This window comes from Carcharodon carcharias, chromosome 19 (genome assembly GCF_017639515.1).
Source record: "Carcharodon carcharias isolate sCarCar2 chromosome 19, sCarCar2.pri, whole genome shotgun sequence".
NCBI lineage: Eukaryota > Metazoa > Chordata > Chondrichthyes > Lamniformes > Lamnidae > Carcharodon > Carcharodon carcharias.
The window spans coordinates 30,456,534-30,744,891 of record NC_054485.1 but is presented as its reverse complement, the minus strand read 5'-3'; the positions used below and the strand labels follow the sequence as shown (position 1 = coordinate 30,744,891).

The following is a 288,358-nucleotide window of genomic DNA, read 5'->3' as shown; positions in this document are numbered from 1 at the left end:
CCGTGGTGGGTCCTGTCATGATGGAGCTGGAAAATCCCAGCCAATATGTCTGAGAAATTACTTTAAAATACATATGGATTCTCCAGGTACAAATTGACTTCCCCCCACCATTTCAATGGGAGAGGTTTAAAGGATAATGGCTGGCTATCAGACCTGTCAGCCCCATGAAGATGTGACTTCAAATAAAGCCATTGACTGAGGTTGGTCATACTGCTATGTTGATAGAATATCAATCATCCCCCAATACTGTGTTTCAATGACTTCGGCTCCAACCCATTATGTGGACAATGGAATACCTTGATACTGTCATTACATGACCGAAACTAGTTGGACAGGGGGGTCGATACCTTTTCACTCACAAGGGAGCCCGGCAAGGCAGCCTGGGACCAGCAGTACAGAGGATTCACACCTAACAAAGAAGAAAAGGACCCTGCCTCTGAAAGATAGCCATCTCAGGCAGTGAAAAGGGGGCTAATTAATTTTACCTGCAAGATTATATTTCTTCACTACAACAGCTCAGCCATAATTTCTCCTGCAAAAGCCAGAAACTTCCAAAGTTCATTTGCCTTCAAAGAACAAAGAAAGAATCCTTCAGGCCTGCAACATTTTTCAAACTCCATCTGAAAAGACTGTTAAAAAATAAATGACTTGTTTCTTGTTGCTCTGCTAGTAATCTAAGTGTATGTTACAGCCCTAGAAATCATCTTTTCTTCCGTAGTATCTGCATGTTTGGGAGTGGGTGTTTTGTTGTGTTTACATTTTGGTGTTATGACAATAAATGTTTATTCTTTCTATTGATTTTAAACTTACCAGAAAGCCTGTTTATGTCTATTTTTTAACATCATAACACTAAAAAAAGGGGTAAAACACCCCTTCTCAAAAAATACACCTTGTTGCAGTCAGTCAAGAGGTGAGAAAAGGAGAAGGGTTGTCTCACCGCCTCTCCCTATCTGTAATAATAAATACAATATTGCCAAATATATATCCCTGGGCAAGTAAAGGAAAAAGCAGCTAAGATTTCTGCCCCTGGTCACGATTCAATTATTTCTCCTAAAAGTCGAGGACGAGATTCAGCTCATGAGATGCTCTCTGTGGGAGGAAAGCCTGCTAATACACACTGCCATGTCTTAAATATAAAATATAGTCATTTTGGTAATCAGGGTGACCAACTGTCCCTTAATTTACGGGATTGCCCCGTATCTGAGTCCACTGTCCCAGGCTGCATATTGCTGTTTGACCCGTAATTCGGACTTTTAAAATTCATGCATGCGCGGTAACCCCACACCCCCCCCGCTCCTCCTCCTGTTTGTGTGCTCCAGCAGCTCTGGTATCATCACCCCACCCCCACTCCACGCCCTACCATCTCTCAAAGCTCTGGGAGCAACTCCTTAACTGTCCCCCACACTACCATTCCCTGCCTCTGCTCGTACAGATTCCCATGGCAAGGTGTCTCTCCACGAGAGTTGGTCAACCTGTTGGCAATTCACCCAACAGCTGGCAGTTGAGCCATAGCCCAACATGAGTACCTTATACCTGGGGATGAGGGGAAAAGATTGGAAAGAATGGGGAGAAAAAGACATTAAGGGTATTATGTGCTTGCTGATGTGTGTTCAGTGCCACATATTTATTGCTGTGATGATACATGATGTAACTCATGAGACAGGTGATGAGTTAAGTGTTTGAAAGCAAGATGGCTGATCTCTTAATTGTAAAACCTGATGGGTTATTTGTGTTATTGTTGCGCAGTAAATATAATAGAACATTGGAATGAGGCAAGCGGTATGTTAAGAAGTTTTGACTATGTTCTATAAGATACATTGGGACAAACAGAATTGAAACAGAGTTTATAGTCATAGGGGAAAGGAGAACAGTTTAAAATGCAGTTCTCACTGGGTCTTCATGTACGTGGGCAACATAAATCATTGCATGATATAAAGAGCTTTAAAAAATTGCGTTTAGAAACAACCATTCTAAAAAACTATTGATCTTCAATTGTTTGATATTAATTTTACAGCAAATCCTTAATTTAAGAAATACTGCTCCTTTAAAACCCTTTTTAAAGGATTCATAATGCTTTTTTAGATTAATAGTCCATTAACTACGATATAAACCAGACCAGAATGCATTAACTTTAATATTAAAAAGTATTTTTTTTGGAGCTGCATGGACCTGAGCAGAGCTCCAGATTCTGTCCTCTCAACACATAGATTTCCCTAACTTTTCACATTCTTATTTTTTCCCCCTCAAATCCGAATGAAAGAATGTTGTGTATAGTGATTGTTTAACTCCTGGTGTTTCCAGGTTACAGTCATTTTTGAATTATCAGGTTATCAGAGTTGTTGAAACCGCCAAGATTTTGCTCACTTGCTTGTCTGGAAGCATGTGGGTCCAAATTGTCACTGGCATTTTCTCTTTCTTCTAATTTCTGTTTCTTTCTCACAAGATTCATCTTATAAAATGAGCAGAACAGTAAACTGGGTTATTTAATAATTTGGTCACAATCTTCCCTACATCTCTCTGCCCCATGCTTTTCTCCCTTACTTAAAACCTACCTTTTTGACCAACCTTTGGTCATCTGACCTAATATCCCCCTATGTGGCTCAATGTCACAGTTTGTTTTATAATGCTCCTGTTGTTGTGGTACACCTTTGAGTGGCTGTGGTTATGTTTCTGCTCCACTTGAGGGGAAATGATGCAATATAGCATTCTGACTTAATCTCGGATTTGTTCGAACTTACCAACGTCGACATGTACAAGTTCTCCAATTGTGTAATACTGCTACCAACTTCTCAGGTCCTTAATAAATGAACTTATGTGTTTTTGTATTAACCAATTGCTTAGGTGTGCTTGGTGCCTTGATGTTTATCTACTAATTGAACAGAAAGAGAAGAAAAGCACAACACCTTGGTATATTTCATTACATTAAAGGCACTATATAAATATAAGTTGTTGTTGATGAGCTGCCTTCCCAGCGGGCCAAAATATTAACCAACTCTTTCGAGCAGGACATCCGAGCCAAGTTTACTACAAGGCTTGAGATGGGGTTGAAGTGATTACAGAATCACAGAATTGTTACAGGGCAGAAGGACGCCCTGCACCCATGGGTCTGCACTAGCTGTCCAAATGAGCAATTTGCTGTGCCCTCTTGTTCACGATCCTTTCATGAGTAAGAACAGTTTTTCCCTATCTACTCTGTCCAAACCCCTCATGATTTTGAACACCACTATCAAATCTCCTCTCAGTCTTCTTTTCTCCAAAGAAAATAGTCCCAACTCCTCAAATCCACCTCCATAACTGAATTCCCTCGCCCCGGAAACATTTGTGTGAATTTTTTCTGTACTCTCTACAGTGCCTTCACATCCTTCCTAAAGTGCAGTGCACGCAATACTCCAGCTGAGGCTGAACTAATGTTTTATAAAGTTCAACATAACTTCCTTGCTCTTGTACTCTATGCCATTATTAATAAAGTCAAGGAATCTGAATGCTTTGTTAACAGTTCTCTCAACCTGTACTGCCACTTTCAATCACTTATGCACATATCCACCCAGGTCCCACTGTTACCACTCGTCAAAGGGTCAAGAATAAGAGGGCACAGATTTGAAGTAATTAGGAAAAGAAGCAGAAGTGATATGAGGAAAAACTTTTTCATGCAGCGAGTGGTTAGGGCCTGGAATGTACTGCCTGAGAGTGTGGTCCAATTGAAGCATTCAAAAGGAAGAATGTGCAGGGTTAGAGGAAGAAGGCAGGAGAATGGAACTAAATGAGTTGCTCATTCGGAGAGCTGATGCAGACATGATGGGCCAAATGGCCTCCTTCTGCACCATAACAATTCTGTGATTCTGTCCCTCTGCTCCTGCAACCTGTTTAGAGTTGTATCCTTTATTTTATATTGTATCTCCATATTCTTCTTGCCGAAATGAATCACTTCACACTTCTCCACATTGACCTTCATCTGCCACCTGTCCACCTATTTCACCAACTTGTCTACGTCTTTTTGAAGTTTGACACTACCCTCCTCATAGTTCATAATGTTTCCAAGTTTTGTACCATCTGCAAATTTTGAAATTGTTCCCTCTACATCAAGGTCTAGTTCAGTAATATATATCAGGAAAAGCAAGGGTCCCATCACTGACTCCTGTGGAACTCCACTAAAAACCTTCCTCCAGCCCGAAAAACATCCATTAACTACTTCTGTCTGTTTCCTCATAATCAGTGAATTTCATATCCATGTTGCTACTGACCCTTTTATTCCACAAGCTATAGCTTTGCTCAGAAGTCTGTTGTTCGGCACTGTATCAAACACCTTTTGGAAGTCCACATACACCACATCAGCAGCATTGCCCTCATCAACACTCTCTGTTACCTTTTCACAAAACTCCAGCAAGTTAGTTAAATGCAACTTTTCATTGAGAAATCCATGTTGCCTTTCCTTAATAAATCCGCATTTGTCCATGTGACTATTAATTATTACCCGAATTGTTGTTCCTAGAAGTTTCCCCACCACCAAAGTTAAACTGAGTGCCTACAGATGCTGGGTTTATCTTTACACACTTGTTTGAACAAAGGCATAACGTTTGAAATTCTCCAGTCATCCGGCACCACCCTGGAGTCTAAGGAAAACTGAAAAATTATGGGCCAGTGCCTCTACAAATTCCACTCTCATTTCCCTCAGTATCCCTCTACAAGGAGCTATAGGGAGAAAAAAATCTTATAACAGTCTTTCTCACGAGGAACAAAGTATTTGACAAACTAATGGAACTAAAGACAGACAAGTCACCAGGACCTGATGGCCGCACCCAGGGATTTTAAAGGGAGTGGCTGCAGAGATAGTGGAGGCACTGATCGAAATATTCCATAACTCACTCTGGGAGGGTCCCAGTGGATTGGAAAACTGTTAATGTGATACCCCTGTTCAAGAAGAGAGGGAGACAAAAAGCAGGTAACTATAGGTCAGTCAGCCTAACATCTATCATTGGGAAAATGCTAGAATCCATGTATTAAGGAAGAAATAGCAGGACATTTAAAAAAGCTTAACGCAATCAAACAGAGTCAACATGGTTTTGTGAAAAGGAAATCATGTTTAACAAATTCGCTAAAGTTCTTTGAGGATATTACAAGCAGAGTTGATAAAGGGGAACTGGTAGATGTAGTGTATTTGGATTTCCAGAAGGCATTTGATAAGGTGCCACATAAAAGGTTATTGTACAATATAGGAGCTTACGGTAGTGGGGGTAATGTATTAGCATGGATTGAGGATTGGTTAATGCACAGAAGACAGAGAGTCAGGATGAATGGGTCTTTTTTAGGTTGGAAAGATGTAACTAGTGGAGTACCACAAGGATCAGTCCTTGGGCCCCAATTAATTGCTATCTATATTATGTCTTGGAGGAAGGGAAAGAGTGTAATGTATCCAAATTTGCTGATGATACAAAAATAGGTGAGAGGGCATGTTGTGATGAGGACATAAGGAATCTGCAAGGAGATATAGACAGGTTGAGCAAGTGGGCAAAAACTTGGCAGATGGAGTTTAATATGGAAAATGTGAGGTCATGCACTTCGGTAGGAAAAATCAAAAGGTAGACTATTATTTAAATGGACTATTATTTAAGTGCAGCACGGACGGATCTGGGTGTTCTTGTGCAAGAAACACAAAAAGTTAGCATACAGGTGCAGCAAGTAATTAAGAAGGCAAATGTAGTTTTGGCCTGTAGTGCTAGGGGTTTGGAGCTTAAAAATAGGGAAGTCTTGTTACAACTGTATAGGGTATTAGTGAGGCCGCACCTGGAGTACTGTTTTGGTCCCCGTATTTAAGAAAGGACATATTGGCACTGGAAGCAGCTCAAAAGAGATTCACTAAGCTGATTCCTGGGATGAAGGGGTTGACTTATCAAGAACGAATGAACAGGTTAGACCTTTATTCATTTGAATTTAGACGAATGAAGGGTGATCTTATTGAAACGTACAAGATCCTGAGGGGGTTTGACAGGGTAGATGTTGAGAAGGTGTTTCCATTGGTGGGGGCATCTCAAACTAGGGGACATAGTTACAGAATAAGGGGGCACTCACTTAAAGCTGAGACACAAAGGAATTTCTTCTCTCAGGTGGTAGTGAATGTCTGGAATTCTCTACCCCACAGAGTTGTAGATCACTGAAAGTATTTAAAGAGGAGGCAGGCAGATTTTTTGAAATATTGAGGAGTTGAGGGCTATGAGAAGCTGGCATGAAACAGGAGTTGAGGCCTGGGACTGATCAGCCATGATATTGAATGGTGGGGCAGGGTTGAGGGGCCAAATGGCCTATTCCTGTTCCTATTTCTTATGTTCTTGGATGCATCTCATCTGGTCCTGGTGCCTTACCAAGTTTAAGTGCCTACAGCCTTTCCAATACCTCTCTTTGTCAATTATAAATCTTCTAGTATCTGAATTACCTCCTGTTTCACCATGGCCTGGGTAATGTCTTCTTCCCTCGTAAAGACAGATGCAAAATATTCATTTAAAACCTCAGCGTAAATCCCAATTCTGGTCCCTAATCAGCCCTCCTTTTGCCACCATTTTACTATTTATACGCCTATAGAAGACTTGATTTCCTTTCATGTCAGCTGACGGTTGTTGTAATATGCCTTTAAAGGATATCAGCATAACATCACTAGAGGAGAAATGTGTCAGGTGATCCAGTCTTAGGTTCACTTTTGCTTTGGGCAAAGTATATACACAGTTCTGATGCCTTCAAGCTTTATACCAATGTATAACTGAGCTTGTGTGCCTAGTCTTACTAAATGAACCCACAACGTATTTACCCAATGCCCCATGAGCGATTGGTGCCTTGTGTCTTGTACAGTGAATAAGCCTAAGGTGTTATATCATTATAATAACACAACACCGGTCTCTTTTCATACTCCCTCTTTGCTTCCCTTATTTGCTTTTTCACCTCCACTCCGATGTCCCCTAAATGTTCTCCTACTGACACTTGGCCCACCTCATTCCCAAGAACCCAGGTCTAGCAGTGCCTCCTTTCTCCTTGGATTGGACACATACTGCTGTTGAAGATTTTCCTGAACACACTCTAGGCACTCTTGCCCCTCTCTGCCCTTTACATGACCACTACCTTAGTATATATTCAGATAATTAAAGTGCCGCATTATAACTACCCTATAATTGTTGCACCTCTCTGTAATTTCCTTGTAAAATTGTTCCTCTGAACCCTTCTTACTAGCTGGTGGCCCATAGACTACATTGAGCAATGTAATTGCACTTTTTTTGTTCCTTAGCTCTAGCCAAATAAATTCTGTCCTTGACTCCTCTGGGACATCCTCTTTCTCCACCACTGTAACTCTTTTTAACCAAAGTCACCACCCCTCACCCTTTTCTTCCTTTCCTATCATTCCTGAACACCTTTTATCCAGGGATATTTAACATCTCGTCCTGCCCTTCTTTGAGCCAGGTATCTTATAGGCACAACATCGAATTTCCACGTGGCAACCTGTGCATGTAACTCACTAATCTTATTTATCACCCTCTGTGCATTCACATCCATGCACAGTAAACCTGATTTAGACTTTATTACTTTCTCTTTTACTCTGACCCCAACTATTAATTACTATTTCTTATTATAGTGCTATCCATCTCTCCCAGTATTCTGTGCACCTTAGTATTCCCCTCTGATATTATCTCCTGGCTCCCACGCCCTTGCCAAGCCAATTTAAACCTTCCCCAAGAGCACTAGCAACACACCTTGCATGGAGATCTATTGAATGGTTCTCCCCCCGGACAAATCTGTTGGGAAGGGGATCACGGGCCAAAAATGGCCGAGGAAGGTTTTAATGGTTTTTAGGTTTCTTTGTGGGCTGAATAGAGCAGGGACTCCTCCTGACTTCCTTACAGCCTCTAGTTTTGGACTCCTCACAAGTGGAAGCATCTTGCCTCTAACCTATTGAACCCCTTCATCATTTTAAAGACCTCTTTTCTAGGAGAAAGAGCCACAGCTTGTTTAATCTTTCCTATTATAGTCATAGGCCGGAATTTTATGGTCCCATTGCAGCAGGGACAGGGCTGTAAAATGCGACGAGCCGTTTTAAACTCCATTGACTTCAGCGGGACCCTAAAATCCCTTTGGCATAAAGTTCAGCCCATAGGCACAGTAAATTTACAGTACAGAAGGAGATCATTTGGCCCATCGAGTCTGCACTGACTCTCTGAAAGAGCATTCCACCTAGTTCTACTCCCCTGCCTTATCTCTGTGACCTCGCACATTCTCTCTTTTCAGGTAGAAATCCAATTCCCTTTTGAATACCTTGATCGAACCTGCCTCCACCACCCTTTCAGGAAATTTGTTCCAGACTCCAAACACTCACTGGGCAAAAGATTTTTTTCCTCACATCACATTTACTCCTTTTGCCAATTATTTTGAATCTGTGCCCTCTAGTTCTTAATGTTCTCTTGAGTGGGAACAGTTTCTCACTATTTACCCTGTCAATACACCTCAGGATCTTGAATACCTCTATCAAGTCTCCTCTCAGCCTTCTTTTCTCCAAGGAAAACAGTCCCAACCTCTCCAATCTATCCTCATAGCTGCAGTTCATCATCCTGGGAATCATTCTTCTAAATCTCCTTTGTACTCCAATGCCTTAACATCCTTCCTCATGTATGGTGCCCAGAACTGGACGCAGTACTCCAGATGAGGCCTAACTAGTGTCTTATACAAGTTCAACATGTTCTGATATCATTCTTGTAAATCTTTTTTGTGTCATCTTCAGTGCCACTATATCCTTTTAGTAACACAAAGGCCAGAAGGACTGTATGCTAAGTATAGTTTATCCAAGATTCTATTTAAGTCCAACATAGCTTTGTTCCTTTGTAATTGCATTCCTCTAGAAATAAACCCTAGTGCTTTGTTTACGATATTTATCCTGAGTTTTAATAAAAACTGAAAATGCTGAAAATAGTCCGCAGGTTAGGCAGCAAATGTGGAGAGAAAAACAGAGTTAATGTTTCAGGTCTGTAACCTTTCCTTAGAACTCAATTTTTCTCTCTGTGCATGCTGCCTGATCTGCTGACTATTTCCAGCACTTTCTCTTTTTATTTCAGATTTCCAGCATCTGCAGTATTCCTGTAATCCTGGGTGGGTTCGAAACATGAGGGGTGGAATTGCAGTTGAAATCCACATGGGGTAAGTCAGAGACGGAGACAGTCACAGGGAAAGGAGATATGGCTGTGAAAACGGGTTTTAGTGAACACCTTGTCAAACACCAGGAGAGAAATGGAAAGCAATGAAGATGAGCAAGGCAAAAGAGAGAAACAGAAATCTTGTCGCAGACGAACAGAACTTCTTCAAGGAGGTAGGCATTTCTTGAAGAGCAGTGGCAGTCAATTAAACTCAGAGATAAAAACAAAAAAACTACGGATGCTGGAAATTCAGATTAAAAACAGAATTACCTGGAAAAACTCAGCAGGTCTGGCAGCCTCGGCGGAGAAGAAAAGAGTCGACGTTTCGAGTCCTCATGACCCTTCGACAGAACTTGAGTGAATTCAAGAAAGGGGTGAAATATAAGCTAAATTCCACCCATCATGTTTCGAACCCACCCAGGATTACAGGTATCTCCGGGACATAAAACATTTCTCGGACTGTTGTTCCCGTCACATTCTGAAATCCACACTCAGTGCCATGCGCCGCCATATGAACACACTCAACCTCTCCCTCCAGCAGCACCGCCGGACACTTTTTCAAAGCTGCGCATGCCCCCAGTTTAATTTTATTCTTCGTCTCATCCGACGCCTCAACAAGAAACTGTTTCTCTTTCTCTCAAGTGCTACGGAACGCAAGCTCCAACAACTCATCGACACCAACACCCATCTAGGACCCTCCACCCCTGCCTGTCCCTCCGTCCCCACCGCATCTTCCAATCCCAGCCCCAGCCGTTTATTCACTATACCCGCTGACCTTCCCCTCTCCGATGCTGAACGTTCAGTGCTCAGCAAAGGACTTAGTTTCATACCCTTACGCCCTCACCTCAATGAATTTTGGGCTCGGCATGATGCTGAACTCTTCTTCCACTGTCTTCGTCTCCGGGCTCACTTCTTTGGGCAGGAGTGCTCTCCCCGTTCAACGGATCCTTTCACCCACCTCCAATATTCTCCCTCCACGTGGACCCCTCCCTCTGGATTCTTACCTTCTCTTGATCTTTTCATTGAGAACTGTCGGCGCGACATTAGTCGTCTCAATTTCTCTGCTCCTCTCACCCATTCTAATCTCTCTCTCTCTGAACTTATTGCACTCCATTCTCTCAGGTCCAACCCTGACATTGTCACTAAACCTGCTGACAAGGGTGGTGCTGCTGTTGTCTGGCACACTGACCTCTACCTCGCGGAGGCTGAACGTCAACTCGCAGACACTTCCTCCTACCTCTCCTTGGACCATGACCCCACCACTGAATATCAAGCCATTGTTTCCAGGACTGTCACTGACTTCATCTCCTCTGGGGATCTTCCTCCCACAGCTTCCAACCTGATAGTCGCCCAACCTTGGACGGCTCGCTTCTACCTCCTACCCAAAATCCACAAACAGAACTGTCCCGGTAGACCGATCGTCTCAGCTTGCTCCTGCCTCACAGAACTCATTTCTCGTTATCTTGACTCCCTTCTCTCTCCCTTTCGCCAGTCCCTTCCCACCTACATCCGTGATTCTTCTGACACCTTACGTCACATCAACAATTTCCAGTTCCCTGGCCCCAACCGCTTCCTCTTCACCATGGACGTCCAATCCCTCTACACCTCCATCCCCCACCAGGATGGTCTGAGGGCCCTTAGCTTCTTCCTCGAACAGAGGCCCGAACAATTCCCATCCACCACTACTTTCCTCCGTTTGGCTGAACTTGTTCTCACACTGAACAATTTCTCCTTCAACTCCTCTCACTTCCTCCAAATAAAAGGTGTGGCTATGGGTACCCGCATGGGCCCCAGCTATGCCTGTCTCTTTATGGGGTGTGTGGAATATTCCTTGTTCCAATCCTACTCCGGCCCCCTTCCACAACTCTTTCTCCAGTACATCGATGATTACTTCGGTGCTGCTTCATGCTCTCGTCAGGACTTGGAAAAATTTATTAATTTTGCTTCCAATCTCCACCCCTCCATCATTTTCACGTGGTCCAGCTCTGACACTTCCCTTCCCTTCTTTGACCTCTCTGTCTCAATCTCTGGTGATAGACTGTCCACCAATATCCATTACAAACCTACCGACTCGCACAGCTACCTCGACTACAGCTCCTCACACCCCGCTTCCTGTAAGGACTCCATCCCATTCTCTCAGTTCCTTCACCTCCGTCGCATCTGTTCCGATGATGCTACCTTCAAAAACAGTTCCCCTGACATGTCCTCCTTCTTCCTTAACCGAGGTTTTCCACCCACGGTCGTTGACAGGGCCCTCAACCGTGTCCGGCCCATCTCCCGCGCATCCGCCCTCATGCCTTCTCCTCCCTCCCAGAAACATGATAAGGTCCCCCTTGTCCACACTTATCACCCCATCAGCTTCCGCATTCAAAGGATCATCCTCCGCCATTTCCGCCAACTCCAGCATGATGCCACCACCAACACATCTTCCCTTCACCCCCCCTATCGGCATTCCATAGAGATCGTTCCCTCTGGGACACCCTGGTCCACTCCTCCATCACCCCCTACTCCTCAACCCCCTCCTATGGCACCACCCCATGCCCATGCAAAAGATATAACACCTGCCCCTTCACTTCCTCTCTCCTCACCATCCAAGGGCCCAAACACTCCTTTCAAGTGAAGCAGCATTTCACTTGCATTTCCACCAACTTAGTCTACTGCATTCGTTGCTCCCAATGTGGTCTCCTCTACATTGGAGAGACCAAACGTAAACTGGGCGACCGCTTTGCAGAACACCTGCGTTCTGTCCGCAAGACTGACCCAAACCTCCCCGTCGCTTGCCATTTTAACACTGCACCCTGCTCTCTTGCCCACATGTCTGTCCTTGGCTTGCTGCATTGTTCCAGTGAAGCCCAAAGCAAACTGGAGGAACAACACCTCATCTTCCGACTAGGCACTTTACAGCCTTCCGGACTGAATATTGAATTCAACAACTTTAGGTCTTGAGCTCCCACCTCCATCCCCACCTCCTTTCTGTTTCTTCCCCCTTTCTTTTGTTTTTTCAATAAATTATATAGATTTTTCTTTTCCCATCTATTTCCATTATTTTTAAATATTTTTAAATCTTTTATGCTCCCCCACCCCCACTAGAGCTATACCTTGAGTGCCCTACCATCCATTTTTAATTAGCACATTCGTTTAAATAATATCACCAACTTTAACACCTATGTGTTCTTTTGTTCTGTTGTCTGTGACATCTTTTGATAATCTGCTTCTAACACTGCTTGTTTGTCTCTACAACCACACCAACCGCCTCCACTTCTCTCCCCCCACCCAACAGCCCCCCACCCCCCCACCACACCTAAAACCAGCTTATATTTCAACCCTTTCTTGAATTCACTCAAGTTCTGTCGAAGGGTCATGAGGACTCGAAACGTCAACTCTTTTCTTCTCCGCCGATGCTGCCAGACCTGCTGAGTTTTTCGAGGCGGTCTCTTTAATCCTCTTTCTCGAATGCATCACCTTGCACTTATTTTCCAGTTATATGCCTATTCTGCAATTACATTAACGTTGCCTTGTATTTTGTTGCAGCTTTCCTAACTAATATTTGCTCTAAGTTCTTGTTTGCTTTCTGCAGTCTGCTCACTGCACTTTGCAATCCTTTTAAGGTTAACATGTGGCTGCCTACGTGTATGTCTTAGAGGGAGCATTGCTTGCTCCTAGACTGTTTGGTCTGCTTTTTTTATTCATTCATGGGATGTGGGCATCACTGGCTAGGCCAGCATTTATTGCCCATCCCTAATTACCCTTGTTCAGAGGGCATTTAAGAGTCAACCTGTGGATCTGGAGTCACATGCAGACCAGAACAATTAAGGCAGATTTCCTTCCATAAAGGACATTAGTGAACCAGACGGGTTTTTACAACAATCAGCAATGGTTTCATGGTCGTCATCAGACTTTTAATTCCAGATTTTATATTGAAAAAAAGTTGCTGATTGCCACACAGCCATGCACACAGGCAGCTCAAATGGACTATTGGTATTAACCATGCCCTCAATTTCATGTTATCCACAAAGCTTGGTATTGTACTCTCAATTCCTGAGTCCAAACCATTAAAGAGTTGCCACTTAGCTGACTGCAGGGAAGGAACCCACAGGTCCTGGATTGCAGCCTCCTCCCTGTGATCTTGCACTTCAACCAGATAATGCATCAGTCCAGGTTTGGACAGGACTGTAATGGAGGTTGTGACAGTGAAGCCCAGTCATTAAGATGGGCCAGGCCTCTATGGCCCCAGACTCCTCGAGTGCGCTGCCCACTTCAGAGTTAGTATGCACCCTGCCCGTTCTCCACTTTTAAATGGGGGACAGGATTTTTCAGATGGTGGGGTTCTTTGCCCCACCACCCAAAGAGACAGTGGAGAATTCTTATTGGCCAGCCGCTCAGTAGTTCCAGCAGTGAGGGCTGGAACAACAAAGCAGTCCTCAGAGTCTCAGTCTCAAACCAGGAAAGTGCGGGTGGTCTAATGGCGGGGAGGAGAACTGAGGCCCGAGGGGGGTGGGGGTTTTGACACAGAGGACATGAGGGAGGGAATGCCCACTGAGGGGCTTCCTCCATGCTCCTGAAATCCTCCCTCCCAGCAGAAAATAGAGGCTGGGCAGGAAACAGATCTTGAGTGGTCACTAATTGCCCACTTAAGGGCCTCAAAATGTTGGGCAGGACAGTAGGCCTCACCCATTCCACCATAAAATTGCAGACAGGTGAGGCAGGCAGGAGGGTGGTGGGAAGGCCATCCGGGGAATTTTCCCAGCCCCACCCCACCTGCAAACCCACCAGTGGGGGAGTATAAAATTCAACTTGGGGTCTTTATGTCCAGAAGAAACCCCTGCTGTTGAAGACCTACTGTGCAGTTCAAGGAGGATGGGGCTTCTGCTTGACCGACCAATATCTAGAGCTGGTGAGGATGTTGTGTAGATGGTGATGGATTGTGTCCACTAAAGCAGTTGGAGGAACTTATATGGTGAAACAAATTAAGGTAACAGAGAGGTAAATCTGCACATTGAGTTAGAAATACAAACTAAAAACTTAAATGCCTGAAAACTGAAACAAATGCAGAAAATGATGGAAATGCAGATTAGATTGGTCGTCCTCTGGTAACAGTGTTCACAGGTCTGATCGAAAATATTTTTCTTCAATGACTGAATTGTTGAATATTCATAGCATTTTCTGTTTTTATGACTAAGTTCGAAAGTCTGATTAGATTTTAAACTGTCCAGCAGAGGAACTAATGCGGGCAGTTTATGTAACTAAAATATTTATTAAAATGTCAGATTTATTGTAGAGGAAGCTTGTATGAGTCATGTGAGTCCTATTGCAAACAGAAGCATAGTCATGTAATTAAAGTGAAGGAAAAAGAATGTTCTTTGAGTAACATTTAATTAGAAAAGTCAATAGACCAGCAGGATTCATTACAGATTGATTAGTTGTATGTCGCACTGTCTGATGGGTTTGATGTTGCCTGGGATACAGTCATTCTGTCCATTTAGTAACAACATTAGCAGACAGGAAGGATCTTGACCTTCATGTTCTATTGAGATGTTCAGTCACAAAACCGAATTCTCCATGCATCAAAATGTCACTTTCAATGTATTCAGTAAAATAACATTTTGTGTGTTCCCAGGAGCATTGTGAGCTCTTCACAATGCTACAGTTGAGGGTTTGTGTTGGAATGAGCAAATCAGTGCAGATTTGTTGGTTCATTCAGGTTAAACCAATCCCAGACGATTGATCTCACAGCCTGACACGCCTCCCCTTGCACCCTGACACACACAATCAATGAGTCAGATATTGCTGGGGCAGAACATCTCGTAGTGTGTGCCAATTTCGACCTTTCTCCTGCACCCTTCTGCTCAAATTTACTTTGCATTTTAACTTACTGGAACTGCGAGCTGATAATGGTGTGGCAAGGGCCACAAGACATCTAGGACCTTGGTGAATGGAGGGAGCGACAGTGTCCTTCCATTATTAACGATATTTAAGGATTGGGAAAGAAACAGTGGAATGACAGGGAAGGAGGGTGAATTAGAGTTAAATCAGATCCAGAAAGAAAACTAAAGCAATATAATGATTTAGGAGAAGGAAAAATGAGACAGAAAGGAAAAGGAAGAAACTCAAATGGGAGTAAGATTGTACTTTAAATAGTTCTGTTTCTAGGCCAGAGATGATGGGCTGATCTTTACTGGTTGGGTCACAAGCCCAACATTGGCCTCATTTCTGAGTTGGGAACTGAGGTGGGACATCGAACACAACCTTCTTAACTGGCTGCCTCCAGCAGCTTCGTCCAGTTAGGGATGGCAGCGGGGTTCCAACTTCGGAAGGGGCAATCAACATGGCCTGTGGGTAGGGCCACCAGCTGCCTTTGCAGGCGCAGCAGTGATGCCATGTGGAGGGACCTTCTGTAGAAGCGCAGAACTGGCATTGCAGCAAGAGTTATAATAGCGGAGGTCAGTCTCCGCAAAGTAGCTACAATGTCGTGTCTTCTGTGTGGGGTCTTTTTCAGCCTATACCACTGGCTAGCAGCAAGGCAAAAAAAGGAGCCAAATATGTAACTTTCTCCCTGTCAGTACAAAACCTCTCTATCGGCAAGTCCTCAGCTGTGACTCCTCATGGCAACACCCAAAAATTGGTCCCTCACGGCCCCAGGCTAAAGCTTCAGAGGAACTTGGAGGAGGTTTGGCCCCCAGACATGTAGTGTGGAGACCAACTAGCATGTGGACACACCCTGGCACTCATGAACCAAACTCCCTGCTATGGATGAATAGCTCCATTGCCATGCGGATACCTCAGGAGAGTTGAATTCTAATGGAGCAAACCATGACAAAAAATCAGGATCGGAGTGGACTGATGTCTAAATATGTCATCTTTCCAGCAACTCTTATAACCAAGTTGCTGCCAACCATATTGCTTTGCATTCCTCTGGACTCAACAGGCGAATGAGGGGAACCGGGGGAGAGGAGAGACTTAACATTTGAGCAGCCTGGGGTCTCCATAAACCTTGCCTAGGTTTGCGCCCTGTAAAGGACACTCCTATTTCACTATTAACATAACATGGGAGACAACTCGACTGGCATAGAAAATGGGTGCTACTGGCTGTCTCCAACAGTGGGTGGGCCCACAGTGTCCCAGTGGTCAGCCATTGAGCACCTCAATTCAGGCAATCCCTGATTAGTGAGGTGCTGACCTACTATGGTCCATCTGCTTCAATGGATGCTTGGAGCTTTCTCTGCTCTACAAGTGGACAGAATCTATTGCACCAGGTTAACAAATGAAACGAACAAAGAGAAATAAGATGCTAACACTTTGAGTGGCAAACTGAAATGTTTGCACCATGTGCACAGGACTGTCAGACGACTTGCAGCTGGTTGATAATTCACACATAGACAGCTACGATTGACTTGATAGGCTGAACATTGTTAGCATCCCCGCAAGAGACCAGCCTCACTGAGAGGGGATGACTGAAAGAGAAACATTACACAGTCATCTGGCAGGAGAAGAGTTCAGAGGAAGCAAGCAAGGTGTAGACTTCGCTCTGAGGAACTTACTACTGTCAATGATAGAACCTCCCCAAACCACAAGTAGTTCAGAATGTGTTCTCTCCAACTGCCTCTCAATGCAAACATGGCCAGTTAGCCTCTTGAGTATCTAGGCTCCAATGCTGTGCTACACTACAGAGGCAAAAGACCAGTTCATTGATGAGATTGATGCTGCTGTCAACAGAATCCCTAAGTCAGACTACTGTTATCTACTGGGATATTTCAATGCAAGAGTGAATACAGACCAAGAGGTATGTCCCTCCTGCCTCTGACTTCATGATCTGGGAAAAATAAATCAGAACAGACAGAAACGACTTGAACTCTGCTACTCCAATGAGATTTGTGTAATTAGCACCTTCTTTCAGAAGAAACCATGCCACAAGATGTCCTGGAGACATCCAAGATCGGGACATTGGCACTGGTTGGATCTAATCATCACCAGACGTGACTCTCTGAAAAGCATTCGCAACACATGCAGCTATGACAGTGCTGACTGTGATACAGATCGCTCCCTGGTGTGCACTAGGGTGAGAATGTAACACTTGAAGCTTTTTCATTCAGAGCAGAAATTTCAATTCAAATTTTCAGCTTCAGTTTATTGTCCATCCTCATATCAATGTCAGCCATACAACCTCCCCAGATAAAAACCAACAATTCCATGTTAATAGTATGTTAATTATATTATTAAGAAACACAGGTGAAAGGCATTGTTCAATTAATTACTTTGATCACATAAATAGGGGACAGCTGGGATACTGTTGGAGGTGAAGTACAAGACTGAACAAAGTCAATAAACTCTCTTGGTAAAGAAAAGCTCTGTGTCTTGGTTTTGGCTTCACCAACCAGCTTGGATTTTGTTAACATTCCACAGCTCAATTGAGCAGGTACTCACCAGAAATCCCACACAGTGTACAGAAGCGAAATGGAATATATTTCAAAACATCATCTAAAATACCATAACCTCAACATATGGGAAGCAAGACTCAAAAAATGCTGATTGGTTGTAACTCTTTTGAGTACAAACCCATTTCCATCTGTTTCAGATGAAGTTACATTGTTTCATAGTTTGCCATTGTGAGATTTGAACTCTTGATCTTGGGGTTAACAAACCCAGTACCATAACCACTTGGCTATTTAGGCCAAGCCATAACATTGTTGTATTGGAACCTGTCATTGAAGTCAAGGGATTTGCTCTCATTAGTTACAACAGAGATCCAGGCAAGAAAGCTGAATGCACTAAGACCCACTCAAAGTCAAGTCCAACAGAATGCTAGGTGGTGTACAAATTGGTTACAACTCTGCAGAATATCCAGACGTCCTTCAATACAGTGAATGTGAAGGGCATGTTATGGGGAGGCCACCACTGACTGCAATAAACAGTTGGCGAGATGGGTGGAACACTACCTTGAGTTGAATTCTAGGGACAACACTGTCACTGAGGAAGCTCCAGGCACCATAAAAAGCCTGACTTTCATGGCAGAGCTGGATATTGAACACACAGTGGAGGAACTTAACAAAAGCCATTGACTCGCTTGCTATGGACAAAGCTCCAGGTACTGATGCCGCACCTCCTGAACTCATCGAGCATGGGAAACCGGCACTCCTGTCGCATCTGTATGAACTTCGCTGTCTCTGCTGAAGGGAGGGAGCAGGCCTCAGGATATGTGTGATGCAAAGACTGTGACCCTGTACAAGAACAAGGGCGACCACAGCGATTGCAGCAACTATTGAGGCAATTCCCAGCTAAGCATCGAGAGAAAAGTATTTGCCCATGTTGCCCTTGTCAGACTGTAAATCGTGGTTGTGCGCATCTATCCTGAATCCCAGTGTGGTTTCAGAACTGGAAGATCTACAATTGACATGATCTCAGCCCGGCAGCTCCAAGAGAGATGCTGTGAGCAAAGGAGATCACTGTATATATTGCTTTCACTGATCTCACCAAGGCATTCAACCGTGTGAGTACAGGCAGTCTACTTAAGCTGCTGGAGAAAATCGGCTGCCCGCTGAAGTTGCTTGGTGTGATCTCTTCTTTCCATGATAACATGATGGATAAGGTCAGCTATCATAGGGCAACATTGGAACACATTGAGATCTGCAATGGGATCAAACAGGGTCATGTTCTGGCACCAACACTCTTTGGCATATTCTTGTCTTTGCTGCTGTCATATGCCTTCATGTCATCTATAGTGGATGTTTGCTTACATACCAGAATTGATGGAAAGCTGTTCAAACTTGTTCACCTAAGATTCAAGGTAAAGATGCATCAAGTCCTCATCAGAGGATTTCTCTACACTGATGATGTCGCACTAGCATTCTTTACTGAGGAACACCTTCAGCGGCAAATGGACAGACTATCTCACACTTGTAAAGAGTTTGGTTTGACCAGCAGCTTCAGGAAGATAAATGTCATGGTCCAGGATGTTGTCATACTGCCATTTATCAGCATTGACAATATGACGCTTGGAGGTTGCTGATAGTTTCACAAACACCAGCAATTTGTCACTTGATGCTGAAAACAACTTACACGTCGCAATAGCTGCAGTGTTAGCCCAAGTTGAGTAAAAAGGTGTGACAACAACAACCTGGCTGAGACCACCAACCTGCAAGTCTACCAAGCCTGGGTCCTCCGTGCACTCCTCTGCAGTGGTGAGACCTGGACAACATATGCTAGACAGAAGAAAAGGCTGAACTGTTTCCATCTTCACTGTCTCAGGTGTATCCTTGACATCTCTTGGCAGGACAAGGTCACCAATTCAGAAGGTGGCAGGACAGATAGTGAGAGCAGTTAATAAAGCATATAGCATCCTGGGCTTTGTTAATAGGGGCTATTATGGCATGACCGATGGTAAATGCTGAGTTGTTCAAATCCCAGAAACTTGAGACAATTGCCACAACTATTTTTGTAATTTCTATGTTTCAAGATGCGGGTTTGTATTCAGTAGTAAGAAGACCACCGAGTCTTATAGGTTTTTACAAAACTAGATTAAACATTTATTAATAAGAGAAATGATTTTAAGCACATACCTATGTCTACAAATTACTACCATAACAACTTCAAAATCCCCTAATTAATCTAACTCCCAGTTACACTTTTGTTAAGGCAACAGTAAGACACACAGATTTTAAAAGACCCAGGCAAAGAAACATGATACCCTGAACAATCCAATTCAAAATGAGTTTTCTTAACTTCAGTTTGTTGTAGACAGCAGCTTGAGGCTTAGATGCTGAAGACTTTTCACGCTTGTTAGATCTTAACATGCCTGCCTTTACAGATCCTTCTCTCCTTTATACATATTTACCCCTTTGAATGCAAATTCCCATTGTTTCACTAAGTCTTCGGACTTTACCTCCCTGATCATAAAAATTTTTCATAGTACCAATTTAACAATAGTCTTTGGGAACTATAAACACACTGTTTCCAACCTTCACCTGGCTAGGTGACATATTTCACCCCTCCTTTGAAAACCTATTCTGGTTTATTTAAAAATGCAAATTTTTTTTAAACCTTACATTCTAAACTTCCCCCATGTTTACTTACTTAACATTTCAAAGCTAGCTTATCCTCTAACACATCAATACCTTCAGACCAACTGCCTTTAATCCAATTAAGACACACACACACACACACACACACATACAATTTTACAATAAGTTCCAATAACGTTATTATATCTTCCTGAAAGAGCACAGAGTACAAGAGCAAGGAGGTTATGCTGAAATTATATGACACATGTTAGACCTCAGCTGGAGTATTGCGTACAGTTCTGGGTGCCACAATATAGGAATGATGTGGACAAATTGGAGACAGTGCAGAAGAGGTTTACAAGAATGATTCCAGGGATGAGAAACTTCAGTTACAAAGATAGATTGGATAGTCTGGGCCTGTTCTCCTTGGAGAGAAGAAGGCTAAGAGGAGATTTGATAGAGATGTTCCAAATCATGAGGGGGCTAGACAGAGTAGATAAGGAGAAGCTGTTACCACTCATTAAAGGATCATGAATGAGATGACTCAGCTTTAAAGTGATTTGCAAAAGAACCAAATGTGATGTGAGAAAAAACTTTTTCACATAGCAAGTGGTTCATGTCTGGAATGCATTGACTGGAAACGTGGTGGAGGCAGGTTCAATCAAGACATTCAAGAGGGTATTAGATGTTTATTTGAATAGAAACAATGTGCAAGGGTACAGGGAAAAGACAGGGCAATGGCACTAGGTCATAATGTTCATTTGGACAGAAGGTGCAGACACGATAGGCCAAATGGTCTCCTACTGTGCCATTAAAATTCTGTGATTCTGTGATTCCTGGAGCGCGCAAAGTCCATACACTCATTGCTAAAGCAATGACTCTGCGCTGGCTCAGCCACATTCATTGAATGGATGATGGCCATATACCCAAAGACCTGTGTATGGTGAACTGGTCACTGGGCCTTGAGCCCCTTGGCATCCATACCTGTGCTACATGGACACCTGCAAGCATGATCTGAAGATGATGGGTAATGAGGCTGACAACTGGGAGACAGTTATTGATGGCCGTGACCTCTGGAGGCTGACTGTTTGGAAGGGCATTGGGAGAGGTGACAGAAATGAAAAGCTGCGCTGGCAAAGAAGAGGGCCCAGAGAAAACAGAGGCCAGTCAATTGTGCACATTCTTAGCTGTCTGTCTTCTTCTGTAGCAAATGCAGCAGAGACTGCCATGCCAGAGTGGGGCTCCTGAGCCATACCAGGCGATCCTGAACAGAGCTGACCACCACAGTGCAAACCATCATCTTACAAGATAGAAGGCTGCCACAGAAGTGCCCCAATTTGTTATCCACTACTGCCTGGCCAGTAGTTGTCATTGCTGAGATCCCACCTCCGGGAGAAGTGCACGGAGGCGTGAACATTTTGTAGAGCTGGTCTGGTGAGGTTCCAGCACATTTTCTTTTACCCCCACCCTGTCCCCCACATCAAAAGCTATCTCTGCGGGGTGGGGAAAATTCAGCCTGTTGATTGGCATTGCATTAACAATGATCACATCATTAAAAAGGCATTTTCACTGTAAAGTTCCACCCCTAGCTTTCTGAGGTGAATTTAATTGGCAATTATTGTGCAAATCTTAAAAATAATGGGGAGACCAAGGGCGAAATGCAAATAGCAGAACAGTGTAAGTCACCCATAAGGTTCTGGAAGGCATGGCGATTTCATAATCTCCTAAATTTCCTGGCCTATTTGCATTTTAACAACACTGTGCAATATTAATACACTGTTATTTTTCCAGCTCAAAGTTTTAAGGTGTTTGCAGCTAACCCTTATGAAATGTCTTAAGATAATAATGGTCCATAATGCTTACTAGAAAGCTCTTCACTTCTGAAGGAAGCTCAATTCATCTTTACATCCTGTCCCATCATCTGCCAAACATCTCCTTGGCTCTGAATAGTAACATCTGCAGCAGAATGAGTCAACCCCACACCTACAAACAAACAATAAACAAATCTTACAGGAGAGAATGAACAAAGCCCTTTTCTTTGTCCCATTAAATGCAAGGGATGAATTGGAAAGGATGTTGAGGAGAAATATAGCTAATAAATTAAGGGACACAGGGTTCAATAAAGGAATAGGCTATGATTCCAAAAGTGCTCTTTCCTCAATGACTTGGAATTGCTGCAGCTCATGAACTTTCTGCCAGGTATCTGTCTCGGCACAAATCTACATGCCTGCTATTATTTCAAGTAACTGGAGAGAATTAACATGTGCATTTAGTTGCCTTTTCAATTGGTAGTCAAAGATACTCTTGTGTAAAAACAGAAAATGCAAGAACAAGGATGAGAATTTTAAAATCGAGGCATTGAGCATGCAAAGGAGTGATGGGTGAAAGGAGTTTGATGTGAGTTAGGACAGGGACAGCTGAGTTTTGGATGACCTCAAGTTTATGGAGGTTGGAAGATGAGAGGGCAGCCAGGAGAACATTGGAATAGCCAAGTCTAGAGATAACAAAGGCATAGATGAAGGTTTCATCAGCAGATGAACGAAGTCTCCCCTAAATTCCCCATCACTGTGTGCAACCTGCTTGATGCACTGCATGATCCCTTTAAGCTTGTTACATGGCTGCACACATGCACACCTTAAAGGGACCGCTACTTGGGCATGGTCTGTCTTTGGATTGCTGCATGACTGTGCAACCACACAGATTAGAGGGATTTTACAGATGAGCTAAGGCAAAGATGGAATGAAGTGATGTTATGGAGATGGAGATAGGTGGTTTTAGTGATGGGACAGATATGAAGTTGGAAGCTCACCTTGGGGTCAAATATAGCACCAAAGTTGGATCAGTCTAGTTCAACCTCACATTGTTGCCAGGAAAAGGGATGGAGGTGGTGGCTAAGGAACAGATTTTGTGGTGGGGGCCAAAGATAATGATGGGATTTTCCAGCCCCGCCCACCGCCAGGATTGTCCAGTCCCTCCAAAAGTCAATAGCTGGGTTGACAAATCTCTTGCGTCGGGTAGTGCCATAACCTGTCTGACAATTTAGAGAGAGTGGAGAAGGCGAGAGAGGTGGTGGTGAACAGACCTATACTTACTACACACTATCAATAGAAGATGTAATTTAATGCAAGTTTTTGCTTTCTTAGGAGTGTGCTGGCAAACTTCAAAATCACACCTGTGTCATTTTTACGGGTAAGCTCAGCCCATTCTCACCAGGACACTTTCTCTGAACGTCAGTGCAACTAAAGCTAAGTCTGAATTGAAGGACATTTTAAAATGTTTTTTAAAAACTGCAAGAAGAACCTAACTTAACATGACTGTCCATCAACACAAGCCGCCATTCCCTTTAGACACTAAAATCCAACCAGTTCAAAGTCTGTTGAGAATAAGGTGTAACTAGATAATAAATGAGATTGTCCTTGCATTCGACCTAGTTATACTTGAGCTGATAAAAGCTAGCTATTTTCACTGGAGCAGAGAAGGCTGTGGAAATTTAATAGATTTTTGTTTCCAAATTACAAAGGATTTTGATAGGGCGAATAAGGAAAGACTAAAATTGTCACTGAAAATAAGGAGAAAGTTCAAGAGAAAATGCCTTAGGCAGAAAGTTGTTAAATTGTGGATTGCACTGCCACAGGGAGTAGGAAAGGTAGGTAAGCTTTTGATTTGAATTAGAGAGGATATGGATCATTGAAGAGAGAAGTGGGATTAGTTTAGGACTGCTGCAGTATGGAACCAGCTATACACACTAGGGCATAACCTAGCTAGGGGAGTCTGGGGATCAGGTGTAATGCTGATTTTGCATCCCATCCAATACTATTTATTGGTTTTAAGGGAGACTAAAATTGGGTGGGGTGTAAAACAAACATTGCAGCCAGTCCTGTCAGTTTCCTGACTTGTGGGGTAGGATGAAATTGCCCCCAATAGGTCAAATTGCTTCCTTTAGTGTTGTAAACATTCATGGTTCTAACCCAGTTGCATGCTTATAAGCAGGAGTGACATTACAATTTTATTTCAGAAATAAATCTGCATGATGTTATTTCATGTTTCCTTGTTTTATTAAACCTTTGAAATCCAAAGCAGCATTTTACAACCGATAGTAAACATACTTCCATTTGTATGGAGTATAATTCTCAATTCACCATGCTCTCTCTATTCTGAACTCGCTGTCCTCCTGTCCTAGAAGTTAGGTGAGGGGTGACTGGGATTATGATTCACTGTCATGTCCTGCATCTTCATTGACTTTTGAAGTCAGAGGGGGATTTCCCAGCGTTTCCCTAAATTGACCTAAACTTTTTTTGTGTGTGTTGTGCCTCATCCAGGAGTTTGCAAAGCTGGGGGAAGAGAATGGTTGATGCTGCATTTAGACTGGGTTGAATGGATTTAATGGACAAAGTGGCCTTTCCCTGTTGATTTTTATCTGCTCCTATGTCCACCAGTACAGGAGAAGGAAATGGCTCAACCTTTAAAAAAATCTGCTCAGCAGGCATCGAATTACAATTAAAAGTGGAAATTGAAAATTTCTGCAGGAGTGGAGATTGTTGCTGGTGCTACGAATACAACACAAGAGCACAGTTCGCCCCTGGAGATTGTAGTAAAACTGCACCATAGGAAAACTCCATCCTCTATGGCAAAATAACATGGGGGAAGAATGTAAATTGAAGAGCTGTCGACATCTGTTGCCAAACGAAACAGAATTTAGGAATTCACTGCCCTGCTGTACATTTGCTCTTGCATAGAACATAATGGATATTCAGGAGGGATTAAAAGGTCTCATTGAAGGTTCACTTGACACTGTAATCTGTGAAAGCAATGATCAAGCTGATGCTGGCAGCCAGTATGCTCAAGGCAGTTGATGTTTGATGACATCCGGACTGAAACATTAACAATTATAATGTGATTACTGCTAGTGGTGGCACAACAGGTTTTAATTTGTGCTGCAGTTGAAAAATCATCACTTTACATTTCCTCAATACCAAGATAAACACAAGATACCACCATTTACAATCTTATTCTTTGATTTTGGTTGCAAATCTATTGCAAAGTGATTAGTCCACAGCCCGATTCTGGTCAACAGTATTTATAAAGCCTGCTAAACTGCCTCTTGCATATTATTTCTCAACAATATCACAAAGCAATTTTAGAAAAAAAAACACTGAGAAAATATGTCACTTGCAATAAAAAAAGGTTCATGAATATTATTGGAGAAAAAGATACTAATGTGGCTAACAGACGACTCATTTAACAGGAACTGACTGCAGAGCTGTTTGAATTGATCTTATGAATATATAGGAGAAAATAATCTCATTTATCCTTTGAGCTTTCTGTTTGATGCATAAAGCTTTTTGTGATGTTTTGTGTTAGAATAAAGAATCCAGCACACAGGCAGTTTTAGGCTGATTTATTAATTGCAGATCATATATTTCTGTCTGTCAGTTCCTGGTGCAGATTGGACCTGCCACTCAAAGGACTGAGTAAGATAGATAAAACAAGACAGGAATTTAAATAGGAGGGAGAAATATCCAAAGAGATAAATAAATGTGGGATCTATTGTTTTAAGTGACTGACATTGCACCAATTTGACAAACTGAACCATTTATTGCAGCAACGCACAAGAAACAGGAATTAAAAAATCAGGCACTATTCTGTAATAAGAATAAAATTTGTCCGGACTCTGAACAGCTTGTTTGCTTTTTGTAAGCCAATCACGAGCCAGGCAATCACACGCTTGTGAATTAATTGTACCATTTTTATTACGGATTTAACTGAACAAAATATTTTATATTGAAGTACAGGGCATAGCACTTCATGTTTTAATTAGCTCTCTGCCTCCTGTATCATCACAAATCACAGTCCTCTGATCTGATGTCCTAGCTTGTTCCTTGACATTACAAATGCACCTCCCTCCCTGTTTTTCCTCCACTCTACATGGCAACCCTTGAAGATTTGCTGCTTTGACTCCTCTTCTCATTAATTCTTTCCCCGGATGTAAAAATTGAACAATCCCTTACCACTCTGTAGCCCCAATTTTAACCCCGCCTACCCAGGAATCATGAAGGCAAGCATTTAAAATGGTGACCAGGCACTTGCTGCAGCATTCCTGATACATTCACACCTGCTGTTATTTTAACGCCCAGAATTACAGAAGGCGATCCTCCACAGGAAGAGCAGTGGCCCATTAATATTTAAGTGTTGGAACCCAAAGATGTCATATCAACCATTGACTCAATTTTAACTGCAGGCTGTAAAGTGCTGGGGCTGTATGACCTGAGGCCCCAGCTAAGTTGCTCTTTTTAAAACAAATGTGCTGTAAATTTCCTTGTGGTCCAGGGGTGTTTCCACTGCCCTGGGCTTCACTTTCCATCCACCAACCATGATCACCTCAGATTACCCCTCCTTTGAATGCTTACCAGACTCCAGATACCATTCCCTCAGGTTCCCAGTGGCTACTTCCTGCCATCTAAAAATCCCACTCTTACCTGCCAGTTTCCACATCATTTCCACTTGGTTCAGAAGGGAGTCAGTCATCCCAAATTTAGACGAGGCCTGGGATTTAAAATGGCCCAGGCTTCTCTGTCATGCCACCATGGGAGCTCCCCTCCAATACACTGCATTCACATCACAAGTTAATACTGGGTCTTCAGCCTTTATTTCCTTTGAACTACAGGCTTATGGAACAAAAGCTTGGCATAAACTAATCATTCTCACCTGATTTACATTGTGTTCTATTATGTTTTACAAACTTAGTAACACTCTGCAATATTTTTCAATTAGGTTTTTCAATTTATGAAAAAGTATAATTACGGAAGTGAAAAAAAAAGCAACAGTTAGAGCCTTAACCTGGTACAATTTATGGCCTAACTCCTATAATCTAGAGCAAAATTTTAAACCAAGGTTGGGTCTGGATCACAGATGGGAGATCTGCAATTTGGTGCTGCTAGCTGACGGATCAGTTCCCTGCCATAATCCCAACCCAGCAAAATAATTTAATTTAGGAGCCGATAGGGGCCCATTCCCACCCTGACCTGGGATTTCCAATTGACAACGCAGGCAGCTCACATGGTCCAGGCCAACTTGGTGGGCTTGGCACAGGAAGAGAAGGGGGTTGGGATTGGTCATGGGGGCAAGAACCCTCCTCCCCTAAGATGGCCACTAGACCACAGCTGAGGCCATTGGCTGTGCCGTGGAGGGCTTGACCTGCCAGGATCATGGCAGGACAGCTGTGGCCATTTTAAAAGTCAACAGAGCTTTCTCCCTCACTGTCTCCATCTTCAGATCGGCAGCTCCCACCGCAGCCGGCGGGGTAGCCGATCCCTGGCTCCAGGGTGCCTTTCTTGGGCCTTCTTGCCTCAGGTGCCCACCTGCCATCCCTAATTGAACAGTGAATCCGCTCAATGGGCAGAATTTTACAGAATGGGTGGGCCCCTGACCCGATGGGTGTAAAGTAGCATAAGAAGATGTTGGGTGAGCATCCCGACACCATCCTGCACACGCACAATCTTCAGGTTGGCGGGCGTGTGCGGTGTTGGAGCCACATCCACCATAAATTAAAAGGCCACTTAAGGTCATTAAAAAGCCAGAGATAAAAACAAAAAACTGCGTATGCTGGAAATCCAAAACAAAAATAGAAATACCTGGAAAAACTCAGCAGGTCTGGCAGCAATGGCGGAGAAGAGCACAGTTGATGTTTCGAGTCCTCATGACCCTTCAACAGAACTAAGTAGAAATGGGAAAGGGGTGAAATATAAGCTGGTTTAGGGGGAGGGGAAGAAGTGGGGGGGTGGGTTGTTGGGACAAGCAAGCAGTGATAGGTGGAGATAACCAAAAGATGTCATAGACAAAAGAACAAAGAGGTGTTGAAGGTGGTGATATTATCTAAAAGAATGCTAATTAAGTGTGGAGAGCAGGACAAGCAAGGTGGCTCTAGTGGGGGTGGGGTGAAATAACCGATGGGTGGAATACATTTAAAAATAATGGAAATAGGTGGGAAAAGAAAAATCTATATAATTTATTGGAAGAAACAAAAGGGATGGGGAAGAAACAGAAAGGGGGTGGGGATGGAGGAGGGAGGTCAAGATCTAAAGTTGTTGAACTCAATATTCAGTCCAGAAGACTGTAAAGTGCCTAGTCAGAAGATGAGGTGCTGTTCCTCCAGTTTGCTTTGAGCTTCACTGGAACAATGCAGCAAGCCAAGGGCAGACATGTGGGCAAGAGAGCAGGGTGGAGTGTTAAAATGGCAAGCGACAGGGAGGTTTGGGTCATTCTTGCGGACAGACCGCAGGTGTTCTGCAAAGCGGTCGCCCAGTTTACGTTTGGTCTCTCCAAAGTAGAGGAGACCACATTGGGAGCAACGAATGCAGTAGACTAAGTTGGGGGAAATGTAAGTGAAATGCTGCTTCACTTGAAAGGAGTGTTTGGGCCCTTGGACAGTGAGGAGAGAGGAAGTGAAGGGGCAGGTGTTGCATATTTTGCGTGGGCATCGGGAGGTGCCGTAGGTGGGGGTTGAGGAGTAGGGGGTGATGGAGGATTGGACCAGGGTGTCACGGAGGGAACAATCCCTACAGAATTCCGCCGGGGGGGTGAAGGGAAGATGCGTTTGGTGGTGGCATCAGGCTGGAGTTGGCGGAAATGGCGGAGGATACTGAGGATGCTGCCAGACCTGCTGAGTTTTTTCAAGTATTTCTATTTTTGTTTTGTCATTAAAAAGCCGATTGATCCATATTTTATGCTGCCCATGCGATTTCACGCTCGTCACATGGGCAAAATGGGCAGGCGGGCAGCCCACATTTTGTAAAACCTCATCCAAGGGCAGGATAAAAAGGTGCAGCAGCATTGTCAGTGTGAGTAGTGAAGAGTTTAGGAGATAGTTTGCTGCTGGTTGCTTATTTGAACTTGACAGCTTCATCTCTGCTCTGAGCTTTACTCTTAGCATTTCAGGACTCATTGATGTCTCCAAGGCCCCCGGAGGATTCAGACCATGTGGCCCCTTCCAGGTATCAGGCAGCCTTCCGTTACACTGATAATGGGGATTGTGCTCTCTGCTGGAGGCACCTCCTCTGAGCAGGAAGAGAGGAGCAGAAGCAAAAGGAGGTCAGGTGTCCCAGTGCAGCTTCCAGGGGAGCAACCTGTAGGAGGAGGGCACAAGGGGCGAGGGCCAGCAGGTGGAAGGGGCCAGGATTTACAGGTAGCAATGCATCTAACTCAACATGTCCGAGGTGCAATGCCAAAGGGGGCTCCGCCTCTCCAGGAAGACTTTGACATCCACTTGTCAGATGATTAGGCCTGAGATCACTTCCAACTGTGTGGGTGGACAGCCCATGCCATTGGCTCTGAAGGTCACAGCTGCCCTCAACTCCTATGCCTCCGGCTCTTTCCAGGGATCAGTGGGGGACCTTTGAGAAGTCTCCCAATCAGCTGTCCACAGTTGCATCAAGCTGGTGACAGAAGCTCTTTCAGGTGGGTTATGACATTCATTCATTTTCGTATGGACGAAGCCAGCCAGGTTGAGTGAGCCAGAGGGTTTTCAGCAATTACTGGCTTCCCCCAAATCCAGGTTGCAATCGACTGCACACACGTGGCCATCAAGGTGCCAGTTGGTCAGCCGGGTGCCTTTATCAACAGAAAGGGCTTCCACTCCCTGAATGTGCAGATAGTGTGTGACCACAGGATGCATATTCTGCAAGTCTGTGCAAGGCACCCTGGCAGCTCCCATGATGCTTACATCCTGAGACACTCCCAGGTGCCGAGGGTCTTCAGTGCTCCAGCCTGACTGGATGGATGGCTGCTGGGTGACAGGGACTATCTGTTGAAACAGTGGCTAATGACACCCCTCCATCATCCAAGAACGGAGGCAGTGCAGTGTTATAATAGGAGTCATGTCTCCACAAGGGCGGTGACAGAGAGGACCATAGGTCTTCTGAAGATGCACTTCCGATGCCTGGACCGTACGGGGGTGCACTACAATACCCCCCAGAGCGGGTGTCACAGATAGTTCTTGCATGCTCCACTCTCCACAATCTGGCACTGGTAAGGAGGACCCACTAGAAGAAGAGGATCTTGAGGCAGCTCCACAGGCTACAGGGGATGAATCCAGTAGTGAGTCAGAAGAGGAGCAGAGTGAGGAGAACGCTGAGGGTGTGGAGACAGACCCCTGTATCTTTCAGGGAGGCAGGGACACTATGGATGCCTTGATCCAACACTCCTTCAGCCAGGCTGCCAAAGCTCTGCTTCCACTTCATGCCAGGGCTGCCGCCTCCATCCCGGAAGTCTGAAATGACCCTTTCATTTGAACCCAAAGTCCAATGAGTGCTGTGCAATAAAGTTTAGAGCCACCCACATCCAGCATTACATACTGGCATGCCCTGCACCAAAAAAATCAATGAAATACACTCAGGGAATTACGCCATAAGTAAAGTTTATGTAATTTTCACACTCAAAACAAATTAACATTACCATCTCTTCTGCTCATTTCCACACCAGTAAATATGAACAAAACATTACAGGACAGAAGATCACCTGTGAACAGTCTTTCTTGTGCTCATGGTGCCTTAAACTTATGTTTATGAATGCTGCGTCTTGGTGCCCATCCCTCACTGGCAGCAGCATTGGAAGCCTGCTGAATCTGCTGTCTTGTTGGCCTTGATGGCCTTGGTGGTTGTTTTCTGGTTGGTGGAGCCTGTTCTTGTCCTGGCTGGGAGGGAGCTGCCACTGTCAGAGCTGGCATCCCCCCAGCCATCAGATGTCACAGTCACTGGCAGAGGGGCGGAGGAGCTGCTGCTGCCATCCAGAGGGTCCTGAGAGGAGTCTGCAGAGACAACAAGCAGCTTGTACACTAAGGTGAGGTCGCTCTGGGCCTCTCTGCTCGCCATTGATGGATGGGCACCTAGCTGGGATACTGGGTGCCTCATCCATCTCCCTCACTGGCACTGACAACCTGAGGGCATTGCCTGTGTGAGGGCTTGCTGGTCCTAGCACAACTCCAGGAACCCCTGATTCTGTCCCTGGAGCTGTCTCTCCATGAGAGTCACCACTCTCTCAATGGAGGAGGCAATGCGCTCAGCCATGAGAATCAATGCAGTACTTATGCTCCGCACGGACTCCTCCACAACCAAGACCATGGCACAGAGAGTCCTCCATAACAGAGAGCATGCCCTCATGGATCTCCGCCAGATCCTCTCGCACATCCCACTGGACATCCAGCAACTGCCGCCTAATGAACAACTCCAGAGGCTCATCATCAGCCTTTGACTAAATATTGTCCTGGCCTCCAACAGTCCTCCAACTGCTGGTGCCTTGGGCACTCTCTGCCTCCGTCTGCACCTCAAGCGAATGAGAAGTGCCCTCACCACTGTGTACTGACTTTCTAGCTGAAGATCTAATGCCCACTAAGGTGCTAGTATTTGTGCTGATGCCTGATCAGAGTGAATATGACACAGGTGCAGCTGAAGCCCAGCATTCCTCTAGCATCAGGGGTGGCTCTTTGGGGTCCTGCAAATGACTGCCTGCTGGTGAATCTAAGGGAGAACAGCCACATGTCATTAGTTTACGTCATCACGCTGTCACTATGCATGCCAGGCACCCTGGTGAAACAATGGAGATCTGCATCTTGGTGCCATCGTCTTTCAGCGATCCATGGGGACTCCAGTTTTGAGGCTCCCATCAATGATGAGACTACACCAGAACGTTTGCACCATCCAAAACTCTCACCTCTGTGCACTGCACTCTTACCTTCATCTAACACCCCAGCCTCTCCACGACCAGTTGACCAAGGTGCATGGCGCCTCTCCAGCTCCAAGGCATCCCGCTCAAATCTGGTCAGGATTAGAGGTTTGGGGGGGGCCTCTGTCTGTTCGTGACTTCTCAATGTTGTTATGACTCGTCTTCTCCTGAAAGGACAGAGGAGCATTGATTAGTCCACTCTCTACCTGTAGCGGCACTGCAGCCTGGCCAACCCCAGCTGAGGGAGCACCTGGCAGAGCACATCCAAGTCATGTCTCTCGAGCCGCAAGGCACTCGGTGCAAGCATCCAGGGCTCACCCCCTTGGTCAGCTCCAGTGTCATTGACAGTTGGCACTCAGACTCTAATATCCCTGAGCTCCACAGGGGGACAGCCATTCCTTAACACTTTGCAACACTGATCCATGCCAACACGGTATTCACCCTTCCCAAGCGCAGCTGGTCAATGAACCTTTTGCAGCACTGTACCTATGTGCACCACACAATGTCGTGGCTGCTGACCTGGGCTGCCACCTCCTCCCAAGCTTTTTTTGTCTGGTACAGTGGCCTCCTCCTTCCATGCCTGAGGATGAGGGTGTCCCTCCTGTCAACCACCTCCTCCAAAGAGCACTGCAAGGCACTCGCCTGAGAAACTGGGGGGAAGGGGAGGCCGAGTGCCCACCTGACCTGCCCTCCTGCCTGGCATCTCCAGCCGCTGTTGAGGTCTTAGCTTCGGCCCCCAGAATGGAGAAGATATGTTCTTCCTTGGCAGCCTTCAAGGAGCTGCCTGTGCTGTTTTTAAACTGCCTGCCAGGTTCGCCATTGGACCCGACGCCTGACAGGCTCCCAGCCTTTCCTGACCATTGGGAAGATGCATTTCATGCTGGGCAGGCCTCAATTGGCTAGTCAGCGTGAAATCGCGGCCGTGGGCCGATCGCGGGCGGGGGCCTGTTTCCCCATCAGTCCTGGGCCAGCCGATTACGCGCCTGCCAAGGGTAAAATTCAGGCCAATGTCTTTAATTGCCTCCCCATTTCAAAATAGCAGTGGCTGTGTCTATAACACTGCATGAGGCATCAGGACCCGGAACTGGTTCTAATGTTGGATCCCTGCCACGCCGCACCCATCCCCCCCCAATACCGAATGAAAATTCAGCTATTCACTTTACATGTAATATTCCTATTTATTATTATGAAGTACAAATATTTTAGAATTGATAGTGTAATTGTATCTTATCACTTGGAAAGTTAGAGTTTGTGGCTGAATTGGATAGCCCCAGAAAATAAGCATGTGAATCATGATGTGTGATTAACCTGTGGCCATTTGATGTAATATAGGCAATGCGTAAACTGTATGCTGCCCCCTCATTTACATGATTTCAGTGTGCCGCAAGGGCTAAACATGCTGTTCGTTGGCTGCATGCATCAACAGAGGGTCCAAAATCAATATTTCCTAGCACTACTTAAAGCTAGCCTTCACTGCTTAAAGCTAGCTCTGCACCTCTTAATGTGGAGGTGCATTGTGGCTGGAGTAGGGTACTGGGAGTCCTGTGTGAGCTGAATCTAACCTGGAAAAGACAAAAGGATGGCACAACATGAGAGAGTGTGCATGGGGCAACCAGGCTTTCCGATGATGCTCTGGATTTCTTAACAGAAGAGGTGGAAAGGAGGAGAGGTGTCTGTATCCGTAGGGGAGCAGGAGTCCCTCTGGACACATGCTGAAAAGGCAAGGGGAGTATATGGCTGCAGAGGTCACTACCAGGAGTGTAGCCCCGAAGGCCTGAATGTAGTGGAGCAAGGAGCTGAATGACTTCACATGGGTAGTCAAGGTCAGTGGATGCATCTTCAAATGCCATATCCCACCAACTGCATCAGAAGCCTCAGCCACACATCAACCAGCCCTCTCAGCACTCTTACCTAACACGCATATGCTTCACCTCACCCTCACACATTTAACACTATTGCAAGCCTCACACACTGTCAGGCTCTTCAACCATGACAGTTGCATCACCCATACATGCTGCACAATGCTCACTGACACATTTCCCTGTCTCTTGCAGATGAAGGTACCACACAAATGAAGAAAGCAGGAACTTACCAGAGGAGACATGCTGGCCGTTTCTGAAGGGCCTAAGGCCTTGGCCAGCGGTGGGGCTGAAACCATAGGATGTGATGGTATGCTCATACCTAATCCACCATCTCATATCCCCAGACCTCCTCATCTAACAATCTCTTCTGACTTATAGGCTGTGGTTGGGAAAGCACCTCTAACTTTCTCCCCTCTCTTCATCACAGCCCTTTTCCTCTCAGATACCCAGAAGTGCAACCTGGCCAGGCAGTGATGATGAAGATACACCATCACTTAATTCCCCACCTGTCCAGCCCAGATACTGACACTGTGCGTGTCATAGAGGATAGATTAGTGGCAGGATCGGCATGTGGTGAAGTTCTGGGCAGAAGTCCACTGCAGCCAGAGCAGGGGGCGTGAATGCTGCAGGTACTTAGCTTGCAGAAGGGCGTGGTCACACACTGGTTCTGCTGCGGAGGACACAGATGGGGAGTTCGATGGACTAAGCCACCGAAGAAGGCTGATGGGTATACACAGTAAAATGTTTAGTACATGAGGAATTCTGCCAGAAAGGCTATGTTCAACGTTAATTAGCGTGGAGGAGTTCAGCACTAACTTGGCACAGGGCTTTTCCCATCCTTTCCAGCATGAAAGGGGTAGCCAAATCCATTAGCACACTCAGGTTGGCCACTGACAGACCTGAAGAATACCAGATGGGATACCAAATGCATGCACTATATGACTGGGGGAAAATAAAATTCAGTCGGAAAGACCTTGGAGAAAGGAATTGAAACATATACTGGATGATCAATAAAGACTATACTAATTAGTCAACAGACTAAGTCTATATATAACCAGAGACAAATGTGTGGTGGAGATTTCTGCACTATTGAATTATTAGTATAAAAACAATTCTCGATCCACTAGGGTAAAGTAAGCCATATAAGTGGGGTTGTAGAAAAGATATTACTCATGAAGCACAAAAAATGTTTGCATTTTCCCAGCATCCCAGCATATTTTAAGGACAGGTCAAAATTGTAAATGAGAATTAATCATAAAACAAATTGAATATAAAGTTTGTTTATTTGTTTGGGAGTCAGGAGGAGGAGGAATCATCCCACCGTTGTTATTCTGCCAGCATCCTTGCTGTTGTTTGTCAAAGCGAATGCTGGGACGGTCAGTGATGAAGTGAAGTTAAGAAATTTGGGATTGTTGGTGGGAGTTGTAATTGAGATTATAGATATCACCAAAGCAGAAGAGAGCTATCTAGGCTGCTGCCTCCCTTCTTCTTCCTCCTTCTCGTTGAAAGGCCTATCCTCTCATGTTGGTGAGATTTTGCAGCCTGCAGCAGACCATCACAAATATTGAGATCTGCTCAACCGAGTACAGCAGCACGCCTCCAGAGTGGCTCAGGCAGTCGAATCATTGTTTCGGCCTGTCAGTGACCTGCTCTATCACATTTTGTGCACGGCAGCACAGCTTTCATTGTATATATGCTGTGCATTTGTGCATGGGTTGTGCACCAGAGTTATCAGCCATATTGTCGGCAGACAGCTTTTGTTGCCCAGTTGCCACCTTTGGTTTGCAGTTGTGGCCTGAATGCAGCTGGCATGGCAGACTGCCACAGAATGAAGGCATCATGACTGCTTCCAGGATGCTGGGCATTGACCTGCATGATTTGGTCACAAGTCAACTACACATTGGGAGAGTCAAATCCCTTTCAGATCAAATCCATGATAGGATTGACATCTGGTGCCCGCAAAGCAATATGTGTGCAGTCAATGGCATCCTGCACCTTGGGGAAGCCTATAATCTTAGCAAAGCCTCATGTTCTTCCCCCATTTATCTCTGGAAAGAGTGAATGAAATGTATTTAGCTCTCTTTGAATAGAGATCATCAGTGACCTCCCTTACGAAACAGTGGACAGCAAACTGTGAGATATTGTAAATATCTCCAGCTCCAGCCTAAATGGAGGCAGAGGCATAAAAGTTCATCAGCACAATCACCCTCACAGCCATTGGCAACGCGATCTTTATCCTGCTCTGAGGCTGCAGTTATGACTCCAACAGGTGGTAGATTTTAGTGTAGACCTGAATCGTGAGGTATCACATATTGCTCTTCAAGGAAGTAGGTAAATTGCTCTTTGGCTATCCTGGTTGGATATGGTCTCCTACTGAGAACCCTTCTTCCCCTCCTCCATCTCCTCTTCCCTCTTCTAGCAGCTTGTCCTGCCCTGTGGGATCTCTGTTCATTCCCCGGTCATGCTCTATTCCAAGAGGAAGACCTACTGGAGCAGCCATGTTGGCAGCAACTGCTTTGCGCAGAAGCCTTGAGGTCAGCACCTGCTACACTGCACCCCATAGACTCTTAAAATTTGAATAAACTATGGACACACCAAAAACATGTAGGCCAGGATTTTCCCGGGCGAGCGGGGAACGGGGCCCGCTCACTGATTGAGGCCATTGACAGAGGCATTAAAGTAATTAAAGGGCCTGCCCATCCAACCTTAAGGTTGGCGGGCAGGCCAGGAGCCCTGGCGGGCATTAGAAAAAGCATGAAACCTCATCCGTTGGTGGGATGAGGTTTCATGTCGGTTTTTAAAAATGTAATTAAAGTGGTTTTAAAAGTTATGGACATGTCCCAACTCATGTGACAGCATCACATGAGGGGACGTGTCAGGGAATTTTCTTTTTTCTATTTTTAATATTTTACATTGTGCAGCTGATTTCCCTGAGGCAGCACTTAGCCTCAAGGAGACGAATGCGCTCTTGGGATTCACCCCCGCCCGCACAGGGAGTGCATAGTGCTTCTGTGCGGATGTCATGCTGGGCGGGCCTTAACTGGCCCGTCTACATAAAATGGCGGCACGCCCCCAATCGGGGGCACCGATCAGAGGCGTGCCTCCACGTGCCCGCTCTTCAACTTCCCCCCCTGATGGGGGGACAATCCTGGCTGTAGAATTGTAGTAATTGTTATACGCTGATTGACCTATGCTTGCTCTGCATAATTCAGGCAGACATTCACTGCACATCGCTAATGCCTGTGCCAAGATAGTGCCTAGGGTGTTTTATGTCAAAAGTGTGGCTTTTTGCCATTGTATGGGCACTCAGTAGCAATGGGTGCTACTGAGCCCAGTTTCTCATCCAGTATTTATGCTCAGTACAAATGCATCGCCTTATAGAGAGTAATTTAAAGAAACGGCCAAAAGCACAATGAAGAGATCACACAAAGGTTACACCATATATCTAGCTATCTATCAATTTATCTGTCTGTCCATCTACTTGGACTAAAATGCTTATATTTGCATACAATTCCTGTCCTGTAATGTTCATTTCCTGTAATTGTAATGTTTTTACAGTCACATTTTTGCATCACATTTTTTTCTTGGCTCAAGACAAAACAATTTAGAGCTGAAGAGATAAATAATTCAAAAATGAGGGGATGACTAGGAAACAACCAACGAGAAACTACTCAGGACTAATGAAAACATCTGATCCTGAATCAGCAATCGGGAGAATTTAGGAATAAAAGGAAGAAGAGAAACCAAACAAATCACCTAAAAAAATCTAGATCCTTTTATCCACCATTTTTTTATAGTAAACTGAAATTTCTGATGCTCAAATAAGTTTGTAAGCAACATAAAAACATTAACAACTTCATATCTAACAATTATATCATTAAAATTACACATGAACTTGGCTTTTAACAGCAAGTTAACACCACTTAATATTAAGATACCATTGCTAATTTAAAATTTACAACATCAAATAAAACTATTTTGCCACACTATATGCGAGAGGGCCAACTACCATCACATGTGGATGTGAACTAATCACTCTTACTGCTACACAATCGCTTTTGATTCGTTCCTAGCCTTTTAGACAGTAAAGCAGAAAAACCCTTTGCAGCCTTAGAAGATGAACTTTTACCCTCAACAAAGCTCTGCTCCTTTGATTTTATAGATGATGCACATAGACCCAATTGCATGCCCTAATCTGAAAGTAATTCAGAAATTGTAATAGCATAGTTTGTCACTCCTGTGGTCTTCATCGTGATGTTTCAGTTCTCATAACTTTTGTCTGGTGTGAAAAGCTCATGACTCACACATATTACAAGAACGAACTCTTGGAACACAATAAAAGCATTCATTTCAGTGATATATAATTTACAGCCAAGCTGCAGGCTCACCCTGATTTCAACTGAAAGTTTATTTCCTCATTTGCATTTCTATTTCACTCGCCAATTGTAATTTTCAACCAAATCACTCTCAGGCAAACAGGATAACAAATCAACATCCATTAGTTGAGGCACAAGTGAAAAGAAATAATAAAAACATAGAAGGCAGGAGCTTTCATAAAAGGGCAAATAAATGATTACAGTCGATATAAATCCTTGGGACGACAGATGCTCTTTGCATGATGGAAGTGGAGCTTAAGAGGTCAAAAAAAATCATCCTTGCACAAGTAGTTTATTTGCAAAACTGAATTTCTTGAATTACAAAGTTCACATTTGCTGCTTTAAAAAAAATCTAATTCTCTACCTTGCCCATAGAAAGCAAGGGTCATTAATTTTTTGCAGGCTGTAACATATTATTGGATATTTCCATCACCAGCATCTCTTTTGTGCTTTACTTTGAAACCATTCTGAAGAATAATGAGATTACCGAGCCAAATTGGACAACAAAGGCTGAAAACGTGGAATCAAAGTTGTCAGGTGTGTGAACTTTGCTAGTGTTTGGAATGCCAACTACCAAAAATGAAAACCCCTACAGGCATAGGAGATGGGAGATAGAAAATCTAAGGGACAGTTGTCAGCAGGCTGTCCTTGCGCATACCTTGAATGCTAATGATACTGATTATTCATCCAGCTAGACTTAACTAAATCCCAGAATTATTGAATTAGTAATATAATATAATTAGCTGTACCTTACTTTTCCCTCTAGTCTGTCACTACTTATCTAATTAGAATACTGTTGCATTATTAGCCTTATTTCTAGAGCAAACATTTAACAGATTAAAGAAACCTCTGGAAACAGTCATTCATTACCAGCTTTGTAATAGCATATAGTTACACAACAAGCCTTCTTTAACTAAAGCACCACTTCAGGCATCATGACCCTGAAGAGTATCTTCACCTTCGGGGTGAAAGCTCACCATTATGATATAGTGTTCATTATGTAACACCACTAAAAATGTCTTAATAATGCCTGTCATAACAGTAGATCAAGGAATTGTTGTACAAATGTCTTTAGGGTCAATGTAAATAACAATCTTGTTTCCCTTTTGAAATGAAAATGTCCATTTTTGTATATAGTTCTTTTTAAATTTTGAGTTCCAAGCTTGCTAATTAGAGGGTTATCATCGGTGGAATGGAACACCCCTTTTTGCTTTTGCCACGCAAGGTCATTTTCAACTCATCGCTGGAATATAAAACTAGCATTGCATTTCGGGCTCCAGTTGTAGAAGCCTTCAAGTTTCCATTGAAATCAATATTCAGAAATATTGGGTGGTTTCTACAATAGGCACTTGACTACACCTGCAAGCATAATGTATAGACCAGGCTAGATACAGAAGACACCTAATTTTACTCTGCCCAACAATGGGCTCAATTTTGCCCTTGACGGGCAGGTCCGACCGACTTGGCGGCGGGCAGGCAGCTGATTGCCATCGCCGAAACAGGCCGAGCCGCCATTTTGCGCAGGTGGGCCAATTAAGGCCTGCCCAGCGGTGTTGTGACTCCCGTGTACAACGGGAAAATTAAATTGGCGGTGGGCGTGTTCAGACCACTGGTTCCAATGGGTAACCAGCAGTCTGTATAAAGAGTGGCCAGTCAGCCTCCTTTAGACTGTTCACCATGACCACTCATAGGGAAGGACATGATTTGAGGGCAGAGGAGGAGGAGGGGGATAGGCTGCAGGATAGGCCAGTGGGGGTGGCCACTGTGCCCCCGGTTCTCAGATGCCTGCCTTGCTGTCCTCCTCCAACAGGTGTCCAACCATTGGGAGGAGGAGGGCCCCCCACGTCACCAGGCAGGCGTGGCAGGAGGTGGCAGAGGCTGTAAGCGCCCATGACGATGTGCGGCACACACGAACGCAGTGCCGCAAGCGCTTCAATTATTTGCTGCGCTCTGGAAGGGTGAGTAACATGTCAGCCTTGGCCATTTGATCCAGCAGGTAGCCTTAGTCTTTGAGGCCCCCCCTCCATCACGTCTTAGTGTCGTTATTGCATTGGGCATTTGGCACATGCTGGGTGGGCAAACAGACAGTGACCATGCCTACATCAGCCTTAGTGTTTGATGAGAAGATGGATTCTCCCCGCAACATATGTGGGTGTTTGTCGCATTTGAGTAGTCTGGGGGCAACCTGCAGGGGAGGGAGCTAGACACATACTCAGAACTCCAACACATGTCTTATTGATGGTGATGAGATGGTGGAAGGGAAGCCTCAAGATGTTGTGGCCAAGAGCCATCTGCTGGCCTCGGTGCCACACCTCCTTGCCATGGGCGCTAAGACCCGTGTGTTATTCAAAGTGATGGACGCCAAATGTGTCCAAGGTGTCCGTTGGGGGAGGGGGTTGGGACCAGCCATATTATCTTCTGGGGACTGATTACCAGCAGTGTGGACAGGAGCCGCTGGAGGCCTCAGATGGGCCACTGTGGTTGGGGCGCGTGCAGAGTACATGAGCGATCAGCCCCAATAAATCCCCTTCTCTGTTCTGCAGGCAAAAACAGAGAACAATATGAGGGAACGGCAGCGGACCGGTGGTGGGCACGCTGTGTTGCAGTGTCTCACCACCTTCGAAAAGTAGGCCATGGAGCTGGGGAGGAGGCAGGCGGCCAGGTCGGCAGGTGTCAGCGAGGCTGGGGTGCAACGGCCAGGTATTTGAGGTCCACAGTCCCAACCACTCTGTCTCCCCACCATCCAAAGCGCTGATGGTTGCTGTAATCGTTAATGCCGCAACACTGCTTATTCACAGACTGATACAGTCAGACGTGTGGGTCATACACAAAGGCCCCTCGGCCCCTTGAGGATGCTTGTCTCCAGCACCTTCCAAAGTCGCCTTATCCCATTTTGACCACTATCCCCATGGCCTAACATGCCATGGCATTGCTGCTGCACATCCAAAGACTTATCGCGTCTTAGGAGGGTTTGTACCTCCACCACCCTTTCAGCCAGTGCGTCCCACATTACTCTGTCCAAAAGGTCCTCAGCACCTCACCTGTCAACCTCATGGCATCCAACTTAAATAAATGCCACCACATTAGTCATCCCTGCGCAAAGGAGAAATGTTGCCTTGTGTCCACTCTTTCTATGCCCCTCATAACGGTATGAAGGTCAATAACGTGACCTGTCAATCTCCTGTGCTCCATGGCAAATGTCTCAAGTGTTTGCATTGTTTCCTCATCACTACAACTCTCCAGGCCAGCATGCATGCAGGTCAGGTATCTCTGCACTCTCCCCACTCCAATGCCATCCCTGTCATGAAGCACAGGTCACAATTGAACGCAGAAGTGCTGATGTGGCCTCGACAGCGTTTTCTGCACTTGCAACATGACCTCCCTTTTCCTACATTTTATTCCTCGGCTAGTAAAGGCATGTCTGGCTTCGACCTTGTTAAATGCCTTATGTTCCTGGTCTGCTACCTTAACAGGTCTGCCCAGCAAGGTCCCTGTAATCGTCGTGACTTCCCATGGTCCTACCATTACTCATGTATTCCCATACCTTGCTTGTCTTGCTCAAGTGCTTAACCAAACACTTATCCACGTAACATTCCATGTGGCATTCCTTAGGCCATCTGACCAGCCTGTCCGTATGCATGTGTGTAATGTTTGGGCCGCCTTTTGACTATTTACCAACCCACCAATGTTCGGTTCTTGAAGGGTGAGCGACTTATGACGCTGGCGGGGGGAAATGGATGAAAGATGTTACTGACTGAACATTAACTGATGCACTGTCCTTGTTGTTAATTTCAGCATCACCACCGCATGGCTGCCCCCAACATGTCCAGAGGCCCTCTCCACACCTGAGGGCCAAGACTTGCAACTTGCGTCACATCATTTCAGCGAGCCAGGCACCAGCACTTTGCACTTCGTTGGGGTATGTAACATCAGCTAGTGTCCCGGGGCACAGTAGAGAGGGCACTTCACAATCGCTGGAGGAGATGGCACAGACAGAGAGTGCCGATGGCGCCAGGGGAGGACTGCAGGGACCAGGCACATGCTGAGTCCGGCAGTGATGATGTGCCTCTGGAGATGTCAGCAATGCAGCAGCTGCAGGACAAGTGGCAGGATGCGTGGGAGCATCTGGCAGAGTTGCATGAGGGTGTGCTTCACTTGGTCTCTGTGGTGGAGGAGTCCAGGCAGAGTGTCAGTGAAGGCATGAACCTCAGGACAGAGCTTCAGTCTTCCTCCATTGAGAGATTGGTGACTCTCATGGAGAGGGGCTTCGATCGGATTGAGACTCTTCTGTTTAGGTTACGCCCTGACCTGCAAGCCCTCACAGCAGTAATGGGCATGGGTGATCATTCCCAATGTGTGAGTTGTTCTGGGCACCAAGTATCGCTGCTCACTGCCCATCCATCTGCGGTGAGCAGGGAGGTCCAATGTGACCTCATGTCAGCGCAGCAGCTGCCCGTCGTCGCTGCGAGCTCCTCTCAGGGCGCTCCGGATGAGGGCAGTAGCTCCTCCGCCCCTTTGCCAGTCAACGTTGCATCTGTTGAGGCTGCAACAACTGGGGAGGTGCCAGTTCTGGAACTGGCCACTCCCTCCCAGGCGGGTCCATCACAGGCTCCACAGGCCAGAGGACGCCCGCCAAGGTCATCGAGGCTAACAGGACAGCAGAGTCAGCAGGCTGTCTCACAAGCCACTCCGAACGATAGGGTAGCACTTAGACGTAGCACCTGCAAATGCAAGCAAAAGGCACGTTAGGCAATCCACGGGTTTGTCACAGGTGATTTTGTGTTAGCCCTAGATTAGAAAAATATGCTTATGCACATCTGAGCGACGTTTGTATTTTATTTTGCATGGAATAAAGTCCACTTTTCTGACCATTGCTGAGGGTGTTTCCTTTGTGCTGCATTTGTATGTTTCACAGACATCTCATGAGTGTTTGAATGGACATTGATGCTTCTGTACTAAGCCCTTAGTTGCAGCTGATGACGTGGAAGATGTAGCACCTAAGTGCTATGTGTGGAAGCCCTAGGCAATGCTGGTCCTGCTGATCGATGTGTGTGGAGCTAGCTGAAGGTTCGCTGGATTAAATTGTCCCAGGTGCCCCTGCCTCCTTTGTGTAATAGCGGGTCGGCGTGCTGCCCCTCATCATCACCCTGTGCTTCCTCATCCTCTGAGCCACTGCTGGATTCATCATGTGCACCCTCATCCACTGCGCCATGGTCTTCATCATCAACTGCATCCCCCCTTTCCAGTGCAATATTGTGCAGAGCACAGCATGTTACCACTATCACAGAGACGCGATCTGGGGGGTACTGGAGTGCGTCCCCTGAGTGATCCAGGCAACAGAAGTGCATCTTGAAAAGACCGATGGCTCTCTCCACCACTGCCCTTGTGGTGCCGTGGCTCCTATTGTACTGCTGCTCAGCTTCTGTTCTTGCATAGAGGAGAGGCGTCAAGTGCCACCTTTTGAGGGTATAGCCTTTATCACCCAGCAGCCAACCATCCAGCCGAACCGGAGCACTGAAGAGCCTCGGCACCTGGGAGTGTCTGAGGATGTAGGCGTCATGGGAGCTGTCTGGGTGCCTTGCACAGACTTGTAGAATCTGCATCCTGTGATCACACACTCTCTGCATGTTCATGGAGTGGAAGCCCTTCCTGTTGATGAAGGCACTGGGCTCACCTGCTGGCGCCTTGATGGCCACATGTGTACAGTCTATAGCACCCTGGCTCGCTGGGTCTGACTTGCCTGGTCACAGCGGAAATGGATGAAGGTCAATGCCCATCTGAACAGAGCATCTGTAACCTGCTTAACACAAGTGTGGACAACTGATTGGGAGACACTGCAAAGATCACCCACCCAGACCTGGAAGGAGCCAGATGCATAGAAGTGGAGGGCAACTGTGAACTTCAGAGCCGCTGGCATGGGGTGTCCACCACACAGTTAGGGGAGATCTCAGGGCCAATCATCTGACAGATATAGTTTCCCTTGAGAGACGGAGCCTCCTTCGGCACTGCACCTCAGTCATATTGAGGTAGCTGCTTCGCTGCCTGTATACCCTGGCAGCAGGATAGTGGCGTCTTCTGCGGCCCCTTTCACCTTGGACAACCTGTTGGCCCTGCTCCCCTTGTGCCTGCACCTGGCCTCCCAAAGGTGGCTCCCCTGGAGGCTGATTGTCCACTCCTGGCCTCCTCCTTATTCTATCCCTCCCTTCCTCCTCAGAGGAGCTGCCTCCAGTGGAGATGTCAGAACCCATACTCAGGCTAAATGGAGGCCTCCAGAAAGCTGTAGGCCCGATAAAGATTACTGTCTGCAGACTGCTGAGCTGAAGCTTCAAAGTACAGAGAGAGCTATTGAAAATCGATCTGAACTGCCAACAATCACACGGATAAGTTTAAAACACTTTCTGCATTAAATACTTCAGAAAAAAACATTAACAACCGCTCTGAGCCCACATATCCCGCCCATGGATGAGGTTTGTTAAAAAAATCAGTCACCCGCCTGCCCGTTGGGCCCGTGCACCGAGCCGAAGATCGCACGGGCTCCTCAACATCAGCTTCAATTACCGAGTTAAGGGTCTTAACAAGGCCTTTAAGTAATGGCGGGCACGCGTCGCACTTCATAGCGCCTGCCCACCTAAATATCGTGATGGCGTGCGCACGCCCGATGTCAGCGCGCAACATTTTAAGCGCTGAAGTGTGGGCTCTGCCACCCGTGCATCAGACCATAGAATTCAGCCCAATGTGACTTAACTTCAGTCTGCAACTGTGTCAATTATCCCTCCTTCTCATAGTCTCATGCTCTACATAGAACAACATTTAGCAATGAGCTGGAACTGCCCAAACTCACCTCACTTCCAACCACCAGAGAGACATTTTTATCTCACTTGTCAGAATTTGACTCCCAGCCTGTGTAGAAAGCACATTGCACTATTCAGTCTGCAATTTTTAAAAATGGTAATATTTATGATATACTGTCTACACCAGGAATATAAATAAGTTTAAAGCTGTAAAACAATTAATTCTGCAGATGTTCATAAATCACTCCAGATTTACTCTTGCAGATTATGGCATCATGAGATGCTATCAATTGAATTATATCTTTGTAACTCATTGCCAGCTACCTTATTATTCTATAAGCAATGTGTTACTGTTGCATAGTGAGTGTTTTCTGCTTCTGAACTTGTGTCTCCATAAAAACAATAAAATATGAATTAAGGCCCACTAATGTGTCTTGTGGCTGTTTTTCTTAAACTAAGTATCTATGTATTAGGTCTCAAACCGCCCTCCAATGTGATATAGTGAATATATTTGTGAGTCTCATATTTATGACACAGGTGATGTGTGCTAGACAGATTAAATCCACAGGGAAACTTGATCACCCAGTCACAATGGTTTTGCAATTTGTATTTATTTTGAGATGTGTGCCCTGAATTCAGAAATAACAAGTCCACCAAGACTTTAGGGATTTTTTAGAAAACTAAATTAAACCTTTATTAACAAAAGAAAAGATTTCAAGCACATACATAGGTCTACAATTACTACTATTAAACTCCTAAAACTCCTAATTAACCTGGCTTCCAGTTACAACCCCGTTAAGGCACAGTTAACAAAAACAAAAAAATTTTTAAACAGATGCCAACAAGTTAACACAATGTACTGGACAGTAGAATTCAAAGTGGCTTTTCACGGCTTCGGTTTCTGTAGACAGCAGGCTTAATGCACAAATACTGGAGGCTTTTCACACTTCTGGTAGACCTTACAATGCTTTCCCTGACACACAGCCTCATTCTCCCTTATTCTTGTTTCTCCCTTTTAATGTAAACTCCATTGTTCCCATATGTCTTTGGAACTTTACCTTTCTCATTTCATGGTGCTAATATTATCAGTAACCTTGGGGAAAATAAAAACTGGGCGGAATTGTCAGAGCCCGCTGGCAGAGGGCATGATAGGTGGCATGCGCAAAGAAAATATGGTGTGACCTGCTTCATGAAGGTGTGAAGGCAGGTCGTGATCATCCGTTCAACCCACCGAAGGTGGGCCACATTTCTTGCCATCAGTTGGCAGGGAGCTAATTGTAATACATCAGCATGTAATTAAAAGACCATCCCACCAGGCTCTAGGAACTCCACCATATCGTTCATCTGTGTCGATGGGAAAGCATGCTGACATGTTTCACAACAGCACATAGGCAACATGCACTTGGCGGCCTTCTCTTTGGGGGAACTGAGGTGAGTGAGCAGGAGCATTCTCCACAGCTCGCCTGTTGTTTACAGGCCTCAGGGGTGCTGGGGGACGGGGACAACTAATGCCTATCCCCACAGGCAACTGCTGAGCGGGTTGGGGGGGGGGGCGGGGGGGAGTGGGGGGGTGTGGTTTAGGAATGGTGTCCGGGGGCAAGTGCTGGCCAGCCTCGGAGGTCACTGTTGTCAGTTGGGGGGTTCAAGTGCTGCCCTGGTGCTGCATCCCATGCACAGGCAATCAATTTGGGGGCAGGGTAAGTGAGGGAAGTGGCCACGCATGAGGGACACTTGTATAAACTGATCGTGCCTCTGCAACTGTCAGATCAAGTGCAGCCACAGTGATATGATTGGGATCAGGCTCCTAGCCTGCCCAACCATGCAAACAATGCGGAGGCACCAAAGGGCCACCATGCGCTCCATACCTTACCCCCCACCTTCCCCCCACCACCCCTCCAGCACAGGCTTTAAGTCTGCCACTACCTTATTGGACTGCGGAGCAGTTGGGCTGCACACATTGTACAATCTCCTCACCAACACTGGCCTTGTAGCAGTCACTGCTGGAGGTACTCACGGCCCCTTGCAATCTCAGCATCCTGCTTTGCACCAGTGTCCCCCCCTGTCGTAGGTTGACAGGGCAGCCAAGCAGTGCACTCATCCGAGGGGTGACCAGCACTCTCTGGGAAGTGTTAAGGGGCAGTCACACAGGACCAGGAAAGGTACTGAGAACAGCCATGATAACCACGTCTCTCTCTCTCTTTCATGCTGCAGGAGGACCACATCAGGATCATGGATCCTGGTGACCTAGCTGTATGCTTGATGGCCTACAGAGACAGTAGAAGACGGAGGAGAGAGCGACTGAGGCACCTGGCCACACAAAGGCAGGAGCAGCAACCTCATGAAGAGGGGGCAGCAGGGGGTACCACACACGTTGCCCAGGAGCGACAGCGAGCTGTGTCTGATTGGCACCTAGCGATTCCCAGGATCTATCGACACCGCCTGTCATTCCTGCAGGTGACTGAGAATCAGTGTTGCCGATGACTGCACATGTCTAGGCACCTGGTAGCTCACATCTGTCGTTTACTGTAGGACTTGGTGCCAAGGAGACATGGAGGGCATCCACTGCCAGTAGCTGTGAAAGTGATCGCGGCGCTCAATTTCTATGCCAGTGGGTCCTTTCAGGGCTCCACAGGTGACCTCTGTCGGATTTCACAATCCGTCACCCACAAATGCATCCATGAGGTCACAGGTGCCATCTTCCCGAGGGCACACAACTTTGTGCATTTCACCCAGGACAGGGACAGCCAGGATGCAAGGGCCATTGGATTCTTGGGATTCCCACAGGTGCTGAATGCAATTGACTGCAATCATGTGGTGCTCAGGTCTCTGTCGCTACATTCAGTGGACTTCACCAACCGCAAGGGCTTCCACTCACTGAACCTGCAGCTGGTGTGCAACCACCAGAAACGCATCCTGCAGGTGTGCACATGGTTTCCAGGGAGTGTGCACGACACCTACATCCTGAGTCACTCGTAGATCCCTGCAGTCTTCCAGGGTCCACAGAGACTGCAGGGTTGATTCCTTGGGGACAAGGGCTACCCCCAGAGGCAGTGGCTGATGACACCCGTGCGGTGGCCTCAGACTGCAGCAGAGCGACGCTATAACAAGGCTCAAACGGCAGCTCGCAACTTGGTGGAGCAGACCATTGGGATGCTGAAAATGCGGTTCCGGTCCCTGGACCGGTCTGGTGGAGCCCTGCAATACAGTCCACAGAGGGTGTCATGCATCGGTGTTATCTGCTGCGCCCTTTACAACCTGGCACCGCAATGGGCAGAGGACTGGCTGAGGAGGCAATGGAGGAGCTGCACGTCTCCTCCGATGAAGAGGACACCGATGGGGATAAGAGTGAGGGGGTCCTCGGTGGTGACGATGACGGGGATGAGGCTGTCGCACTGGCTAGACGAGGCAGGCGCATTTGGGAGGCCCTCGTGGCCAAGAGATTTGTGGAGGATGATGACAACATGCAGTGAGATGTACCTACAGATCCTCACATTGCAGTTGTGAACGTTTGACTCCAGTCTGGCTTATCTCAGCGCCAATACCCTCTGTGAGAATGATCCTGTCATGGTGATACAGTGGAGGCCCTAATAGTTGCTCAATTGCAGGATGATGATGGCAACATGCAGTGAGGACACTCCATAGATCTTCACATGGCCTCTGAGAATGTCTGACTCCTGTCTGGCCGATGGCAGCTCACTTGCGCTCCATGATCAGGACCATCTCAGAGACGCAGCCATGAAACTTTAGATGCACCTGATGCTGTGTCCGCCTTCAGCACCTCAGCCCTTCAGGAGCTGGTGCACAGCATCACGGGTCACAGATGCTGGTGTGATGGGGCCAGCCCTATCTTAAAGGTGCTGAGAGCACACAGAGAGAATGAAAAAACTCTGTGGCACCTGCCCACTACATTCTGGCAGCAACGACCAGCATCGCCAAGGTGCAAGCATCAGTAATATTTCCAGGGAATGTGAGGGTGGACCATCACTGTGGTCTGAAGGTCGCACAGGGACGAGGCCCTGCACTGAGACACCTGCCTTTATCTTGTGCAGAAAGGTTTCACATCTGAGTGACAAGAACACTGCTCATCAGAACAAGGAGCCACAAGCAGGGAGACATTCTTAGGAGTTTATTGACAAAAGTGAACAGTATGTACAAGTGATCAACACCCATGGCCAGGCTGTGCAACTACTTTTACCTAACTTTCCTAACCCTGCTTCTATGTCTTGGTGCTCCCCAGATATCCACAGCAGAGGTGGAGGCAGTCTGCTGACTGTGACGCCCTGTCTGTGATGACTTTGGTGGGCATCCTCTGGAGGGCTGAGACTTAGTGAGCCCCGGCCTGCTTTCGGGGTCCTGCTGTGTGAAAGTGGCACCCTCCTTGACCTGTGAAGCTAGAGCTGCAAAGGTCACAGGGAGAGGGGATTCGGATGGGCTGGTCACTCCCAGAGTCACCTGGGTGAATGGCCTGGGAGTGTGCACCTGCTGATCATCCTCCCTATGAATGCCTGAGGGCCCCTGACTGACTCCATGAGCGGAAGGGGTAGCTGGAGTGAGATCGAGCTGTTCAGCACCCCTCTGGCATACGCACTGTTGGAGGCCATCTATGGCATCAGTGATGGAGTTAAGCCTGCAGAGCAATGCAGGAGTGATGTCCTGGACTGACATCTCCGGGCGGCCACCATCCTGCCAGTGTTGACCTCAGTGTGTTGGCATGCTTGCACTATCACCTCAGCCTGAAGGCAGATGGACTCTCCATCGTGCCTTGCAATCTGAGGAGTGCAGCGGACATCCTTTCCTCATGCCCTCAAGCTTGCCTTTGCAGCTGCAGCAACTGTGACATGATTGAGTCCAAAGGCTCATCATCTGACTCAGACACAGCAACATTCTGGCCTCCAGCAGTCCTATGTGTGCCGGGGACCTGGAAGTCCCTGCCTCTGCCTGCTGTGGATCAGATTGTGACCCCGAGGCTACTCTAAAGCTAGGTCCCACTGAGGTGTGTGCCTCTGCGCTGGTGGAGGGTGTGGGTGAGCGCTGTGATGGGACTTCAGGGAGGGTGCCTTCAAGAGTTTTCTTCAGCGCTTGATTGGAGGCCTGGGTCATGGACTCTGTCGGCTGTTTGGCAGATGTGCCTGAGAAAGCAAGGGGAGATAATCAGTACATGGCAGTGGCCTGTGAAACAGGACACATCACTCACAGCATGTTTGTCCGATGGATGTTGCAGTGCTGGATCCTCACTTGGTAGAGCAGCGCCAACCTCACCGTCAGCACAGGACCAGTCCCAATCATTGCCGCCAGTTAGATGGCTCTGTTTTCGGATTCTCGAATTTTGATTTCAGAACTTTGATTTCCGGCGTCCTCCACCTGTCTGCAACCTTTCTCTCCTGTCATGAGCTAGCTTGTCCTGCATGGATAGAGAGTATCAGGACGCCTGCCAGGCTAAATGATAAGTATGCCTGGCCTGTGTGGGTGGTGAGTGGTCCCATGGACAGGATGAGGACAATGACAGTGTGTGTGTGAAAGAGTGAATGGTTCTGTTCCTTAAACTGTCACTGAGTAAGGGCCCTGCGGATGTGTGATGGGTTTGTGAGTGTGAGTTGGGAGTGATGAAAAGAGTGACTTACCCTGGCGGAACAGAGGAGATCATTCATCCTTTTGTGGCACTGGGTGGCTGTCCTCCTCTGCATGGCATTTGCGCTGACCACCGCTACCACTACCTCTCAAGCCGGGTTGGTGACATTGCTACCCATCCTGTGGCCAGAGCGAGGGTAGAACACAGCCTGGCGGGCCTCCACGGCATCCAGCAGTCTCTTGAGGGACCTGGCGTTGAATCGGCGGGGGGAGGGGGGAATGCAATCTTTTTTGCTTTGCTGCCCACCTCTCCCAATGCAGCAGTGGTGGGCTGGTGGTGATAGCGCTTTGCTGGTGGCTATGTTTTAAAGATAGCGGCCAGCGTGATGCAACAGTGGGGTGATGGCGGGCGGGCGAATGAGAGTCCGCTCATAATGGAAATGGTGTGTTTCATGGGATTGAATAAACAATGAAGCGGGTTCAGAACGATGAGACAGTTAGGATTCCATCTTACCTGCTCACTACTGGACTTAGTGCAACTCTAGGAAAATTCCACCTGCTGTTTGGCCTAGCTTTGCTGGCTAGGTGTATCATCCTACCATCTCTTTGAAATTCAAACTACCCTGATTCATCTAAAAATGCAAATTCTCCTCACCACACCTTCTAAAACTTCAACCATGTTTACATATTTAGCATTTCAAACCTAGCTTCTTTTGATGAGACAAAGCCTCCAGACCAGCTGTCTCCAATTCAATTAAATCCCCCACACACACAGGGAAACTATCAAAACCCCACTATTAACCTACTTTTACAATAAATCACAATAACATTAGGAGAATTATTATACTTTCGTGACACTTAACTGTTATGGAAAGGGGAGAGAGGCAAACCTGCATTCCTTTATTTTCTCACTGCCTGTCCATCAGCAGAGACATTTTAATTTTTGAAATAGGCTGTGATATGTTTCCCCAAACCCTCGGTTTGTGAGGTCAATTTTTAAAGTGACTTGTAGCAAACTCTCTTGCGAGTTAAATCAGAAGTATTATTTATTCATACGTTCAAACCTGGGGGATAGGCGCAACTTCATATACACAAACACACACACACACAAGGACACAATAAGAAGATAGAAAAGAGGAGTTTTTATAACTATGAATGACATAAAAGAGAAAGAACCACAGATATGGATATCAGTTCATGTGATTGCCAGAGTCCAGAAAGTCAGAGTCCAGTGAAGGTTCCGTTACAGAGGAGTTACAGTTCAGGGGTTCAGCCAGCTGAAGCAGGGGTTGCAGAATCCCTTCAAAGTTGATGGTGACACAGAGAATTGAGGTTGGTATATAGAGGCTTGGTCTGATCAGCAGGCAATGGCAGGAATCTTCCAGAAAAACTGGCTTTGAGGAGGCTTAGACTTGCTGAAGGCTGTTCGTCAGCTTGGAATCCTGCTATGGTGTTTGCAAGCTGGAGGTTAAACAGCACAATGAGTTGCAAGGCTAGAAATGTGACATTAAAATTTTCTAAAGGCCAGAAGCTTAGTTTATGTGATGTTGCCCATTAATAAGTCAGTTGCAAGTTAACAAGCAGTTTCTATTCCTCTGGTCAAAATCTGTGTTCACCTTAGGGGAGATAGATGGTGGCCATTAGTGTCTCTGCAGGTATAACAAGTTTTGATGGCTCTCCCTTTGTTATAGGACCAAGCTGGGGATGCAGATCATCTGCTATTCCTTGGTTTCATTGATTGTGTCCTCACAATGAGAGCTGTGAGATTCCACAAGGATGAGGGTTGAGCTTTAGTCCTGTAACTGTTGGAAATTTCCAGAAACTAGCCAACTTATGAACCATGTGACCTATAGTAGCCATTTTTTGATTCAGCATAGTCCACTTTTTAAATAAGCAAAAAAGTAAAGTTTGATTTAAACAGTTCATGATCTCTTACATGTCTTAGGGACATGACATAATATTTAATCTATGTAGGTAGGGTATAAAAATTGTTTTGAGTTTCAGTTAAACACATACACAAACACTTTAGTAGCTTGGAGTGTTGGATTAGTGAGTTCTTTCATATTTTCAATTGTTTTTTATTATGATTGTTATTCGGAAGCCTGAGGATGAAGTTATTAAATTACTTGACAAATACTTAATTTCTGTTCTTCATGTCTTACATTGTATGAAGCCTGTCATTTTTACCTACTTTACTACAAGCTTTCTTCGTAAGTGGTGAGGGGTTGTTATTTAAAAATAGTTGAAATTAAACTGGGGTAGATGTAGAATAATGGGCTAATAGTTATGGTAGTGAGATAGTGATATGCACTATGATGTAACAGTGACATTAGCAATCATGTGCAAGAGACTGAACAGATAAGATGGAATAGTCTGTACATGAGAGAGATGTACTTACCTAGAAGCCAATTATGTATATAATGTAAATACAGTAGTTTTGAAGAAACCTACCTGAGTTGGAACTAAGTCAATCATAAGTAGAGCGAAACCTTCCCAATATAGATTAGGCCACAAGTTACCCGAAGAGAGATCTAACTACTATTCAAAGTGGGAACCAAACCACAAACCAGCAAGAACCTGTTTTGTAGCCATGAGGGTCTATAGTTAAGAAGAGCTAAGTTAATATCTTTGTTCTTTAACAATTCCTTGATTGTTCAAACTCCTCTTTCTGCTTCTCTGTTCGACTGAGGATATCCAGCCGAACTAGTCACATGTATGAAACCATATTCCTGTGAAAAGTGATGGAACAGCTTGTTAGCAAACTGAGGACCATTGTCTGACACAACAACATCCAGGGTGCCAAACTCCAAAGCTTCTTCTCAGTGATGTAGTGACTGCCTCCGCCATGGTGCTGTGCAGCCTACACACTTCAAACCATCTGGACTAGTAGTCAATGACCATGATGCAAATTTTGCCTTTAAACTTGAATAAATCCATTCCAAGGTGCTGCCATGCAGGCCCAAGGAGAGAAATCATAGGCCCTGATGCTTCTGTTGTTTCTGGGACTCTTATTCCCCGTTCCCCACTTTAACCGTCCCTCTCAATCTTGCATGATATGTTTTCCCCTTTCAAGATTCACCAATCAATTCACCAAAAAAAATCACAGAAAGGTCCTAGTAAAATGATAACACCCATTGTTGGTATATCGTTACCAATATTGTCCAATATATATGCAGCACGGAGCATTAATATTAAGAGCGAGTAACAATATAATGCTGTGTTAGTTTTGTGCACGCTATAGGTGATCCCACCACAAACAGAAGAAATATTAAACAAATCAGAGAATACAAGTTTTACTTTAACAGCATCATGAAATATTGTTAATTTGACAGGAAAATATCCCATTAATTATTCATAACGATGTGCAGATGATAATACTGATTTCGGTGACTGCCTCAGCCCTCATTAACATGTTCTGCATATTGCACCAGATAAACATGGTGACAGTAAATTCATATTTTGGGGGAAAGATTCAATACTGCAACCTAGATAAACCGCACAAGATCTTATCCATTCTGTGGAAGTGGAAGAAGAATTTCTTCTGCCTGGGTGCATGATATTATTCAATATAATTATTTCATACAAGGGATGTTATTGGATTCTATTTTATCAGTAATCTCACAGGGCAGAAAGATCAAATGACTCCTGAGCAACAAAGGGCAGAATGGTCCCAGGTTTGCACTAAGTGTGGTAGCGGGCGAGAAAAAAGCCATTTTATCCACTGGCCTCAATGGCAGGTTTTCAAACCATATTGTCCCATTCCCAGCACATCCTGTCTCATTAATAATGAATTCCTGGGAAACACGCCGGATTTCTGGCAGGGTGGCCCCTGATTTACCCACCCTGCCATCACCTCAGGCCTTCAGTAATCCGGGCGCCATATTTAACGGGCACCCCTGCACACAGCTAGCTCTCTCTAAGGACCGGAAGCTGCAGGAAATTCATGGCTGCCAAACAGAGGAAACAGGCTGCCCCCAAATTTAGTGATGCCTCCCTCGGGTGCCTACTGGACGCAATGAAGGCTCGCTGTGAAGTCCTCTACCTCGGGTCTGGGCAAACACCAGCAAGCAAGGTCATCAATCCAGCATGGAGACAGTGGCAGAGGCGATCAGCGCCAACAGTGTACAAAAGAGGACAGCCACCCATTACCAAAAGAGGATGGATGATTTATTCCATTTCACCAGGGTAAGTCACTATCCTCATCACTTTTAACTCACACATGCACAAACAAATCGCACATCCACAGGGATCTCACTCACTGCCAGTTTAAGGGACATCACCATTCACTTTCTCACACATAACTTCATCTGCCCTGCGGATCATGCCCTCATCCCATCCATGGCACCACTCACCACCCACACATGCTAGGCATCCTTCCCATCTGGTCCGGCATCCTGCTTACACTCTTTCCATCTGTTTTCATGCAGGACAGGCTGGCACACAACAAAAAAGAGAGGTTGCAGACATGTGGAGGAATGCCCAACATCAAGGTCCTCACAGACTTTGGGAATAGAGTCATCTAGCTGGCCCAGAATGATCTGGATTGTTCCTTTGCTGACCGTGAGGTCGGCAGTGCTCAACCATTTGAGGATCCAGCAGTGCAACACCGATCAGACAGCCATGCTGTGAGTGAGTTCCTCTCTTCCACAGTCCCCTGCCATGCATTAATTATCTCTCCTTGCTTTCACAGGCACATCTGGGAAGCAGCCAAAGGGGCCCATGAGCCAGGTCCTTGACTCAAGTCACGAAGATACCTCAGATGGCCCATCAGAGCGCTCACCCGCACCTTCTACCAGCCCAGAGGCACACACCTTGGTGGGACATTGTTCTAGAGTAGCCTCGGGGTCGCAACCCGCTAAGCATATCACACTGTCTAATCCACAGCAGGTGAAGGCAGGGTCTTCCCAGGTTTCTGGCATTCGGAGGATTGCTGGAGGCCAGAGATCTGCTGATCCTTGATTCAGTCATACCTCAGTTTCTGGAGCTGCAAAGGCAAGCTTGGGAACATCAGGAAGGGATGTCCGCTGCACTCCTCAGGTTACAAGGCACAATGGAGGAGCCCGTCTGCCTTCAGTCTGAGGTGATAGCATCAGCATGCCAACACACTGGTATGATGGTGGCCGCCATGGAGACCTTAGTCCAGGACTTCAGCCCTGCACTGCTGTGTAGGCTGAACTCCTTTGCTGATGCCATAGTTGGTCTCCAACAGTGTTAACGCAAAATGGGTGCGGGCAGCTCAACCTCACTCCAGCTTCCTTTCACCTCCACCTCAAGAGTCAGCCAGGGCCCCTAGGCACCTTTAGGGAGGAGAATCAGCAGGTGCACACCCCCATGACCATCCACTCAGGTGGTGCCAGGAATGTCCAGCCCATCCAAATCCCCTCTTCTCATGACCCCAGCAGCTCCAGCTCCACAAGGCCGAGAGGGGTGCCACAGCTACACAGCAGGACCCTGAACGCAGGCCGGGGTCCTCCAGGTCTCAGCCCTCCATAGGATGCCCGCCAAGGTCATCAGAGAAAGGACATAGCAGTCAGCAGGCTGCCTACACCTCCACTGCGGATGTCCGGGGAGCACCAAGACATAGCAGCAGGGTTAGGAAAGTTAAGAAGGTGTCATTGCACAGCCTGTACACAGGTGTTAATCACATGTACATAATGCTCAGTATTGTCAATAATCTCCCAAGAACATCTCCCTGTCTATGGCTCCTTGTTCTGATGAGCAGTGTTTATGTCACTCAGATGCAAAACCTTGGTTCCTGCAGAAGATAAAGGCAGGTGTCTCAGTCCAGGGCCCCTTCCTTGTGTAAAGTGTAACCTTCAGAGCAAAGTGATGGTTCAGCTTCACACTCTGTGGGCACATTAGTGACGTCTGCACCTCAATGGTGTTTGTCATTGCTGCCAAAATATCAAGGGCAGGCATCACAGAGTTCCATCATTCTCTCCATGTGCTCTCAGCACCTTTAGGATGGGGTTAGCCCCCCCACCATCTCTTCAGCATCTGTCACCGGTGATGCTGTGCTCCTGAAGGGGTCAGGCGCTGAAGACTGAAAAAGGATCAGGTTCATTTAAAGTTTCACGGTTGCATCTCCATGATATGACCCTGATCACAGAGCGCAAGCGAGCTGCCCTAGGCCAGGCAGTAGTCAGACATTCACAGGTTATGTGAAGATCTATAGACTGTCCTCACTGCATCTCGTCATCATCCTCCACAAATCATGTGGCTATGAGAGATTCCTGAGCGTGCCTGCCTCGTCTGGAGGGCCCCAGCCTGCATTCAGGGTCCTGCTGTGTAGCAGTGGCACCCTCCTTGTCTGGCCAGTGCGATGGCCTCATTGCCGGCATCCTCACCTTCAAAGACCTCATCATCGTCATCCCCTTCGACGTTCTGCTCATTGGAGGAGGCATGCAGCTTTTCCATCTCCTCCTTAGCCAGGTCCTTCACCGTTGCAGTACCAGGTTATGGAGCATGCAGCAAGCAATGATGATATGCGACACCCTCTGGGGACTGTATTGCTGTGCTTCACTGGACCTGTCAAGGCACTGGAATCTCATTTTCAAAATGCCTATCATTTACTCCACCAATCTCCAGGTCACGGCATGAGCCTCATTTGCCTACCACTCTGCTGCAGTCTGAAGCTGCCACCCGGGTGTCATCAGCTGCTTCCTCTGTGGGTAGCCCTTGTACGCAAGGAGCCAACCCTGCAGCCTCTTTGGACCCTGGAAGATGTCAGGAGCCTGAGACCTGCTAAGGATGTAGGAGTCACGTGCACTCCCTGGGAAATAGTGTGCAGGCCTGCAGGATGTGTTTGTGGTGGTCGCGTACCAGCTGAACATTCATTGAGTGGAAGCCCTTGCCATTGACGTAGTTGACTGCTTGTTGCCATGGAGATCTAAGCACCGTGTGAGTGCAATTGATGTCACCCTGCACCTGTGGAAAACCTGAGACCTGCGCAAATCCCAGCGCTCTTGCTTCCTGGCTTTCCTGATCCTGTGCGAAATGCACAAAGCTCTGTGCCTTTGTGAAGATGGCATCTGTGACCTCCTGCATGTGTGTGGAGGCTTGTGAGATCCTGCACAGGCCACCTGTAGAGCACAGGAAAAAGCCACTGGCATAAAAATTGAGCGCCACAGTCACTTTCATGGCCACTGGCAGTGGATGCCTTTCTTGTCCCCTTGGCGCCAAATCCTGCAGCAGCTGGCATATGTGACCAACCAGTTCCCTAGACATGGACAGTCTTTGGCAACACTGGTTCTCTGTCATCTACAGGGATGACAGGCACCATCTATAGACCCTGGGTCTAGCGATCTACGAGTGAAGGTTTGCTGTGGATCTTCAGCTGTTGCGCCCTTCAGCCCTTTGTCGAGATAGGCGCCTCTGCCCCTCACTTCTTCTCTGCTTCCTGTAAGCCATGAGGTATACCACTAAATCACCAGGCTCCATGATCCTGATGTTCTCCTTATGCAGAATCAAAGAGAGGGACATGTGGATTAGCATAGATGTTCTAAGAGCTTTTCTTGATAAGTCTGTAGGCCCCTTCACACATGCAGGAGAGTGCTGGCTGCCACTTGGATGGCCAGTGTGCAGTGTGCTCATTGGCTGTCCAAAACCCCACCCACCTCTACCCCACTCCATTTGACTGATTGGCGGCAGCTTTGTCCATTGGACTGCTTGCTGTGGTTTCAGCTCAGATACAGGCATTCTCCTAACCCACACTGCAAGGCTGCACTGTTAGCTTGAACCATGGGGGAGACTGGTCCAAACCTTAATAAAGACATTGTGAGGGGCTGTGAGCGCCTCCACCAGTGACTGCGCCATGGCCACCTTTCAAAAAGGGATTCTACAACTTGACCAATCGGCCAATTGTTTTGCTGCCCCCTAAAATGCACATTAATTTGCATTCCGTGTCCAAGGGGTGAAAAGTTCTGGAACATTTGGTGGCACTTTCATGTTTTTGCGTTGCTTGAGTGAGCAGAAAAGATTCAGAGGCCCAACTCCAAGAGGTCAATGGAGCTGCAGCAGAACGGTCTTAGCTGTGGATGAATGCTCACTTTTGACAAACTTTTCCAAGTCCGTGGCCGTTTCTCTCAACTCCCCTCTCCCCCCACCCCCAGCATGTGCTTAAGTGCTTCCTTCAGCCTGTGCTGCCTTGCCCTCCACACCCCCACCACCCCGGCCTGACCCGCACTGGAGACTTTGCCCCAGCACTGCACTGAAAGCCAGACGGGAAAAAGCCACTTGGCTGTGCCCACCCCAAATGCATGGCACCTCTTCCTTCATGTCCCATGGGCGATGTTTGCAAGCAAGATTATGTGCACTCACCTCCGAGCTCCCCACGACGTTCAGGTCGACAGGTCCACGTCGCTTATGTACAGTTGTGAAACACGTCGGCATGCCTGAATGGTCCAGCATGGGGGGCTGATTCCGGTGGGTAGGGCTTATAATGAAATGCTAAAGTATTGAAATTAGGTTTCCGATGTGTGGCGGCCGGGAATGCAGCCCACCATTGATGGGTGAAGCGGATGATCGCAAACTGGTTTCACGACAGCATGAAAGCGATTTTTGGCCTTCTCACCATATTGTTCCCCCTCATGCCTGCCATGATGCCAGATGTCAATGAGGCTGTAAAATTCTGGCCAAAGCAGAATGATTGATCAACATAGGTCTTTTCTGTCAGTGAGAGGCATTGGAGCGCTCACGTGTCTCTGTATGACACAACTTTTAAGAGGCCAGAGGACAAAGACTAAATGGTTCAAGCTTGTATCTGTGTTTTCTTGATCAGCAAGTCTGAAGAATCTGCTGATTGCTACTTTTCACTACAATATATTTTCAATATCTACTATGCAACACAACTTTATTGCGATATTTCATTCCTCATAAAACTCATAAAAAGCACCAAGTTAGAATGGGATAAAAGGTAAGTAGACAAAAGAACAAGATTGAAGTTAATGGAAAAGACTCTTGAGAATTATGTGCAGTGTAAAACAGGTTACTGATTCACCATGAACCCATTATGCACTTCTGACCTGATAATTTCACCCTACAAATCCTGCTCAAAATAAACTTTCATTAGCACCAAAATAAACAGAACTCCAGCCACAAGATAATTACAGATGACAAAGGCCATCTAACCCAACTCATCCATCCTTGCAGAATGATATATGAACGTATATATTAGAAGCAGAGGTAAGACATTTGGCCCTCAAGCCTGCTCTGGCATTTGATAACATTGCTTATGTTATGCCAGTAATTACAACTCCAAAGTACTTAATTGGCTGCAAAGCAATTTGGGACATCATGTAAGGAACTATATAAGTGTAGGTTTTGTCTTTCTTTCATTACACCTGCATGCAGTAGACAGAGTGACTGTAGCAATGGTGAAATTGGAAGCACAGTGCTAAGTCCCTAAGGAAAATTAATCACAGAGCAATCAATTGATTTTAGGAAAGTGGCTACAAAAAAAACCACATTTACAAAACAATTCAACTCTGTAGCTAATACAACCTTACCATTCTTACTTCCCTGGCACCAATTCACTGTCACACAATTGAGTTTTACGCTGTAAATTTAGAGCCTATCCACAGGTTCCATGTGATGTTGCATTACATTTATACTAAATAAATGTGCAAATTTTTTAAAATCTGATTTAAATTGAGGTGTTTCAGATGTGAGAAACGTAATTTATAAATAAGATACTCCAACAGCAAAAAAAAGTGTCACAGAAAAGTCCTGAGAGGAATCATTTCCAGAAGCACTTAAGTCATAGGATTAGGTTTCTCTAATGACCCTTTATGATATAAGCCCTTTATGCTGTTTCTCTGAGATTTCAATGGATTTTTTTTTTTACCAAAGGTACAATGGATGAACAGGAATCCACACTCCCTGAGAAATTTTAGTCCCACAGTCTGACCACCTTCTGCTAGGTTTTAAACAGGATGGTGCAGTGGGGAGGACTGAGAATGGAGTAGAAATTTGTAAAATCTTTCTTTAAGCAATCTCTTAGTGACAAATAGGGAATTAATTCCAATACTTTGAAGGAGTAATAAAACAGGCAATAGTGAGCCAACAGCCTGTTTTGCATCACTCCTGGTTTTTAGCTTCTTCCATTTATTTTAATGAGGTCCAAGATTCTTAAGCCTCTGGTACATCAACACAGCAAGCCATCAAAATTGTATCTACTTTAAGACATAATAAAAATTTAGACTGCTATTTAATGCTAGTTTAAATCCAAAAGAGAATTTTGAGAAGTGTACAGTATTTAATTTTGTGATACTAAACCTTAAAAGTGACACCCCCCACCCTAAGCCCCCACAACCCTCCCTCCAACCTCACCCCAATTTCCCACAAACCTTCCCCCCTACCCCCAACACCTCCAACATTCCCTATAACTGCCACCCAACCTCCCCCCACCCCCTCCCCGCTCCAGCCGTCCTCTCAGGCCCCCTCCAATCTCAGGCTGACAGTTCTGATTTTCTTTTAAGCCGGTCTTTCAAGTCTAAAGCTCTGGCTGCTCAGTGTGGATGACTTGAGAACTCCCTTTAAGGCATCCCCCCACCCCCACACACACCCACCCCCCCAACCCCCCCCCCCCCCCCCCCCCCCCCCCCCCCCCCTGCCAAACAGCTCCCGGTCCCAGCATTTGACCCTGCTGCCATGGTCTCGAAGAAAAAGTAGATTGCGCAATTGGTTCGCTCTGCTGTTGGCTATTCACTGCACACGTAAGGCAACTCATGATTAACTCTTCAGTGGAGTGACTGATGCCTGGCCACCAGGCTAACTGTTGGGATCTTGCTCTGCATTTCACTATTCCCAAGTGACCTTGATAGATTTTCTGAAGAATGTGTAGTCGAAGTGTTTTAGGGATGACTAGACTGTTGTTAAAAACTAAGAAATCGTCAATGATTGAGAGATAAAAGCAAAATGCTACAGATGCTAGAGATCTGAAATAAAATTAGAAAGTACTGATCTATGGAGAGAGAAACAGAGTTAGAATTTCGAGTCCAATATGACTTCTCCAGAACAACTGAGAGATGCTTTTTTTGTTAAGAATATTGGCGGAGTATTGGGCTGTTAGGAGTATATTCTGGCCATCCATTCTGGCAATACCCTTTTATCTTGATGCTTTCGTCATCATGCTGTTATGATTTCTTAATTTCTTGTAAAGTCTTCTCAGTGGCAGGTGAGCATTTGTTAATGTATATGCTTCCACTTTCTCAATAAAATTTAAATCTTCCAGTCTGACTGCATTCCACTGGTATTCTTGATAATGCATCCACTGTTGTCTGGTACTTCCCTTTAACATACTCAGTAAATGAATTGTATCTCATGAGTCTCAAACTAAAATGTTGAATTCTAGGTGGCATCTTTGCATTTTTCTTTAGGTTAAGAGTAGCCAAAGGTTTGTGGTCGGTTTCAATTTTAAACCTTAATCCCATGATATAATCAGAGAACTTGTCGCAGGCCCATATAGCAGCCAATGCTTCTTTCTCAATGGTTTCATATCTCATCTCTGTGTCCATTCGAGACCTTGAGGCAGGAATAAACTGGGTCTTTTTTGTCCATCTTTTTGAACTTGAAACAACACATGTGCCCATGTCTGTAGATGCTACATCCGCTGTTATAATTGTTGGCAACTCTGGTTCGTAGTGCGTTAGGATTTCTGGTGATATTAAGAGATTTTTGATTTTGTCAAAAGTGTTTTGTTGGTTGACATTTAAACTCGGGTGTTGACTTTTTCTCAACAACTGTCATAATGGCTGGTTGATTTCTGCCATGTTTGTTCGGAATTTGCCTACTTGATTGACCATCCCAAGAAAGCTTTGTAATTGTGGTGTTTTTAGGCTGTGAAAACTCTGTAATGAACTTGGTTTTCCGTGGGTTAGCCAAATTTCCCACAACTTGCACAATGTGGCCTAAGAATTTTATCATAGGCTTTGCAAATTCACATTTGTCTTTTAATGGCAAACCTGCATCTTGTAGGACTTTGAGACTTGTTCACATGTTCTTCCCTTGATGAACCGTGTGCAAGAATGTTGTCCAAATGGCATATTCCCCCTTCCATGCCTTACAGGTTCTGAGACGCCGGGTGGAATCATCCCAAATTTGCACTAAGTGCGGTAGCGGACAGGAAAAAGGACGTTTTACCCACGGACTGCAATGGTTTTCATGCTGTATCATTCCCTTCCCACCTCATTAATTATGCAGCCACAGGAAACACACTGTATTGCTGGTGAGAGGCCTCTGATTTGCCTGCCACACCGTTACCTCGCCGCTTCCTCACGCAGGGCGCCATATTTAAACTGCAGCCACACGCACACTTCGCAACACTTGCAGCCCAGGACTGCTTTGATGAAAACGGCCCCAAAAGCCAAGAAGAGTGCAGCCCCCTGATTCAGTAATGCATCCCTGGTTGCCTTCTGGATGCTGTGGAGGCCCACCGTGATGTCCTCTACCCCACCCACCACCCCCCCCCCCCCCCCCCCACAAAATCTGGCCACAGGAGGCCCATCAGTCTCACCACTCCCTCTTGGGAGGCGGTGGCAGAGATGGTCAGTGCCAATGCTGCACACAAGAGTTTGCCCATCCAGTGCATAAAACGGATGAATGTTCTCATCTGTCCCACCATGGTAAGGCAACCATTTTATCACTCTGGACTCACACACTCACAAGGCCGTCACACATTCACTGGCATTTCACACACAACCAGCTCAAGGGACATCACCAATCACTCTCTCACACACACCGTGACATCTCCATCTAGCCTCATCTCCTCTGGAGACTGCCTCTTCAGCCCTCACCATCTTGAGACCACTTGCACAGAGCAACATGTGCCCCTAGACACACCCTAGCATACCCCCCTTCCCCAGTATAGCCCTCACCTTTCTGTGCCTGAGGCCACTTCTCCCCCATCCTCAAGCAAGCCACAGCCCTGCAGCCATTGAAAAGCCACCCTACCTTACGGCTGTTCAGGTAGGAAGAGACTTGCCCATGAGGCCCCTTAAAAGTGATATGGTGCTGCCTGTGAAGCCTGGCGCTGTTGACCGTGAATGCTGCCTGAAGCAAGGTAGGCAAACCAACCTCAAGGTCCCGAGCGAAGTGCAGCTCGCCAGATGCACATCACTTATGTACAGTTGTGAAAACTTTGAAAATTCCAGCCATCGTTCTTTGGAATATGTCAGGTGCAGAAGCATTTCCAAACAGTACCCTGTTAAAAACATAATGACCAAATTGGGTGACAAAGATAGTTAGCAATCTGGATTTTTTGTCCAGAAGCAACTGCCAAAAGAGGGTGTTTTTTGCTAATTTTGAGAGACTTTCATCCACTGATGCTGTTGTGTGGATCTCACGCTCTACTGACTTGTTGAATGGACTCACACCGATTCTAATTGAACTATTAGGTTTTTGTACTGTGACCATCCCAGAAAACAACGTTGTCAGTATGGTTACTGGAAAGGTGACCCCTTGTATCAAGTGTTTCATCTCAATCTTGGCTTTGTTGAAGGGTGAGTGAGGGACCTTCCTTATAGCAAAGAGACATATAGGCTTAGCATCTGCTAAGAGGTTATATGATATTCTGTTTCCAGCTTTCCTAAGCCTGAAAAGAGGGATGGAGATTCATTCTTGAATAAATTACGAGACTGCGAGTCAGCAACTTCATCAATCTTATAAATGAGTCTCAGCTGCAAACATGCTTTTCTGCTCAGTAATGATGACTCCCGGTTCTTTATCAGAGATTCAACAATTTTTTTATCCTTCTATCTTAATCTTGCCAAGTGTTGGCCTATTACTTTTAGTGTAGTCACTCCTGAATCCCAACCACTGTACAATCATTTATTAATTCCTCTCTGAGGATCTCATAGTCGCAATTCTCTGCAAGTCTGTATAGGTCATTTATAAATGAGTCCATGGATTTGCCCAGTTTTTGCCTCCTCTTGTTAAATTTCACTCACTCAATGATCAAAATTTTTCAAACACTGAAGTATAAATCGAATGCCTGGAGGACTTCCTTGTATGAGTTCAGAGCCTCATTGATGCCCTGTCTTGCAATAACATTGTCTGTTATGGCCCCTACTGCATAAAGTACTGAGCTGAAGAAGAGTCACATGGACTCAAGGCATTGGCTCTGTCTTTCTCTCCACAGATGCTGTCAGACCTGCTGAGTTTTTCCAGCATTTTTAGTTTTTGTTCCAGATTTGCAGCATCAGCAGTATTTTACCTTTAACTGACCTGAAACCTCCAGTACTTGTGATGCAAACCTAAACATTTTGGGTATCTGGAGAATTTCTTCCTCCAATTGTCTCAGAGCTGAACCTGTTGCAAGCCTTCAGCACTTTTGGATGGTTTTAGGAGAAGCAATGGAGACTCTAAGCTCTGGATCTGTTGCTACTTCGGTTGTTCAGGTTGTAGTTGTGATCTGTACTCACTGCTCTATGGACCCCAGGTACGTGTGTCTGCTTCCAGCTGCAGCACCCATGATGCTGACTTCTCAGGTGAGTCTTCAATCTTTTTCCTTAATGTCCTTTTTCCAGGACATGTAGGTCTTTCAGTTCTGCAGTCTTCTCTTGGAGTATTTTTTTTTGGGGATCTTTACACCCTGTCTGCTGCCACCATGTTTCAGGTGGTGCACACGAACAGTCAACAGAAACCACCAGCTGCCACCATGTTTCGTCTTGGGTTCAGGGTCTGGATGGAGTTACTTTGGGGTTTGCCTATTGCCCTAAGAATGCTACCATAGACTGTTACCTGTAAAAACCATTCTTGTTTATTTACAGATCTATATACATTTCAGTACTCAACATGAGACTTCAGTCCCTTAGTCATGTGATGTTGTACCTTAGTTACATAATTAGTTACATCAGTAGTTACATCAATATCAAGTGCTCCTGATGTTAACCTTTTACTCAACAGTGCTAACAGAGACACCACAGTGCATCATGGATAGAAACATGGAGTGGAATTTACTGCTTCCCCCTCTGAGGTGGGCTGGGAGGCAGGGGACCTTATAATGGGCTGGGGAGGTGTGGGCTGGTGACCCCATTGCCTTCTCCAAGTAAGTCCGGGTCAGGGAGGGCTGATGGCTGCCTGCCTGCTGGAGGCGAATTGAGGTCCTTAAGTGGCCATTTAAGGATCGCATCCCACCACCACTGGTATTCAGCCAATGGCGGGTAAGGACCAAATCAAGTGGGCAAACTGCCAGACAAACCCTGGATGGCACGCCTGAGGCCTGGTTGGAAGGGTCCATCTTTCTTGGGCATCATCTACCCAGATGGAGCCACCTGTGGCGACAGAGGGACCCGAGGGAAGACACCCCTCAGACCTTCTCAATCATCGCCTTTCCTTCCACAGCCCCACCCCCATTTCCCAGTGCCTCCCTGACTAGCCTTGACGATCCCGCCCCAATCACCTTCATCTAGGGGCCCCAGTGACGACCTTCATTCTTGGGCCTCCTGCAGTACCGGCAGTGACTTATGTTCCGGATAGCAACGCCACTACTGGAGAGCTGTCAACCTCTCTTTGCCGGCAGCATGGGAAGTCAGGGAGATCTGCCCCTCACCAGAAAGCGCAGTGAGAAATTGCCCTTTGTGGGGCCACGAACTGTGACAGCAGCCAATGGGTTGCCTGAATAGGACTTAATTCCAATGGGGCTCCTGGATTTAGTCACAGCGGACTTGCCACTGACTCTCCAGCAGCTGGATGGGCCCTCCGCTACAACCATTAAATTCTACCCATGTTGGAAGATGGGAATATGAAGTAGGTGGCATGCATTCCTCCCAAGTGTATGTATAATCTCTTGTTTCAGTTTAAGGGCTGAATTTTCCATTCACCGGGCAGGCGGAGCTGACCCAATCGCGGGCCGCACCTTCATTTTACATGGGCAGGCCAATTAAGGCCCGCCCAGCATGACATCCGCAGGTAAGCACTATGTGCTCCCTGTGTGGGCAGGGGAATCCCTAAAATCAAGAGTGCACTCTTTTGTGCACGCATACGAAAGAGCGCACTCATCTCCCTGAGGCTGAGTGCAGCCTCAGGGAGATTGCCTTGACTTTTAAAAATATTAAAAATAGAGGAAAAAAAAATCTCTTACCTGTCCCCTCATGTGACAATGTCACATGAGTTGGGACATGTTCATAATTTCCATAACAACTTTTTTACAATTTTTAAAATCCTACATGAAACCTCATCCCGCCGCTGGATGAGGTTTCATGTGTTTTCTAGTTGCCACCGGGGCTCCTGGCCTGCCCGCCAACCTTAAGTTTGGACGGGCAGGTCCTTTAATTGCTTAATTGATCCTGTCAATGGCCTCAATTGGCCATTGACAAGTCGGCGGGCCCGCAGCTGATTTTGCTGCGCCCCCACCTTCCTGAAAATTTAAATGGGGCGGGATGATGTCAGGGGTTCCGCTCAATATCATTTTACACGTCAGCAAGTGGGCCTCGCCCCCGCTCGCCGACGGTAAAATCCTGCCCTAAGTGTTGCACAAAGACTACACAAATCCTGTTTAATTCTCACATGACTGTGCTGAAGGAATTATGTTTATGTTAAACGATTGTGTATTACATCAATTCTCCTTCGGAGGATGATCTAAACACTATGATTGTACAAATGCCTTTAGTGTTCATTTAATGTTTTTAATTAAATTTTACGTTTTTAAAAATCATTGCTTTTATTTTACAGTTGGTATAGGATTCATCTAACTGAGTTGATCCTTCCTCCTTCAGACCAGCTGCAACGCATGTCACTGTGCCAAGCTCAGCCTGTAAAAGAGGATGTGACTGTTGATGCGACACTGAATGTGGATGGAATTTTTAGTCTGGCCCAATTGCGGAATATTATTTTGAAGCTGATGCTTTGTTCTGGCGTGCAGACTGAACTGGTGGTGGCCAAGGCTGGGTGCTTTATTCACAGCTTGTTCCTATTGTGTTTCATTTTAAATGACTTCTTTCAAAAATGTATTTTGTTTCCTTTTTTTTTGGTCTCCCTTTGCATCATATTTCCAAACTCAACTGCTCCAGTGCTTTGCTATAGCCAGGTGACAAAATGCACTTTTCCCCTTCCTCCCTTTGTATGTACCCATGGTGCCACAGCCAAGATCAGGAACTCGACTTTAGGAAATTAGAAGGTCAAATTTATAATTACAAACTCATATACTTTAATTTCTTGCTTCGAGTATATCATGTAGTGACCATGAGAAGTGCAAAATTGTGGTAATAATAATGGTTTAAACATTTCAATGGCAAGTATAAATGACTTAATATCGAACGAGTCCTGAATATCTATTACAGTTTATCCATTAGGTTCAGGTACAGCCTAAAAGCCTGCAGGGATAATACTGGATATTTATTACATGGCATCCATTACAATTAGGGATAAATTACAGTTCCTGAACTGTGAATGCCTAGTACACATTAACAAATAGGCTGAAAGGCCGGTTAAAATGCAATAAGGCCATTGATAGAATTTGTTAGATATCATTCACTGCATCCAATTTTAGATTAAAATCTCATATTGCACGTTTCTTAAGAAAACAGCTTTGAGTGTTCTCTTCGTCAGTGTGCCTCTCTCTTTCTGTCACTTGATGTCTCTCATGTCCTGACTCCGGCAACATTCCCTGAAGGAGAGTAATAGGTGGAACCATCCTGACATCTATTTGGCTGTTGTCACAAATTCTGTTTGCCCACCACATTTTCTAAAATCGAGGTCAACTCATTCCTTGCTTTTCTCATTAAACCAAATAACATTGCATGCACTAGGGATTTAAACTGTAATCCTGAAGACACATAACCCTCTTATTTTCTTCATTTCATAGAGCTGGAGGTAACTTAACAAAACTACTTTTTTCTGTGACCTTGCAAATAGGTCAACCCTTGGCTTTCTGAGCAGAATTAATGTCCTTATCTAAAGAAGAACATATTCCTTATCAGCATACCTGAAATAAAGTATATATTTTTAAAGATGTGCCTCTTCTCACAAGCTCATAGTTGTTCAATTATTTGTAATCTCTTGTGTAAATCCTCTCCACACCCAGCCAACCCCTCAACCCGCTCTCCCAGCTTCTTCCTCTGATAGTAAAGCACGCCGGTAAACTGCGCTTCTGTCTCATGCTGATCCAGTTACGAAGAAGCAGGATAACTCAAGCTCAAAATTATCTGGTAGGAGCTTAGCTAAGAAAAACAATTCTCCTTGTTCTGCTGCTTATTCTTTTCTACTTCTTCAACCCTGAAATCGTTTATCCCGTTTATTTTCCAAATCTGTATTGGAGTGAACCTAATGTGCACTCAACCCACAACCAAATGTGACTGGTATAAAGTAAAACAGTACACTGGCTTCATGCTTAAAGGCAGCTTTTGATCTGATGATGGTAATGGAAAGTCTCTACTTCGCCATCCAAATGACACGGACCACACAAGATTGGATTTGAAAAGATTCTGCAGAAATATAGGATTCATTCCAATTACAAGTCGCAATTACAAATGCTCATTATAATATCCATCTTTAAAAAAAAAATTAGACTGGACTTGAGTAGAATGATTAGAGTGGACTTGAGTGAATAGAAAGTGCCTGACTTAATATTTGTATTATTTAGATTCCCCTTAGAGGTGAATACAAGCTGTGAAAGGAAATTATATCGGGACTGGGCAACAGACTGTTTTCTGTTTGAAATGTCGTTGTGCTGAGGATATTCAGCAAGCTGAACCATCACACAAATGGCCACCAACTAACCAGTTACTGGCAAAAGGTAATTAGTTTTAATTCAGTGAAGAGTGGTGCACACTCAACATTTATCCAGCACATGTTATGGGCAAACAAAATATTGTTATCTACAGGTACCATTTAACAAAAGAACGTAAATGAATGCATTAATGCAAATGATGGTAAAAGGCAGCAATGTTATGTTCCTTTTCCTGGATTAAAATCATTTTAATTGCATTTCCTCAGTCAGCCATGACAACTTAAATAGTTTAAACAACTCAGCCTTGCAACCAGACAACATGCACCGTACAGCGCATTCAGCAAAGAAAAACAACCTCTCAGGAGGGTTAAATATGCACGGAAATTGAACAGAGGAAGAAATTGCAGCAACAAGTTCCCAAAGTGACAAGGTTGCACCTTGCTTCAAAGTTGCTTCCCAAGAGCTGACGCTACAGTCTTTTTTTTATTCTTTTATGGGATGTGAACATTGCTGGTGAGGCCAGAGTTTGTGGCTCAATTGCCCTTGAAAAGATGGTAGTGAGCCATTTTCTTGAATCGCTGTAGCCTTTTTCTGTACAACTGAGTCGCTTGCTAGTCACTGTCAGAGGGTGGCTACAAGTGAACAATAATGTGTGGGTCTGGAGTCACATTTCAGCCAGATCAAGGAAGGATGGCAGATTTCCTTCCTTAAAGGGCCATTAGTGAACAAGATGCATTTTTGTGACAATCCAATCCTTTCATGGTCACCATCACCATTACAGAGATTAGCTCTTAATTCCAGATTTATTAACTGAATTTGAATTCCACCAGCTGTCGTGCTGGGATTTGAACCCATATCCTCAATGCATTAGCCTGGCTTTCTGAATGTGTAGTCCAGTGATATTACCACTACACCACCAATCCGTAAGGGCCTGCAATTCTCTTCCCTGCCAATAGGAAGAAGAAACCTGCTTTAGAGAATAAGAATGTATATCTGGAGATTGCAGTGAAGCAGCAGGAGTATGGTGCCACACTCCTGGATGCAATGCTAGAAGAGGTTTAATGACCTAAGCAGGTCAGGAAAGATGAGTGCAATGGCACATTCAAGCCCATCCTGATGTGCATCTTACTCCAAACCCCATTACTCTGCCTTCCCAAGCCTCCTACTGCAAATCACACTTCATATCAACTGGCCTTGCAAGTGTACCTTCAGTGGGTAGCCCTTGACTCCAAGGAGCCAGCACTGTAGTATAAGGGTCTGGCACATACAGGGTAAATGTGGGACTGAATACAGTACCATCCACGCAGTAATGTAAGAAGGTGCATGACCCAGGCCCAGAGGTCAATGTGGTGTTGAGCAGAGAGGTATAAAGACCTAACCATGGAGATAACTCCTTGCCTGTACCCTTTAGTGTACATGTGCAAATAGTTCTATTTGTTAATGAAGACTTACAGTTAACCTATTGAAGACTATGAAGGTTTCTTTAAGAGGCACTGCTCTGTACCCAACACCTTCCCAACATGGTGGCAGATGGGAATTAAAAAACCCTCAACCTTGCTAAAGAAACTGAAACAAATCAAGGTGCTGGAAGGCTAAGAAAAAAACTTCAATGAAAATTCTGATTGGGAGAAGTTCCCAAAAGAAGCTGAAGGTGCAGACAAAAAAATCACCAGAAAACACTCTAGAGAAAAGGCCTGGAAGCTGAAGGCAGAGATTTTTACTGCAGCAGAAGGTGCCATTGAATTTCTATTGGAAGTCCAGCCTCAAAGTACAGATTCAATGGGATCTACAAAGGTGAGTTAAATCATTTAAAGTTCCAGCCTGCAGCAAGTCCTGAGAACCCTTTAACTAATTCAGTGTCATAAGCGCTGTTTGAAAGAAATACATCGCTAAAACTCAATCCCTCATTTGGAGCCTGAACATATGGCCTCCAAGCTCACCAGAGGGAAAAAAAGGAGAGAAAAATTCATGAAATAACTTGGGAACATCACAATTGTCCAGCACTGAAAACAGCAAACATAAATTTGAATATGACACCTCATTACTTGGCAAAGAAAACTGCTGAATAAAAGTTGGCAGACATTCGATCCAGGCAGCGATTATAAAAAATGCTTTCTTCAAGAAGGCCATTTTGTGGATCCTGCCAAAATTTGACAAGCTCTGGTAGAACTGCAAAGAAAAAAAGTTGCTGCACAGCCATTCTTAAAAGGGCAACAACATTTAAAGCTGTAACTCCAGAAAAATATTAAATGACTGCGGATCAAAAATTCAATTTACCAATCAGTTTGAACTCAACCCAGGATCAGGTATCCTAGAGAGGGGACTTTTTAAACTACTGGAGGATATCAGGTCTCAGTAAAAAATCAGAGGAAGCCTTTTTATATTGGTTTAGTGATCTTGTGAATCATGTTCTCCTAATGCAAAGCATTAATGAATCTGCAGCCAGCCTCAAGGAACTATTAACAGCCTTTGATGAATATTGTATTCTTGAAGTTGAGGAGAGTGCAGAGCTTAAAGAGAGGCATTGAAAACTCCCAGTAAAGTGAAGAAAGAGCAAAAGACAGTACCCGAACAAAATACACAAGGGCACCAAAAAGCCGGAAGCCCCAAAGGAATGCCTATTTAAAGGCCCCAACATGTTTCCAGATCTGTACCAGCAGCTGGTATTGAACAATAAGGAAAGAACCCTCTGGCAGGTGGAGCAAGAAAAAGCAGAAATAAAATCAGAAAATGTTCGTATCAAAGCTGAACTGGAAGATTTGAACTGCAAGATTCAAGCTGAAATTTATTGTAATTGAAAATGTACGATAAACTAAAGTCTTCAATGAAACAAATTGTTTGAGATCTGAACAAAGCAATTTCAGAGATGTCACAAAAGATACCAGGAGGAAATAACAACCCTCAATTCCACATTCGGCAAATCGATGCGGGAGTTGGGGAAACTCAACCAGCTGTACAGCCAGGCATAACAGCAGGCAGAAAAGGTGCTCAAAGAAGTTGTGGCCTTGAAAGACTCTTTGAAGAACCAATAGGTGCCCCTGGGAAAACACAAAAAGTTAAAAAAAACATTGAATGCTACTTCAGAAAAAGCTGCAATGGAGCAATCAGTAGTGTCAAAGCAATACACTGAAAAGCATCAAGATGACAACAGCTGAACAAGGAAATAAACAGTTGAAAGTTACAATTAATTGTCCTTCAGGATCAAATTCAAAAACAGTATGTAACCCTTCAGCGACATGATGGAATGAAGACTACCTTGAAAACCAGAATGGCAGAACAGTCTCAAGGAAACACTGTGAAATTACAAGAAAATGCAAGATGGAGTCTTTGAGCTATGCAACAAAAAGTAAAACTTATTGAAGGACCTTCACATGCTACAAGGATCCCTCAGGTCAGAGTTTGTTCCCCTGAAACATTACAAAGTGAAAAACAATGAATTTAATGACACTCTGCAAGAACTGATGAATCACTTTTCAGACAAGACTCAGGAATGTCCTGTACTCCGGGAGGAATATGAGAGGTACAAAGAAGACACTGCAGCACTGAAGAATACAGCCGCATAGTTGGAAGGAACCTTGGAAAAACATTGGCCAGGATTTTTAGGATTGTGGAGTTTCCTGTCCCGCTATCTGCAGAGTCGTCAGGGAACACATCCCCGCCAATACTGTCTGCCCCGCAGCCAATTCAAGCTCCAATGAGTGTTAATTGTCTGCATGCGGAACCTCCGCCCCTCACTCAGGGACGTCCCACCTTGGAGAGCTGCCAGCCAATCTGATTGGCCAGCAGCTCTCTAGCCTATGCAGCACCAGAAGCTGCAGTGGAAAGGGCTGGCACTGCATTCAGTCCCTGGAGCCCAAGTCCTGAGAACCCAGTGGGAATCCCATCGAGGAATTTTATGCTCACCCCCTGCCTACAAACCCGCCAGCAGGGGAGCGTAAAATTCAGGCCAATATAAGGGTATGACATATAACAGGGTTAATATGAGACTGAGCACAGTAAGAAGACACATGATCCAGACCCAGGGGTCAGTGTGATGTTGAGCAGAGAGGTGTAAAGACCTAACCATGGAGCTAGCTGCTGGCCTGTACACTTTATTGTGCAGGTGTAAATAGTTCTACTTGCTCATAAGGACTTACAGTTAGCCTAATGAAGACTACAAAGACTTCTTTAAGAGACTCCATTCTGTAACCAACACCTTCCCAACAGCCACTAACTCTGCTTCATTTGAGATTGAAAGAACTCAAAGCAAAAGCATTGTGGCATTTCCCTGGGACTCTTGCGCACATATGCATGATGATTTTTGTTTGGTTGCACATGAGCTGAGCGTGGAGGGAATGGTGGCTCTTGTAGTTGACGAAGAATTCAGGGTCACCTGGGAGTTTCCTGATTGCCACCTGTGTGCAGTTGGTGACTCCCTAACCTGCGGGCAACAAGCCAGAGCTGAAATGCTGAGTGTCCGCTCATTTTGACTGGCCTCATCTTTGGCGTAGCATAATTAATTGCCAGCACTGGCAAACATAGTATCAGTTGCCTGTGTGATACATTTGTTGGCAGCAAATGGCAGCAACATTCTGCAAATATCTCCTACACAACCCTGGGAGGAGCCAGAGGCAAAGCAGCTGAAGGTGATGGCCACCAGGGTGATCAACTCTGGGTGAATGAAATAAAGGGCACTTTGCCATGGGGGCCTGGCAAGACCATGGGAGCAGGTAGGGGTACAATGGATGCCCCTGAACTCAAACCACCAACCTGCTGTGGCTGACACATGCACAGAAGCAAAGAGAGACGGATGAAATCGAGGACAAAACACATCCCGGGAAGGACTGACCTGAAACGTAGGATGAAAAGCCAAATTACAGGACGGGAGTCCTGGAAAATCGAGAATGGCTGGTCACCCTGCGGTCACTGACGGGCACGGAGACAACATGGCCACCAGATCCACTTGGCAGCAGACCTCCTTGCAGCAGGGGGTATTGCCTCGTGTGTGTGTGTGGCACCACCATGTTCATCTCCTCGCTCCTGTGCAGTAGCAGGTCAGTGAGCTGCTGCTGCTCATCTTGTTCCTCATCTAAGATCCAAGGTAAAGCTGCATAAAAAACACTCACACTAAGCTGATTTTTGACAGATGGAGTATGTAGATCAGGTGCACAAAACTCCAGAGTAGTGGGAATCACCTCCAAAGTAGTGAAAATAAACCCTCAGGGCAAGTCCTGTGAGCAAAGCACAAAAGCAAAATACTGCGAATGCCAGGAATCTGAAGTCAAACCAGATAATGCCGAAAACAATCAGCAGGTCAGGCAGCACCTGTGGAGAGAGAAACAGAGTTAACGTTTTAGTACTTTAGATTGTTTGCCTGTTAATTGTTCAGCTTCAATCCCTGCTGTGTTTTCACCTTGCTTCCACTGGCCAGTTCCAGGAAGCCCAGGAAACCTGTACTTGACAGTCAAAATTGAAAACCCCAGTTAGGTGAGCTGCTGATGATTGCCTATCCACCTCTGGCAATTGGCAATCTGCCTCTCCTGAGTGTGACTCTGACACTTATTTATTGGATGGTTTGAGCTAGGTGCCTGATGCACTTTCAATTTCAGTGCTTTTAACCACCTGCGTGCTCCCAAACTCATGCACTCTATTAGATGAAAATCTGTCCCATGTCACAGTATTGTTGTTATCCATATGTTTTTAAACCAACAAGTCCAGTTTTCAACAGGAACATCTAGAAATTTTCAAACCCCAAACTAGACACCAAAAGCCTGTTTTTAAACAGAATTTTCTATTCCTGTTTACCTAACTTAAAATGCTAAGATGTTAATGATCATTCTCGAACATCAACACCAGCAAAACAAAATTTATGACTTAAGCCATCTTAAATCTTTCAGGTGCAAGACAGTAAGACTGGAATTTTGTCATGGGCATCCCTACCTCGGCCGCTTGTGGGACCTCTGGCCACATTTTCTGGCCATCCGGCAACTAAATAATTGCTGTCAGAGCTTCTGTCCCTTTAAAGGACGACAGCCTGCCTCCAAGCTGGAGCTGCCGGCCAATCTGAGGCCCCTCTCAGCAGTCTCAGCAGCGCCACCAGGAGTGGTGGCCATTGCTGGGACTGCAACCACGAGAGCAGACCACCCTCCCAATGAGGTAAGTGGGGTCTGGGTTCACCAGGGCCAGTCAGGCAGGCCCCAGAAAGGTGGGGGAGTGGGGATTTGGTGAGGGCAGGGAGAGGCATTGTTTCTGAGGTGGCTGTTGTCACCGAGGAGACCTTCCATGGGCCACAGAGTGCCCAATCAGGGGATAACAGCCCACCCCACCCCCATGCCCCTGAGCTTGCATGAAGGCCCCCAGGGTTCACCAAGTGGTCTCCTCCATGGTGGAGGGCCTTTTCCAGCCACTGAGAAAATGGAAGCAACGGTGGAAAGAGGCCCTTAATTGGCCTCGTAAGTGATTCAGTGGGCCTCTCAACGGGGGGGGGGGGGGCATCCTCCACCTTCCTCATCATTGGTAAAATGTCATGGTGGCAGGAAGGAAGCAGGCGCTCCACCCTTAGCCTTCCCTCAGCATTTTATGTGTCCCTGCCTCTCTGGTCTTCCCTGGAGGCCTGGTAAAATCCAGCCCTGGAGTACGTTTCTCCTTGCCTGGAGGTTTTCAGGCTTCAATTAAATTTTATAAAAGAGCACTTTGTTTTGTAGATTCTTAATAGATATTCAACTGTAATAGATGCAGATATTTGTCCATTTTAAAATATAGGAGAAAGCATTGGTCTGTATTAAGTTTGCATTATGCTTTTTGTATTCTGGAAATTACTTTGTCCATGCTTTGCTCCTGGCCTAGCCCAGAGAAGAACTGAAAGGCAAGAGCTAGTCAATGCAGGCCATCGCCTCATAATGCTTGATTGTATTGAGTCTACCTGGGCAATAAGCACTACGATTTCCCTTTCCTTACCATGGGGAGGTGTCAGGATTCTGTTTGATATTTCTCTCTAATAGTGTATGAGATTACTGCATGAGGAATTACTGCTGTCGACGCTTGCCCTACAATTCTGATGACTCAGGGATTTTTAATGAAGCAATGCAGGGGAAAAGACAAACATAAGCATTTGCAAAAAAATACCCTTCCAGATTTTACTCACGGTCGCTTCAGCTACGTACTCATAAAAGCTATGAGCTAACCCTGCACAATACCCATAATAAAGCATTGTGTTTCACTTCTGTTTTCAGAATAGAATGTGACTAGAATTTCTCTACTAAATCACCTCACTTTGGGCCAGGTCATTTCACCCAGCTGTTGCTATATTGTGCTCATGTAACTTTAAGCTAAACACAGCTTAAGATTCTTTCACATAGTTTGAAAAATGCACCTTATTGTGTTTGTACAATATATATGTACAATGACATTTGGTTATTATTGATTGTAATACAGAATGTAAATTTTAAAGACAGCCTATTGATACCCCTAAGCATGGGATCTTGTGACTTACACAACAACATCAAAAATTTGTATTCATCTACATTTTTTAACAAAGCAAAATATGAGTATTGCTGAAAAAAGAGACATCCTGTAGAAGCTTTACGTCTTGCACTCATCAGGACAGAATTTGCAAGAATACTAAGGGAACAGCAATTTATACCGTATGGGAAGAGGGTGCTTATTGATTGGCAAGTGGACTCTGATTGGTACAGGCAATGCCAGGGAACAGTTAACTGCCAAGCTTTTGTTTAAATTCAAACCAGTCAAGTCGACTTTGATTTAGCAAGGCATTGCCATGGGGAATGAACTGGGGAATGGCTGTCCCTCAAGCTTTTGTTTAGTTGAAAAAGGCTCAATGTGTCGGCATGTTCTTTCTGTTTGCAAAGGACAGGGCCATGTGTGTAAATATATGTAGCTTCTAGCATGTGTAAGTGAGCCACACTGCGAGTCTGACTTATAATCTTAAATTGGTTGTCAGTGTGATTCATAGCACAATCAGGGCTGTTTAGTAGGTGTTATCCAGTCATGGATTCATATCTAATGTTGGACAAATCCCAAAGTGCTTAACAAGAGCGATATCAATAAAAAACATTTGTGTCACTGAGCCACAGATGGTGTTATCAGGATAGAGCCAAAAACTTGGTCAAAGCAGCTTTTAAGAAGAAAATTAAAAGAGGAAAGGGAGAAAGAGAGATGAAGAGGTCAGAACTGGAGGGGCGCAGAGCTCTCAAAGACTAGTAGGAAGTGGAAGTAGGCAGTCTTGATGATGGAGTGGATGTATGGTCAGCAGCTCATCTCAGGGTCAAGCACACCAACAAGTTTGTGACCCATTTGACTTGACTTCAGACAAGGGATGGAATCAGTGACTATGGAACAGGGTTTGTGTCAGGGACTGGAGACAATGGTTTCTAGTCTTCCCAATATTTAGCTGGAGGAAATTTCTACCCATCCAATATTGGATATTGGACAAACAATGTGACAAATTGGACACAGTAGAGTGGTCAAGGGTGGTAGTGAAATGAAATATAGGCTGGAATTTTCCGTGCCAGTTGGCCTCGGGAATCATGGTGGGCATAAGTGGACAATATGGCAGGAAGGTCAAAAATTGGTTTTACGCTGTCGTGAAACATATTTGCAATTGCCCACTTCACCTGTCAATGGCAGGCCGTGTTTCCCACTGCCACATGTCAGGAACTTCACTGTAATACATCTGCATATCATTATAAGCCCAGCTCGCCAGAATCATCTCCCCACACTGGATCATCCAAGCACAGTTTCAAAACTGAACATAAATGACATGCACTTGCTGAGCTGCACTTTGCTCGGGATTTCAAGGTTTGTTTGCTTACCTTGCTTCAGGCAGCACTTACAGTCATCAGTGCCAGGCTTCACAGGCAACACCACATCACTTGAGCCCATGGCAGGTATCTATCTAACAGATTGGCCACAAGGCTGGGTGTGGCTTTTCAACGGCTGCCGGGCTACGGCTTGCTTGGGGACTTGGGGGGAAGTGACCTCAAGAAGGGAAGAGGCTGCAGTGCTAGGGCATTACTGGGGAAGGGGGGTATCCCAGGGTGTGTTTGGAGACTCATGTTGATCTGTGCAAGTGGCCTGAAGATGGTGAGGGCTGAAGAAGTGGTCTCCAGAGGAGATGAGGCCAGATGAAGATGTGAGGGTGTGTGTGAGAGACTGAATGGTGCTGTCCCTTGTGCTGATAGTGAGTGAGATGATTAAGAGATGGCCTTGTGAGTGTGTGAGTTTAGAGCGATGAGGTGGTTACCTTACCCTGGCGGCACGGATAAGATCATTCACCCTCTTTCTGCACTGGATGGCCAACCTGTTGTGTGCAGCATTGGCACAGATAACCTCTGCCACCACCTCCAAAGTCAGATTGGTGACACTGATAGGCCTCCTGCGGCCAGATGAGGGTAGAGGACATCCCGGTGGGCTTCAACGGCGCCCAGAAGTCATCCCAGAGAAGTGTCACAGATTTGGGGGGGGCTGCAGTCTTCTTGTCTTTCGGGTCCATTTCTTCTGTGCAGCAGTCCTGGGCTGAGAGCACTTGAAATATGGCGTCCGGCGTGAAGAAGCGCTAGACGATGGTGTGGCGGGCAAATGAGAGCCCACCCACCATCGAAACGGGATGTTTCCCGGGAATGTATGATTAATGAAGGGATTGGGACAATACGGCGCGAAAAGCTGCCATTGCAGCCAGCAGGTAAAATATTCTCTTTCCCGCCCGCTACTGCACATAGTGCACATCTGGGATGATTCCACCCGTAGTGTCATTTGCGTGTATGTGGAGCCTGATTTTGCATTTGCAAGTGATGTCACTGAGGGGCAACTTGCAAATGAGGAAGATGACCACTGCAGAACTTTGGGAGGCCCCAGGGGTATTGATATGTAAGTGGAAAGAGGAGCCAATGTCAATGATTCTCTGGTTAAGACAGGATTATATAAAAATGAAACCAGGGCAGTTCCACCCAGCTGGACAATAATGGGAGGCATTGGAGGAGGATGATGTGGTCAACAGTGTCAAAGACTGCAAACAGGTCGAGAAGGATAAGGAGGGATAGTTTACCCTCATATAGGAGGTCATTTGTAACTGTGATAAGGCCCTTTTCATTTCTGTGGTGAGGGTGGAAACATGATTGGAGGGATTCAAACATGGAATTTGAGTGATAGCTGAACATGAATTTGTGAGTTCACAGCATGTTGGGGAGGAAAGGAAGAGGTTAGAGATGAAGCAATAGTTTACAAAGGCAGGGGAGTCAAGCATAGGGTATTGAGGAGTGGGGTGATGATGGCACATTTACAGGGAGGAAGAAGGGTACCTGAAGAGAGGGAACCATTAACAATATTAGATAACTAGGGAACCAGGAAGGGACATTGGGTCGTAAAACTTGGTGTGGCCAGAATAGGGTCGGGGGAGCAGTGAATGGGTTTCATGGATAAGATGAACTCAGATGGAACAAGGCAGGAGATAGATTAGAATCTAGAGAAAGATGTGACTTTACAGCTTGACAGCAGGGAGCATTAAGGGTAGTTTGGTCTGGCAGGCGAGGGAAGGAATGGAAATGGCAGAGACAGCTGAATGGATTGCCTTGATCGTTGTGACAAAGAAAGCCCCTCACAGTTTTTGCTAGATGTAAGTGGAGGAGGTGGCTTGGGAGGGGGATTAAAAAGAAGGTTTCTGGTGGAGAGGAAAAGCCAGAGGTTAACTTTGCATTCCAGGATGATCTTTGAATATTCCCGTCACATTCTGAAATCCACACTCAGTGCCATGCGCTGCCATATGAACACACTCGACCTCTCCCTCCAGCAGCACCGCCGTACCCTTTTTCAAAGCTGCGGGTGCCCCCAGTTTCATTTTATTCTTCGTCTCATCCGCGCCTCAACAAGAAACTTTTTCTCTTTCTCTCAAGTGCTAAGGAACGCAAGCTCCAACAACTCATCGACACCAACACCCATCTAGGACCCTCCACCCCTGCCTGTCCCTCCGTCCCCACCCCATCTTCCAATCCCAGCCCCAGCCGTGTATTCACTATACCCCCTGACCTTCCTCTCTCCGATGCTGAACGTTCAGTGCTCAGCAAAGGACTTAGTTTCATACCCTTACGCCCTCACCTCAATGAATTTCAGGCTCGGCATGATGCTGAACTCTTCTTCCGCCGTCTTCGTCTCCAGGCTCACTTCTTTGGGCAGGAGTCCTCTCCCCGGTCAACGGATCCTTTCACCCACCTCCAATATTCTCCCTCCACCTGGACCCCACCCTCTAGATTCTTACCTTCTCTTGATCTTTTCATTGAGAACTGTCGGCGCGACATTAGTCGTCTCAATTTCTCTGCTCCTCTCACCCCATTCTAATCTCTCTCTCTGAACTTACTGCACTCCATTCTCTCAGGTCCAACCCTGACATTGTCATCAAACCTGCTGACAAGGGTGGTGCTGTTGTTGGTCTGGCGCACTGACCTCTATCTTGCGGAGGCTGAGCGTCAACTCGCAGACACTTCCTCCTACCTCTCCCTGGACCATGACTCCACCACTGAACATCAAGCCATTGTTTCCAGGACTGTCACTGACCTCATCTCCTCTGGGGATCTTCCTCCCACAGCTTCCAACCTGATAGTCGCCCAACCTCGGACGGCCCGCTTCTACCTCCTACCTAAAATCCACAAACAGAACTGCCCCGGTAGACCGATCGTCTCAGCTTGCTCCTGCCCCACAGAACTCATTTCTCGTTATCTTGACTCCCTTCTCTCTCCCCTTGTCCAATCCCTTCCCACCTACATCCGTGATTCCTCTGACACCTTACGTCACATCAACAATTTCCAGTTCCCTGGCCCCAACCGCTTCCTCTTCACCATGGACGTCCAATCCCTCTACACCTCCATCCCCCACCAGGATGGTCTGAGGGCCCTTAGCTTCTTCCTCGAACAGAGGCCCGAACAATCCCCATCCACCACTACTCTCCTCTGTCTGGCTGAACTTGTTCTCACGCTGAACAATTTCTCCTTCAACTCCTCTCACTTCCTCCAAATAAAAGGTGTGGCTATGGGTACCCTCATGGGCCCCAGCTATGCCTGTCTCTTTATGGGGTATGTGGAACATTCCTTGTTCCAGTCCTACTCCGGCCCCCTTCCACAACTCTTTCTCCGGTACATCGATGATTACTTCGGTGCTGCTTCATGCTCTCATCGGGACTTGGAAAAATTTATTAATTTTGCTTCCAATCTCCACCCCTCCATCATTTTCATGTGGTCCATCTCTGACACTTCCCTTCTCTTCCTTGACCTCTCTGTCTCAATCTCTGGTGATAGACTGTCCACCAATATCCATTACAAACTCACCGACTTCCACAGCTACCTCGACTATAGCTCCTCACAGCCCGCTTCCTGTAAGGATTCCATCCCATTCTCTCAGTTCCTTCGCCTCCGTCGCATCTGTTCCGATGATGCTATCTTCAAAAACAGTTCCTCTGACATGTCCTCCTTCTTCCTTAACCGAGGTTTTCCACCCACGGTCGTTGACAGGGCTCTCAACCGTGTCCGGGCCATCTCCCGCGCATCCGCCCTCATGCCTTCTCCTCTCTCCCAGAAACATGATAGGGTCCACCTTGTCCTCACTTATCACCCCACCAGCCTTCGCATTCAAAGGATCATCCTCTGCCATTTCCGTCAACTCCAGCATGATGCCACCACCAAACACATCTTCCCTTCACCCCCCCATTGGCATTCCGTAGGGATCGTTCCCTCCGGGACACCCTGGTCCACTCCTCCATCACCCCCTACTCCTCAACCCCCTCCTATGGCACCACCCCATGCCCACGCAAAAGATGTAACACCTGCCCCTTCTCTTCCTCTCTCCTCACCGTCCAAGGGCCCAAACACCCCTTTCAAGTGAAGCAGCATTTCACTTGCATTTCCCCCAACTTAGTCCACTACATTCGTTGCTCCCAATGTGGTCTCCTCTACTTTGGAGAGACCAAACATAAACTGGGCGACCGCTTTGCAGAACACCTGCGGTCTGTCCGCAAGAATGACCCAAACCTCCCTGTCGCTTGCCATTTTAACACTCCACCCTGCTCTCTTGCCCACATGTCTGTCCTTGGCTTGCTGCATTGTTCCAGTGAAGCCCAACGCAAACTGGAGGAACAACACCTCATCTTCCGACTAGGCACTTTACAGCCTTCTGGACTGAATATTGAATTCAACAACTTTAGGTCTTGAGCTCCCTCCTCCATCCCCACCCCCTTTCTATTTCCCCCTTCCTTTTGTTTTTTCCAATAAATTATATAGATTTTTCTTTTCCCACCTATTTCCATTATTTTTAAATATTTTTAAATCTTTTATGCTCCCCCCACCCCCACTAGAGCTATACCTTGAGTGCCCTACTATCCATTCTTAATTAGCACATTCGTTTAGATAATTTCACCAACTTTAACACCTATGTGTTCTTTTGTTCTGTTGTTTGTGACATCTTTTGATGATCTGCTTCTATCACTGCTTGTTTGTCCCTACAACCACACCAACCCCCTCCACTTCTCTCTCTCTCTCCCCCAACCCAATCCTCCCCCCCAACCCCCACCCCCCTCCCCCCCCCCCCCCCTCCCCCACACACACCTTAAACCAGCTTATATTTCACCCCTTTCTTGGACTCATTCAAGTTCTGTCGAAGGGTCATGAGGACTCGAAACGTCAACTCTTTTCTTCTCCGCCGATGCTGCCAGACCTGCTGAGTATTTCCAGGTAATTCTGTTTTTGTTTTGAATATTGAGCTGTTTTAGAATTGGAAAGTAGGACCCGATCAAGGTTTATGTTGTCCACAGCTTGATCTGGCAATGAATGGTTAAACCCAATTGTCCGCCATAGATGTTCGAATCTGTGTTCCTTTTATTTCCTTGGAGAGGTGCGGTTAATATTTATTTTTTGGATGAAGGATCTAATTTTAATCTTCGGAATAAACCCCTACATAACCTTATAGTTGACCATGCGATATGGATTGCTGTCCTGGAGCCCCTAGAGTCTGGAAGTAGTGAATATAAAGGCTGATCTCTGTATTTCCTAGGTAACCAGCTTTTCTTTTTCAAAAGCTGTTTATTTCTGTGTTTATTTAAAAAAAGAAATTCTCATTTTAAATGAATCCTATTTCAATTCTGGGTCAAATCAGCTTCCCAAAATGGTGGCTGAGATTTTAATTGATTTTAATATAATACATATGTTTCAAATATAGCTTAATGATTGAAGAGTGTGTAAAATCACATGTCAGTAAAAGTAAAAAGCTGACCAAATTAAACTGGCCTTTCATCATTATAATTACAAACGTTAGTGCAGCTGAACTGAGAGTGATGACTGTATTCTGAGATTCGAGTGTTCACTTGTCTAAGTTATATCCATTAGTTTAGTATTCAGCTGGGATAACCTACCAGTGGTTGCAAGCCTGAAAAGATCAGTGTTGTTGCCCTGGATTGTTAGATACAAAGTCTCATATCCATTTAATTTACGAGCTTGCCTCCGAAGACAACATACATCCAGTAGGTAGTATAGAGATTCCCCTTGAAAGGAGTTTCCCGTGATACCAAAGAAGTGGGTGACAGTTTGAGTGATATGGCTGTCATATCAGTGACATCTGTGAAATTTAATGTTGGGCACGGATCAAATCTAAAAGCTTCCCTTTCCCAGCCTCCTTTTGCCTCTTTGCACATGTACAATTAGTGCAGTCAGGATTATACCAGTCATAACTGTGTCTGTGCTAATTCTGCATCTGTGAATTTCACTCCTATGTGCAATAATCATTGTTGCCAAACCTATTCTACTGAACAAATGGAGCTTGTTTGGCCATACGGAGACTGGTTCTATTATAGAACAGCTTCCAGTACAAATGTGAAAAAAGACAGCACTGGGGGATAAATGTAAATGTCCATTTTGCCTGCATAAGACCTTGAAAAATTAACGAACCAGCAGACAGATCAGCCGTTGTAAACTGGAAGGGGTCTTAATAAGATAGCCCCCTGGAATGTGGATCGCAATGTTTGATTAACCTGCGCCCATTGACCGCAGTGAAGGCAGCAAGCCGACTTTGTGCTGCCTGCTGTTTCATTTCATCATCCAGCCTTGCTGATGTCGCTGTTGATTGGCTGAATGCCCAAGCTTGGGGACAATATCATGGGTAGCCAGAATCAGTTAAAGCTAGTCTTCACTGCTTAAAGCTACCTTGCATCTCTTAAAGGGAAAGTGCATTGTGGCTAGAGTAGGTGCTGGGAGTCATGCAGGAAGCAAATCTGACCAATATAATACAGAATAAATGGTACAACATGGGAGACAGAGCTCCAAGGCTTTCAGCCACTACACTGGAGACCTTGGTGATGGAGATGTATAGAAGAGATGCCTTGTAACCACAGAGAGCCAGAACACTTGGGCACATGCTTAGATGGCTGTGAGCAGATAGCTGTGGAGGTCAGTGCCAGGAGTTAAACCTTAAAGAACCTGGATGCAGTACTGCAAGATGGTCAATGACCACTCATGAGTCATAAAGTTTAGTGAATGCATCTTCAATTGCCATATCAAACTGAACTACTAGCTTCAGATACACCCCAATTCACCACATCCGCATTACTCACCTATCAACAATTTCTATTAATTAGGGCTCACACCTGACCTTTACATGCTCCACTTCATCCTCACATACTTAGCACTGCTGCAAGTCTCACACCCACATCTCACAAACTGCCAACTATTCAACCATGACAGCCATATCACCCAAACTGACTGCGTAAGACTTAATGACATAATTCTCTCTCTCTTGCAGGAGGAGGTGGCGCACAGCAGGAGGCAGCGGGATCAAACTGGGAGGGGGACAGGAGGACCTGCATGCTTGAACCTCCATGGAGGTGACAGTGCTGGTCATTACTGGGATGGCCATTGCTGTGGCTGCGGCCATTGGAGGGACTTCTAGGGATATTGACTAACTGAAAAGCATTGGAACACTGGTACAGGATTTAAGTCACGCATAAAGGGCTGAATTTTACTTTAGGGAGGCATATTCTCAATGCTGGCCAATTAAGTAGCCAACAGGATCCGCTCCCAAAAGCTGCCAGCCCAATCAGAAGGCAGCAGTTGCTAAGGCTGTAGAGAGCGCCTCAATAGCTGGGCACCCTCGAAGAGGGGTGGGTGGAGTTATGGAACGTTGGGCCAGGCAGGCAGGCAGGCAGGCCCTGGTAATGGCAGGATGTCATTAAGTACCAGCAGCAATTTTTCCACGGAAGTGGTCGTTGTTGCCAAGGGGCCCCTCCATGGGCCATGGGGCACACAAGAAGGAGGGATCTTCCTGGGGCCTGCAGAGAGATCACCAGGTTTCACTGGGCAGTCTCCCCACATAGTGGTAGCCCCCACACCCCCCCACACCCAGTATGGGCAAAGTGCCAGGGGAGGCTGGAAGTGGATCTTAATTGGCCAGTCAAGTGGTTCATTCGGGCTCCTGATGGGCACCCCTCCCCACCAACAAACTAACTGTTTTGAACCTGAATCTCTACTTTACTGTAAACAGCAAGTTCAAGCTTTTGTCGAGACAACCTTATTTAAACGGATTTATAATCCTTTACCTTTCTCCTGTCAACTTAGGAAACAAGTTAACAAAGCTGCTTGTTGGCCCAAGTGGAAATACAGAAAGCTTTTAAAACTACAATAGGTTTACATTTATTATATTCCTCCCATTCTCCCCTCTTCATTTGTGTACTACCTGCCCTCTGGGAACCTTAAGATTCTTCCAGTACATATAATGCAGGATCTTTCAGAGTCTGACTGAGTGCTATTGTTGCCCAAATTTGAGAGAATCCCTTCAGATGAACCAGGCTTTCCAGCAAACTTACATCAAATATAATAAAGTCACCTCCCAAATTCAATCGGCACTTTGAGAAGTTCAGAAAAATTGTCTTTTTGAATTTGGCCGGAGTCTATTAAAAACTTTTCAGAATTTTATATTGAATAAGCTGAAGTCTCCTGCCAGATTTCACAATGCATATCCATCTTCTGGAAGCAAAGTCTGTTTTTAGATCAATACTTTACAGGCTCTGGTGGAATAGGCTAAATAAGCTAAAAATTGTTATTTTTAAATGGAAAGTAACACTCACCCATATCTTTCTCCAGAAATCACTCTAATTGAGAAAAGGTGTTTAACGGAGCTTCTAAGTTTGCTGTGTGCACTGGACTATAAAACTAGAGTAGACGATCGGGGGCTTTAAATGGGGCTCATAACACATGCCATGCTTTGATGTGACAATTGAGGGATCTGTAATGATGCACATCCTGAAGCTATTGTTCACCCGAAGGTGCATATAGTTGACTTCCTTGTTCATTTCCTGGCATAATTGCCTCCTCAAACCAACATACTCTTGCAGTCTTGTAAGCTTGTTTACAATAGGCTTCAATATCCTTCCTCATTTATAACCAACAAAAGCAGCACAATCCAGGAGAAAGAATATAAGCAACAAAGAAAAATATGGTACAAACCGTTTTTTCTCGAACTTCAGGAACCTAGAAACAGAGAAGGCAATTCAGGACTTCAAATCTGTTTCGCCATTCTATTAGATCATGACTGATCTGTAACTCACTCTATTTATCTGCCTTTGCTCCAAATCCCTAACAAAAATCTATTGAAAGTTTCAACTGGCTCAGCATTCATAGTGTTTTGGGGGAGACGCATTTTCACTACCTGTTGTGTGAAAAAGTGCTTTCTGATTTAATTTCTAAATGGCCAAACACTAAATTTAAGATTGTGACCCCTTGTTCTGGATTTCCCTACTGGACGAAATAGTTTTCATGGTGACTAAATTCACCAACCCGTGAAAATAAGTGTGGGGATGGCTATGCATAATTAACTTGTGCCTGTCTGATGTGATGCCGGCAGCACACTAACTTTGCGTTCCCTGCTGGTTAACATGATTGCAGTGTGCTACCAATGTTAAATGTGCTGTTGATGGCTACATGCCTCAGGGATGGACCTCAAATCGTAAATCGTGAGAGGCTAGGACCACTTAAAGCTAGCCTGCACTACCAAAAGGCAGTCTTCACCTTTTAAAGGGGAGACGCATTGTGGCTGGAGCAGAAATAAAAACAACACATGCTGGAAGGACTCAGCAGGTCAGGTAACACCAATGGAGAGAGAAACAGAGTTAACGTTTCAGGGTGATGACCTTTCACTGGAGATCCAAATTTAAATCCCACCATAGCTGCTGGAAAATTTAAATTCAGTTGATTAAATAAATCTCAGATCAAAAGCTAGTATCAGTAACATGTGACCATTTAACTACTGTATTGTCATAAAAACCTATTCACAAACATCACTCAGATGTCAAGAAGGCAGCTCACTACCACCTTCCCAAGGGCAATTAGGCAAGGGCAATACATGCTGGCTTTGCCATATCCATGAATGGATAAAAAAACTCACTGACGCACTTCACTCTCTCTTGCCGGAGAACGTGGCACACAAACAGAGGTATTGGAGCTAGTTGGAGCAGGACAAGCATTCCTGACTGTCTTAAGCCCCATCAAGGAAATTATGTTGTCATTTATTGGGATAGATAATCCTGAGGGTGTGGCCAGTGGAGGGATGTAAAGCATTGAAGCTGATGATATCCATGCCTAATCCTCTTTCTGACATCCCATCTCCCCCTCATCCCACACTCTCTTCTGACTTATAAACTGTAGGTGCTGTAAGCATCCTTCGCTTACTCTCCCCCTCCCTGCACCACAACCTCATACACCAGCTGGACATTGAGGGAGTGGAATCCCTCTCAGTTACTCTATATGACAGAGCTGACATGCGACACCTGCACAACAATGTGTGTGCAATCAGTGGCGTCCTACACCATGGAGAAACCTGGAATCCTAGCAAAGGCGTCTACTCAATGTACCTGCTTCTGTCTGGAAAGAGAGAATGAAATGTAGTTAGTTCTTAAAGAATAGAAGACATTGGTGCCCTCCCTTATGTAACAGTAGATGGCAAACTGCAAGATGTTGTAAATATCTCCAGCTCAAGCCTGCAAGGAGCCAAACATGTAAACATTTATCAACACCTTCACAGCCTCTGACAATGCCATCCTTGCCCTTTTCTGATGTGGCAGTTCTGTCTGCAGCAGGTGGTAGGTTTCAGGGAGAACTTGATTGTTTGCTGTGGCTCAGTCTTAACTCTGAATTGCAAGGTTTGGGGTGGAGCAACATTCCAGTGGCTTGAACACAAAAGTCGAGGCTGGTAATCCAGTGCAGTACCGAGGGAATGCTGCACTGTCATATGTGCCATAATTATGATGAGACATTAAACTTGTGGCATAATGCATTACATTAGACTAAGAACAAAAAGGGTTAACTGTAATAGTCTGTGATTTTTTTTGGAAGGGAGTGACATATACTCAAGTGATGTGAGACTCTGAGAGGTCTAAAGTGAAAGTAAAGGAAAAGCAAGAATGGTCAGAAGCATGTTCTCCAAATAATCTGTAAATGCGTTAAAATAAATATGTGTTTATAGCTAGCAGTCTTTGGAAATCATTGAATCTACTCCGACCCAACAGCACAATAATATATGGTGGCAGGCGGTAAAAAGATGGTGTTAGAAAAATTTGAGAAAGTTGCAGGCTTAAATCAAGCTGAAGCACAGCCAAAGTGGTTCAAGAGATTCGCTCAGTTTTGCAATTGGGTCTAACAGCGAAGCCAGACTGTGAGCAGGTCAGCACACTATTGTATGCAGTGGGTGACCTTGCAGATAACATTTTAGTTACCCCGGGTATCAATGAGGGTAAAGCCACAAACGCCAAAGTTATTGATGCATTGGAGACATATTTCAATCTCAGTGATAACACCATTGTGGAATGCACAAAGTTCAATAAACATACCCAGGCACACAAGGAAAACAGTGTATTTATCAACAATTTGTACTGATTAGCAAAAGACTGTGAACATGGTAATCTGAAAGGGGAGTTAATATGCAACAGAGTAATTGTTGAGTAATGGATGATTCGTTAACAGAGAATTTGCAATCCTAGGAAGACTTGACACTGGCGAAGGTGATTCAATTAAGTGGACAAGCCGAGATCAGGAGGCAGAACCAATAGGTTGTCAAAGGAGAGAGAGAGAGCGACCATCCAAATCCCAAAGTAGTCGTTGAATTTGTCAGACATAAAAAAGGGAAAATCGAGAGAAGGAGACACATGAAACATGAGAAGCAATGAATGGAGGCAGCCCAGACTAGCTGTTGCTGGTGCAGAAGAGAAAGGTATGGGTGTGGGAATTGTCCCATCAAAGATGAGCAATGCCTTTGGTGGAAAAAGATGGGGCATTTTCAGGCAATATGTCACAATAGAATAAACGGGCAGAACGCTCAAAATAGAAAAGGCTTTAAAAGGAAACAGAGTCCATGAAGTTGAAGATTCACAAGACATCAGGATACCCTTCGTTGGAGAGACTGAAGAAGTAAATGGAAAGTAATGAAGTGCAGAAATCCAGGGCCGACACGACACCCGAGCAGGCTGCCTCCAATGCTGCTGCCAGCAATGGGAATGGGGGTGGGGGCACCATGATGCAGCACTTGCAAACGTTTGTTTAAACCACCGTGAGCATAAGAGGGACTTTCCATGGGTGATCTCCTGCTCTAAGATAATTTGTTAAGTTGTTTACTGGTGTGACTGTTAACACATTATAATGTTATGTCCATTGTCTGTAAGTGCCAAGAGCATATAAATTTTGCTTTTGTGCTAATGGCCTGAGTATGCTTCACTTGTTTTATAGGTGCAGGGCACACCAGTATCTTATGCTGAACATGAGGGGCTCTAAACTTTATTGTACAGATACCGAGTGGACTTGGGTTGAATGGAACGGGTCACCGCGAATATCTGGTAAGGAGGCACCAACCCTGGCATGAGGTGAAAGCAGTGCCTTAGCAACCTAGCTGATGGAGCGTTGAATCAAGGTCTCCCTGGTGAACCTGCCTCCCTGAAGGTTCCAGGGGATTGCCTCCACACCCTCACCATGTTCTTCCCCGGGCTCCTCTTCTGATCCACTACTGGATTCATCACCTATGGCCTGCGGAGCTGCCTCGAAATCCTCATCCTCCAGTGGGCCCCACATTGCGAGAGCCAGATTCTGGAGAGTGCTGCAATGCAACCACTATTAGAGACACACGCTTTGGAGGATTTTGTAGTGCTCCTGTTGCACGGTGCAGGCATCTGAATCTCATCTTCAGCAGACCAATGGCTGTCTCTATCATTGCCCTTGTGGAGGCATGACTCCTAAAACTCTGCTTTTCTTCTGTCCTTGGATGCCGGAGAAGCACCATAAGCCAGTTTTTCAATGGATGCCCTTGTCCCCCAGAAGCCATCCATCCAGCCAAGCTGGAGAAATGAACAGCACCTGTAAGTGTTGGAGGATTATGCATCATGGGAGCTGCCAGGGTACTTTGCACAGACTTGCGGAATCTGGGTCTTGTGGTCACACACACCATCTGCACGTTCTGGAGTGGAATCCCTTCCTGTTCATGAAGGCACCCGACTGATCCACTGGCACCCTGCTGGCCACATCAGTGCAGTCGATGGCACTCTAGATGCGGGGAGACCATAAGACGTAGGAAAGGAAGTAGGCCATTTGGCCCATTGGGTCTGCTCCGTCATTCAATGAGATCATGGCTGATCTGATAATCCTCAACTCCACTTTCCTGTCTTTTCCCCGTAAACCATGATTCCTTTACTGATTAAAAATATGTCTGTCTTAGCCTTGAATTTACTTAATGATCCAACCCCTACAGCCAGATTCACTACCCTCTGAGAGAAGAAATTCTTCCTCACCTCTGTCTTAAATGGGTAACCACTTACTCTGAGATTATGCCCTCTGCTCCTAGACTCTACCACAAGGGAAAACAACCTCTCAACATTTACCCTGTCAAGCCTCCTAAGAATCTTATATGTTTCAATAAGGCTGCCTCTCACTCTTCTAAACTCCAATGAGTACTGACCCAACCTACTCAACCTTTCCTCATAAGAAAATCCCTCCATCAACCTAGTGAACCTTCTCTGGACTGCCTCCAATGCCAGTATATCTTTCCTTAGATAAAGGGACCAAAACTGTTCACAATATTCTAGGTGTGGTCTAACTAGTGCCTTGTATAGTTTTAGCAAGACTTCCCTATTTGATATTCTATTCCCTTTGAAATAAAGGCCAACATTCCACTTGCCTTCCCTATTTCCTGCTTTTTGTGATACATGCACAAGGACCCCCAAATCCCTGCAGCTTTCTGCAGTCTTTCTCCATTTAAAAAATATTCAGCTCCTCTATTCTTCATGCCAAAGTGCATAACCTTACATTTTCCCACATTATATTCAACCTAACAAGTTTTTGGCCACTCACTTAACCTCTGTATCCCTCTGTAGATTCTTTGTGTCATCCTCACCACTTGCCTTCCCACCTATTTTTGTGTCATCTGCAAACTTGGCGCTAGTGCATTCACTTCCCTCATCCAAATCATTAATATATATTGTAAATAATTGTGGCCCCAGCACTGATCCCTGTGGCACTCCACTAATTACAGGTTGCCATCCTGAAAATGCCCCCCTTATCCCAACTCTCTGTCTTCTAGTCAATCCTTTATCCATGCTAATATATTACCCTTAACACCATTGGCTCTTATCTTATTAAGTAGCCTTATGTGCAGTACCTTATCGAACGTCTTTTGCAAATCCAAATATATTATATCTGCTGGTTCCCCTTTATCTATCCTGCTTGTTACCTCCTCAAAGAATTCTAATAAATTTGTCAGGTATGACTTCCTTTCATGAAGCTATACTGACTCTGTTTGGTTATATCATGTATTTCTAAATGCTCTATTACATCCTTTATAATGGACTCTAATATTTTCCCAATGACAGATAAGTTAACCTGTTTTTTTGTCTCCCCGTTTTGAATAGGGGTGTTACATTGGCAGTTTTACAATCCCTGGAACTTTTCCAGAATCTAAAAATTCTTGGAAGATTACTACTGGTGCATCCACTATCTCTGTAGCTACTTCCTTTAATATCCTAGGATGCAACCCATCAGGGCCAGTGGACTTATTGGCCTTTAGCCCCATTAGTTTCCCTGTACTTTTTCTCTAGTGAAAGTTATTGTATTTATTTCCTCCCCTCTTTTGCCCCTTGATTATTTAGTATTTTTGGAATGCTATTACTGTGAAGACTGAAGCAAAGTATTTATTCAACTCCTCTGCCATTTCCTGCTTCCCCATTATTATTTCCCCAGCCCCATCTTCTAAGGGGCCTATCTTCAATTTGGTCTCTCGCTTCTTTTTTATATATTTAAAGAAGATCTTACTGTCCATTTTTATGTTGCTTGCTAGTTTACCCTCAAGGTTTATTTTCTCCCTCTTTATTTTTTTTTCGGTCGCGTTTTGTTTGTTTTTAAAACACAACAATTGCAGCGAAGCCTCTGATTCACTCAGCCTGGCTGACCTCATCCATCCGGCAATGAATAAATGTCATGACCCACCTGAACAGAGTGTCAATGACCAGCTTGATGCAACTATGGACAGTTGTTTGGGACAATCCACACCGATCCCCCACTGATCCCTGGAAAGAGGCGGAGGCATAGAAGTTGAGGGCCACTGTGACCTTTAGAGCCATTGGCATGGGGTGGTCACCCACACAGTTGGAGGTGATCTCAGGCCCAATCATCTGACATATGGAGCTCATGGTCTCCTTGGAGAGGCGGAGCCTCTTTCGGCACTGCACTCCTGACATGCTGAGATAGCTGCATCGCTGCCTGTACAGTCTGGCAGCAGGATAGTGGCATCTTCTGCAGCCCCTTCCACCTTTGACTACCTGCTAGGCCTGCGCCCCTGTGCCTGTGCCTCTCCTCCCACAGGAAGCTGCCATGGGCGCTGCCTGCAGACACCTGACCTCTTCTTACTTCTGTCCCTCTCTTCCTCCTCAGTGGAGTTCCGACCAGTGAAGTAGACAATCCCCATTACCAGATAAACAGAAAGCTGTCTGCTGACTGGAATTGGCCACACAGTATAAATGCTCCAGGGGCCTAGGAGACACAAATCAGTCCTGAAATGAAGGCTAGCAATGCAAAGACTGAAGCTAAGAAAAGAGATAAAGCTGTCAAGTTTTGCTAAGCAACCAGCAGCAAACTATCTCCTAAACTCCTCACTACTCACAATGGCAATGTTCTGCCCTTGGATGACAATTTGATGAAAATGTGCTTTTCGCCTGCCAATTTTGCCCATGCAACAAGCGTGAGATTTCACAGGCAACATAAAACCTTGGTCAATACGCTTTTTAGTGGCCTTAATTGGCCCTTTAATTATCAGCGGGTGCAGCTGCGACTCCCATGCACGTCCGCCGACCTCAAAATCGCATGTGCTCCACTGCACCAGCTGTTATGCCAAGACAATGAATGGTGTTGGGAAGGAACACATCAGAAATCATTCAAAAAAAATCAAGGACAGGTTGACATCATCAGGGACATTAGCATATTACAATCTGAAATTACCTGCAATAATAGTAGTGGATGCATCATCTACAGGATTGGGTGCAGTACCTTTTCAGGTACAAAGAGATGGAAAATGCAAATCAGTCCATTACTGTTCACGTTCAGTAATAGACACAGAGAAGAGATATGCAGTAATCTAAAAGGAAGCCACATGGGCATGCGAGAAATTTACTGACTAGGTCTTTGGTCTTCACATTATGATAGAAACAGACAATAAACCTTGAGTCACACTATTGAATTCCTAAGACCTTGCAGCGACACCATCAAGAGTCCAAAGATTTAAATTAAGATTGATGAGACTTGACACTCATATGGTATATGTTCAAGGGAAATAGAGCACAGCAGATGTATTGCCACGCATTGAAGCAGAGTCCAGAAAAAAATCAATATTGAATTTGTGGGGGAAGTTGAGGAGTTTGCTATAATGATAGTCCATGCACAAAGATTGAATGAATTCAAAGGGGCAATCGGCTCAGATATGCAAAAAGTGCAGTAGTGGGTGTGAAAAAAGACGTTTTGCCTGCCGAACTCAGTGGCAGGTTTTTGCGCTTTATTATCCCCTTCCCGCTTTATTAATTATGCAGCCAGAGGAAACACACCATCTGGCTGGCGGGTGGCCTCCAATTTGTCCGCCACGTCATTACCTTGTCACTTCCTCACACAGGGTGCCATATTTATACTGCAGCTGCATGAACACTTCTCAAAGCTTGCAGCCCAGGACTGCTCCGGTGAAGACATGGCCCCAAAAGCCAAAAAGAGTGCAGCCCCCGATTCAGTGGCACATCCCTGAGACACCCTCTGGACACCATGAAGGCCCAGCGCGATGTCCTCTACCCACCACTCTGGTCGCAGGAGGCCCATCAATCTCACCATGCCGGCTTGGGAGATGGTGGCTGTGATGTTCAGTGTCAATGCTGAATATAAGAGGTCAGCCATTAAGTGTAGAAAATGGATGAATGATCTCATCCGTGCTACCACATTAAGTCAACCATCTCATCAATCTAAACTCACACACTCATAAGCCCATCACACATTCACTGGCATCTCACCCAGTGCTAGCACAAGGGACATCACCACTCACTCTTTCACACACACCCTTGCATCTCCATCTGGCCTCAACTCCTCTGGAGACTGCCTTCTCAGCCCTCACTATCTTGAGGCCACTTGCACAAATCAACATGTGCCCCACAAATGCCCTGGGATACCCCCCTTCCCAAGTGTAGCCCTCACCTGCAGCCTCTTCCCTTGCCTGAGGTCACTTCTCCCCCTTCCCCAAGCAAGCCCTAGCCCTGCAGCCATTGAAAAGCCAACCCTGCCTCACGGCTGGTCTGGTCGGTACAGACCTGCCCGTGAATCTCCCTAAAATTGATGTGGTGCTGCCTGCGAAGCCTGGAGCTGATGACAACGAGTGCTGCCCGAAGCAAGGTAGGCAAACCAACCCTGAAGTCCCGAGCAAAGTGCAGCCCGCCAGGTGCATGTCACTTATGTACAGTTGTGAAACATGTCGACATGCAGCCACAGCGACTTGCCTGGATGATCCAACTTGGGGGGATGACTCTGGAAAGCAGGGTCTTATAATGAGATGCTAAACTATTGAAATTAGATTCCAGGTGTGCGGCGGTGAGAGACGCGGCCCGTCATTGATGTGTGAAGTGGACGATCGTAAACTGGTTTCACAATGGTGTAAAACCGATCTTTGGCCTTCTCGCTATATTATCTTTTGATGCTGCCATGACGCCCGCTACCAATGGGACCAGACAATTCCACCCAAAGAGTTTCAAAAATCAGATGAGGAATATAAGCAAATCATAGAATTTTGCTTTACAGGATGGCCAACATATATACCACTTGGCCAATCTTGAGACCATCATTCAACTAGAGAGCTCATCTCACAGTGATCAATGATTTACTAGTATACTATGATAGAATATTAATCCCAAGTGCATTGAGACTTGAAATCTTACACTGCTTACATCAAGATCATTTAGGTATTACCAAGTGCAGAGCACGGTATTCGGTTTGGTCCAATGTCCGACCATCTTCAGCTGCTTCATCAATGACCTTCCTTCCATCATAAGGTCAGAAGTGGAAATGTTCATTGATGATTTCACAATGTCCAAAATGCAGCAAGACCTGGAGAATATTCAGGTTTGGGCTAAAAAGTGGCAAGTAACATTCGCACCACACAACTGCCAGGTAATGACCATCTTCAACAAGACATAATCTAATCATCGGCCCTTGACATTCAGTGGCATTACCATCGCTGAATCCACCACCGTCAACATTCTGGGGGTTACCATTGACCAGAACTGAACTGGACTGGCCATATAAATACTGTGGCTACAAGAGCAGGCCAGAGGCTAGGAATCCTGCGGCGATTAACTCACCTCCTGACTCCCCAAAGGCTGTCCACCATCTACAAGTTACAAGTTAGGAGTGTGCTAGAATAATCTCCACTTGCCTGGATGAGTGAATCTTGACACCGTCCAGGACAAAGCAGCCTGCTTGAGCGGCACCCCATCCACAAACATTCACTCCCTCCACCACTGATGCACAGTGGCAGCAGTATGTACAATCTACAAGATGCACTGCAGGAACTCACCAAGGCTCCTTAGACAGCACCTTCCAATCCCATGACCACTACCATCTAGAAGGAAAAGGGCAGCAGGCCCATGGGAACACCACCACCTGGAATTTCCCCTCAAGCGACTCACCATCCTGACTTGGAAATATATCGCCGTTCCCTCACTGTCGCTGGGTCAAAATCCTGGAACTCCCTTCCTAACAGCACTGTGGGTGTACCTACACCACATGGACTGCAACGATTCAAGAAGGCAACTCAACATCACCTATTCAAGGACAATTAGGGATGGGCAATAAATGCTGACTTAGCCAGCAATGCCCACATCCCATGAACGAGTAAAAAAAATAAAGTTTTGGGAAAATAGTGGCGAAATCACCAAGCCCAAGATCTCACATTATCCAGGTGGAACAGGGCACAGTAAGAAGAAATAGATGAGCTTTGATTGCAATTGAGCAACAAAATGAAAATCAGAGACCAGAACCATCACAATCATCAGAAATGAAAGAAGAGACTGAAGTAGGTGATCCTGAAGCATCTACTGGTTCAAATTCTGTGCAGCAGCATCCAGAGGACCAACAGCAGAATGAGAATGCCTTATTCCCTACAAACAACAGGAGAATGAGATAAGGTAGACCAATGAAGGCATCACAATGCTTAAAGGTGTAAGCAGAGGTGAGAATCTGGAAATAACGGAGGAAGGAAAGGGAAGAGAAAACAAGAAGAGAACATGGAGAGAGAAAGAAACAACATTTACCTAAAAGAACAAAAGAGGCTACATTTCCTCAAGACTTTAAAACACTGAAATGTTCAGAGTGACTAGGAGACTGACGCATTGGTTTTCCAGGAATGCCAGAGAACATTGAAGTCTGAACAGAGGCTTAAGGGGAGATGTAATATAGTGGAGCCTGCTAGACTAAGTCCCATAAAGGGTTAACTGGAATATTCTGTAATGTCATAGAAGGGAGTGACATATACCCATGTGATGTGAGACTCAGTCTAAAGTAAAAGTAAGAGGAAAGCAAGCATGGTCAGAAGCTTGTAAGAGCGTTCTTCATAATATGTAAATATGCTAAACTAAATGTTAGGGTGTTGATAGCTAACAGTCTTTGGAAATCATTGAATCTACTCCAACGCCACAACATAAAACTGAGGCCTTGTCTACTTTCTAAGGTGGAAGTGAAGGATCTGTGGCAATATTTTGAAGAAGAATGGGTATCCCCAATCATAATCAGTTCCTCAATCAACATCACAAAGAACAGAGTACATGGAGTTTATCACATTGGTTGTTGAACTTTCTATATCAGAATAGTGACTACACTTTAAAATAGCTTCATTTCCTGTAAAGCACTTTGAGACATCCCTGCTGTGTTGTTATAACATCAATTGTTTATAAGGGATTGTGTAAACACATTGTGGGTTCATTTATTTAGAATGGACACATGAGAACATTTATAAATAGGGAGAAAGCTTTAAGACAGAGCTGTGTGCATGTGGTCTGCCTAAAGGCAAAAGTGAAACTAAAACTAAGCTGCATGGCACACTTCCCTTCTAGTATTGTCATGCTGCTATCCCTTAAAGGCACATTACAACAGTCCCGATGTCTTAAAAGGTATTTTATATATGCGGATCTTTCTTTCCTATTTACTGAAGTGCAGACATTGCACATATTGTTCCACGCTGAGATTTAGGTAGGAGAATTGTTCACTGAATACCCTGGGCCAAATTTGTACTCCCAGGTTAGGAGCGCAGGGTTGGGAAAATTCCCGATTCCACAAACCCAACTTGGGAGAAAGTGCCTCAGATATTTGGATTTTCATTCCGGGGTTTGGGGGGTGGAGGTAGTTGTTAACTGGAGTCAGACCCGCCACTCCCAAGAGATAGAGCAGGGGAAGCCACAGAGGCTAATGGGTGCCAAAGTGGGCTGCTGAAAAGACCCACCTTGGTGCTCAGGGTGTTTGTCTCAGCTGGTAAAGCAATCAATCCAAAAACAGTCCTTTAGCCCTCACCCCTCATCCCACCACACTCCCCATGTCCCATCTCATGCCACCTCATGCCCCCAAGCCCCTCCCATGGTCCCTCATGCTCCCCATGCCAACCTATGCCCTTTTACCCATCCCCATGTCTCATCATAACATCCATGCCAACATATGCCCATCTAACCACTCCCATGGCCCTTTACAGCCCCTATTTTCCTTCAAGTACTTAACCTCTATTGAAGCAAATATTTAATTTAAATACTTAATCACTCATGAAAACAAACATTTGTATTCATAGCCCCATATCAAAAACTTTATAACCACTTGGAGCTGTCAATCAAACTATGAACTTGTAGCAACCCCCACCCTGCCCCCCACCACTGTGATAGTGATATGTTGTGGAAGTGTTCATATAGCACTAAGGCTTTAACAATAGCCTTCAGACTTATATCAACAGACAGCTGGTGAAATTGCAAACACTGTTTTTGTCAACAGCAGGCTATTTTTCTTCAAAAGTCTAATGAGCTTTGGGATTTAAATGCCTTAACATCTTGATAGTTCCATTGAGTTTATTCACTTTCATTGCACATTCATGTCTAATTTTAATTCCAAAGGGCAGCTGACCTCTCCCAAAGGGGCACTTTACCTCTGCCAAAAGGGTACCTGGACCTCTCCAAAAGGGTACCCATTTCCCCTAAAGAGTACCCTACCTCCCCAAATAGTTCTGGTGGCTTTAGATGTTTGGCTCAAATGTTTGCAGCCCACGAGTTGTGTTTTGGACAGCCCACCAATGAAAATTTCATCTGTTTGAAGGTAGCTGCAGCTGCCTCAGTGAACCATTGATCTGCAAACTGCAGCCCACCCCCATTTCCTCCCTGGCCAGATTCAGAGGCAGGACTTCTGGATTCAGCGCTCAGGTGCCATTTTGGCTAAGGCGCAGAGGGTCCTTCTGTCATTGCGAAAATTCAGGCTCCTGTGTAGATATGGCCTCCTTCTGACAGCACTTCCCCCTTTCCTCCCCCTCTCTCTTCCACCAGCCTTGTCCTGCTCTTCATGGCATTTGCAAGTCAATTGTATTCTAAGGTGAATGGCTCCTAAAATGTGCGCACGCACTGTGGACGCCATTTTGGACAGCAAACAGCACCCATACTAACAATGAACAACTACTAAATTTTACACCAACTATATCTGCTCTACCAAATCCTTTTAGCATTTTAAAACGCCTCAATTAGATCACTCCTCAACCTTCGAAACTCAAGGGAATACCAACCAAGCTTTTGCAACCTGTACTCATAAATTAACCATTTATGACCTGGTGTCACTCTGGCAAATATGCCATTGAGTCCAGGACCAATATACTTGAAAGGCGGGGCCTAAAACTGAACACAGTGCTCTAGATGGGGGTCTGACCATTAAACTGCAAACTGCAGCCCAAAAGGCTGGAGGAGCACAGATACCTTGGAGGGTTGTAGAGCTGGAGCAGGTAACTGAAGCAGGGAGGGGGCGAGGTCATGGAGGAATTTGAAAACAAGGATGAGAATTTTAATCTTGAGTTGTTGTAAGGCCATGAGCCAATGTAGGTCAACGAGCACAGTGGTGATGGATGAACAGGAAATGGAAAATCCTGTGGCATGATTGGGGCACCTTGCCTGTCGCCTATCCACTTCAGCTGGAGTTTTACCAGCAGTGAGGTAGGTGTTGGCTGGCCTGCCTGCCCTTGGGCCAATTGAAGCCCTTTCCTACCTTCACTGGTATTTTACCAGCTGCCCACATCACACAGTGAGGCTGCCAGGTAATCCCTGGCAGCCTGAAAGTGGGCTGAATGGTCCCTCCAATGATGGTCCCTGCCCCCATCTAATTCCCCCACCCCAGCTACCCAATCATGGGCCCCCCCAGCCCCTCACCGGGGCCTGCCTATATTGCCTCTCTCTCATCACTTAACATTTAGTACAATGTTCTGCTGTGTGTTAATCCTGCTTTAAAATGAGGCTGACAAGGAGGAGATGAATAGCTGGTCGATTTGGGAGTTATGAAATAGGACTTAGCATACAGGCAGCAGACGTTTGGATGAGCTCAATTTTATGGAGGTTAGAAAACATTCCGCCAATCGGACAACATTCCCTTTACCCCTACTCTCTGTCTTCTAACTCCCAAACAATTACCAATACAACTTCACAAACTTATCTCCAAATTATGAGCAATTTCATTTTTGCCAATAATTGCTCATGTGGAGCCTTTTCAAATGCTCTCTGGTAACCCATGTGGTCAATGTATAAAATAACTGAGATTAATTGCTGACTGTAGGAATTATTTGCTTTAAACTCAGTCAAATAGTATAAAGTAAACATACAGAATAAAATGAAATCATGGCTTAGTTCCTGATTTTTATATATTATTGAATAATAACACTGAACTGTAACCTTTTTCTTAGAAGATTTAAACCATTTAATCCCGTTGCTGTCTCCCTGTCTTACCATTATTTGAATATTAATACAAAATATTGATTTTAATAACGAGCATTGTAAAAAAAATGGGTAGTCACAATTTCCATCACATAATAATCATTAGAAAGGGCTTCCATAGTGTAATTAGTATGAAAGAGAGCGATGAGATACACTTATCAAGCAACAATTTAATGAATAACTAGCATTCATAGGTAGCCAGAACGCCATCAAAAATAAGAAGAGACCCATCGTACGAAATGCTCACCCTGGATAAGTTTATCAAAAGACAAAAACATGCTTAGACATTGCTAAGGTAACTGAAGTGCACTGCTATTGATTTCCATTCTGTTATCACTTGGAGCAGCAGATTCTGTTTCCATTGCCTAGGCAATGATCAAGAGGTCAATAATTTATGAAGCTCTAAGATTTATACCCACCATAGCATCATAGCGGGATACATACAGAAGAAAGCCACTCAGTCCACCATATCTGTGTCAACTCCTTGGTAGAGCTTTCAATTAGCAGCACTTCTCTAGTCTTTTCCCACTGCCCTGTAACTTTTCTCCCTTTTGAAAGCTATTCTTGAATTTGCTTCCACTGTCCCTTCAGTTAGTGCATTCCAAATCATACCAACTCACTGTGCATAAAACAGTTTTCACACATCACCTGCCAATCACTGTAAATCTGTGTCATTAAATCAGTGGCTATTGATCCTTCTGCCACTGGAAACAGTTTCTCCTTATTTACTCTATTGAAACAGTTCATGATTTTGAACCATTGTGTAAAATTTCCTCTTAGTCTTCTCTGAAAATCAATCCAGTTCTATATCCAACAACTCCATTCACAAAATAGGCTTTCCTAGCCTCCTAAATAACATTTTCCCTCAACCAAGAGAAGCAAATTACTTGCTCATTGGTTCAGTTCCTGTTTGTGGGATCTTGCTGTGCATAAATTAGCTACTTGTTTGCCAACATATCAACAGTATCTGAACTTCAAAAGTAAATTGTTGGTCTTAAAACAACTTTAGGATATCATGAGGCTGTGATAAGGCATTACGTAAATACAACTGTCTTTCTCATATACCTCTCCAAGCTTCCCTCTTTTTTGACTTTGTTCAAGACTGAGGTTTTTCTAACCCTTCCTTTCTGAATCAGCCTTGTTGGTTATATCTGCACAGGTTCCCAAGCTTGGAAATATTTATTGGTTGGATTTTACAGAGTCCCATGGCCCCGAGCCCCCCCACCACTGCCCCCAAACCCCCCCACCAACCCATACCCCCGCTAAAAAATCAGGGGGGTGTCTGCCCACAATTCCAATGGCTGCCCCACAGCAATTTAACACAGGGAGCAGCGTTGATTGCTTTAAGGTGAGACTTGTGCTCTCTTCTCAGGAGTAAGTCCTGTCTTAGATAGCTGCTGGCCAATCAGATTGTACCTGTACCTGAGGAGAGGGAACAGTTCACAATGTCGGCTATGCTAGTCAGCCAGGAAGGGGATTTGGGTGATCAAGTAGTTTAATGGCAACGGGATCCAGTGAGTTGGAGGCGGGTTTCATGGGTGAAATGAATTCAAAGAGAGCAGCAGGGGTAAAAGAGGGAGAAAGCAGAGAAGGATGCAGATTCAGGATCTGAGCAGGAGACAGCCTGGGGGAAGGGTTGGCTTTGGAAAATGGAGGAGCAGCAAAGGCAGCTGAATGCATAGTCTCAATCTCAGTGACAAAGACATCCATGGGCATCTTGCATTTGTTATTAGACATGAGGGCAGTGGGGCTAGGAGTTTAAGGGTATATTTGGTAGTGGGGAAAAAAGGCTGGAAGTTACCAGTGGAAATCCGAAGTAACAGGGACTCCGGCACAAATCCAATTGCATTGTGCATTTTCCGCTGCTGATAGCTTGAAATATGATAATCACACTTGATAAGCTTTTATGTCAAACAGAGACACATAAATTTATAACTTTCTTCTGTTTCTCTGTGTACAGTACATTAGTCTCCTAGTTACCATGTTTTTCTCATAACTAACCCTTGCCTTCCAAATTATGCTATTTCTGCAAAAGGTTGTAAACAAGTCTTGTTGCATTAATCTACATGCTCTGCAATTGTCAATGTTCATCACACAGTAGCTTTTGACTGATGGTTCTGGAAAATGGTCCTAAAGATTTAAAGAATGAGTTTGATTGTTTTCTTTACAAGCTGAGTAGTGTGAGGGATGTGATAAAAAGCACTACAATTAAAAAAAGTAATAATTCTTGGGGTGTGGACATTGCTGGCAAACCTGACATTTATTGCCCATCCCTCGTTGCCCTTGAGAGGCTGGTGGTAGGGCGTCTAATTGAATCACTTCAGTCTGTGTGGGTGAAGGTACTTTCATGATGCTGTTAGGAAGTAAATTACAGGATTTTGATCCAGTAACAATGAGGGAATGGCAATATATCTATGTTGACCGGGGGTCACCGATAACGGTTATTGGCTTAACTCTCAATTTGCTTTATTCTCGTCATTAGATCATATACATATAGCTTAAATGACTGGTTAGATATAGACATGCAGTTTATACAGGTTATACAGTTTTATACCCAAACTAGGATCTAAACACACACCCATTAGGTTTCCCTGACACTCCCTGAGTGGTCACAGAATATAAAAGCTAATACCCGAAAAGGAGAGCTGACGCTGGCCAGGCGTTCCGTTCTCTCTCTCTTTCGACGTCATTTCTACATTGCTGACATAGGTTTTTCCATTTGCGTGATGGTTGTTCTCCGGAGTCTTCGCTGGCTCCACGCCTGAGATTCTCCCTTCTTATTCCGAATCTTATCTCTTCAAGCTGTGCTGTCTCTCTCTCCCGTTGGTTTAGGCTTGCTCGCCTAGCCCATGTCTTCTCCTTATTGGCTCTATCCCGAGGACTTAGGTAGCATTACCTCATTACTCCTTTTCTAAATAAGGACTTGTGTCTTATCACATTTCCCTTGTTTTTCACGAAACTCAGCTAACTCAAACCAGTTCCAGCCAGCTCAGGCCAGCAGCTGAACTCAGGTTACTTCAGTTCAAAAGTTGCTTTTGCCTATGTGTCAGCAGTTTGGCTGCAGCCCCTGGCCAACAGGGATGATGTGTGACTCAGTGAGAAACTTGGAGATGATGATGTTCCCACACACCTGTTGATTTTGTCTTTCTAGATGGTGCAAGTTGTTGGTCTCGGAGTGCTACTGACAAACCCTTGGTGAATTGCTACAGTGCCTCCTGTGGGTAGTGCAAATTGCTGCCAGTGGCGAAGGGCGTGAATGGCCCAAACCTTCTGATCAGCACAGGAACAGTTCCGACTGACACGGATTACCTGAAAAAGTGCACACTTACCTGGAAGTAATTTTTCAGGCCGGATTCCCGATCCTGGCCTCTCCCTGGAGCCTCCGTTGTAGCCAGCTGGGCAGGTCTTGTCATGGCACAGGAGAGCCAAAGCCACGCCACCCCATGATGCAAGAGGACCTGGGAACGTCCTTTAAGGCAGCAGCAGACAGCATTGGGTTTTAAACAGTGAGGTGACGATTCAAACTCCTGCAGCATTCTTCATGTAATACATTTTTTATTATTTTTTCTATTCCTTTTAAACATTTAATGTTATTGTTACTTAATAATTCTAATTGTAATTAATTTATTTTAAATATTTAATGTTATTTAATAATTCTAAGTGTAGTCAACTGAAAAGTGCTTAAGTTGTCGCCTACAAAAGATGGTAGCGCAGCAGGTTGTGCAGAAGAGAAGACAGAATTCCCTGGGTCAAAAAAGGAGAAATTTCATGATTTTATGAACTTTTTGTGTTGAAAATAGAGAAAGATCACATGAGATGTTTTTGTTTACTGATTTTATGAGGTGTCCTAAAATGCAGTTGCCTTGGAGATGGCTCTGACTTTGACATAAGCATTGTGTCCAATCAGAGATCCCCCTGGGTGCAGGCTGAAAGCTGACTTCAGTAGTCATCAAAGGTGTTACGAGACAGAACAGCCAAGTCTGGACTATGGTTTTCAAACATTTTCATTTCTTCCTTTAGGCTCATAATGCCCGGAAGCGCTCGGTGACTGGAGTGGGGGTGGCAAGAGGGTTGGGTGGGCGGGGCTGTACATCAAAGACCTGATGGAACAGGAGGAGTTTGCGAGGTAATTACTTGGCCTCTCCAACCCCATGATAGCCAATGGCAGCTCAGATATGGGAATGGGAAAAGTGATGTCACAGCTGAATGCTTAAACCATCAGGAGGAGAGTTAATTTACATGACAAAAAATAATTATGAATTTTTTTTCCCCTGACAGGTGCCCATACACATCAGATGGCAATGGAGGTGAGTTGGCAGCAGCTTCTGAGATCCCTGAAAGGGGTGATGAGGAAGGAATGGAGATGAACACTTCACAGTGATCCAAGGCATGGCAGCTGCAGCAGAGGAGGGAGAGGAGTGTCAGGAGGGCAAAATGTCTGATTTGGAGGGTAATGTTGGTGACGCTTCAGTGGTAGCGTTAATTGTTCCATTTTCTGAGGAGAAGGAGGCCTGTGATGCGATGGCTGCTGCAGTGGAAGGAGGACACTCAGAACCTTCAGGTGCTGAAGAACCTGTGGATTTGGGAGCAGAAGATCCGCCATCTCTGCGAGCACACTGGCAACATCAGGCCCATGCTGGTGGTGAAGAAACTGAAAACGATCTGATGCTCCTTGAGTGCTTATATCAGGAGCTGACCACATATAACATGCTTCAGCAAACTTTGACTGAATTTAAGACAGATATTAGTCAGCATCTGTAAAGAAGCAATGAGATCCTTCAGCAGAAGAATAAGGTTTCTCATCAGATTCTGGCTCACACTGTAGTGCCCGCATCTTCTGGCCAGCAGTAGCCCAGTGCAGAGACATCTGCTGCTGGGCCTGCCTCTGGCACAGAAGAGGTCCCATCGCAGGGACAGGGGAGATGCAGAAGGATTTAGAGTCCCTGTCTCCAATAATGCCTCCTCTGCCTCATTACCCCTCTCCCTCCTTTAGTCATGAGGGATTTTGTTGCCTTTTCATTGCTTTGTGTTATGTACCTTATTTATTGTTATATTGACCATTATATTTGGCTGCCCATTGTGTTCTGTTATAGTTGACTTGATGCTTATGTTTTTGCTTTTTGTGTTATTTATTTATATATTTATGCCTTTATTTAAATTTGCACTGTTCCAACCCAGATTTGTTGTTTATTTGAGTTATATGTCATTCATTAATAATTCTCTTATTTTTAAGTATTCACTGTTTCCAATGCTCAAATAACATGTGCAGTAATCTTTGTAAAGCTTTATGAAAAATTTATTTGCATAAAAATAATAGAAAAGAGATAAAATCTTCAATATTTGAGAACACAATACCCTTTTATTTGAACACCTAAATTTTACCTACTTCAGCAGCAACTACCTCAAAAGTCTTTCATGTGTTTGGTACTAAAATAAAGTCGAGGCCTTCTCACATACTCCAGGAGGCATGTCTGCATCTGGATCCGCTTTGCGCTCTTCCAGCTCTTCTATTCCTGGCACTAAATCATCCTCAGGGTGAAGGCTTAGTTCTTCCTGGAGAGCAAAGCTGTGCAAGGCACAACATGCTACTACAATCCTGGAAAATTTTACAGGTGAGTACTGTAAAGTGCTCCCTGACCTGTCCAGGCAATGGAAACATGACGTTAATACCCCCATGGTCCTCTCCATTAACTGACGCATTGCCACGTGTGTGCGGTTGTACCATTCCTGTGCTACATTTTGGGGTCCTCTGGTATGGTGTCATCAGCCACGTTTTCAATGGGTATCCCTTATCACCCAGTAGCCATTCTGTAATCCCAATGATACACTCATGGCTAGGTGCAACCTTGAGTTCACCAAGATGAATGAATAATGTGAACTTCCCTGGTTATCAGCATTTATATTCAGGATCTTCGTTTGGGCATCACAAACTATCATCACATTCAGAGAATGGAAGTCCTTCCTGTTGATAAGGGAAACTTTTGGTGCCTTTAGTTGAATATCCATTCCATCAATAGCCCCATTACTTTTGGGAAATCAGTAACCTTGTGTAATGCAGGGGACCCCTCCTTCATCCTCACAGGGGACTTGTCAAACTTAATGAAGTCTGAAGCCCTACAATAAATTGCCTGGTGAATGCAGGCCCTCACAGCACTCTGGGAAATGTTGCACATGTCACCAGTTCCAGATTGTAATGACCCATACACAAAAATAAAATCAGTGCTGTGGTGACTTTCATTGGCACTGTTAAGGCAGTGTGGCATTTTGAGGTTGACTTCAGATCATCTTTCAAGATTTCACAGAGGCAACCCATCACTTCCTCAGTGAAGGGTAGTCTCCTGGCACACAACTCCTCTGGCACCATTTCATCGGACATCCTGTGCCTGTACTCACACTGGAGTTCAGCAAGCAGATATGTTGCCTGGCTCTTCTCTGATGGTCATGTCTTTAACATAGGTAGCACAGTTACAGTACACGAAGCATGATTTCTGAGGTGCCAGGAGGTGAACAAGACTCCTGTTCAAGGTTTGATTACGCAATAGATTCTGGAATACTTGTTGAAGTGATAGCTTACGGCAGCTTACAGGTGGCTTGCATAGGTCATTTATAACATGTTGTACTTTTATAAAACAATCCAAAAGGCTAAATTACCTAAAATAGCCTTGGATAACAGTGAATTATAACATGCTGCAGAACTCCTATATCACATATATCATATTTAGTTTTGAAAAAACTTTAATGATTAACATTGCAGAAGAGACAATAAAAACTTAAACAGACCATGCTGCATGCACAAAGCTCTTTTAAAAGGCACTCTAAACATCCAAATTGCATGAAAAAGTTGGAAAAGGATTGACGTTTCCATTCTTTTTAAACATGCTGCAGAATAACAGATCAGTGGAACACTTATCAAACATCAAAAAATAGTCTTCATCCACCTTCACAAGTTATTCGAAAGCTGCTACCTCTCCTCATTGGTGAGACTATCAATGAAAAAGTCCAAGGACATCTCTCTAATTATCCTCGTAGCACTCGTGCATCCAGCTGAAATCTCCACTGTATTCTTTAAATGGCTGTCATCGAGAAGATCGGAAACAATCGGGTAGTTTAAAAAGCCCTGTTGGAAGTTCAAAACTGGGACGGATCTTCTGCACATGTTCACAGGGTCCTGATGTGCAACTTCAGTCTACACCACTGACCAGGTGACCTTCGACATGGAAGATCTGGGCCAAAGTTTAAGCCAATGGATGGATATAAATCCAGCAAGCTACTCTGGCCTGGATGGTGTCAAGCTTCTTGAGTGTTGTTGCAGCTTCTCAGGAAATTGCTGGGGCAACAGGGGCTGACTCACCTGCCCACAGCCACCTCTTTGCTTAAAAACATCTTGCCTCCAGGGTGCCGCTGGGAGGCCATTTCCCTTCAGCTGATGTCTGCCCAGACAGCGGGGTTGTTGATTTGCCAGTGGCAAAACACCGACAGCCCAGCAAAATGGTCCTTACTAGGGTGTTTACATATTCAAATTGACTGTCCCCCTCCTTCTGGTGGGCAACCTGTCCAACCCTCTTTCTGCCATCGGTAAAATACGGTGATGGCGAGACATGGTCGGGAGCCAATACACCAGGAGAAGAATTTTCAGGTCGGCGAGCGGGGGTGGGGCCCACTCGCCAACGTGTAAAATGATGCACGGTGACATCATGCAGGCATCCAGACGTCACCACATGTCATTTAGATTTTCAATTCGGCGGGCGCGCAGCTGGCTCAGCTGCTGATCCACCGAACTTTCAAAGGTCTGTTAAAGCCATTTAAATAGTCATTAAAACAATTACCAGGGATGCCCGTCCAACCTTAACGTTGGCGGACAGGTGAAGAGCCCAGGCGGCCTTCACATTTTTCATGGACGGGCGGGGTGATGTTTCGTCAAGGTTTTATTAATTAAATAAAAATTTTTATCAAAATTCATGAACTTGTCCCAGCTCATGTGACACTGTCAAATGAGGGGACATGTCTTAAAATATTTCCTTTTCTTTATTTATTTCTAAACCTTAAACTAATCTCCCTGAGACACCTCTCGGCCTCAGGAAGAATTCTGCGCTCTTTCGCGTGCATACTTAAAATGCCCACGTAAAATGGTGGCACCTCCCCGATTGGGTTTGTGCCCGACTCCGCCCACCCCCGCACAACCCCCCTGACGGGGGGAGAATTCAGCCCCAGGGCTCCCTGCAATTTTACCAACCTCTCCGCCTTGTACCCTCCTATGGTGTGGGCCAGCAAAATTCCACCCTACAATTCATTACAGAAAATAAATATGCAGCTTTATCTATTTTTCAGTAAAATGTTCAATTATTTCTCATTTTTGTTTATCAGTCTCTTTACTACACAACTATCAGAATTTTTGTGCGGATATCTTCCGGCTAAGAATTACACTGACTACCAACATAAGATTGTCAGTTGGGTTCATAGTGTGGTGTATTTGCATGAACTGAAAGCTACATATATTGATGCACAGGGCCCTGTTCTTTGCAGACAGAAAGAGTATGTATTGTGCCTGTTTCAGCTAAACAAAGTAAATGTCAGTCATTCGCTGACTTGTTCCTCAGGGCAATGCCTTGGCCAGTCAGGGCCAAGCTGCCTGGTTTAAATTTCAAACAATGCTTGGCAGTTAACTGTCAGTCACATCAGTGGTGCATTCTCCATGTCAATGCCACTTGCCTACTAATCAGCACTCTCTTCACATACAGTATAAATTGTTGTTTTCCCCTTATATTGGTATTCTTGACAGTGTCCTGATGAGTGCAAGATGAAAAGCTTATACATGTCTCTTTTTTCAGCAACATTCATTACAGGTTTAGTGCTGCATGATTGATTTCACAACATAGCATTAACATAATGCGGTGCCTGTCAGTTCGTAGTTTGACTGCCAGCTCCAAGCGATTATAAACTCTTTGAACTGGGACTATGAATACAAATGCTTGTTTTCATAAAGGATTAAAGGAAGTTAAGTGTAGTGAATAGGTTTTTATCAATGAAAGTGTTGTTTTTGAAATATTGAATTCATCAATATGCACTTACGAACTTTATTTAACCTCAGCTTGGGTCCTGATGTCTGCCCATGGTGGATATTGGCTGAGTTGGTATGGTAGATATAAGAACAAAGCGTGGTGTGTGAGTGGATGGGTTGGCATGAGTTGGCACTAAGTTGGCATAGGGGCTAAAAAGGGCCATGGTGGGTGGGTGTGGGCGGGTGTGGTGCTCCCAACCCAGGAAGAAAAACTCAGGCCAACATGTCTGATATAAAACAATGAAACTTAATGAATGATCTGAGGCTAAGTGAAACTGAATGTTTAATGTTGTTGAGAAGGGGGGGCGGTGGTGGGAGGACGGGTGGGGGGTGGCAATGGCTCTTAGTACATCACAATTCTTTATCTTTCCCAATAATCAGCTTATTATCCCAATAGCTGCTACTTCCAAGTCCAACTTCTGGAAGCCAGCTGTACCAACATTGCAATGTCTTGGTCTGTAAATTGACCTATCTCCAGATTGTATCTCATTGTGAAAATATTCACAAAATCTAAAATGATTTGTTCCAAATCAGAATTCCTTAGGCAATCTCAAAGACTTCCCAGAAGGTGTCCCAATTATGGTCAGCAGGGTAATAGTTGAATTTCTTAGTATTTTAATACATTTAATCTGACAGCTGGCGGTGCAAGATCCTGCAAAGCATTGATATGATTCTTGATGCTGTTTTGATTGGAAACCTTGGTCTAGCTCTGGAGATAATGATGGCATTATAAGGAGTTCTGCTGTGGAACAGTGCAACATAAACATGGACTGAGCAACTTTTGTAATAGAAAAAGCAAAATTAGAAGTGTGTTATAAATCAGCACGATCTTTTTTAAAATAGTACCTTTAATATATGGATAGCATTTCAAGATCAGTTTTGAATATATATCATTTTAAATAAAGAAAATGTTCCACCATTTTACAATTCTTGGTGTCTCCCAATTTTACCTTGTTCTTATTTTATATTTTGAAATGTGGCCCTGTGTTGGAAAACACCTGCTCTCGGTCTGCGAGACAATAGCCCAACATTTCCTGTGTATAGGAAGGAGTTGGGAGAAGGAAACTCTCACAGGGACGAGAAACCTCTGACCAATTCACAAAGTGTTCATCAACAAAAAGGCTATTTATAGGAATATTTTTGAATTTGGTGGATGTTTAAATTGTCCAGGATTTTGGCTCATGTTTGCATCTCTTCCCTATGGAAACTGGGTATCACAAGAGCATTTTCAATAGTAGCTAGCTGTAAAAGCTTACATTTTCTTACCAGTGAGACTACCAACTCAAGAGTTCAGTTCTTGTTAATAAATGTTTAGATTGGGTTCAAAGCATACAGATGTATTGATGTCACAGCGTATGCTTGTTCCTGAGATGCTATGCCAACTCCAACTGTTATACTGAGATCTCAGCACTCCTCCAGCATCAGACAACTTACTGAAGGTGACCTTGCAAGAGATCAGGTTGCTGAACAAATGTATGATTCAGCTTTTATAATAGGACTTTCATGCTGAATTTGCATTGCGTTCAATGTAAACCTGATTCACTCCATTACCTTAAGCGAGCTTCATCCCTTCCACCAAAGTGATATTGAGAGCTAAATGTGTACAGAGATCACTGGACAAGAGCCCACAGAAACACAGCAATAAAGTAGATTGACAGGTAAGCTCTATTTTCATTTATATTTATTGTAACTGGACAGTGAGTAACAGGATCTCAGTGACATGGTCATCTGTGGGCTGTTTAATATCTCTGAAAGAAGACTTAATATAGCACAGACCAATTGTTCTGTCAAGTGTGTTCAGAATCTTTGTAAGATTTAGTAGACACACTATATGACATGACTCATTTTTCTTGTTATTCAGAAACTACTGCCAGTTACACATTGTAAAAATGATTCAGCTTTTATTTTTTGAATGGCTTCTCTCTTGAACGACTGCTATAAATTATTATATCATGTTACAGACCCACTTATATATATTCCATTATTTATAATGCAAAATGCACTGTCACCTTCCTTTGGTTTGAATCCCGATGCCAAGATAATTTTCATTTTAATAATTCTCATTCTTTTCCCATATTGAATCATTTCCAAAATGTAGACCAATAGTTTCCTCACCACATATTTTATTTGGGTATTAAGAGCAAAGTGGACTGATGTGCTTCCCTTCCAATTTTGTTTTGCTGTGCACATTTGTGCCTGTATGTATTTGTCCACGTTTCTTTTGTCCTGTCCCTTTTTGTTATAGTGCCATCATTATGGGGACATCTATTGGCCCTTAACCACTTACCTAGCAGAAGGTAGTTGTTTTTGAGGCTATTTAAGGCAGAAAAGTATAAATAAAAACAAGAAAATGATGAAACAGGCTGTGAATGTGTGAAAAAAAAGAGTAAATCCGTGTTCTACATCACTAAAGGAAGAAGTTTGTGAGAGATCTCTGTGGCTAAAGTTCAAATTATCTTAGCTGGTGTGGCATGTGTTTTTCCACTCCAAGGACCTGGCACATTGTTGTGCAATTTGGCTCTCGTTAGAACTGAATCCAGTAAAGGGAGTAAAGGCTCATGTCTTAAATGGAAACTGAGTGGACTTGTGAGCTAAAGCAATATATTTTGTTTTTGGGTTAAATGATGATTTAAGATTGTTGAAAAACATTTCAGAGTGATAAATAAAACCTGAATCCAATATATTGTATTAGAAAATGTAAAGATCTCTTGGACAGCTTTTGTTGACTACACTACTATAGTAATTTTGTACAATTTGGGTAGAAATAAGGTAGCAGTCTTTGCTCTAACTAAAATGTTATTTGCTGATTTATGACCCTATGGATGGGAATCACATAGTTTACAGAAGTGCACAATAAAACGTTGTGCTGTTGCAGGGGTGTTCTGTTATTGATGATTGACAGCATATTGAAGTGTTTATGGTGCTATAGAATAGGATATATAATAGGCCTTTGAGAGTTCATACTAGTGGGTGTATCAAAGAGCTGTCTTGTAAAAACTATCTGTCATTCAGCCAGCTTTATATAGGGAACTTCAAGTTTTAAAGGATTAACGATGCCTAATTTGCAGATTCACTCACAAAAACCCAGCTGAGGGCAATTAACAAGTACAATTATTGTAATCTAATTTTTGGCATCTAATGCACACCATATTTACTTGAAAATGGATTTACAACATGGGCTGGGATTTTACAGGGCAGCAATTGCCCCAACCCCCAGATGGAAAGTTGGGGACAATTCCATCTCTTCATGGAACTCCCAACTGAATTTACATCGATGTAAGTAGTAACTTTGCTGCGGTCATGGTTTCCACCCTTCCAAGTCAAGAGATCCTGACCCCAGGAGCTGCCAGTCAATTGCATGGCCAGGAGCTCTTCATTCTTAGCAGTGCCGCCCCGAGCGGTGGCCATTGCTATGACTGCAGCAGCCCCCGGCAAGCACCAAGCAGGAGGCTCTGGTATACAGGTAAGTCTGATTGAGGATCACCAATCGGGACAGACCCTGGAGAAGTGAGGGAGGTGAATTGTGGGGGTGGGGGGTGGTGGGGGGGCGGTGGGGTGCGTGGTGGCTGGTGTGGTGTCTTGATTGTAAGGGCAGGGGGTGGTCTTTCAGTGGCGGTGGCCCTTGTCACCAGGGAGGCTTTCCATGGACTATAGGGTGCCCGATCTAGAGTGCTGTTTCCTGAGCTGACGGGGAGACTGCCAGGGTATACCCAGCAGTCTTCCCATGTAGCAAAGTAAAATACCAGCAGCAGAGGGAAGAAGTCCTTATGTAGCCCTGGATCAGTCACTAAAGAGCCTCAACTGCCCCACGGCCAGGTGGGATGTCTGCCACCTACCCCACCACTGGTAAAATGTCAACAGTGGCACCGTCCACCACCCCACCCGATTTTACATAGCCTCCCACCTCCTCACCCCAATACCCACCTCCCAATCCACTCCTTAGGGCTGCATAACATCATGGCCAAGATTTTCCACCCTTTAGGTACGGGTGTGAAGAATATCCAGACAATATACCAAAACATTGTATAGTCTCAGAAACTGTGTCGTCGACAGTGTGCAAGAAAATTACAACCCTTGTATGGTAACAAAGTATAATAGTACGTTTTGGGGGAAACTTGAGGTTTTCTGTTTATGGAATTAAGGATCAACAATGTTGAAGAAAGTTAAATGCTGCCACTACCTTGGCACCAAGCAGCAGCATCAAGTACTTGCAGGCAAGTTGTAGGCATGGGAGTAGCATTTAATCAGGTGGGAGGGTGCGCAATGGGACCCACCACCTTCCCTCCTCTGCCCTGAATAAGTCTGGGGTGGGAAGGCTTGTGGATGACCTTCCCCGCCCCATCATTAATTGATGCCCTTAGGTGGGCAATTAGTGCCCATTTAAAGGCCTCATCCCGACATCACTGGTATTCATCCAGTGATGGCTGGGACAGCTACCATGTGGGAAGCCTGAAAATCAAACCCTGTCGGGTTTGTTTGTGGGCTCCCAAGATATGTGGGGGGTGAGTGGGGGGTCCCTCATTCAAGGAAACTCAGTGCCTGAATGAGGGACCAAGCATCAGGAAGGAGGGAGGCTGCTGAGAATCACTCCCCTGCCCTTTCTTCTGAACCTCTGACACACCATCGCCATCAACCTGCTTCCCGTGACCTCCATCCTGCCCCTACCCACCTGTGGCCTGGGTTCTTGGCGATCCTGTGCCTCTGGTGAGTGCATTGCTGGCAGCTGCCACTACTCCCCCGATGGCACTGATGGTAATGAGGAACTGTTTACCTCTGTTGGCCGGCAGCTCTCAGGGACATTGGGATTTCAGTCCCCGAGGTTCCTGATCCCAGGGAAGTCCTGCCACTAGCCATTTAAGTGTCTGAATAGCCCTTAGTACAGTGGACCCTTCTCAAAGGAGGCAACTCTCTGCCATTGCCTGGATTAAATTCTACCTATAGAGTAAAGATCACTTTACTCCATGGGTAGATCACTCAATATAAAGTTTAATCAAAGCTCTGAGAAGTAATCCACCATTGATCATTGTCAATTTTCCATTTGCTACGTTATTGTTTCTTGGCATATCTCTGCGTGTGATACCCAATGTTAATCAGTGAGTTGACACTAATTCATTTCATGTAGAATGCAACTAAAAGAAACCAGACTTTGAGTTTGGAAAGGGGAAGTCCACACCACAGAGATCACTAGTTCTTTATGGCAAGCTGTCTTCAAAATCAGTGGTAAATGTGATTGCTTCATGACTGACATCAAAATCCAGGCCAATGGAATTCAAGCTTACTTTTCCTATCAGCATCAGAACATATCATTTAAGTAGCATTTGGTAGACCTCAATTCATTTCTAGTGTTCAGTCCACAATTCAGGAATGCTCCAAATTAAAAAAAAAACTCCATTCATTTGGTGGAAGTAGTCAGAAAAGTGTGCGTGTGAATTCTAAACCACACTGATATAACAACAATATTCTTCTAAGCCTGGGTGTAGAGGTAAAGTAATTGCACCAGCCCATTGCTCAGCTTAATCTGACCTTCAGATATCATCATTAATGCTCTCAACTCTGTGTCACTCTAGTGTCCTGAGCACATAATCTGGCTTGCCTAAGAATCCAGTGCAGTACTGAGGAGTGCAATATTGATGGAGGTGCCATCTTTCAGATGAGAAGTTAAATCAAGGTTCCATGTATCCTATCAAATTCACATAAAGGACCCCTTTGCACTGCTCACAGAAGAGCTGTGGAGTTCTTCCAGTGTCCTACCCAATATTTATCCCTCAACCAACAGCATTAAAATTAATCCTTCCTTTACCTTATTGCTGTTTGTGGTACGTTAATACATGCAAACAGACTGAATTTAATTATGTTACAGCAGTGATTAGAGCACTAACATACTTCATGAGCTCTGAAAAAACTTTGTGATGTCCTGAGGTCATGAAAGACATGATGTAAATGCACATTCTTTCTCTCTTACCAAGCAATTTGTGACCCAGCACTAAAACCTTTTATATTGTTGGTTATCATTAGGCATAAGAAGATTTGAAGTTCAGCACAATAATTGATCATTTCAAAAATTGCACTTTAGGGGATGGACTTTAAGCTTTGGGTGGCTAACCAACAAATTGCCAGCAATGCAGAAATAGCCACAATTTTGAGGCCACAGCCTCATTCACTTTGAACTGACAAGTTGTGAAGCACCAAGCAGGCATCAAATGCACCTCACCCAGCTGAGGTTTAATAGTAACACCCTAGCCAGTAGTAACATAAGGTCATGAGGCGAGGGATTTCAATCGCACAGAAAAGTGTCCCATGGAGACAGTGGCCCAAGATATTTTTCCCAGGCCAGGAGAGTCACTCCTGCTCCTCCTGGCCCCCAAAAATAATTTCAAGCTTAACTCTTCTACTTTTTAACTGTGGATCTGTTGAAGAATGCATGGTGCACTCTCCTAAAATGGGAATCAAGGTTATATGTATGCTGTTTTAAAGGGGTTTACTGCCCGAAAGAGGCAGGTACTTCTGTCACCCAACCGTGCTTTCAAAATAGCGATGGGCTGATTGCTGGAATGAATCGGCTAGTATTTGATTACCAACTCCATTTTTAACTCTTACTGCCCCAATAATTCTGATTTTCCCAAATGAAAATTGACTCTGAGGTATTTTATAGTTGAACTCAAAAGCCAGGGAACAGCAGCGATAATGCATGGGTACCAGATAAATCCATTGTTGTTTCTGTCTGATTTACAATTCACACTGCACGAATGCATGACTTTCGTTTCCCAGTCAAAAGTCCATGCATTTCTAATCTTAATGGAGATCTTAAGCGAAAGGTATTTTTATCCCCATGGTAACCTCCCTTCATGCCTTGAGTTTCCGAGCAGACTTTTATTCCAAAGTGACTCATTGGCTATGAAAACCCAATAATAAGTGCCAGCATTAACTTTGCCTTCTATTTAATTGCTGATTATGTCAATAATTATAATTAAAATGAATACTTCAAAAGCCTGGATGGAATAATATCAACAGCAATTACCTACTTCTGGAGGAAGAGAAAGGGGATGCAGACTGCCTGAAACAGGCTTGATTTCAGCTTGACTCTCTTTATAGAACCTTCAACAGCTTTGGTTATTTCAATAAAAAGGAAGAGAAATGAATTTGTTCCATGCAGAATGCACTCCATTCATGTGAGTCACAATCTTGAGACTGAAGGGGCAGAAGTTCATAATCTCACACGTGGGAGTTATGTTGAATATAAAACGAGAAAATGCTGGAAATACTCAGCAGTTCAGGACGAAAAATGGCAAGTGAATTATACACCGGTTCAATTTACTGCCACTTCTCTTGCAGGAGTACCCATCTTGAAGGAGTTCGGCTCTGCACCCACCACCCTCCCACCCAATTAAATGCCCCCCACACCACCAAACTTGGCACAGGGAAGGGCATTAAATTCCATCCAGGGACATTGTGAATGTAAAGCTATCTAATAATAGGTTCCATAAGTTGCTCAACCTTCCAAAGACTAAATGTGGTTGGGTAAAATGATTGTGATGTATGAAAAAGATGCTAAATTGCAATTTGTTTAAAATATTTTACTTACTCAGCCTTGAGCTACAAACACTCAATCTGTTGCCCATGTGAAAAGGGATGAAAACCTCAAGCTTCTTGGAGTGCTCTGCAACTCTGATAAAGCAAAGATATTCAACCATTTTGATTCATCTCTTTTAGTTTTAATTTAGTTTTATTTTAAACTTGTTGTATAACAGACCAGATGGGGTGTTATTTATAAGCTTTGACTTTACTTTGAGTAATGTTATCATGCTTAATGCGTTCATATCCGATTCCCCTCTCTCTTATGTTAACGGTGGCATTAATGCATTTAAGATAAGCTAGTCAATTCCTAGTGACATTTGACATAAGCATGTAAAACATTAAGATAAAATTGCAGATAATATAATTATTTCTAACCTATATAATGTTCACGCCATTCACTTTACTGAACATTTAAATTAAAAATATCTTGTAAGCCTGCCTATCATGGTATTTTGATGTAACTAAAAGGTTTGAGAAAGGTGCAGCCATTTTACTGTAGTCATAAAGTTGGCTAAGCTGACCAATTTCTCCTACACTATCAATCAGTATATATCTTACCGAACTTCTTATATCTGTGTACACTTGCTGTCTGCTATTTGACATCCTGTTGTTACAATTTTGTCCCACTTTTTGGGCAGAATTTTATGACAGCGGGATTTTATGCTCCTGCTGGAGTCAATGGGGATTATAATGGCCCGCCTCATTTTAAGGCCCTGTCCCCACCAAAACAGAGCTGTAAAATTCTGCCCTTTGAGTCACGCTTTCTCCATTATAAATTTACAGGGCAAATGTTCAAGTGTGTGAGTGAGAGAAGTTTTTTGTGTCAGAAGAGGGACTGAGTTTGTTTGCCAGAGGATTGTGTGAGCGAGATGGGTTGAATTTAGCTATGAGAAAAGGGAGGCAGTAACTGTGTGTGACAATGGAGGAGGGGATGGGTTTGGGTGTGAGAGAGGGGTTAAGTGAGAATGTGTAGAGTGATAGAGAGATTGTCAAGTGAGAAAAGGGGGTTGGGTATGTGAGAGAAATCAGAAGGGTCTGAATATAATTAAGAGAAAGGCATGTGAAAGAGGTGGATGGAATGTGACAGAGAGGGAGGTGGCTGGGGCAGGATTGAGTATGATGGATGGGGTTAAGTGTTGGAGAGGGGGGAAGTTGTGTGAGATGGATTTGACTGAGTGAGAGTGAGTAAAGTGTCTGACTGGGAGAGAGGATTGTGAGTGAGTGAGAGAAGAGTTTTAGAATATGCGTGATAAGTTACGAGCATGTGTGTTTAAATATGAGAGACAAAGAATGAAGTAGTTAATTGTGAGAGAGCATATTGAGCAGTTGAGGGGTTGAGTCAGAAGGACAAGTGATTGTCTGAGAAGGGAAAACAGGTTGAATATATGTGTGACATGGTGAGATGTTGACATTTCAGAGAGATAGAAAGGGAGGCAATTTAGTGTAAGAGAATATGTGAGTGGTGAAGAGTGAGCTTTTTTTATTCGAGTATTGCTGAAAAAAGATACTTTGTTAAAGTTTTTTGCCTTGCACTCATCAGGACAATCATAAGAAAACTATGACAATGCCTCCGTCAATCAAGAGTCCACTTGCTAACCAATCAGCACTCTCTTCTTATACAGTATAAAATTGTTGCTTCCCCTAATATTGGTATTCTTGCGATTGTCCTGATGAGTGCAAGACGAAAAGCTTCAACAAAATAAAAATAAAAATACCTGGAAAAACTCAGCAGGTCTGGCAGCATCTGTTGAGAGGAACACAGTTAACGTTTCAAGTCCGTATGACTCTTCAACACAACTAAGTAAAAATAGAAAAGAGGTGAAATATAAGCTGGTTTTGGGGTGGGGGGGTGGGACAGGTAGAGCTGGATAGAGGGCCAGTGATAGGTGGAGATAGCCAAAAGATGTCATAGACAAAAGGACAAGGAGGTGTTGAAGGTGGTGATATTATCTAAGGAATGTGCTAATTAAGGGTAGAAAGCAGGACAAGCAAGGTACAGATAGCCCTAGTGGGGGTGGGGTGAGGTGAAGGGAAGGGATCGAAATAGGCTAAAAGGTAGAGCTAAAACAATGGATGGAAATACATTTAAAAATAATGGAAATAGGTGGGAAAAGAAATATCTATATAAATTATTGGGAAAAAAAGCAGGGGATCGGAAAGGGGGTGGGGATGGAGGAGAGAGTTCATGATCTAAAATTGCTAAATTCAATATTCAGTCCGGAAGGCTGTAAAATGCCTAGTCGGAAGATGAGGAACAGCACCACCCCCCCCGCCCCCCAACCCCCTCCACCCCCCCACCCCCCCCCCCCCACCCCACCACCCTTAAATCAGCTTACATTTCACCTCTTTTCTATTTTTACTTAGTTCTGTTGAAGAGTCATAAGGACTCGAAACGTTAACTGTGTTCCTCTCCGCATATGCTACCAGATCTGCTGAGTTTTTCCAGGTATTTTTATTTTTGTTTTGGATTTCCAGCATCCTTAGCTTTTTGTTTTTAGCTTCAACAACATGTCTTTTTCCATCAATGTTCAAGTTCTGCACCGCCAAACAACTATTTCTTTCATTCATTCATGGGATATGGGAGTTGCTGGCAAAGCCAGCATTTGTTGTCCATCCTTAATTGCCATTGAGAAGATGTTGGTGAGCTGCTATAATCTGTCTTATTAAGATACTGTTACCGCACCCACAGCGCTGTTAAGGATGGTGTTGCGAGTTTTTATTCTAGTGACAATAAAGAAATGTATAAAAAATATAAGGTAATGTATAAAAATAAGGACAGAGTGTCACACTTTAAAAGACAATTTTATATTTGCATACTGTGCCCAAATTTCCCTCAAGCTCTAACCCTATTTCAGTTGAAAATTCACTTTGGAAAGGTAATTCAGTGATGGATAAGGAGATTAAGCTGGACAGCCAACCTGATATCTGCCATTTTGCATCATTGCTGCAGGTTAGTATCGCCTTCTTTATCTTAACACGCCATGTGCAATGGGGGTTGGCTAATAGTATGCATTATTGCAGTTCCCATCTGCTTTATGTGAAAAGTGAAGAGAAACTTTTGCCTGCCGTCCATCATTATATTCCCAAATAGTGTTATGTCGAGGACAGATCCAAGTCTGTGCTGAATTTAAATGTTGTATATGCAGTTATCTGGCTGCTCTGTTCCACTCTCTAATTAAGCCTCACTAATAAGGCAATACTGCTTATATTCTTGTAACTACCACTATTTCCTTCTAATGTACAAATTAGTAATTCAAAAGGCGATTTTGGTTTGTGCATGTTGTAGGGAAGTAATATGCACTTCCATTTAAGCAATAGGTACATTCTCCTTGCATTAAGCACCTGTTGAACTCTGAATACAATGGCTAGACTTGCCCTGAGTTCGATATGCTGATAGACTCTAATTCAATTCATTACAGTACATTACAAGATAGATGCATATAAGGAAAGCTCTAGGAAAAGCCACAATTTCTCCATTAGTGTCAATCTGTTGCTTAAATAATTTCAGTGTTTCTGCCTCTGCTCACTCCCTGGAATGCCATTCAAATCAGGAAACACTTTTTCAAATAAAAACAGTGAATCCTGGAACCCATTCCTCTGAAAGGTTATGGATGCTGAGACAGTGGAAATTCTTAAGACTGAGATAAATCTTTATTCAGTAAGGGCATCCAAATATTTGTTACAATGGGTAGGTTGAGTTGAATTACAGGTCAGCCGTGATTTAGTTCAATAGGAGACATTTTTTTGTTGAAACATTTCATCTTGCACTCATCAGGATAATTCACAAGTTAAACCAGTGTCAAGGGATACAACTTATTTATACTGTATGAGACGGGGCTGCTGATTGGTTAGCAAATGGGCTTTGATTGGTAGAGGCATTGCCATGGAATGAATGTTCATTCCCCAGGGCAATGCCTTGACCAATCAGAGTCAAGGTGCCTGGTTTAAATTTCAAACAATGCTTAGCAGTTAACTGTCAGTCAAAATCAACTGATGCATTTTCCATAGCAATACCTTTACCAATCAGAGTCTACTTTCCAATCAATCAGCACTCTCTTCTCATACAGTGTAAATACGTTGTTTCCATTGACATTGGTTTTTCTTGTGAATTGTCCTGATGAGTACAAAATGAAAAGCTTTGACAAAAAATGTCTCTTTTCTCAGCAATACTCAAATTCTGTAGTACCAAATAACTACTAGTTCAATAACAGAAGGTGCTCAGGTGACTGAATAGACTACTCTTATTCCTATGTTATTCCATGTGTTGATCCCTCTTTGTCTGTAGAGCTTCCTGATATCAACCGTAGTTTTCCATTAATAAGAACAGAAAAATGCTGGAAATACTCAACTGATCTGGTAGTTTCTGTGGGAGACAGTCAACATTTCAGATTGATGACCTTTCATCAGAATTGGGAAAAGTTAGAAATGTCATAGGTTTTAAATTAGTCAAATGGGAGAGAGTGGAAAAAGGACAAAAGGGAAAGCCTATGATTGGGCAGAAGATGGAAGGCATAATAATTGGGGGGCAGAGCCAAAAGGAGCAGTATTAGGACAAGTAAAGAATCAAAAGCTGGGCCTAAAAGAGATATAAATGACAGAACAATGAACAGCTACCATCCAAAAGCAAAATCAACACAAAAAACAAGATTAAAACAGAAACACACAAAGGAAAGGGAACTACACAATGATTGGGCTGAGATTTTGGTTGATTGTTGAATTTAATGTGAAGTCCAGAAGGCTATAAAGTTCTTAATCTTCCTTTTACTGTTTTGAATCTGTGTTCTTCTAATGTAATGATTTAGTTTGAATTAGTGTTCTGCATTTATCCTTTCTATATCATTTGCTAGGGCTTATTAGCTAGCATATTGATGTCAATAGGCACTCTGCTTTAATACAGCTCTGGATGGCCACCACTCAGCTGGCTATTTTTAAAGCCGTAAAGTCCACCTTTCTCCAGTGTTTCCTCATAACTCAGTCTTTCGAAGTTAAGCATGAGTCTAATGGCTTTCCTATGTATCAACTACAGGGCTTGAGTGCTTGTCTTTTATCTTGGTGACTAAAAATGAACATAGCACTATGCTCTCACAAGAATTGTGGAGCATTAAGCATCACTTCCCGCCTTGTATTCGCTTGTTTAGGCTCTATAGTCTGGCATTCCATTTACTTTGTTGATTTCTTCCCTCCACTGTATATCCTATCTGATTCCTTCACCATTGAACTGAATACTTGACCACTTGTATTATGCCCCATCAAAGTTTTGGCCATTCACATGTGCAAACACCGGGGGTCTTTTCATGTTGATGGTATGTACAAGGCCTCAGTTGAAAGGCATTCAAATTATCTGCATATTTCTGCTCTTAAGTGTTGGCTGCGGCTCAGTTGACAGAACTCTAGTCTGAGTCAGAAGGTCATGGGTTCATGTCTCACTTGAGCACAAAAGTCAAGATGTCCCCACCGCTAGTGTCCCCCCCCACACCCCACCCCCCCCGCCCCCCCCCCCCCACCCCGCCCCACCACCCCGCCAACCCCCACTGACTGAGGGAGTGCTGCATTGTTGGAAGTGCTGTCTTTTGGGTGAAAAATTAAGCTGAGGCCTCATGTGTGCGCTCGGATTTAAAAGGTCCCATGACACTATTTCAAAAAGGAGTAAGGGAGTTATCTGTAGTCTCCTGGTCAATATTTATCCTTCAACCAAAATAACAAAAACAAGCTATCCTGTCATTATCACATTGCTGTGGGAGCTTGCTGTTTGCAAATTGGCTGCCATGTTTCTTACATCAGTTCACTTCAAAAGTACTTCGTTGGCTGTAAAGCCCGTTGGGGCATCCTATGGTTATGAAAGTTATATAAATACAATTTCTCTGTACATGATTTTCCTTAAATTTAATTTCTAACAGGTGAGCAAGGAAACTATTCAGAATGTTTGCAAAGTGCAAACTGGTTCTGATGAATTCATGTAGTGTTAATTCCAACTCTCAACACCTTGTCTGTGCCAGCAAAGTGAGATATTCATTTAAATAAATGGATACAATACTACTTGCATTTACATAGCCAATTATTAGAAATGTTTAAAAGGCTTCATGCAATGAATTACTTTTGGAATGACTATTATGTGGACAAAGTGCCTCAGAAGAATTTCCCACTATTCTCTGAAGAATATCAAAGCTCAATACTTTCTTGAGCAGATAAACATATTAATCCTCTCATCTACATGATTTACCTTGGAGGAAATCTCAGTAAAACTCCTGAATATTGCAATTGGTTTGTGTCAGTATGTGGTATCTGTGGGGCTAAAATAAGGTATTAATAACTTGCAGAATTAAATGTTAATGACAGATCAGAAACCAGATAGTGCGGGGGCAAAAGTTGATTGGCACCCAAAATCAGGTGCAAGCATCGCATTGAGCATTAACCCACGTCCGTTCCTTCCAATGCAGGCAGCCCACTTACTTTGTGCTGCTAGCTCATTTACATATTTGCACGTACAGCCAATATTGAGTGCACTGTTGACTGGCTGTATACCTGTGCAGAGGTCACAAAATCATGAGAGGCTAGCATGAGTTCAAGCTAGCCTGCAGTACTTAAAGCCAGCCTGCACATCTTAAAGGGGAGGAGCGTTTTGACTGGAGCAGATGCTGGAAGTCTTCGTAAACATTTGACTTAGGAAAGACGCATGAATGGCACAACATGGTAGAGAGTGAGCTGCAAGGTTCTCTGACACAACAATGAAGGCCTGAGCGCAGGAGGTGGCCAAGAGGAGAGAGAGATGCTCTACCTACAGAAAACAGGAGACCCTCTAGACAGACACTGCAAAAGCAGTGAGAGAGATAGCCATCATGGTCGATGTCAGTTATGTAGCCCCTATAACATGAATGTAGTACTGCAAGAAGTTCAATGACTTCACAGGAGTGATCAAAGTCAGTGAACCCATCTTCAAATGCCATATCCCACCAATGGCACAGCTAGCCTCACGCACTGCTCATTTCACTAACTCCTTCAGTCACCCACCAACAACCATGACTCATAAATCATATTTGTAACTTCACCTTGTACCCACATCTCACACCTTGCACACATTGCCAGCTATTCAACCATGACAGGCATATCACCCAAACAGATTGCTCCCTGACACGCTTCCCTCTCTCTCGCAGGCAAAGGTGGCACAAAACCACAAGCAGCAGCAGCCGGCTAGGGATATGCATGACTACATGTCCTCACCCCAATGGAGGAGATGGTGCTCACCATCACTGGAGTGTCCATGACTGAGGCTGAAATCATTGAAGATGATGTTACTGCTCATACCTAATTCACCTTCTCTCATTCCAGTTCCCTCTCATCCCACAATCACTTCTGATTTACAAGCTGCAAATAGTTCAAGAATGCACATCTTATTTCCCACCCCCCACCTCCCCCCCCCACCCCTCTTCTCCCTTCCTTGCAATCGTTCCCTTGTGCATTTCTTCTTGCTAACAGACAACCTGGCCGAGTGGTGGTGCAGAAGGAAGAGGAAGAAGGCACTGATGATGAAGAAACAACTTCACTCACTCTCACGCTCACCACCACCAGTTTAGATACTGACACGGCCTGTATTTTTGAGGAGAGCTTAGAGACAGGGTGTTGTGTTATGAGTTTGTTTGGTGTCTCATTGATGAGATCTTGAGACTTGTATGTTTAAACATGAACTATGTATTGGTAATCCTTAACTATGTACAGATCCCAGTTACTGCCATGCAAGCTGCTGTTCCCATGCTGGATCCTTCTAGGCTGTTTTTCAAGCCGATTACCATGTGATTCATACTGTGGGCAGTGCTATTATCCAGTCCCACATTAATCCTTGCTCTGCCAAGAACCTTTATGTTACAATGGCGAGCAGACACCACAACATCCCTCTTTCTTCTCAAAAGAAAACCTTCCAATGGAGTATAGCTATTTACAATACAATCTTTACTTGCTATCCCTTCTCCCCTGCCCAAGTTCCTAACTTTATAAATCCAGATGGTCTTGAGGCTTGACAGTTCTTCCATATCTCGGTCTATCAAGTTTGGAAGAATGATAGTAGTACTCTGTGTTTCTGGTACTTGGTTATCTCCAACTGATTTGCTTTTTGTTCCCCTTCAAGTTGCATTTCTCTTTATTAAAGAAATCTTCCATTTTTTTAGACACTGTAGGTTTGTCCCATTCCCTCCACAGGGAGTATTCATTCCTAGAGTGGACTTAAATTTTCTTTTTCCATGGTGTCCGCCATGTTCTTGCTGGATGTTGACATTTCACAAATGGAACCTTCATTTCCACTTGTTTCACAATTTCAGCCATTTCATTTTTCAATAACTCAATGGTTCTCAGTATATCTGAGACATACAGTACTATTACTTATTCTAGTTCCTTGTGCTTCAGTGTCAGATTTATATTTTCTGATCTCATTTCTGTTTTTTCTTTCCCTATCTACAACAAAACTTTGTCCTTGTCCTTCACTTTGGTTTCATTGTCAGCCAAGTCTGTCTCCGGTGAAGTCTTAACTTGTTTCAGTTCTGTAATTACCCTACTCGGATCTTCATTATCTACTTGCAGCTTGGGAAGCACACCAGCTTTTCCTTTCAATGCCTCCTCATTGTCTTTCAGCCGGTTCTTCAGCTCCTCTGACATTTTCTTGTGGTTTTCAGCTTTCTCCTGGAATATGGAACATTACTGAGTCTTCAGTTTGTTCAGAGTGATGTTAAATTCATTCTGCTTCTCTTTGTAGTTTACCAGAGTTACAAACTTTGACCTTTGGGATCCTTGTAGCAAGTGAAGGTCTTGCAACCGGTTTTTCTTTTCTTTCTGAAGCTCGCTTGCTTCATCTTGAGTTTTCCTGTAATTCAGCAGAGTCTCCCCGAGTTTCTTCCGCTGTTTGTCTACGCTGCTCTTTAAGACAGCCTTTATTTCTTCACGTTGCTGAATGGTTACACATTCTTTTTGCATTTTACTTTACAGGACAATCAGCTGTTCTTTCGACTGCTTACTGTTTATTTTGTTGTTGACCTCTTACCAAATCAGTCTGGGCTTCAGTGCATCATTTCATTGCTACTGACAGTCCCAACACAGCTTTTTTCTGAAGTAATATTCAACGTCCTTTTTAGCTCCTCATGTTTTTCAATGGCTACATGTTGATTCGTCAAGGTGCCTTTCAGGGTCACAACTTCTTTGCATGCTTTATCAGCTGCTGTTTAGCCTGGCTGTACATCTGGTTAAGTTTTCCCAATTCCCACTTTGATGTGCCAACTTTGGAATTAAGGGTCATTATTTCCTCCAGATACCTTTGTGTCATTTCTGTTTGTTCAGATCTTGAACAGCTTGGTTCATTGAAGAATTTAGTACATCATGCTTTTTCAAAGGTATATACTCAGTTTAAATCTTGCACTTCAAATCTTCCAGTTCAACTCCTGTGCAAAGATTTTCCTGTAGAACAGGTTCATTTACTTTTTGCTTGTTTTGCTTCTTTTGAGTTACTTTAGATAGCTTTCCTTCATTCACAGCCATCTGCTCCCTCCATACTACCATCTGCTGTCTGCAGTTTCGGTACTGTGTAAGCATTTTCAAAAAGCTCTATTTTTAGATCTTTTAGTTGCTTCTCAGTCATTTCTTTCTTCTGCACTAAACTCTTTGGCTTGTATATTTCAGTGCACTGACATAGTCGGCAACCATCTTGTGGTTTACTTGAATGTTGTCTCCCTCGCTTTGGGATCTTCTGTTGCCCTCAATCTGGGATCTGCTGGCTCCGTCTTTCTGGGGTTTGCAGTCACCTTTTCTCTGGAGTCTTTTGTTTCCCTCTCTCTGGGGTCTTTCATTGCCCACAGCACGTTTTTGGGGGTGTGCTAAACCTTCAATGGCCTGCACTCTCCACAACTTGGAGTTTAAAATATCTATCAAAGCCTTTTCATATCTCACCAAATGTTGTTGAGTATTGATCCATATGTTAGCTATGGAGTATGTCAGCTGCAAATAAACCAAAAATGAATCAAACTTGGCAACTTGGACTTCTTCTGATTCTTTATTTAATCCTGTAATTCTCCTGTAAACTAAAAATTCTTTTCTCCATGCCTCCCACTCTTAGGTCTGGTTTAGCCATTTCCTTTTCCAAAAAGCTCTACTAATTTTCTGTCCATGGCTTTCTTTTTGTATTAGTTGCAGCTTTAAATGTTGTTGCCCCTTTAAAGCAGTAACCATTTTTTTCACTCAGGCTGCCTTCAGTCGATGGGTTTCTTTGTTTTTGATTTGCACACACTTTTACAATTTTGGTGGGCTGTTTGCTGATCGGCTGCTTCGTTCTCTTCTAATATTTTTTCTGCAAGCCTTCCCTTTTCAACTTTTTTTTAACTTGCAGCTGTCTTCCAGCTTCTGCAATCTGCGGAGCCACTGGGACTGCTGCCTCTTCTACAATGTAAGCACAGCGTCTTCTTTGTAGGCTTACTCACTTGCCTTGTGATCTGACCAGGTTCCTTCACTCTGCATCACTCAGGGTCTTGTAATGGACCTCCACTCATTCTGGTGGATTCCTCAACCTTCAAATCTGTGGGAAAGCTTCTAAAACTGTTTCTTCAATTTTTCTTCTTAAGTGCACATCTCTCTCGTCAGGCTTCAGCTGCTTTAGTCATTCATATCTACAGATTCTGATCTGGGTTCATCGTTTAAATGCCACCTTTCATACCGCCGCCGATCACTATGTTGTGTTATGGGTTTGTTTGGTGTCTCATTGATGAGATCTTGAGGCTTGTGTTTAAACATGAACCATTTATTGGTAATCCTTTACTATGTACAGATCTCAGTTACTGCCATGAATGGTGCTGTTCCCATGCGGTTTCCTTCTAGACTGTTCTTTGAGTCTATTGCCATGTGACTCTGTACATCATATTACGGGCGGTGCTATTCTCCAGTCCCATGTTAATCTTTGCTCAGATGAGCACTTTTACATTACAATGGCATGCAGGCATGAATAAAACACAGGATATTGATCCTGTACATCATACTATGGGCGGTGCTATTCTCCAGTCCCACGTTAACCCTTGCTCTTTATGTTACAATGGCATGCAGGCACGAATAAAACACAGGATATTGATAAAAACAAAAAACTGCGGATGCTGGAAATCCAAAACAAAAACAGAATTACCTTGAAAAACTCAGCAGGTCTGGCAGCATCGGCGGAGAAGAAAAGAGTTGATGTTTCGAGTCCTCATGACCCTTCAACAGAACTAGGTGAATCCAAGGAGAGGGGTGAAATATAAGCTGGTTTAAGGTGGTTGGGGGTGGTGGGGGCGGGGGGTGCTGCGTGTTGGGTGTGGGGGGAGAGAAGAGATCTTGTACATCAGACTATGGGCGGTGCTATTCTCCAGTCCCACATTAACCCTTGCTCTGATGAGCACCTTTACGTTACAATGGCATGCAGGCACGAATCAAACTTGGCAGCTTGGACTTCTTCTGATTCCTTACTTAATCCTGTAATTCTCCTGTAAACTAAAAATTCTTTTCTCTATGACTCCCACTCTTAGGTCTGGTTTAGCCATTTCCTTCTCCAAAAAGCTCTACTGATTTTCTATCCATGGCTTTCTTTTTGTATTAGTTGCAGCTTTAAATGTTGTTGCCCCTTTAAAGCAGTAACCATTTTTTTCACTCCGGCTGAAACACCGGATCTGCACATGGTGAGACACTGGGCATGAGTGGCCTTTGGTCACAGCAGGGGAAAAACACAGGAGCATAAGATTGCACATGAGTTCTGCTGCACTTAGGTGAGGGCTTTGATAGGACGGTCTACAGAAAAAGCCTGATGTTTATGCACACCCAAATATTTGGTGCATTATTTAGCCTGCTGGAAAACCTGCAGTCACCGTCATGGAGCCTGCGCCAACTTGGTACAGGACTCAATGCAGAGCTTAGAGCCCATCCCTTCCGGCATGGAAGTGATGACAAACTCTATTGCCACACCTCCTGACTCAACCATGATGCAGCATCTGATGGCTAATGTCTCAGCTTCCATTGCAGCATAGGCGGAAGCCACCCAATGTCAGAGTGTTACAGTGGAAGCTCAAGCTGAAGCCATGCAAGGTCAGCTTGTTACCATGAAAGTTCAGACTGCAGTCATTATATCTGCATTTACCAAAAGTGCTTGCAGGGTCTCACAGCAGTCCAGCAGACTACCAGGATTGCTAAGAAACAGGAGTGTGACGGTGGTTTAGTGGAGAAGCTTTTCTCTCTCAATGTGACACATTGTCCCCCCGCCATTTTCACTCCATGTCCCCTTGCTGCCATCCGTGTTGAGGTGGCACAATGTAAAGCCGGGCTCTCTAGAACCAGAACTCCTCAAGGTCATCCTGCAAGACCATCTACACACTCCCTGACTGAAAGTCAGCAGCTTTCCAGCAGCCAGGCTGGAATAAAACTGGGATGAAACTGCATAGGACCACTAGGACAAGCAATGGCACATGAAGGACAGGCACAAAGGGAATGCACAAGTGTGGAATATTGGATGGTTTGATTTATGAAGTTGGTTTGAAATGCTTGTCTTGTGATGGTTTTTAACTACACTATTTGCAGCTAAAGGATACTGTGATGAGCAGCAACAGAGAGATAGTAAGGTTTGTGATTATTGATAGATGGGGATACCAATGCTCGAAGAGGAATGCAGGATCTTGCAGCAGTCCAGCAATATGTCATGGAGGTGAATGGAATTTTGGCATTCGCTATGGTTTAATAGTTCATCATTATTTCTTACTCCAGCAATCACTCCAACAATCCTTCCTTACTAAAGTGCACAACAGCCGTTTGTGACCTGTTTGAACTAAGATCAATAATGTGTCCCTCTGGGCATCAGCGTTAATTCTCAGAAGAATACTTCCATCAACAGAGGGATGCCAGAAATGTACACCATGAACACGGATTCAGTTTTATAGCATCTCCCCCTTTCATTCTCTGGGTTGCATTTTTTAATATAGCCATGGGTCAACGATTGTTCTCTCACCTCTGAATCAGGGGGTTGTCGGTTCAAGACTCACTCTGGAGACTTGAGCATGTAATTTGTGCTGACACTTCAGTGCAGTTTTGAGGGAATGCTGTATAGTTGGTCATGCTGCCCCTGGGAAGAGACAATAACCCCTTCCCTCTAAGATAGATTCAGCTTCTGTGATACTACGGAAGAACAGGGAAGTTCTATGTAGCAAATGCCTTGTCTTTTGCACTGATATACTGGGCTCCCCTATCATTGAGGATGGGGATATTTGTGGAGCCTCCTCCTCCAGTGAGTTGTTTAATTGTATACCACCATTCACAACTGGGAACTGGGTGTGGCAGGACTGCAGAGCTTAGATCTGACCCATTGGTGTGGGGTTGCTTAGATCTGTCTTTCACTTACTGCTTATGCTGTTTGACATGAAAGTAGTCCTGTGTTATAGTTTCACCACGTTGATACTTCATTCTTAGGTATGCTCCTGGCATGCCCTCCTGCACTCTTCATTAAATCAGGGTTGATCCCCTAGCTTGGTGGTAATGGTGGAGTGGGGGATATGCCGGGCCATGAGGTTACAGATTGCGTTCGAGTACAATTCCACTGCTGCTGCATATGGTCCACAGCACCTCATAGATGCTAGATCTGTTTGAAATCTATCCCATTTGGCACAGTGGTAGTGCCAGACTACACGATGGAGTGTATCCTCACTGTGAAGGCAGGACATTGTTTCCACAATGACTGTGTGGTCGTCACTCCTACTGATGCTGTCATGGACAGATGTATCTGAAACAGGCAGGTTGGTGAGGATGAGGTCAAGTACATTTTTCCCTCTTGTTGGTTCCCTCACCACCTGCCACAGATCCAGTCTATCAACTATGTCCTTTCGGACTCGGCCAGCTCGGTCAGTAGTGGTGCTACCGAGCCACACTTGGTGATGGACATTGAAGTCCCCCACCCAGAGTAATTCTGCACCCTTGCCACCCTCAGTGCTTCCTCCAAGTGCTGTTCAACAGGGAGGAATACTGATTCATCGGTTAAGGGGGGGGTTGCGGTACATGGTGATCAGGAAGTTTCCTTGCCCATGTTTGACCTCGTGGATAATTCACGATCACAGAAGGGGGCCATTCAGCCCATCATGGGCCCAGAGCCGATGTTGAGGATTCCGAGGGCAATTCCCTCTCGACTGTATACCACTGTGCCGCCACCTCTGCTGGGTCTGTCCTGCTGGTGGGACAGGACATACCCAGGGATGGTGATGGTGATGTCTGGGACATTATCTGTACGATTATGATTCCCTGAGGATGACTATGTCAGGCTCTCCCACTTTTAGCAATAGCCCCCAGATGTTAGTAAGGACGGCTTTGCAGGGTCGACAGGGCTGAGTTGGCTGTTGTCGTTTCCAGTGCCTAGGTTGATGCCGGGTGGTCAATCCTTTTTTTGGAGGCTTTGTAGCAGTTTGATGCAACTGAGCGGCTTGTGGCCATTTAAAAGTCAACACAACGTTGCTGTGGGTTTGGAGTCACATGTGGGCCAAACTGGTTAAGTATAGCAGATTTCCTTCCCTAAGGGCAATGGTTTCATGGTCATCATTAGACGTTCTAGCTGTTGTGGCGAGATTCAAATGCAGGTCCCCGGCACATTAACCCAGGTCTCTGGATTACCAGCAATAATACCACTCTGCCATCACCTCTATTTCAATGAAGTTAGTGATGTTGTTTAGCATGTCGACCAGGACCTATCAACATAAAGTCTGATGTTCATTGATTCCTGATTTGCAAACTGTTGATTAGATTTAGTGTATTGCCAAATTCAGGAATAATAGTTGTACTTTATACATGAACTCCCTATGGCATAAGCCCCAAAACAAGATTCGAGTCCACACCTCCTGGGATCAGATATGACAGCATGAGACAACGTTATGAGTGCTTGGGGAAAAGATGTCTTTCCAAAGTTGTTTGCTTTCACTAAGTGTGAGATTATTAAAGAAGAGATCAATTATAAACAGGCTGCTCTTCAGAATGTATGATTATTGAGGAAGTTCAACTGCACCGTATACCTGTACTTCATACCACTCCATGCATGTTTTTTTGAGCATCCCTTGGCTTTTGGGGCAGGATTTTCAGGTCATAGAGCGAGAGTGGTGGGCGGGCCCAGGAGCAGCCAGGAAATGGGTCACCGCCCACAATCAGCCTCCAACCGCGATTTCACGCTTGCCGGCCAATTAACGGCCAACCAGCATGAAACGCGCACTGAAAAGCTCGGCACTGCAGAGGTGGGGGAGGGAGGAGGGCGAACACTGAAGTCAACACAGGGGAGCGCAGGATGAAAGCTCCCTGAAGGCAGAGAGCTGCCTCAGGGAGCTGAGGAATTTTAAAAACAAAAATAAAGATTGTGAAATGCAGAAAAAAGTGTCCACACATCAGACTCACTCACCTAAACATAAGCATTATAAAAATTCTGCCCAAACATTTTAAATTTTTTAAATTTAATTACAAAGAACTCATCCCGCCCTTGGATGAGGTTTCCTGAAAAACGCAAAGGCGGCCTGGCTGATTTGCCTCCCCGCCAACGGTAAGGTGGGACAGGCAGCAAAAAAAATCACTGTTATTTAATGCTTTAATGGCCTTAATAGGCCCCTTAGCTGTCAATTGTGCTGCCGACTCTTGCATGCACCCGCTGACCAAAATATCGCACGCTGTTTTACACCCGATCAGGCATGCACCCACCTGGGGGACGTAAAATTCTGCCCTTGGTGATCTCTTTGATTGAAAATTGCTGAACAGTTAGTTACCTCATTCAAATCAATAAAATATGAACTTGGCTTTAATTGTAAACCACAGGTAGATAAGGTGGTTAAGAAGGCATATAGAATACTTGCCTTTATTAGCCGAGGCATAGAATATAAGAGCAGGGAGGTTATGTTGGAGCTGTATAAAACGCTGTTTAGGCCACAGCTGGAGCAGTGTGTGCAGTTCTGGTCGCCACACTATAGGAAGGGTGTGACTGCACTGGAGAGCGTGCAGAGGAGATTCACCAGGATGTTGCCTGGGCTGGAGTGTTTCAGCTATGAAAAGAGACTGGAAAGGCTAGGGTTGTTTTCTTTAGAGCGGGGAAGGCTGACAGGGGACCTGATAGAGGTATACAAAATTATTAGGGGCATAGATAGGGTAGATAGGAAGAAAGTTTTCTCCTTAGTGGAGGTGTCATTAACCGGGGGCATAGATTTAAGGTAAGGGGCAGGAGGTTTAGAGGGGATTTGAGAAAAGTTTTTCACCCAGAGGGTGGTTAGAATCTGGAACACACTGTCTGAGAGGGTGGTAGAGGCAGGAACCCTCACAACATTTAAGAACTATGTAGATGAGCACTTGAAATGCCATAGCATACAGGGCTGCAGGCCAAGTGCTGGAAAATGGGACTAAAATAGATAGGTGCTTGATGTCTGGCATGGACACGATGGGCCGAAGGGCCTGTTTCTCTGTTGTATAACTCTATGGCTCTATAAATAATTAATATATTTAAAAGGACTTTGCTATTTCTGTACCGCTGCTGGTATACACTTTCATATCTTTGCCAGTATGAAACCTTTACCAGGCAGGGCCTTGGCCCCTTTTAAATTGCATATCTAGCATGATAATGCCATTCAAGAGAACATTGCATTTTCAGTGATAAAAACAAAAAACTGCAGATGCTGGAAATTCAAAACAAAAACAGAAACAGAAATACCTGGAAAAACTCAGCAGGTCTGGCAGCATCGGCGGAGAAGAGTACAGTTGACGTTTTGAGTCCTCATGATCCTTCTGGGTCATGAGGACTCGAAACGTCAACTGTACTCTTCTCTGCCGATGCTGCCAGACCTGCTGAGTTTTTCCAGGTATTTCTGTCTCTGTTTTTGTATTGCATTTTCAGTGTTGCAATTGTTATCCAATATAATAACCAACTCTGCTGTCAACATATGCCAATAGTCTTCAACTCAGTACTTGGCAGATCTTGTACAACATAAAACATAAGACAAGTAACAAAAGTTAATAGCCTGTTCTATATCACTGGATGATTTGGGGGTGAGAACTTCACTTTGTTCTTATTATGAAGCTTTGTATAGAAATGTATATCTAATATGCCATTTCTGTTAATTAGTTTAGCATGAATTTTACTCTTTTGTTGCTGAATTAATGAAAAATCTTGCCTAGACATTATAAAAGTACATTTCAACAATTAAATACCATGCCTTAAAGATTAGGTTACAGGCTAGAAGATTACTTATTCCCAGGCACCTTCCTGTCAATGGAGCTGAATATATGGCAGGAACATTGGACAAGGACTAGGACATTCAACTTCTTGAACCTATTCTGCTACTCAGCTGGTTCACGACTGACCTTTATCTCAATTCCAAATGCATGTCTTTATTCCATATCCCTTGCTAATCGTACCTAACATAAAATTATTGACTTCATCAGATCATGAATATTTTTCATTCCCACTGCCACCCTTCAATGGCACCATCTTAACAGTTGCTTTGGTGTGGATATTAACTGCTGCCGCCATGATGAAGAGTTAAAAATTAAACATCGTGGAACATGACAAAACCTGCTTCATGTGCACACACCTGGCGTCATTTTTACAGCAGGTGGGGGAGGGGATCAGGTGGCCTGCCTGTGTCCTATCTTGGCGAAGCTGCACACGGGAGCCTGATTTAAATTTAACAGTGGCCGATCCAGTTTCCCAGGAATCAGGAAACGCACCAGCAAAATGGAGACAGGAGCAGCCAGCTACAGAAGCAATGTGTGTTTTTAGAGCTCTCATGGTCAGCCAGGATGAGCAGGAGTGCTCCACAGAGGCCCCTCAGGCAAACTTACTGGTAAAGGGAATTAAGGGATTATGGGGATAGTGTGGGAAGGTGGAGTTGAGATACATGAACAGCCATAATCATGTTGAATGGTGGAAAAGGCTCAAAGGGCCCGAAAGCCAGTTCCTATTTCTGTGTGACTATGATTGCAACCTCTCCTTGTGGATGTGATCTACACAACACCTCCAATTCTTCCCTTTTGCCATGTTCCAACCATCTCCACCAATCCCTGATCTTTCTCTCTCTTTCTATTGCCATGCTCCATCCACCTTCCCAAACTCCACCCATTCAGCAGCCCTTGGTTTTTCTCATTTGCCAGGGACCATTAGGGATGGTCCCTGGCTGGGTCATTTTACCATTTCTTTTTTCCTGCCCTGCAGCTGACCAGCTCATTAATTTGGCTGACTATTGGGCTGGAGGCCGAATAGCAAAATGATAATGATTTAAATTGTCCAGTACCTCTGCATCCCTGGTATTTCTGGACTCCCCACCACGACTGTCACTCATAATATCATAAAATCACAAGAAATAGGAGCAGGAGTATGCCTTTTAGCCCCTCTAACCTATTCTGCCATTTGATAAGATCATGGCTGATCTGATTGTGGCCTTAACTCCACTTTCCTGCCTGTCCTCCATAACCCTGGACTTTCTTGCCAATCTAAAATCTGTTTAACTCAGCCTCAAACATATTCAAGACCCAACCTTCACTGCTGTCAGGGAAAGAGGATTCCGGACACTAATGACTCTCAGAGAAGAAATTCACCCACATTTCCATCTTAAATGGGAGACCCCTTATTTTTAAACTGTGCTGCCTAGTTTTTTACTCCTCCAACAGGGGAAGCATCCTCTCAGTATCCACCCTGTCAAGTTGCCTCAGAATTTTATATGTTTCAATAAGATCACCTCTGTCAGGAATATCAGATTTTATAAATAGTTATACTTTAAACTGTCTATTTAATTTCAAGATTGAATGGAGTTTGGGTCTAGAGGAGAGCTAGTTAGTATTTCTACCTGGATATTAGGCCCATGTAATTCACATTGCCATGGAGATGGGCTCTGAGAGGAAAAGGGTCCAAAGGAAGCCATTGTAGTATTGTCTTACAGTATTTTTCTTAAGATAACCCTGAACCTCATAGGCAGGTCAGTCTGCAGGAACCTGAGACGGACGCAGAGCAGAGAGATAGAGGCAGCCAGTCTCTATTGTTCACAATGTGGGTGGGAGCCTGCACTCAGGTTAAAGAGATCAAGCTCAGGAGGATTTAAATGAGGCTGAAAGTTTCACCTAGCTTTGGAGAGGTGATGGCAAAGTGGTATTGTCACTGGACTAATATTTCAGAGACCCAGGTAAAGCTCTGGGGACCCAGGTTCAAATTCCATCACAGCAGAAATTTGAATTCAATAAAAGTCTGGAATTAAAAGTCTGCTGATGACCATGGGCAGAATCTTCAGCTTAGCGAGCGGGGTCGGGGCCCACTCGCCGAGGTGTAAAATGATGCACGATGACATCAGGTGTGCGTCCCGATGTCACCACGTATCATTTAGATTTTCAGTTCGGTGGGCATGCAGCCAAGTTGGTGGGCAGGCGAAGAACCCAGGTGGCCTTTGTATTTTTCATGGAATCTCATCCACGGGCGGGACGAGGTTTCATGAACGTTTTTAAAGTGTTTGAAAAATTTTGAATAAAATTAATGGACATGTCCCAGCTCATGTGACACAGTCACATGAGGGGATATGTCTTAAAATATTTTCTTTTCTTTATTAAATTTTTTTAAACCTTAAAATAATCTCCCTGAGGCATCTCTGCACTTCAGGGAGAGTTCTGCGCTCTTTCGCGCGCATGCGTGAAAGATTGCAGGCCCCAACTCAGGAAATCCCCCCCCACCCCCCACCACACCCGCACAGGGAGCGCACCGTGCTTCCGGACGCACATCATTCTGGGCGGGCCTTTATTGGCCCGCCCACGTAAAATAGCAGCACGGACCCGATCAGGGGCACTGATTGGGTTCACACCGTTCCTGCCCACCCCCGCCTGACTCACATAATCCCCCCAACGGGGGAAATATTCTCTCCCTTTAAACCATTGCCGATTGTCATTAAAACCCATCTGGTTCATTAATATCCTTTAGGGAAGGAAATCTGCTGTCCATACCTGGTCTAGCCTACATGTGACTTCAGACCTGCAGAAATGTGGTTGACTCTTAAATGCCTTCTGAATGGGGGCGATTAGGGATGGACAATAAACACTGGCCTAACCAACAATGCCCACATCCCATGAATGAATGAAATAAAAGGATAGAGGGAAGAATCCCTAGGGTAACACTCACTGTGAAAGTCAGTTCAGGGATTAGAAGTTATCTGGTTGGAAAAGGAAAAATGAAGCAAGCCATCGGGAGCTGAGAACAGCTTGGACTGGTTCCTGAAGAATGAAGAGTAAAGTATAATTGTGGAGGGTCATTTTAGAAGTTAAATGGGGAAACTTTTCTGTAATTTGGAATATAAGTTGCCTACTAAAATAGTGTTAGTCAATGTTGTTTTTAGTTTGTTTTTTATAGTGAACATCTTAACTTGAAATCTTGTGTGATCCTTCCTGTCAGTTACTGGAAATTTTGCTTTTATCTTACTGGATATTCAAATATATTTTTAAAAGTTATCAGTCTCTATGGAGATTCTAACACAGCGTGAAACAACAATCCTAAATGAAAAATTTGATTTAAAATTTTAAGGGGTAACTTTCAAATTGTGAAATTGTGTACATCAGGTTCAACATTTGCTGGTTGGCACTCAAATTGCGCAAGGCCCCCCACCAGCAGCATGAACTTGGTAAATCATCCTTTTAAATGAAGCTTGAGGCCAAGTAACTGTTCAATCAGTTACCTGCTGTTTCTACATTGGGTCTGAAAATTGAAGTTTATATTGAATGTGGGTTTGCATAAAATGTACAGAACTAAATTTAACAGTATGCAAATTTCATTTATCAGATAATACATGCCAATAAACAACTGCAAAAGCTGGATAAGAGTCTGATTAGGAACAGAATTGATGGTTATGTGGATAGGCACAATCGTATGTGATGAAATACTCTGTGGATTATCATAGTTTCTGAGCTGCCGGGAACATGAAAATGATCATTGTGACAAAAAACAGGCTGGATTTGATTAATGAAGATGTTAAAGGTAGATATAAATTGAGAGGAAATTTTAAAAACTGTCCTCAGGTGATCAAATAATTCGAGTCAAGTCTATTATAGGGAAAGTTGCACATGGCTTATGGGATGAGAGTGTTTGACAGGCCAAATCACCTTTTCTTGTAATATATTTTTATGTTCTAGCATCTTCAATCTCCTTCAAAACTAAATAAAAATAAAAGCACTGCTGAAGGGGTGTTTATGGCCCTGATAGACCAGAGCAATTTAAAGTTTGCTGTCTATTTATTGCTGAGCTAATGAATCTTACCTAAGGCAGTGAACACCCCAGCACCTCTTGATTAGATTGAGAAACATTAGCCAGAAATCCCAGTTCTAATTAGTATTTAATAAAATCTGCTAGAAAATGTCCATGTGAAGTAAATGTTGAGTAAGGATGGTTTGCCTTTGGTGTTTATTGACCTTGCTCACATATAAGTGATGGATATGGACCTTCTGGGGTGGTTTGGGGATTTGTTAAAACCATTTTTCCATAAAATTCACAAAAAATGTTACATTTAATGTTGGGTTTTTGATACGTATTTTAGTCAGATGGTTTATTTTTAAATTGGTTGGGGTGATTGGTAGTTAAGATACTATTGAGCAAGCTTTAATGCTGGTTCAATACAGACTGTAAATAATAAATTCCTTAGACCAGCTTGGCAATTGAACCTTACACCCATTCTATTGGAAGGTCTTTGACCTTTTTGTGATGAACAAAGAATGTTGAAATGAGATCCTGACAAAGCAGTTGCATTTTAAAAGAGAAAGTTAAGATAGCTTTCACTGAGACTAAGAGGTTTGACATACTGGAGAAACAGAGAGGATATTCTATTTAGGTCAAATAAGGTGACGCGCTAATGTGTTGAAGCTTGAAGCTATACTTATTTTGCATCATTACGCAAAGGTAAGCTGCACTGTTTGGACTAAATTAGCTCAATCATAACTCCCATTGCATATATTCACTTTACTGGAAAATAAAGAAACTTATCCATTTTTTTCAAGCTTGGGCTCCCATATTTTTCTTGGCCTTCGAGAGATTGAAGAAGCACACAAGGGAATAATATTGTTGTGTCCCCTCTTTACAAGCAGATTTTGGGCAGTGTCAAATCAACAGAGTCAACTTTAATGAAAGTAAAACACTCAGACCACTTAAGGGAGTGACTGGTACCATTGATTCTAGAAGATGTCTGCTGTAGACTCAAATTTGTAAAAGTCCTTCTAGGAGAAGAGGAGTAAAGGGGGGATTCAGAGGAGATAGATATGAAGTAAAATATGTTTGTGTTTCTTCATAAAACATAATCAAATCCTCTCTCTCCCTTCTAAAATAATCAGAATTAGTTATATACTTGCTTAGCTTTGAGTGGAATGATAACTGGGCCTCAGTTGGTAATGCCCTTAATCTCCGAGTCAGAAGGTTGTGGGTTCAAGCTCTACTCCATGAGATTTAGGCACAAAAATCTAGCTTGTAATAAATTTGGGGCGCAGGACGGATTTCTTGTAAGAAATAGTAAACTATATTCATAGACTCCAGATGAGGCTACACGCTAGTTCCAAGACCAAGGCTAAAAAGCTCCACCCCTAAGATTCCCCATGCTTAGTGCCATTTTGCCTGTACTATCAGAAGATCCCCATAACAGTAAGAAATCATTTAACTTACAATTACTACTACATTCCTTCCCCTTTAATTTTGTTTTACCCTCTTATTTACAAAACATCTTAACCCATATTATATACAATGATATACAGCTCATGCCATTATAAATTTAATCTTTGAGGAGGTTTTCGGATTCGGATAGAGAGACACAACTCTACACCTGAAGGTTCTTCCATTGGGTCAACTAGAACAGGAACTACAGCATCAGGGACATCCTTCAACAATGGCAGTTCAGAATTATTTACTTCTGACACCTCAGGGGTCGAAGTATCGACTTCGATTTCAGGTGGATTAACTGGTTGTTGGAGGGTTTCTTGACTTTAGAGATGATCCACGTGTTTCCCACTAATCCTGTTTTCCACTTCTACCTAATAAGATAAAGGTCCTGTTTCAGAGATGATTGTACCAGGGACCCATCTTGGTCCAGTTGCTAAATTTCATACAAAAGCTGTCTCTCCCACAGTAAACTCTTGACTTTTACAGCGAACATGATGATTCACTTTCTCTGGTTCTTCTCCATCTTCCACTTTAAATTAGGGAATACTAGATTCAATCTTGTATGAAGTCGGCACTTCATTATCAATTCCGAAGGTGTTAACTTAGTGGTTACATGAGGAATTATACAATTGCTGAACAGAAATCTTGAAATTCATGTTTCTAATGTACACCCGTTAGTTTCTTCATGCCTATTTTAAAGGTTTGGACTGCTCTTTCTGCTAACGCATTGGACGAGGGATGTTATGGTGCTGTTCTGACATGTTTAATCCCATCTAGGATTCAGGAGGAAGGATGTACTTGCTATAGAGGGAGTGAAGCGAAGGTTTACCTGACTGATTCCTGGGATGGCTGGACTGACATATGAGGAGAGATTGAGTTGATTAGGATTATATTCACTGGAGTTCAGAAGAATAAGGGGGGATCTCATTGAAACCTATAAAATTCTAACAGGACTAGACAGGGTAGATGCAGGAAAGATGTTCCTGATGGTGGGGAGTCCAGAACCAGGGGTCACAGTCTGAGGATATGGGGTAGACCATTTAGGACTGAGATGTGGAGAAATTTCTTCACCCTGAGAGCGGTGAGCCTGTGGAATTCATTACCACAGAAAGTAGTTGAGACCAAAACATTGTATGCTTTCAAGAAGGAGTTAGATATAGCTCTTGGGGCGAAAGGGATCAAAGGGTACGGGGAGAAAGCGGGAGCAGGCTATTGAGTTGGATGAGCAGCCAACATCATAATGAATGGCAGAGCAGGCTCGAAGGACTGAATGGCCTACTCCTGCTCCTAGTTCTATGTTTCTATGAATCTTTGGAATTCAGTGCCAGTGAAAGCAGTACCATCATCTGACACAATAACTTCAGTTAAACCATGAACACTGAATCTCAGCGCAGATTTTCAATGGTTGCAGATAAAGTAGGTGATCTCACTTTAAACACGTCCATCCATTTGGAACATGTGTCAATAATCACAAGAAACAAGGTACCTAGAAATGCGCCTACATAGTCTATAGTTTAACCCAGGGTCGACCAGGCCACTGGAGCTGAAACAGGAAACTTCTACTGTTGCTGGCATTGGAGGCAGTGTTTCTAAATCAATGTCTATACCTGGCCACCAGATATGACATTGTGTGAGCACCTTCATTTTCAAAATACCAGGATGTGCACTATGAAGTTTTTCCAATAAAGGTTCTCTTCCTTGCACAGGGATAACAATTCTTGCTCCCCATAACAGGATATCATCTTGACAACTCAGTTCAGATCTACATACAAAGGATGGTTTTAATTCTTAAGAGGCATGGGCATTTGATCATCCTTGCAATACTTGTTCACAGACTCTTGCTAAAATTGGATCCTAATTTGTCCAATTCTTTACCTGTCTCGTGCAGACTGGTGAGGAGTCCAGGAAATTCAACACAAGCACCTCTGAGGTACTGGAACATGTGTAATACTATCGAGCAAAGTGAGATGACTGAGGTTGGCTGCATTTGGTATATGCACGCCTGGATGGTGCATATAAGTGTACTGATATGCCCACCAAAATTAAAGCCCATCTTTGAATTCTAGCAGAGCCTTATCTTCACTAAAGAATCCTAACAGTGGCTTGTGATCTGTCACTATGGTGAAGTGTCAACCATGCAAATATTGATGGAACTTCTTTACTCCAATACAATAGATCAGCCCTCTTTCTCAATTTGCGAGTACCCTTTCTTGGCTACAGAAAGGCTTCTGGATACATATCCTCCTGGCTTTTCAGATTTGATTTCTGTTTTTTTTCTTTTTGTGCTTGCCACAGGGTTTTGCCTCATCCTTCATCTTGATTTCACAGTTGGTCAAATTTCTCTCTGGTGAAATCTTAACTTGGCCCAGTCAGGGTTTGAGTTACCATTTCCATCTTGAAAAGTTCCATGACTTTTCCTTCTAATGCCTCTTTTGCCTCAATCAACTGATTCTTCCTCTCTTCTGTCTCTTTTTCTGTATATTTAGTCTTCCTCTTGGAATATTGAACAATGTTAGGTTTCTTTTCTTCCATATGTTTCTTCAGTTGGTTCAGAGAGGCACTGTATCCGTTTAGCTTCTTTCCATGATTTTCCCATGTAACCAACCCCGACCTGAGGGACCCTTGCTTCCTGTGAGGGTCCTTCGGTTCTCATACCTCATTCCAAAAGACACCTTACAGCCTTCCGGAGTTAACATTGAGTTCAACAACTTCAGATCATGAACTCTCTCCTCCGTCCTCACCCCTTTTTTCACATAGTTATTTTTTAAGGTTTATATATATATATTTTATTATTTTTAATATTATTTTATTATTATTGTTTTAAATTTATTTCCATTCATTGTTTTATCCCAACCTTTTAGCCTATTTCGATCTTTTTTCCCCACACTGTCCCCTCTCCCCATCCCACCCTCACCAGGGCCATCTGCCACTTGCTCATCCTGCTTTCTACTCTTAATGTCACCATTAGCACCTCCTTTAGCCAGTACCACCACCATCAACACCCCTTCATCCTTTTGTTTATGATAGCTTTTACAATCTCTCCCTTGCCTCCACCTATCACTGGCCTTCTATTCAACTTCACCTGTCCCACCCCCCTTAAACAGTATATATTTCACCACATTTTTACTTCTCTTTACTTCTGAAGAAGAGTCATACGGACTCGAAACGTTAACTCTGTCTTTCTTTCACAGATGCTGTCAGACCTGCTGAGTTTTTCCAGCAATTTTTGTTTTTGTTTCAGATTTCCAGCATCCGCAGAATTTTGCTTTTATCTTATTGTTTAACAACATGCCCTTTTTTGTGGCAGTAGTGGCATTCTGTCTCTTTAAATCTACAGGCTTTGGATGCATGATTTCCCCCACAATGGTAACACCTTAACTCCTGGATTACTGGTGAGCTGCTCCCAGTATTTGATTTTATTATTCTAGCGGTAGGAACCATGTCCCATTTTGTGGCAGCCTCCCTGGTCTTTGCACCACACCCGGCGGCAGGTTCTTCACTAGCTTCAAAATGGTGCCATGTTGCACACTCTGCAAAGCTGGTGAATCCCTCTCAGCACTCTCCATTGCCAGCGCTATCTCCATGGTGCGCTTCAGGTCCATCTCAACCTCTGCAAGCAAACAGCGCTGAATGGTGTCCTCGTTTATGCCGAAAATCAAACCATCTCCCAACATGTTAATTAAAGAATTCCTGAAGTCACAGTGCTCCTTTAACTGTTCTAACTTCACAAACTACTTGAGTGTTAAACTTGAATCTTTACATGATCACTGACGGTTTAGGCTGAAAATGTCCTTTCACAAAGTCTACACGGTCAGTAAAGGATCTGGAATTTGGCGCGTTCAGAGCCATCAAGCTATGGATTAGGTTATAGGTTTTGGACGCACCGGCAATTAGGAGATTTGCCTTCTGTTTCTCCTCCGCGGTTATTTCATTCTCCACAAAGTAGAAACCCAGTCGCTCTATGTACTGACTTCAGTTCTCGATGGATAAGTCATACAGGTCAATTCTGCCTAAGAGGGGCTTTGTTGGTGTGTAGACTTCTTTTCTTTCTACCCTTAAAAATTCGAAATACTCACAGTCGCAAGGTGAAGTACTGCGTCGGCGCTATTTATCCCCATCGCCAATAGTAATAAACATGGAATGCAGGACAGGTTTCTTGTAAGAAACAGTAAACTTTATTTACAGAATCTAGATGAGGCTATAAGCTCATTCCACAATCAAGGCTAAAAAGCTCTGTGCCTAAGATTCTCCACGCTTAGGGCTGATTTGTCAGTACTGTCACATGATTCCCCATAACAGTAAGAAATGGTTTAACTTAAAATTGCTACAAACTGACATCTCAGTACAGTATGAGCGAGTGCTAAAATGTTGGAGGCCCTGACAGATATTAAAGAGCAGCCCTGTCTGCCCTCTCAATTGAACATAAAAGATCCCATAGTACTATTTCAAAGGAGAGCAGGGGACTTATCCACGGTATCCAAATCAATATCAATCTCTCAATCAACATCATTATTTCAAAAATAAATCTGATCACTGTTGCAATGTTGTGAACAAATTGGCTGCTGCATTTCTTATATTCCAACATTAACTACACTCAAAAAGAGCTTCATTTGTTGTAAAGCATTTTAGGATGTAATATTCCTTTTAAGTTCCACGTGGCCCTTATTTTCAGGTTGGCGAACAGGTCAGCTGCTGAGCTCCTTTTGCCTCTTCACTTCATATACTTAATCCCAAGGATTTATGATATGGATTCATTGAAGGCACTCAAAGGGTTCGTAGAGTGGTTGGGGTGCTCTCCAACAAATCTGGTCGGCTTCATTCTATGATACAGTGCAAATAGGGAAATGCCGTTGAACTCCATAAAGTTCAGAGCACATAGTGACATTCAAATGTCCAATGCAGTCAAAAGCCCACGTTGCAACCCATCATTTCTTTGATTGCATGAACTTGCATGTAGTAACTGAGTTTAATCAGAACAATCTTTGCGGTGAAGCCCAGCTCCATTGTTATGGTGCAAATAGAATTTACTCTGTGGCAGTAAAGGCATGTGCAATAAGTATTCAGTAAGGCAGTCTGATTGCTTTGTAGGCTATTTGTAATAAAATATGAGGAAATACTTTGTAATGTGCATATTTTGCTCAACTACTTGGTATAAAGGTCTGAGTGGTGTCTTGTCATATGGGTCTTGAATTTGCTTCTCAATTTAAAAAATACCTTGCTCACTTTTGGAAAATCCAATAACTTCATGGGGAAAGGTGGAAATTTTTAAATTGCGCATGGATAATATTCTTTCCCTAAATAGATCATGGATGTTTTTATCAGTAATAGAAGTTAGTATATTTACTAAATGTGTTAGTGATGGGTAAAAGCCGCAGATCGATGTTCCAGCACCCTGTTATATTTTCAAGGTATCTACTGTAGATCTTTCTTGCAGTGTCTAATTGGATTGGCTTGTATTGATTTGTATTAACTTGAAAGGTTGTACATTCAGTCATTGGAATTAAATCTTCATTGAGGCAACAATGTGAATTCTTTAGTGGATAGCCTAATTATAGTGAAGAAAAAAATTAATATTCTGTCTCTCTCAAATTGGAATTGTTTCTTTTAAGGATTCTTGCAGAACTTTTGCCTTTTTCACAAAGTTACTTATCCTGCTGCATAAGGTGTACAATTTTTTTGCTTGATAATGTATGGGTGAATTGCAGTCCTCTGTTTTAAAGTGCAACTGAGGAAAGCACTATTATCTGTACTTTTGTTCAATCACTGTTTTAAAAAATAGAATTTATGGATAGTCCCTAACTTGGTACTCTTGGTTTTTCTTTACACTTTTAAAATTATGCAAAAAGCTTTATTTAATTTCCATTTTCCAGATTTTCTACACATTTCTTGTGCTGAATATGTTTGTAGGAGGGTTTAAACAAAGGAGAGAACCACAGATTTTCGGCTGTTGTTGAAATAAATTAAACTAAATAGACAGAGCATTGGGTATTGAGACAGGGTGTTATGTAGTGAGACAGGGTATTGAGTGTTAAGGCAGGGTATTGGGTATTGAGACAGGGTGTTGGGATTTGAGACAGGCTTTTGGATATTGAGACAGGGTGTTGGATATTGAGGCATGGTATTGAGTATTGAGACAAGGATTTGGGTATTGAGATAAGGTGTTGGGTATTGAGACAGGGTATTGAGTATTAAGACAGGGTAATGAGACAGGTTATTGAGTATTGGGATAGGGTATTGAGACAGGGTATTGCATATTGAGACAGGGTAATGGGTATTGAAAAGAAAAACAGAATTACCTGGAAAAACTCAGCAGGTCTGGCAGCATCGGCGGAGAAGAAAAGAGTTGACGTTTCGAATCCTCATGACCCTTCAACAGAATCAGTTCTGTTGAAGGGTCATGAGGACTCAAAACGTCAACTCTTTTCTTCTCCGCCAATGCTGCCAGACCTGCTGAGTTTTTCCAGGTAATTCTGTTTTTGTTTTGGATTTCCAGCATCCGCAGTTTTTTGTTTTTATCTAATGGGTATTGAAACTGCTTCAACATCTTTGAAGCTTGAAGATGTGGTTCAGGGTTTGAAACTGGGAACTCATCAAATAATTTTTGTGAACAGGGAGAATAAATAGTGAGGAAACTGAGTTAAATTAGCTTTTAATGGCTACTTAAACAATCATTAATATAACTGGCAATACATTAGCATTTTTTCAGGACAGAATTATTAATTGAAGTTTAGCCTCATTTTTACATTAAGCTGTGCATAAATTCATTCAAGTTGAATGACATGAGCAAAGTGATTTTGTGAGCAGATTTTGCTGAGCTTCTTAGTCTTTATTAAATTTATAATAATCTATCTATATGTTTTCACCATAAGGTGTGATTTTGAGCGAGAAAGGGTTCAGTCTAAAGGAATGTTGAGATATGTCGTTGAATGCTACAGACAAGATGAAAGAGCTTACAGCCAAGGAACTGTCTTTGAATGTTTTTGTTTTATGAAGGAGATTATTGCCTTTGGTGCTGAAGGCATTACAGTTTACAATTTTTTTTTCAGAGTCTGATGTTTAATTTAGTACAGTAAAGGAGAACTGTTGTAGTGTTTGCAAATACCGCTGTCTGCTGTAACTTATTTCACTGCTCTAGGTGCTATCATGTACACACATCTGTAATTTATGATGGAAAACTGACTTCTTAATGTTGGATTTTAAACTGTAATGATTTAATATGTTTGGTCAGGAAAAGCACAAATAGTGACCCATAAACTAGGTGTCTTATTTTATTTTAGAAATGATACCATATTTCAAAAATACTATTTAGAGACTCCCAGAATTAAATAAAAGATGGGCAGGCAAAATGAAATTATAACTGCCTTTTGTCCACATGTATAACGTGATGAAGACAGCAGAGGCATGACACCCTGTGAGTGTTATTCTTGCACTCCTAGCTTCTTTCAGTTTTCATTTGTGTGACTTAGCAGTGCCAAAAGCAAAATGTTAGGCAGGTGGCCAACATCTTGTATGCAGAATGTTTGCACAGCCATAATTCAAGGAAGAATAAGGAATAAAAGATACAAACACACAAAGGAGCAAAACTGTGAAGAAATGGAAGGCAAATAACAGCGAAGGGAAGCAACTAGCATAGGGAGGGAAACTGAGAGGATCAAAAAAAACCTTATAGGGATGAAAGAACAGAATATGAAAAAGATTACAAAGAAAATAGTCAGGAAGAAACCAAATGGCTTAATGAATGAGAACTGGATGATCAGACTACTGGGATGAGGACAGAACTAATTGAAATGGCCCACTTTTATCTTTCCGTTTTGGTGCCTTTTGTATTTTAAATCCTTTAACTTAGGTGAAAAAATAAAGCTGAAGTATTTTAAAGTAGAGCAAACTTATTCAAAAAGACCTTTTCTGGATCTGTTGAGTCTATTTGGATATAATGGTCTGTGTGCAAGTAGCTGAATATTTTTCATTTTTTTGACTGCAAAAATAACTTGCCATTATGAAAGCCTTTGTTTGTCTGACATCTTCTCACACCCTTTTTCTCCCTTTGGGAATAGTGGGAAAGATTAGCAGGCTGATTCTCCACCTGAGCACACCTTCCATGGCCAACCACTCCCAGAGTGGGACTTGAACCCAGAGCTTTTGTCTCAGTGGTGGGGGCATTACCAAATGAGCCACAAAACTTCCAGGAAGGCATTAATATTAAAGTATATTTGGTTCTTAGCTGCTAAATCTGACATTTTGCACCACCAGTGCTATCTATCCATGATGCATTGTAAAGACTCTGTTCATCTCTCTGTTTTTTTGTGGCTTAAAAAGTGACCCATTTGTAACAGGGTCACTTTTTCTGTAAAAAAAAAGCTAACCTGTTGAAGCCTTCATATTGATTTGGGTTTATGAACACATTCATTGCTAAATCACTTGCACTCAAATCTTCTAGAAAACATCTTTATAGAAATTATAATTCAGCACAAAATTATCTGTGACTTGGGCAATTGCAGGTTAATTAAGGAAAGCCAGCACAGATTTGTTAAAGGTAAATCATGTTTAGTTAACTCATTGGAGTTTTTTGATGAGGTAACAAAGAAGGTGATGAGGGTATAATGCTGCTGATGTGGTGTACGTTGACTTCCAAAAAATATTTGGTGAAGTGCTGCACGTTAGACTTGTGAGCAGAGTTATAGCTCCAGGAATAAAAAGGATAGTAGGAATGTGGATATGAAATTGGTTGAGTGACAGGAAACAGAGAGTAGTGGTTAATGGATGTTTTTCAAAGGAAGTTTTGTAGTGGAGTTCCCCAGGGGTCAGTGTTAGGACCCTTGATCTTCCTGATATATACTAATGACCTAGACCCTGGTGTACAGGGCACAATTTCAAAATTTGTGGATGATACGAAACTTGGAAGTGGACAGGTTGGTGGAATGGGCAGACAAGTGTCAGATGAAATTTAATGCAGAGAAGCATGAAATGATTCATTTTGGGATGAAGAACACAAAGAGATAATGTAAAATAAAGGATACAACTCCAAATGGGGTTCAGGATCAGAGGGACCTGGGTGCATATGTGGATAAATCATTGAAGGTGGCACGGCAGGTTGAGAGTGCAGTAAGTAAAGCCTACAGCATCCTAGGCTTAAATAGGGGTATTGAGCATAAAAGCAAGGAAGTTATGTTAAACTTGTATAACACACTGGTTTGGACTCAATTCGAGTACTGTGTCCAGCACTGCACTTTAGGAAAGACATGAAGGCATTAGAGGTAGTACAGAGAAGATTCAAGAGAATGGTCCCAGGAATGAGGAACTTCAGTTATGTACATAGATTAGAGAAGGTGAGACTGTTTTCCTTGGAGAAGAGAAGGTTAAGAGGAGATTTGATAGAGATATTCAAAGTCATGAGGGGTCTGGACAGAGTAGATGGGAAAAATTGTTCCCATTAGTGGAAGGATTGAGAACAAGAGGGCACAGATTTAAGCTAAGCAGCAAAGGTTACATGAGGGAAAACCTTTTCACACAGCAAGTGATTATGATCTGGAATGCATTGCCTGAAAGTGTGATGAAGGTAAGTACAATCAAGGCATTCAAGAGGGAATTGGATTGTTATTCGAAAAGGAAGAATGTGCAGCATTACAGGGAGAGGGTGGGAAAGTGGTACTAGGTAAATTGCTTCTATGGAGAGCTGGTGCAGACACAATGGGCTGAATGGCCTTCCTTCTTATGACAATTCTGTGTTCTTGATACTGTACTCCAACCCTTTTGATCATACTTATGGACTGATCGTTCCCATTCTCTCTTTATATCTCTCTCTGCAACTATTCTCTCCTCCTATAGATTCAAAACATAATCATCCAGTTTGTTATTTTACTTTCAATTGTTTACTCTCCTCATCTCTCCTGAGAAGTGCTGAATTGTAATGAAGAATTCCATCCAAAACATTGACGGAACTTTTCCTTTTCAGATGCTGACTGACCTGCTCCACGTTGCCAAGATTTTCCATTTCTATTTCCATGGAAAATTCAAGCTTGTTTACGTAGATAAATGAAACAAGTCACCTCCAGATTGCATTATTGGTTCTGTGGCACCTGGTGGTGTACAATGTTTTAAACATGTTTTGATTTCCACTCTTTATTTATTCTGCACTGTGCTGATATAAGGTAAAAATGGAAATAGAAAGTACAGTGAACATAGTACATGAATTGTTTAAAGGTTGAGTGATTCACGAGTTAGGAGCAGTGAACATACAATAGCTCTGGTGAATTGTGATTGCAAGGCTCATTTTGTATTTAAAAAGTGTAAGTACTGGGAAGTAAATATTCATGCCAATGAATAATTTATCCTTTGAAAGATGTTGGTACACTGATGGCATGTATCTTTGATTTAATAGGGTGTCAGAAAGCAGAAGAACTCTTAATGTAACGTTCTAATAACATTAAATTCTGAATACCACATCAGGTAAAATAAAATAAGCCCTGAAAAAGGCAGTTTCTACCCTGTTTAATTAATGGTGGTAGTGAACAGTACAGAAAACACAATTGCGTTAGTTGGACTTGCTCTTGCACATTTTAGGTTTTTATATTTTTTTGCCTGGCAAGTTGATAATGCAGCAGTGCATGAAGCAGGCACCTGGGAACTAAGTGAAAAGCTTAAGCAACTGTCTATCTCCTTAACCAATTGAGAAATATACCGAGCAGCTCTGGCGGAAGGGGAAATTAAATGGATACAAAATCATAGAAAACATTGTTTTTACCTTCATGTGCTGATGAGCAGTAGATGGCTGGGGACATTGAGCTGCGCTGAATGGTCTGCAATATTCCTTTTTTTAAGAGGGTAGTATGGTTTGACTGATTAAGGGTGAATTGTATTAAATATATTAGGCTAGGACATCAATCATTGCTGATAATAGAAGAGGGTAACTAATAAAGTCGATAGCAGAGGAACATACATCATCATTTATCTTGGGATATTACTACTTCCATTGTATTTCATGCAAATATTGTGTTTAGCAAACTAGCAAGCCATGCGATTTAAGCAAACCAAGATATTTGTGCCTGAATGCGCTCATAGGCGGCAGAGTGAGGAACAAGTTTTTTGTAGCTATTGTGAATTATCTAATTTCCCCACAGTGTTGCACAAGGGGAGTCAAAACCCTATTATTCAGGTCAAGCAGGGTTAGAAAATGGGACAGTCACTGGAACCAGACATGGTCAGGAGAGGAACCAAATGGGGGTAAAATGAGAGAGGGAGAAAAAGGGGGAGGGAGAATAGAAGGAAGAGGAGGACAATGGAGGAGGTGGAGGGGGTGGTCAGAAGGAAGAGGAGACGAGGAAGAGAGGGAGGTGAATGAGGGGAGGATGGGGAAAGAGGAGAATGGTTGAGGAGGAAAGGAGGAGCGGAGAGGAGGAGCATCAGGTTGGGAAGTTAAATGGAGAGAGGAGAGACACTGGGACATTAAGGGGAGAGAAGACATGTATGGAGAAAGAACTGATTGATGGAGAGACAAGGAGAGGTGTGTGGGGAGAGGGAGAAAGGTGAAGTGGAAGAAGAGTAAGGGTGGAGAGGATTGATAGAAATGGGTAACCTAGGGGGATAAAGAGGAAATGGTGAATCAGGAAGGTGAGAGAGAGTAAAGTATGTGAGGGTGGAGAGGTTAAGGAAGGATGGGGGTTGCGTTGGAGAAGTAATAGGGGTGAGTAATGGGGAGGGAAGGGGACTGAGGAAGGGGGGGACTGAACAGGAGAGATGGGGTAAGGAGAAGGATGAAGTCAAAGAAGAGGTAGAAGAACAAGATTGTTCACTTTACAAGACTCAGGTTTGCTCAGTGCTTGGGTGTTTGGAGGGCAGGATCAGCTCTCAGCTGAGGGGATGCACTCTTGGGTGGAAGGTTCACATGGTGGGGGGCATTCTCTGATTAGGGCCAGTGGGAAGGCCGGGGATTTCGATGCACTGTTTAACCTTCCCTCAAGTCCAGGATTTCCTTTCGAGAAATAAGAGGATTCATTCTCAATGAGAAGGGGTTGGAGGAGTGGGACCGCCACAGTATCCAAGCTCAATTTTGGAGTGCGGTGGCTCCTTCTAACTCAGAGTCATAGTCTATGCACAGCATGCGATTGAAGGAAACCTCTCGGATAAGACACACTTCCTGCTATCAGACATGTTGCTTCATGCATCGCTGCAATGCAGCCATTCAAAACCGTTGGGTCAATATTCATATAGTTTGTTTTTGTAATGTTGTTATTCACCACCCTCGGACAGAGAAGGTGCTGGTCAACATTTAGCTGCATTTGTGGGAAACATGCACTCAAAATAGTGACCCTTGTTTGGCCAGGGGCCGCCATGTCCAAAAATTAAAGGCGTCATGAGGTTGGGCGAAATGCCTTGTTAGCAAGTACTGGCTGATCAAATGAAATTAACAGTGAGATGAGGATTCTTTCACACGTTTCTGCTTCAAAGCTTAGAGGAGTTAACTCTCTTTCCCCCTCAACAGATGTTGCCAGACCGGCTAAGTATTTCCAGCATTTTCTCTTTCTATTTCAGATTTCCAGCATCACCAGTATTTTGCTTGAGCTTAAATGCTAGGTAACAAAGCAAACCAGGATTTAGAGATCCCCAGTTTGCACAAGGAAACCAGCTAAAACTGTGTTGCTTAACAATACTCAGTATTGGTCAGCTTTTCAATGCTTGTTCATTTGGGATCATACTTGCCGGATTGGCTTGGAGGCCTTTCTACTAAGTGGGAAAATTCTAATAACAGGCATTAATCTCCAGGTTTCATTAGTGAACCAGGATGGCTAGTCAGTCACCTACAGTGTTCTGCAGATCTGTGAACATGTCTGGCTCAAGCATCAGATTGCTAAGTCTGCCATAACGGGTTGGACTAGTTCCTGAACTTTTATCACTGGACATATTATCTTGCTTAGTTCTGTTGAAGAGTCATACAGACTCGAAACGTTAACTGTGTTCCTCTCCACAGATGTTGTCTGACCTGCTGAGTTTTTCCAGGTATTTTTGTTTTTGTTTCATCTTGCAGTCACCTTGACTTCAAACAGATTACACTTACTTTCCTTGCATTCCCCCAAGCTGGACAGCTTGTACATAAAACTGGCTACCTGGAACATTAAAAGGAAGTACCTCAGAGTGCAACATGATCTGTGTAGACAACTTAAATACCATTGCGCTGTCTGACTGCCTGTTCTAACCATTTTGAAATGTGTGTAATGTTTCTTGATTGTATTAAAGCACCTCAAGGTGTGGCATAATCTATGTAGAAAACATGAATATTATTGCACTTTTTGTGATGGCCATTTTGAAATGTTCTGTAATGTTCTTTCAGATATTTTATCAATTAAGTATATTTTTGCAAAAAAAAAGCATAGCCACCAAAATTATTCTCATCTTGCCCAAAAAGGCATTTTAAAAAATTGTTAATGGCATGTGAGCATCACTGGCAAGGCCAGCATTTATTGCTTATCCCTCATTTGCCCTTGAAAAGGTGGTAGTGAGCCACCTTCTTGAACTGCTGCAGTCCAAGTGGTGTGGTTACACCCTCAGTGCCATTAGGGAGGGAGTTTCAAGACTTTGCCCAAGCAGCAATGAAAGAACTGCAATATAGATCCAAGTCAAGCTGGTGTGTGACTCGAAGGAGAATTAACTGTAACATTTTTTAAGTGTTAAAAGTGGCCCTGATGGCAGCCCTAATGCTATATTATTCTTTTAAATATGAAAGTAATTAACAAGTTAAATATTTTGCAATAACTGCAGCACTCAAACTAATTCTTACTATGGGCTGGAGCAAGGTGTACATTTCACATGTAGGGAATAAATCTAATGGATTCTAATATTTCAGGATGACATTGTTGCACAACATTTTAATTCAGCAAAGAATAAATCTACAGTTCGTAGTTTAGGTTGGAACTCCACAAATGGAAGAGCTTTTTATCTCTAATTTATGACTTGCTATCAAAATTATGGGAGAGTGCATCTTTAAAATCTGCAGTTTGAGTGTATGATGTCATTAATTAGTTCTTAACTAGAAAATAAAACAGTCATTCTCCTATTTTTCAGTGAGGAATTTTACTTAAAAAGTGGTGATGGTGTAGTGTTTCAGAATGTGGACATATCTTCCTAGCTTTTTTCATAAGTAAGAACCACAATACTACTTTGTTTCTCCTCTCTCTCTCTCTCTCAATGCCTGACAGCTTTGACTCTTTCTGAGGTATGATTCCAGACACCATTCATTGTCTTGTACATTCCCACCACACCATCCATCCCCTCTCCACACCCCCACACCCCTCCCTCCACCAAGTGGAGATTATTAATGTGTTATCCTTGACCGTGAACATCAATGATAGGAACACTGGTGCCAAGTATAATCCTGTCCTTCCCCAGAGATTTACATATGATATTTTAAGCAGAGGTCATTTGATAATAATTAGTGTGGAACCCTGGGCCTTATTTTTCCTTCCTGCCCTAACCCACTATATTGAACACAAAAGATTAGGGCACTATTAAAAATGATAATAGAGGAGTAAGCTAATCATAAGTCATCCTCTGCGAGGTATTGCTTTAATTGCATTTTCCACAAAAATATTTCAGCAAAATTAATTTTACATTAAGATGTCAGCAGCTTCAGCTTGCGCAAAATATTTTGAAGAAGATATCCCTGAAGAGTTATACAGAAACATTAACTCTGTATCCCTCCTCACAGATGCTGCCAGGCCTGCTGAGTTTTTCTAGCATTTTCTGTTTTTATTTCAGATTTCCAGCATCTGCAGCATTTTGCTTTTATATTATGTGAACAATATCTGTTGAGGTAATAGTTTCTGCTTAGCAGTTAATTCAAATGACATTGAGGGTAATCAATTGCAATCTGTTTGCTTCAAATCCACAATGCAAAACTTTTATTGACCTTTTTGGAAATCTCACTTGCAAAGTCAAGGTGGAATTGGGAATGTTTCACTAAGCAGAGAGCACAACCATTTTGCACATGATACCAGCAGTTGAATATTGGCAGGCCATTTGAATTGGAGGGGCAACATTGGCAATCTTGATCCTCTCTCTCTCTCTCCCATCCTCTCTTAATTTTAATCATGTCATTGCCTAATGTTGACACCAGTACTTTTACAGGTCCGAGCATTGAATGGATATGAAGAGTGTAAATCCTGTTTCATTCATTTTAATACTTTTTTTTTCCCTGGTGCTTTCTTTTATTCTACTCTTTCACACTTTCTTTCTCTGTCCTTTGTCATCTCCTGTTCAAACCCAGTTGTAGTATTATTCACACTGCACAAGTTTCAGACACTCACCATCTCCAAGAGAAAGCATAAGCACCTTCCCTTGACTTTCAGTGGCACTACGTTACTATCGCTGAACCCCTTACCTGCACCTCCCCTCCCCACCACCCCCCCCCACCCCCCCCCACACACCAAACATCCTGTTAGTAACTATTGATCAGAAACTGAATTAGACCAGCAATATAAAAATGGTAGAGAAGGTCAAACCCTGGGTATTCCATGACAAGTGTCTCTCCTGCTAACTTTCTTAAAGTCTCCCTACCACCTACAAAGCACAAGTCAGACATGTGACAAAATACTTGCTTGGATGGGTACAACTCCAACAACTCAAGGAGTTCAGTGCCATCCAGGACAAAGCAGCCCACTTGGTCAGCACCCTATCCACTGACTGAAACATTCAGCCTCTTTCCCATTGGCATCCTGTGCACCATCTACAAGATGCACTGCAGCAGCAATTCATCAAGGTTTTGTTAGCAGTTCCTTCCAAATCTTTAACCTCCACCATCTGGAAGGACATGAGAACACCATTACTTCTAAGTTGACCCTCACCACACTACTCCCACATCACCCCACCCAAAAAAAATCACACACTATTCCTTCCTTGTTCGGGGCCAGAGTCCCAGAACTGCTTTACCTAACAGATTTATGAAGTTTCACTCCTGCAGCCGTTCAAGAAGAAAACCCCAATTCCACCTTCTCAAGGGCTACCAGGATGACCAGTAAATGCCTGGTCTTCCCAGCAACACCCAGGTCCTGAGAATGAGTTGAGGTGTATTCAGCATCCTACCAGGTAATGAATTGACATATAAACTGAGGCTGGGGAGGTGGAATATTGATTGACCTTTATTGCCCATAAGGTCCCTGTCAATACATGTCTCAGCAATCCATTTCTCAGTCTGAAGACATCATTATAAGGCCTAGATCAGATAAGTTCACAATTGTTATCATGACACCTCTTTAAAAAGTACCAATTAATTGCCATTCCGTTAGTGTGTCAAAGTTTAGGTGGACAGTATTTGGATACTAGATTTTACGATATTTAAAATCCCTTCTGTGGTTCAAGCCATTTTGGTATTGGCCAATGAAATTTCCACCGTCAGTTTCAACTGGAAATGTCGTGTAAGACAATTGGTCTATGCCGCAATTCGTGTAAATCAGCAGGATCCAGCCGCAGGCTTCAAGAGCATCTCCTCCATTCATTGATACAGCGTGGACATCCTGCTGGAAGACTCAGTTCGCAGGAGCACACCAATACCGCGCAAGGAACGGGGGCCGGGGTGGGGGAGAAACTGAAAGTCAAATCGCTCACTCACCTCAGCAAATAGGCACCCAAGGTGCCAGATGGCACACACGCAGATGCATCACTCACTGTTCATGCAGGCAAAGCGGAAACCCAATTTGTGTTCGTAAAGTGAAGCCGCTTGTCGCCGCTTGTGTGTGTGTGTGTGTGTGTGTGTGTGAACGTGTACTTGGCCACCCCTGCGAATGGAATGGGCGCGCTCGCCGTGTTTCAACCAGCCCAGCTGTGAATTGTTACATTGTTGCATTGTGCTTCTGAACTGTGTCCATTTCACGTCGTCCTTACATTGGGACATGCTTTATAAAAGACATCCAAGGCACGGGCAAGACTGTGTTTGATCTTTTACAAGGTAAAGTGCAGTGCTTGGATTGAAATGTCCTTGACCAGGATTCCTGTAGAAAACAGTTTTATTTTCCTATACATTAACAACCTGCACTTAACAAACGGCGCAGAAATGATAATTTTATGTGTGGTGATCTTCTGGCGGGGCGCGTACAGTATTTAGGATGTGCTCAATCACGTTAATTTAATCGAAGTGACCTTGAGTGCCAATTATTTTTTGCTGTGTTAATGCGTTTGTGTAACACAATACTTATTCACCTTCACTACTTTCAGTGAGAGTGAACGCGGTTTAAGTGGATTTGCATACACTTTAAGAGCCGTGAGCTGAACTGATACTGTCCGCTCTATGAATTGATATTGCGAGAAGTTCAATTATCGGAGCCCCTTCGTTGCAGAGGCTGCAGTTATTCGATCGACGGTTTCTATCTGGAAATAGAATATCTTTGTTGCTTTAACATTAAGCACATGCCTCATGTTTTTCTTTAAATTCTAGGACGAAGTGGATTCTTCCCCAGAACAACTTAGTTTTCCACACCTTCCCTAACTTCTTATCTGGTAAGTCTAAATTCAATTACTCTGAAATGAATTGTTATCTATCTGTGGTTAATTTGCTTTGTTGGGGATTTACAGAGATAAATCTCAGTGCACAACACATTAATCGGACGGCATTAATCCCTTGCCTGTAGCTCGAGGTCTTGAACCACTGCTGCCTCCGGTCCAGTTTTGCGCTGAGTTAGTAGCTTGCATTCTAAAAGAGTCATTTTATTCTATGTTTAGTGTAGATGCAAAGAAGGGTTATTTGCACACTTTGAAAAATACCAACTGGGTGGTGTTAATGATTTTAATTTGATCCTCCCTGATTGAAAGAACACACGGAGCTTGTCATTTTTGAGATATTTTGTTTATTATATGGATCCGGATAGTACAATTTTGACATAATATTTCTGTTTAATGGTAATGTTGAAATGAATACTTTTGGTATTCCGCTCTCCGGCTGCAAGAATAACTGACACATTAAGGCTGCATTTATATTGCCTGATGTAAAATGGGTCGTGGGTACACATCAATGCCAATTTAGATGATCAACAGCACTAAAGCCTTGAGGTGTGAGATCCTGTACAAGAACCTGTGCGGCACAGGTTTGAGCTCCCAATGTGAGTAGCATCCATTCTGCCCACTGGGACCTTACCAATTCTCAGCAATTTCCAGCTGAAATTCAACATGTCCTGCTGTTCCAGTTATGCGTTACAATCTACTTCTCAAAAATCCAACAACAATCTATTTCCAAATAACAAACTATCTCTAGTCTAGATATGTTCATCACATAGTCGTCCAGTTAAGAGCAATGTGAAATCTGGGTCGCTGATATCTTGCTCCAGATTAATATTTCCAGTTCGACATTTTGATCCAAAAGTCCATCTGATTTTCGGGTTTGACTGTGCCAAGGTAAATTGTTGCAAGGAGCAGTATGCCAGCCCGTCTTTAAGCTCTCCCTGTAGTGCTGCTTGTTGTTGCCAAGCTTTGTGATACTCTACAGTGCATAATTTTGGTATTTCTTTCTCATTTTAATGCATTGCAAAAAAAAATCAAGAACTTGTATTTATATAGCGCCTAATAACATTGAAAAAGTGACTCAAGGCTCTTCACAGGCAGAATCAATGCACTCAAAACAATGATTTTCTGGCATAGAACGTCTATCAGTTATGCTGCATGTCAGTGTCAGATTTCACTATAATGAAGCAACGATTTTTATAAAATGCCAATTTTTTGGCTTTACATTGGTGCAAAGTGACTTTTTGATTTTAAGCAGGCTATCTAGGGCATGCAAAGATAATGTACATCTTCAGAAGCAGGGGAAAAACTTGGAGTTTCATTTTCATCCACTTTCCAAAGACTTGATGACAGTGTGTTTGTCTCCCCTTTTAGCTGGGGAAAGACATATAACATGGGGGAGTCGGTAACCACGCATTATTTGTTAATAATAGAACACTCCAAATTTGATATGCAAGTTTGGATAAACAATTTATACACTTATTCAAGTTAGTAACTGACTATTTGGATAATGAAATTAAGAAGAAGTTTCAAGAAGCAGATTCAATGACACAGATGGAAATTGGGGATATTTCAAAGTGATTTTAAAAGCTGTAATATAATCATTTTCAGACTGCAGCCTTGCATCCTTTTATTTAATTTCTACAAATCTATACCTTTTTGGGAAGGAGGAAGTTATTTTGAGGGTTGCTTGTACCATGTTTTTGATGCATTGATGCTACTTGTGAAGTGCTTAGTGACATAAAGCACAAATACATTTTTAATGATGTTTTTCATCACGATTCATTGCATTTTTATATTGAGAATAATTAATACCCAGGAGCGATTTCAAGACAGCAATCAATGTGGGGTTTGCATGACAACAAACCATAAGAGCACAGTTCAAGTGGTTTATAACCACAGCCTTGAAATCACTCACATGTCTGTTTGTTTTTAATAACGCACTGTACAGTTGTATTACATTTTAGGTCCATTTGTTTGGGTGGTGATTGCTGCTTCTCCATGGCATTCAAAGAGTGCACTTCATGTAGCTAATGTATGAGTTTAGCCACACAAAGCATTAATGATTTCAATGTGATCACTGCAAGTTTCTGAAGTGGCAATCTGTAGTTAATTACTGAGAAATAATATAGGCATTATATATCGAAAAGCAAAGAGCCACCTGTAGAAAATAACATTTTACTAGGTGCCGCATTTAACATTCTATTGAACACTAGACAGCCAGACAACCCACACAAACCCTAGCCTAAATTCATTGGCTTTGAAGCTATTCATTTGCGCAGGAGACCTGCGGCACTTATTAATCATTGGCCCCTTCCTGCTCCTGACGGAATGATATTGCATCTCCGATAATTTATCTCTTTATTTGTATGTGAGGGTGAATGATAGTTTCACTGCCCAGTAGACTGATAATTCATGGGCAATTAAAAATGCATCTGTCTGAATTATCACTGACACTTCCAGCCATGTGGAACATTCTAGAGTGAATGTAAAGACTGGTCTAAAATCTAGGAATCATTCTGTCTCACAACAAAAATGCAAAGAGGTCTATTGTCCCCCCTGCAGATCAGGCATCTGTATAATATCTATTATTTTCTTGTCCCCTGCCCCATTTTAAGGCATATATTTTGAATCTGTTAACAGGCACACTTACTCTCACTGCGGTTTGTCACAGCATTTGGGGGAGGTGTTGGGGTGTGGTGTTGGTGTGGACACTTTCCACAGTTGCTAGTTCACCATTGCTGAGATAAATGAATGCAGGTCAAAATGGGGCTCCACATCTACATTTTTGATTTTTAACTTTAAAATTGTGGGTTGATTGGATTGAGCCTGAAATAGCTTTGAAAAAAATCTCTCATTAAGAATGCTAATAAAAGAAAAAGACTTGTCATCAGATGAGGGCTCTGTCCATTCCATCTGTTAAATCTGCCAAACACATTCCAAATATGTGTACCTGTTATATGTACAAATGATAAATATTAATCTGCTTCCCCAGTGACATTAAATTGGATTTTAACCCAGAAAGTTTGCCTTTAACATGGATAAATCTAAATTAAAATATCTTGCCATTGAGAATCCATTTCAGAATTTTACCATGTGACTGAAAATTGTCCATACTTGTCACTTTTATGAAAGATCAATTTTATTGTGTGTAATGTTCTTCATTTCAGTTTCTACTGGATTGAGATTTTCACATCTTGTAATCCTTGAAGAATCAGGAGAATTGACCCTGTATACTTGGTAGCAACATGCCTGTGTTCTCGAACAATGGAACTGGTGGGACCAATTTTTGTGTCAAAGTTTCCCATTAACTAGGAGACCACCATATTACAGACCATAAAAAATGGTGGAGATCCATTAAGCCAGGGCTCCAACCTTTTTGTGCATGACATATTTCTGGTCATCCACAGAGCAGGGTTCCATTTGAATCAAGTGGGCATTTCATTGTAATATGCAAAAAAGCATTGCACTTGTGTCATAACACTACATCTTTTCCCAGTCTTTATGCTGGTACACTGTTTAATTCCAAATCGTGGTTATATGAGGTGGACAGTTGGGGCTGCTGAATTGTAAATGGAAATAAGTTTCATTTTAACAATTTTGAAGCCATTTTTCCGTAGGTTTTATGTTCTTGATGACTCTTGTGACCTTTTTCTCTCAACCGGTATAAGCATTTTGGCCCCAACACCATTACTGGTAGCAATGGGCTTCCTCTATTAGACAAATTTGGAAACATGAGGATGGATGTCAGTCAGGCAGGTGCTCTGTGATTAGGTATGTATCCACATTGCAGACAAAGATGAACATGCATTCGTTTGGCAGATAATTATTAAAAGTCAAAGACTCCAACTCTCAAGGTGGGCTGAAATCATGGGCCTCATGGCAGGGGTATGAAGGCTTGATTAACCATTTTGCTGGATGATTCTGCAGAAGCACCCAGGTCGTTACACATGGCAAGACATGAAAGAGCATAGGCCAGGATGATTGGCACTCCAGTAAAGCCAAATTGACCACCTGTGCCAAGATGTCACCAATATTTGCAGATATTATCGCACTTATCCAGCAATGACTGAGATGACCAATCTTCACAAGCTCTGTGACATCAAAGGGGCACACTTAGAGTGATTCCACATGCTGCCAGGTCTTGGCAATGTGGACCATAGCCCTGACAGTGACTGTACCTATGGGTCATGGCCTCAAGCAAGCCTCCACTTCCATCCAAGCTGAAATCCTGATCAATGGGGATGATGCTAAAGAGTGTCACAGAATGAGACAACCCTCAAAACTCTTTTCATGAAGCAGCTGGTGGGTTAGGTGCTGGGTGGCTTTTTAAATTACCTGCACATTGGGTTTTCTTTCCCTTCATCTTTTCCTGTCACATTTTAATCCCTATCCTCCTCAACTGTAAAAGGTTGCTAATGGGTGAAGAATTTTTTGACCCCCTCTGCAAGCTTTCAGGACTTTTACCCCCATCCCTTTAAGCATCTCTTTCCACTACTAGTATGTTCCTTAATCCTGCACTTAGACCTGTAACTGATTATGGAAATGAGGCAACCTATAGAATTTGAATTTTTTTAGCACACACATTCTAGCAAAATTAGCATCAGGTCTTCAGCATTTATGGACCTTTTGTTACCCCAGTACAGGCTCTCTTTGCTCCCTTAAGTCCAACAGACACAAACTTGGTTGTGGACAATTGGTTTCACCGTTCATAACCAAATCTGCCTGGACTACATAAAGTACAATGGAGTTCTGCTGTGCCTCATCAAAACTACACACTATTCCAGGGTCATCTGGAAAACAAAAATGGCAGCTCTCACATCCTCTACCCTCTCCCAGTTCCTGTTCTCCACCACAATCTTCTAAAACCTTTCCCGTACATCTCTGCATCTGATGACAACTATGAGGAGCTCATGGACTGCATTGTCATTAAGGTTGACATTTACCTGTTCAACTGCCTTTACTGCTTCCCTCCCTTTGTTTAGTCCACTGGGCCAAACATTCCCCATCTCCTCCCACCCTAGCCCTCAACATTTAACTTTCTCTATAGTTTCTCTCCATCTCCCCACATGCCTCCTACAAGCACATCTTGTCCATGAGACTCACCTCACACATCCTCAACCCTATTCTCACCAAACTATTGATCACCAGAATTATTTTCCTGGCCCCCAAGTTAGGTAATATTAATGATTTTCTCTCTTCAGGTACTGCCCCTCTGTCCTTTTAAATCACAGAATTTTAATGGTACCCAAGGAGGCTATTCGGCCCATCATGATCTGCCTTCCTCATCCCAAAGCCAACCTGGTCCTTATGATCCAGAGAGTGCCACCTTTTCTTTTTTATAACCCTATGTTTAAACCTCTCCAATGAGGTTTCTGCCACAGTATTGAAAGGGCCTAAATCAAAGCCACCAATGTCATCCAACGTCAAAGTGACAAGAGTCAACTATCCCCCCTCAATCCTTCTCGATCTGACTTCAGCCTTTTGACATGGCTAACCATGTCATCCTTTTTCAATGCCTCTCCTCTGTCATGAAAACAGAAAATGGCAGAAATACACAACAGGTCAGGCTACATCTTGTGGATGGAGAAACAGAGTTAATGGGCAGAATTTAACCCAGGCAACTGGGATCTCACCTGCCAGCTGGAGAGCCGGTGAGAATGCTGCATCACTGCCTTTGGGGAAAGGCTGCCATGTTGAGTGCCAAGCAAGCACAGTGGTGTACCTTCCTTGGGATCAGGGACCCTGAGGTAGAAATCCCACCTTTTAGAGCCAATCAGAGGCCAGGAGCTCACCATTTCAGACAGTGCCACTAAGAGCTGTGGAAGTTGCTGGCAATGCACCCACTGGAGGCCTAGGATTGATGAGGAACCTAGGCCACAGGTGAGGGAGGGAGGAAGAGAAGGAGGGAGAGAGTTGCTGACTAGGGTTGGAGAAAGGGCAGGGGATGGCCCTCAGCAGGCCCCACTTCCCAATGCCAGACCCGGCAATCAGGTACTGAGTGTCTGACAATGAAGGACCTCCCCTGAGAGCCTGCAAACAAACCTGACGAGAGTTTGCCTTTCGGCTCGCTGCATGGTGACTGTCCTTCCCATGGATGAGGCCCTTAAATAGGTATTAATTACTCCTCTGTCTGTCTCTCTACTTCTCTCTCCTTTTTAAGATGCTTCTTACAATTTACCTCTTTGTCCTAATATCTCCTCCTTTTGCGGTTATGTGTCAAACTTTAGTAATGTTCCTGTGAAGCACCTTGGGAGCTTTTACTAAGTTTAAGGTACTATATAAATGCAAGCTGTCATTGATATCTGTAAAATTAAGTGTAAAAAGAACTTGAGCTAGATCTCCCTTTTGTGACATTTGCATCTGGGCATATCTGTTTAGTTTTATCCTGGTAGGATTAAAGAATTCCTGAGCTGGTATTGGTGGTGGAGTCATTAACATTGATGTTAGCACCATGAACAGGCCGATTAAAGTGCATATTCCGTAGATGTGTTTTTTATGTTTCAAACATAGTACTCATGCTATCCCATTAGGCCTTTCATGTTCAATGTGATTGGACTGAGCTACAAATTGCTCCAGCCTACAACCTGACCTTTTTTTCATAGGTAATACGTGGGCACTGATAGACCCATTAGCATGTCTATCACTCCAGTGGATCGGGTGAGAGGCAGCACTAGCTGGGCTAAGCAGTTTTAAAAATAATTTAACATTTGGTATTAATACTGAGTTTTCTTTAGTGCTGTGCAGCAGAATGCAGGTAAAATGTAACAAGACTTACTTTTTAAATTATGTTATATGTTTAAATGAAAATGCAATTTGAATATTAAAAATGCCAGATACTCTCTTTTTAAAGTAAGTGCCTGAAATTCATGTTGTATATTCTAATGGTTTATCCACTAGTTTAAAGTCACTTATCTTTATGCATGTCCCAATATTCTGCTTACTTCGCCTGAGCAGAGAGATATTGATTTACGCTGGGCTGCAGTTCCATAAATGCTGGCAGCCCTTCAGAACCTCACCCGATTGGTTATTCCCAAGTCAATGATTGCAGTGTGACTTCACCGCTTCATCTATTCCTCACCTGACAATCACAACTGCAAATTCCAGCATGAATCACTGGATGTGATAGTGTCCTATTTTTAAAAAATTTCCCTTTCTCTTTTCTAACCTGGGAGCAATGAGACACCGTGTTTTTGCTCCTGCTGTGACATCTTTCTGAGCACACAAACCCGAGGCCTTCCCATCTTGAATGCTATCAGGACCACGTCACACAGTGCATTTCCCCTTTTGAGCCACTGGAGGAGCCCATGCCCCAATTTTCACTGAACCAACAGAAGAGCAGACAAGTTGAGAAGAAGGTGGCTAAGATTTCAACTGTGCTGAACACAGTTTCATAACAAACATAAGAAACAGGAGGAGGCCATTTGGCCCCTCAAGCCTGCTCTACCAGTCAGTAAGATCAGGGCTGATCTGATCATGACCTGGCCCCCATAACCCTTGACTCCCTTGTAGATCAAAAATCTGTCTTTGGGCTTGGAATTGCAAAAGTGGAAAATCCAAGTTCATACCTACTTTCACTTGGAGGCTGTTCAATCCAATGCTTACATGTGTTACAAAGCGCTTTGGCCAAGTACTAGTGATATTTGTTTTAACTTGTTGTGACAACAGCCTTGTAAGAGGATGGAGACCACCATTAACGCTTTGACCATTAAATACAGGCTAACACAGAGAAACTGGTATGTTATAAGACAGTTACAGGCTGAGATGATGCGTAAAACTGAGGAATGATGCATCCTTGAAACACTCAGCAATTGACATCAGATATACAAGCGAAGTTTATGTAGGAAGTATTAAGTTTGACAATTGTGAAAATTGGGGTTTCTCCTCGAGTGTCCCTCTGGTGAGAGAGAGAGAATAAATGGTTGTGCAGGATTGTTGCTGTAGATCCCTGTCCAGTGACTCCTGCTGGAGTGTTTGAGCATGTTAAAATTGAGTGACGAAAGGATCAGGTTGAGCTGTGATGCCTCCCACAATTAATTGGTCTGCTGTTGTTTGCACTGGTTGGTTTTAGAGCAGTATCAGTGCCTATGGAACTGTAGCCCAACCTGAGTTAACGCCAGCAGAAAAGGAGGGGGAAAGACTGGTAGAAAAAAATTAAAACAAATATCCACAAAAATGGATTGCTCATCTCTACATTTTTGTACATCAAGTATCACAGTAACTCAAACAGAAATTTCATTTTATTTTGACTAAACAATTTTCAGATGTTCCATTAAAAAAAATGAGAGAGAGCGCTAACTGGGACAATGCATGACCTGATGTACTATTTAAGGATAGATGATGGCTATTTTTTGCTGGAGCCCTGATGAGAGTATATAATGAATCTGTAATTTATTCCTAAAATAGCTGACCCTCATCATGGGAGGTAAACTTGAGCTGGAAAATGAAATAGTTCTCTGTTTTTATAGAGTAAAACCTCAAGCTGTTCTAACATAATACATCAGGGATATGCTTCACTGAAAAGTGGTATTTAATGCCTAATTCACTCTGACAACACATACTAATCTAACATTATGTTTTTTCAGTTGGCATTATATGGCTATTTTAAACAATGTACCAAACTATACGATAGAAATTTCTGTTGCCTAAAATAGCAACAAATACTGTGTTCCTGTGACGTTTCTCTCTGTTTTAAATGTTAATTGTCCTTCCACACTTGTGCACCTAAGTGAATAACATAGGACCCACTTCTTAATACATTGCTTCACTTTGCTGCCTGTATTCCAACCTCCAAGAGCATCTTCAAAACCTATCTTTTTGACTAGTTCTTTGGTCACCTTCCATAATCCTTTTTATTAGTATTGATTGGCATCCACTTTTATATTTAGCTCCTAGTTAAGCACCTTGGAATGTTTCATACATTTAATGGTGCTTTATAGGTGCATACTGATTTCACTTGAGCGGAAATAAGGATTCTTCATTTGGCCTCGACAGTCTTGGGTGAAGAATGGAAATCAATTATGTTCCCAGCTCCTAACTGATAAAATAATTCATGCTGTAAACTGTATTTGTGTGAATATCAGGAGAGAGCAAAATTGGGCTTTGACCTTGCGTAGTCAGGCAGCCAGCAATTATTTGACTAGATTAATATGTGAAGAATGACCAATTGTGAAACATTAAAGAGTACATGATGCCAATGGAACTATACTCCATTATTCCTTCAGAAAGGAAGAGGAGAAAACTGAAGTCAAGTGGGCAGAATTTGTGCATTATTTATGGGGGGAAGAAAAAGTGACAGGCTGATGCTGTTGAGAAGTATGTAACTGCATTTGGTGAGCACATTCTAGTGACCTATTTGTTATTGCCCCAGACCAAGTAAATGCAGGTGCAGAAAATCTTTTTAACTCAAAAAGACACATCAATGTAAAATAAATGTAAAAATAGAGACTGAAAGAATAAGATAAATGTAAAAGAAGAAATATTGAAGAAATAGAAGCAAAAAGCAGAGCAGAAATAACATTTTTGGTTGCTATTTTACTGTTGTTAAAATCCCATATGTGTATCAGATTAATGTTATTGTAGTAGAGTTGTTTCTGACAGCTCAATAACATTACTGCTTGGAGATTTGAATCCCATTGTATGTGAGCTGAAATATTTTACAAAATGGCTGGCTCAATGATTACTGAATTCCCTTGAGTGTTTTAAGGGTTATTCTCAATATCTGATTTGTGATAGATAGGTACTGTAGTAGTTATGTTACTTGACTAGTAATAATCCAGGTGTTGGGAGTTCAAACCCCTCCATAAAGTTTGAGAATTTGAATCCCGTTTTTTAAAAGTCTGGAAATTATAAAGCTGGTATCAATAACAGTGGCCATGAAGCTGTTAGATTGTTGTCACAAATCGAGCTGGTTCATTGACCATCTTTAGGAATCAGAACATGTCATTCTTACCTGGTCTAGCCAGCCTATATGTGACTCCAGTCCCACACAAACATGGTTGACTCTTGAATGGCCGCTTTCAGGGGACAGCTAAACCATTCAGTTGTAGCAAGCTGCTGCACAGTGACTCAAGAAGTCGGCTCACCATCACCCAGCAACAGTGTATCTAAGAGTGGGCAGCAGATGTCTGCTCTAACAGTGACTCTCGTATTCTGAGATTAAATGAAGTAGGAAATGTCTGTTTATTCTTCAAACAATTTGAAAGATTGGAATGTTGAGATGTTTAAGATTTGCTTTTGTCTCCCTTGATATTAAGGCACATCCAAACTGGCACAATGCACAGTGAAGCTTGTCCAACTACGCTTACATAGCTAGCCTTGGTATTATCTGTTTTCCAGTTAGTCCTTCAGCAAAGCAATGCTACTAATATTCATTCTGGAACATTGATCAGGCTGCTTAAAACTGGAAACAGCTGCTGAATAATTCACAAAGTGAATATCTTCTAACTCTTGGAAGATTGATCGTAATGCTCTATAATTAGCTGTTGTCTCTTCATTTAAAAGCTGCTTTTGGGATTTTCAAATTAATCCACTGGAATCTTGTATGATATCAAATTCCCAGAAGATTTGACCTTCTGACCCTATAGGCTTTATTCTGAGATTCTGCAAAGTTTTTTCCTGGCTGTGAGAGGTTTCATTTATTAACCAGAAGTTGGGAATGATCGGGTATAAATGTCAAATGGTAATTTTAAAAGGTGAAGTAAAACAAAAACTCAATCAATGAAATACGTACCAAAAATTGGCTTGTCTGCTTCATACAGGGTTTCCTATTATCTTCCACGGAATTGACTCTTTCTTAACCATCTCACATGATGAAGTTTCCATTTTTGAATAATATAACTAATAGTTAACAGAGGAACAGCAGAAAAATCCTGTCCACTCCATTTAGAAATTCAATGCAAAGGTTGACCTTTCAGTTATGTAATCCCTCAATTTTGGTGTCTCTCAGAATGTTATGCACACTGTATGTAATAATTGCATAACTTGTAATGTCATAGTTTTATGTTAATTTTCACCATTTCCTGAGCTGGGAGTATGTGCAGGTGTCCAGTCATATTGAATTCAGTGAAGAAATGCAAGGCGGAAAGTTAGCAATCTTGTTTGGAACTCAAATGAAACAAAGACTGGAAAATGGACAACAAGGGAGTTTGGCCGTGCTAAATGGCATATCCTTTAGTGCAAGCCTAGGCGGGGGTCTCAATATATAGAAACAATTATAGCTATTGGATGATATGGTAGAAGGGTCATTAAATGAGGCCACATGGATTGAACTTAAGAGCAAAAATCACACTACTGGGTGTGTACTGCAGACCCCCAAAGTGTCAGAGGGAGATAGAACAGATGTAGGCAAATCTCTGAGAGACACAAAAGCAATAAGGCTGTAATAGTGTGGGGGACTTCAACTATACTAATATTAACTGAGATAGAATTAGTTTGAAAGGCACAGAGGGAGCAGAATTCTTCAAATAAAAACAGAAGTCTGAGACATGCACATGGGAATTGTGCCTTTGTTCTATGACTTAATACAATTATCTGTTTGCATGCGAACATGATGCATAAGTGGGCTTCCATATAACAAGATAAACAACAACACCTTGCAATTATTATCAAAAGCCCCAGGGCTCCTTGTTGAGGCATAAGGAAATAGGCACCAGTTTTAAGGAAAGAAAGGTTAAGAGGGCTCAAGACTTGATGAAATAATCATTTTGAAAAGGGGTGGATAGGGTTAGGGAGGGAATTTCAACATTTTGGATCCAAACTGCCCTGTCATCAATGGTGAGAGAAAGGGAGGGGTGTCGCAACAAAACCTATAGTCTTGGGAATGGGGTGTTCCAAGGGTGGATGGAGATTTGGGGATAAAGGAGATTGCAGAGGTAGGTTGGGCAAAAATATACGGAGATAATTTAAAGACAAAAAAATCATTTTAACACGTTGGTGGATGGAAGCTGAGATAGATAAGGGAGGATGGTGCTGATAGCTGAGAAGGATTTGATGCAGTACAAGGTATGTCTTGCAGAGTTTTCTCAAGTTTGAGTTCATGAAGGACAGCTAGGCAAGCATTTGAGTTAGTCACGTTCAGGGGTAACATGAATATGTATGAGGGTTGCAGTCGTGAAAGGGCAATGGCAGTATTTGTTGTTGAGTGGATGAGAGGCCTGAAACTAGTCTCTGAGTTGGGAATCGAGCCTCAATGACTGGCAGATGGGAAGTAGACTTTGTAGCAGGGCCAAAGGTGACGCTTTAATTTTCAGAATGTTCAGCTAAAAGTAGTCATGATTCATTCAAGACAACTCTTAACTTCTGGTGCAAAATGGGCAGTAATGGTTGGATGGTGTTTTGCTACCCGCATCTTGCTCTTTATCTTTGTAGGTGAAAGCCATTTTGAGGTCTGAGTTTCATTTGTATGCAGCTGGTGAATGATATGGAATTTGGGTATTAAAAGTGGCCTTCTCTGCCCATCTCAGGATTCTACCCAAGATGGCTGTAGCAAGAGCTTCAGTGTAAATGACCTGACGCAATTTTCAGGCCACAACAGCCATTTATGACAGTCAGGGACAGTGAAAATTGGCCCCCAGATGTTGTACAGAGATAGTCAAGAAAAGTGGTGGAGAGAGAGAAGGAAGGGGTAGTAATTGGCAGGAACAGAAGTATCATTGCATATAGTGTGAAATTGTTTGCATTGTTCAGTCGACCTATAACATACAAAAATTGCAAAACACAGCACTGTGGCAAGAACTGATTAAAATGTGGCACTTATCTCTGTGGTGCTGGTTAAATGTTGAAAAGAACATTGATTTCTTTCACCAACATGAGTAGGATATTTGATCTGATTAATTTGAAGATTCTTTTGTTCCATTGTATAGGACATTGAAACTCTAATGGTGAGCTTTGAAAATATCCACTATTGAAATGGTTTGTATCTGTTGGCCTTCATGTATATGCACACTTACATGCAGTGGTCTGCAGTTAAGACTAATTAACATTCTACTATCTCAGCTACATGCACACAGTCAGGGATAGAGTTGATGGAGTGAATTTTCAACCACCCCTTTGATTTTTCCCCCTCCTATTCCCCACACCTATTCATAGACTTTGGGGGAAATATTCTGTATAGCAAGTTGAGATCAAAGTTTTAATTCTGATTATGAAAGTAAAACTTCAAAAACTTCTATCGATTGATGTTTGCTCTCCTCCGCCATTACTGACATAACCGCAGATTCAGCAGGCTGACACTAAGATAAAAATAAACTGGCACAGGCCCAGCTGTTTTGTTGACATTTCTGTTCTGCAGATGTGACCTCTTTTGGTTGGGAGGGGATGATTTATGGAGGATATTTATCGTGGCTCAGTGCAAACCCATGTTCAGCAAATCCCCAGGCGGGGAATTAGATTAGGAGGCTGGTGTTTCCTGGATTCTGAGATGAACTGTCCAATTTTGCTTCTGCTCCATGTCTCTAGTCTATAGATGCTGACTCAAGTGTCAGCATTGAACATGTGAACACTGGGAAGTGGTTTTAGAATCTTAATTTCATCACTCTGCCAGATACTGACTTATTTTTATATTGAATGTCAGATCCTGATTCTAATTTAATCAAACGTTTCATTTAACATTTTTCAACTGTTGTATCATAATACTCCAGACATCCTCTCCTGCCTCTGGTGATAACCACAGTATAATAATTTGCATAAAACCAAAACATACTGAAACTACTGCCATAAAGAGTATGTACTTGCTAAGTTACTGATATACTTTCAATGATATGTGTGGGAACATTGTACACGTGGGAGATTTTCAATGAAAAGACAGGTAGCAGAGATGAGATTTTCCGCTTGACATTGGTCTAATTAAACGTAGACATCTCCCATATGTACACTTGCCATAAAGCTTGCACTTTATACAATCTGTTGCTTTAAGTCCTTAAGGCCATGTGAGGACCCAAAACAAAAGGACAGATTGAGTTCAACATGGCACTTGAAAAGTTGTGGGTTGAAAAGTATGAAAAATGCAAGCACTTAATCATCCCCAAATGATCCTGCCCATCACCAATGCAATTTTTGTTGCATTTTATTGATGAACAGCCAAATTAAGTGCAACAATCAAGATGGATGTTAAATCCTACATTTCAAAAGAATGCTAATATTTTATTATTTTAATGAGTGTTAAGGTTTTGCCTGTATTCAAAGCACTCTATTGCTTAAAGATTACTATCCAGCTGTGCATCTTATTGTAGTACTTTTGAAGCAATGCATATTAGTAAGCTTGGCCAAGTATGGGAATTCCACTTGGTTCATGTTATGCCCTGCTTGTTTCCATACCATTTCTGTGGTGCTGTCTTTCAATTTACACTGCTCTATCCCACCATTTGATGGCTTTTATACTCTCAGTAATTAAATGTTATGAAAAGATTAGCAGCTCCCATGGCATTCCTCGAAGGAGCACTCCCCTGCTCGTCTGGTGTCTTAGCCAATATTTATCCTATAACGAACATTATAAAACAGATTATCTGACGATTATCTCATTGCTGATTTATGAGACCTGGCTGTTGGCAAATTAGCTGCTGCATTTCCTGACCCCTCACTGCAAATAAATTTAATTGGCTGTAATGCACTCTGGAACATCCAAAAGTTATGAAAGGGGCCATATAAATGCAAATTAATTCAATGTTGTCAATACAGAAAAGCACAGTCCAATTATATAATATATATATTATATTTTGTTGTATTGTCTAAAGTCTGCTGTGTTCACTTTCAAATTGAGGTTAAGCAATCAGAATTTTCATTGATATTGACAACCAGTTAGCTAAGCAACTAGCAAAGACTCTTCTTACTAAAAGTGAAGCATTAGCCCACACTTGAAGTGCTAGATATGAATTGAACAGCTTTTGATTAAAGGAGAAGAGGTTTTCAACAGACTATTCTGTCAAGGAGAGAATCTCTGTCTGACATAAATCAAGGGTTTCAGAAATGAATCATTATTATTTTTTTTCTTCCTACTTTGAAAAGTGCATTATTAGATCAATGACTTATGTTTAAGTGTGCTCATCAGGGTGGCTTACAGTATTTGATATCAAATACTGTCCAGCCAGATTCACATATATTCATTACTGAATATAATTCCTCAACCTTACAGGAGCAAATTGCTTTAACTACTATCTCAGGTAGCTTACCATCTCCTTTATCAATATTATCATGGAGAAAATTTGTGTTTTCCTACTGCCTGTGATCAATGTGTTTTGTGTGTGTGCTTTCTTACTCTTGGAATGATTGTCCCAATTTAAATATTTCTAGCAGCAAGCTTCTCTGTGTGACTTTTATAATAAAGAAGGTGCCCTGGAGTTCAAAAGCAACGTCTCAACTCATTAGCTTCATACGCATTATTCTTCACACAAAGATTAGATACAGATGAAGAAAAAATGATTACAAAGTATAATTGTTTCAGTCTCTCTTTTGTGGCAGGTCTGTAGTTTCTTAGATGAGTTGATGCTTTTAGTTGAAGTGAAGGTCTTGTAAGCGGAGGATTCTCGGTAAACTGTGAGGCTTCTGGTGGTAGAATATCCAGGAGGTTCATTATCAGGTGAACTTGAATTTAGAACAGGTTGGGGAGAGTCCTTCTTGCAATTTCAAAGTATTGTTGTTTATTACCTGCCTAGTTGACTAGCAGCTAGTTCAAAGTTTGTCTGATGGATTTCTGTCTAGAACAGCTCTTGCTGTTTTAAAAGCATATCACAAACATGGCTATCTCACTATGTGACCAGTTACAAGTCCCAAGTCCTTTTCCGAATAAGGTGTGTGGTCAGGTCAATTATACATCTTGTGTGATGATTTTCACACCTTGAGAGTTTGAGACAGCTAGTGTCCTTGTATCTTAATGACCCTTTGAAATTGAAATTGCCCTTTAAAATTCCAAGGGAAAGGGCGTTGAATCGACAACAATCTGGAAAATTCCTTTTGTTCCTTCTAAGACAGGGGAGTGTTTCAATTTATAAGAGAGGTCAGGTGATCCGCTGGCTGCCATATTTTTGTAGTCTTTCGTAGTTTTAAAAATATAAAGTATTAACTGAGAGTCCATAATACACTGGAACATAACAAATGGATTTCTACCCTAGCTGATTTTATGCCCACTTGGAGCGGGATTCCCAATTTATATGTTAAGTTTTGTTCATTTTTATGCAATATTTCTGCGCCCATGGTCAAAAGTGTCAATTTCAATTAAGATGCATTGACCGCTGCTGGTGAAGAAAACTTTTATCTGACAAAATCCTTTTCTAAGGGAGGGAAAAATTAATGTTCTGGATTACATTCTTTGAAACCTAAAGGGAATTTAGTGGCTGACGATGAAGTTGATTTTACTTTGACTGACCCTGAATTTCCTCCCTAGGCCCAAACCCAGTGGTTAGACCTGAAAATGTGCCAATTCCCATTCTAGTTCAAATAATGTCAAGCTTGGCTCAAATTTCCTGCATATTCCATTAGAATACACAATGTTAAATGGATGTAAAGCAGCGCAAATAATGGGGGCTTGAGAAATGTGTCAAAATGCCACAAATGTTTCTCTTCTTTGAGACAAAGCTTTCATTTTTATACTTCTTTAGCCATCATTCATGGATATTAAGTGCAGCACATTTAAGAATCTGCAATTGTGGAAGCTTTTCAATTTTTGATGTAGTTTGTACTTATGCCTTCAAAATCAAATGTTACTAGGTGAGGAGTAAGCGTAATCTTATTTGTGTTTTTAGTTTTGTAAATTGATAGTTCATTTATTGTTTATAACCCTATACCAGAAATGATTGAATTGAACTTGGAGTTGTTAATGGGCAGCCAAAGATTAACCTTTTATTTTATATTAATTAAAGAGATGGATGTCTATATTGGGAAGCAGAATTATTTTCCTTCACTCTACTCACTGACATTAATAGTCATTTGTTTTAATGATTAAATAGCAATTTGACATCTCCTTTCATTCATTTAAATTGAGAACAAGTTATTGGGTTCAAAACTTCATCTTTTGAATATCCAAGCTACCCTCCCCTTGGTATAATATCACAGAATTGTTACAGTGCAGAAGGAGGCCATTTGGCCCATTGTGTCTGCACCGGCTGTCCGAATGAGCATTGTACTTGCTGTCCCTTCTCCCTATAACCTTAAACATTGTCCCTTTTCAAATAATTGTCTAATTCCCTTTTGAATGCCTCAATTGAACATGCCTCCAGCATGGTCTCGGGCGGTGCATTCCAGACCCTAGCCACTTGCTGCGTGAGTTTTTTCTTGTATCACTTTTGCTTCTTTTGCCAATTACTTTAAATCTGTGCCCCTTCGTTCTCGACCTTTTCATGAGTAGGAACAGTTTTGCCCTATTTCCTCTATAAAGACCCCTCATGATTTTGAATACTTTTATCAGATATATGACCTTATGATGGTTTGACCCACATGCATCAAATGCTGCTAATGAATTGCCCTTTTGTGTGGGACCTTGTTATTTGGAGTAACTCGCAACTAAATGACCACAATTATTAGATCCTGCTTTCTCGACCTTGTTAGTTGGAGTTGTCGGTCAGAGGTTGCTGGGGGTATCCATGAGGCTTAATCAGCTAGGGTTGAAGTAAGCCTTTGATTGATTAAGAGATGTGCATTAAGCAACCTTCTGAATTGATAATGCCTGCTGTGAGAATTGGTTTTACAAAACCCAGAAGGTGACAGCTAGTTGCCTCTTGGGAGTATAATACCTCATTAAATCCACTCTTATTTTGTGTCTGAGCTCCACTGGTGTCCCAGATTTCCAAAGCACAGGCCTTGGATGGCTCCAAGCTGAATATAAAATGGCCAGGGCTCACTGAGACTGGTGACCTGGGGGACCTGATTAAAGGATTTTTATATTGGCCTTTTAATGAGGTCCCAAGAGCCAAGCAACTATGAATCCAGAATCTGTGGACTGGCAGTACACTCACTAGACCCAGATCATTCCAGAGTTCAGCTCCTGAAATTGGAAGTAAATGAAAACTAATATTAAAGTGGCTTTAGAAAAGGGCACCGCTTCTCCCAGGCTGGCTACCTCCTCCTAGTCAATAGGTTTATGCTTCTCTTTCTTTTTCTCACACGCACAAATACAGGTTGACTTGTAGGTCTCGTGCAGGCAGAGTATAATTCCCTTCACCCCATGCTTTACAATATTGTATTAGACAAATAACATTTGAATTTTCTGTCCATTCATCCCTTTTTTATTAGAAAAAATGTAATTTGGAAAATAATTCTACATTCCAAATTGTAAAGTCATAGGCCTGAATCTTCGGCTTGGCGAGCGGAAGGTTTACATCATTTAGATTTTCAGCTCGGCGGGCACACGGCCGACTCAACTGCACGTCTGCCAAACTGACAAAGACCTATTAAGGCCATTTAAAAAGGCAATGAAGCAATTACCTGAGCTGTGCGTCCAACATTAAGGTTGTCGGGCAGGCAAAGAGCCCAGGCAGCCTCGCATTTTTCATGGAACTTCATCCACGGGCAGCATGTGGTTTCATGAATGATTTTAAATTTTCACCGGAGTTTTTATTAAAATTAATGCACATGTCCCAGCTCATGTGGCAGTTTCACATGAAGGGACATGTCATAAAAAATTACTTTTCCACTTTTATTAACCTTTTAAAATTTAAAGTTTTTCTTCCTAAGGCACCTCAGAGCGGACTCCTGACTAAGGCAACACCCCCCACCCGCACAAGGAGCGCACAGCGAGCACACAATGCTTCTGGGTGCGCGTCACGCTAGGCAGGCCTTAATTGGCCCGCCCATGTAAAATGGCGGCACAGACCCGATCGGGGGCGCTGGTCGGGTCCGCGCCTGCTTGCGCCCGCCCCCTCATAACCCTTCCGATGGGGGAAAATTCTACCCATAGTTATACAGCACAGAAACAGGCCCTTCAGCCCATCATGTCCATGCCAGCCAGCAAGCACCTATTTATTCTAACCCATTTTCCAGCACTTGGCCTGCAGCCCTGTATGCTATGGCATTTCAAGTGCTCATCTAAATACTTCTTAAATGTTGTGAGGGTTCCTGCCTCTACCACCCCCTCAGGCGGTGTGTCCCAGATTCCAACCACCCTCTGGGTGAAAAAAAATTTCCTCAAATCCCCTCTGAACCTCCTGCCCCTTACCTTAAATCTATACCCCTAGTTATTGACACCTCCACTAAGGAGAAAGGTTTCTTCCTATCTAACCTATCTATGCCCTTAATAATTTTGTATATCTCTATCAGGTTCCCCCTCAGCCTTCCCTGCTCTAAAGAAAACAACCCTAGTCTATCCAGTCTCTCTTCATAGCTGAAACACCCCAGCCCAGGCAACGTCCTGGTGAATCTCCTCTGCATCCTCTCCAGTGCAATCATATCCTGCCTATAGTGTGTTGGCCACAACTGCACATAGTACTCCAGCTTTGGCCTAAACAGCGTTTTATACAGCTCCAAAATAATCTCCCTTTTCTTATATTCCATGCCTCAGCTAATAAAGGCAAGTATCCCATATGCCTTCTTAACTATCTTATCTACCTGCACTATTGCCTTCAGGGATCTATGGACACGTACACCAAGGTCCTCTGATGCTCTGTACTTATTACGGTCCTAGCATTCATTGTGTATTCCCTTGCCATGTTAGTCCTCCCAAAATACATCACCTCACACTTCTCAGGATTAAATTCCATTTGCCAATGCTCTGTCTATCTTACCATCCCATCTATATCGTCCTGTAATCTAAGGCTTTCATCCTCACTATTTACGACACCACTAAATTTTGTATCATCTGCGAACTTACCAATCATACCTCCGATGTTCACATCTAAATCAATAATGTACACTACAGACAGCAAGGGTCCCAGCACCGAAACCTGCGGTACACCACTCGTCACAGGCTTCCAATCGGATAAACAACCTTCGATCATCACCCTCTGCTTCCTGCCACTAAGCCAAATTTGGATCCATTTTTCTCCCCTTTTTTCCTAAAAGACCTGGGCCTAGAAATTTGTCTGCACAGTGCCTGTATTTTTGGGCACTAAAATATCTATTAAGCTCTCGATATGGCAGACATGAAGTGTACTTATGTCTGACCAGAACTGCATCAGCCACCATATTGGATAACATAGATGCACTGGTGGAAGGAACATGTAGACAAAGGGGTTAACTAGTGATAGCTGCTAAGCATGCATGTAAGGAGCTATGTCGCAGTGATGTCACTCAGAGAGCATATGACTGCAAAGCATCTTAGAGAGTAGCTCCAGTTAGTTTTTGTCTTGATTAGCCTTTGTAAATAAATCTGTTACAAAAGACCATTACCTCTAGCAAGATCCCTTCTAGAGTAAGAAGCTAATGAATTCTGAGAGAATGCCACGAAAACAGATAGTGGAAGCAGTGACTACACCCACAGAGAAACAGTAGAAAATAGTGGGAACAGCCTCAAATGAAGCCCAGCAACAGTGCAGCTCAGGGGGTGAAGGACTTCAAGGCCAACCCAGCAACTACACTGGAAATGACCAAATAACGAGAGCAGCCCAGTGACTAGCAAGACAAGCAGATCAGGCAAAAGGCATCCTCAAATCAGGGTTAGAAATGGCTATTACTTTTCCCCTACCAGAATCATTTCAAAATATAGAGGGCCCCAGACAGGCTGAGCAATGGCAAAATTGGCAAAGACATTTTACCCGGTATTGCAACACCTCAGGTCTTGTGAGTAAAGAGATCCAGGATCAAGTTGGTACTTTGTTATACGCTGCTGGGGGCATAGCAGATGACGTGCTGGCCTGACAGAGGGTGAACGAAGAAATAGCCTCCTACAAGAATGCCACCAGAGCCTTTGTGTCATACTTCAGTCTTCATAAAATTATTGTCATTAAGATGGGGGAAATTTAATCAGGGCAGACAAAGACAGGATGAAGAAATTGACTTATTCATCAATGAATTGTACTGCCGAGCTGAAATTTGTTAATATGGAATACTAAAAGACGATCTGATAGAGATAGAATATTACCTCTGGCATTTTAGATGAAAATCTCTGACTTCTGACAATCTCAAAAATTTAAAATTGAGCAAAGCTGTACAACTGGCCAGACAGGCTGAAGAGTGGAGACAGAATAAGGCTTTTATCAGAGATATGAGGAAAATTTCCCAGATGAAGTTGTTCAATTTGTGGGTTGTAAAACCAAAAGTATAGCGAGACAGCAACCAGGGAAATACCCTGTAAAGATGCCCACTGTCATTTTCCAGTGTTCCCACTGTGGTGGGAAGAAGTTCCTCAAGCAGGAAGAATGCCCTGCTGGAATTGCACAGTGCCATGACTGTGGCAAGTTAGGCCATTTTAAAGTGGTCTTCAGTTCCAGGGAATCTGTGTTTACAAAATGGAAGAGCCTCCATTCAAGAAATTTCAGACCTTGACAACCATCATACGACAATCCTGCCATCCCAGGAATCAGTCTGGTGAACCTTGGCACACCCCCTCTATGGCAAATATATCCTTTCTTAGGTAAGGAGACCAAAACTGCATGTAATACTCCAGGTGTGGTCTCACCTAGACCCTGTATAGCTGCAGTAGGAAATCCTTGCTCCTGTACTCAAGTTATCTCGCAATGAAGGCCAACATACCATTTGCCTTCTTAACTGCTTGCTGCACCTGCATGCTTGCTTTCAGTGATTGGTGCACAAGAACACCCAGGTCCCTTTGGACATCAACATTTCCCAATCTATAACCATTTAAATGATACTCTGCCATTCTGTTTTTACTACCAAAGTGGATAACTTCACACTTATCCATGTTATACTGCATCTGCCATGTATTTGCCCACTCACTCAACCTGTCTAACTCACCTTGAAGCCTCTTAACATCCTCCTCACTATTCACACTCACACCAAGTTTTGTGTCATCAGCAAACTTGGAAATATTACATTTGGCTCCCTCATCCAAATCATTGATATATATTGTGAATAACTGGGGCCCAAGCACTGATCCCTGCGGTACCCCATTAGTCACTACCTGCGATTCCAAAAAAGACCCATTTATCCTTACTCTCAGTTTCCTGTCTGCTAACCAATTCTCAATCCATGCCAATATATTACCCTCAATCCAATGTCCTTTAATTTTGCACACTAACCTCTTATGTGGGGCTTTATCAAAAGCTTTCTGGAAATCCCAATACACCACAACCGCTGATTCTCCATTATCTAATCTGCTTTCAGAAATCTATGTTGACTTTGTCTAATTCCGTTGATATTTTCTAAGTGTCCTGTTATCACATCCTTTATAATAGTCTCTTACATTTTCCCTGCCACTGAAGTTAGGCTAACTGGACTGTAATTTCCTGTTTTTTCCCTCCCTCCTTTGTTTAAATAGTGTGGTTACATTTGTCACCCTCCAATCTGCCGAGACTGTTCTAGAATCTTCAGAATTTTGGAAGATGACAACCAACGCATCCTTTATTTCTATGGCCACCTCCTTTAGTACCCTGGGATATAGATTATCAGTCCCTGGGGATTTATCAGCATCCAGTCCCATTAATTTACCCAGCACTGCTTTTTTAGTAATATTAATTTCCTTCAACTCCCCCTCCTCACTAGACCTTTGGTTCCCTGGTGTTTCTGGGAAGTTATTTGTGTCTTCCTCTGTGAAGTCAGAACTAAAGTAGTTGTTTAATTGCTCTGCCATTTCCTTGTTCTCTATCATAAATTCTCCTGTTTCAGGCTGTAAGGGGCCTACGCTTGTCTTCACTGATCTTTTTCTTCATACCTTCTTATAGAAGCTTTTACAGTCCTCTCTCATGTTACTTGCAAGTTTACTCTCATAATTAATTTTTCCCCTCTCAATCAATCTCTTGGTCCTCCTTTTCTGAATTCTAAACTGCTCCCAAAACTCAGGCTTGCTACTTTTTCTAGCAACTTTATATGACTCCTCTTTGGATCTAATATTATCCTTAATTTCTTTTGTTAGCCATGGTTTGGGCCACTTTTCCTGTCAAGTTTTTGCACCAGAAAGGAATATATAACTGTTGCAATGCATAATTTGTTCCTTAAATATTAGCCATTGCTAATCTACCATCATGTCTTTTAATGAAATTCCCCAATTTATTTTAGCTAACTCATGTCTCATACCTCTGTAGTTTCCTTTGTTTAGATTTAGGACCCTGGTTTCAGATTAGACTATTTCACTTTCCAACCTAAGGAAGAATTCTATCATGTTATGATCGGTGTTCCCTAAAGGACCCCACAGCACAGGATTATTAATTAACCCCTTCTCATTGCACAAAACCAAACCTAGGATAGCCTGTTCCCTAGTTGGTTCCTCAATGTACTGAGCTATAAAAAATCTTGTACACACTCCAGGAATTCATCCACCACAGTGGTATTGCTAATTTGGTTTGCCTAGTCTATATGTAGATTAAAGTCACCCATGATTAGTGTAGCACCTTTGTTACATGCATCTCTAATTTCCTGTTTAATACCATCCCCTACTTTACCATTACTGTTTGGAGGCCAATGTATAACTCCCACTAATGTTTTCTGCCCTTTGTTGCTTCTTAGCTCCATCCAGACTGATTCTATATCTAGATTTTCTGAGCCAATATCCTCTCTCACTATTACACTGATATCATTGTTAACTAACAATGCCACACCATCTCCTTTTCCTTTTTCCGGTCTGTCCTAAATATCAAATACCCTTGGACATTCAGTTCTCAGCCTTGGTCACCCTGCAGCCATGTCTCTATAATTGCAATCATATCATACCCAATGATATTCTAAACCTTAATTTGTCCTTTCATGAAAGAGTGCAAGGGAATGAAACCATCGTAAAGGCAAATGATCTGCTGGAAGAGGTACTGGACCTTGCTACATTTACTGACTCCACTGCCAATGATCATACAGACTTTGTTGTCTCTTTTGTGGAGAATTACCCTTTCTTTGAAGAAGGCAATAAAGGTGAACTTGTCTACTTATTTCACTGAGCCCACTGATGACACGCAACAACAATTGCATGCAGCTTGCAAAGAGCTATTCAGGGAGAATGAGATGCTTAGCTCCAAATTGGATCAAGCAATAGTGAAAGCTCAGAGGTTATTAATCTGTACAACTGTAAGCTAGAGCCCACACTTGAATCGCATCAGCAAGCCATGGAAGCATGCAGGCTTGCTTTCAGTAAAGGAGGCCCAAACTACAGAGCTTAAACAGCTGAAAAGTACCTTAGGAAAACTTAATGTCAAGTGTCAAATGGAGCTTGAAAATATTAAAATTAATCACGAGCTGGCAAAGCATGAGTTGGAAAAGTCTTAACTACCTAAAAAGGAAGGTTGAACTAAAAACCCAGCTATTAGCAGTCACACACATTGCCAAGCCATAGAGGGATTTACTCGTTAGAAATGGTGCAACAAAAAAAGTAAACAAATTGCAGTACAAGACTGTATAAATGTTGTGCGGTATTTAAGGAAATAGCCACAGCATCAGGTGAAAGAGTTGGCTATAGTGCAACTATCCGAAGAAATACTGACAGTAGCTGTATTTGCTATTATTATTGAGACTTTTATAATAAATTGACCGAAGCTGTTGTTGAACTTTCAAGCAAGTCTGCAGACCAGAGTACTGTGCAGGAACTTCCTAATGTTCTCAGTCCTGAAGTTCATTCTATTGTTGATGATGGTACAATCCTACCTTCTGCAGCTGACCCTGAGATCTCATTGTCTGCAGCAGAGTAGCCTCATGCTGAAGGAGGCATGGAAGTGATATCATTATCTATAGAAGGAGAAAACTTCCCTTGTCTCCAGCAGTGCCTTCAGGATGTTCTTTGTTCTTCTTTTCGTCCGCCAGATTCATCTCTTGTCACAGCAGCAGTTAATGATGCTGCTGCAATGTTCTTCATAGAAGCCAAAAGTGCTTCACTTTGGCAGACCAGTGCTTTCAACTTTCCTCAGTGTGCAACACAGAAGAGATGAGGGGGAGAATTTCAGTTTGTTGTCTTCCTTTTCAATGGGCTGTGATCATTCAAGTCCTGGAGTGTTCTCTCTTGAATCAATTTTTTCATGATTGGTCTTCACTGCCTTGGTATTCAGGTCATAAGTGTCACAGCCCAGGAGCCAGCTGTCATGAGAAGCTGCTGTCCCACCCCACTAACATGTTTACCTTCCTAGGAGATGATAAGAGAACACACGTCTTACACATCATCCAAGAGAACCTTGAACACTGGGGATTGACATCTTCGTGGGGGGGGAGGGGGCAGGTGGGAGTTGGATGGAAACCATAATTAGTACATGTGGTTAACAGATTTGAGGAAGAGTGAACTTGGGGGGAGATGTAGAGTAAAAGGTTAATTCTAGTGATAGCTACTGAGGCATGTGCTTAAGAAGCTATGACACATTGATGTCACTCAATGAAAGAAGGTGACTGCGAAGCATCTTAGCAAGTAGCTTCACCTAGGCCTTGGTCTTATTTAACCTTTATAAATAGTTATTACATAAATAAACCTGTTTTCAACAAAAGAAGGTAGAGTTCTAGAGTAGGAAGCTAATGAATCCTGAGATAAATTAACAATAATGGAGAATGTATACTGAAAATATTTTAAGGCCTGAATAATGCATTCAAATTAGGGTCCTACTCATTTTACAGAGCACATTTTCGATTTATGAATGCCCCATCACTCCGCTCCCCATGTGCTGAGCTTGCATAGCTAACTGGCAGGAAGACCCCCACACTTAGCTGAATGTGGAATTGGAAGGAGCAGCTTTACCTCTCTGGCTATTATCACATGCTACCCCTAACCTCCAATGGACAATGATGGCCCCAGCCCAAGGCCTGATTATCTACCCTTCTTCACTTTTCTGAGGGACACTGCGAGTCACTGTCTGCAGAAAAATACTAATGCGTGTAAAATATGAAACACATCCAGAAGTTCAGTCCTTTAACACCTCTTCATGACTGGCACAAGCTGGAATCATTGTTTGTTCTTTGTATAGTTTTGGCTTTCTAGTATAAGGAGTCATTTTTAGCTTTGCCCCTCATTGTAGCAAGGTGGGTGAATGAAGGCTGTGAATGTCCATCATAGGGGCAGCAAATGACTAAATGCCGAACTAATGTAAGTTAATATTAACTGAGGTTAAAGGCCATGGTCTGGAACTGAACCACTGCTGTGCAAGATACATGATGGGGGAAATTCAGTGGTTGGCTTGCAACTGAGCTCAGCCACTGTAATGAGAGATTTCCTGCAGCTTTTGGAACATAACATGTGTACGTGAGTGTGAGTATCATTTCCTCTAACAAAGCTATAAGCAAAAGACTCTGTATCTCGAACACTCATTTGTGACACAGAGAAAATGGGCGAGATTTTGCTTCCTTCAACTTCCTTCCTGCACTTACACAAGTTAAAATCGGGCCAGTTCATGAGTCCATGCCCTTGTACTTCTAATGGGAGCATAAAGCATGCGTGCAGCCCAAACACCTGCCCTCTTGATTCTGACAACAAGCTAGATCAAGGAATAGAAATGCAGAGGGAGCTGCTCAAAATCTTCATGCTCAATGCCTTTACCAGCTTTCTCCCTTCACATCTTTGAATGTTAAAGCAGATTCCTTGCTTTGCTGCAGTTCCACAGATGTCAGGTGGCTGTTGTTGTCTTACCCAAGTGACCATTATTCATGATGGTGAGAACTAAGAATAGATGACCTTTACTCATCGCTGTGTCCCCTGAGACTCTTCTGTCTTGAAGAGATAAGACTGAGGAGTGATTTGAGAGGCTTGGAGAATTTACGTTCAAATATGTTTATATCTGCCACATGCAGAATTGAAAGACAAGGGGTCATATTTTCAATTTAATGATGACTAAAGAAATTGGAAGATTCAAACAATGTTTTCAGTAAAGGGTGACAAAAGTGGAACAGAATGTCAGCAAAGTTAATGGAACAAGAAACTAAGATGAGATGCAAAAAGGGACTGGATACATTCTTGTTGGATATAACTGTGTTAATAGCCTGTATTTTGTGATCAACCATGAAGGAACTGTGTTTGCCATTCCCTGTGCAGATAGCTGTCCACATATTTTTGGTGGGCTTCTACAAGGCACTGGGAGTTGGATAGAATGCAGTACCCTCTACAGGGGATCTGGGACCTGGGTGAGCAACAGTTTGTCACTTAAAGCAATCAGATTGAAGTGTCCTCACTGAGGGCCTAAATTGGGAAATATCAGTTAGAAAGTTTAATTCAATGTAAAATCGTGTCCAGGAAGTGAACATAAAGAATGGGAAAGAAATTGGATTAAAAGAAGCAGAAAGAAAATGTTTAAAAATCTCCAACAATAAAAGCAGAAGTAATGAGACTCCCTATCTGGATAAGTTAATTTCAACGCCAGAGAGGTTGCTCGGTAGAAAGTAAGACTTAATCATGCAATAAAAAAACCCACTTGCAGTTGAATGAACAAGCCCTAACTTTTTAATGGGTTAGTACAGCAGCTTCACCCCCTACCCCATCATGTGTTTTACTGCCAAATCCCTCGGCAAGGGACTGGCAAAGTGAAGCCTGTGGAGGAGCAGGGCAAATCAGACAGCGACGTCCTGATTTCCATGTTTTTAACATCGCACATGCGGGCATTGATGGTGCTGTCTGAAATATTCCATTACAACAGTGAGTGCTGTTAACCTCACTATTACGATCTCAAAATCTGGGCCATTAGATTTTAAAAATACATCCGGGTAATCTGGTGGAAAGTTGGTTGGGTAAGCTAGCTGGATCAATGGTTTACTTCTGCCTGAAAATTGCCACGCCATTATTTATGTAACACTCCCTGTACCCAATGCAAAAAGACCTTGATTTGTACTTGGTGCACAAATACACTTCTCACTGTACACAAAGATGAGCATGGATTTGACTGAGGTCCTTCCACACCAGCTTCCTCAATCTGCTTATAGCTGAGTGTAAATCTTCATGGAGAGGTCTAATCCAAGAGGAAATTTATTTGAACCTCCCTTCGCAGTTGGGAATACTGTAAATATATAGGAAAATTACTTTACATTCATAGAGGGCCTGGAAAGTAGATCCTGGGAAAATTCCTTAAGAGTCCTGATAATTAAAAATTACTGAAGCTGTAAAAGGAAAGTAAGGGTCTTGGGGAACATATGAACAGAAGCACAGTCACTTGAAAGCATGTCTTTATGGTTCTGAACCTGTTGGATGATCAAAAGATTGATTTCATGAATCGAGGTGGTGAAAGCAGACATGTCACCTCCATTTGGGCCTGCAGTATTACATAAACCTTGCGGACAGCTATTGAAGCAACAGAAAATGAACCTTAGGACCTCTGATGAGTGGCACCCCTGGGATTTTGGAAGAAAGGTTGATATTTTTCATTTTGTTTCATGGCAACCACACTCCTGTTTCCTTAAAGCTGTGATACACTTTAATGCAGCCTGTTCAGCCAGGTTGACTCCACTGAACTTCCACCATCAGAAGACTTCCATTAAAAATGTAATTATCAATAAAATTAGCACTTCAAAAATGGCATGATATTTCAGTGTTAGGGCCACAATCCGGACTTCCAGAACATGGAGGTTATGTAAATGTGCAACTAGTTTTAATTACTCTTGCATTAAAAGCCATAGGTTTTTGACATATCACAAAATGTGAAATTTGCACTCTTTTACTTATATGAAAAAATGGGGGTTGATTTTAACTCTATTTGGATACCATGTGGATAAGGAGTTAAAATTGGGCAAATTACTTGCCTGTCAATATCCAATTTCAATTTTAACCTGTTATTTTGAGCATATTGGCAAAAATCCCCCTTTTTTAATATTAAGAGCTTGGTTTGACAGTGTCATCAGATTTTTTTATCACAATTTGAACTCCACCCCGGGTGGGGAAGCCATAACAGTTGTCTTCAGGGAAACTCGAGCAAGAAGAAGATCAAAACACCATTCAAGGTAGGTTTTATTTTCCCCTCTTGTGGAACCCGGAGTGCTCCCCCAGACCCCACAAGGAAATGTTAGGTCTTCCCTGCCCAAAACACCTTGCTCCTTTCGAACCACAAGACCCCGTCTCCTGGGAACCCTGATCTCCTGCACTTAGCTGAATGCTGGTGGCCAAGGTCACCCAAACATCCATCATTTTGTAGCCATTCCCAACTCAGAATGGGGGGTGGGGGGGAGGAGGGGGTGGTGGTGGGTGAGGGGAAGTGAGCCTGTGAAACGACATTTTATGAGGCGTACCATGAGCCTTGGGACACCAAAGCATAAAAAAGCAAAGTGTGAAAACAGTCTTTTGGAGGCATTAATGGGAAGTGCCTCTGATAATTGACCCCGCAATTTGAATTCGGAATTGGAAATTGCACACATGAATTTCATTATTGTGTGACGTTCAGGTTAAATGTAATTTTGTTCAGATTGGTTGTTAATACTAACTAGTATGAGGGAAATAGGCTGAGATTCTAGCATTAAGGGGCATATCAGCATTGAGAACTGTTTTATTCTAAGATCCTGGTTTTCATTCCAGGAGACTGATCTAACTGCTCAAGAAGAGCTTGTGATAGCTATAATGAACTGTATGTTGTAAATCGCATTTGCCTTGTACTTTAGTATTTGACTAGTCATCTATATTTTATAAAAATGGATGGGATTTAATGGGCCCAACAGGGATCATGCCCACTGATTGGAGAACCTGTGGGGACCCCTGTCAGTTCTGTGGGGAACGCCCAACAGAAATAAGTGTCCATCAAGCACTTAACTGGCTAACGTCAGGTCTTTCCCAGGATTGAGGATCCTAGAGTGTGGAAATCTCACCCACTGACAGCTGTCAGCCAGTCTGAAGCCAGGAGCTCCTCACTGCCATCAGTGCCAGTGGGAGTGGTGGCAGCTGTCAGTAATGCACCCACCAGAGGTCCAGGATCAATGAGGGACCCCAAGCCAAAAATGAGTGAGGGCGGAACAGGGGTCATGGGCAGGGAGGTTGGGGGCAAGGGCAGGGGGTGGGGGTGAATCTTGGTGGCCACTCCCCTTCCTGGTGCCAGATTCAGTCAGCACTGAGAGGGGCCCCCATTGGAAAGCTGCAGGCAAACTCCAAGGGCTTTGCTAAGTGGCCATCGGGAAATGCGGGAGAGCTATTTAATCCCTGAGCAACCACTAACTTGTTGTGGACTCGGGGATAATTGGTGTCAGTTGGATCATTATTGACCCTAATTGACATGCTGTCAGCAGGGAGAAGGGAAACAGACTCACAGGATCGCCACCATCTGCAAGCTCCCTTCCAAATCACACACGATCCTGACTTGGAACCATGTCGGTGTTCCTTCACTACTGGATCAAAATTCTGAAACTCCCTTCTGAACAGCACAGAGGATGTATCTGTACAACACGGATTGCAGCAGTTCAAGAAGGTCAGTTAGGGACGGACAACACATATGGTCTCGCCTATGAAATCCACATTCCACGAAAGAATACATATCTTAAAAGAAAAATCACCATCTACTTCTTGACTACCATGACCAGAAAGTTATCTGGTCCAGCCACAAATACTTTGGCTGCAAATGCAGATCTGAAACTGGGACTTCTGTGGTGAGTAACTCACCTCCTGTCTTCCCAAAGCTTGTCCACCATCTACAATGCACAAGTCAGGAGTGTGATGAAATATTCTCCACTTTCCTGGATGAGTGCAGCTCCAACAACACTCAAGAAGCTCGACAGAGTCCAGGACAGAGCAGCTCTCTTGATTTGACATTTTGCCCACCACCTTAAGCATTAATTCCTCCACCATCAGTACACAGTGGCTGCAGTGTGTACCATCTACAAGATGCACGGCTTCTTCAGCAGCACCTTCCAAACCTGCCATTGTCACTCTATGAAAGTGCAGGACTCCCTCGCTCACAGTGTACCTAGACCTCATGGACTGCCAGAGTTGAATTGGATGGCTTAAAAAAAAGCCTGAAGTGCAATTAGCAATGGGTAGTACGCACTGTCCCACTGTCCTCATTAGCTAGCCTGCATATGATGAACAAGCAATGTCTTAATTTTAAAACTCTCATCTTTTTCAAATCCCTCCACCTTGTCTCTCCCCATCTCTGTAATCTCCTTCAGCCCCACAACCCTCAGAGATATCTGCACTCTAATTCTAGCCTTTTGTGCAAACCTGTTTTGTTCCATCAGTGGGGACTGCACCTTCAGTTGCCTTGACCCCAAGCTCTGGAATATCTTCCCTGCATCTCTCCACCTCACTAGCTCACTTTCCTCCTTTTGAAGTCATTTCTTAAAACCTAGCTCTTTGGCCAGGTTTTTGGTTGTCTGACCCAATATCTCAATGCCATGTTTTATTGTATAATGTTCCTGCGAAGCACCTCAGGAGATTTTGTTAAAGGGGGGTATATAATTATAGGTTGTTAAATTCTCTTAAATTGGTTCATATACATTTTCTATGAAAGGAGAAAGCTTTTTAAATATTCCATGCTATTGTGTTGATTTAGTAACATAGTTGCAGTTTAATAGTCACTAAATGTTGTCAATGATGGTATAAATCAGCTGGCGATGGCAGTAACCAACATGTATATGTACTGTCCTGACATATTAAGGGTGTGTTGATTAAACGATAATACCAAATGGAAAATTACTCCAATTTGCACTCATAATTCATTTGCAGTACATCTAAATGCTTACTGTTTGATCTTGCATGGTATTGCACACAATATTGAAAATTGAATACTCTGTGATCTTGTGGGCTTGGAGGGTGATGGGAGGTGGAGGCAAATAACTGTATTAAGGCAGGGAAGAGAGGAGTAGGAGAAATGGGAAGGCTAAAGGGGCAGAGATGGGAAGTAGGGAATAAGTGGAGGAGGGGTAGGGCATAGCAGGAACAGAGGGGTGCAGAGGGGGAGAACGGAATAGAGAAAGGATTGAGGGTGGTTGGGAGGGGAACATAGGGAGGACAGGATTGAGGAGTGGGTAATGGAGAAGGTTCTGGAGGAAGTTGGAAGGGAAAGGGAGTTTGTTGGAGTGGAAATGAAAAGGGAAGATGGGAGGATGTTGGAGAGGAGGGTGATAGCAAGGAGGGAATTGGAAAAGGGGTGGGGAGGATGGGAAAGGGGAGGAAATGGGGTTGGTTTGGAGAGGTGGGAAAAGTTGGAGAGTAGGGGTGGGATGAAGGAAAGGGAGGAACAGGAGAAGGTAGATGGAAGTATAGAATTTCAATGAAATTAATAGATTAAGTGTATGGGCAAAACTGTGGCAAATGGTTTTTAATGTAAGCATTGTAACGTCATCCACTTTGGATTTAAAAAGATTGGAACAGAGTATTCTGTAAATAGTGAATAGCTAAAAATAGTGATTTTTCAGAAATGAAAGAGTACCTGCAGGGTCTTCATGAGATGTACAAAAAAAACTGGAGAGGGGTGGAGTTGCCCAGAAACTGTGATCGGACTTGAGCAGCAGCTTGGAGCGAGGATCAGGATGAATTGCTGCTCTTTTCCTGATCTTGATATTTTTTCCCTCATTGCCTGCAATATTGCACAATGATTCAGATTAATTATTGTTTGTATGAAGCTGAACTAACTTGGATATCCCTTTCAGGTCTATTATAATGCTTCCAGCTTCAGTTTAACTCTTGGCCACAGTTTGAAGTTGCCTTTTCCAATCAATGCGCAGAAGGGAGGCTATTTCAAGCTGGAGGGCACAGAAAGATAAACTCACCATTTGATTTTGCATTTTTCTACTCACTTGTCTTAGAAATCACGAGTTTTTGATTCGTGAGGCCATTTTGTGCAGCAGCTTCTGAGCATCCTTGGACTGTCATTAGAGATGAATCCAAAATATAACTGGAACTAAGCAAAATCAGAGACGTGTGATTTACACCTAATTAACACAGTTGATTTAATGTTCTGTCAATCCACTGCAATGAATGACAAAATGTCCCTCGACATGAGTGTGGAAATATTATATCATTCCATTGTCCTAGTTCTATTATCATGGCAGATGTCAGTTGCTGAGATCTGGCAAAGATAAATATCCTTCAACTGGCAAGTTTTTTTCTGTGCTTTTATTTCAGTGTCTCGTGTGTTCCATACACAATATAGCCAGAATGTAACTGCTGGTGGGGGGTGCTGGGCAGCAGAGGCGGTTGTGGGAGGGGTGTCGCAGAAGTGGATGCTGAAGGCACTCCTGCTCTGACCTCCTCTGAGATTGTGTGCCAGCTGATCAATTAGCAGCTCACAGCCCGTGATGGAACAGCCACAGGGGATACTGGATGTTCAGAAAGACCTGTCAGGGGGTACCGGATATACAGAAAGACCTGTCGGGGGTACCGGATATACAGAAAGACCTGTCGGGGGTACCGGATATACAGAAAGACCTGTCAGGGGGCACTGGATATACAGAAAGACCTGTCAGGGGGCACTGGATATACAGAAAAACATGTCAGGGGGTACTGGATATACACACAGACCTGTCAGGGGGCACTGTATATACACACAGACCTGTCAGGGGGCACTGGATATACACACAGACCTGTCAGGGGGCACTGGATATACACACAGACCTGTCAGGGGGCACTGGATATACAGAAAGACCTGTCAGGGGGTACCGGATATACAGAAAGACCTGTCAGGGGGTACCGGATATACAGAAAGACCTGTCAGGGGGTACCGGATATACAGAAAGACCTGTCAGGGGATACTGGATATACAGAAAGACCTGTCAGGGGGTACCGGATATACAGAAAGACCTGTCAGGAGGTACCGGATATACAGAAAGACCTGTCAGGGGATACCGGATATACAGAAAGACCTGTCAATGGGTACCGGATATACAGAGAGACCTGTCAGGGGGCACAGGATATACAGAAAGATCTGTTAGGGGGTACTGGATATCCACACACACCTGTCAGGAGGTACCGGATATACACACAGACCTGTCAGGAGGTATTGGATATACACACAGACCTGTCAGGAGGTATTGGATGTACAGACAGACCTTTCAGGAGGTACTGGATGTACACACAGGCCTGTCAGGAGGTACTGGATATATGCAGTCCAGTCAGGGGATACTAGATATACGCACCTGCATACTATCGCCTTGCCCCTGAGCTCAATGGAGCAGTGGCAAGGTGAGATGGGAAGGAGGCACCTGGAGTCTCCACTCGCTTCACAGGTCAGCAGGGAGTACATGCAACTGACCCCTGCATCAGCAAGTTCCTCTCGGGTGCACTTGATGTGAATAGTACCTCCTCAGCCTAGCCTCTACTGCAGCTGGCAACGAAGGGGGAACACCACACAGGAGCACACATAAGAACTTTAAGAAAACACCGTAGATGCACTTGGGCTTCATGAGGGGATGCTGCCAACGGTAACATTACAATTATTCACCAGTGTGCGGGTGTGAATGTAACGAATCACTTATCACTTAAACATCACTTATGACATATCAATGCAGTGATGGCGGCCATCCAGAAATGCAAGGGTGGCAAGTGTCAACCCAGGGACTGGCTGGTGCTGGCTATGGTATATGTGCTCATCATTTGCCCATTGCAGAAGCACCAGGTGCTAGTGGCTGAGGATGTCTAGGCTTGCAGTGTGAATCTTTGTTTGTCTGAATGCCTGAAAGTAGTAAAATTCAGTACAAAATGTGAGTAGAAGTGCTTTCCCGTGCTTTCCTTGCACCTTGACCTTGGTGCCCTCCAAGTGAAACCCTCATGCCTGTCAGGATGCTGTGGCTCCTTTTCAGCTTCCTCCTCATCCTCTTTGTCTGAGGATGCCTTGCCCTCCACTGTCTTTGGCAGCTGAGCCTCCCCCTGTGCAGCCAGGTTGTTTAAAGCACGTCAACGTAGGAGGCCGTCACTGGGACATATCGATCCAGGCATCCGAATCTCATACTGGGGAAACTGATGGTCTGCTCGCTGATCACTCTGAATGTAGCATAGCTGGCGTTATAGCGTTCCTCTCCCTCGATCCTTGAGTTCCCCACTGAAGAACTAGCCATGTCTCCAGTAAGGAACCCTTGTTCGGCAAGTATTCATCCTTGCAGGCATGTGGGTAGGATGATGAGAAGAGTGCTGCAGCATTGTGCTGGAAAATGTGAGCACCTTGGCGGCTTCCAGGGTAATGAGCACAACCTGTAGGATCCACTGGCGGTGGTCCCAGATTAGTTGGAATTGAAGAAGTGAAATGCCTTTCGGATAATGATGGCCGCTGATGGATTATGGGAGCCATGATGGCCACATGTGTGCAGTCTATGAGACTTTGCACCTGGAGGAATCCAGCCATGGTGCCTGGTACCAAAGTCTCTGGCTCTCTCGGCCTGACTGTCCACAATGATTCTGAACTTGATGTACTAGTTTGCCCTCCTGAATGTCGCTGCCTTGGTGCAGTGATGTGCGGCTCATTGGAAGATGCTGCACATATCTCCAGTGGGCCGCTGAAATGAGCCTGAGGCATAGGAATTCACAGCCACAGTGACCTTTCAAGCCACCAGCATCGGATGCCCACCAATGCAATCAAAGCTCAGCTCCTCTGCCGTCGGCCGTAGCCTCTCAGGTGAGGTGTGGTCATCGGCAACACTGTTGCCCAGATATCTGGAGATAGCGCATCCGCTGGCTGTACATCCCAATCACCCACTGAATACCCTCACCTCTGTGCCCACTTCCCTCTGCATCTGCCTGCCGCTTCCCCATCACAAGGCTGCCCAGCAGGTGGCCAGGAGGTTCCTGATCTCTGTTTCAATTTGCTTGCTCCTCCCTCCCACTTGGGTTCACCTCGTCGCTGGAGGATCCTCTTCCGGAATGCATGATCCCCAGAAATCCTCCAGGATTCCAACATTCTGCCTTGGATTTGAGCCCAAGTCCCAAAATTTAGATACTGCTCCAACCCATTGTGCCCGCCAGCATTTCCCCTTTGCTTCCACCAACACATTGGAATTTGAACCTTCCCAAGAAACCCTACCTTGAATATGTCACCTTTTTGAGGCATTCAACTCTAAAAAGGGATTGAACCAGAATGTTCTTGCAGTGTGACTAGAATTCTGCAGGATCAGTCTGATGCCTTGCGCAAGAATTCCCTGCTGAACATAATCATCTGACAAACCTCTCCAGCTTTACCTCATCCTTGTTTTTCAAGCTATTAACTATATTTGCCTTTGAGCTTCGTGTCATTCCTGGCCTTGCAAGTTGTGTAATTTTTCTACTGCAAGAAAGGAGGATTTGAATTTTGGTGGCATCTTTTCATATCCTCAGGACACCCTGAAAAACTTCCCAGTCAAGGAATTAGATACAAAGTCTACGCTGTTATGTAGGCAAATACAGCAGATTAACTTCCACACAGACAGGCCCTGCAGTAGCAGTGAAATAAATGACAACTTAATCTGCTTTGGATGGTGATGATTGAGGGAATCGGGGGTAGAGGGATACTGGAATTCTCTTCAATTCATGTAATGGAATCTAGTACATCCTGCAGGCAGAAAGGGCCTTGATGTAATGTCTCATCTGAAAGACAACCACTTTGCCTTGATACTCCACTGAAGTGTCAGCCAGGATTATATATTTAAATCCCAGAGTAGGGCTTGAACCCCTGACAATCTGACTTGAGGTGAGCATGGTGCTCCAACTGACACTTAAAACTGCAAAGATCCTGGGCCTCTGTAGACTGCACATATCTTTGCCAAAAATCTCCTGTTTCTAAATAGCTGGCTTTGTATTTTTATCATACATACGTGGATTGTTTGAAAATATTTCCCAGGTAGGAGATTCGATAAGATTCAATCTTTTTTTTCAGAAACTTCAGCACTTTTCCAATTTGAAGTGGGGAATTTCTCGAGGCCAGAGAATAAGGAAAATGCAGTCTAATCCAATTGCATATAATTCTCATGTACATTTTTTTTACAACAGTCAAATCCCAATCCAGGAAAATGCCTGATTTCTGTCCTGGACTCCTTTTGCTCAAATATCTCTATAGACGCAATTTATTTACTTGCAAAATTTCCAAGAACAATCACCAAAGACTTCTTTAAAGTTGAAAATTGCAAATTTGCTATTCTCAAAATCACATGTGAACAATGGCATTTACTAGCAGTTAAGAAACCCAGTTGTGAGAGCTCTGTGCTGGTCTCACCCACCAGCCTATAGGTTGCGTTAGGACTCCAGTGTAATTATTTCTTTTGCCGCTGCCGCTTCCACAGAATGTCGTCAGCTATTTGAATTAGAGATCAACTGTTTTCAAACCCTTTAGAACAGTATTCAATTTCCACCTCCTGCAGGATCAGTCCTTTTGAACTGTGGAATAGATGTGTAAATGAATGAGTTTACGTGCTTTCTGCCTCATAAAACAATGGAATATTTAACTATAGGTTAAATGAATTAGGCTTGGAGAAATATAGAGAATCACAGAACAGCTCATTTCAGATTCTCTGCATAAACCATTTGAAATGAAAATCTGCACTGGTATTTATTATTCTGGTACAGCCGTGCTTCTAAGGTCCTCCCTGAGCTGTGCTCTAAATGTCACCGAAGCGTGTACAGTCAATTCACCTTGTTTGTTTCAGAGGAATCGTTACACTATACAAAATTATAACTCTCCTACATAAACTGGATTCAATCCCTCTAACATAAATTGTGTGCTGTCTGCTCAAATTACACAGATTCATTTGACTGTTTTTGCTGCCCAAATTATATCCTTTCATGTGGCATCCTTTTCATATCCATCTTAGGCTGCTGTAATAATTATCATTAGGAATTTTTAGATTTTTTAATAACTAATTTTCGAGTTTGGTTCCAGTTAAATACACACCTAATCCCTATTATTTTGATCAAAATATGGTATTCCAATGAATAACACCACAAGGCAATTTGAAGTTCAAAAACAATACAGAACTCCCATTCCAAGTAAATGGGTTTCAGTTATGTGAATCCTTACAGGGACTATATAAAGCTTTGGGCTCACCCAATTTATTGGCTCATTTTTCCAAAAGACACCAAAACACAGCAGGTGTCTAGATCTTCTGTCAGTTTTTATATATATATCATGATTTTTGTAACTGAGGGGAAACCTTTCTCTTAAGCCAAGCACAAGGAATGCTGATTTCAAATGGAAAAACTGGATTAAAGCAACTGCTCACTCATTTCTAACTGAAATCCTGGCTTGTTCTATATTCATACTTTTTCAGTCAGCCAAGTGGTTACCATAATTTGGCTGCTCATTGAGGTGAATGGATCATCAGCACACATACAACTGCCCTACATCCTTCACCTGTCAGCCTGTTAGTCTTCTGCTCAGGTATTCCCATCCATAGTCTCACCACCTGAGCTTTGGCCTCCGCCTTATCTTTTCCAATCTGAGATTTGAGGTTCTTGAGTCAAGCTATATCCCTTAGTCTTGAACACTTTGTCAATGTAAAAAAAAATCTAAATCAACTTGATTAACTTCCTTTCATGGCTTTGTGAATTGCAAAAATACAATGTTTCTGTTTTTTTTAAGAGAAAAGGGAGTACACAGCCTACTTACTCGGAGATGGGGAAGAATATGCCATCCAATTAGATATCTAAAAATTCTACCATTGCCTGACATTGAGCCAGTGCTGTTTGGAGAAAATATCAACATGTGAACCACATTGCTAAATAGATAACACATGGACTGAGCTGAACTATGTCCTTGTTGAAGCTAATCACATTGTGTCCATTTTATCTTTCACATGAACTTATTACCCCAAGGTCTGCCCTTACCATCAAAAATGTCTAATTGCTCACACTGCCAAGAATTGTTGAGTCAATCCTTGGTTGATTGGCAGATAAATGTTCCAGGATTTAAATGTTTCAGGCAGCATAGAGAGGGATGTAGAAGAGGTGGGGGAGTTGCACTGTTGGTTAAGCGGAATATCACAGCTGTACAACAGGAGGACACCTCGGAGGGCTCATGCAGTGAGTCAATATGGGCAGAGTTCCAGAATAGGAAGGGTGCAGTCACAATGTTGGGGGTTTACTATAGGCCTCCCAATTGCCGGCGGGAGATTGTGGAACAGTTATGTAGGCAGATTTTGGAAAGATGTAAAAGCAATAGGGTTGTTGTGGTGGGTGATTTTAACTTTCCCTATATTGACTGGGAATCACTTAATGCTAGGGGTTTGGATGGTGCAGAATTTGTAAGGTGCATCCAGGAGGGCTTCCTGAGATAATATATAGATAGCCCAACTAGGGAAGGGGCAATACTGGACCTGGTATTATGGAATGAACCCGGCCAGGTGGTCGAAGTTTCAGTCGGGGAGCATTTCGGGAAAAGTGACCATAATTCAGTAAGTTTCAAGGTACTGGTGGATAAGGATAACAGGAGTCCTCGGATTAAGGTGCTTAATTGGGGGAAGGCTAATTATAACAATATTAGGCAGGAACTGAGGAATCTAGACTGGAGGCGGATGTTTGAGGGCAAATCAACAACTGACATGTGGGGGGCTTTCAAATGTCAGTTGATAAGAATTCAGGACCGGCATGTTCCTGCTAGGGCGAAGGATAAGGCTGGCAAGTTTCATGAACCTTGGATAACAAAGGTTATTGTGAGATTGGTCAAAAAGAAAAAGGAAGCATTCGTAAGGGCTGGAAGGCTGGGAACAGATGAAGCCTGTGGAGAATATAAAGGAAGTAGGATGAAACTTAAGCAAGGAGTCAGGAGGGCTAAAAGGGGTCATGAAAAGTTATTGGCAACCAGGATTAAGGAAAATCCCAAGGCCTTTTTATACATATGTAAAAAGAAAGAGGGTAGCCAGGGAAAGGGTAGGCCCACTCAGGGACAGAGGTGGGAATCTGCGTATGGAGCCAGAAGAAATAGGAGAGATACTAAATGAGTACTTCTCATCAGTATTCACCAAAGAGAAGGACATAGCAGTCGATTTGTCTAGGGAAGAGTGTGTAGATAGCCTGGATCATGTTGAGGTCAAAAAAGAGGAGGTGTTAGGCGTCTTGAAGAATACTAAGACGGATAAGTCCCCAGGGCCAGATGGGATCTACCCCAGAGTACTGAGGGAGGCAAGGGAAGAGATTGCTGGGGTCTTGACAGAAATCTTTGTATCCTCACTGGCTACGGGTGAGGTCCCAGAGGACTGTTGTTCCATTGTTTAAGAAGGGTAGCAGGGGTAATCCAGGAAATTACAGGCCGGTGAGCTTTACGTTGGTGATAGGGAAATTATTGGAGAAGATTCTTCGAGACAGGATTAACTACCATTTGGAAGCAAATGGGCGAATTAGTGAGAGGCAGCATGGTTTTGTGAAGTGGTGGTCATGTCTCACTAACTTGATCGAGTTTTTCGAGGAAGTGACAAAGATGACCGACAATGGAAGGGCAGTGGATGTTATATACATGGATTTCAGTAAGGCCTTTGACAAAGTCCCTCATGGCAGACTGGTACAGAAGGTGAAGTCGCACGGGATCAGAGGTGATCTGGCAAGATGGATACAGAATTGGCTTGGTCATAGAAGACAGAAGGTAGCAGTGGAAGGGTGCTTTTCTGAATGGAGAGCTGTGACTAGTAGTGTTCCACAGGGATCAGTGGTGGGACCTTTTGCTGTTTGTAGTATATGTAAATGATTTGGAGGAAAATGTAACTAGGCTAATTAGTAAGGCTAATTTGCAGATGACACTAAGGTTGGAGGAGTTGCAGATAGTGAAGAGGATTGTCAAAGGATACAACAGTATATAGAACGGTTGGAGACTTGGGCGGAGAAATGGCAGCTGGAGTTTAATCCAGACAAACGCGAGTTAATGCATTTTGGAAGGTCTAATACAGGCAGGAATTATACAGTAAATGGCAGAACCCTTAAGTGCATCGACGGGCAGAGGGATCTGGGTGTACAGGTCCACAGATCACTGAAAGTGGCAACGCAAGTGGATAAGTAGTCAGGAAGGCATATGGCATGCTTGCCTTCATTGGCAGGGGTATTGATTATAAAAGCTGGGAAGTCATGCTGCAGCTGTATAGAACCTTGGTTAGGCCACACTTGGAATACTGCGTGCAATTTTGGTCGCCACATTACCAGAAGGATATGGAGGCGTTGGAGAGGGTGCAGAGGAGGTTTACCAGGATGCTGCCTGGTCTGGAGGTTATTAGCTATGAGGAGAGGTTGGAGAAACTCGGATTGTTCTCACTAGAGTGATGGAGATTGAGGGCCGACTTGATAGGAGTTTACAAAATTATGAGTGGCATGGACAGAGTAGATAGTCAGAAGTTTTTTCCCAGGGTGAAAGAGTCAATTACAAGGGGACATAGATTTAAGGTGAGAGGAGAAAACTTTAGAGGAGATGTGAGGAGAAAGATTTTTATGCAGATGTTAGTGAGTGTCTGGAATTCGCTGCCAGAGAAGGTGGTGGAAGCAGGTACGATAGTGGTGTTTAAGAGGCAGCTTGACAAATACATGAATAGAATGGGAATAGAGGGATACGGACCCCAGAAGTGCAAAATGTTTTAGTTTGACGGGCAATGTGATCGGCGCAGGCTTGGAGGGCCGAAGGGCCTGTTCCGGTGCTGTACTTTTCTTTGTTCTTTGTTCTTGTTCAATATGGCCCATTATTCTCTGTATTGATGTTAAATGGCACATGGTGTAGTCTATTTTTATGTCTGGTTAAACAATCAACAATATTTACTACAACAGCAATGCAGTTGTATGACACCTATTACAGAATTAAATCTCTGTGTTTCACAAGGGATCATAAATACAGAGGGAGTTGGGGGAAAAATATTAGGGAAGATGATTAAAGGCATTTGTTTTTTAAATTTAATTCATGGCATTTGAACATCACTAGTAAGGCCAGCATTTCGACCCTTGAGAAGGTGGTGGTGAGTTGCTGCCTTGAACCACTGCAATCCATCTGGTGCAGGCGCACCCACATTGCTGTTGGGGAGGGAGATCCAGGATTTTGCTCCAGTAACAGCGAAGGAATGACGATATAGTTCCAAGTCAGGATGGTATATGGTTTGGAGGGGAACATGCAGGTGGTGGTGTTCCCATGCATCTGTTAGCCTCTTCTATGTGGTAGAAGTCATGGGTTTGGAAGGCGCAGTCGAAGGAGCCTTGGTGAGTTGCTGCAATGCATCTTGTAGATGTTACACACTGCTGCCACTGTAAACTGGTGGAGGGAGTGAATGTTTATTATGGTGGATGGGATGCTAATCAAGTGGGCTGTTTTGTCCTGTATGGTGTTGAGCTTCTTATCCAGGCAAGCGGGGAGTATTCCATCACACCCCTGACTTGTGCCTTGTAGACGGTGGACAGGCTTTTCGGAGTCAGGAGGTATGTTACTTGCCTCAGAATTCCTAGCCTCTGACCTGTTCTTGTAGTCACAGTATTTATATGGCTAGTCCAGTTCAGTCTCTGGTCAACAACCCCATGTTGATGATGGGCAAAGAGATGAGTTTTGAGGAAATAAAAGTCCATCAATAAAAGAGTCAAGCTTACCAAATAAGAAGAAGCCAGTTTCAGGTCAACAGTGTTAGCCAATATGTACATGAACTATATATACAAACTGTACTAGTGATATTCCCTGACCTCCCTCTTAAAGTTACTGACAACTGGATGTTAATTTTGTTTTTTTGTTTCAGATATGCTTACACCACTCTCTAGTGGTTGCAATGTCCATATTCCTCTGGAACACAACAAAAATAGTTTGAATTTAATTCATTATGAAGCAGGTTAAACAATAATGTTAATACTATTATCTTTCCCTTCAATTCCTGTCTTGCCTTGGAAAGTACTTGAGGCTGCTTTCACAACTCTAGGCTGGTTGCTGGAGAACTCTGAGAAGCTCTTGACTAGTAACAATCAGAGTTTGTGCGCAACAAGGTTGCGAACCAGAGTAATTAGCAAAGCAGAAGGAATAATGTACTGACACTGAAAGTGGCTTAAAGTAACTTCCAGAGAATTAATGAGTGTCTCATAGCAAGTTATCATTCAGACTTCAGGGGAAAGAGGACAGAGCACCTGATCCATACAATAGTTGAATCTGTTTTTACTTTTAGGGGTAATAGGATGTTGTCCTTGCATTAAGGTGACAGCTTTCCTTTCCTTTTGACCGTGTTGTGATCTCTGAACCTTGGCTGTCCAATTGTTTGAAGATTCTATTCCCTGTCCTTTGTCTAAACATTGGGATTGATCTTCCTTGTTCTCTGATGCAGTAATGACATTGGTGTGCCACAACATAATTGGTGGTTGTCAGGAGATTTTTTCCTGAGAATGGGAACATCTTGATCAAGCATCAATTGAAGAGATTTCTTTTTTTAAAAAAGCTTTAGACTTTGAAAGGTCTTTGCCTTACAACTCAAGACTACTGGGATGATGTTCTCTCCCTCTTTTTGACTGAGTACTCCACACAATCTCGATCTGTTTCATTATGCATGTGGCTCTACATCAAAAGTGTTCCCAGTTTGATTTCCCTATTCAAGGAGACCATAAGGTGGTTGGTGTGAGAACACGGAAACATTTGTATTGATGCAGTATGGGTTAAGGCACGTGGAGAAGGGGTGCCCCACTTTCTGCATTATGTGTAATAATTTTGTCCCATGGAGTTCAAGGAGGGAACCTCCCCCCTCCCACCATTGTTTTGGGAGAAACTAGAATTTGACACAGCAACTGGCTATGCAGTAACTGTCCAGGAGTGCGTGTTGCTAAAACTGCATGACAAAAGTGGAAAAAAGAGTAGAATTCACAACATTGCAATGCATCATCTCGAACAAAAAAAAAAGCAGCAGAAATATAAATTTAGGCAGTCGTGTTTCTAGCAAAAGACTGTTAAGTTTTATGGTTGCCATTTTGAGGAGAATACACCATCCTCTGACTTATTTTTTGTAGCTACTGTTTTATTAAAAATATATATCCATTACTTGATCTGTGTAGATACACAATCACATTTGCAGTTCTTTTCTGTTGCACTGATATGGTTAGTATGATATATGCTCAGTATTTTGTACCCTCTAGAGTACTACTCTGTGCTATTTTTGCTGGTACTTTATCTCCTTGTTTTATTATTGTTCCCTTTTAACTTGGTTCATCCTTTCTCTGATGCAAAGTACTTTTTCAGGTTTGTTTTATTGATATCTAAGCTTTACTTTTTGAGGTGATTTCCTTCTGTTATACGTGGAAACCTATTTGATGTCTGTGCTTTGTATTTTGCACCTTTGGGAAAATCTAGCTAGGATCAAATGTAGTTGGTTATGTTACTGGATGAGTAATCCAAAGACCTGAACTGTGATAATCTCGAGAATGAGTATTTTCAAATGCCGGTGGGGTCGAACCTGGTGCACGCGCGATGTTAAAAATTCACAATCCCTGATGTTAGCCTCAGGACCGCGATGCCCCTGGGACCGTTTGCAATTTTCAAAGTGACAGGAGGGGCGGAGGGAACGGGAAGCTACTTGCCTCTAACAAACAGTCCAATAACCTTTTGGAGCTTGTTAACGGGCCGGGGAGGTCGGGATTGTAATTTTCATGGAGGTTTCAGCAAACCTGAACAGCCTGGCGTTGTTGAGTTTGTTGCGGGATGAAGGGCAAGGTCCTTTTCATGTTTAAAACGATCAGATCCTTTGATATCCTGTGCCTGATCATGAACATTACCTCAGTTTTGCCAGTTTACACTCCATCACATGCCGTGGCCCCTCTGAGGAGCTACCTGTTCTATTCAGCCTTTGCCATTGGCGCCAGGCAGGCAGCTACCATCTCCTGGGGATGCTCAGCACCACTGATTGGGCGATAATCCCACCTCCTCCTGAATTAGGATATTTACATTTAAATTTGTTGCTCAGGGTCATGACCCAGAATTCATCCAGGGTTGGGTGGGGAAGTCAGGTCCCTGATGCCACTTTGAAAGTCTGGCGCCATAGCAATTTGAAAATTTGAATTCAGTTTTAAAGAAATGTTTTGAATTAATAAGCAATAAATGGTGGCCTTCCCTGTGCAGCCCATGTTCTCCGTGTTTTTTTTAAAAGAAAGCTAATATCAATTTGTAGAACTTTCATAGCTCTGGGTCAAAACATTGTGGCTTTAACTTCATGGCAGAGTTTAACCCTAAGCTGACACTGCAGTGCAATACTGAGGAGTGCAGCTTTGGTAGAGGTGCAGTCCTTCGGGTGAGATGATAAACTGAGATCCAGTCCATTTAGTTCAGGGGGACAATGAGGATTTCACAGCACTACTGTTCCTGCCACCTATATTCTTCCTGCAGCCAAAGAAAAGGAGAATAACTTGTCATTCATCTCTGTGCTGTTTTTGGGGTGTTGCTGAGGTCCAATGGCTGTAACAGTCACTGCTCTTCCAAAATAAAATTGCTGGTTATAAAGCACTTGGATAAACTCTGATGTGAAGAGGCACTAAATAAATGCAAATATCTTTAACTTTCCTTCTGGCTATAATTGTGGAATTTTTATCTTCTTGGAGCAAACTACTACATGGATGCATCTGTAGGTTTGTTATCGATGCCAAAGTGATGATTGATTTGAGCAAGATGAGAATATAGAATGTTTGGGGCTGAAAATTGCGAGGTCCCTAGGCTGCCTGAAATGGGCTGGGGCGGGATTTCCATCTGCCAGTGTGCCCTTGAATTGATCCTCTTCCAAACCGTGGGGATGGTTAGAAGATTTAAAAAGTTGGATGGTATAACAGCTTGGTGGAAAATCTGAGCAATGGGTTGTTTTAAAGAGGGTTTAATGGATAGATTCCCAAGTGAGGTCAGGAACACCTAGGGACATATCTCCAAAAGGAACCAATGAAGGAAGGGCAAGCAAAAGATTAATTTCCTTCCTCCGATTGGAATTTGGACCACAGGTGGAATAGAGTGAAACCCTGACAGGTGCAGGATCCACCTCAAATTCCAGCTGTCCATGTGGGTGATGTGCCTGTTTTGAACACTTGCAGCCCCAGGAATCTTGGCCATTATTTATAATCAGGATAGATGCTGGCATGAATGAATAATTGTATTGTGTAGAAATAATTTATTTTCAAGAGTTCTTAGCTATGATCAGGCTGAGCGAACCAGAAACAGAGTAATATATATAGACAATCACAGAAAAAAATGCTCTCACTCTTTAATTACATGTAAATTTCATGACTTACTTCAATCTGGAATCTGTAATGGTGGCAAGAGTTACATTTTGGCCCATTTACAAATAATTTATCTGGTATCATCTGGAAATCCTTTTGCAAGAGGAAGTTAAAAGAACGACAGATCCCATCATATTGTTCAGACGTTAGCTATTTTATTATACAGATACAAGTGTTTTGCTCCACATTGAATGTGCTTGTATTCCTCAGACAAGCTTGTCCTATATTTAAGATGACAGAGAAAATGTTTTTGTGCAGAACCCAATTTCTCCATTGATTTTAATAATGCACTGAATTCCATAGAGAATGTTGCTATTATTTTATTTAAAGCTCCATTATTGCCAAATGCTAAAAGCTAACCCGTTTTTCTGTATTTTTTTAAAGGATCATTTTAGTGACTTCTATTGGGGAAATGGCTCCATTTTTTTCTAAGGTCAGGATTTTTTGCATTTTTACTGCCACACCAATCATGAATGTGTAATTGGGTGGTTTTATTTTTTAGGAAAAGATGTGATATCTTCCTGAGGAAGATAGTTTTGTTCTGTAGGTGCTTGCTCCAGCAACACCATCAATTTTAATGAGATCTTAATAGCCTCTAATAGTCTTGCATAATTGATATCAATATGACATACTTGAATAATTAATGTCAATGTTTGAGTCAAAACATTAGTCTATAATTGAAAAGGAGAAATCTGCAACTGCTAAAATCTGAAATAAAAATAGAAACTAGTAGTCAAACACAGTCAGAGTTCTTCATCTGAAATGCTTATCAATCTTTTCTCTTTTCAGATATTGACAGTCCTGCTATTTTCCCACTATTTATTTTTCTAGGAAATTGCTTTCAAATAAGTTTCAGGAGAATATTAAATGATGCACAATTTCTTTATATGCCCCTGTACTTTATGTATTTGTAACAAATATTAGGCTGAACAGATTGTTCAACTATGATATGTCTCATAATTTGAGGTGTTTTGTGCATCTTTTTTTGCTCATGCACGTTATCAACACTTTTATTTCAATGTGGATGCATGAATAAAATTCAGCACTGGAAGCAAATGAATGTGCCTGGCTACAAGGATCAAGTGGGGGAATAGGACTCGCTCGATTTCTCCATTCAGAGCTGACATGGACTCGATGAGCCAAATGGCCTCCTTCTGTGCCGTAAATGACTTAATGGCTCTTGATAACACATGGTGTTAAACATTTCATTTAAAATTGGGCACCAATCTCAATAATTTTGTTCATGCTTCAGGTGTTAACTCTGTTTCTCTCTCCACAGTTTGACTTGCTAAGCATCTCCAGCATTTTCTGATTTTATTTTGGATTTCCAGCAGCCCAGTACTTTGCTTTTGTGTCAATTTTATTCATGGTTTGAGGACAGAAAGGAGAGAGGATCGTTGCAGTTTAAGGTGCTCTCTCGGAAAATGTTTTACCTAAGGTTCTTGTGAAAGGTTTTGCAATGCCTAAATTGTTAAACAAAGTGTTCATTTTGAGCCCCTGAATCGGAAAGTCACCTCTTTGTGTTTAAAAGGTTTGCTCCCACCTGCTGTAAGCTGCATCACCACCTCAAGTTGAAATATGTTATTTTACAAATAATTTGCTGTTGCCCAAGATGAGGGAAGTGCTATAAGAGAGGGAGCTGAAATATGCTTAAGAGTTGAAGTCTTGTAAGCACAGTCTGAAAGCAAGAAGTGTACGATCTGAAAATTAGGAACTTGTCTTTCTACCGGATGCAGGAATGTGCAGAATTATAGCCACAACTGATTACATTGTATTCCGCAACAATTATCAATGTGCATAAATATTAATAGCTGTTGAATATGTACAGACAATGTGAGTGATCAAAACTAACTTTCAAGATATAAAACCAGTGGTATGCGCTTTTAGGCTCAAACCTATATCTCCATCAGAAATGTGCTCTCTCAATAGGAAGGGCCAATCAGGGTGAACATTACAGGAAATGGCACTGATTTTCTGTCTGTATGTGCTCTGAATTCCCTGTGAAGTGCCTGTCCTCTGTGACAGTTATTATCCATTTGGATTTGTTGTTTATAGGCAGCAGTGTTATAATGGTTTTCTTTTTTGATTCCAGGCAGTTTGGGCAGAATTTTACCACTTTGTCCCTGTTGCAAAGACAGGACCATTTTCGGAACTGGAACCCAACTTTCTGCACATCATGCACAGCAGTTGCTCCTTACCAGAGATGCTTGGCCTAATTAGTCAAGTGGTTATGGTACTGGGTTTGTAACCCCAAGATCAAGAGCTCAAATCTCACAATGGCAAACTATGAAACAATGTAACTTCATCTGAATAGGAACAGATAGAAACGTGTTTGTACTCGAAAGAGTTACAGAGCTTGAAAAAGCCATATCCTGTGGCAAACTACCTGCTAGGCTTGGCCTAAATAGCCAAATGGTTATGGTACTGGGTTTGTAACCCCAAGATCAAGAGTTCAAATCTCACAATGGCAAACTATGAAACAATGTAACTTCATCTGAATAGGAACAGATGGAAACGGGTTTGTACTCGAAAGAGTTACCAGAGCAAACCGATTGCCATCGTACATTTATATGGCTCACCAACCAATTATGGAGGACGGGGGGGTAAAATGTTGCATCCATCCTGTTAGAGGAAGGTCCCTCTAATAATTTAAAAGGACCATGGCATATTTCAGAAAAGCTCATCAGCCCTTGGATTTTTGAGGCTGCAGCTACGACAGGAATGCAGAGCAGACCTGGGAAGGCTGCTCCCCGGGGTTTTCACTCTTACCTGAAAGTCCTGTTGCTGGGTCTGAAGGGCTGCAATGAGGTGAGGTCTGTAGAGTGGCCAGTGCTGGAGGTCACTAAAGCCAAAAACCTTCACAACTCATTTCAGGTGATTTTGTCGCACATGGGACAGTGTCAATGTTTACGAATATTCTATGCCATTGGAGAGACAACAAGGGCGGAGGTGGGAAAAAGTTATGAAAACAAACCTGTTTTTTTGGCTCCAAGTCACAAACAGGCTAATGAAAACAGGAAAGGAATGAGCACAAGTCCCTGCATGTGCTTTACCAAGGTAAGTGGACTAAGGGTCAAAATACCAGATATGAAGCCACCCAGTCTCAGACAGTGGCCAGACCAGCTAAAACTGGATGGTCCAATACAAAACCAGATGTCTGGCCAATCTATGGCTCTACCAAGGATGGGAGGAAGGGGGCAGCCTCTACAGCCAAGTGCCGGCAAGGAGCGAGGGGGTCAGTAGCAGAATTCTTGTCCCCCCCAGCCTTGAGATGTTGCAGTATGAGGATCCAGGACCTCAGGAGATATAACACTTTCAGGTATCTAACCCCACACTCTGATTTTTCCAGCGTTCTCCTAAACAATATTCCTCAGGTCAACACACTTTGCAGCCCCACTCATTCCTCTCTCTCCAGTGATCTCACATCCCCATCTGAACATCCAACACTCACAATCACTCTTGGCCTATTGCTGTCTTGCACCCATGGCTCACAGTCACATTCCACAAATGGTGTGCTTCCCTCCTCTCCACACAAGCCATTTTGGCCACTGACCTCTCTGCTTTCTCTCCTTACAGGAGAAGAGAGCACAAAACTTGGCGACAGGCAGAGACACAAACGGAGATGGGGAGAGAGGTTTGCCCTTCAGGATGGACACCTTGCCCTCCAGTGGTAATGCATGCCCACCTGCCCCACTGGACAGGAGATCTTTCTCCAGGTGGCTGCAGATGTCAGCAGTGACCTGCCATGAGAGGCACTGCCCCCTGAAGCACCGGTGCTCAGACATGTTGAGAGTGCTGATCCTCTGCCTGTAGGCCATGTCTTGAAGATCCCGCCTCTTTCCGGCTGGATATCTGTGTCCATCCTATCCACCCTGTGGAGGGGCATGCAGTTGAGGAGAAGACAGCTGGTCCCGCTGCTGGTGTTGTTCCTGTTGATGGAGCCATTGACAATGTTGTGCCCTTTGCTCTTGACGCTCTGCAGAGATGGAAGGTGGAGTTGCTCCCAATGCCATGATGAAGGCTAGCAGAGGGTAAGTGCAGCTGGAGGTGAGTTGGCAATCTCCTTTGAGAGAAGAGGTGCTTTGAGAAGCAGCTGCTGCCTCTCGATTGCCATGGCTGGAGTTCTTCAATTTCACTGATCAAAGTCTTCCCAGCTTGTCAGTTTCATTGAAGAAACTGTTCCTGCTCTGGTGACCCTAGTGAGTTGCTGACAGGTTGGGAAACAGGTCCCATAGCTGGGAAATCCAGAATTCAATGCTAAAGGAGTTCATAATTGGCTTCTTAACAACCTCAAAAAATTCTTAATGACTTACCCAAGGCTTACCTGCTCCTTCACTGCCAGCCCAGGGAAAGCCAGAATTGATGGCAACCACATTGAGATCCCGACCAATGTCAATTTCCAGGACTTTCCCACATTATTCCCTCCTTAACCTAAAAGCCTGGGAGAATTCAACCCTTTATGTTTAAGTAGGATTACTCACCCCAACTGTCAATGAATAAATGATTGCTATAACATGTTCTGACACCATGAAGAATGGAACAGCATCCTAATTACTATCTATGTAACCATTAATTTGAATATGTTCTCACAAATTCATCTCTCCATTTCTTCTCATTACATTAGGCACAGTAGTATATTGCTTGTCATCAGCAAGCACACTGAAAATACTGCAGAATTATTGAACAAATGTGTAGTTGAGTTACATAGGACATAGAAGATATGTAGTCATGAGCCCTCAGGAGTTTAATTATCTCATGTTCACTTAAATCAGCCACAATGAGAAGTTCCAAGTCCTCTCATGAATGAGATAGTAAGATCTGCTTTACACTCTCTATACCAATTACGTCAATACAAAATTGCAGATAATTTAGAAAATCTAATTTGAATCATTAGTCCGTGCCACATGAAACCTGTGCTCTGGGAATAGTCTTCAAACTTAATATCATTCTGCATGATTGCACAGGAAGGGTTTTTGTAACCCTACTTGACTCAGTGAAGGCAACAAGAGGAAATTTCTGTTTGCATGTGTAGTAAAGGACCTGGCTGAACATTTGAAATTTCTCACCCATCGTACTTGGGTGTGATTTAATGCTTCATTCGAGGAATCCTGCTGATAGATATGAGAAATAGACAGTTTCAGCATGAATGTGCAAACTGAATGAGATCCTAAGAATAAATTTGATTTCCTGCAAGACTGCTTGTCATGATCTATTGTGTCCTGCTGAGTAAAAAAATGATACACCCATTTTGAAGAGAAATAAGATTTGAATATGGATTTTATTTAATTTAGCTTATGTTGACTTTATGTCTGGCATTTGTGTATCCTTATCATTAAACCAATTGCTAAAATGGGAAATCAGGAGCAGGTGCCATTTTATTGCCAACATATCCTGAAAGAACAAAATGAAGCACCAAGACCTTTGCAGGATACTTCTGAGGTCAAAATGAGTAAAGGTGATGATGGGCTAAATCAGTAACTAAAGTAAAATGATGCTGAGGTTGAAAAATGAAACAAAACGAGGAAAAAACTGTGGAAGGCAAGAGGTTCTCAGTTTTGAAACCTTGAGAAAGAATTAAAGACTATATAATTAATCTTGATTTTAACACAATAAAGATGCAGACTGGATGAAGCATGTAAGATGATATATTTGTGGATTAGAAAGAATGACACAGGGAAGTTCACAATGGTGTTGACTATTACAGTATTGGTGAAATATAGAGCCTAGAAATATTGCAACCTGGAGGAGAAGTAGGAGGAAAGAGCAGGGAAGGATTACCTATTGATCAATATGATTTTCTTGTCTACAGGCTGTCTAATTGTAGTACTATTCTTCTTGGACAAGCTTGAACTTTAGAATAACAGGTTGTTGAGTGGAACCAAGTGTTTGGTGTGAACAAGGAAGTCAAGCCTCACACAGGCTGTTTTAGGGACACAGCTACCACTTATTTACAATTCTGAAGACCAAATAACCCTAGGAAATTGGCCAGCATTAATATCAAAATAATCCTGCCACATGAAAGAATTAGCATATTTATAGGCATCATGAACGCTGGACACACTTAGCCACTTTTCTTTGCAACTTTTTTTGTATGGCCCACAAAATTTATGGCCTGGATTTTCATCCTCCACTGAGATGTTTGCTGCTCTTGAGGGACACAATGCCACTCTAACTTCCAGTGAACTCACTTACGCTGAAATTTAGAAGTTGTGGTGAGCCTGACTGAGCTCTAGAAATCCTGCTGCTCCAATTCTTAAATCAGTATTGACCGTGAGCACAAGAATTTGGCTTATTTGCTCACACAACTTGCACAGATTTTTACGTGCAAAAAGTTAGAGTTTCTAAACACAGGCGTAAGTCAGCGGACAGGCAAGGTAAACAAAGGCTTTGTTGCTATAAACTGATATAATTAGCAAGAAAAATGCTCATGATTCCACCTATCCCTGACTCCCCAGTGCTGTTCCCAACATCAGCGGGACTGAGGGTCTGAGAGAGGTTGCGACGAGGAGCTGGTTGAGGTACCCATCAATAATCCTAATGAGATATAGATATATAGTGCCAGGAAGCAGTGGAAATAACTCCTCGTCAAGTGCTTCTCTGCTTTTAGTTATGGGTTATGATTTTTCAACTTTTAAGTTTAAAAATGAGTTAATTACACCTCTTGGGCCGTGCTTAACACCTCACTATCCAGTAATCACTGAATATTCCTGGCTTTTGTAATTAAAAACAAAGGCACTACAACATTGTGACTGTATTTTTATTGGAGAACCTATGAAAAGTGCACATTTCTAGATCTGGATTTTTACACCCATCCACCCAGGGGTGAGATGGCAGATGGAAGGGTCATAAAACTGAACATCATGGCAGTGCCGCCATGCCCACCAGCTACCTACCCCACTGTGACTTTTATCAGCGGGAAGGCATCAGGTGGCCCATTCACTCTTCGGCCAATTGAGACCCTTAAGTGGCCAGTTAATGGACACTTAAGAGCTTCCTCCCACCATTGCTAGGATTTTATAGGGGAGATCTGTGTCCAACCCAACAGGTGAAACCTGGTAGACAGGGTATTGGTCTTCTTTTCAAGCACACTGTGCCCATCGGAGCCCTTCCTTCCACCTCCCCACCCCCTGTCAAGGTAAAATTCTCCCCCAGGGTTTCCCCTCCACCCACACTGATGATTGTGGCCGCCCCCTTGTCGGGGCCTACCAGCCTGGCCCCAGTGAGAACCACATCTTGCCTTTAAATCTGGGCTCCTTCACAGCATGTCCTCTTGCATAACTGTTTGCATTGCCAGCGATGGCCACTGCCCCCATAGTGCTGCTGAGACAAGAGAGCTGTTGGCCATTAGGCTGACTCTGCTGGCACTCAGAGGCTGGACTTCCCTCTTGATGGAGACAGATGTCCCACCTCAAGGCAATTAACCGCCCAATGGCTGCAGGAACGAATAGCAGAGGACCCCAGGCACACCCCAACACCCCTAGACCCACACAACATAAAATTAAGTCCAATCGAAATTCTCTTACTCTATTCCCCATTTATTCCTCCCCACTACTTCCAACTGAAACTCCTAAGTTTTCTCGAACTCTGTTGCATGTTATGAGCAGAAATTCCTCACCCTACAACCTACCAAAAGCTTACAAAAGGTTTTTAGACTTGCATTGCAGATATGGTTAAATGCAGATTATAATTAGTGAACACATTGAAGTCGCCTAAATATAGCTGCCTGAAGTTTCCAACTCTCTCCTGCTGGTTGTTTGGCAGATGCTGGCTTGACGGGACCAGAAAACTCTCCAGACTTGCTCTGCTGTATACCTGCTTCATGATGCTTTCTGACAGCAGGCCAGCAGGCCAGCAGGCCCAATGTCCATAGAATAAATACGTCCACCGATGCAAACAAAATTTAAAGAAATGAGAGAAACACTGCACTTCCCATCATTTACTTTGATTGAATGCTGGAAGCCAGAGCTGCCTGCTGGTTGTCATTGTCCTGCATTCAAAGATCTGCTGATGAAAAGGATATGTGCTAGCCGTGGGCTCCTGTGTTAGGGATCTTTAAGCATTGCCATACACAGGCCCAAGAAGACGGGTTCTTTTGGAAGATTTTTTGAAAACATTTTTTTCCCCCATTTAATCTGAGGCTACTGATGCTCCCACCATGGCCGAATGCTACCACTTTCTGCTTTGACTCTGATGGGAATCCCCACAGAAGTCAGAAAGTTAGCTGGGGCAAAAGGGTCATGTCCGTAGCAGGTAGAAGTTTGCAATATGCTGGATTTTCTGTCATAATAAAGAAGATGTATTCCTAATCTGTCACAGTCACTTCATAAAGACTTCTTTTACAGGATGAACCTGCTTTATTGATGTGCTACAGTTTCTCAAACTTGGCATAACCATATTTTTCCTAATTTCTGCTGCTCCATCTGGTGTAATCCACAATATTACTGCTGACTGGCATGAACTTTATATTCTTGATTTTTTTTTGATTCTTGCTGTGGTTCTGTCAAGGCTTCTATTACTCATCCTATGTTGGCCTAAGAGGATGATAGTGTGCTGCATTCCTATTGTCTTTCATATTCTATATTGATGTCAGTCCTTTTGGAACAAATTATTTCAAGAGATTCAAGCCTCTGGTTTTCATTCTACTCGGACCATTAGTGCATTTACAATATTATATTCAATACAGAAATTTAGAACAAAGCTACTGAAGTGCTAACTTCTTCTCTTGGATAAAACATTGCATTTATTTTGAGGGCTACAATATAAAATCTGTGCTGAAAGTTGAGCAATCTTGGCTGGCTTCTTGCCCTTAAGAAGTTGGATTATTTGAATTTAAAATTAAGTGATGTGGCCACACCAATAAACATTCCTGTACATTTTAAACAGTAAGCTGGTCTCTGGTTTTTAAATGAATACAATGTAGAAAGGAAATAATTCTACTTGTGGTGCTATTTGTTAAGTTATTAATGACATTACAAACAGTAAGTATCCCAAAATGAAACCCTCCGAGATCTCCACTGATAAAAGTGGCCCAATTAGAGCAAGATAGATTGCTACATGGCAACAGTTCACTCCAACTGTACTTTCTGTTAACTACCTGTGGTGATCGAACTTTATTTTGGATAAGTGCTCAGTTTGCTATTAGTTATCCAGTTAAAGTTTAAGTTAGCAGCTTTATATTAGAACCACCGTTCATGCACTTTAACCTTCATTCTCCTGTGAAGAGCCTTATTACATGATTTCCAAAAGAGGCATAAAAGGAGATGAAAAAATACCAGTCTATCCTCATTTACCTTCATAAATCTATTGGAGTTCTTTGTGGATATAATTGTTAGAGACATTCATGCCCATCTTCGGTTTATTGGCTTTATTCTCACTGGATGATTTTGAATTGTTTCATCCCTTCATAAATTCAAGAATTGTTTTGCTATAAGTGTCAAGCTGGTATATATTTCCCAGTACTGTGTTGCTGTCTTAAAATCAGAATCACATCTGTTATCTTTCAGTTCTCTCGTAACACTTCTGTGTTCAATGTGCAGAACTTCCCCTGCCAATGCTCCTTCCTGTAACCTTATTAATTATGCTACTCTCAGATGAGGTCCACCTGCTGCTTTATGAATATGTAAATAGGTAGAAAGGAGCATCCGGGAGAAAAACATGAAAATTAAAGTATGGACATTCAAAATGTCTGCAGATTGCTAAACTTAATGCAATGTAAGTTTGACCCTATATAACGAAATGTTATTTCAGTGGCCAAAATTTTTGAACTTTAAATCAGATGTAAAGCTTAATTTGGGTTCTGTTGAAAGGTCATGGGCCTGAAATGCTAACATTTTCTTTCTGCACAGATGTTGCCTGACCTGATACATATTTCCAGCATTTTCTGTTTTTATTCTAGATTTCCAGCATCCGCAGTATTTTGCTTTTGTCAAAATATTGAAATTGAGCGGCTCTAGCAGAAGATTGCTTGAAGTTTTTCATAATAACCTGACACAGCAATTTTCAAGACATGAATAATCTGATGTTAGCTTTAATCTGTTAGAACCTGACTGAATGGTAGAGTGCAGGTTTGCCTCTTGTCTACCTTATGGGTAGCATGAATACAAGTTGAATAGTACCCCAGCAGCAAGAAAGAGAGTGCCAAATGCTACTCGGTCCTCAGGTGGAAGCTCCTACCATTACATGACATGTTGCCCAAATAAGCTATCACAAATTTGTGAATTCATCGTGTGTGAAACCACAGTGCTCACCCTCTCAGTAAAAGAGTGCAAAATCAAAATTATTCACAACATGTTGTGACTTTCTTGATGAAGATTCTTTTCACCCCTTTTTTCTTGGGTCTAATTTTTGCCCTTTTCCTGACAAAGTGAACAACCTAATTTCAGACTGCTGCTGTTCCATGGACTAGGAAGTAACTGAAAGCAGAATTAAACAAATTGCACGCTTGAAGCATGCGTTGATGGATGCTTGGGCACAGGTTCAAATTAGCAGAAGGCAAACTTAGGAAGTAAGAGCGATCAACATGAAGTGGCTTTCAGAGAAGGCAATTGAAGCAAAAACCCTGGAATCATTCATGGAACAGCTGAATGATGTGATAGCACAGCAGTCTCTCTTCAATTGATGGGCCAAATGGCCTTTTGCCTCTGAAGCTACTGAATAAAGGATCACCAATATTTCACTTGGTGTTAAAATATTACTTTAGTATCAAGAATTGTGAAGCTGTTTAAACTCCAGGCAAACAGAACTCAACATACAATCTGTCGAATTTAAGTTGTTTACTTATTCCTATTTACCTCAACAGTTTTTAGCAATCTATGAAGAATGTATGTTTGAAATAAATGGAGAGGCCATGGCTTCTCTTTGGTGAAAAGCTTTTGGCGGAGGATAATCTTGTTAAATCATAGCAAAAGATTTTATTGAGCAACTTACTTAGATTTATCAGGCATTAAATGTATTGGAGTTGTCCTCTTAAAATGCTTCCACTGCAGTTGCAACATCAGTCAGCAAAAATTTTGTTATCCCAATAGAGAGATTAATTATCTACAGCAAAAATGCAAAAGGCTGCTGCGCTTTGGTGCTTTCAAATTGTGATTGACAGCTAGGGTTTTGTCAGAGATCAGCTTTCTCTGCATTCATCCTATGCCACACAATACAATTTAAAGCCTTAATCCTGGATATTCTGATATGTTATTTTAACAATGGATTGCACAAAAAAAAGAAGCCCTGTAAATTTTAGATTTCCATCCACAACCTTCTTGACAACCAGTGTTGCTAAGGCATTAACGACAGAAAATACACCAGATGACGTATTTTTGTCATTAACATTTAATATTGGCAGGCGCAGTCAATACCTGCTGTCAGTTCCAGTAGGAAATCCCAGAACACTGGAACAAGAGTAGGCCATTCATCCTCTCAAGCCTTGTTCCACTATTCTGTTAGATCATGACTGATCTGTGCCTCAATTCTATTATAATCTCATTTGATTGCTATCTCTTGCTACGCTCGCCTAATAAAAAAAAAATCCATCGATCTCAATCCTGAAACTTTCAGTTGACCTGGCATTAACTGCTTTCTGTGGGAGAGAGTTTCAGCTTTCCACGATTTTTAAATGAAAGGTGCTTCCTGATTTCACTCCTAAATGGGCTAGCTCTGGTTTTAAGATTAGGTTTGCTTATTCCAAAGGCCCCTCCCAGGGGTAATATGTTCTATTTACAGGACAGAAATCCTTTATTATTTCAAACATCTCAATTACATTAGCCTTCAATCTTCTAAACTCAAATGAATCCAAATCAAGTATATGCAATCTAGCATCATAATTTGACTCTTTAAGCCTTGGTGTCATTTTAGTAAATCTCACCCTTATCTGTCATAGCCTTTCAGAGGTTTGGTGCCCAAAATTGAAAGCAATACTCCAGATGGGGTACAACCAAGGCTGTATACAACTGAAACATAACTGCCTCAATTTTGTGATGACCACCCAATATTCCATTAGCAATTTTGAATACATTTTTGTACCTGTACACAGCCTTTTAGTAACTTTTGTACTTGTGCACACATCCATTTCGATTCACTCCACATGATATTAAGAAACGGCTGAAGGCATTGGATACTGCAAAGGCTATGGGCCCTAACAACATTCCAGCAATAGTACTGTAGACTTGTGTTCCAGAACTAGCCACGCCCCTAGCCAAACTGTTCCAGTGCAGCTACAACACTGAGATCTACCTGGCAATGGGCAAAAATTGCCCAGATGTCTCCTGTCCACAAAAAGCAGGACAAATCCAATCCGGCCAATTGCCGTCCCATCAATGTACTCATTCATCAACAAGGTGATGGGAAGTGTCATCAACAGTACTATCAAGCGGCACTTAGTTGGAATAACCTTCTAACTGGCACTCAGTTTGGGATCCCCCAGGGTCACTCAGCTCCTGACCTCATTACAGCCTTGGTTCAAATATGGACAAACGAGCTAAACTCAAGGTGAGGTGAGAGTGACTGCACTTGACATCAAGGCGTATTTAATGCCTGATAAATCTAAGTAAGTTGCTCAATAAAATCTTTTGCTATAATTTAACAAGATTATCCTCCTCCAAAAGCTTTTCACAAAAGAGAAGCCGTGATCTCCTCATTTATTTCACCATAAGTTCTTCATAAATTGCTGAAATCTATTGGCTATCTAATTTTACGACAGTTGTGTTCTGATCATTCATGATTGGTCAGCCTTGCTAATTGGGACATTTATCATGGCCAGGATTTTCCAGTCGGTGAGCGGGGTGGGGGCGGGGGGGCCTTTAAATTTTCAGGTAGGTGGGGCTCAGCAAAATCAGCTGTGCGCCCGCCGACCTGTCAATGGCCAATTGAGGCCGTTGACAGAGTCATTAAAGTTAAGGTTGGCGGGCAGGCCAGGAGCCCTGGCGGGCATTAGAAAAAACATGAAACCTCATCCACGGGCAGGATGAGGTTTCATGTAGGTTTGAAAAATGTAATTAAACTGTATTTATAAGTGATGGACATGTCCCAACTCATGTGACAGTGTCATGTCAGGGAAATTTTTTTCTTCTATTTTTAACATTTTTTGCTGTGGAGCCGATCTCCCCGAGGCAGCACTTAGCCTCAGAGAGATGAGCGCACTCCTTTGTGCACATGCTCGAAAGAGCGCAACTCTCAGCTCAGGGAATCCCCCCCCCCCCCACCCCCCACATCCGCAGGGGGAGCGCATAACCTTAATTGGCCCTCCCATGTAAATGGCAGTGTACCCCCAATTGGGGACGGCGATCAGTGGCACGCCTCCACGCGCCAGCTCTTCAACTTGCGGCCACCCCCCCCACCAACGGGGGGAAAATTCTGCCCCATATCTCTGATTTTACTTGATATATGCCTCAGGTACAAGCAACCATCAGCCACTCTCAAATGTTCCCTTATGGGAAATCAGGCAGTGCTACTGAAATACTGGTATCCTGATTTGCTTAATGCATTGGAGAAAGATAGGATTTTCTGGAACAGAATTTTGCCCTTGCCGGGGGGGGTTCGGCCGGGGCACTCAGGAAGCTAACCACCGCCCGCGATCGGAGCCGGACTGCGATTTCACGCTGGCGGGCCAATTAAGTCCAGCCCAGCGTAAGAACGCGAGCAGCAGTGCTCAGCGCTGCCGGTGTGGGGGTGGGGTTGGGGGTGAGGAGGGCAAGTGGGGCAAGCGCGAAATTCGTGCATGTGCGCATTTGCAAATCTCCCTGAGGCGCTGAGCTGGCTCAGGGCGATGAACACATGTCCAAATATAAAATAAAGATTTCAAAAATGCAATGAAGTCTGTCCCCTCATGTGACTCTGTCGCATCAGCAGGGACACGTCATAAATGAAATTTTTAAAAATGTATTTAATTTTTATTTGGTGTTGGATCCCCGCCCGTGGATGAGGTTTCCAAAAACATGCAAAGGCCACTCGGCCTTTGCGCCTGCCTGCCAACCGTTCGGTTGGACAGGCGGCGAAAAATTTAAGTTAATTGGTACTTTAATGGCCTTAGCAGTGCTTTTTAATTGTCAGCGGGTGCACTGCCGATTCCTGCGCGCATCAGCCGACCAAACCATTAAGCGACTGGGATGCTCACCCAACCTCATCGTGCATCATTTCATGCTGGAGCGGGCCCGACGCACACCCGCCAAGGTGAAAATTCTGCCCCTGATATTTGTTGATGGATTCCATTAACAGTAAAGCGCTAAATAATTGTTATTGACTCATATTGGTGCACGCTCTTCAGTTCTGTGAAATACGACCACCAGGACACAAGTTAATCATTCTTAAGCTTCGGTTACTGTTATTTCAAAATTGTGGCTTGAGGTACAAATGGTGTGAAATATTGAAGCTATCTGTTCACAGAGATCTAGTTTACAGGAAGTTGACAAACAACTCAGTGCTACTCCATCTTTATCAGTAAATACATCTTGGGCTGAATTTTCTGTTTGTCGGGGGCGGGGGGGTGGAGCTGATCCAATCACAGGCCTGCCCAGCGCATTTCACAGTCCTGTGGAGAGCGGGATTTTAAAAATTGCGGCAGGCGTGTACAGGCCGCCGGTTCCAATGGGGAACCGGCAGTCTGTATAAAGCAAGGCCAGGCAGCCTCCTTTAGGCTGATCACCCATGGCCAGGCTCCAGGTGCAGGGAGTCTGCACAGCAGGGTCTGGAGGAGGGAAGGCCAGAGGAGGAAGGCATGCTGCAGGGTAGGCCAACGGAGGGAGGTGGCAATGTGCCCCTTGCTTCCTGGATGCCTGCCTTGCAGCCCTTGTTGAGGAGGTGGCAGTATGGCGGGAGGTCCTGTTTCCTCAGGACGGGAGGAGGAGGGCCCCCCACGTTACGCTGGCAGAGGTGGTCAGCTCCATGGATGCTGTGCAGCGATCAGGGACGCAGTGCCACAAATGCTTCAATGATTTGTTGCTTGCTAGAAGGGTGAGTACCATGTCAGCCTTGGCTCTTTGACCCAGCAGGTAGCCTTAGCTTTGAGCCCCCTCCCGCCACCACGTCTTACTGCCGTTACTGCATTGGGCATTTGGCGCACGCTGGGTGGGCAAACAGATGGTGACCATGCTTACATCAGCCTTAGTGGTTGAGGAGAAGATGGGTTCTCCCTGCAGCATATGTTGGTGTTTGTCGCATTTGAGTAGTCTGGGGCAACCTGCAGGGGAGGGAGATAGACACATACTCAGAACTCCAACACATGTCTTATTGATGGTAATGAGATGGTGAATGAGGAGCCTCAAGATGTCGTGGCCAGAGCCATCAGCTGGCCTCGGCGCCGCACCTAGTTGTGCCTCCTTGCCGTGGGCTCTAAGACCCGTGTGTTATTCAAAGTGATGGATTCCGAATGTGTCCAAGGTGTCCGTTGGGGGAGGGGGTTGGGTCCAGCCGCACTATCTTCTGGGGACTGATCACCAGTAGTGTGGACAGGAGCCGCTAGAGGCCCCAGATGGTTGGGGTGTGGCGTGCGCGTGCAGAGTACATGAGCGATCAGCCCCAATAAATCCTCTTCTCTGTTCTGCAGGCGAAAACCACGTACAACACCCAAGAGTATTTGTGCACTGGTGGTGGTCAGGCCATGCTGCACACAGTGACCCAATTCGAAGAATAGGCCATGGTGCTGGAAAGGAGCCAAGCGGCCAGGGTGGCAGTTGTTGGCAAGGCTGGGGTGCAGCGGCCAGGTATTTGAGGACCACAGTCTAATCCACTCTGTCTTCCCACCATCCAAAGCACTGATGGTTGCTGTAATCGTTAATGCTGCAACGCTGCTCATTCACAGACTGATACAGTCAGACGTGTGGGTCATACACAAAGGTCCCTTGGCCCCTTGAGGATGCATGTCTCTAGCACCTTCCAAAGTCGCCTTATCCCATTTCTGACCACTATCCTTATGGCTTAACATGCCATGGCATCACTGCTGCACATCCAAATACTTATTGCATCTCCACCATCTTTTCAGCCAGTTGTGTCCCACATTACTCTGTCCAAAAGGTCCTCAGCACCTCACCTGTCAACCTCTTGGCATTCAACTTAAATAAATGCCACCACGTTAGTCATCCCTGCGCCAAGGGGAAATGTTGCCTTGTGTCCACCCGTTCTATGCCCCTCATAACGGTATGAAGGTCAATAATGTGACCTGTCGATCTCCTGTGCTCCACGGCAAATGTCGCAAGTGTTTGCAATGTTTCCTCATCACTGCAACTCTCCAGGCCAGCATGCATCCAGGTCAGGAGCCTCTGCGCTCTCCCCATTCCAATGCCATCCCTCCCATGATGCAGAGGTCACAACTGAACGCAGAAATGTAGCTGTGGCCTCAACAGCATTTTCTGCACTTGCAACATGACCTCCCTTTTCCTACATTCTATTCCTCGGCTAATAAAGTCAAGTCTGGCTTTTACCTTGTTAAACGCCTTATGTTCCTGTTCTGCTACCTTAACGGGTCTGCCCAGTAAGGTCCCTGTAATCGTCGTGAGTTCCTAACAGGTATTTGAGGGCCACAGTCTAATCCACTCTGTCTTCCCACCATCCAAAGCACTGATGGTTGCTGTAATCGTTAATGATGTATTCTCGTATCTTGCTTGTCTTGCCCAAGTGCTTAACCGAACACTTATCCACATAACATTGCATGTGGCATTCCTTAGGCCATCTGACCAGCCTGTCTGTATGCACATGTAATGTTTGGGCCTCCTCTTGACTATTGACCACCCCACCAATGTTCATCTCCTTAGGTTCTTGAATGTTGAGCGCATTATGAGCCTGGGGGGAAATGGATGAAAGGTGTTACTGACTGAACGTTAACTGATCCATTGTCCTTGTTAATTTCAGCATCACCACCGCATGGCCGCCAGGAGGACATCCAGTGTCTCCCTTCCACACCTGAGGGGCGTCAGTTGGCACGAGCATCACATCCTTTCAGCGAGCCAGGCACCAGTGCAGCGACTACCACATCGGTGGGGAATATAACATCAGTTAGTATCCCGGGGCACAGTGGAGAGGGCACTTCACAATCGCTGGAGGAGATGGCACGGACAGAGAGTGCTGATGGCGCCAGCAGCTGGGGACCAGGCACATGCTGAGTCGAGTGGTGATGATGTGCCTCTGGAGATGTCTGCCATGTAGCAGCTGCAGGAGAAGCGGCAGAGTGCGCAGGAGCATCTGGCAGGGTTGCATGAGAGTGTGCTTCACTTGGTCTCTGTGGTGGAGGAGTCCAGGCAGAGTGTCAGTGATGGCATGAACCTCATTCAGAGCGTCAGGCTTCCTCCATTGAGAGATTGGCGACTCTCATGGACAGGGGCTTCAATCAGATTGAGACTCTTCTGATTGGGTTATGCTCTGATCTGCAAGCCCTCACAGTGCTAATGGCCATAGGTGGTCATTCCCAATGTGGGAGATGTTCTGGGCACCAAGTGTCACTGCTTGGTGCCCATCCATCTGCGGTGAGCAGGGAGGTCCAAAGTGACCTCATGTTGGTGCAGCAGCTGTCTGTCGTCGCTGCGAGCTCCTCTCAGGGCGCTCCGGATGAGGGCAGCAGCTCCTCCGCCCCTCTGCCAGTGACCGTTGCATCCGTTGAGGCTGCGACAACTGGGGAGGTGCCAGTTCTGGAACTGGCCACTCCCTCCCAGGCGGGGCCATCACTGGCTCCACAGGACAGAGGATGCCCACCAAGGTCATCGAGGCCAACAGGACAGCAGAGTCAGCAGGCTGTCTCACAAGCCACTCCAAGCGATGGGACAGCACCTAGATGTAGCACCCGCAAACGTAAGCATAAGGCACGTTAGGCACTCCATGGGTTTCTCACTGGGGCTTTTCTGTTGCCCTTAGATTAGGGAATTTATATTTGTCAATGTCAGAGCAACATTTTGTTTTGTATTTTGTGGCACCATCTGATGGATGGGAATAAAGTCCACATTTTTTACCATGGCTGAGGGTGTTTCCTTTGTGCTGCATTTGTATGTTTCACAGGCATATCATGAGTGTTTGAATGGACATTGATGTTTATTAACTAAGCCCTTAGTTGCAGCTGATGAGGTGGAAGATGTAGCACCCAAGTGCCATGTGTGGGAGCGCCAAGCAATGCTGGTCCTGCTGATCAATGTGTGTGGAGCTAGCTGAAGGTTTATTGGATTAAAGTCTCCCAGATGTCCCTGCCTCCTTGGTGTAATAGTGGGTCGGCCTACTGCCCCTCATCATTGCCCTGTGCTTCTTCATCTTCTAAATCACTGCTGGATTCATCATGTGCAGCCGCAGCCACTGTGTCAAGGTCTTCATTGCCAACTGCATCCCCTCTTTCCAGCGCAAGACTGTGCAGAGCGCAGCATGCTACCACTATCACAGAGACGCGATCTGGGGGGTATTGGAGTGCACCCCTTGAGCAGTCCAGACATCGGAAGTGCATCTTGAGAAGACCGATGGCTCTCTCCACCACAGCGCTTGTGGTGCTGTGGCTCCTATTGTAGCACTCCTCAACTTCTGTTCTTGAATGGTGGAGAGGCGTCATGAGCCACCTTCTGAGGGGATAGCCCTTGTCACCCAGCAGCCATCACAGCACTGAAGAGCCCCGGCACCTGGGAGTGTCTGAGAATGTAGGCGTCGTGGGAGCTGCCTGGGTACCTTGCACAAACTTGTAGAATCTGCATCCTGTGATCACACACTATCTGCACGTTCATGGAGTGGAAGTCCTTCCTGTTGACGAAGGCACCGGGTTCACCTGCTGGCGCTTTGATGGCCACACGTGTGCAGTCTATAGCACCCTGGACACGGGGGAAGCCAGCAATGGCCAAAAAGCCTCTGGCTCGCTGTGCATGACTTGCCTGGTTGCAGCGGAAGTGGATAAAGGTCAATGCCCATCTGAACAGAGCATCTGTAACCTGCTTGACACAAGTGTGGACAGCTGATTGGGAGACATCGCAAAGATCATCCACCGAGCCCTGGAAGGAGCCAGAGGCATAGAAATGGAGGGCACCTGTGACCTTCAGAGCTGCTGGCATGGGGTGTCCACCACACAGTTAGGAGAGATCTCAGGGCCAATCATCTGACAGATGTAGTTGACTGTTTCCTTTGGCACTGCACCTCAGTCATATTGAGGTAGCTGCTTGGCCGCCTGTAAACCTTTGCAGCAGGACAGTGGCGTTTTCTGCGGCCCCTTTCACCTTGGACAACCTCTTGGCCCTGCGCCCTCTGTGCCTGTGCCTGGCCTCCCAAAGGTGGCTCCCCTGGAGGCTGACTGTCCAATCCTGACCTCCTCCTTATTCCAATCCTCCCTTCCTCCTCAGAGGAGCTGCCTCCAGTGGAGATGTCAGAACCCATACCCAGGCTAAATGGAGGCCTCCGGAAAGCTGCAGGCCCGATAAAGATTCCTGACTGCAGACTGCTGAGCTGAAGCTTCAAAGTACAGCGAAAGCTGCTGGACTTCGTCCTGAGCTGCTACACAGGCAAGCATAAAATACTTTCTGCAATAAATACTTCCCATAAAACATTGACAACCCCACTGAGCCCATATATCCTGTGTTTTGTCACTTACCCGCCTGCCCGGAGCGCCCTTGCGCCGAGCCGAAGATCGCACGTGCGCCTCAAAATCGGAGTCGATTGCCAAGTCGAGGGCCTTACCAATCCCTTTAATTAATGGCGGGGCGCGCGTCTCGCTTCATCGTGCGCCCACCCAGCTAGATATCACGATGGTGAACGGTGACATCCGGACGTTCGCCCGACGTCAGTGCGTGTCATTTTAAGCGCTGAAGTGTGGGGCACGTCACCCAGAAGATTCTGCCCCTTGTGTGCAAAAATCTTGTGTGGGCAGAATTTTACATCCCACGGGAGGGCGGGGGCGCGCCTGACCCGATCGGGCATAAAAATAGCGCGCGATGACGTCGGGCAAGCATCCCAATGTCATCGCGCGACACTTTGGTTGGCGGGCATGCGCAAGAGCCAGCAGCGCGCCTACCGACAATTAAGAGGCCTATTAAGGCCATTAATTTATTGATTAAGAGAGATTTTTCACTGTCTGTCCAACGCTACAGTTGTTGGGCAGGTGAATCAGCCAGGGCGGCCTTTGCATTCTTAAGGAAACCTCATCCGCGGGTAGGATGGGGTGTCTGCTTGTCAATTTAAAAAAAAATGTTTTGACAGAACTTTTATTATATTCAGGCGAGGGAGACTGATGTGGGGTCGTTTTTTTTTCAGAATTTCAAACCTTTTATTTTTGTATTTAAAAATTCCTCAGCTCCCTGAGGCACTCTCTGCCTTCAGGGAACTTTCACTGCTCGCTTCCCTGCGCCAACTTCAGCACTCGCCCTCCTCCCGCTCCCACCCCAGCAGCGCTGAGCTTCTCAGCGGCGTTTCAGGCTGGCCGGCCAGCTAATTGGTTGGGGTCCGATCGCGGGTGGTGGACCGTTTCCCAGCCCACCCCACCCAACCCGAAATCCGTGCCCTCCATATTTTTAAAAGGCAGCAGTAACCCTGGTTTAGCATTGTTTCCATTTTCTTGACCTTAAACCTAAAATAGAATTAGTTATCAGCAGTCTAGCTGACCAATACTTTTAAGTTTCTTTATGAATTGGTTTGTGAAGTAGGTAATGGGCTTCACGTTGATGTGAATGACTCATTTTACTGGCTCCAGGCTCTGCAGCTTACACATCAGTCTGCTATTAAGCCAGCCAGGATTTCATACACTGGATCTTAATATAAAATGAAAACAAAAATTGCTGGAAAAGCTCAACAGGCCTGGAGAAACAGAAAGAGAGAAACAGAGTTAACGTTTCAAGTCCGTATGAGGAGTCATATGGACTCAAAATATTAACTCTGTTTCTCTCTCCACAGATGCTGCCAGATCCGCTGAGTTTTTCCAGCATTTCCTGTTTTTTATATCAGATTTCCAGCATCCACAGTATTTTGCTTTTAACTGGATCTTCCATGGGGAAAACCTAATCAGAGATGTGAGTAAAAATCTCTATTACCAAAATTTAGCCCATTTTGATCATATTGCGTTCTCTGTCCAAGGAATATTCCAAGAGTGGGATGAGGTTTCCTAAAACTTTTATGAATTAACTAAAAAGTTTTACTGAAAAATAAAAACATGTCCCATCTCATGTGAAAGAAAGCTGGCCCTGACTCTCCCAACCTCCCCCCCACCCCACCCCCACCATGTCTGCACAGGTAGCACTGAGTGCTACTGCTCGTGTATTACGCTGGGTGGGCCTTAATTGGCCCACCAGTGTAAAATGTGGCGTGGAGCCGATCACGGGCGCTGGTCAGCTCCGCGACCGATCCTGCCCGCTCCCACCGAGCCCACCTGACGTGAAAAAAATTCAGGCCTTGGTTTCTATTCCCGTGAGTGTAGAAGACTGAGGGGTGTTTCAATCGAGATGTTTAAAATGTTTAAAGGATTCGAAAGGGTAGGCACAAGGAAACCATTTGCCCTGGTGGGGGAATCAAGAACAAGGGGCCATTGTTAGTTAACTTCAGAGTCAGACCTTATAGGAGCCAAGCACACAAAAGGCAGTAGAAATCTATCATTCCCTCTCCTAAAAGGCTATGGGTAATGGGACAATCCAAGCTTTCAAAACTGAGAGTAATAGATTTTTGTTAGGTAATGGTATCAAGAGATTTGGAGCCAAGATACAATCAGCCATGATCTAATTGAATGGCAGAGCTGGTTTGAGTGGCTGAATGACCTACTTTGTCATGTTCTTCGAGACAGAATTGTACTTTTTACCACAGGACATTTGCAACTACCTTGAAGCATAGGGCTGATGAAATCAATGGTTGTAATTGTCGACTGCTGTCTTCACCCTGCCCTGGCTTCATTTTAGCCATGATGCAATGCTGACAAATGGGGATGGTGCCATGGAGTGGTGGACCACCTGCCTTGTAAGCATCTCGTGCACTGTCATATTTGCTTCAGCAGTCACCAGGTTCTTGGCTACAGTTATGACCACAGTCGATGTTAATTGCTGCGCAACCAAATCCCAGAGGATAACTTGGCTTACGGGCCATACCGTTTTTAGTTTGTATTCTGAAAACAAGAAGAAAACATAATGACCCCAGCAGCAAGAAGTCCAGTAACACTTTTAGGATTTTAAAAATTAAAAGTAAAAGCTTTATTAACAAGAAGAAAAGAAAACTTAAGAACACAAGGTTACAGTTACACAGTTAAAATTAGTCTTACAAAACATTCCCCCAAAAGATTCCCTACTTGGTCAGACCCATAAAAAACCCTGTAATATTACCCAAGGCAAACTGCTGTAGCTTTAATAAAGGCATACCACGCAACTCTCTTCCACTCTGTTACAGAAATCCAATACTTCAGAACAAGACTGCTTTTTGTAGTCCAAGACTTTTCTGGCTTGACTGGATGGCTGATTCAAACTGCATCTTTCTCCCAGTCTGGAGGCCACAGCTACCAGTTAGCAGCTAACAGCCCCCAGTTCCCTTACGCTTTCCACAGTAACTATATATATATATATATATATATATATAATCTCCCACTTTCATCTCATGTTCCATTGTTCTCACACCTCTTTGAAACTCAAATCCTTCCAAATATAAAATCTTTCATGTTTCTATTTTGTCTCTGCTTTCAGGTCAATAAAATGTAATATACCCTTTTCTATTTACTCCTGGAACTCCCGGAAGATGCAAACTTGTTTCTTGTTACCTTTGATTTCTCTTTAATATTCAAACAAGCTCTCAACTTATCTAAAAATGCAAATGTTAGATCTAACCTAACCTGTACCTCAAACCTAATACCTCTATCCTTTTCATGTTTTAAACCCCACAGACAACCTGTCTTCTAGTAACCTTCCTTCACTTAAACAAATCATTCTCACTCTCTCTCTCTCACACACACACACATACACACATGCACACACACACATCCTTCTTCCCAGAATAACTCAATATTCCCCATAAATATTTTTAAAATAAATTTTCACACTACGCTATCACTCGTGGCAATGTGGATTTTCTTCACTCCATTTTCGCCTGCCACTTATTCCTCTCCCCCTCAGCATTGGCAAAAAGCACTCATTAAATGCATTTTAAGCCTTTCTGAAGGTTCTTTATGTTTCTGTCACCCTATCCAGGCACTTCTCTTTAATGGATGCCTGCCCTATAAATTCTCTTTAGCTGCAATTTTCTGTTCTTAGTGCTAGCGTACGTTCTGCATCCATCCAATAGAACTATTCTTATCAGCCGATCTTGGGAAATTCTATGAAGCCCCCATTTTTAACCATTTGGATCTATCAATTTTCCTTGGAGGAGAGAAGGTTGAGAGTAGATTTGATGGAGTTACTCAAAATCATGAGAGGTCTGGACTGAATAGATGGGGAAAACTGTTCCTATTGATGGAAGGATCGAGAATGAGAGGGCACAGATTTAAAATAATTGGCATATGAAGCAGTGAATTCATGAGGGAAAACTATTTCACACAACAAGTGGTTGAGATCTGAAATGCACTTTCTTAGAGTGTGGTGAAGGCAAGTTCAACTGAGGCATTTAAGAGGCAATTGACCTATTATTTGAAGGAAGAATGTGCAGGACTAGGGGTAGAAAGCCAGGGAGTGGCACTAGGTAATTTGCTCCTTTGGAGAACCAGCACAAACACAAAAGGCCAAAAGCCCATTTTTATTCTGTAACCATTCAGTGATTGTGAAGTTTACCGAGGGTAGAAAGTGGGAGGCAGGCCAGAAGTGCGTTGGAATAATCAAGCCTAATGTAAAATAGGCACGGAGGAGGGTTTTAGCAGCAGATAAGGTGGGGGTGGAGTTGGGTGCTGTAATAGAGGCAGAAATCGATGGTCTTAGTGACGGTATGGATTTGTGATAAGCAGATCATCTTGGAGTCAGGCACAACACTAAGAATGCAAAGAGCCTGTTAAAGCCTCTGATAGCTGACAGGGAGAGAGATGGGATTGATGGCAAGGGAGCAGATTTGTTACATGGACCGAAGACAATGGGCTAGATTTTATACTCCCCCCCACCCCGCACACCACCGACCCCCGCATCAGTGAAGACAGCTCAACCATCCTTGGGTCTACTAAAGCTCTTAGGGCCTCATCCTGCCATCACCAGCATTTGACCCATGGCAAGGGGTGGCCAAGTCATATGGGAACCCCAGCAGATTTAGCTGTTGAGAGCTGCTGATGGCCAAGGGGTGCGGTAGGGGGGCCCCCTGGGAGGCACCCCCTCCCCCGACCAAGGTCATTCCTCCCCCCTTGAACTCTCTCTCCTGGCCTCTTGAACGTGGCCCCGCACCCCGCTCGCACCCCGCTCGCACCCCGCTCGCACCCCGCTCACACCCCTCACCACAGTGAGACTGTCTAAAGCCCCAGCAATGGCCATGGCGCCCATCCCGCACTGCTGGAATGACATAGTTGCCAGCCAATCAGATTGGCTGACAATTAAGATGGGACTTCCTCCTGGGATAGGGGGCGGAAGTCTCACCTTAAAGCAAGTCACACTGCTCTCTGGGGGGGCAGCCATTGGAGTTCTGGGCAGGTTCCCCCCCCCCACCACACCCCAGACCCACATTTTAGCCAGGGGGAGTGACCCTGTAAAATTCAGCCCAATTACTTCTGTCTTTCCAATTTTTAGCTGGAGGCAATGTTCCTTGGGGGACATCAGGGATGAGTGTGTGGGAGCGAGAAGAGAAGCCACTGTAGGTGACAGGAAAGAAGAGAATGAAACCAAATAATTGCTGTCCCACTTAGCCAGATAGCGGAGGAGAGGCCCTGAGGCAGAATTCCATGGTAACCTGTGTCAAAGGCTGCTGATAGATCGTGGAGGATGAGGAAAGAGAGTTTACACTGTCACAGCCACAGGGGATGCTAATTGTGACTTTGCCAAGAGCCAATGCAGTGATGGACAGAAACCTGACTAGAGGAATCCAAACAAGAAGCTCCAAGAAAGATGGGTACGGATTTGGGAGGTCACAACACGTTCAAGACTTTTTGAAAAGAAAGGGAGGTTTGAGATGGAGGTAGTTTGCAAGGGCTGATGAGTTAAAGGTTTTTTTTCCTGAGAGGATGGGTGATGTCAGCAGAGTTGAAATACAGGGTGGCCATACTTGAGAGAACCATTAATGATGTCAGCTCACATGGGAGTCAGGAAAGGAGGTGGGTCAGCAGGTTAGTGGAGCTAAAAGGCAAGAGGTGGGTCTCATCAACAAAATAAACTCTGAAAGTATGTGAGGGGAGGTAGGAGAGAAAAATGTGAATTCAGGTTTAGGGCAAGGAGTAATCTAAGAACTTAGACCTGGTGAGCTAGCAAAAGGGAGGGAAGCAGCAGCAATGGCAACATAATGGATGGGAATCAATCTTTCACAAAAAAATTCATGAGCTCATCGCACCTTTTGTTGGAAGGGAAGGTGTTTTCGGAAAGCGATTAGTGATGGAGAAGAGATCATCAGGTGTTATCTTTGCCTTCATGGATGATCTTTTACTGATGGAGAGCATTGCCTGATATTGCTTCAAGTAGTCCAGCCAGATCTGGTGATGAATGGTTAAATATTCCAAATATGCCAAAAATATTCAAGTTTGCACCTCTTGGACTTAAGAGAGCAGAGATGAGGGAGCAGAGATGGGGGATACAACCACAGGGGAATGATTAGGTGGAGAAAGAGAGAAAAATGGTTCTAGTTGGGACAATGGCATCAAAGGTGGTGAAGAGGGTGTGAATTAGCAAATCAATGCCCACTGAGATGTTGAGATGAAATAAGGGTCAAAGAAAAGATGGTTGGGAATTTGAGTGTAGAGCTATATAAATTGAGGGAGGGTTTTAATGTAATAATGCAGTGCTTTATCGCAGCAACATCCTTGTATTTTTCAAAGGGTCTCTGGAGCTGTAGTGCGGAGAGATGCAGTCCTGCTTTAAACTGAACTGTTGGGTGGGCAGTGCCTGTGTGAGGTTGCCTGACTGGCAGGTGAGTGCAGCTAACTCTGCTGTGCCACTGTTTGGTAATGCGGCTGAGAAAACTAGACCTGACCAGTTCTAACTAGTTTTGCCTTCTGACTCATTCTTGCTGCAAAAGCACTGTGTTTTGACACACAGGTTATGCTATTCAGTCTAGCTTTAGAGTATTGTAATTGATGGGCATCAGAATTCTGCAGCATGTGGTCAAATGTCAGTTACTATCAGGAAAGCATTCATAAGCTAGTCCATTTATTGTGTAAATTAAGACAGGGGGCTAAATTCAATGGCCCCCAAGAATGGGCACTAGTCGTGCACCCATTGTTTGCAACACAGGTAGCATGCCAACTCTGTGCTGCCTGCTGGTTTAATTGATTTAAGCATCCAACCAGTGCTAATCACATTTGTTGGTTGGGTGCATGAGCAGGGGATCAATACCTGAGTGGTTATATGCTGACAGTCATGCAGGTAGTAAATCTGACCTGTGAAAAATTGCATAATGTTAGAAACATGGTTCGGGCTCTAAGGTTTTCGGATGCTGTGCTGCTGAAATGGTGGGAGAGATGGGAAAAGAAGGGGGGAATGTCCTGTAACTGCAGGGAGCCAGAAAGCCCTCCAGACACATGCTCAAAAAGCATTGTGAACAGCTAACCAAAGAGGTTAATGTCAGGATTCAAGCCCCAAGGGCCTGAATGCAGTACCACAAAAGGTGCAGTTACCTTAGATTGGTGGTCAGGGTCAGTGACTGCATTTTTAAATGTTATATCCACCCAACTATACCACAATCCTCAATCACAGCTCAATTCATCACATCCCCATCACCCCCAACAATCACTGTCAATCCTGCACATTCCCTTTGCCTTAATGGTGAGGCCTGTACCTCCCAATATATTGAGCCTCTGACCTCATTGTAATGGAGCTGATGTGGCATTGGACCCAAGACTTGTGAAAAATTGTACCATTGCTGGTGTAGCAGTGGCCCTTGGGTCACTAGGTAAGGAGGTCAGGTTGAAGAAGACTGGGCTTGGAATCAGGGGATCAGGGTCTAGGGATTGAGGCACTAGGGAACACTGGACTTGGGGTTGAGGGTCCAGTCTTGGGTTGGAGGTGCTGGTTGGGGGAGATGGTTGGACGGGAGCCTTGGTAATGTGGGAAGGGGACCATCCGGAAATGAGAACAACACCACTGAGGTTTGAAGGAAGGATGGTGTGGATGAAGATGTTGCATTGGCGCTGATTGGTTCCATTTAATGTGGGGTCAGGAGATGACACCACATTTAGATACCTTACTGGCCTTGTTGGTTGGGGCTGGCAGGAAATCCCACCCTTATTTCTCCGGGTGCAGTCAGCAAGCTAATCTTGGACAGGACAGTGGTTGGGCTGTTTATTTGCATATGCTTCAGCCTTGGGTAAAGGACACAAAGCTTTTTTTGTACTTTCCCAATTTGGTGGCACACCATATTGAGATCTCGCCCAAAAGGAAAAACCAGGGCCAGGATTGTTCCTATGGCAGGCGGGCAGGGAGCTGATCGCTGTCCGAGCTCGGCTTCATGCTGTCATTTTATGCGGGTGGGCCAATTGAGGCCCACCCAATGTAACGTGTGGCTGGTAGCGTTCAGAGCACTACCTGTGCGGGCGGAGGGAGGAGGGAGAATCGGGGTCAGTGCTCTTTCGTACCTGTGTCACATGAGTGGCGACGCATTTTCATATTTGTGGAAATTTATTTATTTAATAAAAGCTTCAGGGAACCTCATCCCACTCGCAGATGAGGTTTCCTGAAAAATGCGAAGGCCGCTTAGGCTTTCCGCCTGCCCGCCAGCCTTAAGGTTGGACGGGCAGTGTCCACAAGTGCTTCAATTGATTTATTAGTGGCCTTAATAGGCCGTTGACATTTCGGCGGCTGAGCAGCCGACTCCGACACACGCCCACCGAACGAAATACCGTGATGGCGTGCAATGATGTCGGGATGCACGCCCGACGTCATCTCATGTCATTTTACATTTCAGTGTGTTGGGCCCACCTCCGCACACCGACCGGGAAATTCTGCCCCGGTAAAAACTTAGTAATGATGGGTGCCAGTAAAACTTAGTCTGAACTGGTCCTGGATGGCGTGGTCCTATTTACCTGAAAATGGAACTCCCATATTACTGATTTTTACTGTGATTTGAAAACCTTGAATTGTTTTCTTCATTCTGGCATAGTGCAAGTAACAATTTTCTGATTGTCAATACAGTCCAAATTAAAAGCATTGTGATTGGAACACTCGTACATGCCTTCATCACAGACTTGCTCACATTCCTAAAGAACGGTCAAAGTGAGAATATGAGCCCTGTGCTCATGACATAAAATGTCACCTGTAAATGAAATTTTATTGTAACAATGCATATATACATGAACGTGCGATCATGGTCATTATGGCTGATGCAACGTTACATTGCAAATAATGAAATTATCGACCTGCGCTACTTCTGCAGTTATATGCTGCATATTATGTTCCCTTTCGTATACCTTTATGTAAAGCTTATTTAACCATTCTCGTTCTCGGGCTTCTGGTCTCATATAGCTAGTGGATTTGCTGTACTCAATCTTTGACTCATGCAAGACCAAGATTTACTTTAAAATCCCCACCTTTTTATATCATTAAGAGGAATGGACTATAATTTACTTTTCCAAATTAAAATTCCTCCCATTGAAAAAGACTTCATTAATTCAATAGGTTTGGTTTAAGAAATTTTGATATTCCACTGCAAACAGTCCCCGAGCAGTAGAATGTGCTGCTTCATTTAAATTCAGGGCAGCTATTTAAAGTATTAGGGATTTCAGGGCTGAAAGGGTTAATGTGTGGGCCTGGAGAAACAGTGCAGCCCACATAATAATGTAAGAGAGAATCACACGGCCAAGAGTCCAGCAGGAGAAAGCTCACGGCTTAATTTATTCTTTCATGGGATGTGGGCATCACTGTAAAGGCTAGCATTTGTTGCCCATCCCTAAATGCCCTTTAACTGAGTGGCTTGTTGTGCTATTTCAGAGGGCATTTAACAGTCAACCACATTGCTGTGGGTCTGGAGTCACACGTGGGCCAGACTAGGTAAAGATGGCAGATTTTCTTCCCTAAAGGGTATTAAGTGAACCAGATGGGTTTTTACAACAATCAGCAATGGTTTCATGGTCACTATTATTGAGACTAGCTTTTAATTCCAGATTTTATTAATTGAATTTAAATTTCACAGGCTGCCACAGTGGGATTTGAACCCATGTGCCCAGAGCATTAGTCTGGGCCTCTGGAGTAATAGCCCAGTGAAATTACCATTATACCACTGTCTACCCTCTTTTAGCCTTGTATATCTGTAAATAGTTATCTTCATACAATAAACCAGTATTTGAACTATTAGGGTGTTCAGGGCTGAAAGAGTTAATATGTGGGGCTGGAGAAACAGTACCACCCAAATAATGATGTAAGAGAGAGTCACATGACCAAGAGTCCAGGAGAGTCTAAAATTCAGACATATCTACGGGCAGAATTTTATATCCCGCGGGCGCCCGGCCTGATCGGTGTACAATAGTGTGCGATGATTTCGGGCGAGTGTCCCGACGTCATTGCGCACTCGCGTGATATATCGGTTGGCGGGTGCGCGTGAGAGTCAGCAGCACGCCCGCCGACAGTTAAGAGGCCTATTAAAGCCATTAAAGTTTCAATTAACTGCCTTTTCTCGCTGCCCATCCAAACTTATGGTTGGCGGGCGGGTGAATCGGCCAGGCGGCCTTTGGATTTTTTAGGTAACCTCATCCACGGGCGGGATGAGGTTTCCGACATTAATTTTTTTAAAGTTTTGACGTAATCTTTATAATATTTATGTTCATGTGAGTGAGTCCTATATGGAGCCATGTTTTTCCCACTTTCAAAATCTTTAACTTTGAGTTTAAAATTCTTCAGCTCCTCGAGGCAGCTCTCTGCCTTCAGGGAGCTTTCATTACGCGATCCCCCCAAAGCGTACAGACTTCAGCGCTCGCCCTCCTCCAGCCCCCAACCCAGCAGCGCTGAGCTTCTCAGCCCGCCCTTCATGCTGGCTGGCTGTTGATTGGCCAGCTGGCGTGAAATCATGGGCGGGGCTGATTGCGGGTGGTGGACTGTTTCCCAGCCACTCCCAGGCCTGCCCACCGCACCCGCCTGACGACCTGAAAATCTTGCCCTATGTCTCCGCAACCATTTCTTAGCCAGTCACAACCATCATACAATACTACTCTTCCTGAGCTGCTTTGTTAGAGAGAAAAACTACATTTTTATAGCATGTTTCACAACCACCAGACATCTTAAAGCACATTACAGATGATGAGGCACTTTTGAAATGTTGTCACTATTGTAACATCAGGAAAGCAGCAGCCAATTTGTGCACAGCAAAATCCCACAAAAGGCAGTATGATCAGAATATTTTTTGTGATGTTGAATGAGGGATAAATATTGGTCAGGACATCGTGGATAATGCCTGTGCTCTTCTTTAAAATAGCACCACGCTATCTTTTATATCCACCTGAGAGGACAAACGGGGCCTCGGCTTAATATCTGCATCAAAAGACAGCACCTCCTTCAGTGCAGCGCTGCCACTGCACTGGACCATCTACCTTGACTTTTATACTCAACCCTTGGAGTGGGACTTGAGCCCAGAATCTTGTGGCTCAGAGATGAGAGTGCTGCCTACTGAACCACAGTTCACACTAACACTAAGGGCAGTTTTCAGTGGAGGTCATTGCGGTCTCGCCTGCCAGCTGGACAGCTGACCTCTTTTCGGGAAGACCCACTGAGTCATGTGCCCTGACAGGCCAGTGACGGGCCTTCCCCAGGATTCCCGCCCATGAGACCTGCTGGCCAATCAGATGTCGGCAGCTCTACCGAATGGCAGTGCCTGCTGCTTGCGCCACGCCTACCTACCTGAGGCCGAGTCTCACCACTAGATTCCAGGCCACAGGTGCATTATGGCAAGATGGGGTAGAGCGGTCGGCAACATGGGCTTGGGAGTGGCTCTCAGTAGGCCCCCCCCACCCCCAAGCCTTTCTGATGCTGGTTCCCATGATCAGTCACTGAGTGCCTTTGAACAAAGGGAACCCCTCCTTCCAAGGGGCCCACATCAACCCTGCATAGGTATGTTGGTCATGCTCCCTGCATGGTGAGCCACCTCTCCATCAGCCGCCACTGGTATTAATGTAGTGGCAGCAGGATGAAGCCCTTAAGTGGACATTAATTGCGTTTTAAGGTTTTCAATCAGCGGAGGGGTGGGAAGGCCATCCACAGGCCACTCTGTCACGGACTTAATCGGGGTGGAGGTGGGAAGATGTCAGGGTTGTCGCCCTGCCTGATTAAATGTCCCCCCCCCCACCACTAAACCCACTGCAGGGGAGGGCGTTAAGTACCACCCTTAGTGACCAAGCATTGCATGGTTTATACAGCACTTGAGTATTGATCACATGCATCCTGACAGTTACTTCGGTGTTTTGTGAAAACGTTTTAATGTTCTAGTCATGTTTGGCTGTGCCATTTCATTGAAATTACCTCTTGTGATTTTTCTTTTTGTGAACAAGAATTGAGTCAACTGAAGTAACCTGGATTTCATTCTGTATCACTCTCTCTCAAGCTACTGTTTCTATGAAAAGACTCTGCCCAGTCCATTTAATTAGAAGTTGTTCATGAAGAACTACTCATGCCTCTGCTGGCATTTTCAAAATTTCGTCACCATGGTTACTCACAAAAGGGGGAGTCATTCCCAGCGCAACATAATAATTTGGCCAAACCAAGGGATGTATTCCCTTTGGGGAAACTGAAGAGAGATTAGTTCATTGTCCTCATAATAACCCACTTTTATTTTTACGAATTGTCTGCTCTAGTACAACTGTACCCAATATCTGGGTTATCCAAAAAATAATTACTATTCTGCTGGTAAGAAATCACCCTTGTTCCACCTCTGCAGGAATCAGTTGACAGGGCTAAGTTGAATGCTAGTAAAAGCTGTAACATTTTTAAAAACAATTTATCCTGTCATCTTAATATTTACATTCCATTTAACCCATAATAACAATAATGGAACGATTCAGCCATGATAGAAGTAGTTTGCATAGGAATAGATTTCTATCTCTTCTAAAGAAGTTGATGTGTGTACTGAGCTCAATTTCTCTCCAGGAAGAAGCTTGTGTGAATTGATGCCCTAGTTAAAACATTAATATAGCTCAGGTAGATATAAAAATAGGAAATTTGACTGTAATCAGTGATGCACGTGCTCCAGCCATATAAGGTTAAATCCACACACCCAGCATTCCCTATGTGGAGCCTTCTTTAAAGGGATGTGGATTGGAGGGTCTGGATTTTCATCGAGTCGGATTGACTCAGGGGCCCTTTAAAATGATGGGGGCGGGGTGGTGCGGTGGGTGAGGTCCTGATTCCAGGATTCCCAATCCCGTTCCTGGACTACTTAATTTTTGGGAGTGCCTTTAAATGGTGCGGGCTACTTCTTGTCAGAAGCTCGCAGCCTGCACTCCCAACCTGGGCGGCTCCATTGCAGAGATAGGTATCTCCTACCCCTCCACAATTTTCATGAAGTTGGGCCAGGTTTTTAAAAAATTGTGGTTCACTTGAAGTCATGAACTCCAGTGTGCATGTGGGGACCTTTTTAAAAGGTAAGTTCAAATTGTTCCCCTCATTCCTCTTTGCCAAGTTACGTCTCTCCGTCAGGCTCCTCATGCTCCCTATTCCAAGCTCTGTCCTACCACCCACTCCATGTCCCCTCATGCCCCCATGCCAAGTTCTTCCTTCCACCCACCTCCTATGTCCCCTCATGCCCCCTATGCCAAGTAACACCTCCCCCCCCATCCACCTTCTATGGCCCCTACACTAACCTACACTTCTCTGCCTATTGACTCACTGTACACTTTCTGAATACCATAATGTATCGTGGGATCTGTTTTAAAAAGAAAAACTTTGAAAAATTGTAATCCATTGATAAATTTCTCCTATGAAAGAAAAGTCTGGATGGCAAGCTAATAAAAGTGGCAATTATCCAGGCCCTTTGAAGTTTCACCAACCACAAACACTTGAAACCACTTAACTTGTGTCAATAAACATTGTGAAATTGACTGCAGAGATCAAAGAGTCTGAACTGTCAATCAAATAATGTTTTCTTGGGAGAGCAGATGTTCTATTATTCTAATAGAGGCCTGGGCTCTCAGCCAAGTGTACATAATGAGGCCTGGCTGACAGCTATTAAATTATACGAACACCAGCTCCCCAGAGGAAACATTGTTTGACTGACAGCTCAGGCTCTTTGATCTCTGGGACAGTTTCACAATGTTTATTGACAGAAGTTAAGTGGTTTCAAGTGTTTGTGGTTGGTGAAACTTCAAGGGGCCTGGATGGTTGATGCTTTTATCAGCTTGCCATCCAGACTTTTCTTTCATAGGAGAAATTTATCAATGGTTGGCATTTTCTCAAAGCTGTTTTTTACACATACCATTATACACTATGGTGTTCATTGAACCACTGTACACTTTGAAGAACCAATAGGCATTGAAGTTACAGCGCTTGGCATAAAGGGCATGTGGGACCTGAGGGGGTGGGTGGAAGGGCAGACCGTAGCCTAGGGAGCATGAGGGGACATAATGGGGTGGGTGGGAGCATGCAGTGTCATGGTGAGTGTTTGGATGGTGGGAATGAGGGATGAGGCCTTTGTGTTTTTCATAACTGGGACAAAGTCCCATGGCACCAAGGCTGGCCTTTTAAACAATCCGCCTCGGCACCCGGGTGCTCCTATGGCTGCCTCCACACTTCTTCCTGGCTTGGCTGGCCTGACTCCAGCTCGCACCTGGCCCCCAGCAACAAAGACCCCATCTTGGCAGGCACCCTCCCCCAAGGTGGGCGGGCCAATACTGTGAATTTTCCCAACTCCCCCTAACCACCCCAAAGATGGAAATCCAGGCTGAGAATTGATGTTGCAGTATCCTTGTATCTGACCTGCATTCCTTTCGAATGTGACTCCCCACTGGAATCACTGGATCAGGAACATTAACTTGTGCCTTCACATCTCACATTACGCAATAGAGAATACTCCACGTTTTGTTTCATCACAATCGGAATGTAACATTACATCAGCAAACCAGAGACCACATTGCCTATCTTTTTTCTAAGGAAACAGGTGAAAGATCTTTTCCAGTTTTAACCATATAAGTTAAAGGACCTTTAAGGAATTTTCACAGAAAAATGGATGGATTAACAAAATTCAGTTATCAAAAATTCCATTATCCCTTGCAATAAAAACTGAATTTAACATTTGTAGCCATTTTAAAACAATGGCTTAAAATGAAGAATATCATGCCCAAAAAGTCAGTAAATTCACATGTAATAGAATTAGAAGTTGCCACATTTGCTCACAATAACCCAATGGCCTGATGATGACAATGCGCTGTTTGAGCATGATTGTTGTGACTCTTGATGGGGAATGGCCTGCTTTTGCCATCGCGAACAAGGGCGAGATTTTAGCTGGTCTGGATTTCTAACAAAGTCCTGTTTTGAATGTGATTTCTCAGTCAGACACCATTTTCCCACATCTGTTTCTGGGCATTGTTGCGCTTAGCAACAAGATAGAATCTTCCACAGATGTGAGTTGAACCTTATGATGGGATTGGGCCCTCTTTAATTCAATCAGAGTTAACCATTTTATAAAGCATACAAGCGCTTCGAACCACCCATTTTATGTGAACTGGATGTGTGAGGGGAGGACAATTACAGTGAGCCTACGAACTCAGAATCTAAACTGATGCACATACTAAGTATGTACCCTATGATTCAGTAATTTGTTAGAATTCTATGGCAATGAAAAGGATCAACATTCCAATTCAACAGTTAACGTCTAATTAATGATCCCTGGACATCTTATAAAATGCTATTCAAAACTATGTAGCAAAAAGAATAACCAGCATTAGAAAATCAACGTAAAGTTTATACAAAAGCATGCTGGGTATCTGAAATAAAAACTGAAAATGCTGGGAATACTCAGGTCTGGCACCATCCATGGAGAGAAAATTGACTTTTTACCAGAACTGCCCATCAGTTCATATGCCTCTTATTTTACCATTTTGAAGAGACCACACACAATACATCAACATACATGTTCACTATAGATGCTGAATGGCCTGCTGTGTGTTTCCTGCAGTTTCCACTTTTGTCTCAACCCTAGTGTATTCTACAGGGATGTTAGGCATGTTAGTACATAGAGCAAAATGTTCTGTCCATAAATCACTCAACCCCACCTTGTATCTAAATTTACTTTAAGAGATGTGCTTCAGGGTCTCCTTGACTGAACAATTTGACTAGGTTCTTATTAAAGAACTTGCACTTTTCACAATCTTGGAATAGCCCAAAGCACTTTACAATCAATGAACAACTTTTAAAATGTAGTTGCTGCTGTAGCATCGGCAAACGCAATAGCCACATTGTGAACAAAATGGTTCCACTAATGACAATGAGATATCAGACCATCTGTTTTAGTGACCTTGGTTGTGGGATAAATGTTAGGGGGTATTTCTTTTCAGGCAGTCTAGTGGGATTGCTTATGTTATGAGAGGGCAGAGGGAGCCTCAGTTTGATGTCTCATGCATAAGGCAGTGCTAACTTAGGACTGAGTTGATGTGTCAGGCTAAATGTGCTAAAGTGAAATTTCAACCCACAACCTTCTGTATCACAGATCAGAGTGCTACCAATGAGCCAAGGCTGACACTTAAAAAAAAAAATATTTTTTTTTCCCCTGTTGTAGATGATTTGCCAGCACTTAATGAAGTTTTTAAATATAAAGACAAATTATTAATTCCCAAATGGTGAATTTTCAATTAAACTATTCTCTATGTGCCATTTGGAAATTCATTTTTTTCCCCTTGTAATAGATTTTTAATAAGATCCATGTTCATTATAAATTCCAACTGCTAGAAATTGTGTTGAATGATTTGTCATAAGGTATTAATTTTGATTTATTTCCTTCAATATGAGTAAAGGTGTATTGAGTATACATTCAGCTTAAGAGGTAAACCTAGTTTTCATTGCACTTTTGTTGCTCAATGTTTTTGTAACTATTTGTTTTCTCATGTCATTGACATTTACGTGGACATGCTTCAGCTTTATTTGAGGTCATTGGTCAGCTTTTACTAGTTATCTAGGTTGTATGTATGCTTCACTGGTTTCTATTCTTCGTTAGGGATATATTTAAGCCCTGGCAATGCTGCAGTTCTATAAAGATTTTAATTTCATGAGATTAGTCTGAAAATTTAAAAAGGTTTCTTTTTGGCCTTCCATTTTCTTGGCCTTGGTAAAACATGTGTTGCTAATTTTAACTGGCATTAGATGCTGATGAATTTAAAATCCATGAAGTCAAAATAATTATTGCCTGGATGAGCACAGCTCCAACAACACTCGAGAAGCTTGACACCATCCAGGACAAAGCAGCCTGCTTGATTGGTACCCGCCCAATTGAGGGGAATATCCTCCTCCTGGAGTGGGACTTGAAACCATAGCCTTGTCCTTGGCCTTCTGGATGCTAGTGGTCATGGGTTTGGAAGGTGCTGTCTGAGGAGCCTTGGTGAGTTGCCGCACTGCATCTTGTAGATGGCACACACTGCTGCCACTGTTTGTCAGTGGTGGAAGGAGTGCCAACCAATGTACTTCACTGGTTGTAAAGAGCTGTCCAATTATTTCAGATGGCTGTTGTGGTCGGGTATTTGGATAAGGCCCACATAATAGGATAGCAATGTTTCAGCCTACAACATCTGTTGATTTATACATCATGCTTTAAGCAAATAGCCTTTGGTTTATGCCATTTGCTTCTATTAAAAATTCTTTGAGTCATTGGTAACAACTGTACTGTTTAAACAGCTGTCAGGATTGCCTGGTACTGTTTTATATATTTTTTTAAAAACCCTCTTGATTGAAGTGTTTGGGTAGGGGGACAGGGTAGCATCACCTGTGCTCCACCTAGATGTTTTTGTTTGAGTCGGGTGTCAGCTCGTGGCACTCTGTCAGCTGAGTCAGAAGGCTGTGGTTTCAAGTCCCACCCTGGGGGAGGATATTCCCTTCGTTGGGTGGGCAGGCCCGAGAGCGACTGCTCAACAGTCCGCCACCCAATTAGCGGCCAGCCAACGTGAATCGCGTGCTGAAACGCTCAGCGCTGACTGGCTGGGGAGGTGGAGGAGGGCGAGAGTGGAAGTCAGCGCACGTGCACAGGTGCGCTCACAGAAAGCTCCCTGAAGGCACAGAGCTGCTTCAGGGGGCTGAAGATTTTTCGCATGAAAAATAAAGTTTTTTTTTAAAAAAGGAAATCATGTCCCCTCACGTGACTGATGCATGAGCAAAGGCGTGTTGAAAATGAGTTTTAAAATTTCTATTTTATTTTTAATTAACATCGCAAACCTCGTCCCATCCGCGATGAGGTTTCCTCAAAAATCAAAAGGCCGCTTGGCCTTTTCCCCCATCCGCCAACCATAAGGTTGGACGGGCGGGGAAAAATTCAATTTAATTAATTTATTAATGGGCTTAACAGATTTCTTAATTGTCGACGGGCACGGTGCCGACTCCCGCACGCGCCCACCGACCGAAATACCCCCCAAATGCGCAATGACGTTGGGACACTTGCCCGTCATTATCATACACTATTTCACGCATGTGTGTGTCAGGCGCGTGCCTACATGCTGAGGTGAAAATTCAGCCCCAGGATTTGAGCACTGCAATCAAAGTTGACACTCCAATGAGCTTGACACTCCAATGAAGGAGTGTTGTACTGTTAGAGGCATCGTCCTTTGAATGAGATGTTAAACTGAGGCCCCATCTGCTCTCTCATGCGATTGAAAAAGATCCTGTGGTGTTATGTCAGAGGGGAGCAAGTTAGTTCTCCCCAGGGTAGTCCTCGTTAATACTTATCCCTCAATCAGCATCAGAAAAACAGATTATCGTGAGGTAAACAGAAATCATTATCACAGTTCTGTTGAAGGATCATGAGGACTCGAAACGTCAACTCTTTTCTTCTCCGCCAATGCTGCCAGACCTGCTGAGTTTTTCCAGGTAATTCTGTTTTTGTTTTTAATCATTATCACATTGTTGTTTCTGAGAGTTTATTGTGTGCAAATTGTCTGCTGTGCTTCTTACATTACAATAATGACTATACCTGAAGAAGGGTCATACGGACTCAAAACATCAACTCTGTTTCTCTCTCCTGCTGAGTTTTTCCAGCATTTTCTGTTTTTGTTTCAAAAGTACTTCATTGGTTGTAAAGAGCTTTGGTATGTGTTGTGGTCGTAAAAAATGCTGTACAAAGTCTTTCAACCTTGTGTCTTTTTGCTAAGGTACTATCCGGGATGGGAAGATTACTCCATAGTTTTTGTGTCAAGTTAATTTGAGAAATAAAACTTTAAAGTACATATTATATTTATATAATTCTAGAAAGCTGCCATCAGCATGAAGAAATTTGTTTTGTATCTCTATTACAATACAGTGACATAAATTGTATCAAATATCACTATTGTGCTATCTGCCTGTGAAACTCAACCAAATGGTGCACAGCCCTTCTCCTTAAACAAAAAATGTTTGCCAAATAACTCTTTCTTCATGGTGCTTTGTTAATCATACAGGAAAATAGGACTTCTATTCTGAAATGAGATGCTAGTTCAAAAAATTTAAACATGACTGATTCACTGATGGAATAGATACTTATTTAAATATGGTAATGATACTTCTAAACAGTATGCATTGATGAATTTAAAATAGCAACTTTGTGGTACAGTGCCATTAAGCACTAATAGTACAAAAAGCCCATGACAGTTTTTTTATACATAAAATTACACCCTAGGATTCAAGTATGTTGCAATGGGACTTCACAAAGCACATATTTAATGCAAAGTGAAATTTTGGGATCATAATGTCAGTAAACAAAGTCTGACTTGATTGAGCATTTGTTGCAATGAATTTTGAAATCTTGGATCGTGCACTGTAACACTGAGAACTCTGAGCCAATGAGCAGCCTCGTTTTAACTCTTAAGATGCTTGTGATGTTTGTTGTGCTACTGTGAGGAATGGTAAGGATTATCAGCTCCAGGAAGTGAACTTCAGCTTTAACTCAAATATTTAAGGAATATTCAAATTACAGCAGTCAGCCAAACATAATTCTTAGAACTAGACATTCCACCTTTTTGGGCATGAAGGCATAAAGCCCAGGCTGATCTCCCCTGATAAATCTCCTTATAATTGTGTGAGATGAGTAAGTAGTAAGCAGGGCATTGTGCTCAACAGTATGCAAACCAATCGCATGTATTGTTGATGCAAGCCAAATCTTACCTTCTAATCACCACTGTACAGGGACCTAAACCAATTTATCCATCTCTTCTCTCATGGCAACTTGATAATCTATGCTTTAATCTGTTGTAAGAATAAAGAGCAAATCCACTGGTTTAGTCTGGATCAGGATTTTTGTGTGTGTGTGTGTGTGTGTGTGTGTGTGTGTGTCTGAGAGAGAGCAAGATATGGAAGGTGGATTTATGTACATGCCGCATGGTTATTTTGATCCATACATCCCAAAATATGGGAAGAAGGAACGGATAATAAGAAATCTTCAAATGTCATTTGTACACACAAACGCAGATTAAACCTCAACAAGATGCATTCCACTGGAGGAATAGGTACAACAAATCTGCAGTTTTCAACAAATGACTTAAAATGAATGAGCTAGAAATTCACTTCCACAGCAGAATCTCATTATTCAATATGAAGGAGAAAACTAGCCAACCGTCTCTTCAGCAGATAATGCAAATTGACAGATATTCGAAAGTGGTCGGACTGTAGTCAAATCAGAATCAAACTACCTTGTTATTCCACTGAATCTGGCCTGGGGCTTAATCTCTAGGCATTATGAAAAGAAAGAGGAGGCAGAGATCCTTTACACCAAGGGTGCTCATTTGGAGGGGTACCGAAAGAGGCGATAAAGCTTTGTGTCTGGACATTAATATTGTTGGGTCTGAGGGTGTCGGGAAATAAGGTGATGGGGGGACCTAAGTGAAACTGTCTTTTGCAGGCTCGCCTACAGACTTTGGGCCTGGAAGCCTTCTGGGTACTGTTGTCCAAACATTTTCTATTCCCCAACACAAGTGCAAGCACATTGTGCAGATGACCTGATCACCAAACTTGGGCATTCTGAGGTCTGCGTAGGCTCAGTATACCTTGAAAGGGCTTTGCCCATCCATTACCTGCTAAGATGAGGAATATTGTCACTAACAGGATTTTGCTTCTTTTGATCTGTTTACAATACCTAAGCAGCATTTGTAGGTAGACCCACACTTTCTTTTTCAAAAAAATAAAGATTTTTTTTAAGAAAAAATGTTGATGGCCAAGACCCAAAGTACTTTATTGCAAGGGGGATGAAGTATGAAAGTAGGAAAGTCTTGCTACAACTGTACAGGGCATTGGTGAGTCCACTGTGTGCAATTTTGGTTACCTTACTTAAGGAGGGACCTACTTGCTTTGGAGGCAGTTGAGAGAATATTCACGAGGTTGATCCCTGGGATGAAGTGGTTGTCTTATGAGGAAAGGTTGAACAGATTAGGCCTTTGCTCATTGGAGTTTAGAGAATGAGAGGTGATCTTATTGAAACATACATGACTGAAGGAGCCTGATGGGTAGATGCTGAGAGGATGTTTGCCCTCATGGGAGAATCTAGAATCAGGGCAAAATAAGGGTTATCTCAAGACAGAGATTAGAATGAATTTCTTCTCTCAGGATCATTAGTACTTGGAATTCTCTTACCCAGTGAGCAGTGGAGGCTGGGTCATTGAATATATTCAAGGCTGAATTAAGCATATTTTTGATTGTGAAGGGTTATAGGGGACAGGCAGGAAAGTGGAGTTAAGGTCACATCAGATACGTCATGATCTTGTTGACTGGTGGAACAGGCTCAAAGGGCTGAATGGCCTACTCCTGCTCCTATTTCTTATGTTCTTATTCCTTCTGGTCACCTGGCCCAAAGCTAAATATAAGAGTTGTATGGATGGTTCTATTTGTTGATAGACATCTAGACAATGGAACATAATTTGTTGTTCCAGGGCATCAAACAGCACCTGCTACTGGTTAGATTTGCCCTTGAATATTTAAGTTTTTAAATTTTGCAAAGCAAGTTGTTGGATGTCCAGACTGTTAACTCATGGTGAGAGAAACCAGGAATCTTGCACCTGATTGATTAGGTTAAACAACTGTATACTACTTAACCAATCAGATTGAAGGATTGAGAAATAAACAGCCAAGAATAAATCACCCATTCTAATTTACAATTCCATGTCAAATCAGATACATGAAAAATAGAGAGAACACAAAAGATTTGATTGAGAGAGAGGGATAAAAGACAAAAAGGAAATTTTTTTAAATGTAGAATTTAACATTGACACTTAAGATCTACAGCAACCATTAAAACCTGAAGGAGAGACAGCACTCTTTTAATAGTTAATTTTCACTGCTAGAAAGTCCAATTTGACATTAATTAATGCTTTGCTTCATTAAATAGCCCTTAGACTTTGAGTGACATGTATTCACTTTTCTGAATTGCCTTTAGTTTCTATCTAACGCACAAATACAATAACTTTATGCCATTCAGTATATCTCAAAAGTGAGCTGATAGGGAGATGTCATTTTCATGAAGCTGACTCCTGGATGTCTTGACTTTACCTTGCCCCTCATCTGAAGTTGCTGTACCATTTGTGCATAAATAACAGCAAATGTCATTTGTCCAGGCCATTATTTTGACGGTAAATTCTGGGCCTATAACTTCTTATCTCGTTGGTTGAAGAACAGCGTCTGGAAAATCAGTTTAAAGCACCAATTGCATTTGAGCTGCATGTTACACAAAACTAAATGCAGACACCCACAAAAATCCTTGCAGATAATCAAAAGAGATGCTCAATGTTCCACCCTTTGTATTAAAATATGCATTTAAAATTGTAGCTGTATTCAATGCTTATAGGTTTCACAGGTGTAGTGGTTCAGCCATGAGTAATTCCCGCTTAAACATTCTACTCCTTGCTGTCTGGATAAGTACCAGCTTGCTCAGTCCATACACACCAGTTATATCAAGTATTTGAGTGGGAATGTCGACTAAACAGCAGCAGACCAATGCACCTCTGTAGCATCGAGTTGACTAAATTTGTTTCCTTTTCCCCTTTCTAACCAGGTGTGATCACCCAAGCCAGGATGGGTAAGCAGAATAGTAAACTGCGCCCCGAAGTCCTTCAGGATCTTCGAGAGAACACAGAATTCACTGACCATGAGCTCCAGGAATGGTACAAAGGTTTCCTGAAAGACTGCCCAAGTGGAAATCTGACTGTTGATGAATTTAAGAAAATATATGCAAACTTCTTCCCTTACGGCGACGCCTCCAAATTTGCAGAGCACGTGTTCCGCACCTTTGACACCAATGCTGATGGAACGATCGATTTTCGAGAATTTATTATTGCGCTGAGTGTCACATCTCGTGGCAAGCTGGAGCAGAAGTTGAAGTGGGCATTCAGCATGTATGACCTGGATGGGAATGGGTACATCAGTCGAGATGAAATGCTAGAAATTGTACAGGTAGGGTTCCTAATGATCCAATTCTGTACAGGTTCATTCAGAGATATGGGTGTGTGAAAGTGTCGCAAATAATCAATTTGGGAAAATCGAGGTCTGGTTCTCTTCAGCTTTTCCTTTCCATCTTCAGGGAATGTTTGGTGTAAGTCCCTTGCCCAAGGTTGTGCCAAATTTCTGTCATTCCCTAATGAAGAAGGATACTTTTATTTGTCCATCTTTTCGCTCGTTGTACATAGATCTGAGGCCAATACTTCAGTTTGTAAATTTTAATTTGTACAAGAATTTTTTCTTCCCCCAAAATCTCTAAAATGTCAGAAGTTTTTTTTTGTATTTACATTTAAACTGATCCTGGTTTGTGGGTAGCAATATTCTAATGTCACTCTTGCACTTTTCCATCTGGTGTGTGCAAGCAGACACTGGGCTCTGTTTTCATTCATTTCTCATAATTACTGTACCTTGTCACAAATTAGTCATGAGGTGCTTAATGAACTGGATATGCAACTGCCCTCTTTGATATTATGTTAATATGACTGCAAGTACATACACAAAATCCAATATGAATTTATTTTTTTAAAATGGGTTAATTGTGTCCTCGTCAACACAAAGGAGGCCGGTCACATTTGTCAGCCATTGTTAATGTCAAGCACTAACAATTTAGGTATATAGTACAAGAATTGCCAGACAAGTCTCCATTTTAGGGTTGCCAACCCTCCAGGATTGGTCTGGAGTCTCCAGGAATTGAAGATCAATTTCCAGGTACTCCTGTGTGCAACCCTGGAGAAAAATCATAGGAACATTAAAAAAGATTGTGTTTTTATTTCTGCATTTTCTTTGAACATTTCTCTTTACCAGATATAAAAATATTGAAAATGGGGTTAAAAAAAAAAAAGGCTTTTTGGCTGACAGTCAAGCATCATCCAATTGGGTAAAGAATCATTTTGCTTTCCAATTGGCGTAGGAAGGCAGTGCATCACAAGGATTGATGTGTTGGCTAACTAATGGCTAAAGCGAGGGCGCAATTCATGTGATGAAACCTCCAGGAATACATTTTTGGCAACCCTACTCCATTTCCTCCCGCTGAACAATGTACTTTAGCCTCAGCTGCTGAGGATCTCTTCCACAGCATCAGTGTGAACTTTTATTCCTTTCCCACATGAACCTTTGAATGAGATTGCTGAATGAGGGACAATTTGCCAATGCTTACCAGGAATGAGGTCAAGACCTTCCAAACTTCGGTTACTTTTTAGTAGGTTAATTGCCATTAAGTTGTTCTATGGTGTCGCGAAGAAATGTATTCTGACAGAGCAACTTCTGACAAATCTGTTGCTGCAGGTGAAGGGTACTTCCAAAGTTTGTGTCACATAATACCTAGGCGCACGGTATACAGGGATATTATATGACTCACCAGACATGTGATGATAAATACCTTCACAAGTGAACTTTGATTGCATGAATTGTGAGCTTATGGGCTAGCAACAAAAACAACTTGCACTTATGTAGTAACTTTAATGTGGTAAAACATGCCAAAACATGCAATATATAAGACAGAAATCTGACACTGAGCCACATAAGCAGGTATTAATGCAGATGACCAAATGTTCAGTCTAAGGAACTTGGTTTTAAGAATCATCTTTAAATGAGGAACGAGGTGGAGAAATGTAGGGAAGGTATTTCAGAGATTAAGGACTAGGGAACTGAAGGCATGGCCCATGAGTGGTGAAGCACTGTAAAATCAGAGATACTTGAGCCCAGAGTTAAAGGAGTGCAGATAACTCTGATTGTTGCGGTGCTGGAGGCAATTGCAGCAATAGCAAGGGACAAGGCCATGGACGGAACTGAAAATGGAAGTTTTATAACTGAGGCCTTGCTCAACTGGGATCGAGTGTAGGCCAGTGAGCACAGAAATTATGAAGAACCGGACTTGACCTGCATTACAGGACACAGGCAGCAGAGCTTTGAATAACCTCAAGTTTATAGAGGATAAATTGTGGGAGACCAACTGGGGGTTCTTGGGAATAGTCAAGTCTAGCAGTAACAAAGACAAGGCTGAGGGCTTCAGCAGCAGATGAGCTGAGGCAGGGATGGAGTAGCAAGATGTAACAGGTGGAAAAGGCAGTCTCGGAGATGGTAAGCATATGTGCTTGAAAGCTGATCTTGGGGTTAATGACACTAAGTTTGCAAATAGTCTAGTTCCCCCTCAGACAGTTGTCAGGGAGAAGGAAGGAGTTGAAGGCTGATGGTGAAGAATGGTGACCAAAGTAAATAGCTTTGTTCCTCCCAATATTGAGTTGAAGGAAGTTAAATTTAAGTTGAATGAGTTAATTGAAGTCTAGTAAACCTTCCCTGAACTTCAATCAGACTAATACTTGGAATGGGAGAGTTGTCTTATGAGGAAAGTTTGGGCAGGCTTGGCGTGTATCAGCTGGAGTTTAGAAGAATAAGAGGTGACTTGATTGAAACGTATAGGGCAGGAACTTCCCAAGTTGGGGGGTTGTGTGGGAGCAGACGCAAGCCGGCGGGTTCCCAGCACCGCCATTTTACATGGGTGGGCCAATTAAGGCCCACCCAGCGTGACGTGCGCCAGGAAGCGCTATGCACTTCCTGTGTAGGCGGGGGAGATTCCCTGAGACGGGAATGCACTCTTTCGCACATGCGTATGAAAGAGCGCACAGCTCTCCCTGAGGCAAAGTGCTGCCCCAGGGAGATTGGCTCAGGTATCAAACATTGAATAAAGATGATTTTTAAAAATTATTGACGTGTCTCCTCATGTATCACTTTCACATGAGCTGGGACATGTCAATTTCTTTTACTTATACATTTCCTACAAACTTTAATACTCTCATGAAACCTCAACCCGCCCATGGCTTTTCGCCTGCCTGCCAACCTTAAGATTGGACGGGCGGGTCCTTTAATCAGTTTTAATTACTTTTTTAATGGCCTCAATAGGCCTTTGACAGTTCGGCGGGCACGCAGCCAATTCAGGACGCGTGCCCGATGTCACCCTGCATCATTTTACACATCGCCCCCCTGCTCGCCAACCGGAAGATACAGCCCATAAAATCCTGGGGGGTCTTAACAGGGTAGAGATGGAAAGGATGTTTCCACTTCTGGGAGAATCTAGAACTAGAGCTTACTGTTTAAAAATAAGGGGTTTTCCATTGACTGCAGAGATGAGGAGAAATTTTTTAGATCTCTTTAGATCTCTCTCTCTCGAAAGTTGGTGGAAGCAGAATCTTTGAATATTTTGAAGGCAGAGGTAGATAGATTCTTGATAAACAAAGGGATGGAAGATTATCAGTGGTAGGTGGAAATATGGAGTTGAGGTTACAATCAGATCAGCCATGGTCTTACTGAATGGTGGAGAAGGATCGAGGGGCCTACTCCTGCTCCTAATTCATATGTACGTATGTATGCTCATTCAGCATTGGAAGCCGTTGAAGCAGTCCAATGACTTAGAGACATTGAAGGGGCCTAGATAAGTGCTGTTAATGTAGAGCTGCATTTCATCAACATGCATGTAAAATATAACCATGTTTTTGGATGATATTGTCAAGGAGATGAGAAAAAGGAGGAGGCTGAGGATAGATCCTTGGCAGGCACCAGAGGTGAAATAGGAGAAGGAAGGGAAGCCATTGCAAGTGATTTTCCAGCTATGATTAGATAGATAAGGATGGAACCAGGTGAGTGCAGTCCTACAGTATGATGGTGGAGAGGCGTTGGAGGAGGATGATATGATCAACTGTGTCAAGGGCGGCACTCAGATTGAGTAGGACAAGGAGGGAAAGTTTACCTTTGTCACAGTCACAGAGCATGTCAGTTGTGACTCTAAGAGCTGTTTCAGTTCTGTGGCGGGGAGAAACCGGATTTTAGGGATTCAAACATGGCATTCTGGGGAAGATGGGAAAGGATTTGGGAGACGGCAACATATTCATGAACGTTGAAGAGGAAAGGGAGGTTGAAGATAGTGTTTTTTTTAAGAACTAAAGGTTGCTTTTCATTGGAGGAGAATGGTGATGACAGCAGATTTGAAAGAGAGGGAACAGTAGCTGAAGAGACAGAAACATTAATATCAGCTAACAAGGGAGCCGAAGGGAAGTTGGATGGCCAGTAGTTTAGTAAGAATGAGGTTGAGGGAATAGGAAGTGAGTCTCATGAGCAAGATGAGCTTGGAAAGGGTTTGAGGGGAGATGGGAGAGAAATGATTAGATGGGGGGATGCCTTGAAGTTTGGCCTGGTGGCCTAGGGGAAGGGAGATAGTGACAGAAGCAGCCGACCATTTGGTCTTATTTAATGATGAAGTCATGAGCCCCTTGCACTTGTTTTTGAAGGTGAGGGCAGAGTAGACAGAGGAGAAGGGTTCAAGGAGGTTGATTGCAATTGAGAAAAATTGGGGTTATCTTTGCATTCCAGGATGATCCTGAAACAATGAGCAGTTTTAACAATGCCAGGGCCCACTAATGCTTTGTGGTCCAGCCAGATCTGACGATGAATGGCTAAATCTGTTTGTTTGCCATATCTGGTCAAGTCTGCATCCCTTAAAGGTGCCTTGAGTCCATGTTCTCAGCAGCCTAGGAAGTTAATAAAATTCATACCATTTCCTCTTCCTCTTTGACCTTCCTGAGTATCAACACGTCAACACTTCACCCTTGTAAAGCAGCACTTATTCACTAACCTTTCACAGTGATCTCTGGGTAAGTGGGCTGGGCGGGGGTGGGGGGGGTACATGGGCTTCAAAACAACATCTAGCGCCCATGGCAGCCAACTCCTCTCACAGTTATTGCATATATGTACAATCCTAAACCCTCTCCCTCATGCTTTCAGATCCCTTTCATCACCTCTCCCCTGCCTCAGTTTAGCAGTACCTTCATTTGCTCTAATTTCTTGCAGTAAAATTTGGCACACTGTCCCAGCCAATGGAAGAGCATCTCCACCTTTAAAACCCTCAAGGTTACTGGTGCCTACATTGTCATCATGGGTCCCTGGCAAGCAGGACACAGAAATCAATCATCCACCCCTGCCTCTGCCTCCTTAAGCCCATGGGGATGATCCTTACCCTACCTCTAGGCTCTCCCTTCTTTTCCTGCAAGTGCAGCATAGCAACAGGCCACACAAGGAAATGAAGATGATGGTGGCGTAGATGATACTGAGCACTAAGAAACACATAGTTGCAGCTGTATTATGCTGCAGTCTCTCGGGGCAGCTGATCCTCTTGCCAGCCCCATAATAACGCTGCACCACCGGAACATGACAAGCAACATCACATTGGGGAGGAGCAAGCTGGCATGAAGCACAGACCAGGCACAAATCCAGGAGCCTCCTGTGGAGCAATGGCAGCCAACAATCTCCCAATATCCTGGCCCTCAGGCGGCACTCAGTAGAAGAAGAAGCCAAATGGGGAAGCCATGCCTGTAACTGAGAAGCACTGATGATGGATGGGTTGGGCGGTGGCAAGGCAGGGGTGGGTGATTCTAGAAATCGGCCAGTGGCCCTACCCTGTGAGAAGCAAGTGTAAAGGGAGCGCAGGCATTGATAGAAAGAAGAGCACAAAAAGAAACTGCTTTAAAAATAGTTTTCTTCCTGCAAGATTAAAAAAGCCTCCGGCCCCTTCAGTTTCAGGAGCTCCTCGTGCCCACTTTGAACTGTTGCTCCTCACAGCTGCCACAGCTCAGTGAACTGTGTCAAACTGACCCCAGTGCAGCAGCACAGCAAGACGAGGAAATGTGGAAGCAATCCATCATTTTGTCATCTTCAAATGAGGCCAGCAGCGGATCAGCGGGTCGATCATGGAGAGCTGCAGAATTGGAAGAAAATTCTCCTGCTGCCCAACTACTCATACAGAAAATTTCCTACGCTGTTCCAGCACGGTGCAGAAAAGGCGAGAAATTAAAGAGCTTTCTTTCCTACAAAGTATTGGATATGCGGAACAGGCTCCCAGTCAAAGCAGTTAATGTGTGTTGATTAACTTCTTCATTAAGAAGCCAAGTATATATCTGGTTGGGAATAGTATTGAAGGAAGAATACAAGGATAAATGTAAACTGCAATCAAATACTCCAAGGATAAAACAGTGCCAGCGCTGCTGGGGAATAGTGCAAGTTATTTTTTTTTAAAGAGAACTGTAGGCCATTGTTGAATAGTGGAGATGTAAGGCTGAATACCTTAGGGATTTTGCTTGTTCAATTCTGCGCATTAATGTTAACAACTTTTCTTCTGAAAATTAGGTTAAGCAGTGTTAGAATTTGAGTTTTCGCCTGATCCTTTCTAATTGCTTCCAATGCAGAAAAGTTGCCCTATAAAGCCCTCACATGACCATATACAGAACCATAGGCACAATATCTAATCACAAAGGGGGGCAATTTTCCCAAGGAAGGAGAGGCAGATTTTCATGGGACGTCGATCCCCTGAAATTCCGGTCAGGTCGGGATCCCAGCATCATCCCACCTTGCAAGATGGGATTGAAGGTGAAGGAGGAATGGCTTTGGATTTGTCAGGTAAGTAAATACAGTGGTTAAGAAGCCAATTAGGAGCTCTTTTAACCCACAGTTCTGCATTTCCCAGCCAGGGCACCTATTTGACGACTTCACAGCAACTCGCCAGGGTCACCAGGGCAGGCAAAAACTTCTTGAATGAAACTGACCAGCTGGGAAGCCTTTGATCAGTGAAGCTTGAAGAGGTGCAGCCATGGCCAAGTGAGAAGCAGCAGTTCAAAGCACTTCTCTCAGAGTGCTATTACTGCTTGACTGGTGTTTGCCAACTTCTTTGAAGGCACTTCATCCGTCCAGAACTTCACTCACCTTCAGCAGCACCTCCCTATTACCAACCTTCACCACAGTGTGGGAGCAGCTTTTGCAGCTCCATGTGGGGTCATCACCGCCATCATTGTCAGCAAGAGCAGCACTCGCAGCAGCACCGGCTGCCTCCTCCTTATCCACATACCTCTCCACGGGACAGATAGAATGGACAGAGATCCAGCTGCAAGGAGGCAAGACCCCAACCCCCCTCCCCCAACACAGGGTCTACAGCAGAGGATCAGTTCTCTCAACATGTCTAAGTACCAGTGTGTCAGGAGGCTCAGTCTCTCACAACAGGCCGCTGCAGGCATCTGTAGACTCCTGGAGCAAGACCTCCTTCCCAATGGAGCCCATGTATTGCCCGTGACTGATAAGGTGCTGTTCATTGGAGAGCAGCCCAACTCTCCATCTCTCTCTCCACTCCACCCCTCTGCCACCCTACATCACCGGGGTCTCGCAAAGTTGTGTGCTCCCTTCTCCTGCAAGGAGAGAAAGCAGAATGGTATGAGTGTTCGTAACGGTTTATGTGTGGAGGATGAAAGGACAACATTTGTGTAGAGTGATTGTGAGACATGGGTGCAAGAGAACAATAATCTAAGGCTGAGGGTATGAGGATGTGAGGTGCTGCAGAGAGAGTAATGACTCAAGCAGCGAGGTGTGCTGTCCTAAGTAGTGCTGTGCAGGAGAGTGTTGGATAAGGCAGAGTGTGGAGCTTAGGCCTGGAAATTATTATAATACTCATTTTTATCTCACTCCTGAGGCCCTGGATCCTCCTGGTATACTGTCTCTATGTTGAAGGAACCACACTTCATTTGTTCAGTTCCTCTGTCATGTCCATCTCAAGAATGGTCGGAGAGGTTATCCTCTTCTCCCATCCTTGGTCCCACAGCAGAACCTTCAGATAAGAGAGGGAGACCCAAAGAGCAATCTTCCCATATCTCTTCTCTATTCCTGTAGTCCTGTAGTTGCTTCAGCCTCAAACATCCAAGTGCTGGTGGGTCCTGGTAACCCAGGTTATCGTCCCTTTTTAATTAGAGTTCCTTGTTTTGATATATCCAGCACATTATCCCACCTGCTCTGCCCTGATTGGTTGGTGAACCTGGAGGCAGGATGCTAATGTCACGACACTAGGAAACAGCCAATTGGCAAAGCTTGTCGATTAATGAATTGGGTTCCTGGCTTATAAGTGGTCCCACCTTTCCGGCAGGGATTAAATGCAGAAGATCCTGCTGGATATGTTCCAGGCAGGAATGGATCCTTTTTACCATTGATATCACACTGTGAAGAGAATGGGCCAATTGCACAACTCCTAATCTCTCCTAAATCAAATCACATAATTTATACGAAAACTATTAATACTGTTTTATATCAGGCAGCTGAATGTGCGGTAATATAATACTTGATTTCTTATCGATGTGTTAGAACAATTCCAGAACAGTAATTTTCTTCAGGAACTTTTGAGCCAAACTTCTGTGTTTTGAAGGAGATGAACTCCAATGGAATCCTTTATTAGCCTTTGGTTTCTGTGACAATATGAGAAGGAAACTAGCCAGCAAGCTCTCCATCTCCAGTTATATTTCTCTCTCACCCTTGTTCCAGGTCCAACACAAAAGGAAGGTAGCAGATATCATTCATAATTAAAAACTCATCAATCCAATCAGGTTTTTACAGGTAACAGTGTGGCCTATCTGATGGATTGACAGCTTCCTGTGAATCTGGGAAACATGAGCCAATCTTAAGACAGGCATCCAGATGTTTATTGCAAGAAAAAAATCACAGTCAATTTGAATATCAATCTTGAAGAATCACTCAAGTTATTTATTCTGATGGGTGATTAGCTACAAACATTCTATATATGAGTCAGCAATACAGATTTCCTGACCATCCCCAACACAAGAGATACAAAGACAGAAGGCCATCTTTCCTGGAATGTAATTGCTGAAGCCATTTTAGAATTACTAAAATACTGGCAAGCTACCAATCCCCAATTTAAAAAAATATAATGTGTTTGAAATTATCTCAGTCAGATCCCCAATTTGTCATCAATGACTGGATCTATTGTACTTGGTCTGTGAAAGCAGCATGCTTGATGGAGTACAGGGCCTTCTCACATTTCATGTTTTTCTTTTCTTAAAAATAAAACCATGTAACAAGATGTGTGGATATTGAAATGCTTATCTCCATAGGAATTTTCTCTTTAAGTTGCATTGAGTGAAAAGAAGAAAAAGATTGAACTCCCACATACATTACAATTTGAAAAAATAAATTGTCCTCCAAAAGTGCTTATCACATATGGCAGCATGTTATTTCCATATTAAGAAGAGCTGCCAATGGTATGCCTCCTCCTGTGCATTTCAGAGTGATCCTGACAGAACGTTTAAATATTAATCTAGCTGCTGTATCGCTGAAGGGCGTGGGTGTTGGTCTTGGTATTTCCCCCTGAGCACTGAATGTTCCATTTGGCTTTTGGAATGATCCCATTTTACATTGCAACATGGGGCTTTGAGTCTTCAAAGCTGGTTAACTAGCACCTCGCTATGTTCAAACCTAGAGTCTGGCTGATGACCAACTTCCACTTCACCGAAATAGATTAACTGGTTTCTCACTGCAGTTTGCAGGACCTTGCTGTGCACACACAACTGCCATGTTTACCTACAAAACAGCAGGGACCAGAAAATTGACTGTAAAGCAGTTTGGCATGGACCGAGGACACTTGCCCCAGTTTTAATTTTATTAATTCTTAAGCCACAAGTACTCACTCTTCTGGAACTGCTTTATCCAATTCAGGGTCACAGGGAGTCAGAGCCTATCCTGACAGAGGATGGGCGCTAGGTGGGGTACACCCAGGATGGGACACCAGTCCCTCACAGGGCACACACTCACATGCACCAAGGGCCAATTTACCATCGCCAATCCACCTAACCAGCACGTATTTAGACAGTGGGAGGAAACCAGAGCACCCGGAGGAAACCCACGTGGATACGGGGAGAACGTGTAAACTCCACGCAGACAGACACCCAAGATCATAACCGAACTTGGGCCCCTGGAGCTGTGAGGCAGCAGCACTAACCATTGCAACACTGTGCTGCCTGCTACAAGTACTGTAGGTTTTTATTTGGTGATGAAAGTCATGAAGTAAAGATCTGAGACTCAGCTGAAGTAAGAGGTGACTAGATTGGAAGTTAAACTTGAATTTCCATATTTCACAGCATATTCTTTATAACAACAAATGGCAGTGAACGTCTGCTTTAGAGACCAACAAAGACCAGGTGGTTCATTGGATTCAGTGCAGCTCACAGCAGCTGTGGGGAAAGCAAGCTCATGTTAATCTATCCAATATTAATGCAGTAGACAAGCCATCATTTATCTCTATCGGTCAGTCTTCCATTATAATCCGTCTACTTGTAACCTGTCCAAAATAAATTGAAAGCTTTTTCTTGACTGAGTTGAATGCCCAAATGAAATGGCACACTGAAATGATGGAATGGGAGAGCTGATCAGTCTGACCGACAAGAGAAAATAAAGCAGAGCTATGAGGATAGCAGAGTTTGTATGTTTGTCCTGCTAACTGAATAACTCAAACAGCTGGCATGAGCACCATTGACTGAATGGCAGCTTTCTGTGCTTGATGATTCTCCTGTGTCTTATGTTCCTCTAGCAGTAAGGATTGAGGTGGTAAATCAAGTCCACACTTGAGCTGCTCATTAGAATTTTCTTTTAATTTAAAATTGAGATCTAGAAAGTGACTACTGATCTATCTATTGAACCATTGTCTGTACTTTATTGAAACCACAATAAAGGAGAGATTTTTTTTAGAAGGGACTCCATTTCTGTGATCCATAAATGTGAAACTTATTTCAGATGTGAGGTTTACCACAATGCAAGTACTGCGGGCATTAAATCTTCTCCTTTTATTGGTATCCATCGAGCTGTGTTGAAGTCCATTATAATGGGGCCATTTATCTAAGTGAACTTCTTCCACTGATGCTGCATGGCTACTGACAACCTTCAGCAGTTTAAAGTGTCTGAGATGATGGATTATGGAGTTATATTTAACATGGATTTATCATTAATGTGCAAATCCTGTTCCTCATCCACACACATTGCAGTTAATCTGAAGGAAACACATCTGGATTCAGGAATATACAGCTGGAATGCTTTACACCAACCCTACTCATATGTAATTTATCAAATAAGTAATAATTGACATTTGATATGCTCTTAAATATCACCTTGTCAAAAGACTGTTTAACATTAAGGAAGTGACCTAAAGGCAATAAACAGAATAAGTTTGCTTATTATGTCATTTCAAATCAATGTACAATCAGTTTTTAACTCAATAATTTTTGTTTATAGACACCATATGAGTTCTTAAAAACAAAAAAACTGCGGATGCTGGAAATCCAAAACAAAAACAGAATTACCTGGAAAAACTCAGCAGGTCTGGCAGCATTGGCGGAGAAGAAAAGACTTGACGTTTCGAGTCCTCATGACCCTTCGGCAGAACTTGCATTCGAGTCCAAGGAACAGTTGAAATATAAGCTGGTTTAAGGTGTGTGTGTGGGGGGCGGAGAGATAGAGAGACAAAGAGGTGGAGGGGGGGGGTGGGGGTGTGTGGTTGTAGGGACAAACAAGCAGTGATAGAAGCAGATCATCAAAAGATGTCATCGACAATAGTACAATAGAACACATAGGTGTTAAAATTAAAGTTGGTGATATTATCTAAACGAATGTGCTAATTAAGAATGGATGGTAGGGCACTCAAGGTATAGCTCTAGTGGGTTTTTTTTTATATATAATGGAAATAGGTGGGAAAAGGAAAATCTTTATAATTTATTGGGGAAAAAAAAGGGAAGGGGGAAACAGAAAGGGGGTGGGGATGGGAGAGGGAGCTTACGACCTAAAGTTGTTGAATTCAATATTCAGTCCAGAAGGCTGTAAAGTCCCTAGTCGGAAGATGAGGTGTTGTTCCTCCAGTTTGTGTTGGGCTTCACTGGAACAATGCAGCAAGCCAAGGACAGACATGTGGGCAAGAGAGCAGGGTGGAGTGTTGAAATGGCAAGCGACAGGGAGGTTTGGGTCATTCTTGCGGACAGACCGCAGGTGTTCTGCAAAGCGGTCGCCCAGTTTACGTTTGGTCTCTCCAATGTAGAGGAGACCACATTGGGAGCAACGGATGCAGTAGACTAAGTTGGGGGAAATGCAAGTGAAATGCTGCTTCACTTGAAAGGAGTGTTTGGGTCCTTGGACGGTGAGGAGAGAGGAAGTGAAGGGGCAGGTATTGCATTTTTTGCGTGGGCATAGGGTGGTGCCATAGGAGGGGGTTGAGGAGTAGGGGGTGATGGAGGAGTGGACCAGGGTGTCCCGGAGGGAGCGATCCCTACGGAATGCCGATAAGGGGGGTGAAGGGAAGATGTGTTTGGTGGTGGCATCATGCTGGAGTTGGCGGAAATGGCGGAGGATGATCCTTTGAATGCGGAGGCTGGTGGGGTGATAAGTGAGGACAAGGGGGACCCTATCATGTTTCTGGGAGGGAGGAGAAGGCGTGAGGGCGGATGCGCGGGAGATGGGCCGGACACGGTTGAGGGCCCTGTCAACGACCGTGGGTGGAAAACCTCGGTTAAGGAAGAAGGAGGACATGTCAGAGGAACTGTTTTTGAATGTAGCATCATCGGAACAGATGCGACGGAGGCAAAGGAATTGAGAGAATGGGATGGAGTCCTTACAGGAAGCAGGGTGTGAGGAGCTGTAGTCGAGATAGCTGTGGGAGTCGGTGGGTTTGTAATGGATATTGGTGGACAGTCTATCACCAGAGATTGAGACAGAGAGGTCAAGGAAGGGAAGGGAAGTGTCAGAGATGGACCACGTGAAAATGATGGAGGGGTGGAGATTGGAAGCAAAATTAATAAATTTTTCCAAGTCCTGACGAGAGCATGAAGCGGCACCGAAGTAATCATCGATGTACCAGAGAAAGAGTCGTGGAAGGGGGCCGGAGTAGGACTGCAACAAGGAATGTTCCACATACCCCATAAAGAGACAGGCATAGCTGGGGCCCCGCATGATTACTTCGGTGCCGCTTCATGCTCTCGTCAGGACTTGGAAAAATTTATTAATTTTGCTTCCAATCTCCACCCCTCCATCATTTTCACGTGGTCCATCTCTGACACTTCCCTTCCCTTCCTTGACCTCTCTGTCTCAATCTCTGGTGATAGACTGTCCACCAATATCCATTACAAACCCACCGACTCCCACAGCTATCTCGACTACAGCTCCTCACACCCTGCTTCCTGTAAGGACTCCATCCCATTCTCTCAATTCCTTTGCCTCCGTCGCATCTGTTCCGATGATGCTACATTCAAAAACAGTTCCTCTGACATGTCCTCCTTCTTCCTTAACCGAGGTTTTCCACCCACGGTCGTTGACAGGGCCCTCAACCGTGTCCGGCCCATCTCCCGCGCATCCGCCCTCACGCCTTCTCCTCCCTCCCAGAAACATGATAGGGTCCCCCTTGTCCTCACTTATCACCCCACCAGCCTCCGCATTCAAAGGATCATCCTCCGCCATTTCCGCCAACTCCAGCATGATGCCACCACCAAACACATCTTCCCTTCACCCCCCTTATCGGCATTCCGTAGGGATCGCTCCCTCCGGGACACCCTGGTCCACTCCTCCATCACCCCCTACTCCTCAACCCCCTCCTATGGCACCACCCTATGCCCACGCAAAAAATGCAATACCTGCCCCTTCACTTCCTCTCTCCTCACCGTCCAAGGACCCAAACACTCCTTTCAAGTGAAGCAGCATTTCACTTGCATTTCCCCCAACTTAGTCTACTGCATCCGTTGCTCCCAATGTGGTCTCCTCTACACTGGAGAGACCAAACGTAAACTGGGCGACCGCTTTGCAGAACACCTGCGGTCTGTCCGCAAGAATGACCCAAACCTCCCTGTCGCTTGCCATTTCAACACTCCACCCTGCTCTCTTGCCCACATGTCTGTCCTTGGCTTGCTGCATTGTTCCAGTGAAGCCCAACACAAACTGGAGGAACAACACCTCATCTTCCGACTAGGGACTTTACAGCCTTCTGGACTGAATATTGAATTCAACAACTTTAGGTCGTAAGCTCCCTCTCCCATCTCCACCCCTTTTCTGTTTCCCTCTTCCCTTTTTTTTTCCAATAAATTATAAAGATTTTCCTTTTCCCACCTATTTCCATTATATATAAAAAAAACCCACTAGAGCTATACCTTGAGTGCCCTACCATCCATTCTTAATTAGCACATTCGTTTAGATAATATCACCAACTTTAATTTTAACACCTATGTGTACTATTGTCCTTGACATCTTTTGATGATCTGCTTCTATCACTGCTTGTTTGTCCCTACAACCACACACCCCCACCCCCCCCTCCACCTCTTTGTCTCTCTATCTCTCCGCCCCCCACAAACACACCTTAAACCAGCTTATATTTCAACTCTTTCTTGGACTCGAACGCAAGTTCTGCCGAAGGGTCATGAGGACTCGAAACGTCAAGTCTTTTCTCCTCCGCCGATCCTGCCAGACCTGCTGAGTTTTTCCAGGTAATTCTACCATATAAGTTCTTGTTGAATATCCTGCCTCCTCCATTATGTTTTTTTCTGTTAGTTACTTTCCTTTGTGCATGGTATGGATTTATATTGCATCATTAACTAATAGAATTTGATAATTGGGAGTAATTTCCCAACTTTGCATTTCTTGTAGTGAAAGTTACTCTCAGAGAGGGTGCATACTGGAAATATTCACCCTTGTGTATGTGTTTTACACGTCATTTGGTGATGAAACTTAGGATCTCTAAATACTAACGTATCAACCAATGAAAACTAACTCTCCACTTAACCTGTGCCATCAGTGAGAGCACTGCTGATGTTTTCACCAGACACTCAAACTGACATATTCCACTCAAAGGGCAGTGATCAGGACAAGAACCTTCTCTAGCTAAGGGACAATAGCAACTTGTACTGTTCCCAAGATTTGTCTGGCTGAGAGTTGATGGTGGATTTCTTTTCCTAGCCCACATACCAATATCACTAATGCTAATGCATTTATCCACTGATGTGTTAGAGAACACTCCATTGACCAACTTTTTGCCTGTTTTTGGCATGATTATGCACCTAACTTTCTGAACCTACAGCCTACTTTTAGTACCAAACACATTAATGGTTTAACACTGCACAATTCAGTATACTGTACTTGAATTAGAGAATAAAGTGGCACAACAGTTCCTAAAGGGGGAGAAAAGTGGATCTCCTGAGATTGGCTTTTATGACTTAAAAGTAGAGTTAGACCGGTGATTGATTTTAAGACTGTTTGTGAATTTGCAATGCCAAGTCTTGTAAATTGACTTAATTACTTAGTACCAATTGACAGGCATCATTCACAGGGTATTTTATTTACAGGGCATTTTAATGCAGATTGTATGCAGAGTAATTAATAGCATCAGGGAATAACTATAAGCATCAACTTGTAGCACAGTTTGTTCATTGCACGTTTCTCTATACAACAAGAGCATTTATAGAAATCCATGCACCCACTTTTATACATTTTTGAGAAGCAGTGTGTCCCTTCAGTGGTTTATTTTTCCATTTTTTCATCTCTCTACCATATTCTTTTCAAAGATGAGTAGACACAATCCTTTCTCAAGGGCAATGCTTGAAAGGAAATGACTGTCCAGGAGACAGACTGCATTCTGATTTAAGAGAGGAACAGAACTGGGGAACTTCATTGGGGAATGAACGATTGTGCTTTTCAATATTATATTGTGATAAGTTTTTCAGCAAACTTTAAGGAAAAAATGTAAGTAACTGCTAAACTGAATTTTAATACATTTGTACTTTGAAATCACAACTTTCTATAATCTGAAATTAGAACATAAATAACACAACCATGCAATTTAATATTTCTCTTACTTTTGCTACTTTAAAATAAAGCCAAAAAATCTAATTTTTTGTTGCATTTTCAATAAAAGGTGTACTGACTGTGCTTGTGTTTGTGCAGTGTGTTAATTTTATTGGAATTTTTTTATTTGTTCATGAGATGTGGTCATCAAAAGATCAGCATTTAATGTCCGTCCCTAACTGCCCTTGAGAAGGTGGTGCTGAGCCACTTTCTCGAACTGCTGCATGTTTGGGTGCTGCATTTCAACCACAGTGCTTTTAGGGAGGGAATTCCAGCATTTTGACCAAGTGATGAAGGAATAGCGATACATTTCCATGAGGGTGGTGTGTGACTTGGAGGAGAGCTTGCAGATGTTGATGTTCCCCCCATGCACATGCTTCCTTTGTCCTCCTAGGCATGGGCTTGGGAGTGCTGTCAAAGAACCCTTGTCGAATTTCTGCAGTGTATGTTGTAACTGGTATACACACTGCAGCCAAGGTGCAATAGTGATGGAAAGAGTGAATATTTAAGATGATGGATAAGATGAATACCCTAATCTGACCTAATATCTCCTTAATGTGGCTTGGTGTCAGATTTTTGTTCCACAACTCTCCTGTAAAGTGCCTTTGCATGTTTTATTATGTTAAAGGCCCTGTATAAATACAAGTTGTTGCTCCTGCTCATTTTGGACCAGACCTAAAATGGTCAGTGTGCTCTCATGCAAAGAGATTTTCTTTTTCCCATTGCTAACAGCCCAACCCTACAGACTCAAAAGTGTAATGAATTAGACAGGGGCCTTTCAACTCTTAGGACCTGGATTCAAATCAAGCCTGGCTGCAAAACAGCATAGATTGGTAGGTTGCCAGACTCCTAGGTTAGGTAAACCTTTAAGGGTCTTTTGAAATAGTTTGAAAGCTCTCAATCTTCCTCCGATAGCAAAACCTATCCCCGATTTGAGACTAATTGGTAATCTCAGTCAGAGAGGCCGCTGAATTAAAGGTGTGGGAATTTGTTCAATCTGAGATTTTGCAATAAGGCTTAGAGCTGAATTCTGTTCGTGGGGCATCTGTGTGACATCCTGATTTAGGAATATTTAATGGTGGGTCTCAGTTTGTTATGGTGATGAGGAACCTCGCCTGCACTGGTGCATACTAACAGATAGCAAGTAGAGCTTGCAATCGAGGCTCTCCCCCACTTGCCTCTCTCCACCATTGCCTCCCAGCCCCCTGACCAAGCGGTCAGAAATTGATCTGAGCACCTGAAATAGAAATGACTTAGCGTTACAAAAGCAATTGGCAAAACATTGGGATTTTGACATTTGTGAGAATGTTAGTTTACAATGAGCTGAAGCTTGTGTTCGTTGGGCACACACAATCGGTGGACCTGGAAGCAGCCGCGAAATGCACTTCCACCATCCAGCGTGCCGAGGAAGGCTCAATGCTGCTGGCAGGGGGGTGCGGGAAGAAGGTGGGCGCCGAGAGAAGGGAGAATGTGGGTGCGCCCTTTCTGAAGGCTGACAGCTGCTCTGGAGCTGCCTCAAGGAGCTGCAATAACTTAAAAATGAAATGAGCTCAATAAGCTGCTGCAACCTATGACAATACTGTAAATGCAAGCACCTGGCAGCAGACCACATAGCAGATCATCCTCAAATGTCTCCTTTTATTTTATTTAACCCCGAACATTTCATCCCAGCCTGGGTGTAGTTTATAGTGAAAATGTAAAGGCCGCCTGGCCGTTTGGCCGTAAAAGTGGGTGGGGCCACATAACTCACTGACAATTACCTTCTTCATGGGCTTAATTGCGTCGGAATCGGAAGGACGGCCACCAACCATAATGCTACACGCCCATCATTTCGCACAATTTTTACATGCGTTCAGGCCGGGCGTGCACCTGACCTTGGAACACAAGATTCAGGCCAACGTCTCTGCGCACTTTCTCGTTATGACACTGTGACTGCTATTTGAATGGTTCTTATAAATGTCTCTAATTACTTTATGGGAGGTGCTCCAATGAACACAGCTCTCATTCCTAGCTTAAATGGGACAGTGTTCCTTTGGGATATGCTCGCAGTACATTTACAGTAGCTGATTAATAATCCTACATATTCAATTCTATACATACTCTTTAATTGATCCTAAAAATTTGAGCTTGCAGCGCTAACATAACCTAACAAGAAAGGTAACTCGACTGATAAATATTTGTCTGCAGGGCTCCTCCTGGTCTGGGATTCTTTTGTCCAATTTTTATTATTTTCATGTAATATTCATTTTTCAGGAATCCCTCATGGAATGTACGTTCCATCCCAGAAAATCCCCAAGGACGCAAAATAGGGCAGCGCAAAAAAATCTAGGTCAGTATTTGAACAGAGCATCAAGGTGATTGCAAAGGTTGAACAGCGAAGTAATGGAGAGGGTTATTAATAAAAAGCAAAATTGCAAATGCTGGGAATCTGAAATTGGAGTGGAAAATGTTAGAAAGACTCAGCAACTCAGTTAGCACCCAAGGACAGAACTGACCAATTAACCATTAGAAGTGGGGAGAAAAGTCAAATAAACAACATTTGCAAAAGATAGGGGGTAAAAACATACACCCATCCATATAAGGAGGGAAATAAAATTACCTATAGGGCTGGATTTTACTGGGGAGGGGATGGGGGTAAAAGGTAATGTCCCCGGTGTAGATCTCAGGGGCAAACCTGCCCCGTATGGCCGGCTCACCCTGCAGCCATTTAATGCCATCAGTCAGATAATTGCCTCGAGGGGGGACTTCTGTCCCCTTCTGGGAGGAAGTGCCCACATACCCCCCTTAAAGACCTGTTGACCAATCAAATAGCTGGCAGCTCTCTGGTCCAAGCTGCACCATCAGGAGCTTGGGTGGAGTCACTGCTGGACTTGCAGACAGTCCTGAAGAAGGAGATGTGCTGGGATGGAGCTCTGGTGGTCAGGGGTCTTGCCAGGGCCAAGCTGCAATGCCCCAATGAAGGGCTGAAGGGCCAGGATGGATAGGGCAGGAGGAGAAGGGCAAGGTGGGGGTGGGAAGAACTTAGGGAGGGGCCTCTGATGGGCACAGGCAACCCATAAAGGTGACACCCCTCCTTGACCCTCTACTAGCCTGACCAATGAGACCTGCCAGTCTTCACTTGCCACAAGCCTCTGTCTACCTTGGGTAAAATTCCAGCATCAGTGGGAAGAGGCCCTTAAGTAATCCTCAACTGGCTACTTAAGTGTCTCAATTGACCCACTGGTGGTCAGGCAGCTGGGCACCAGGAACAGTCCCCACAGAAGAGTGCCCAATTTTACAGAACTCTCTGACAACCAACACTTCCCCTCCCTCCTCCCTGCACCCCCGCACCACTTCCCTGGGGCCATAAAGTCTACCCTCTAAAATGCTTAAAAAGTAAAGAAGTGTTTAAACAGTCAAAGTGACATTAAACATAAGACAACCTGATGAAGCTTAGACTGGATGTTCTTTGGGATTCTACCCAGGTGAGGGAAGTCTGTGCCCTTGGAGGTAACCTGCTTTCTTCTTCTACAGCTGCTTATTTCCATTCCATTAAAAGGGGGAAGATTACCTCAGCTTCTTAAACGTCTTTAATTTCTTTTAATTTCATTTAACCATCTTGTTTTCCTTTTCACCACTTTATAGTTCATTCTGTTTTCTGTGTATGTGTGGTTTTCCCTTCCCTTTGGTCTGTTCCTTTCTAAAATGCCTTTTACCCTGTATTTTTTTTATTCCGTTCCGATAAAGGGATGGAATTTGAACCCAGTTTAGAAACTTTCAGAATTGGAGTTAGGTAAGAATTGCAGCTTCTGCTGTACCCCCTTTGCATTTGTGCAGATTATTAGCAACCAGCAGAAGACTGGGGAGGTGGAAGCTGGCTGTTGTGGATTATGAAAGGGTCCAGGTAACCAGCGTCCTTCTAAAGGTGATAGAAATGGTTCCCTATTGCACAATATTTCACTTACATCCCCAGTGATGAATCTTAAGGGACATCGTCCTCTGGACATAATGATATCCTATCAATATCTATGATACTCCAAGGACAGGTAACAGATTTAAAGGAATTAATTCCGCACTCAGGAGGTATTTTCTGGTGTTTTTGAATGCAACATTGCCTATTCGGGTTGATAATTATGCAGCACATAAGCGAAGCTTATTTATTCAGTCTGCACCAATGGGAGTCCTAAAAGGCATCAAGACAGGAATGTCTTTGCCATGATAGACTTGAAGAAAGAATGACTATACAATACCTTTCATATGCTCAGGATATCCCTAAGTACTTCACAATTAACAGCAATTATGTTTGAAGTGTAACTACTGTTGTTACACAGGTAACATGATAAACACTAAATTTGCACACATCAAGATCTGACAAGCATCAAGGAGATGTATAACCAAATAATTTGTTTTGACGGTATTGAATGTTGGCCAGGATATTTGAAGAATTTCCTGCTCTTGCTCAAAAAAACAAATTGCACAAATGGACAGAGCGTCAGTATGATATCTCAACTCAGACAATGCAGCACCTGTTGTAAGGATTGTTTGGTTTCTTACTGAGAGGTCTTAAGTCTTATATGGTTGAAAATTAAGTGTTTAACTATATACGTCTCCTGCATGAGTGCTGTCGCCATGTTTGCTCCTTCCAGACTCTTCTACCCACAGACCACTATCATCTGTCTCTGTCTACATCATACTGTAGGTAGTGCTATTTTCTAGTCCCACATTCATCCTTGTTCTGCCTGAACACCCTTATACTACACTTCCCCCAAGCCCTTACCCAAATATATTTACAATACAACCTTCTTCACTTGCTACCCCTACTGCCACCACCGCCTACTTCCACCCCACCCCACAAGTCTCTGACTTTATAAATTCAGACATTCTGGAGGCTTTACAATTCTTTCAGATCTTGTTCTGTCACGTTTGGGGAAGTAGTAATCTCAATTGTTTGGGTTTGAATTTGTCGGTTTGGCGCTGAAATTGTAGCACTTGGTTGTCTCCATTTGATTCACTTTTTGTGCTCCTTCTCTTTTGCATTTCTCTTTCTTGACAATGTGTCTGCTTTGTTTGGATGTCATGGGCAGAATTTTGCCGTCGGCGAGCAGGGGGTGGGGCCCACTTGCTGACACGTAAAATGACACAGGTTGTCGTCGGGCGGAACCCCTGACGTCATCCCGCCCCATTTAAATTTTCAGGAAGGCAGGGACGCAGCAAAATCAGTTGCAGGCCCACCGACATGTCAATGGCCAATTGAGGCCATTGACAGGATCATTTAACCAATTAAAGGACTTGCCCATCCAACCTTAAGGTTTCATGCAGGGTTTTAAAAAATTTAATAAAGTTATTCTGTAAGTTATGAACATGCCCCAACTCATGTGACATTGTCACATGAGGGGACATGTAAGGGATTTTTTTTTTCTATTTTTAATATTTTTCAAAATCCAGGCGATCTCCCTGAGGCTGCACTTAGCCTCAGGGAGATGTGTGCTCTTTCATGCGCATGCGCGAAAGAGCGCACTCTCGCTTTTAGGGAACCCCCCCCACACAGGGAGCGCATAGCACTTCCAGCCGGATGTCACACTGACCAGGCCTTAATTGGCCCACCCACGTAAAATGGCAGTGCAGCCCGTTTCGCTGGTGGCGATCGGCTCTGCACCTGCTGGAGATTGGGTTGGGCCTGCCCACCCGACAGGCAGAAAATTCTGCCCCATGGGTTTGTCCCATTCCTCCCAAAGGGAATGTTCACTCCGTTCATCCCTAGAGTAGACTTGGGTAGGGTCAGCCATGTTTGTCTTGCAAGTTTACATTTCAAAATGGAATTTTCTTTTCCACTTGTTTCACAATTTTCACCAAATATTTGTTTACTCTTATTTTCCAATTGTTTTTCAAGCTTATGAATCGTTTCATTCATCTCAGCAACTATTCTGGTGAGTTTGGTTGTCTTTGTTTCAGAGTTATTTCTTTTAAAGTCTGGATTTGCTTTTCCATACCCACATCTCATCTTTCATGTTCTTCAGATTTGATCGAAGTTCAAGAATTTCATTGTTCTTTTCACAACACTTAATAGTCACTTCAGTGCTTGAATTCATCCTGTCCTAATTTTTCATTAGCAAACTCATCTTCTATATGTGGAAGTTGATTCTCTACCCTGAACAGTTTTTCCTTAGCAGAGCCTAATTTTTCTGTGCAATCCTTCAAGCTCACATACTTTAATTTTACTTCTGCTAATTGTTTCTGAGACTCTTCACACTCCTTTGTGAGAGATTCCACTTTGTCTTTCAACTTTTTCTTGACTTTCATTTCACCCATTTCATTTTTCAACAACTCAGTGGTTCGTGGTATGTTTAAGGCATCCCCGGTGCTTTTCTTTCTAGTTCCTTGATCTTTAGTATCAGACTTACATTTTTTGATCTTCTTTCTGTCTTTTATCTCTGCCTGCTGCAGAGTTTTGACCTTGCCATTCATTTTAATTTCACTGTTGTCCAGATCTGTCTCTAGTGAAATCTTAACTTGATCAGTTCTGTAATCATGTTACTCATGACTTCATTATCCGCTCACAGCTTGGAAAGTTCTACGGCTTTTCATTTCAATGCCTACTCTTCGCCCATCAGCTGATTCTTCAGCTCTTCAATCTCTTTCTTGTATCTCTTGGCTTCCACCCGGAATATTGAACACCGTTGAGACTTCTCTGCCAACTGGCTCAGGCTGCACAGCTGAGAGTTGCAGGGATAGGGCTTGACCTCATTAACATTATGCCAGCCTACTTCATGCCCTGAACCATGCCCAGAGGAAGCTTAGTGACTCTGGGCCTATGAAAATTGGCCAGCCTGAAGCCACTAGCGTGGAAGTCAGGTAGTTTGTAGGCTGGGTAGGTGAAATTGCACCTAATGGTCCCTTAGGGCTCCAATTTATACGTGTTTGTGAAGCTTTGAAGCCTCAGCAGAGCCACTGGGAGAGGAGAGTACCTTGAGGCAGGTAGGGTTGGACAGGTAACTAAAAATTAAAATTTAGAGAGCTGGGGGATGGAGGGTGAATCTCTCTGAGGCTTTGGTGGAGCTGTAGAAGCAGCTTTTCATGCCCATGGCCTGCTTTGGGACCATATGGAGTATTTGGCTCCAATGGTTCACCAGCCTGCCACAAGGAAGCCACCTTGACAAAACTAGCAGTTCCCCACATGAAAGGGAGCTGCTCTACCACTGGCAATATGTCAGTGACCCCATTAAATGGCCTTTAAAGGACCTTTAATTATGCAAATCAGCTGCTGGCTTGCATGGAGTGGGCAGCTGACCTGCCTTTCAGCCTGCCTACTGCCTGCTGCTGGAAAACTTACCCCTGTGGCAGGACAATGATGGGGAGCTGTTTCCATGTGGCTTGTGCTACTTTACCACTCCCCACCTCCACCCGACCCCCATTCCTGCCAACCAGGGGCCAGTAAAATTCAGCCCACAGTTAGAGGTTATATTGAACTAATTGAGTGGGATGTAGATGTAAATTTAATTAGAATATAAAATCTAGAGCTATTGAGTAAGATGTAATGCAACATATATATTGGGATGTCCTGGAGCAGTTATTTTATTTTCTTATAACTAGTTAAGACCCTTTGGCATTGCCAATGTATAGTCTGTACAAGTAGATAGTTGTGAGAGTTAATTTGCTGACAAGGTCTATCCTTTTAAGATCAATTCGAAGGTACTCCCCATGGGGAAGTGGTGTTGGTGGCAGAGAGTCTCACTCTCATGGCCAGTTTGCTGATCACACGAAATGTGTCCAACTAGGAGAGTGTTATTCATTTTGTTAGTTCTCTCTTTTAAACATGATTACAATGTTTCTTAAATCATAAATTACACCTTTGATAAAATCAGAGAACTCTTGATTTACTTTTCATGAAATATTTATCAGTGAAATGACTGAGCTGTATGACTGGTGTAATTAACATATTGCTGGTTTATAATTCCAACATATTGCAATTTTTTTAGTTGTTTTTTAAATTATTTATTCCCACACGAATGTGTCAAGGGATTTTAAATTACCCTTTAAGCAGTATGCATTGGAGAATACTGGAAAGATTTAACCTTTTGATTATAATTTCCAGCTTTGTGACAATTGTGCAGATTCAGTCATTCAATTCAGCTACAGTTATGCATTTGAATGGCCACCTTGACCATCTTGTGCATGCAGATTAGGATTTTTATGGATGCATCCAGTAAAAGATCAAATTTGGCAACACCTCCCCCTCAGCCTAATTTGCCCTCCGAAAGGTACAAATGTATATCTTACAGTAAGGTGCTAGCATTTGGGATAAATTATTACCGAGTTTTGTTTCTAAACGGAGCTGGTCAGTGCATTGACAATATGAATATACTGACCCTGGAAGCCTTTCTACAATACCTTAACATTTCAGATATGCTCTTCACTGGTAACCTGATTCAAACAGACAAGTGAATTTGGTGGCGGGGGCCATTTAATCTGGCAGGAGGGTGACGGTATGGATCCCACTGCCTTCCTGTTGCTGCCCTGATTAAGTCCAGTGTGGGAAGGCTTGTTGGTGGCCTTGCCACATTTAATGTCCACTTAAGGCCCTCATCCCGTCGCCACTGGTATTCACCCAACATCAGACTGGGGACTTGCCTTGCGGGAAGGGGTGCTTGCAGGCTCCCAGGGAAGGGGTGTGATTTTTGTCCCCTGGGTCAGGGAAGGCCCACTGCTTCCCTGTTAAGTGCCTGATAGGCAACTTAATTCGTTGGGCTTTCCCGAAGTTATGCGGTGTGGGGCCATCACCAACTCTCCAGCTGGCAGCCAAGATTCCTATCACCTCCATTAAATACCACCCAATATTTTATTGTTAAAACAGATTCACACAGAAAATGAGGGCTGTTTTTAAACTTTCTGTTCCAGAAGAGGCGATAAGGTATTTGGCTGTACTTTCTATGGATATTAAGCTTGGATAAGGTTCTTTCAACTATTCTATTTGGATTGAAAAGATTCAGTAAAATTAGATTTTATTGTAAATTGGTGCATTGGAGTATTATGTTGGGATCAGCATTCCTGCATAATGGAATTACACGAAGGAACTCATTGCTTACTCAAGTATTTTGCTTAGACCAAATCGGCATTCATCTGGATGTAATGATTTGGGAATACTCTTATCTCCACAGTGGAAATAATTTGTGACTACTTGAAATTGCATTGGCAAAGCCCTGCTGGGCTTATCCATTCTCAGGACACTGTGCTGCAGAATATTTAAATACACTGCTAATTGGTGATGTAATGGGAAGCTGGCCAAGATCAGCCTTACAGGAATGAACCATCCATTCACAGTCAATTGAATTGCGGTAACCTCGCTACTTCACTTGAAAAACATTAAAGAAACATTTCTGGTCTACCATTATAGTTTCAAAATACCCCTCATTTTCGGTATAATACTTGTAGCCATAAGGGATTTGTTTTCTTAAAGATAATCTGGCACTGTAGTGCCTTGGTGTACATCCCATAACGTCTGATGTGCGCTCTTGGTGGGTCATCTAATTGAGATGCTTAAGGTTAAAGGATTTGATGGAGAGAAACTATTTCCCCCCTGAACAAGGGGGAATACCCTTAAGCTTAAATCTAGGCAGTTTGAGGATGTTGTCAGGAAGCACTATTTCACACAAAGGGGAGTGGAGATCTGGAACTCTTAATTCCCCCTCCCCCACCCTTCTCCTACAAAAAGCTGCTGAGGTTGGGTCAATTGAAAATTTCAAAACTGAGATTGATAGGTTTTTGATTGACAAGCATATCAAGGGTTACAGAGCAAAGGTGGGTGGGAGAGTTGAGATACTTTAGCCACATTCTAATTGATTGGGAGAATAGGCTCAAGGGACTGAATGGTCATATTCCTATGTACATTCCTTAGTGTCAGGAGAAGCATTGAGAATTGGTGCTTTCTGATAAATTTATTCTTCTCATAAAGAGTGATCGACGCAAAAATAAATGTTTCTAGATAGACCAACGGAGGATAAAAGCTAATAATTTAAGAAATATTTAGAATGCTGCAGTGTGAGTATTGCCTTTCTGGATGGATCAACTAAGAATGGACTAAGTGGTCTTCCTCATCTATAATTACTTTGTGATCTTGTGAAGTTGTGAGGAAACATTGAGCACTCTCCTTATACTATGGCACTTCTCAATGCTTGAGAGTGGCTGATGACAAAGATATAGCTCCCCCCACTGTTGGATAAATAAGCTGGCCTACTTGTTCTGTCTGCAGTGGAGGCCATTTATTCCTAGATTCTGTTCCTGGCTCACTGGATTTTGTAAGGTTGGTCTGGTAGGTTTGAGGCCAAGGCATCTTTAGTCTCAAAGCTGACGAATAATAATGCTTGGTTTTAAACAGAAAAGCCACCATAGTGTTAATGTGTAGAGAACAAGTAACCATACTGCCATTTCATTTAATGGAAAATTCTGCTGGATGGGAAAATAAAGACAGCAGAGTGGTGCTCAGAGGGTAACATATCACAGCTATATGGAAATGGGATTTCATAGTGCAGATAGCAAAAATATCTTTTCTGGCTAGGTTACAGATTCCTGCTTGGAAGTCTATATGCAACTCCTCTGATCTTCCTATTGTCAATAGACTTGTTGACTTTGTGCCCACTGGAAGGCCAAACAGTGAGGGGGCCATCAAATAATTTCTGGATATACTTGCAAATTGCATTTGCCCCCACCCCTCACCCCCTCCTGAATGCCACAGCAGTTTGAGTTACAAGCCTAAAAGCAACTTCTGCTAATTGTCCAACAGACCATTCTCAGTGGATGAGGCTTGACAGTGATCATTATTGTGACTTGAATCACAACTCAACTCAATCTGACATTCACACGTATGCTCTCTGCAGCAAGAACTGCTGGGTAGTAATCAGCAGTAGGAAATACTGGATGATTTATCTCCTAACCCAAGGACACAACTGAGGCAACAGTAGTTTAACAATTGTTACTGGACTAAGGTCATATCAGGGACTGAAAACCATGTTAGACTATATGATTCTGTCACACCAGACAGAGCACTAATTGCCACTGTATTATTTGGGAGCCTGGGAAAGATCATTTTGACTGTTGAGAAAGGAGCATAATTTCTCCCTGCTTTGACAATAAACTGTCTACAGCGAGCACCTTACCCAAGTTTCAGTAGTAAGTGAATAGCTTATATACAAGTCTCTTTGATAAACTACATATCAACTTCAATAGTAAATTGTAGCTTTAATTCTTCTTCTTAAATGCTGTCTTTTGTGAGCTGTGTAAACATTGAGTGCCACAAAAAATGTATGGTACAGTAGTGGACTTGCTCATTTAGTTTACTTGCTAGAAGGTGTTGCAACAACCAATAGTGTTACTGCGTAAGCATTATTTGGCAGCCCAGTCTTTAAGGTTATGTTTGCCAGTAATTGAGTGGTGTATGTCATTTGAGTTGACAGGAAAATGAATGGAGATATGTCACAGAACTAACTATACTTAAAGTGCCCTCTGCTGGCACATGTTGATTATTTCTGTAGCATTATTGAAGGCTCTAATAATACAACATGCTTGTTTAAGAGCCATAGTGAAGGTATAGAGTGATTTTGGCTTCCCCATGGAGTTAAGCCACATTAAGAGGGACGTGGAAGAACTTGTGCTGATCAAAACTTGCGTTTATTATTCTATGTTTCTTGTCTGATTGTCTTGTTCCACAAGTAGGTAGTGTCCTTGCCTCTGAGCCAGAGTTCGATTTCCTACTCTAGGACTTGATGCCACAGTCAAACTAGGTTGATCATCAACCTATAAATCCTTCAAACATACCTATGGCAGGTGTTAAGAGCTGGAGAGACTCCTGCTAGGTCACATTCGAGTGGCGCCCCTCAATCTGTAGCCTATGACTTCAGGCTAGCAACTTGTTCCAGAAAAAACAAGCTCCAGAGAACAAACATGAGCACGTGCTTTGTCTGCCTCATGCCTCTCAGGATGCGGGAAGCCGTCCAAGTCTTGTCTGATTAAAAGGCACAATTTAATGCTATTACAAGAATTAATAATGTACTGTGGTCATATCACTGAGTTGGAGGCTTTTAGGTTGAGTGTGTTATAGTAGTGATGGATGCCTACCATTGGTAAAATAGACCACTAATTAAATGTGTTCTCCAATGAGAGTCCGTGGAAAGAGAAGGTACGGGTTATTTCTATTTTTCATCATGGGGAAAAATGAGAAGATAGGTTTTTTATTTCAAGTAGATTAGTGGCTGAACCAGGGTTTCTGGAGCATGCAGCAGGCTATGGGAAATCATTGCCTGGACTGTTGGTATAATTTTCCCAATTTACCCAATATATATGTGGTTAGAATAACAATGCAGTTTGTCCTGTTAGCTGTAAATCCAACTGCTTCTTCTATGTTGCCTAATATAGCAAAAGAAATATTTCTGTTAGCGGAAAGAAGGAAATCACAAAGTGGTTTAAACATTGGGACATCGCTCCCAGATGCTGGGCTCCCAGTATCTATACTAAATTTATAAAAATGGCTCGAGTCAACTCCCCCTCAGAACCTGCCCTAAAATTTCCTGATAAACCATTGCTGCTGCAAGGTATTCATGTTTAACTCTTGTTTGACTGTTGTAACAGGGATGACAGGAAATAAAGTGAATGCGGGAAATCTGGAATTAGACCAGAAAATGATGGAAGTATGTACCTAAAGAGGCCTGCCAGCCTGGTGAGCTAAACCCTGGAATCGCCTCACAGTCCGGACTCCAGCTCTATATCTCTTCCTTGTTGCTGGGACAAGAGAATGGCTCATGTGATTGGCTGGTTAACCTGTTCGACGTAGACCCTTTTCCAGATCTGCTTTGATGAGAGCCTACATCCAAAATATATAACCTGTTGCCTTTCTTTTCAGTTGCTTGTGAACTTGGTGTATAATTTTAGCGTGTTTTGTATAATTATGTAACCTCAACTATGCAACAATGTAAATGCGCAGTGTTTATTGACACTACTGTATTAGCCAATGAGATCAAGACCTGGACGTATAGCAGAACCCACCAGACACAATCTATTTTATAGCAAACAATAAAGCAAATAAAGTCTACCACTGAAATTTTACTGTCCCCTTAGGTCAGGATGACAAACGGGGAGGCTAAAACTGGGCGCCATGCTAGCAGTGCTATGCCCATTGCCTGTCTGCCGACTCCACCCCTGCGGATATTTTACCCATGGTGGGGGAGGCATCAGGCAACCTGTGAGACCCTGTCCCAAGTGGCGCCCTTAAATATCCAACTTAAGTGCTTCCTCCTGCTACTGTTGGGATTTCTTTCCATGGCAGGTGAAGCACATGACAGATCTGCAGGCCAGCCAGCAAGAGTAAGGGCTGGTGAACAACCCTGCCTCCCCACCCCAATCCCCTCTGGTGACCCACTCACCCATCACCAGCAATGCCACCCCCCCCCCCCCCCCCCCCCCCCCCCCCGCCGCCCCCAACACCCCGCACGCCTGTGTCTCTGGGGCCCAGGTGAAGCCCTGGACTCGCCTCACAGTCTGGCCTCCGTCGCTGAATGTTTTCCTCGTTCCCAGTGATACTGCTGGGGCAAGAGAACGGCTCGCCATGTGACTGGACAGCAGTTCTCTGAGGTGGACTTTCTCTTGCAAGGGGGTTGAAGGCCCACCTCAAGCTAATTGAAGCAGAGTCGGGTTCATCCCTGACTTGTATTTCGGGGGGTGCAGGCTCCATCCCCAGCTTAAAATCCTGCCCTAATTGCTCAGCAAATGGGGACCTTTTTTTGCTGAAATAACAAAGAAGGTAATGATAGGAACATGGTGGATGCTGTCTATATAGATTTTAAGAAAGCGTTTGACAAAGCACCACATAAAAGGCAGGTCAACACAATTGATACTCGTGGAACAGGATGGTCATTGTCCAATTGGATAAAAATTGGCTTAAGGACAGAAAACAGTGTCTTGGTAGGTTATTTTATCTGACTGAAGGATGGTAGACAGATGGTACACCCAAGGGTCAGTGATAGGATCATTACTTTTTTTGCTATATGCAAATGACTTGGACCTTGGAGTAGATTTTCAAAATTTGCTGCTGATACCAAACTTGGAGGATTGGCAAACAATGAGGATAATTCGAATCACCTGATAGATTAGCAGAATGGGCAGGCAAATGACAGAGGGAATTTAATATATAGGAATGTGAGGTGATGTACTTTAGCAAAAGAGATTGGGAGAGGCATTATACATTTAATGACACACTGCTAAATAGTACACGGGGACAGAGGAACCTGGAGGTACACGTGCATCGAACTTGAAGGTGATAGGACATATTCAAATAGTGGTTAGCAAACCAGCTGGGATCTTGAATTTCACAAATAGTGCCTTTGAGTACAAAAGTATGAAAGTTATGCTGAAACGTTATAAGGTTCAATAGCCACAACTGGAGTATTGTGTCTAGCTCTGGTCATTGCACTTTAGGAAGGATGTGAGGGTCCTTGACAGGGTGCAGAAGGCATTTACCAGTATGTTCCAGAGATGGGGGCTTTTAGTTAAGGTTAGATTGGAAATGCTAGGGTGTTCTCCTTGGAGCAAACGAGGTTGAGGGGAGATTGGATAGAAATTTACATTATGACAGGTTTGAATGAGGTCGAAAAGAAAAACAGTTCCCCTTGGCTGATAGTACAAGGGCTAGGGGACACAGATTTAAAGTTTTGGGCAAGACATGCATGGGGGATGTGAGAAGTAACTTTTTTAATGCAGAGATTTGGTAATGACCTTGAGCTCACTGTCCACGAGGGTGGTGAAAGTGGAAACAATTAATGATCTAAAAATGAAATTAGATGGGCACTTGAAAGAAATTAACCTGCAGGGCTATGGGGATCGATCGGGGGAGTGGGACTAACTAGATTGCTCCGAGGAGAGGTGGTGTGGACTCGATGAGCCAAATAGCCTCCTCTATGTCATAAGTGACTCCACTTAAAAAAGGCTCTCTGCTAGCTACAGCAAACAGGATTCCTGAACATAACTACAGCAACTTCTCCCATTAAAAGCAGGGTTAATTCTCCAGCGAATTGCAGTGAGTGGTAGATAGTTACATAGTATTGTATGTGAAATCAGAAAAGTGGTCTCCAGGCATAATTAATGGGGGATTACCCAATCATCTCCATTCTGCCTGGGAACAGTTGCATCACTATATATATGCAGCTGCAAATGAGAATGATTCGATGGAGACCATCCACTTTACTTATTTGAAGCAATAGGTCAATCAGTCTTTAGGTTCACAATGAGGCTGCTGGCAATCTCAATGCAAACTAGCTGGATTCGCTAAACTCTGCCACCAGCAAAGCCCAGCATTAAATAGGAGGAACTTCAGTCTTGGGTTATCAGCACATGAAGGAGTAGAGAGTCAGCTGAAAGAGATTTGCTCCAATACTGTGGTACTAATGGGAACAAAATAGGGCAAGCACTAGAGGGACAGAACAGACTGCAGGGGCATAAACCTAAATTGGCAACTTCTGACACATAAGGCCCACGTAAAACCAGTTTGAGAGGTTCTAATACAGGTTCAACAACATCTCGTTTAACTCCTGCAGCCAGTAACTGTGTTGTCATTATTGGGAAGGGATGCATTGAAAACTCTATTTACCTAAACAAATTCAAGAATTGTAAGACATCCCTCCAAGTCTGGACTTGCACATAAATTTTCACAAGCTACTCCCTGAAGATAGCTAAATGCTCATCTCCAACCGATTACAGAACCTTGTAAAAAAAAAAAATTCTGGTCACAGTGGAGTGAGCGAGCAGATTGTTTGGCATATTTAATAAAAGCGTCTCAAGTTTCCAACCGTTTCTGTGAGCAAAGCCCACTGGAGGTGAGTTGTATTTTCAGCATATGACCCCAATTCTGTTGGAAAAATCAGACAGGTGAGAATTAGACCCTCTGTACCCAAAGAGTGCCTCACAGGCCAGAAAACCCTCAGTTGTATTCCTAATCTGTACTCCGATAGTTGATTTCAGGCAGGAGGGCAGTATGGTTGTCCAACAATAAATCACCTAGAGATCCAGCACCTGATTGATACCCAATGACTTGAGCTATAATGCGCAAATGCGAGGAGTGCGAAGGAGGTTAAGAACCTACAGCAGGTGATAATTTAGCAGTTTCTTTGTACTTCTGTCAAATCTAGACCATAATTTTCCCTTATTTAGAGTCTTACATTTTTTCTCAGATTCAAGCTTTATTAGGCTTGACAGTTCAACAAGACCCCAGTTCTGAACACTGGACACTTCAAAAGAGGAAAATCTAAAGCAAATTTTAGAATTGAACTGTAATCTTCATTGAATAAGATTCTGATCCATTCTGCAGTAATGCCCAGGCATGCTGCTGCTGAAGGCATGCATCTTCCATTTCCTTAGCATTGAAATTCCTGTGTCTTAGGTTTTACAGAGGAACCTTTCCATTAGGGTTGCCAAACTTTTGGGAATTAAAGATTAATCTAGACAGTTCTGTGAGCAATCCAGGAGGAACATCATAGGTGTATAAAAAAGAATGCTGTATTTTTTTCTTTGGCATTGAACACTTCAATTTTAATTCCAAGACTATTGGAATTTAGCGAATAGGTTTGAATGATGATGAAGAATTCTCCAGTCAGCTTTTGTGGTGTCAGCCATGTCTCAGTTGGTAGTACACTCAGCACTTGAGTTAGAATGTTGTGGGTTCAAGATTGACTCCAGTGCATTACTGAGCAAGTGCTGTACCTTTGGAGGTTCTACCTTTGGAATAAGACATTAAACTGAGGCCCTCTCTATCCTCCCAGATGGATGTAAAAGATTCTATGGCAAGGATTTTCCCCTCGACAATTTGGGGGCGGGGCCCACTCGCCGAAGGGAAAATGACACAGGATGACATCGGGAGGAATCCCCAACGTCATCCCGGGCCATTTAACTCTTAAGGAAGGCAGGCAGACAACGAAATCAGCTATCTGCCAGCCAACCTGTCGGTGGCCAATTAAGGCCATTGACAGGCTCATTAAGATAGTTAAATGCCCTGCCCGGCCAACCTTAAGGCTGGCGGGCAGGCCAGGAGCCCCAGCAGCCTGTAAATTATTAATGAAACTTCATCCACTGGCGGGATGAAGTTTCATTACCGTTTTGTAAAAATTTAATAAATTTTATGAGTTTGTTATTAACATGTCCCATCTCATGAGATATGGTCACATGAGGGGGACATGTTAATAATTTAAAAATGTCTCTATTTTGACTTTACTTACCTTTCACTAAACTCCGAGACAGCATTTTGTCTCAGGGAGCCGTGCGCTCTTTCATGCGCATGCGCAAAAGAGTGCATTTTGACAGTTGGGGATTCCCTCCTCTTCCCCCCCCAAGCTGTCGGACAGGCCACTCAGCGGGCCTCAATTGACCCGCCTTCTCAAAATGGTGGCAGGCCCCATTTCGGTGGCGGAGTTCAGCTGCCCGCCCGCCGCTGAGCCGGTGGGGCTCGCCCACCAGCCAAGGGCTAAATTATCGTCAGTGGCCTGGCCAATATTTATTCCTCAGCCAAAATCACTAAAACAAATAATCTGGCGATTATAAAATTGTTATTTGTGTAAGCTTGCTGTGTGTGCAAATTGGCTGCTGCATTTCCTACCTTACAGCAGTGAATGCCCTTCAAAAGTACTTCATTGGCTGAAAATAGTTTGGGACATCCTGAAGTTATGAGATGAGGAGAATTTTTTTCTCTCAGAGGGTTGTGCGACTTCGGAACACTCTGCCTCAGAAGTTGATGGAGGCGGGATCTTTGTATATTTTTAAGGCAGAGGTAGATAGATTCTTGTCAGACAAGGGAATCAAAGGTTATTGGGGTTACATGGGAATGTAGAAATCAAAACACAGGAAGATCAACCATGATCTTATTGAATGGTGGAGCAGGCTCAAAAGGCCGAATAGTCTACTGCTGTTCCTATTTCTTATGTTCTTATGAAAGGCGCTATACAAGTACATGTTTCTTATCTTTCTTTTCCATTTTTCTTTCTCTCCAATTGGCATGGAGAGGTATTCATTACAAAGATGGACGTTTTGGGTGACCGATAGCAAGACCATGGTCGGGTGTGTAGGGGGGGGGAACGGGAAGTTGGAGGTCAAGAGTCATGTGATGAAACCTCTAAGAATGCGTCAACCTACAGCTGATAATCCTACCTTTGCTACAGATTCCTAAGAAAAATGGTTTAAAATGTAGTATAATCCGCCAAATTAATTATCCAGATTGAGAGCACGTGCATCTTTTGTATGCCATTAACTTTCATGTTGTATAGTTCCAAGAGAAGTATTCTAATTATGTATTATTCAGATTTAAAATAAAATTTTGTATATCTACAGTTGGGCATGTTTGCTGTTTCAAACTGCAGTAAGGCTTGCTTTTAAATTAAATGCACAAATAGGAGAGCTAAGTGAAGAAAGGTAGCAACCCTTCAATGAAAGATGCAAGTTAATTGATCCATTTATTGGACATTCTTATTTTGACAGGCAATCTACAAGATGGTGTCCACCGTGATGAAGATGCCTGAAGATGAGGCAACACCAGAGAAAAGAACAGATAAAATCTTCAGGCAGATGGATACAAATAATGATGGTAATTGTCAAATTGTTCCTAACCATGGCCAGGATATTTAGGTTGGCAAGCGGGGGTTGGGGCCCGCTCACCAACGCATAAAATGACGCAGGATGACGTCGGGCGGAACTCCCGACATCACCCCACGTCATTTCAATTTTCAGGTCAGCAGGGGCGCAGCCAAATCAGCTGTGCTCCCACCGACCTGTCAACGGCCAACTGAGGCCATTTAAAAAGTAATTGAAATAATTAATGGACTTGCCCGTTCAACCTTAAGATTGGCGGGCAGGCTAGGAGCCCTGGCGAGCTTCAGAAAAAACATGAAACCTCATCCATGGGTGGGATGAGATTTCATGAGGGTTTTTTAACTTTTAATAAATGTTTGACTAAAAGTGATGGACATGTCCCAACTTATGTGACAGTGTCGCATGAGGGGACATGTCGGGGAAGTTTTATTTTTGCTCCTTCACCATTTTTAAATTTGGCGCCAATCTCCCTGAGGCAGCACTTAGCCTCAGGGAGATGAGTGCGCTCTTTCGCGTGCATGCGCAAAAGAGCGCACTCTCGGCTGAGGCAATCCCCCCCCCCCACCCGCACAGGGAGCGCACGGCGATTCCCCCTGATGGGGGAAAAATTCTTCCCCATGTCTCAGACAGACCCTGTCAAACCGCACTGTCTTCATTACCTTTTGCATCAGAAGCCCCAACGCAGGCCACTAAGAACTCATGCGGCATTGTCCCTTCTTTATGTCCCTGTGGATGTGGTAGATTAAATAATGAGCAATGCTTTGTTCCACTGTGTGATAAGAAATCACAAGGCAAATGGACTAAAAAACATAAAATACAAAATCCAGTGAGAGAAGAACTAAAGACTAAAATTAATTGCTATCTCTTATTAGTGAGAGAATGAAAAAGACAATTTGAACTCAGCATGATGGCAGCTCCTGGGATTTTTAGACTCCCTAACTTGGTCACTTCACTCTAAATTTGCAGCTCAAGTAAAGTGGGATTCAGCCTGAGTTCATTATTTTTAATGCACTCATTTAGCAGATCTATATCAAATTTCTATGCATGTTGTTCTAAACCATCTAAGAGAATCTTATTAAACAACTTGTTAAAATTTCATACATGGGAATTTGATGCAAATTCTATAATGTGAGCTAAAATATTGCACAAATAATTTCAACTCCAGTGATGCTGTAGCAAACACTAATATCACAGTAATATATTATGACACAGCAGATGGTAAATGCCAAGCTGTTCAAATCCCAAAGGGAAACTTGAAACAACTGTCACAACTAATTTTCAATTTGTATAAATTTTGAAATGCGTGCCTTGAATTTAGTAGTAATAAGACCACCAAGTCTTATAGGTTTTTTTATAAAACTAGATTAAACATTTATTAATAAGAGAAATGATTTTAAATACATACATATATCTACACATTACTATTATAATAACTTCTAAATCTCCTAATCAATCTAACTCCCAGTTACACTTTCAGTAAGGCAACAGTAAGACACACAGATTTTAAAAGAGCTAGGCAAAGAAACATGATACCCTGAACAAGTGGCTTTCCAAGTGAGTTTTCTTAACTTCAGTCCTTTTAAAGACAGCTGTTTGAGACATAGATGCTGAAGGTTTTTTCACACCTAAAAATGCATTCCCTTACACACAGCCCTTGCTCCTTCTTTATACATATCTTCCTCTTTGAATGCAAATACTCATTGTTTCACTATGTCTTTGGACTTTATCTCCCTGATAATAAAACCCCCTCATAGCACTAAGTTTTGCCAGTAATCTTTGAGAAAAATAAACACACTGGGCAGAATTTTCTGCCAGTTGGGCAGGCAGGCCCGACCCAATCTCCAGCAGGCAGGGAGCTGGCCTCCGCTGAAGAAGTGGGCCGCATCACCATTTTACATGGGGGGGGTGCCAATTAAGGCCTGCCCAACACGACGTCTGGCGGGAAACCCTATGCGCTCACTGTGTGGGCGGGGGGATTCCACAAAAGTGAGAGTGCGCTCTTTCGCACATGTGTACAAAAGAGCACACATCACCCTGAGGCACAGTGCAGCCTCAGGGAGATCACTTCCACTTTGAAAAAGATTAAAAATAGAAAAAAAAAATTCTCTAACATGTCCCCCTCATGTGACAATGTCACATGAGATGGGACATGTTCATAATTTACACTATAACTTTATTAAACTTTATAAAACCCTGTATGAAATCTCGTCCCGCCGGTGGATGAGGTTTCATGTTTTCTTTATCTGCTGCCGGGGCTCCTGGCCGACCCACCAACCTTAAGGTTGGACGGGCAGGTCCTTTAATTGTTTAAATGATCCTGTCAATGGCCTCAATGGTGGCGGGTTTGGTGGTGGTTGCAGGTGGATCATCCAAACTGTAACAACACACCTACTTGAATCCATGTATCTTATTTGCTTGAATGCCATTCCTTGGTAATTTACTGCACAAGACCTTTTATATCAAAATTGCTTCCTGGCATCCCTTCTTACTCCTATTTTAGGTACCCATTTGTCTATTAGTAGCAGAAACAATGTGGCAGAGAAGACAACAAACCGATGTCAAGCAGATTGGTTCTCCTCCCTCTTCTTAGACTTGCATGAGACATTCCACTTTTACAGGCTGATTATTGTAAAAACTACCCATTATTTTCAAAACTGGATGTTAGCTTTTTAATATACCCCTTTCCTGCTTGCAAATATCTTCCAGGTAAATTGTCCCTTGAAGAATTCATTAAAGGTGCCAAGAGTGATCCATCCATTGTACGGTTACTACAGTGCGACCCGAGCAGTGCATCTCAGTTCTAATGGGATATGGTAGTATCAACACCGATCGCCTGAAATAAAGGATCGAGCTTTCATTCCAGCCAGATTGCCAACCCTTTGTCTGACCTCCATCTCATCATGAATTGATCCTCCTGCCACAAGAGGGTGATTGACTAACATGGATAGCATATTCTACCCAAGCTGTCTTCAGAGGAGCTTTTAGTCACTGCATTGTCACTTTTGTTTTGTGTTTTCTGTACAGTGGACACTTCAAAAAAAGCGAGCATGCCAACACTTTCAGGGCATTAGTGGGCAGTGAGTAATGTTCTCCACTATGGATCAGATGTAATGCACACGTTCAACATTGGCCCACAACCCAAATATTAAAAAAAAGACATCGCGAATGTAAAGATACCACTCCCTAAAATACCATATATGGGAGTTTGTGAACACGCTTCAAGTACATTGTAGCTGCTCTAGTTTTTGCTCTTGTATTGCAAACCTAAAACAACTACAGTTCCTACAATGATCTGAACTGCTCTGCATGTGATAGAGAAAAAAAATTCTTTCACGAGCAGATTCACTCAGTGAGCCCCAGATCACCGTGGGACATGTAGTTTAAGCTTAGAAAGCAGGGGAGATATTACAAATATGTTTGTGAGGTGAGGTTTAAGCAGGGGCAAAATGTTTGAGTGGCCCTCACATTCATAGTGAGATTGTTGACATGTATACAGAACGTACCCTGACTATAATTTTGGTTTTATAAATAAAGCCCATTCCAATTAAGCACCACCATTTCAAAAATTAAATACATTCCCTTTTCTAAGATTCCTAAATCCCGGCAGTTTCCCAAAGCATGGTTGTGGAAGGTCAAGCGAGTGGTCTCACAGTAAATTACAACTACCAGAAAATCTTCTCTAAAATTGTGGAAAGTTACTATTTTCTCCTTTAGCTCATGTCAAACTAAAAATGTAGCTTATCTCCAAAATTCCATTTCACCAGAGGGTGGGAATGGAGAAACAGTTGGGAATGGGGTGGTGTGGTGGGTGTGGCGGGGATGGGAACAGTTTTGGAGGAAGAGGATCAACTCACTCAATTTTAAATCCCCCAACAAAAGTTGTTCTAACAAATCATCAAAGTCTGATAAGACTGGATTTGTACTTGTCGCTATAGAATAAAGTGCAGTATATATAGGCCATCCTAATGGAAAAGTCCTGTCTGCAATTTTTTAGGCTAAATGGTAAACTGGCAATGGTGCATGAGTGACACCCTCAAGTGTAAAAGTCATAAATAAGGTTGACTTATGTACTGGAGTTTCATGGTATACCTCACTTCTACTACACAATATGGCAACAATCATAGACCAGCACAATTCATGCTGTTAGAAATGCACAAGAGAATACTTTGGATAGGTGAGCTACATGGACCAAAGGCCAGCTCCTTCCTGAAATGGTTACTATCTTACAATGTTACAATACCAAAACTGGAACAGATATATATTTACGCCTCCCAATAAGGACACAAAATCTGTTATAGCAGGGGTGTGTTACATGGCTTCAATTCTGGAGGAGCCATTAGCAGTGCATGTTATATCATGGTATAGGGGATTGTTGTACTGAAAGGTAAACGTATTTTTAAAAAAAAATGTGATGTAATTCATCTTCAAATATTATTCTAAATTAAAATGTCATTGTTTTAAAGCAGGAATTGAAATGCTTTCTTTCCCCCCCCCCCCCCACCATTAGAAGTCAGCCTGATTATTTGCTCATTAAAACTGGTGTCTTAACAAAGTTTTGCACATCTGAATTTGACAAAGTCAATGAGACTTCTGTCCTGTGTTTTACTTTCCTGGATCTAATACACTTAACCTCTCCAGTCCAGAAATCTATGGTTTATAAACACCAGTTGTCTGGAATTTCTTTGAGAAGACCCACGTCGACATCATTTTCAGTACAGAACTTTAGGAGCAGAAGCATGGAAGATGCAGTATTTGGATATGTAAAACAATTTTTATTACTGCTTTATAATGTTTTATCACTTTTATGTTTCAGGTACGTATTTATATCAACAATGTTTTCCTGTTCACACACTTGAAGTTAGGCATTCTAACGTCATTATATAATCCAGAAAATTCCAAAATCCAGAAATGAATTGGCCCCAAGCATTCTGGACTGGAGAGGTTACAGTTAGTACTTGGTGGAAATAGGCAGTTTTGGTGCTTTACTCAGACTACTCTTCATATGATTTAAAAAGATTTATTTCAACATATTTTGAACCAAATGGTGATTAAAATTGATGCTTGTATTCAAGCTAATGATCTCAACATGGTGAAAATTAGGCTTTAAACAATGGGGGCAGCAATTCTCAAATTGTGGGTTTGGGGTTATGACCAGTAGATGGAAGGGATCACTAGCAGTGGAAGGTTCCAGCCAGGAACCTGGGGGTCAGTCCCCTGCATTGGCAAGAGAGCATCAGCCACAACTTGGAGACTGGATAGAGGACTGGAGATTTTCTTGAGGGGCCCAGGTCCCCAACTGGGGCCCAAGGAACAGCAGGCATGGCTACGACCAGTTGTCGGACGTGATCACTAGCAGTAGAAGGTTTTTTGCCTTACAGGGGAATAATTTCTGCATTTTAAAAGTTAAAAGGGGGACTGAAATGGAGTTGGGTTGCCCATTGCTCATATTTTATCCCTCCCACCTTTCCAACCCTCTCCTGTCTGTTGAGTAGGGGTTAAAATCGAGTTCCCAATGTCCGTATCTTTCACAAGTCACCAGAGGATGGCTGCTCCTGTGGAAGTATATGTCAGTAAGAATCATACCTTCAGAAGGGCAAGAATGGAGGGAAGCTAGAAATAAAGTCGCTTGAAAGTAAGAACAACAACCATGAGCTCCAATTGAATTTGAGGTTAGAGTTCAGTCATTTTTATTGGCATCTGGGCTCACGTTTGTTCTCAAATTAACAGGGGGTCACATTGGAAAATAACTTGGGATGCACTGATTTTAGGGCCTTGTTGCCCTCTACGTAAAGTAGGAGTAATAATGATCTTTCACTTGTGATTTGAGACCACATCCAGGGTACTGTGTGCAGTTTTGGTTACCTTACTTCAGGTGGAACATACTTGCATTTGAAGCTGTTCAGAGAATTAACTAGACTGATTCCAGGGATGAGGGGTCTGTCTTATGAGGAAAGGTTGAGCAAGTTGGGGCTATATTAATTGGACTTCAGAAGAATGAGATGTGAACTTATTGAAACACATAAGTTTCTGAGGGGGCTTGACAGGATAGATGCTGAGAAGATGTTTCCCCATGTGGAGAATCTATAAAGAGGGGGCACTATTTGAAAATAAGAGGGGTCTTATTTAAGATGGAGATGAGGAGGAATTTCTTCTCTTAGAAGGTTGTTAGTGTTTGGAATTCTCTTCTCCAGTGAGCAGTGGAGGCTGGGTCATTGAATATATTGAAGGCTGAGTTAGACAGATTTTTGATTGACAAGGGAGTTCAGAGTTATGGGGGACAGGCAGGAAAATGGAGTTAAGGCCACAATCAGATCAACCATGATCTTATTGAATGGCAGAGCAGGCTTAAGGGGCCGAATGACCTACTCGTGCTCCTATTCCTTATGTTCTTATTTACTACTGCTAATGCAATTGTGGGAATAATGGGAGGATTTTAACCCCGAAAGACAGGAGGGTTGTGGGTAGACAGGAGGTAAAAATGTATAAATTTCTCAAACCTAGCCCCAACCTTCCCACTTCTGATTTTTAACACTGGTGGGAGGTAGACCAACCCTCCATTAAAAAGTGGGTAGATCAATAAAACCTATTAAGCAAAGCTGTGTGCCTCCATTTTCTATTTTTTTTACTCTTTCCTGGGGCTTGGAAATCCTGGCAAGTAAAAGGAAATGAGAGGGGCTGGATCCATGAGGTAAGTGCTTTTATTATACTGGTTCTGCGCCACAGGAGCAGAAGTACTTCTGATCCCTCAAGCTTAGCATCTTTACACACCCCACAATCCCCACCACGACCTCCAAACTGCCCTAGCTGCTATCTGCTCACTGACTGACGTTCCAAATGACATGCAAGCCAGCTTGTCAATCAAGCTGGCTGTCAGCCAGGAAACATTTTAATACGTTTTAGAACAGATTGCACCATTAAATTCAGTAGAGCTGCATGAAACCCATACCTCCAGCCATCTCATCCACAAAATCCCATCCTCCTTCCCAGCTCCAGATATGTTATTGGTTCCTCGGCAGACAGTTTCATTAGGAGTATTAAGAGTGAAATAAGCAGTCGCAGTGCCCCATCAATATTAATCCTTTAGGACTTCTTGAGCAGAAAATAAACCACTTAACCCGTGTAAATGTCAACTTTCATTCCAGCCATAGAATAACAAATAAATTGATGATTATTTTTTTTAAAACCCTGTTTTTCAGATGAGGCTGTAGTTACCAATGTAATAGACCAATATGAGCAATTGTTTTTAGCAGAAGGACGGTGCAAAGGAGAGAGCTAGTATAGTAGGAAGCTACAGGTAAAACCAACATTGCTTCCACAATTTGGAGGACCTGTTGGGAAAATATAGGACTTCACAAAAGCAAAAGTAAAGGTAAAGCATGAAAACTACTGCAAAGTAGCTGCACAGGACACGCATGGATATGAAAGAAAGTAGGAATTTTAAAACATTTATAGAAAAATATTGTATTTGCACGAGAAATATTAGCAAGGATGTAGTATGTAATATAGTGGAAGTGAAGTTTGATTAAAGTGGATAGAAATTGGCAAGAAATCTCCACTGGTCAAATTCCCCTTGCTCCTACTGCTTTCTTGCTCAAAGAGAAAACTAGCACATATCCATTAGCCCATTAGTTGCGGCATACAACAGATGGTGGGACCATAGACCCAGAGGGGCTCAGTCTTCACAACCTCAGGATGCCCCAATACGCTTTACAGCCAATGAAATATTTCTGAAACATAGGCACTGTTGTAAAACAGGAAATGCAGCAGCTAAGTTGCACACAGCAAGTTTTCACAAACAGCAATGTGATAAAGTGCAGACAATCTGTTTTCATCATGCCGATTGAGAGATAAATATTGGCCACTGAACTAGGGGTAACTCCCCTGCTCTTCTTCAAAATAGTGCCATGGGATCTTTTACGCGCAACTGAGCGGACGGATGGGTCCTCATTGTAACATCTATCTCATCTGAACAATGCCACCTCCGAAAGTGCAGCACTATATGAGTCAGCTCCTTCAAAGGTAAGACACTAGGGTTGTCTGTAGGAGCAACCAATACCACTGAACCCAAGACGGTATTAGGGCAG

At 43.5% G+C, this 288,358-nt stretch overlaps 1 protein-coding gene across 1 annotated transcript; it reads left to right on the top strand.

Moving 5' to 3' along the window:
- The first annotated feature begins 156,737 nt into the window (after nt 1–156,737).
- Nucleotides 156,738–284,732, top strand: LOC121291052 (hippocalcin-like protein 1). Its single transcript, XM_041212073.1, has 5 exons — nt 156,738–156,861; nt 157,348–157,409; nt 245,566–245,963; nt 280,164–280,269; nt 282,981–284,732. Exons 3-5 carry the CDS (start codon nt 245,586–245,588, stop codon nt 283,076–283,078), a joined length of 582 nt encoding a protein of 193 aa, XP_041068007.1. The 5' UTR covers nt 156,738–156,861; nt 157,348–157,409; nt 245,566–245,585; the 3' UTR covers nt 283,079–284,732.
- The last annotated feature ends 3,626 nt before the right edge of the window (nt 284,733–288,358 follow it).

Excerpts from the sequence above, each read along its gene's own strand:
- LOC121291052 (XM_041212073.1), top strand. The coding sequence starts at position 245,586 with ATGGGTAAGCAGAATAGTAAACTGCGCCCCGAAGTCCTTCAGGATCTT. Across the intron at positions 245,964-280,163 it reads AAATGCTAGAAATTGTACAG|GCAATCTACAAGATGGTGTC; the intron begins GTAGGGTTCCTA and ends TTATTTTGACAG. Across the intron at positions 280,270-282,980 it reads GATGGATACAAATAATGATG|GTAAATTGTCCCTTGAAGAA; the intron begins GTAATTGTCAAA and ends AATATCTTCCAG.